Source organism: Rhamphochromis sp. 'chilingali' (assembly GCF_963969265.1).
Source record: "Rhamphochromis sp. 'chilingali' genome assembly, chromosome: 21".
Taxonomy (NCBI): Eukaryota; Metazoa; Chordata; class Actinopteri; order Cichliformes; family Cichlidae; genus Rhamphochromis; species Rhamphochromis sp. 'chilingali'.
In genome coordinates this window covers 24,924,590-25,210,007 of record NC_137949.1, presented here as the reverse complement: position 1 = coordinate 25,210,007, position 285,418 = coordinate 24,924,590, and the positions used below count along the sequence as shown (strand labels likewise).

General features: G+C 40.4%; 16 protein-coding genes across 32 annotated transcripts; 7 read left to right on the top strand and 9 right to left on the bottom strand.

Moving 5' to 3' along the window:
* Positions 1–31,339: 31,339 nt before the first annotated feature.
* LOC308389801 (platelet-activating factor receptor-like) lies at positions 31,340–35,108 on the bottom strand. 2 transcript variants are annotated; one of them, XM_080871336.1, is made up of 3 exons: positions 34,987–35,095; positions 34,878–34,899; positions 31,340–33,238 (listed from the first exon to the last, which is right to left on the bottom strand). In XM_080871336.1, exon 3 carries the CDS (start codon positions 33,230–33,232, stop codon positions 32,108–32,110), a length of 1,125 nt encoding a protein of 374 aa, XP_080727462.1. In that variant the 5' UTR covers positions 33,233–33,238; positions 34,878–34,899; positions 34,987–35,095; the 3' UTR covers positions 31,340–32,107. The 2 variants fall into 2 exon arrangements, with proteins under 2 accessions (XP_080727462.1, XP_080727461.1); XM_080871335.1 differs by lacking the exon at positions 34,878–34,899 and having other exon boundaries at positions 34,987–35,108.
* Positions 35,109–43,527: 8,419 nt separating this feature from the next.
* Positions 43,528–44,921, bottom strand: LOC308389136 (putative nuclease HARBI1; the record flags this gene model as incomplete). The annotated part of the gene is made up of 4 exons (XM_080870312.1): positions 44,377–44,921; positions 44,188–44,300; positions 43,991–44,102; positions 43,528–43,910 (listed from the first exon to the last, which is right to left on the bottom strand). Exons 1-4 carry the CDS (start codon positions 44,807–44,809, stop codon positions 43,528–43,530), a joined length of 1,041 nt encoding a protein of 346 aa, XP_080726438.1. The 5' UTR covers positions 44,810–44,921.
* Positions 44,922–45,271: 350 nt separating this feature from the next.
* On the bottom strand, positions 45,272–51,404 carry LOC308389917 (platelet-activating factor receptor-like). Its single transcript, XM_080871524.1, has 4 exons — positions 51,072–51,404; positions 50,471–50,675; positions 48,912–48,958; positions 45,272–47,320 (listed from the first exon to the last, which is right to left on the bottom strand). Exon 4 carries the CDS (start codon positions 47,312–47,314, stop codon positions 46,088–46,090), a length of 1,227 nt encoding a protein of 408 aa, XP_080727650.1. The 5' UTR covers positions 47,315–47,320; positions 48,912–48,958; positions 50,471–50,675; positions 51,072–51,404; the 3' UTR covers positions 45,272–46,087.
* Positions 51,405–64,000: 12,596 nt separating this feature from the next.
* Positions 64,001–65,212, bottom strand: LOC308390106 (platelet-activating factor receptor-like; the record flags this gene model as incomplete). Its single annotated transcript, XM_080871798.1, has 1 exon — positions 64,001–65,212. One exon carries the CDS (start codon positions 65,210–65,212, stop codon positions 64,001–64,003), a length of 1,212 nt encoding a protein of 403 aa, XP_080727924.1.
* A 12,110-nt stretch (positions 65,213–77,322) lies between these two features.
* Positions 77,323–130,424, top strand: luzp1 (leucine zipper protein 1). Of its 4 annotated transcripts, XM_080871866.1 has the most exons (8): positions 77,323–77,654; positions 97,462–97,518; positions 114,410–114,762; positions 114,880–117,106; positions 117,862–118,445; positions 118,530–118,649; positions 123,740–124,009; positions 124,648–130,424. In XM_080871866.1, the coding sequence occupies exons 3-7, from the start codon at positions 114,631–114,633 to the stop codon at positions 123,971–123,973; spliced, it is 3,297 nt and encodes a 1,098-aa protein (XP_080727992.1). In that variant the 5' UTR covers positions 77,323–77,654; positions 97,462–97,518; positions 114,410–114,630; the 3' UTR covers positions 123,974–124,009; positions 124,648–130,424. The 4 variants fall into 4 exon arrangements, with proteins under 4 accessions (XP_080727992.1, XP_080727991.1, XP_080727994.1 ...); XM_080871865.1 differs by lacking the exon at positions 97,462–97,518; XM_080871868.1 differs by lacking the exons at positions 77,323–77,654; positions 97,462–97,518 and adding an exon at positions 77,695–77,852.
* A 2,944-nt stretch (positions 130,425–133,368) lies between these two features.
* Positions 133,369–147,022, bottom strand: kdm1a (lysine (K)-specific demethylase 1a). Of its 5 annotated transcripts, none has more exons than XM_080870575.1 (22): positions 146,883–146,970; positions 146,168–146,204; positions 145,298–145,582; positions 144,802–144,970; positions 144,530–144,690; positions 144,374–144,452; positions 144,188–144,280; positions 143,962–144,068; positions 143,739–143,820; positions 143,327–143,421; positions 141,760–141,777; positions 140,765–140,907; positions 140,593–140,683; positions 140,367–140,501; positions 138,914–138,987; positions 137,887–137,998; positions 137,571–137,703; positions 137,280–137,467; positions 136,179–136,293; positions 135,874–136,001; positions 135,305–135,451; positions 133,369–134,900 (listed from the first exon to the last, which is right to left on the bottom strand). In XM_080870575.1, exons 2-22 carry the CDS (start codon positions 146,195–146,197, stop codon positions 134,700–134,702), a joined length of 2,586 nt encoding a protein of 861 aa, XP_080726701.1. In that variant the 5' UTR covers positions 146,198–146,204; positions 146,883–146,970; the 3' UTR covers positions 133,369–134,699. The 5 variants fall into 5 exon arrangements, with proteins under 5 accessions (XP_080726701.1, XP_080726702.1, XP_080726703.1 ...); XM_080870576.1 differs by having other exon boundaries at positions 144,802–144,967; XM_080870577.1 differs by having other exon boundaries at positions 144,530–144,663; positions 146,883–146,968.
* A 563-nt stretch (positions 147,023–147,585) lies between these two features.
* On the top strand, positions 147,586–152,021 carry tmem30b (transmembrane protein 30B). Its single transcript, XM_080870749.1, has 8 exons — positions 147,586–147,738; positions 148,125–148,323; positions 149,476–149,583; positions 149,707–149,814; positions 149,973–150,063; positions 150,145–150,282; positions 150,395–150,604; positions 151,214–152,021. Exons 2-8 carry the CDS (start codon positions 148,135–148,137, stop codon positions 151,390–151,392), a joined length of 1,023 nt encoding a protein of 340 aa, XP_080726875.1. The 5' UTR covers positions 147,586–147,738; positions 148,125–148,134; the 3' UTR covers positions 151,393–152,021.
* A 3,920-nt stretch (positions 152,022–155,941) lies between these two features.
* dync1h1 (dynein, cytoplasmic 1, heavy chain 1) lies at positions 155,942–182,171 on the top strand. The gene is made up of 78 exons (XM_080870093.1): positions 155,942–156,318; positions 157,405–157,492; positions 157,594–157,767; positions 157,893–158,148; positions 158,300–158,486; positions 158,588–158,859; positions 158,986–159,213; positions 159,328–159,981; positions 160,109–160,531; positions 160,640–160,819; positions 160,960–161,109; positions 161,242–161,388; positions 161,571–161,711; positions 161,881–162,057; positions 162,224–162,334; positions 162,433–162,552; positions 162,642–162,881; positions 163,052–163,207; positions 163,367–163,480; positions 163,586–163,696; positions 163,791–164,000; positions 164,105–164,251; positions 164,387–164,553; positions 164,747–164,920; positions 165,067–165,421; positions 165,523–165,717; positions 165,818–166,100; positions 166,190–166,290; positions 166,407–166,566; positions 166,799–167,039; positions 167,119–167,302; positions 167,447–167,659; positions 167,769–168,007; positions 168,112–168,268; positions 168,377–168,601; positions 168,690–168,920; positions 169,037–169,177; positions 169,272–169,505; positions 169,646–169,852; positions 169,957–170,078; positions 170,183–170,348; positions 170,448–170,611; positions 170,723–170,852; positions 170,997–171,130; positions 171,239–171,353; positions 171,433–171,594; positions 171,752–171,966; positions 172,062–172,266; positions 172,401–172,574; positions 172,684–172,803; positions 172,927–173,047; positions 173,272–173,467; positions 174,181–174,298; positions 174,386–174,601; positions 174,710–174,922; positions 175,081–175,208; positions 175,297–175,450; positions 175,637–175,783; positions 175,912–176,062; positions 176,173–176,426; positions 176,561–176,695; positions 176,785–176,879; positions 176,974–177,148; positions 177,234–177,309; positions 177,425–177,585; positions 177,668–177,779; positions 177,888–177,948; positions 178,033–178,156; positions 178,258–178,371; positions 178,465–178,635; positions 178,785–179,002; positions 179,086–179,189; positions 180,168–180,376; positions 180,641–180,794; positions 180,886–181,028; positions 181,155–181,323; positions 181,611–181,735; positions 181,851–182,171. The coding sequence occupies exons 1-78, from the start codon at positions 156,069–156,071 to the stop codon at positions 181,977–181,979; spliced, it is 13,923 nt and encodes a 4,640-aa protein (XP_080726219.1). The 5' UTR covers positions 155,942–156,068; the 3' UTR covers positions 181,980–182,171.
* A 156-nt stretch (positions 182,172–182,327) lies between these two features.
* LOC308389007 (uncharacterized protein) lies at positions 182,328–184,996 on the bottom strand. Of its 4 annotated transcripts, none has more exons than XM_080870096.1 (5): positions 184,773–184,996; positions 184,513–184,582; positions 184,341–184,415; positions 184,041–184,133; positions 182,328–183,951 (listed from the first exon to the last, which is right to left on the bottom strand). In XM_080870096.1, the coding sequence occupies exons 2-5, from the start codon at positions 184,537–184,539 to the stop codon at positions 183,310–183,312; spliced, it is 837 nt and encodes a 278-aa protein (XP_080726222.1). In that variant the 5' UTR covers positions 184,540–184,582; positions 184,773–184,996; the 3' UTR covers positions 182,328–183,309. The 4 variants fall into 4 exon arrangements, with proteins under 4 accessions (XP_080726222.1, XP_080726220.1, XP_080726221.1 ...); XM_080870094.1 differs by having other exon boundaries at positions 184,513–184,568; XM_080870095.1 differs by having other exon boundaries at positions 184,341–184,412; positions 184,513–184,568.
* Positions 184,997–186,145: 1,149 nt separating this feature from the next.
* wdr20a (WD repeat domain 20a) lies at positions 186,146–192,991 on the top strand. Its single transcript, XM_080871855.1, has 4 exons — positions 186,146–186,418; positions 188,342–188,524; positions 188,958–190,301; positions 191,868–192,991. Exons 1-4 carry the CDS (start codon positions 186,155–186,157, stop codon positions 191,919–191,921), a joined length of 1,845 nt encoding a protein of 614 aa, XP_080727981.1. The 5' UTR covers positions 186,146–186,154; the 3' UTR covers positions 191,922–192,991.
* mok (MOK protein kinase) lies at positions 192,665–199,672 on the bottom strand. 5 transcript variants are annotated; one of them, XM_080871856.1, is made up of 12 exons: positions 199,354–199,672; positions 197,539–197,653; positions 197,107–197,196; positions 196,966–197,036; positions 196,799–196,877; positions 196,666–196,714; positions 196,390–196,568; positions 196,059–196,160; positions 195,500–195,673; positions 195,192–195,351; positions 194,922–195,119; positions 192,665–194,686 (listed from the first exon to the last, which is right to left on the bottom strand). In XM_080871856.1, the coding sequence occupies exons 1-12, from the start codon at positions 199,535–199,537 to the stop codon at positions 194,609–194,611; spliced, it is 1,479 nt and encodes a 492-aa protein (XP_080727982.1). In that variant the 5' UTR covers positions 199,538–199,672; the 3' UTR covers positions 192,665–194,608. The 5 variants fall into 5 exon arrangements, with proteins under 5 accessions (XP_080727982.1, XP_080727984.1, XP_080727985.1 ...); XM_080871858.1 differs by lacking the exon at positions 199,354–199,672 and adding an exon at positions 198,922–199,053; XM_080871859.1 differs by lacking the exon at positions 199,354–199,672 and adding an exon at positions 198,884–199,022.
* A 63-nt stretch (positions 199,673–199,735) lies between these two features.
* nemf (nuclear export mediator factor) lies at positions 199,736–209,263 on the top strand. Its single transcript, XM_080871854.1, has 32 exons — positions 199,736–199,928; positions 200,040–200,108; positions 200,935–201,037; positions 201,338–201,463; positions 201,581–201,729; positions 201,848–201,915; positions 202,011–202,100; positions 202,189–202,262; positions 202,334–202,404; positions 202,498–202,573; positions 202,668–202,808; positions 202,919–203,127; positions 203,220–203,393; positions 203,472–203,535; positions 204,434–204,522; positions 204,608–204,711; positions 204,792–204,854; positions 204,968–205,080; positions 205,994–206,051; positions 206,138–206,196; positions 206,282–206,402; positions 206,485–206,728; positions 206,819–206,861; positions 206,949–206,998; positions 207,105–207,252; positions 207,431–207,508; positions 207,619–207,834; positions 208,062–208,097; positions 208,226–208,332; positions 208,409–208,452; positions 208,538–208,617; positions 209,027–209,263. The coding sequence occupies exons 1-32, from the start codon at positions 199,870–199,872 to the stop codon at positions 209,102–209,104; spliced, it is 3,204 nt and encodes a 1,067-aa protein (XP_080727980.1). The 5' UTR covers positions 199,736–199,869; the 3' UTR covers positions 209,105–209,263.
* A 19-nt stretch (positions 209,264–209,282) lies between these two features.
* LOC308390105 (DNA polymerase epsilon subunit 2-like) lies at positions 209,283–221,436 on the bottom strand. The gene is made up of 32 exons (XM_080871797.1): positions 221,278–221,436; positions 220,866–220,966; positions 220,701–220,776; positions 220,360–220,437; positions 220,112–220,205; positions 219,943–220,017; positions 219,740–219,823; positions 219,531–219,587; positions 219,397–219,445; positions 219,229–219,301; positions 218,474–218,646; positions 218,303–218,392; positions 216,923–216,977; positions 216,775–216,834; positions 216,607–216,684; positions 216,349–216,457; positions 215,996–216,172; positions 215,829–215,896; positions 215,439–215,448; positions 213,863–214,144; positions 213,689–213,768; positions 213,468–213,585; positions 213,215–213,327; positions 212,013–212,097; positions 211,739–211,822; positions 211,447–211,527; positions 211,237–211,295; positions 210,932–211,041; positions 210,770–210,842; positions 210,589–210,676; positions 210,451–210,503; positions 209,283–210,372 (listed from the first exon to the last, which is right to left on the bottom strand). Exons 1-32 carry the CDS (start codon positions 221,346–221,348, stop codon positions 210,249–210,251), a joined length of 2,928 nt encoding a protein of 975 aa, XP_080727923.1. The 5' UTR covers positions 221,349–221,436; the 3' UTR covers positions 209,283–210,248.
* Positions 221,437–222,321: 885 nt separating this feature from the next.
* On the top strand, positions 222,322–229,967 carry LOC308390156 (kelch domain-containing protein 1). Of its 2 annotated transcripts, none has more exons than XM_080871861.1 (14): positions 222,322–222,455; positions 222,732–222,886; positions 223,354–223,424; positions 223,662–223,779; positions 224,189–224,301; positions 224,896–224,983; positions 225,100–225,183; positions 226,816–226,896; positions 226,987–227,045; positions 227,161–227,270; positions 227,376–227,448; positions 227,550–227,634; positions 229,378–229,430; positions 229,798–229,967. In XM_080871861.1, the coding sequence occupies exons 2-14, from the start codon at positions 222,779–222,781 to the stop codon at positions 229,940–229,942; spliced, it is 1,188 nt and encodes a 395-aa protein (XP_080727987.1). In that variant the 5' UTR covers positions 222,322–222,455; positions 222,732–222,778; the 3' UTR covers positions 229,943–229,967. The 2 variants fall into 2 exon arrangements, with proteins under 2 accessions (XP_080727987.1, XP_080727988.1); XM_080871862.1 differs by having other exon boundaries at positions 222,359–222,455; positions 222,770–222,886.
* A 1,049-nt stretch (positions 229,968–231,016) lies between these two features.
* LOC308390158 (uncharacterized protein) lies at positions 231,017–232,474 on the bottom strand. The gene is made up of 3 exons (XM_080871864.1): positions 231,742–232,474; positions 231,522–231,589; positions 231,017–231,155 (listed from the first exon to the last, which is right to left on the bottom strand). The coding sequence occupies exons 1-3, from the start codon at positions 232,249–232,251 to the stop codon at positions 231,053–231,055; spliced, it is 681 nt and encodes a 226-aa protein (XP_080727990.1). The 5' UTR covers positions 232,252–232,474; the 3' UTR covers positions 231,017–231,052.
* Positions 232,475–278,258: 45,784 nt separating this feature from the next.
* tunar (TCL1 upstream neural differentiation-associated RNA) lies at positions 278,259–285,161 on the top strand. Its single transcript, XM_080870953.1, has 2 exons — positions 278,259–278,508; positions 284,087–285,161. Exons 1-2 carry the CDS (start codon positions 278,437–278,439, stop codon positions 284,270–284,272), a joined length of 258 nt encoding a protein of 85 aa, XP_080727079.1. The 5' UTR covers positions 278,259–278,436; the 3' UTR covers positions 284,273–285,161.
* The last annotated feature ends 257 nt before the right edge of the window (positions 285,162–285,418 follow it).

Genomic DNA, 285,418 nt, shown 5'->3' with positions numbered 1-285,418 from the left:
GGTGGAAAGCTGTTATCAGCTGTAGGCCACAAGATTACCTCCAGCAGCTTTCTGCTCAAACTTCTCCCCTTTAAATCCTCCCATTCACAAGCTGCTCCCAAGATGGCACACAAACATGCGCACGCACACGGCCACAAGGCTCGGCGGACTTTCACTAACTCATACACATAGAGACGCAGATGGCGACATACACCCACAGAACAGATTTTGTCTTTGATATTTTTCCATTATATTTAATACTCTTTTTTTCCCATCATCTTTTTCTGTTCTCCTCCATTACTTTTCCATCCCTTAAGTCAACAGCTTTAAGTCAACACTGCAATGTCGAATGTTGACTTAAAAAAAAAGAAAAGAAAGAAATCCTGAGAGTAGACTACTTTGGCTCAGCTCTCTTCTATGTATTGACCATTGGATTCAATCTGCTTTACCTGTTCCTGTCACTCTGTCTGATCTCTAACCATTAGGGCCGTTAAAATATTAACAAAGGGTATTTTCTATCTTGCTCTTTGAGCACCGCTCTGTGACAGGTCTGACACTAGAATATGAGAAGAGGCTTACGCCTTTAAAGAATTTGGCAGCAGCCGCAGCGAGACCCAGCGTAGTCGCACCTTTCACCTCCAGCCTGCTTTTGGCAGGATTATTCAATGCAGTGGAGGAGAAGGGAAGACTGAATGGCATTTTATAATAGAATAGAATAGAATAGAATTCAACTTTATTGTCATTGCACATGCACAGGTACAGGGCAACGAAATGCAGTTTGCATCCATCCAGAAGTGCTTTAGTGATATAGATATATTACAATATATATTAGCAATAATATAGATATGTGAGTATATTACAGAAATGGGTCTATTATGGTATGTTATAATGTACACGGTATGAAGTATGTTGTGAATATTCTATAACTATAAGTATGTACAGGCTGTAGTGAGTACAAGCTATGTACAGGATATGAACAGGATATAAATATGAAAAACTATACAGAATATGAAATAAATAACTTTACAGAATCTGGGATATACAGCTATACAGAAATGGGAACTATGCAAGTTGTAAACAGTTGTAGGATTAAAGATTATCGAATGTACAGAATGATTATTTACACAGAGCTATACAGTAGTGCAGTTAAGATAAGTGAGGGTGTAGATAGTTTCTACAGAGGCTATATAAAGTGCTAATAATCTATCTATAAAAGCAAAACTGGCATCTTTTTGTCAATTAAGGTCAGATTTCTATTGTCAAATAAGAGCAAGGTTCATTTTTTAAATGTTGTCACTTTGCTTGGGTTGTTGGCGTCACTCAGATTCGTTATTGTCTTGTCTGTGTGCAGGCAGGCAGGGAAAAGGACCCAAAATGCGGACTCACGGAGGCAAGGGTGAAACTGAAAACAAACAGCTTTATTGCCAGTTGCAGATTAAACAGGAGACAACTATACTGGGAAAACATAAACTAACGGGCAGGCAAACAGGTTAACGGATCACATGATGAAGGTTGATTTTACAACGCGACAACGAGCAGGGAAAGACGCGAATACAAGAGGTGAACAGAGCTAAGAGGAAACAGCTGGGAGACACGGCTGACACTGATTACACTGACGAGACAGGGAGAGCACAAACAGAACACACTGACAAAAGACACAGACCTTCAAAATAAAACAGGAAATGCACAGACTGGACTCTGAGATGCGGTACAGACAGAACAGAGGGAACACATGAGCAGACACAAAACAGAGGGAGCGCAAAACCAAACCTCTTAAGAACCAAAGGGTGTAAACCCAAACACATAAACAAATCAACATAAACTAGAACAAAGGATCATAATAACAACAACAAAATAATTTAAAAAATAAATAAACACAAAACACTGGGTCAAATGACCCATGACCATGACAGTTATAAGTATGTCTTATTTGGGACTTATTCTAAGCTCTTCACATAATGTCACTTCCAGCATTGAGGAGTTTCTGTTAGTCAACGCAGTCTGCAAGAGCTGAGTCTGAGAAAGTGAGTCTGACAGCCTGGCGGAGACACAGAGAGACCTTGCAGGCTGCTAAAGGGCAAAATAGAGGGGGCTGCAGAGATTGGCAGCAAGATGGATACACGAGCTATTATGCAGGCAAGGGAGATAAAAGCAGCCAGGTTGAAAGACAAAAGTGCTATGAAGTCAGAGGTACAACTGTATGAAGGTGACTGGCAGGTTATAGACAAAAAAAGACATAAGACGTGTGAATAGCCAAAAAAAAAAAAAAAGAAAGAAAGAAAAGAAAGGGCTATTTGTTCAGTGTGAAATGGTATTTTTATGAGTATGGGGTTTGGGATTCAAAAAGATTAAAAAAAGATTAGGAACAAAGAGGGCAGAGGAGATGAGAAAGTGAGCATTAAATGGCTTCATGCACCTGTTTTGGAAAATGGAAAAAGTTTGACAGGCATGCATTGTATTTCATATTGAAAAGATGTCAATAGGTAAAGTGCAAAGATCTCAAGGACACAGCTAACCCATTCTTAGTCCACGGTCTGCCGATATCCTTTTAGATAATCACCAGTTTTCTTGTTGTTTTGCACCTCTAAACAGCAGCGCTTGGACAAAATAGTTCCAGGGGACTGTCTCAGAGTAAGTACCCACTAGCGAGGGTTCCTCTGGGAACAATATACTGTCTTTTTTTTCTCTTTCTTTTCCATTTCCATTTGCATTGCTAATAGGGACTCAGGAGTTATGTAATAGCCAGCCAGCAGCTGTTAATGCAAGATCACCCCTTGTTGTGGTCTTTTGCGTTCTTGTAATCCTGTTTCAGCATATAGTGTGCGCTGGATGCTTATAGTAGTATTTACATTTTGCTCTGAGAGAGTCAAAATCAAGGTCAGTCTCTGAAAGAGATGCACTTTTCCAGTATAAAACACAGTCGCTTCAGTGGTCAACCATAGAAGTCACAAGGACATTTTTCCCAACCAGTTTTCCCTAGCGACAAGTAGTTGCCAAGGGGGTCACTGGCCAGTCTGGGCCTCTGATTGATGCTTTAGAGATCATTTACCCAGCAATTGCCATAAACCTCTAACAACCACTCGCAACGAGTTTGGAGTACTGATTTTTCCCTCATGCCTGAAAGTTGTCTAAATTGTTGGAGACTGCTCTCTAGGCCTGTGTCACTGAGGCCTTATTCATTTGATCCTTCATCATCACCATGATTATCACTCGTTCCAAATAGCGGACGAGTCAGTGCTGTTAGGTGGTAAGTGGTCACTCGTCTGTGAAACGTCAGTAGTGCAAATTATCTTTGTACAGAGTTGACCTTTTTCTTTATCATGTGCTCATTGAATCAGCCTCAACCCCAGCTGTTAGCTATCCTAGTGGCGTGTCTGTAACAGGAAATGTAGGATGGACTGTCATCCTAAATAGGTATTTGTGGTCAGGTAGGCTACCAGCAAGAGTATTTCTAATAACTGCGACAAAACCTGCAAAAGTCTTTGCAGCAGAAACTCACAATGATTCTATTTTAAATCTTCTACAGCCAGACTTATTTTAGGACGCTAGACCTCAGTAGGCCACATCTCTCAAAGGAGGTGATCCCTAAAATTGGACACAGCATCTGCGTCCGTCCTGCTCTCTCTAATTTGCATGCTCTTCACTGCTCTAACCTTGATTCGGCTTCAGCAGTGACTCAAACCTGGAGGATGGTTGAGCACGAGTAGGTAACAGACAGGAACAAGAGGGAGAAAAAAAACAAAAGGCGAGAAAAGGGAGACAGAGAGAGGGGGAACTGATGACGAGAGGAGAGGAGACATACGGACAGACACAGTCCAACAGATGGAGAGCTATGGGGATATTTGGAGGATACATGAGGCAGTTATCAACCTATTTGGTTTCTTCTACAGGAGCGCCCAAGTGTCACTAATGGCAAAGTAGGGGCTGGTAAACACATTTCTGTGACAGCACGACACTGCTGAAAAACAAATCAAACTCTCTTCTCGCATTTCACACCCTCTCAACCCTTTTCTCTCTATCTCCCTCAATTACTCATTTCTTGCCGCTCTGCCTTTCTTCCTCTCTCTTTCTCTTTTTCTTCCAGTCTGTCTTTGTCTGGTCATCTCTATCTCCTTCTTCCTTTCTGTTGCTTTCTCCTCTTTACTAGCTTCACCATCTCCTCTCCGCTGTGTACACCCAAAAAAATGAAAAACAAGGCCATATGTGTGGGGACAGCAAGCAGAACTGCACTCCTGATGTTCCTGTGGAGGCAGTAAAGCGTCTCTCTGCAGGCCGCGCCCACTTCAGCCGTGCTCAGGACATGTGGACGGTTGGCAGGCTCGGCAGCGCCGACCGGCACGGTGGCTGCTTTCTGGCTGGGTGTACTGTGATGAGACTGGGAGTATAATGAAGCTGCTGGGTCCTTGTGTAGACTCGCTACCCCGTGTACAATGGCTGTCTGAGCTGCTGGTGCAGAACAGGATGGAAAGTTTGTACGGTTTCACTTGCAAGAGACTAGGATAATTTGAAATTCTAATTGTCAGAGAGTTTTTATGAAGGCCAAATTAAAATGGCCTGACTCGCGACTGATTATTACATGCACAATATGTAGTAATAACATTGTGCTTTTAAGCAGCCCAAAGGTAGCTCTAACTTAGCCCTCAGTAGCCTCAAATATTTTTTAATACCCTATATGTCCGATGGCCTCAAAGTAGTATATCAACATCAGTTGGAAGCATCAAAGCCAGTGTTAGCCGCTCCTGAGACTTCTCCTTTCCTCAAAGCCTTAGCTTGGGTTAAAATCATTTAAAAACAGGGCTCACCTCTTTCTGACCTCTCCTTCAGGAGCTCTTTACACACGTGTGCGTACGTGTCACTTCTTTTCACACTCATTCCCTGTTGTCCTTCAACTTATCGATCTAGGAGTTACATTTTCTTTCTTTTTTTTTCTTTGTGAGGGGTCAGAGCACAAGGGCTAACTTACTCGACGGTCTAAAGAGAGCACTGGTATTAGATTAGGAGGACTTTAGATTAGGTATTAGAGACTTATTAAGGGTGTCACATGACATTGCTTGCATTTTAGATTTCTGTTTTCACAGAGCAGACTGTTTTAGTAGACTGTGCCCTAGTGGCAACACATACAAACAATATTTTTCTATAAAGAAACCACTGGAGCAGCAGATTAATTGGATTCATTCATTAACTGGCCAGAGGTATGTGATATGACTGTATATACAAATTCTGGAACATTCTCAGAATAATGTTGGTTAACGTAAAATTATGAAGACTTCCCACATAATAAATAATATCATCAAAATGTTTAGAGAATCTGGAGAAATCTTCACGCTCAAGGGAGAAGGTAGAAAATCAGTAGTGGATGCCTGAGATCTTCAGGCCCTCAGATGGCACTGCATTAAAAACCGGTATTAATATCTCATGAAATCACTGCATCGGTTCAGGAATCAGTGGGAACACAGTTCACCATGCTATCCACAAATCCACATTAAAGTCCCATCGTGCAAAGAAGGAGTCATATGTGAACATGATCCAGAAACACTGCTATCCAAAGTTTTAAAATAGACTGATGGTGTGGGGCACATTAGTGCCTATGGACTGGCAGCTTCCACATTTGGAATCACTACATCAGTGCTGAAAGGTATAGGACAACATATGCTCCCATCCAGGCAGCGTCTTTTTCATCGAAGGCCTTGCATATTTCAGCAAGATAATGATATCGTGCATACTGCATCCAGTAGAAAAGCACGGCTCCATAGTGGAAGGTGCTGAACTGGCTTGCCCGCAGGTCAGACCTTTCACCAGATGAAAACATTTGGCACATTATTAAATAAAACATGACAAAGAAGACCCAGCTAGAATTTTATATCAGGCCAGAATGGGACAATATTCGTCTCCCAAAAGTTGAACAGCTGGTCTCCTCAGTTCCCAGATGTTTGCAGACTATTGTTAAAGAAGAGGGCTGCTACACATGGCCCTGTCCCAACTGTCAGACACATTGCTATTCAAAATGAGCAAATATTTTTCTTAAAATTGTGCACTGGAAATAATTGATGGGATTCTGAGATTTGAAAAGCGTTCTTTTCTGAACATTTTTTGGGAATTCAGGTTGCATGTGTAATCTATTTAGTTTTATTCACATGGTGCTGCAGACATGACTTTACTGTCAGTTCAAGGTTTTTACTTTTGAATGTAGTCACATTAATAGTATTAGTAGCAGTCCTGGTAATTTGTGCAATTATTACTGGGTTGCCAACAAGGCAAAGAAAGAAACTGCCCGTGGTTCCATCTGGGATCCATGCAGTTTATTCTGTCAGTTCAATATCTTCATATATATTGCACATTTGAAATCATGTTGTTCAGATCCATGAGGTGTGCTAGGGTGTCTCAGCATTCACTGCAGTCTGTGGGAATTTGTATGCGATAGGGCACATCCACATAGAACAAAGGTTGGGAGGTCACAGGTGTGTCAGGTATGGTTTCTCTTTATGATTGGGTGCCTCTAAGTAAGTTATTTTTGCTGTGAGCACCACAGGAGACAAAGTGGTCTCTATTTAGTTGAGTTCTGATGTTTAGTTATGACATTAAAAACATCTTAGAAATTCATCCGCTGTCTCCATCTTCTTTCTTTCTTCTTTAACAATTATCTTTATCTCATACAAACTTTGATGCTGAACTATATTTGTCAAACATCTTCAGTCAAACACACTTTGGGATTTAAGCCCAGAACTGAGCAGTGAACAGAAGGAAGACTCTCAGGCTGGACGTTTCACTAAATATTCAAATCTAATGTACAATTTTGATGCCGTGCTTACCAGAAGAGGCTTAAAAACAGTTGTGAGTTTCATAAAGTATTTAGTCACAGAAAATCTATATTATTGCAGTGGAAATGGAGTTCCAAAGCCACAAGAATGCCAATTTATGGCACACGTTAAAACACAGCTCAAATGCTCAGCTGAGGCCTTGTGCTGGCACTACTTTACTCTAATTCTGACGGCGAGGCACAGTTGCTATTAGCTCCAATCTCTCACATCACACCCTGCATGCATTCTGTTATCAGGAAAGGTGTCAGAGGAATGCGCTTAACACTTCCACCGAGCGGTGTGTATATATGTGCGTGCCCATATTTAGCGAGGTGACACTTTGGATCGACCGTGCGTTACTACTGGGACCGACGCCGGTGTGTGAGGGGTTACATGGGTCACTAAGTCACTAAATACTGCCGAGGGAAAGTCGGTAGGTGGTTGCTGATGTTTACAGGGGCCCTCGGTAACACCTACTCAGCTGACAGCGCGATTGTGCGTATATGAGCTAGTGTGATTGTCCTAACCTCTTCCTGGACTTCCATTCTTCCGAGGAACATTAGTAACAGACCAAAACACTCCCATCTGCCACTGCGCAGTCCTCGGATCTGCCTCCCATCCTTTCTTCTCCCCTTGTTTAATCATCTCAGCTTCTCCTTCTTGTATCGCTTTCCAGTCATCGACTCTTGTTTTCATTTCGCTTTCAAGGTTTCTTTTCTGTCTTTTGAAAAAGGTCCAGTCATGCTTTTTGTTTCTTTTTAATGTCCCCTTTTTACATTTCCTGCTCTCCTCATTCTGTCACTCGCACCACCTGTTCTTGTTGAGTTGTCCCTTTGTAGGCTACTGCCATCCACTCTTGCCTCTCTCATGCACACACTGCTGGCGCTTTCATTTCCTCGCACATTTTAAACTTCCATATCGGATTATAAAACGCCGCCACTTGTGAGTGCTCCCCTCGCTTCTGCCTCTGTCTTCACGTCTGAACATCTGTCTCTCTCCCTGTTTCTTTCCCTCTCACCCTCTCGTTCGCATACACAGCAGCGCTGCCAGCGTGGGGAATGGCAAAACCGAAAACAATAAACGTTATCACAACAGCCACTGAATTCAGAGAGATAAGAAATTCATTAGGCGCCAGCTTGCTAATGACGTGCAAAGGGATGAAATTATGGCAAGGACAAAAAGGGTGTAAGGGATGGGGGCTGGAGGAGGAAGGAGGAGAGGAGGTGAAATGAGGAGGAGCGCGGGGTAGAAAATGTTCCTGAGGATGGTACACCATATCGTAATGCGCCAGCTCGATTGGCTTGTGACCTCTGCGAGTCAAACAATGAAACAAGGCTTCACTTGTATGACAACAAGCTTTCTCTTTGTGTTAGTCTCCGTCCATCTTCTTCCCTGCCTCACTGTGCTCATGCTCACATTTACTTACTCTGCTTATGCCTGCTACTCAAGGTCGAGCTAATTGAAGGCCTTCGTTTACCAATAAGAGAAGTTCACAACCCTTTGCCTTGGTTCAGCACGGACAGGGAGACAATGAAAGAGAATCTGGGTGTTTCATTTGAGCACTACTATCCACCTGCGTTTTGTGCTGAGGACAATAAAGTAGAGGTCCATCTGTGGCACATCAAACACAGAAAACCATAATCCCAATGTCAGAACCTCAGCTTGCTTAACATTCCCTCTAAAATGCACACACACACACACACATCATGCACACACATCCACCATCTGGTGCCAGTCCTGCCCCATGTTCAGACCCCCCTCTGTCCTGTGCTGGATTACCCTCCCAGTATTTACATCTTCCAAATCCAGCCAGCAGCCTCTGATAGGGGCCATCTGTAATCTGAAGGTTGTATTTGCTGCATGTGTGTGTGTGTGTGTGTGTGTGTGTGTGTGTGTGTGTGTGTGTGTGTGTGTGTGTGTGTGTGTGTGTGTCGGCCTGTAATTTGTTCCTGCTCAGCATGGGGACAGTATCAGCGTCCGTGACATCTGTTCAACACAGGGCCTACACGGCAGAACTGAGCATATCATCTATACTGTGCAGCACAGGGATAATGCAGTCTCACACACACACACTTACCCAACATGTGCAGAACTCAACAAAAACTGGAGTGTTTCACAGGTGTTGCATGACCTTTTTAACGTTTTTCCCCCTCTTTGCTTTGCTCGATTCTCCTTGTGTGAATTAGTGTCTACTAGGATATTTACTGGAACTTGATCTGTCCTCTCTTTTCTTCCTTATTCCAATTAAGGATGAAAAAGAAAAGCCAAAATAGATAAAAAGGGATTATTATACTTGTGATTCTAGGAAACATCAAGAAGAAAACTGAATAAATGTGATTTGGTTATGGAAAGATAATTAGACTGCCATTTGCTCTCCTCTTTAAAAAATATATATACATATATATTTTTTGTTGGTTGGTTGGTTTTTGGGGTTTTTTAAAACTCAAGACCCTTCTGGCTAAATGAAGGTCAAATGACATTACACAGATTAGATTTGAGCATAAATTTAGTCATCCATCCGCTTATCCTTCTCAGGGTCGCGGGGAGCAATGGAGCCCGGAGGGAACCCACACGAACACAGGGAGAACATGAAAACCACACAGAAAGCCCCCGGCTTAATGGTGGAATTGAACTCAGGACCTTCTTGCTGTGCAGCAACATTTAATTTACTATTACACTTACAGATGTCTACAGACTAGAAGAGATTCAAAAGAGAATGTTGATGTGCAAAAGATACTTCAGTAAAAGGCTCAAAATAAAATCAGCAGAGGCCAGACTTTTATTTTTTAAACCTACTGAATCCTATATTTCCCAAAATACAGCTAAAAAACATCCTTCATCCTAACCTTTCTGCCTGCATGAAGCTACTTTCGGCTGCAGGTATCTTTCTGACTCAACCCCCAAAGGTATCTATATCTCCTCCCAGAATCAAACCGGGGATCTTTCACTTGTTTGGCAACCATTAAAGTCCCTAATCTTTAAAACTCCATGCCTAAACAAGATATTATACCTCTGCACCATTTTTAGCCTCTACCTATTTGGTAAATTATAATACAGTAGCTTCATATATGCATCTGCCTTGAAAGGCAGGGATTGCAAAAAGATAAGCAAAGGCAGGATAGTCAGGAGTTAAAACGGTGAGGACAAACATGCAAAAATTGTTTTTAAAAATGAATCAGATTTTCTAAATAAAGCTGAAAGAAAAAGCGTTTGAAGAAGTGATTTTTAAAAGAAATCACTTTTTGGACTTCTGCCTGATGGGGGCCCTTTAAAACAGCCAGAAGGGCCTTGTCTGAAGATCAAAGTTCATCATTTCATTTTTCATATTTAACCCCCCCAGAAGTACTTTAAAAGTAATCATCCATCTATCCATCCTGATGCTTGTCTAATTCAGGATCACAGGTGAGCTGGAGCCTATTTCACCTGTCACAGGGTAAGAGGCGGGGTAAACCTTGGACAAAGCCAAAAACTGATCAGTAAATTATTCAAATCAATTCTTAAACAATCAGGAAGCCATGGAAAGTGGTCAGACTGAGGTGATGTTGCTGTCTGCTAAAACCAGCAAGAAGCCTGTCTGAAGCAGGGGGAGACGAGAGAGTGACTTCACCTGTTTTACATCTTTTATTTTCCTGTTAAAGCTCGAGCTGACAGTACTTGCTAACATAAAGAGCTCCTCTGCACCTGCAGAAAACATTTCTTTAGGCATAAAAATAGTGAACTGCTTAAATTACATGTTTACTTGAAATCGTTTTCTTTTTCCTTTTTTAAATATTATTATATTTGCAAGAATGTTTGCAGATCATTCATGTTGCATCCATGTGTATGCAGATGAGTGTGTTTGCATGATAGCCCTGCCACTGTGCACATCTGTGTGTGCTCTGACGGTAAACTCGTTCCCATTCCGTTCAGAGAGAAGCTGCAACAGGCAGGGGAAAGGTTCCGAGACTAAATATTCACGTTTGAAAGTCCGCCGCTCCTCGCTGATGTTGACAACAACTTGAGCAGAATCCATGCAGAGAAGGAGAACAAAAAAACTGGAATAAATTTACAGCTCAGCCGTCGGATGTTTCGGAGATGAAGTGATGTTCTCTGCTGAGATGAAATATGACGGCGAGGGTGCCTAGTTGCATTTCCTGCCTGGCACAGGAAGAGCCCATCTGGAGTTGAGCGCTAGATGTACTCTGTTGTTGTGTTGCATGTTGCTGTAATGGCTCTTCTCACTTCTGCTGGTGTTTTTAATACTGTTTATTATTATTATTAATGAAGCAACATGCAGGCCAGCTTACAAAGACACGTGAGAGGATATCGTTCTCATGATTTAAGATGCTCTGCCAAAGATTAGATGGAGAAATGGAGAAAAGGTAGGGTGTTTATCATGTGTACCGGGGGGCTGAAGAGCAGTGAGACGCTGGCTGGCAGCTGCCCCATATGACTGTCACATCCCACCCACCACCCGCCAGAAAAGCAGAAGGAAGCAACTCGTCATCACTGTGACAACCAACGCGTGACGAGAGGAGGGAGGAAACTTATCCATCAAAGAATGATGCAGGGATGAGTGCACTGATCGAGCTTTCTGCGCGTACACGCACACATGAACACACACATAATGCTTTCATATTTCATTTGGGTCATCAAGAGCAACTGTCTCCGAGAGGAAATCTCTGACTGAATCTCGTGCTTTCTCCACTCAACAATACAGTAATGTATTTCCCTCCTAATAAAGTGACTGTAACCCCCCCATCGGGCAAATGTTCAGAACACAAAGACAAGCAGGGGGAAGCATTAATTCAAGTGCAAGCTAAAAACACCCAAAGCCAGAGACAATTTGAAGGCAAGCGCATGAATTCATTTGAAGAAAATTAACCTAGAAGCTTAAAAACAGCTGTTTTATACATTTGGATTTTTTTTTTACTGATAAAACTGCATGGTTACAATTTGATTACTGCTACACTGCCATACAAAAAGATTCTTGTGTTGTTGCAGTCTTCTTCATAGTTGGAAAACCTGCCTGCCAGTATGTAAAAGATAAAAAAAATCAAATGAGGAGGTTTTTTGCTGAGGTTTTAATACATGTAAAAACAAGGTGTATAAACCCTGAGCATTGAGCACCATCCAGTGGAAGCATGTGTGTTTAGCACTCACTGAGAGACTTGAGCTGCACAAGGAAACTGGAAAACATAATGCATGAAGGCACTTAATTATAAAAGGGTCTCAAGGGTTTAGTGTTTTGTAGCCGTAAACTCTGCTTTACTCTTAAAGCTGCTCTAATCCATTATTTTGTAGCACGCAAAACTGTATTTACATAGCACATTTCATTCCACAGAGTGCAGCATAACATATAATGCACGGCTAAATCCACTAACAGACAAGTCGGTGAATTAACAGAACAATTAAGAAACAGTAATCTCTCATAAAAAGCAAACAAAAAAACAAAATAAAGAAATAACACAATTTTTAATCCATCCAATACAAGTTTAACCCATAAAAGAAGTGCGAATTAAATAAGACTCATTAACCTCCTAGGACCTGGCGTCCACATATGTGGACATCACATTTTGGCTTATTTAGACCAAAATACTGAATTTTGCTCAACAAGGGCCTGATATCCACTTACGAGGATGTTATCCTGCTACTGTTCTATCAAAAGTTTAAACGAATATCCTCATATTTGGCTCTTATTTTTCTTAAAAACAAAAATAAGGTTAAAAAAAATCTGGTAATTCTTTGTTTTTACATTCATCGGGCCCCAATATGACCAAATATCAAAGAGAAATTAAAAATGCAGGCCGTGGAAGAGTTCGGGTCTTAGGAGGTTATAACCAACAAAATCTTTTACAAATAAAAATGAAGAAAATTATAATTTTATATCTCTCGGCTGGCCTGGGAACGCCTTGGTGTTTCCCCGGATAAGCTGGAGGAGGTGGCGGGGGAGAGGGAGGTCTGGGCTTCTCTGCTTGGGCTGCGGCCCCGGATAAGAAAATGGATGGATGGATAATTTAAACTAATTAAAAGACCTGTAACATAAACATAAATAAGGTGAAATAATAATAGGTGAGAAATTCATCACTTTAATTTTGTTACTACTCGACTCTGCCGCCGCCAAGTGGCCAAAGATTATTATACCCACATGTTACAGGTATAAGTTCAGACTGTGTGACGTCTGCCATTAATCTGAATATGAAAAAGTGAAAATCAGTTTACTTATATAGCGCCAAATCACAACAACAGTCTCCTCAAGGTGATTTATACTGTATGGTAAAAACTCCACAGTAATATTCTAGGAAATATTTAATCATGCTGTGAGTAAGCACTTTGCAATGGTTTGTTGGGGGAAAAAAACTCCCTTTTAATAAAAAGATATCTTCAACAGGTTCAGGGAGCGGCAGCCATCTGCTGTGAGCGGTTGGTGGGTGAAGGGAAAGAGAAAAGAAACAAGAGCACAGCAAGAAAGACAAAATTTAATGACATGCTATTGTAGAGTGATATATGAACAGAAAGTGCTAAGTGCATCACAGTGTATTACAATAAATCTCACAGCAGTTTGAGCCTATAGCAGTATAAGGGTTCGGGGTAACTTGATCCAGCCCTAAATGTAATCTTTAGCAACCGGGAACATTTTAACCCAATTTCAAAAAAGTAGAGAGGGCGTTGCCTCCCAAGTCCAAAATGGGAGTTGGTTCCACAGTAGAGCGGCCTGAAAGCTGAAGGCTGTGCCTCCCATTTTACTTTTAGATACTCTAAAAGCATAAGTAAGTGCTCCTTTGAGGTGATGTGGTACTATGAGGTCTTTAAGATAAGATGGGGTCTTGTTATTCAAGATTTTGAATGTGTGGAGAAGAATTTTAAATTAAATTCTGGAGTTAACGGGGAGACAATCAAAAGAAGCCAATGTGGGAGCAATATGTTCTCTTTTTCTCTACCCTTTTGGCACTGTCGCTGCAGCGTTGTAGACTATCTAGAGACTTTTTAGGAACAATTTGGAACAACCTGAATAAATAATTACAATAGTTCTGCCGAGAGGTAGTGAACGGGTGAACTAGCTTTTCACCTACACTCTGAGACGGGATAAATAGAGCTCACTGGAGACTTTGGTTTGACTTCCAAAGTGCTTCATGTCCCGATCCCTGGGACTGGGCTGGTTCTGGCCATGGCACAGAGGTGTCAAACTGTTTTGTGTTTGTAGAATGATTAGCGGGGCTAAAACACCTTCTTTAAAGTAGAGTCTCAGGGTCTTCTATTATTCCAGTTTTAGTTTTGATGAGCTTGTGTAAATTGTAGCTTCAGTTTCGCGTTCTTCTGTTGCTTTAGTTCATCTATTGAAGGTTGACCTAGGTTGAACTTGAGCAGGTTGTCTTAATCTTGTCAACATGCCTAAATTACTTGCTGCCATGTGACTAACTGTACAGATGCAAGCAGGTGAATCAGTGTACCTAACAAAGTGGCCATAGTGTACATGGACTGGCTTTAAAATTCTGCTTTTCTTAATGGATCTCTCAATTTTTGTTTTCTATACACCCAAAGTAGAGAGATGTAAATGCTTTTCCTATTCAGAGAAGATGACTCATTCAGTCTTCCAGAGATTCACGTGACACACAGCAACCAGCTTCGTCAACCACTGGGCAGATGCTGCCCTCTGCAGATCAGTGAAATCAGCATAATGAAGTGTTTAAATCTTAGTTTTTTTTTATGTCCACGAAGATAAAAGAAAACAAACTATGGTTTGCATTAGCGCAAATCACACATGCTTCACTACAATATTTTATCGCTATCCTGTGACAAGAAGACTACAATTATGGATGAAGTGAGAACCAAAAGGTAACAAATGCAGCCAGAATAATGAATGTGTGATGAATAATAGAAGAATAATGAAGAAAGCCAAATTAGAAAGCACATCTAATCAGCATCGACTTCTATTTTCTTTGAGTCTGTACTTCTTCAGTAGAATTCAGGGGGAAGTATTGTGCACCGGATAATTTATGTGACAACTTGCAGCTTATCAAAGACTGCTTTTTTATCTGTTACCTAACATCTATCAATTATTTCTAGTAATCCGCTTTTCTTGAACCTTATAGAAAGGAATACTAACGCACCACAAAGTGAGTTTATTAAGTTTGGCTCCTGTTCCTGTTTGAGGTTTGTTTGTTTTTCTTGTGCTTTTAGTTCCCTCTTTATGTTCCCATTTAGCCTCCCTCTGTTCTGTCTACCCTTTAATGCTCCAGTCCCCTCGTGTTCCCTCCATGTTTAGTGTGGTCTCTGTGTCTTAATCTTATTTATATTATGGTTACTTCCTGTTTCACTAATGGATTGTTTTCCTCTTTCTAGTTTTACTTCTTGTTCTTTTTTCACTTTGTACCCTAATTGTCTCAATTCTTGTGCTATTCTTCTCATAATTAGTGTACTTGCATTACATTCACTCTGTCTATCCAGTGTTCCTCATATTGCTTAAGATTTGTGTATTTTTGCATTTTCTCCTATTCAGTTTGTAGACTCTTTGCCTGTTCTTGGAAGTTTCAGTTTCTAAATTGTTTCACTTTACTGAATGCCTTTCTGTGCCCAGGCCCCTGCCAGTATTAAAGATTTGATTTTGGATGTTACTTTTTTCACATTTTTTCTGATCCAAGTAGTGGACTCCATCCATAATTAATAGCCTTAAAAGGTTTGTTTACAGAAAGCTCAGTGACAGACAGTTAGGACAAGGGGCGGGTTTCAGTCACAACTCAAGTATTCTGCGCATTGGAGCAGAGCTTGGGAGGGGGTGTGGTTTAGGAGGTGGCGATTTAAGATGAGCAGTGTCATTACCCCACGGTCCTCCTGTGTGGTCCTTCCCCTGCTCTTGCTCTCTTTTTTTCTGTGTTCTTGTTTACCTGTTTTCTGCATGGTTCTCATTTGTGCCCTCTATCGACCCTTGCTCTGCCAGCTGACCACTCCTCACTCCCAGCTTCCCTCCAAGTTAAGTGGTTTTGTAAATAACTAGTGTCCTGCTCAAGTCAAGACTCTTGGTGGAACCATGACAAGTGGAAGAACGCTGATGGGGAGTTGGCAGGCAGGTGAGGAGCAGGTACGTCTGTGAATCCACAGAGAGTGTCTGGCTGAGACTTGTGAGCTCCTGACTCTTTAAAGAAACATGGAGTGGTTTGGACAACCACTCCATGTCCCCCCCCCCCCTTGAGGCTATCAACCCAAATTGCTGCTGCAATGTTTGAGTTTGGTTTCTACCCTGTCTCTGTCTGTCCTAATCCTCCTACTTTGAAATTGTTCCATTCTCCACATTTAAACCATGATAGGCTGTGTGGCAGGCAAGCAAGCAGGAGTGGTGGACCCAAAATGCAGGACTCAGACACAGAAGTGAAACTTAAAGCACACTAAACACTAGAAACATGGAGGCAGAACACACAGCTAGCTAGGAAAACACAGGGCTTATATACACAGGGAATGGAAAACACGAGGGAGACACAGCTGGGAGGGTTTGGGCTAACGAGACACAGGGAGCAAAGCTAGACACACTGAGATGAGCCACAACCTTTCACAATAAAACGGGAAACAAGAAACAGACAGACTTGACACTGAACTGAACTTATACTAAACGAGAGACACAACCTAAGAACTAATCCCTCACAAAAAATAACTGAAACATAGAATAATACTAATAAACAAAGCATGACAAAAGGATCAGAATACAAACCATAATACAAAGGAATATAAGAACTGAAAATGCTGGGTCAAAATGACCCAGGACCGTGACAGATACACTAATGTAATTTGTATATGCATCAGTCAAACTTTTGGACACACCTCCTAAGTTTATAGGTGTTTCTTTTAAAAATGTAACTGTGGGAAATTTCAAAATTTCAACAACTTCAAAAGTTTCTTCGTGTGCAAAATATTTGAATTCCATTATAAAACTTTAATAAGTCACTTTTACCACAGAGCATACATTTATTAAAGTTACCAGTAACTGGCATATTAACCCTTTATTGACCATGGGCCCACCGGCAGGCCCATTTTACAGGTAAATTTGAAGAGCCGGTCAATAAAGGGTTAAAGGTACTTAAAGGCATCAATGCTTGGGAGAGTTTAATAAGAAGACACATGTTAGCATTAGCAGTTCAGGCTAAATCGACCTTCAAAGTAATCTCTATTGACAGAGACTAATATGAAGAAGAGTTTAAAAGCAGCAACTACTTTGGCAAGAAACATCAAAGGAGTGGACTTTTTCTTTCCTGTGTCTGTCTGAGGTGCAGAGAAGAAGAACTGATAATCTACATGTGGTTTCCCCTCTGACGTTAGTGGGAGGTGGTGGGGTGGCGTGAGGTGAGAAAATATTTTAGTTAGCAGAAATGAAAATAAAACTTACACTTTTATAAAAACAAAAAATCAGTATCAAGGAAAATATCTGCGTTTCTACTGTAATGTAATGTAATTTCCTAGAGGACAGGTTTCAGTCTTTATCACTGCGCTTGCACAACCCACGTCAGTATACTTGATTAGTGAGAATTGAGTCAGCTGCTTTCAAAAGTGCTCGGTTTTATTGCAAAGCTCACTATGAACTTCTGAGAAATACACCTCTGATAAAATTCACAATTTAACCGCAAATGATTTCCATATTGTAATAATGAAGAACCCCCTCCACGTTCTTGCAACAATGCGAAGCTTTACTCAGAGAACAAAACGCACTTGATCCATCAACATTCACAACATTTAGCAGTTACACACCACCCAAGCTGTTTTGTGCTTAGTGGGGCCATTATTTGTCTTACAGCAGATTAGGCACCCTAAACGCATCTCCAGATTAGGGCTGGGCCATATTATACCGTTCACGGTAATACCGGTATAATGTTAGGCAACGATAGGAAAATGAAATATCGCGATAGAATGGGAGTAAAACGCGCATGCGCAGTGCCTTTGTTTTCATACACACATGGCCGATTGTTGGTTTGTAAAAATGGTGCAACTTCCGTGATGTGGAACTGGTTTGGTGTTTGTCCGTCAGATACACAACAAAGCACATTTTTTTGCAGAACATGCAAGCGGCCGTTGTTATTGTCGTATTTGTCGGACTAAGATGCTCTTAAATCTGGGAGTAATCTGGGTCCCAAACTCCGTATATTTGACTTCAGGTCAAACAACACTGCAGCATCACTAAGAGTTGAAAACTGTCTAAATTCTTTGATCTTTAATAAAACGATCAGCATTGCTGCTTTACCAGGTGTAACTATAAAGTTTAACTTCCAGGCATCCATGAAAACAAAAGTTATTACATTTAACGGAGTTAGAAGTTAGCAGGAAGCTAGCAGAAGTTAGCTCGCTAGTTTCGCTAGTTACCCAAGCATGATATAGCATGTTCTGACTGAGAGATTTCTGAAAAAATTCAAACGTACAGCTCTGCTATCACTTCCAACATAAATGAAGACAGGAAACTAAACAGCAGTGACGTTTGTAGGGTTACTGAAGTTGGGCTAGCTGGTATATAATGATGTGCTACGTGATCGCTAGCGACACAGCTATGTTAGCATAACATAAACAGTGAAGCTGGAGGAGGAACACTAACACTTTTCCACTTATAAAAGTTAACGTGAAGGTTCCTCATGGTTAGAGACAAATGCAATCGCATGGCAGGATGCTGTAAACGGACCAAACTTCAGTCAGGAGAACAACTGAGATAATCCGTCCACAATACGAGGTTAGTCATTAATATACTGCAACAACATGGGAATAGAGCAGCTGCCAGAGAATTCAACATTAATGAATCAATGGTACAGAAGTGGAGGAAGCAAGAAGAATGAGTTTGATTTATCTGACTGTTTTGTTTCGCTTAATGTGCCTTATAATCCCGTGCACCTTATGGTCCGAAAAATGCGTACTACACACTGCAGTTTAATGTTGCAAAGCACCTCTTTTTAACTTCAGTGGATATAATACATGGTTATGCTCAGGATATGTCAGCCCATTTCTACTGGAAATGCCTTTGGGTTAAACTTTCAGCAAGGAATTTGCATTTGCACTGTTACATTTTTATAAAGCTTTAATGTACATAAAAACCAGCTTCTTGTTTACGTGAAAATAAATGGAAGGTTGTCTTTTTGCGCTAGTAATGTTGTGGAGTTGTATTTTGTCTCGCATCAATTATATCGTCAGTTATATCGTTATCGCAAATGTTCAAATATATCGTGATAAATATTTTTGGCCATATCGCCCTGCTCTACTCCAGATGATCACATGGTTCTGGTCAGCTCATCAGATCACCCATCAGATTAACATGAGATGACTTGAACAAACTACAGCTGGGGGGGTTTTTTTGTTTTGTTTTAGCAACACTTTTAATTTGCAACTGAAGCCACTTCCTCCCACTTAAAACTGCAGGAAAACCTCTGACACCAGAGCTAACCAAAACAATGGCAACGATTACGCACACAAAAAAAAGTTTTAAGTAAAAGTTGTCTATTTTGAATAAAGTAACGTTTCAGGCACATTTCCTCTCTCTTTATTTACCACATACCTCCCAATATGTCCTATTCATGTATTTATTTTCATTTAAACTTTTTCATTCATTTTCTGGGTGACACGGTGGTTAGCACTGTTGCCTCACAGCAAGGCAGTCCCGAGTTCAATTCCACCATCAGGCCAGGTCTTTTGCATGCTTTTGCATCCTCCCAAAGTCCAAAGACATGCAGTTAGTGGGGTTAGGTTAATTGGAAACACTAAATTGCCCATAGGTGTGAATGTGAGTGCGAATGGTTGTCTCTAGCTGTGTCCCAATTCAGGTAAAGGTCTGCATCCTGTACGTGGGCCAGGGCCTCCGAAGACTGAGAAGGCCCGAAGTGCAAGGCTGTGAAATGGGACGGTCTAACCTTCAGATTTGCGTCACCAGCTGTCTCCCTTGCTATCTAAAATATAACAGGACACTGGGACAAATTCTAAATAATAATTTAATTAATAAAGTATTGAAAAGAGAAAGAGTAATAAGAGTAATATTACAACTAAGTAGCTGCTGCCACTTGTTGGTAACTGGAATTGGCTATGAATTCTGGGATAGGTTGAGGCACGAAGGATACACCCAACCCATGCTTTAAATTCAAGGAAATGAATTTGTTGGTCGCATTTGGTGCAGCCGAATTGGAACAGCCTTCATCACCTGGCTGTGCCTGGCTTCAAATGCAGCCCCTGAATTGGGACACAGCTTATGTATTAGCCCTGCGACAGACTGGCAACCTGTCCATGGTGTACCCAGGCTCTCACCCAAAGAAAGCTGGGGTAGCTTTATGAATTTAGAATTATTAAGTCATTCTTTCCACTGATGTGGATTTTAAAAATACTCCATCTGGCTCTTTCGATGTTTTTGTTGTGCAGAAATGATCTGAAGCTCTTGCTTTGTTTTAGCAACAGATAAGTTATGCAAGAGTAACCACTTCCTATTTCAGAAGCTTCACTTTGCAAAAACAATGCATATACATGAACCTGACAGTCAGCTAATTTCTATAGCACTTTGTGTGTAGAACTACACTACCAGTAGGGACAAAGATCAACAACCAGTGATGAGATAATGGATGTGGGCCATTGAAGGTACAAAAACAGCAGTACCCAGATTGAAACGCTTCAAAATACATTTAGAAAATAGCTCATGTGACTCATTATTATGGTATTATAAGTCATGGATTAAAATAAAAGCAACATTTTTGAAGGTGTAAGTCATAAGTAAGTACTATTGATGTCTTTGGTCATCTCTTGTTGTATTTTGCAAGGAACTAGGTGTGATTTATTGAAACAGGTGCAAGCATACAAATAAATACAGTATATGAGGCAAAAACAGCATTTGTTATGACTGCTTTTGCTCTTCATTTCTGTATTCTCTTTCTTCATATTCTATATTATTCTTCATTTCGTCTGAGGTCTCTTAGGCAAGCTTCTTGTAATATATTTCCTTCAGACTTCATGAACAAGCTCTTCTTCAAGAGAGTTAGAGTGGGGCCTCATCTTTCCTCAGCCCTCAGCCTTAACACCGGCTCTCCACAAGGCTGTGTACTGAGTCCCCTACTGTACACTCTGTACACACATGACTGTGTTAGTTCCCACCCAGACAACGCAGTCATCAAGTTTGCAGATGATACCACCGTGGTGGGGCTCATCCCTGGGGGAGATGAGACGGCGTACAGAGCTGAAGTTCCGAGGCTGTCAGATTGGTGTGTAGATAACAACCTGGACCTCAATACCACCAAGACAAAAGAACTGGTAGTTGATTTCAGAAGGAGGAAGTCTGAGCTGCAGCCTGTCAGCATCAACGGGGAGTGTGTGGAAAGAGTCTCCAGTTTCAAGTTTCTGGGTGTGCACATAGACACAGACCTCCAATGGAGCTCTAACACCTCTGTGGTTTTAAAGAAGGCCCAACAGCATCTCCACTTTCTGAGAATCCTCAGAAAACCTGAAGAACGAGCTGCTGACCGTCTTCTACACTGCAAAAACAGCTATACTTGAAACAAGCCAAATATTCTTAAATCTGACAAATTTTTCTTGTTTTGAGCAAAAAAATCTGCCAATGGGGTAAGCAAAAGTTGCTTGACTAGAATTCTTAAAACTAGCAAATTAATCTAACTGCCATATGCCTTTTAACTAGACAAAATTGTCTAAAATGTATGCTTATTTGAAGAAAATGTGACTTATTATAAGTAAAAGACACTTTGATATTTAGAAAATCTGCACCTAAAATGAGTATTATGCTTTCTTGAACAAGCTGTTTTCAAGAATTATTTGCTTACTTTAAGATTCTACACCTTAATTTAGATTTTTCACATTAAAAAAAACACCTTACTATAGGACAAATTTTCTTAAAACTGAATTGTTTCTTTCTTGATTGAGCTAACTATAAGAATTATGTTTCGACTCTGAGAACAATAATCAGCAAAAATTCCTGAGAATAAGACACCATCTCTTCAAAAAGCTACTAAAAATAAGGGAATTCATCTTAAATTAAGACAGCAAAAGCCCTCTTAGATTTTGCGCTTTTATTGACACAGCAATGGGTCAGTAACTCACTGAGGTGGGCTGTACCAACTCAGGAGTATGGGGTTGTGTACGGAAATGGTTTAGTTCGCTCTTTTATACCTATAAAATGATATATATTTAAATATTTGACTATTTAGTTAGATTATGTTCTGTAAATACTGACGTGTGGGTGCTGTTACTTACTACAGCTGTTAAGGCACTGAATTAGGATAGCCATTCCTACCCCATAATGGAATAATCCTGGTTATCTTGACTTTATGGGAAAAGTAGTTCACAGACCAGTAAAACAAAATGATTTGGCGCTGTGTTATCTACATCGTTTTTGTGGGTCTGACCCTCAAATCCCTACTGAGTCATATTAATTCTGCACATAGCCATAGTCCAGATTTCCGTGAAGATTGTGGCATAGATGGATGTGTCAAAGAATATCGTGTTTACAGCTAATTTTGGTATCACATTCTTCGAACACACTCCGACCACCTTGCCAATGGACGATGCAGCGGATCGATTAGGACACAAAAATCTGTAAGGTGAGACTGACTATATACTTTAATATCTTTGAAAATAATCATATAAAATATTCATGTTAGATGTCTACTTGTTTTTACAGCTTAACAGTAGATATGTTAATGCTTATTCCTTATAATCCACAACAATGCTATCTATTTATAAAGAATATTCTGATAGTGTTTAATTTCTTCTACTAGAGAAAACAACATTTTGTATTTTTTTAAACTTTTGTTTTAAATAAACCGATTGTCATGGTCCGCAGTCTCCTTGGTTGTTTGTGTTTATTAATATTCATTGTGTCAGTTAGTTTCCTAGTTATTTGTTAATTATTTCCAGTGTTTAGGTGTTCTCTGTACCTCCCTTGTCTTCAGTGTATTGTCCCTGGTTCGATATTCGTGTTTATTCCTGTTTTACTTTGATAGTCCCTGCCCTGCATCGGTGTATTCTGTTTTGCTTCCTCCTGGTCTCTTCTCATCTGATTAGTGTCAGCTGTGTTTCGTGCCTGTCTGCCAATTCCTCGTTTCCTTTTGTGTGTGTATATTTAGTGTGGTCTTTGTCGGATCGTCTGTATTCTCTCCTGTGTTATCATCTGTGTTCCCTCCCTGATGTTTTCATGTCTTATGTTCCTTGTTCAAGGTTGTAAGGTTTTTGCAACATTTTCCATGTTTCCTGTGTTCTTTAGTTTAGCTTTCCCATTTTAGGTTTTTGAGGATTTTTCAAGGCTTTTAAACTACAGTTAAGCTGCCAAATAGCAATGAGCATTAAATGAATATCCATTTATTAAACTCAGCTTGAAAACATGTATATTTTAGAGTAAATTATAAAATGCAGTATATTTCTGACATTAAAATTTTTTAGAAATTATCAGTGTACCTTGTATTTAATTTCCTTATCCGCAACTAGTCAATTAATCAACCAATCTCAATTGCAGTTCTAGGAGGGAACCCTCATCAGCAGTGAACAGAAATCTGAGTAACATGTGGGCATATAGGACTGATTCAGTGGTGGAAAGCCAGCCAACAATGATATGATATGAGATTCCATTCCATATTACAGTTTCACACACAAAGATATGACATGTGCGGTCATGAAATATTACCTGGGTGATGTAATTGGACTACACGTGAGCTCAACATATGTTTTATAAAAGGTACACTGCTTTACATGCATGAACTGTATTTTCAGGTTATTGTTTTGGACAGTTTTGTGACAATTTTTAAAATGAAGTTGTTGTTTTCCTATAAATTCTGACAGTTGAATGCGATTTTAGCATTGCCATAGTATAGATATACTGATGCTGATCTATTATTCTGTTTGACATGGCCTAAAGTGAATGAGTTGTGCTGTTTCTGTTTTTCAAATGGGCCTGTATTTCATGTTTACCATGTGCTTTTAGTTCCTGCCTTTGTTCATATACTGCATATTGTGTCAAACTTGACAGCAATTATATTAAACTTTAGTGTCAATAAATACATTTCTTAAACTGAGCAGCTGTTTAAATGCCCTTACTCTTGAAATGAGAAAAATAATCTTATTTTTATTCTGGAAATTCAACCAAACCATTGTCATGCCTTGTAACTGGTAAATAAAGCTCAAGATGAGCTGAAATATCCTTTTAAGGAAAAGTTAGACATATTTTCCTAGAATAAGCTTTATTTTCTTGTCCAAAACTTGCTTGTTAAGAATATATTTTCTTTTTAGGCAAAAAATAAGAAAAAATGTCCATAAACAAGGTTTTTTTTACTTTCTTGAAAATCGTTTTTTGCAGTGTACCGCTGCTCCATTGAAAGTGTGCTGACATATTGCATCGGTGTGTGGTTCTCCAGCTGCACCACAGCACACAGAAAGGCACTCCAGAGGGTCATCAATATGGCCCAAAAAATCATTGGACATCCTCTTCCCTCCCTGAAGGACCTGTACAGCACTCGCTGTCTCAAGAGGGCACGCAGCATCCTACGGGACTGCACACACCCAGGACACGGGGTGTTTAAGCTGCTGCCGTCTGGCAGGAGGTTCAGGCTGCTGAGGTCCCGAACATAATAGACTCAAGGACAGCTTTTACGACAGGGCAATAGCCCTGATCAATGCAAATAGCTGATCTGACTGGCTACGTACCTGGACTTTTTTTGGGGGGGTTAACAACGGTAAAAACAGTAATAATAATAATATTTATATTTATAACAAGGTGCAATAATAATTAATGTGCAATAATAATGGCGTGCAATACAAATACACTTATTAATCTTTTTTATTACTAAGTTATTATACTGTGTTGTGTTGTTTGTGTTGCGTTGTGATGTGTCGTATCGTGTCGTGTTATGTCGCAAAATCGATCAATGTAGAGCAGTGTCACAAACCACGGAGGCCCCAGAAAAGTGCAATCAAACGTTGAGTTTATTAACAGCCCGGAGATAACATCAAGATATGCCTTCTGACCAAAATACATGTTGTGGATACTTATAAAGCAGTGGGGTACACGCCCCCCCCATGGCGTATTAAAATAGGTTCCAGGCATTAGTCACAGTTTATCGTACATCTTTACAGTTTTTACCGAATGCCTAAACACTAACTGTGATTCCTGTAGCACAATTTCTAAAACTAGTCAGACTTATAGCAAAACCACTCACTGAGTGTGCAAAACTAAAAGCACAAAAACTGCTTTGCACTCAGTTTGCAATTTTGTAACACACACTTTGCAAGACTGTAGGCACAATTCACTGCACAACACTCAATTTCCAAATTTCCAACACACTCCTAGCAAAAGTATACACATGTATGGCTATCATTAACACTAATTTGCCAACTGTCTGGCACACTTTCACATGTGAAAACTTTCTTAGATAATTCGTTCACTTTGCAATCAGCCTAAGCACTATAATACAGGTAAGCTGTGTGTGCGGAGTACAATGGAGGGAGCAGAAAGAGTGAGAAGTAGAGGAGGCCGAGGAAGAGGACGTGGAGGTGAAGAAGTAGGATGAAGAGGACGACAAGGACAAGGAGGAGCAAGAGGAAGACGAGGAGGGGGCAGAGGAAGCATGTTCACTGCAGACCACGTAACCCATATAGTCATTATGGCGATTGCAAATAATCCTATACTTGGAAATAAACACTTGTGTTTGTTTTGATGTGTTTGAATAAACACCAGTACTTGAAGTTTGGATCCCTCCATGCTTATGGATCTATGACAGAAGTATGAGCTCAAACTGACATAGCCTACCTTGTGCACAGGGAAGGCAAACGCCAGATGTGTTTTGTATTCATACCATCGGTGTGCAGTTGGCGCATTGTGTGCTTAGTAGATGATGGCTTGTGTGTACTGTTTGATACGGAAACACCATTTTTACGAAGGTGTGAAGAGTTAATCTAGCTGTGTTTGCTTTTGCAAGAGAACTACAATGTTTTGATTATTGGGTGACAGGTTTTCTTATTTGTGTGAAGAGTTTTGCAAAATTAGCCAATAGTTACAAAAAATGTGCTTAAGCAATCAGAAAAAACTGTAATAGCTATAAACAGACATAGAACTTCTCTTTTCTATAACACCTTCCATACAAGGCAATAAACTTCAAGCCCTCAGGGTCTCTGAGGCTAATTATTGACTCTGATCATCTGTTACCAAGTAGAATAAAATATAGTAAGACACCAAATGAGTTAAGGCCTCAGGCCGGACACATTCCTAGATTATATGTATTATATGTACTGTAAGCATGCATTGCAGTTATCCTTCTATGTTCTAGTTTCCCTCAGCATGTATCACCTGGACAGTCACGCCAGTGAAGCTTAAGACCCTTAATGAACCGAACATCAACTCAAAATAAGCACAGATATGCAATGTGTATAAAATATTTCAAATTTTTACTTGTAATAAAAGTTAACATAATGGTAGGATCCTCAAATGGACATCTTCAATAAACAACTGTAATGCAGTATCAATACTGTGAGAAATATTATTAGATGAAATAATGCTGTAAAGAATGTTATTAATGCAATTATAATGATGCAGATTATATGGCAGTGTCACGTCTGACACTGTGGTCAGCAGCACAGGAGCACCACAGGGAACTGTGCTGTCCCCTCTTCTCTTCACCCTCTACACCTCTGACTTCTGCTACAACTCTGAATTATGCCATATTCAGAAGTTTGCAGATGACACGGCCATCATGGGGTGTATCTGGGATGATCAGGAAGAGGAGTACAGAAGTCTGGTGAGGAACTTTGTCGCATGGAGTCACTCAAACCACCTGCAACTCAACACCTCAAAGACTAAGGAACTGGTTGTGGACTTCGGGAGGTCCAGAGAAGGTCCACTGCCGGTTCAGATAGAGGGGGTGGAGGTGGTCAACAAGTACAAGTACCTCGGGCTGTGGGTGGACAATAAACTGGACTGGTCATGCAACACAGAGCACCTGTATAAAAAAGCCCAAAGCCGACTGTACTTCCTCAGGAGGCTGAGGTCTTTTAACATCTGCAGGAAGCTCCTGAGGATGTTTTACCAGTCGGTGGTTGCTGGAGTACTTTTCTATGCTGTGGTGTGCTGGGGGAGCAGCACAGCAAAGAAGGACTCATCCAGGCTGGAGAAACTGATCAGGAAGGCTGGCTCTGTGGTCGGCATGAAGCTGGACACTCTGGTGACAGTGGCAGAGAAAAGGACATTAAAGAAACTGCTGGACATTATGAACAATGCTGGGCATCCTCTGCACACGGCCATAAACAATCAGAAGAGTCTGTTCAGTGACAGGTTGCTTCTCCCCAAGACAAGAACTAACAGACTTAAAAACTCCTTTGTCCCACACGCCATCAAACTGTTTAACTCCTCTCTGGAGGGGAGAGGGAGGGGAAACAGGAGGACAAAGGAGGGGGGAACAACTAAGCTGTAGTGCCTCTTCACCTCACTGTACAATACCTTTTGTGCAATACTTTTTGTAAATAGTCAACAGTGCAATAGACTCAATACTTGAAATGTGCAATTCACTTGTATTTTTATTTTTTATTCCTATTTATTCTATTTATCCCCTTTGTATATTTTATTTATATTTGTCTCTGTATTTATATATGTGTGTGTGTGTGTGTGTGTGTGTGTGTGTGTGTGTGTGTGTGTGTGTGTGTGTGTGTGTGTGTGTGTGTGTGTATATATATATATATATATATATATATATATATATAACAATTCTGTAACTGTAACTTCGGTCGTTGCTGTGCTTTTTTTTGGAAGTCGAATTTCCCAGAGGAACCCACCCGAGGGATTAATAAAATTCTATCTTATCTCTCTTATCTTATCTTAAAAGAATTTCTGTATCTCCACAGTTACATGTAGTGCCGACGTAGGACAGTTTTCCAATTTCATTGTACTATTGTACTATGTATGACTGCGCAATGACAATAAAGAGTTATCTTATCTTATCTTCTTTCCACCGTGTGATTTTTCTGACACACTGTCACATTGTCAGTGTGTTCGGGATCGTTTTCATGCTGAAAGTGAAGATGTTGTGAATCACGCATTTTCCAGATCTTATTGCATGCTGGTTTCAAATCTTATTTACAGATATTTTGAAAATATCGCAAACACCACTGACACGGCCTACACCGTGTTTCACAGATGGCTGTAGACATTCACTGTTCAAACTCTCTTTCCTGATCTTCTCCGACAATTCGGGCCAGAAATTAAAAATTTGGATTGATCACTCCATTAGACCTCAGACTTTTCTCACTGTTTCCCTTCCTTAAGATCCTCAGCGACCCTTCCACTGAAAACATTTCACTTTCAGTTCCTGTATCAACTCTTTGCTGGATTTTTTGTTGTTTCTTAAGAACATGACTTCTAGAAAGTGTTCATCTTCTGTAAATAGGTTTTTAGGTCTGAAACTTTTTCTTTTGTCCTCCAATATTCCAGTCTCCAGGTTGACCAAGAAGTGCAATGTCTTAAAAATCATAAGTACTCAAAAAGCTGGATTAATGTAACTTGAGTTGAGATGTAACTTCACATTCAGTCAGGAAAAGATTGATGTTGCAGTCTCGGGCAGGGGGCTGCAGCTGCTCTTTATATGGATTTAAGGCTGTTGTGAGTGAGACCTGGGATTTTTTAATCAGTGGCTGCGGCTCAGGTGGTAGAGTGGGTCATCTGGCAGTCAGAAAAGCAGTGGATCAGTCCCTGAATTCTCCAGTCCACATTTCTGATTGGAAGCTCAAGCTTCAGTCCATTTTGTTTATCACTCTTCTCATTTGTGTTTATGTATATAATTTTTTTGTTTGCTTTTTGCTCGTATTGCCAGGCAGTGGAAACACTGCACACAGTTTCCCCTGTATGGAAGATTGAAGAGTCCAATTATTATTTCTCTCTTTTTGTTGATTATTTGTATAAAGGAACTTTAAACTTCCCTTCTCTCAGTTTGCCAGTCTTTTACTTCCCCCCCACTTTCACCTATATTTTAAAGTGCCACAGTGATTCATTTTTCTACCTGTTACCCAGAGGTAACTGCAGTATTTGCTTCTTGTTTATCTCAAACAACATGCTGCCTGTCCTTTTTCTCCTTTTTATTTCCTTTGAGGGTACAGGTAAGCACATTTCTTCCATTTAATTTTAAAACAGAATCTAGAAAGTGGACTTCTAATGCTTTGTCATGAATAATTTTTGCCTCTTATTTTGTCTGCACTTATAGCCCAAAACCAGACTCTGAGTTCCCCGACAGCTCCAGTGACTCACAAAGGTAATACAGACTCTGAACTTTTGGAAGGATAGATCGAATCAAATGATTGAAATTAAGCTGGTGGCTCTGTGAACCTAAACATTGCTGTGTACTGCAGTATTTTGAGCTGTTCAATAACATGTTACACCCTTCTTATGATTTAACATTTGATAATTAAAACTAAACATTAAGTGGAACAGAGGATCTGAACTATCTTTGGCATTGAAGGTAATTAAACCTGACCCAAAATATTCGACAAGACAAACATTTTATGATGACAATGGAAAGTTATTAAAGATCATCCTGTTTTAGGCATGCATATCCAAACTAAATGAGCTGCTTAACAGTTTTTCACATATTCAAATATAAACAACAAAGGGAAAACCCAGGAGGATCACCTAAGTTACTGGAATAAATCCTATGTGATCGTGTGCAGTTGACTTGCCATTCATTTTACCAGATATTACTGACATATTTTACTGAGTTTGGTCAACGGCAATGCTTTACAAATGGCACCACATTAAAAGCTAGAAGATCACTAAAGCAGTTAGGACTTCGTCTTCATCACCATGGCTTGCTTTACCTCTTATGAAGAAGAAGAGTTTTTGAATATTTCACTGGGGGGGAAAAAACTGTACAGTGGCACAAAAAGGAAAAAAAAACCATTCAAGTTCAATGACTTCATTCTCTGAATGAGTAAACCGAATGACCAACAGACCAACACTGCTATTTCTAGAACTACATCGCTTTTGTGGTCAGCAAATAGTTTATATGTACGCATTCAGCATGCAACATCTATGTCCTGCTTAAAAATCTGATTGGTTACAGCTTTACCTCAACTTCCTGTTATTTCTGCACTCTCCTTCACAGAAACATTTCCTCCTCTATGGGTGGTGGCCACGCCGGACTACCCGGTTGCAGCAGGACAAAAAGTAAGCCTGTACTGCAGCAGTTCCATAATATCAGTGACTGGGACTTGGTCATGGGTACGCCTGCGAAATCAGACCTGGGAAAAAGAGGGAAACAGTAGGGAACTGATCCTGACCAAGCCAGAGCAAAGTGGGGAGTACCGCTGCTGTTCTTCAGTTGTCAACTGCGCAAACCAAACCCACACAGTTTACATCATTTCAACACAAACCACAGGTTGGTTATGTGTTTGTTCACACCCTAAACTTACTAAAATAAGGATGATCGAATCTGCTTATTTAAAAAATAAAAAATAAATATTAGAATTGCATAAATAGGACATAAATATATATTTATGTAGATAAATAAATGAAGAAAAAATAATAATTTGAATGGTACATTTAATTAAATACTCGACAATTTATTAATGTTAATAAATTTTAGGTGTATTTACTTGTGTTTTGAGCAATTTATATTTATTCCATAAAAACCTGGAAAAAATCTTTAAGGCTTTCACTTTTAAACTGAAATAGCGAACTGTAAAATGATTATCATACAATGGATAGCAATCATGACTGACTGGATTCATTAATCTTTTATTTATGCTGTGTGCATCATCTGGCTGTGAAGTTGCAAGTCTTAATGTCTCTTTTCTCTTTCCTCAACTCCCAACAGTGGGAGAGAATTTAGGAATAACAGCCTTCGTCTTTTCTCTTCTGATCTTGATCATCATCATCGCTGCTGTTATTTTTTTCTGGCTGGGCTTCCAAAGGACCAGTGGAACAGTGACCACCTCCAGCACTCCAGCAGTTAAAGGTATCTCTGAGCTCTTCTTGTATAGAGGGCTACAAGTATGGAGGGCAATGAGTGCCATAATCAGTATGAATTAAAATGTTTTGTGACTCTTTTTTTTCCTTTTTCTTTAAGATGTTCCTGGACCTGAAATCACACCAACGTAAGTCTTGAGAGAAGAATCATGCACACTTCAGTCATGCACTTTAACTCTTGCTACAAGCTATTCACAGATAATATTTCTGTTTACACTAGGGGAGATCTTCCACAGCCTGACACAGACGTGTACATAAACTACACTAGCCAAGGCTACGCCGACGTGGAACCCGCCAATGTGACCTGGGAGGGTGTGTACTCAAGTCTCTCGTGAAAGGAGATCGAGACATGCAGTGGAAAGTGGACTGATTAAAACAAGCCTGTTTTTTTTAACTCTATCTCTGGGTTAGTTATATGAAAATTGCCAGTGAGTTTACTTCCTGACTTATCAGATTTTATCTGTTGCGCAGAAGCTATCACACCATAAATGTGGTTAAAACCCAGAGAAGCTGAGTGCATCTACGCAGGCAATAGCGTTTGTACGTTTATATATTAACTGGAAGCTTCTTGTTTTTCTTCTCCTTTTAATCGTGACATTGCAAAACTGAAAAACATACAAAAGATTTTCAAATTTTAGGGAGTATTTTTGTTTTTGTTGTTTTCTACAATATATAATAACAAAAAGGTTCAAGTTAATAGAAAATACAAAATTTGCGACAACAAAAAGTCTCACATTAGAAACAATTCATTTCCACAGATACACATTAAATACACATACGTACGCTACTTCTGTCTGTTTCAGTGAATTATAAGATTTCAACACAAGACATAAATGAAGTGTCCCAACACTGAACACCAGAGAGGAAACGTACCCCAGGCATTACTGCTTTTGTTCCTTGGTGTCACAATACCTGATTTAACTTGCCTGATGAAAAAAAATTAAAGTTGTTCTCAGAGAGGACAGACAGTGCGATTACAACACATGTTGCTGACATAACATCAGACGTGTAGAGATAAGGTGTACCCACACATGTATGTTATTCTGTCATTTTCTCCTGCTTTTGTGTCCTAATGTTGTGTCAAACACCGCCACAGGATTTCTGTGAGAAGATGTCTTGTGTCATCATCGAGTGATGCTATTGTTCTTTAAAGATACATAAAGTTTTGGCTGCTTGCAAAACTTCTGCTTTTCGGTTTGTTCTTCACACAGGAAGTGCAGAAATTCTGGGGCAACTCAGAAGGCGACGTGTTCGAGATCACATGAAGTTAAACAGTTTATTGTCCCAGATGTGCATGCCTCAACGCCTTATTGTATGTAATCTTCGCCATCAGCATGAGAGAGTCACATGAGTTTGATAGTCAGATTTTAGACATGTATTGAACTTGTATGAATCACTCATCTCTGGTCAGCTAGTGCTCGCTTGGGAGTCTCTGACTTGGAATCCTGCTATCCATGGAAATCTGTGTGGTGGCCATTTGAGAGCATCCCTCTCCCTTTGCTAATTTTTTAATGTGGGCTGTGATGAACCTTCTAAACTTCCCTGTGGCAAAATAATAAACTACAGGATCCAAAATGCAGTTGAGGCCCATAAGAACCAGTGTGATCTGATGAGCGTCGTTCAGCAACTGACGAGTGGTCTTGCTGTACTTCACGTGGCCGAAGCCGTCTTCGATCTCCAGCACTGCCAGAGCCCAGGGGCCTTGAACTATATGGTGTGGCAGGAAACACAGGACAAACACTCCTACCACTGCCCACAACATCTGGAGAGCCCTCCGTTTCACCCCTCTGGGCCTTTTTAAAGTCGAGGATGCAGTGGACTTTTTAGAAAGAGCTGCTGAGGACCGAATTTCTGATTCTGGAGGCCTTTGAGAAATTAACACTCGAGCAATAAGGATATTGCATATCACAACGAGCAAAAAGATACCAAAGAACAATCCAATTATTAAAAAATGAGTGACAGCCACTTTTTTCTTCTCATAATTAGTTTCACCCTGGTATCCCTCAAAGCAGCGAAGGATCTTCGTGTTGTTTTTAAAGTGCTCGTTGGTCCCTGGACTCACCAGATAAGGGACAGACATCGCCAGAACAAATGCCCAGATAAAAACACAGACGATGATTCCACGAATTCTGTGGTCCGAAGAGGCTGCGTCTAGAGGCCGAGTCACCGCCCAGTATCTGTTGATGCTGATGGCTGAAAGGAAGAGGATGGTGCCGTAAGTGTTGATGAAAAAGAAGGTGCCTGTCACCCGGCACATGACGTCTCCATAAACCCAGTCTCCCTCACGGATATAGTAATCAATCCAAAAGGGAAGAGCACACACAAACAGAAGATCAGCGATGGTCAAGTTGGTCATGTAGATACGGATTTCTCCCATGGCCTTGGCTTGACGAAGGCAGCGCAGGACAAACAGTACGTAGAGGTTAGAGATGAAGCCCAGGATGAAGAAGATGATGTAGAAAACCGGGATGAACACATAACGAAACTGAGAGTCCAGGAAAGTGGATTCATCGGTATTCCCTATAGTTTCATTCATCTTTGCCTGTGGGAGACAACATATATTATCATCAGTACAATGGTTTACTCAGACTTTTGATGCAGATGACAAAGGTAGGGTATATTAGAAAGTAGAATCTTTGAGAACAACTACTTTTTGTGATATTTCAATTTCAGTATAGAGAAAAAACAAAAAAAGTAAATGAGTAAGAAAGATTTAAAATAAAGAAAGAGGGCACTTTCCTTGCTGCAAGGACTAAGTTATCTATCACCTTTTATTGGCACAAATGTATTTACCAGATAAATAATTAGCCATTCCATACATTTATTGTATTAATTAATTTCTTGTTATCTGAGCACATCTTCTGAAATTGTCAGGTAATTTTAAACAGTCTGAGAAGTCTTAACATTTCTATGTGCTATGAATCATATGTCCCAAATTGATGTAATGGCACAGAAGCATGATAAGTTTTAAACTGGAGACCATCTTGCCAGGAAACAACAGAAGCATGAAATCACTGAGTTGCTGGACCGCACCCATATTTGAACATACGCTTCATGTGAAGTTTTGTGGCCGTGTTTTGCACAGCTGTAGTTTTATCATAGTAATATAATCTGTGTCCAAACAAATACCTCAACACTCTGTATAAAAGGGCCTGTTGGGACTTTATCTGCCATAGACTTCTTATTACTCATCTAAGATCTAACTCTCAGTCAAAGTCTTTATAGGTAGAGTCATTAATCGGCATCTTGCAGTAACACTATACATCATGAAGCCTTTAAAAACTCAGTTGCAGACCACGAGGGAAAGATTGAGGTTGGATTTGTGACTGTTTTATGTTCATTTTATCTTTGGTTTTGCCACTAAGACTAAAATGGTTATAGAACTTGAAGCTGCTGATAGTGATCACTCTGGCATGACTTGAATTCATTCAAAGACAAGCATCAGAATTAAAACTGAAAGTAGTGCAAAAGGTCAAAGATTGAAAAAAGATGTGGTTCTCAGACTTTAATCTGCTGTAAAGGAGCTGACACTGATTGGAGGTGCAAACTCTAAACACCTAAAGATGTTCGAGGAGAATCTGTCACTGAACAATGGGATTTCACTCGGTGGGGCGAATGTGTGAACAACAAATTACAGACAACAAGCTTGACACCCACTTACAATAAAGAACAGTAGTCCAACAGTAAATGAGCTGTGACGCTGTTTGATAAATTGACACACCCTTGTTACTGGGAAATAACTGACACTGCTAAATACTATCAGCTTGTGAACAAATTTAACTGAGTACCATTTTTACAGCACTTTTTTCTGAATAAGTGCCATAGGTGTTTATTTTATAACCTGTTTGGATCTGTCTTATGCAGATCTGTTCAGAGAAACCTGTTTAATGGTTTCCTCTGAACAACCAATAACCTCATAACCAGTCAAGGAGTGTGAAATACAAACATTTCCTTTTGTCAACTATTAATCATCAATTTAATATTGATTTAATTAATCACAGCATTGTAAAGACTGTGGACCCCCCCCCCCCCCCCCCCCCCCCAAAATAAAAATAAAAATAAAAATAAATAAATAAATAAATCCATTTAGAGATTTGAGTAGAGCAGCAGTTAATTCACAAACAAATTTTTTCCAAGCAAAATAAAAACTGAACGATTTGTGAAAATAAGGATGCTTTTACCTTTGCTGTCTTCTCTTCTTGACTAAAACATATTATTAGACCGATGATTAATATCCTCACTCACTTTGTCACGTAAAACGAGAAATAACAAGGAAAACTGTACACTTACACAACTGCTTCTTCTGTTTTCAGTCTCCTGATGCGCGTAAACACTTTGAATGGATTTACAGCTTCAGTTCAGCAACAGTGCGACTTCTCTGAGAGAGAGGGGGTTTGTGCGTCTTGTGAGCGTGTGAGTGGGAGTGTTCTCTCTGGGCAGAGCGGAGGAGGTGTCGTTTCAGTCTTCTTAGGAAAGACCCGAGTTGCGCAATACAAGGAACATTAAGCTATACGATTTCACGATTCCCGTGAAAAGGAATAGGAACCCCCGCTTTAATGCAACGCTGGAGTTTTAACATTTTTTTCCATAGAAACATCACGTGTGCGATATGAGTAAAGGAATCAGGAAACTATGTCCTAGGGGCTAATTAAAATCAGCAGAGAAAGAAAAGATTTTTCTGAGTTATAGAAATGAACTGCAGAGGAATTTCGTCATGACTGCGACATGCTGATGAGACATGAAGTGATATACAGTTATTATGTTATTATAAGTCTGCGTATGAAAACTTATATTTTACTCATGTATCCGTTCAAACAATGCAACAATTCCAATTTCAAGAATCACGAACTGGGAAGTCGCGTAGGCTGATGCTGCATTCAATGGATAGTTTATCTTGTTGTGGTTTTTAAATGCTTTAAATGTGCCCCCAATCTGATGTGAACAAGTGAGCAGACAAAAGAAGTTGCCTTTTTGTGTATTTATTTAGAATATTAAAAATGCAAAGTGAACTGATAATACTAGAATCTTGTTCCACATTTTCAACACACACTAGATTCCTCCATCTACATCCATCCATTTTGTCTTGAACATTTTGTACATAGCTACTAACGTTTTTCAATTAGTTTGGGTCGCAAAATGTGGTTGAAACATTATTTATTTTGTTAAAAAGGTTTTGCATTTGCTTTCATTTATCAAAATCACTGGCATCCCCAAACGTGGACATGAGATGTCCTTCAGCAGTGTTCAGTGTGAAAACCACAGCAAGACTAGACCTGTCCAGTAGTTTTGGTGCCTAAGCATGTCCCACCAGCTAGTGTGAAACAACGAAATACTGAGTGGAAGCCTGATTTCTCCATGTTTAGTTCAGCATCACTTTACTAAGAATAGTTATTCCCCTGCAAATCCTGTGAATGTCTTTTTTTGGTGGTGTTTGAGAAATTTGCAGCCTTCTCCTCTATTTGGCATTGTTTCTTTTACGAATTTCTTTAGAAAAGAGAATCTAATAGTTCTCACATTCACAGCCACAAGCCTCACTCTGCTGTACAAGGGCAAACAATGTTATACACTGGTGATTGTGATTGTTTCGTACTCAGAGTGCTCAGAGCTGGAAATATCAAAGTTCAAATACTGTTAGTAGAATTTTAGTAGAATTTTCAGGTATCAATATTGTACTTGAGTATTTATTTTTCTGACAGTTTTTTATATTTATTCCCCACATTTTACCACAAATATCTGTATTTTCTACTCCTTACATCTTCAAAATAGGCTCATTACATAAGTTTAACACGTTTGAGGAAAGTTTTTATTTAACAGAATGATACAGACACAACAGTGCAATATAATGTGCAAAAGACTGAGTATTGTGCAAAAAGTAACTAGTTGTATGAATGTGTGTGTGTATAAGATTCTGCAGATGAGTGCTTGGTAGTGACGTGTATGAAGGTATGCGTGTGTTTTTGTCATTCCCGTCACTGAGTGTTCAGCAGTCTGACGGCCTGGGGGAAGAAGCTGTTTCACAGTCTGGCAGTGAGGGCCCGAATACTCCGGTACCTCTTGCCAGAAGCCAGCAGGGTGAAGAGTGTGTGAGAGGGGTGTGTGGGATCCTCCACAATGCTGATGGCTTTGCGGATGCAGCGAGTCTGATAGGTGTCTGTGATGGCTTCAATAATCTTCTCCGCTGATCTCACCATTTGTTGTGGGGTATTGTGGTTTGATACGCTGCAGTTACCATATCAGACAGTTATGCAGCTGCTTAGAATGCTCTCGATAGTCGCTTTGTAGAAGGGGGTGAGAATGGGTAGTGGGAGATGGGCTTTTCTCAGCTTCCGCAGGAAGTAGAGACGCTGTTGGGCCTTCATTTACCATTACCATTCTTAATTATGCAGCTGGTGCTGAGGGACCGGGAGAGGTTCTCCGCCAAGTGAACATCAAGGAATTTGGTGCTCTTGACGACTTCCACAGAGCACCAAATTCCTTGATGTTCACTTGGCGGAGAACCTCTCCCGGTCCCTCAGCACCAGCTGCATAATTAAGAATGGTAATGGTAAATGAAGGCCCAACAGCGTCTCTACTTCCTGCGGAAGCTGAGAAAAGCCCATCTCCCACTACCCATTCTCACCCCCTTCTACAAAGCGACTATCGAGAGCATTCTAAGCAGCTGCATAACTGTCTGATATGGTAACTGCAGCGTATCAAACCACAATACCCCACAACAAATGGTGAGATCAGCGGAGAAGATTATTGAAGCCATCACAGACACCTATCAGACTCGCTGCATCCGCAAAGCCATCAGCATTGTGGAGGATCCCACACACCCCTCTCACACACTCTTCACCCTGCTGGCTTCTGGCAAGAGGTACCGGAGTATTCGGGCCCTCACTGCCAGACTGTGAAACAGCTTCTTCCCCCAGGCCGTCAGACTGCTGAACACTCAGTGACGGGAATGACAAAAACACACGCATACCTTCATACACGTCACTACCAAGCACTCATCTGCAGAATCTTATACACACACACATTCATACAACTAGTTACTTTTTGCACAATACTCAGTCTTTTGCACATTATATTGCACTGTTGTGTCTGTATCATTCTGTTAAATAAAAACTTTCCTCAAACGTGTTAAACTTATGTAATGAGCCTATTTTGAAGATGTAAGGAGTAGAAAATACAGATATTTGTGGTAAAATGTGGGGAATAAATATAAAAAACTGTCAGAAAAATAAATACTCAAGTACAATATTGATACCTGAAAATTCTACTAAAATTCTACTAACAGTATTTGAACTTTGATATTTCCAGCTCTGAGCACTCTGAGTACGAAACAATCACAATCACCAGTGTATAACATTGTTTGCCCTTGTACAGCAGAGTGAGGCTTGTGGCTGTGAATGTGAGAACTATTAGATTCTCTTTTCTAAAGAAATTCGTAAAAGAAACAATGCCAAATAGAGGAGAAGGCTGCAAATTTCTCAAACACCACCAAAAAAAGACATTCACAGGATTTGCAGGGGAATAACTATTCTTAGTAAAGTGATGCTGAACTAAACATGGAGAAATCAGGCTTCCGCTCAGTATTTCGTTGTTTCACACTAGCTGGTGGGACATGCTTAGGCACCAAAACTACTGGACAGGTCTAGTCTTGCTGTGGTTTTCACACTGAACACTGCTGAAGGACATCTCATGTCCACGTTTGGGGATGCCAGTGATTTTGATAAATGAAAGCAAATGCAAAACCTTTTTAACAAAATAAATAATGTTTCAACCACATTTTGCGACCCAAACTAATTGAAAAACGTTAGTAGCTATGTACAAAATGTTCAAGACAAAATGGATGGATGTAGATGGAGGAATCTAGTGTGTGTTGATTGATGTTAAGTGGACAGTGATCTCTCCATTCTCTCCTGAAGCCAACAACCATCTATTTTGTTTTGTCCATGTTCAGAGACAGGTTGTTGACTCTACACAGGGGCGATCGTGGCTCAAGAGTTGGGAGTTCGCCTTGTAATCGGAAGGTTGCTGGTTCAAGCCCCAGCTTGGACAGTCTCGATCGTTGTGTCCTTGGGCAAGACACTTCACCCGTTGCCTACTGGTGGTGGTCAGAGGGCCCGGTGGCGCCAGTGTCCGGCAGCCTCGCCTCTGTCAGTGCGCCCCAGGGTGGCTACAATCTAGTTTGCCATCACCAGTGTGTGAATGTGTGTGTGAATGGGTGGATGACTGGATATGTAAAGCGCTTTGGGGTCCTTAGGGACTAGTAAAGCGCTATATAAATACAGGCCATTTACCATTTACAGGTCCGTTAGCTGTTGCACCTCCTCTCTGTATGCTGACTCATCGTCCTTACTGATGAGACCCACCACAGTCGTGTCATCGGCGAACTTGATAATGTGGTTTTAACTGTGCATTGCTGCGCAGTCGTGAGTCAGCAGAGTGAACAGCAGTAGGCTGAGCACACAGCCCTGAGGGGCTCCAGTGCTCAGTGTGGTGGTGTTGGAGATGCTGTTACCGATCTGGGCTCTCTGAGGTTTCTCTGTCAGAAAGTCCAGGATACAGTTTCACAGGGAGGTGTTCAAGCCCAGCAAGCTCAGTTTTCCAATCAGGTGCTGAGGAATGATTGTGCTGAATGCTGAACTGAAGTCTATGAATAGCATTCGTATATATGTGTCTTTATTGTCCAGGTGGGTGACAGCAAGATGTAGGGTGGTGGCGATGGCATCATCTGTTGACTGGTTTGGGCGATATGCAAACTGCTGTGGGTCCAGCGTGGGTGGCAACCTGGTCTTAATGTGAGTCATGACGAGCCTCTCAAAGCACTACATCATGATGGGAATCAGAAAAATAAGACGGCAGTCATTGAGGCAGGACACTGGGGACTTCTTTGGCATAGGAAAGAGGGTGGTGGCCTTGAAGCAAGTTGGGACAGCAGCAGTGCTCAATGAAGCTCTCACCCAGGGATGTTATCTGGACCAGCAGCTTTCTGAGAGTTAACTCTGCAAAGAGACACAGAACCTGACACACCAACACGCCATTCTGAGTGTCAAACTGTTCATAGAAGTTGTTCAGCGCATCTGGTAGGGAGGCGTCACCCTCGTAGGCAGTTGTTGTCTTCCTGTAGTTGGTGATGGCCTTGATGCTGTGCCACATGATGGAGTTACAGTCATGTAAACAGCGCTGTAAAATGGGCCTGCCGGCGGGTCCATGGTAAATGAAGAGTTAAACGGACAATTAAAACACATTTGCATGTATATACATATTAGCCACCTAGCTTAATCGTTTCTGGCTATTAAGGACCCTGGAATGTACTTCATAAATTTATCCGTAAGTTTGATCGTGCTACTTCTATAGCTAGCTAGCTCTACAGAAGAGGAGCAGGAATAAAGGGAGTATAGCTTTTTAAGTAGGAGCCCATTTTAGATGCAATGTTTCTTGAGATTAACAAATAAGAGCAAACACACAAACTGGTTCAATGCAGTTAATCTCCTAGTTTGTCTGATAGCTAAAAGTAGAGCTGCTGTAATTCAAAGTGAGAAAAGAGTGAGCAATAACCTCACTCAGAGATGGAGAGAGATGTAAGTCAGGAGAGGAAGAAGAGAGGTTATATTTAAAAGTAAGGACTGCTCAGTAGCATTTGATAAACTGGAAATTTAAAGCTGTGTTTTGTAAAACAAACTGAGGTATGCTAAATTTGTGTTGTTCAACAGTTGCATGAAAATACAAGGCAGTGTTGTGAAGGATAAACAGGTTAGTTTGCTGTTCTGTGGTGAATATGCAATGATGCATTGTGTTTTGTGACTGTTGCACAGCCATGGTCAGAGTTGATTAACAGATATCTCCCTGTTGATGTTGTACTTGTATCATCAAAATAATGTTGCTCCAGGATCAACACTGAAACTGACCAATCAAGTTGTTGTGATGTAATAGGGGGGAAAAGGACAAAATGCTCTTGTTTCTGAAACAAATGGTAAGCATCTAAAGTGTTTTCTTTATATACTTACGCAATATAACAAACATATTGTGATTCTTTCCCCCATGCTGAGCCACTGCAACCAATCTTAGAGTTGCCAAACTTTGCGTAGATATAGATGTAACACTGTCTGTGAGGCCGGATTTAAGAAATAAGTGCTTAAAATTAACATTTTTAGAACGTGTTTAGCACCATCTTGTGCTAGTACAGAACATCACATCACCGAGTGAAGGTTGGTTGAGGTTACTGAACTTACATAAACTTTGCTAACTAGTGATAGAACCAATAACTCAGTGGAAAACAAGGGGACTAAAACGAACAAGCACTCTGTACCGGCCCTGACTCCATTAGTTTTACGTTAAGAAACTGAGGATATACTGTCTCTTACTAAGTCTCTTACTTTCTTTCAAGATAAAGCAGGTCTTTAATTTGCCCAAATTAAAACCAGAGTCGCTTTAAGTTTCTGGGATGGTTTTTTTTTTTGGCTGTTTTTTTTTTAATCTTCTGCATCATACATTTCATTAATGTCTGTGATTAATTTACAAGCTGCCAGGCATCTAATTTCACACGTTTCTGTCTCATCAGTGAGTCATAATTGAAGCTATTAGTCATAATGATGACAGTTAATCAGCTAGTTTAAATAAAGATCCGATTGATGTTTTGTTTGATTTCATTAGCATATTTTCATCACTCCAAATATAACACATCAAAGATGTCCACAGGCATTTTGTGGGACAGTTTTTGTTTCTTTGCCTTCATTTAATGTTGACAAAACATAAAAATGATATAGCAACATATACAAATTCACCCTGTACCTGTACATCTTTTTTACTGAGAGAAGTTCAGGAGGCAATTTATCAGTTCACATTATTTTAGGTAACAATTTAGAGATTCAGGATGCACAACTGTGGAGCTCTCAGTGTCAGGACACAGAGAACTGGAGAACAATTCGTAATTCAAAGCACATATTAGACACATTGAAACAGAAAACATTTGTGGGGAGAGGCCCTGGTTTAGACTTAGCGCTCCCTGATTTGTTCTCCTCGTAGTCCTTCCTCATGGCAATGGTCTTTGACCTCCAGTCAGGGATCCTGTCCTGTGTGACTCCTCCCTACTCTACAGTTGTTATTGTTACTGTAGTTTCATTTCCATGCAGTTGTCAGCTTTACCAACAACTATCATCACTACTGGAACAGGATGTTATCATACACCCACACACGGCTTGTAAGCGTTTAACAGTTTCACTTTCAACACTTCACACTCCTGTGTCTTAGTCAACCCTTCACACTGTGAGGGTAATGCTTTATCCTTCTAACAAGGAGTGTTTCCACAGGTTACCACAAGCATTCAGTTCCATCAAGTAACTCTTTTACACGGGTTGGGAACTCCAGGGCCCTGTTTCAGGAAGCCGGTTTGGAAAACTCAGAGTGAAAAACGATACTCAGGGTTGAGTAACCCCGAACTGTCCAACTCGGAATATTCGGTTTCAGAAAGGCTGATAACAATTAGTTCAGTCAACGCGGAGTTGCTTTAACCCCAAGTGAAGCGCGCGGACGAGGATACATAAAGCCCTGATAAGCGGAGCACAGATTAAGCGAGTCACCATGGAGACGGAGGGAAAGAAGGCGCGGTCAATGTATTTCACAGCGCTTGAGGCCGAAATTCTGATGGCAGCATATGCCGATAACATGCAAATTCCGCGGAAAAAAGTAACACAGCCACAGCTGCAAAAGCATGCATGGCAAAACATAGCCGACAGAGTCAATGCGTGAGTGTTAATTTAAACATTGATCGAGGGATTTCCACCCATTTAACACGTTATTTTATCATATGTTATTTTATTTGTTATTTTATACATTTTATTTTGTGATGTGATGTGAGCGCAGGTGCAACCCAACAGGCCCCAAACGTGCCTGGCAGCAAGTAAAAATGAAATATAAAAATATAGTCCAAACAGGTAAGGTGTAATTGTATTATGAGCCATAGTGCTTGGTCTGTTTGTCCCATGTAAATCAATTGCAGTTAGAGGCTACATTAATTTTCTTTCTGTAAGCACTTATTGAAATTATCTGAGCACATTACAAGTACATATTTGCTTACTCTGTATGCTCAAATGTGGCCCGTTATAGCCAACAGAAAAAAAGCGGAGGCCCGAAAAACAGGTGGGGGTCCTCCACCACCACCACTCACAGAGGCTGAGCAGTTGGCCCTCAGCCAAAACAGTGGGCGCCCTGTGGCCGAAGGCATCTCTGCGGGGACATCCTCTGAGGCAATAACCCCGCAAGACACAAGTGCCTACATAAGGGGTAAATTCAAAATAATACATGATGTGCATACATCCTTTCTTCACGGTCACCTTTGCAGTGCTACTCATTCATTTGATAAACTCTTTACCATAATGGATTATTTTGTAGTGAAGTTATTTTCCGACTGATTTTGCCTTCCCTCAGCCTTGGTTGTCTTTGAGAGCATAATGACAATGAAGTGTAAGGTGCTTGGTATGTTTGTTAATTGCCATTTGGTCCCTTGTAAGTTATAAGTGACCTGTATAAACCTCATATTCTATCAGTTGATGGTGATGGTGTACTGCATCTGGTGCAGCCTCCTGTTGAGCCAGACCAACATGCAGTTGTGAGTAATACTCCACAGATTATATGAGTTTACAGTAGAACAGCAATGTTGTTTATTTCTTTACTACAGGAAAATAATGAAGAAACATTGACAGCTGTTACAGAGGAGGAAGCAACAGAGACACTTTATGAGGTTTACATCTTTTAATACTTTGTGTACAGGAAATACAGGCGACCAATAAAGCCAGTTGAACAAAAAATCTGTTTATTCTTCTTTCAACATGTTGAGGTGATGGGTCAAAAGAAATGATTGTGACATATGGTGTCTCTGACTGCTCTTCCATCTTGTATGTCCGTGGGAGGGTCAGGATGTTCATGGTTTGGATCACTGCTGATGTTTGGTTCAGAAGGACAGTGTTCTCCTCTAATTGTGGCAATGTTGTGAAGAATCACACATGCCACAATAATGTCACATGCCCTTTCTGGGGTGACCCTGAGTCTTTGCAGGCACTGGAACCGGGCCTTAAGCATTCCGATAGTCATTTCAATTCTGGCTCTTGTCCTGCAATTAGCCAGATTATATCGCTGCTGTGGGCCCGGTTCAGGGTCAGGGTAAGGGGTAAGCAAATAGGGTAAACATGGATACCCCCTATCACCAAGCAAGTAGCCAGTGAACTCTCCTAAGACAGAAGGGTACACTTCAGTTCAAATGTCCCTGAAGCAATTGGTCTTTATATATTTTAAAGTATTCTCAACTCACCATGTCCAAATTTTGTGCTCAGTGTACATTCACGGAATATTTGTGAGTCATGGACAGAGCCTGGCCACTTGGCTTCCACATTTGTGATAATGTTGGCAGCATCACATATGATCTCCACAGTGCAGAGAACACAAATTAGCATCCATTACTATAATGAAATAATTTGTTAGTTTGACATGCTACAGGGAACTATGTACCTGTACATTAATGCTGTGGAAAGACTTCCTGTTCACATAGTCTCCTTCATTTACTGAAGGAGCAATGATTGGAATGTGAGTGCCATCTGTACAGCCAATCACGCCTGGGAACCCTGAAAATAAATGTGCAATTTAAGTAGTAGTCCAAGTATCACCACATCATAAATTAAGTTTTGTTCATCCTGATACCTGCAATTTTGTGGCATCCCTCTTTGATAAATCTTGTGGGTCTATGACCGGGGAACACCACAGACGAGTACAGGAGACGTTTCAGTGCAACTGTAACATTCCTGACTGCCCGACAGACGGTAGCCTTGGAAACGTGCTCAGCGTCACCAATATTATACAGAAAGCTCCCGTTTGCAAGAAACCGAAGTGCAATACAAATAATATGCAATGAACTGAGAGCATGTCCGCGATGTGTCACATGCGTAATATATGGCCTGAGGATGTTATCCAAATAAATTATAGATTGTGCTGAGAAACGGTAACGTTCGCACAGAAAATCATCAGGAAATGATAAAATGTCCAAACGCGCTCTGATCACTCTCTCCCGGCGGAGAGCCCTGCGGAGAATTTGGGCTTCACGATCTACTGGCTCTTCAAGGAAGTGGCACGCCATGTCCGACACTTCCTACTGTCAGGTTTCCGACAAAGGGGCGGAGACAGTCAGGGTTAGTTGTAGTAAACCTGCTAGGGGGCAGGTTAGCTTCACGGAGTGTGTCGTCATAGTGACTCACTCAGGCTGCAGCTGAACTCGCTTTGTGAAACCGAAAACCCAGAGTTTTCGTTAACTCAGGGTATACTTACTCGGTTTTTCCACTAAACCGGCTTCCTGAAACAGGGCCCAGGCCTCAAGGTCCGGTGTCCTGCAGGTTTTAGATATCACCCTGGGTCAACACACCTGAATCAAATGATTAGTTCATTACCAGGCGTCTGCACAAGTTCTCCACCCCTCCTCTATTAAGTGAAGAAAAGGTTAACCCTCATTGTAGGCATTCAATCAGAATGGAAGAAATTAATAAAGGCCGAGGTCATCTGATCAAATTAGATTTCATGTTTTTATTTACAAAAACTTTCAGAGAGAACAACTTCCACAAGATGATGTGTCATAAATGACATATTTCTTGTATTTATATTAAAACCAGTTATTGGTACAGGTCCGTTAGAGGTATAGGTCAATATGTACAACACTGTGAAAAAGTCTTGAGCTACAGCTTGTTTCCTTATATTTTGAAAAAGAAGATGGACAAGGGCAGAGGTTAATTGAAGTATGTGCAAATATGCATGAAAATACAGTATAAAAGGCAAAACACGAGTGTCCATAATTCTAACAACAGCAAAAGTTAATATTTTACAATACCACAATTATTCTTTAATACACCTTAAATACTCTTTAAGTAATCTTCAGGAATAGTTTCCATGTTTCTTCAAAACTTTGGATGTTGACTCTCAGAATGATCCCACATCTTTACGGGATGTTAGTGCAGTTTGAAGATCACACTGCTTTCTTTACAGCCACTGAGATAAGTGAGCAATACTGCATTTAAACCATATGATGGAGGCAGAGACTAATAAAAGCACAGTAGGGGAGTCTTTCAAGAAGGCTCTATACAGTGGATTGTGAACTGCGTGAACCACCGCTCTGACTCACTGTAGATTTAAGCAGCACCAGCCTCCCTCTGTGGTAAATGGTTAACTCCACGTGTACAAGCACACAACACCATATATCCTCCTCTCCCTGATTCCAGAGTATAATTCCTAGAATAAGGCTAACAAGCCTTTCCAACCTTTAATGTGGACATGCTCTCCATTTCATCTCTGTCATGAAATGGAGAGAATCTTATCTGAGATGTGGTTTGGTTCAAAATCCTGGATCAGTGAGATTTTTGAAAATACTTTATAAAATAACCAATGAGTTCCTCCTACCATGTTGACTTTGGTCCTCCACCCCAGCCGTTGTGGGTTTCCTATGAGGCCTCTGATTTGCTACCAGAGTGCAAACAGGTGATGCAGGCTGGTTTAAGTGGTAGCTCCGAGTTTGGGTGAATGTGATTAATTTTTTAATGTGGGCCTTGATTTGTCCTCTAAACTTCCCTGTGGCAAAATAATAAACTACAGGATCCAAAATGCAGTTGAGGCCCATAAGAACCAGGGTGATCTGATGAGCGTCGCTCAGCAACTGACGAGTGGTCTCGCTGTACTTCACGTGGCCGAAGCCGTCTTCGATCTCCAGCACTGCCAGAGCCCAGGGGCCTTGAACTATGTGGTGTGGCAGGAAACACAGAACAAACACTCCCACCACTGCCAGCAACATCTGGAGAGCCCTCCGTTTCACCCCTGTGGGCCATTTAAATATGGATGTCACAGTGAGCTTTTTAGACTGTGTTCCTGAAGACTGACTTTCTGACTGAGGAGAATTTTTACAAACTAAAATTCGAGCAATAAGGACATTGCATATCACAATGAGTAAAAAGACAACAAAAAACAATCCAATTATTAGAAAATGAGTGACAGCCACTTTTTTCTTCTTGTCATTAGTTCCACCCTGGTATCCCTCAAAACAGCGACGTATGTCAGTGTTGTTTTTACGGTGCACGTTGATCCCTGGACTCACCAGAAAAGGAACAGAAATCATCAGAACAAACACCCAGATACAAATACAAACAATAATTCCACGAATTCTGCGGTTTGACGAGGCTGCGTCTAGAGGCCGAGTCACCGCCCAGCATCTGTTGATGCTGATGGCTGAAAGGAAGAGGATGGTGCCGTAGGTGTTGATGAAAAAGAAGGTGCCTGTCACCCGGCACATGACGTCTCCATAAACCCAGTCTCCCTCACGGATATAATAGTCAATCCAAAAGGGAAGAGCACACACAAACAGAAGATCAGCGATGGTCAAGTTGGTCATATAGATGTGAATTTCTCCCATGGCCTTGAATTGACGAAGGCAGCGCAGGACAAACAGCACGTAGAGGTTAGAGATGAAGCCCAGGATGAAGAAGATGATGTAGAAAACCGGGATGAACACATAACGAAACTGAGAGTCCAGGAACGGACTCTCAGTGGAATTAATGGTTGTGGACTCCACACTACTCATCGTTGTCATAGTAACTGATTGAGTCATCCTTGTCTGTGGGAAACAAAATACATTACCATAAATACAGTGTCCTGTGACAGATGAGCAGAGTTTTGATGCAGATGACAAAGGTAAAGCGTACAATGGAGGGAAAAGCCTTTGAGAATAACTTATTTTTGTTGTCCTTCCATTGAAGGCAGGTATAATAAATAAAAGCAACAAATAAGTAAAAACAACAGTAAATGACTACAATAGGTTTAAAATAATGAAAGTAACAAGCAACAACATTTCTCCTGCTTCAAGGACTAAGTTGTGTATCAGTATTTATTTGTAAAAATGTATTTACCAGTCAAATATTGTGTCCCTTTCATCACCTTTTTAGCCATTAAATTAATTTAAGATGTATTAATGTATACACCAATCAGGCATAACATTATGCCACCTGCCTAATGTTGTGTTCCTCCCCCTTTTGCTTCTAAAACAGCCATGAACCATCCAGGCATGGAATCCACTAGACCCCCAGAGGTGTGTATCTGGCACCAAGACAGTAACAGATCTTTGAAGTCCTGGATGAAGTCATGGATCTGACTTGTTTGTCCTGGAGAACTCACAAGATGCATGACTGGATTGAGATCTGGTTAATTTTGAAGCCAAGCCAATACTTCAAACTTGTTGTTGTGCCTCTCAAACCACTGCTGAACCATTTTTGTGTTGTGGCAGGGCGCTTTATCCTGTGTTGGGATGGAATTATTTGAAGTGCCTCAGTTCTATGCTTTATATTAACTAAAATGCCATATAACCATATAGCGTGGTATTAAGTGGACACGGCCCTGAAAATAAAGGCAATAGACTACGTGTCCTTGGGGGGTAGAACGCTGTAGACTCTTGCTCACGCTTGGCTGGGAGAGAGTACATAACGGGGACCATCTTCTAGTGGAAAGTTACTGAGACACTGTTGTTCAGACTAGAGAGGGACCAGCAGGCACCTAGTTTTGAGAAAACAAAACTAGGTGTAGTTTAATGTAATTTAAACTACAGTAGCTCACCACTGTTTAGTCTTCTAGTTTCTAATTAGTTGCCTGTTGATTTATGTGTGTCAATGTGCTGCTGGGACTGCCCCAGTATATTTTGAGGTTGGAGGCTGAGCTATGAAAATCCCCAGGTACATGTAATAAAATTAATTGATTGTTTATTTTGAGAAAAATAAGAATGGGATATTACACTGTTTTATGATGCATTATACTACTGATTTATAAGAAATACTGTTTGTGTAGAATCATGACCTTATTTCTCTGATTAGGGAGAACAATACATACTGCACAGGAAGCCAAGGTTGTAACTTAGGCTCACTGAGAGGGAGAAAGAATGTGAATGCTTAGCTATAAGAATGTGAGAAACGGTCAGGCACTTTGAGATTTTGCCGATTTTTCTGTTTCTGTGAAAGGTCTACATGGTCTGCAACAATGTTTAGGTAGGTGGTGCGTGTCAAAGTAACATCCACATGAATAGCAGTACCCAGCAGAACATTGCATATCTAACCATTACACTGCTACCGCCAGCTTCTTCCAGTTCATCCTGGGATTCTTCAGGTAAAGATATAAACTTATCCAGCCATTCATGGGATGTAAAAGAAAATGTGACTAACCAGTCCAGGGCATCTTCTTCCATTGCTCAGTGGTCCAGCTCTGACACCTGTGCATTCAGAGGATACACAACAAATTGACACTTTTCTATTAGGACCAGCACTAACATAATTTAAACTACAGTAGCTCACCACTGTTTAGTCTTCTAGTTTCTAATTAGTTTTTATTTTTAATTCATTTTGACTTTTTGCTTTAAATTCACTCTATTTTCCATTAGTTTCTATAGTGGATTTTGGTTTTTACTGTTTTTAGTTATTATTGTATGGAGGGCATATGTCAGAGGAAGGTCTTAGGAAAAGTAGTACAAGTATCCAAGTGTTTCCTCTATATTTGTATTTTATTTTAGTTACTTTTCCGAGTTCAACAAAATGTTTCAGTTAGTTTACTTTTTTTTTTCAAAAGTTTTCAAAAGTGGTTTTTTTTTCACAGATAATTATAATAGGCTACTGACAGCTGTACACCCCATAAGAGCTGCATTTCTAACTCAGTTGAATAACCATAAAAGGTCATCACTTGTTTAAATCCTTACATTTGCCCATTTTTCCTGCTTCTAACACATCAACTTTGAGGACAAAATGATCATTCGCTCCTTCATGTATCACACCCACTACTTTGTGCCGTAAGGAACAGATAATCATGACAATGTCTGATCTGTGTATATTTCCACTATCTTCTCTCCTTCTCATCTGTTTTCACTTCTTTTATTTACTTTTTAATTTTTTTTCTGTTCTCCCTTCTTCCATTATCTTAAATAATGTAATAAAAGGCTAGTTGAGCAAATTTTCTGGAGACCATCCTGCAATTGGATTCTCGGGCCACACCTATATTCGAACAAAGGCTTTGTGAAGTGTTGTGTTTTATCATGTTTATGTAATCTGTCTCCAAACAAACATCTCAACACTCTTTATAAAAGAGACTGTCAAGACTGTTAGCACTAGGTATCTGCCATAGCCTTTTTATTACTGAATCAATTAACTCTCAGTCAAACACTATAGGTAGACACACAGACTCATTCATCTGCATCTTATAATAACACTATACATCATGAAGCCTCAGTTGTAGACCATGAGGGAAAGACTGGGGTTGGATTTCTGACTTGTTTATGTTCATTTTATTGCTTACGCTAAAGTGATTACAGAACTAGAGATCTCTCTCACGTGGCCTGAATTCAGTCAAAGATAAGCGTCAGAATTAAAACAGAAAGTAGTGCAAAAAGGGTCAAAGGTTGAACCAGGACGTGGTTCTCAGACTATGAACTGCTGTAAAACAGCTGACACTGAATCACAGTGCAAACTCTTACAACCTAAATACATACAAGGAGAATCTGTCACTGAACAAGCTTGAAACCCACTTACGATAAAGAACAACAGTCCAACAGTAAATAAGTAGATAATAATCTCTGTTTGTTGTTAGTTTTACTGTATTTTTTTCTGAATATGTGCCACACTGAAATTACTGTAATTGCTTTATCAATGGTTAGTTGATGTTACATGACCTGCTGTGATAATATATCCTCTGTGTCATTTTAAAAGAAAAATTACAGAAAGAACCGTACACTTACCGTCTGCTTCTTCTGTTGTTTAATGAATTTACAGCTGCAGTTCAGCAACAGCATGACTTCTCTGACAGAGAGGGAATTTATGCATCAGACTGTGTGAGTGGGAGTGTTCTCTCGGGGCAAGACGGAGGAGGTGTCGCTTCAGTCTTCTTAGGAAAGCCCCAAATGGTCCAAAGTACGTAACGTTCACCTCCACAGTTTCATACACCTGACAATAACAAGCACCAAGAAGAACAACAACAAAGAAATAATGTTACCAAGTAAAGAAATGAGCTGCTTACACAGGAAAACTGGCCCTTAAAAAGGAGAATGTCTGGCACATGCTGATACGAGACATAAAAATGTGGGGGTTATAGTTGTTAGTTTGTGTATGAAAAGTCACTGCCACTATTCACAGATCTTGGTTACATGTAATTTTCTTTAAAAAAAAAAAAAATGCTGCAAAATGTGTTACCGATTATTTTAAATCACCCTAAAATAAAACAGGAACCAGAGTAGGAGCAGGCCCTGTGTCGCTGTGCCATCTTCTTCCATCATATACATAAGCATAAACTTACAGAAAGAAGGAGGAATATATTATTTAGAAATAGTGTAAAAACTTTACCGTGAACAGGTGTATCTGCCAAACACTGAGCTTCTCTTGTCTATCAGGCCGTCACCTGCCGAGGGAATTCCCGCAGATCAACGTCACCGTTAATTACGTCCATCCGAAAGCAAATTCGAAGATTGCGACTGACACCCCCGTGTACTCGCTCCAATCCCTCTGTCCCGAGGCCCCTAATGTTATTCTGTTGGACTTTAATTACTGTAATTTGAAGAAAACACTGGGCACTTTCTATAAATATGTCAATTCTCCTACACGCTTCTGGATCTTTGTTATGGTTCCATTAAAGGTGCGTATACATCTGTGGCAGGCCCCGCACTCAGATCCTCTGACCAAAACACGGTGCATCTCCTGCCTGTTTATAGGACTGTGCTACGGAGAGAGAAGGCGAGGAAACACCCCACAAAAGTATGATAACGACGTCTCTTTAGACCTGCAGGGCTGCTTTGCCTGCACTGACTGGTCGGTGTTTACAGAGTCATCCGAAAACATTAATGAACTGATCAACGTTATCTGCAGCTTTTGTAGAGATATGATTATTCCTTTAAAAGTTGTGCATAGTTTTCCCAAATAACAAACCATGGTCTTCGAGGCTGATTCATGAAAGGAAGACAGCTTTTATTGAAGGGAATATCTCTAAGGTAAAAAAAAAATTACAAAGGAGATATGAGTTTGTTTCTTGGTGTTATCAGTCGTTTTTAAATTTCAACACCTTGAAAACTAAGGACATGGTAATTGAATTCAGGAAGCCATCCCCTCATCGTGCAATGAATGGTGTAGCCATTGACCTGGTGGATAGCTATAAGTATTTGTGGGTTATTCTTGTTATTGCTCTGTCCTTTGAGTCACATTTTGCTGCTACATTGAAAAAAAATGTCCAACAACGACTGTATTTTTTTAAGGAGATTGAGAGTTTTTAATGTTTCATCTGCAATGATGACCCTTTTTTATGAAAGTTTTATTGATTTAATATTTTGTATCATTGCTTGGTACCGATATTTGTCTTTAGACCAGACTTGGTCTGGACTCCAGAGCACTGAGATTAAGCTAACTGGTAGCAAGAGCCACCTTTCAAACTGACTCAACAGTGGACATCTAGGCATGGTGTGAGTTGTGTGCGTCGCTAAAGAACTGTAAGATTGATTCCTGCCTGGAAAGGACAGTCTTGAGCCTTTTATGTCATTTAGGAAATCAGCTTATGTAGAAGACATCTGTACTTGTGAATAAGCGAGCAGTGAAAAGAAGTTCTCCATGTGTGCGTCTTAGAATATTAAAAATGAGAAGGAATCTGATAATACTAGAATATGAATCATGTCAGCATAAAAAATGTTAAAAGTGGGAAAGCACAAAGGATACAGAACATCTTCTCATTTGTCAACACCAACCACATGCCTCCATTCATTTTATCTTTCAGAATATTACTATACTTACTCAACTGGCCCTCAGTTATCATCATGTGCTTTCACTGTAGGCATTCAATCAGAATGCAAGGAATTAATAAAGGCAGAGATCCTCTGATCAAATTTGATTTCATGTTTTTATTTACAAAAACTCATATACATTTCAGAGGGAACCCTGCAAATGTTTAAAGGTAAGAAAAAGAAGTCCTTTCTTTAAAAAAAGGTTTCACCAGTGGGTGACCATGACAATAAGATCCTCAGTGATGAGGAAATATTACAAAAAAAACAACATGTGATGCAGGTGAAAGGGAAGAAATGGCAAAGAAGAATGACAGAAAAAGCATGTGCAAATATGCATGAAAATACATTATAAAAGGCAAAAATAGAGTGCCATAATTCTAACAGTAAAAGTTAATATTTTACAATGCCACATTTATTCTTCAATACACCTTGAATTCCAGGTTTCTTGTAGGCCATTCAAAACATATTTGGATGTTGACTCTCAGAATGATCCCACATCTTTACAGGATGTTAGTGCAGTCTGAAGATCACACTGCTTTCTTTACAGCCACTGAGATAAGTGAGCAATACTGCATTTAAACCACGTGATGGAGGCAGAGACTAATAAAAAATAAAAGCACAGTGTCATTTTAAGCTTCACCAGCGTCCCTCTGTGGTAAATGTTTAATTCCATCTGCATGTACAAGCACACAACACAATGAATGCTCCTTTCGTCTCTCCCTGATTGCAAAGTATAATTCCTAGATTAAGCCTCTCCAACCTTTAATGTGGATATGAAACACTACATGTATAAAGGCAAATTTACACCATGGAGCACTACTCTAAACAACTGTCATATATTTAACTCTGTCTATGGAGCTGGATATTTCTTAAAGGTTGAAGGTTTTAAAGCATGTTTAGTGCCACCTTGTACCAGTTAAGAACATGACATCACTGGGTTGGTTGGTTGCAGATGTGAACAGTGCAGAGGACAACCTGTCTGAGTCACCAGACAGGAAAGCTGGAATCCAACACACCAGCTTTTCACCAGGCTTGGAAAAATGTACTGTCTATTTTCTCTGTCTCTTTAGCGGTAAGTTGTTCTTCATTGCTTTTGTCCAACACTGACATCAATTAATTCCCCCTATGGACATGCTGATGAATCTTAGGATTCCCGATCGTGCATCGATAAGAAACTTAGTTATGTTTGTGGAATGACACAAATATACTAACCTGTTATGTTGTAAACTGTTTGGATGTAATTGAGAAAAAGATAATTTTATTCCATAAAATAGTGCTTATTGCATCTAGCGCACATCTGCGCTTCTATCTGATTGCACCGTTCGGTACACCCAACCCAACAAAAGAAAATCAGTGTCTGACTCTAGCTTGTCGGTTCAGTGAACCACCAGTGCACCTGACTATAACAGCCTCTCCTTCACACAGTCCTCATTTATAAAGTGGTCTACAAACTCTAGCCTAACAGCTAACAGCTAGCTACCAATGAAAACTACTGGTAAATTGACAGAGTGAAAGTAGAAAGTACTTCCTTCGTTTATTATCATCAGACTCACTGCTGCAGCCAGGGGCAGTACAAATGTGATTCCCTTAGACTGCTTTTTGATTTTAGTCTCTTTGTTTTCCTCTGAGTTTTTGGTTCTGTCACTAGTTAGCTAACATAACCTAATATAAGTCTGTTAGCGGCAACCAACCTACCTGTAAACATGCTCTACAAAATTTAACTTTAAACTATTATTTCCTAAATCCAGCTTCACAGACGTGCTACCTCATTGTTGGTTTTTTTAGAATAGGGCTCCACTGCATTACAGTTTTTCTCAATTGCTTAAACGCATTTCTTGAAACTATGCCTCGTATTCTCAAACACAGTAAACAACAAATTCCATAACATCTCACCCACTTTCCCAAACATAGTATTTTCAGGTCAAAATAAAGTTCTACTCCCAAAACCATTCACTCTTCCTGAAAAATCAAACTTTGCCCACAGACAGCACACTCAAGGCCTCAAAAATACAGACACTACAAGATAGTGTTACACATTGGTCCAATAAATTAAAAACAATATTTCCAAAACTGGCAAGTTATGTTGCTTGTGGTTCTTCCCCTCAAATACCTTTTCACATGATGAACACAAGATGCGATCAATGTACATACAGTGGCACGATTTTTATTCATGTACCATGCAGTACAACACACGCCAAAAACATTATTCCACCTCAGCATCCTGTCTTTGGTCTGGGTCAGGCCAGGAAATCTCATCCACATCAGAGGCTATATTGGCCCTAGCCAGGCAGCAGGGGGTAAAATCCTCTTGCATGCCTGATCCAACCCTGGCATGCATCTACTGATATGTCCAGGAAGGCTTCTTCAGTGGCCTGGAGGAGGTGAACACGGACATAAGGTTCCCTGTTGTACACTTTCCACCACCACGCTGAAAATAACTCCTTTATCGGGTTAAGAAAGGGAGAGTATGCAGGCAGGTTAGAAAACATTGGGTTATTGGTAAACCAGTCATGAACCAGAGCAGCGCGATGGAAGCTGATGTTGTCCCAAACAACAACATAGTGAGGCTGCTCTGGCTGTGCTGGTTCCCTGTAGTCCACCTGGAACATATGTTGTCTTACACCATCAAGAAAAGCAAGGCGAACCATAGTGTTATAGGGTCCTAGAATGGCATGGCGGTGGAGTACCCTCATTGGCTGATGGCTGTGCACATAGTGACATTCCTTCCACGCTGACCAAGGACATTTACAATAGCCCGATGGCCAATTATGTTCCTCCTCCTCCTCAACCTCTTCCTTTGCATGTCTTTGGATCCATTGTTTCAAACCTGAATGAGCTGACTTTTGCCCTTTTATCTATCCATTAAAGTTTCTGATTGGTGTGTGATACATTTTGACTCCTAGTGTTTCCACTTGGTTAATTTGTAATGTTATGTTAATTAAAGTTACAGTTTTTTCTGATTGCTTAAGCACATTTTTTGTAACTATTGGCTAATTTTGCAAAACTCTTCACACAAATAAGAAAACCTGTCACCCAATCATCAAAACATTGTAGTTCTCTTGCAAAAGCAAACACAGCTAGATTAACTCTTCACACCTTCGTAAAAATGGTGTTTCCGTATCAAACAGTACACACAAGCCATCATCTACTAAGCACACAATGCGCCAACTGCACACTGATGGTATGAATACAAAACACTTCTGGCTTTTGCTTCCTCTGTGCACAAGGTAGGCTATGTCAGTTTGAGCTCATACTTCTGTCATAGATCCATAAGCATAGAGGGATCCAAACTTCAAGTACTGGTGTTTATTCAAACACATCAAAACAAACACAAGTGTTTATTTCCAAGTATTGGATTATTTGCAATCGCCATAATGACTATATGGGTTACTTGGTCTGCAGTGAACATGCTTCCTCTGCCCCAGCATCTGGTCATCTAGCAATTCTGTAAAGTAACAATTTCAGTATTTTTACATCAATGGTATTGGTGTGTTTCTCATTGGCATATGGCAGTGCTACAAATCTTGCTCCTCCTTGTCCTTGTCGTCCTCTTCATCCTACTTCTTCACCTCTACGTCCTCTTCCTCGACCTCCTCTACTTCTCACTCTTTCTGCTCCCTCCATTGTACTCCGCACACACAGCTTACCTGTATTATAGTGCTTAGGCTGATTGCAAAGTGAACTAATTATCTAAAAAAGTTTTCACATGTGAAAGTGTGCCAGACAGTTGGCAAATTAGTGTTAATGATAGCCATACATGTGTATACTTTTGCTAGGAGTGTGTTGGAAATTTGGTAATTGAGTGTTGTGCAGTGAATTGTGCCTACAGTTTTGCAAAGTGTGTGTTACAAAATTGCAAACTGAGTGCAAAGCAGTTTTTGTGCTTTTAGTTTTGCAAACTCAGTGAGTGGTTTTGCTATAAGTCTGAATAGTTTTAGAGATTGTGCTACAGGAATCACAGTTAGGGTTTAAGCATTCAGAAAAAAACTGTAACATTATTGAATGCTAGTGCTTTACCACATGGAGTAAGCAGTGAAAAATGTAGGGACTTGTGTGCAGAGTTTTGCAGTAACAGTTCGCCAAATCTCACTCATAATAATAATAATGGATTGGATTTATATAGCGCTTTTCAAGGCACCCAAAGCGCTTTACAATGGCACTATTCATTCACTCACTGGTGGAGGTAAGCTACGGTTGTAGCCACAGCTGCCCTGGGGTAGACTGACAGAAGCGAGGCTGCCATATCGCGCCATCGGCCCCTCTGGCCAACACCAGTAGGCAAGTAGGGTAAAGTGTCTTGCCCAAGGACACAACGACCAGGTTACAGATGCAATTCCCAACCCCCTGAGCCACGGTCGCCCTATAGTGTTTATAGTTCAGGGAAATGGGTGTGCTTTTTGTAAAATAGTGTTATGGTTTTGAAATTTTAGTTCAAAAGATTGTTTATAATGTTTAAGCAATTGAGAAAAACTGTAATACAAACTGTGGTGTTTCATGGCCACCTTAATAATGTAACTAAGGATTCAAAATTATTCCAAGGTTAGTCACTGAGATTCATCTCAGTCATAAAATAGAGAGAATCTTATTTGAGATGGGGTTTGGTTCAAAATGCTGGATAAGTGAGATTTCTGAGAATACTTTATACAATCACCACTGAACTCCTTTCGATGTGTTGAGTTTCATCCTGCCCCCCGGGCTTTCCTATGAGGCCTCTGATTTACTCCTCGAGTTCAAACAGGTGATGCAGGCTGGTTTAAGTGGTAGCTCCGAGTTTGCGTGCATGGGATTAATTTTTTAATGTGGGCCTTGATGAGTCCTCTAAACTTCCCTGTGGCAAAATAATAAACTACAGGATCCAAAATGCAGTTGAGGCCCATAAGAACCAGGGTGATCTGATGAGCGTCACTCAGCAACTGAGTACCAAAGATTTCTTGCTTTTTTTGACAATATTTGCTGTTTGTGAGACACACGTCTAAAAATATAGAAAGCATGCAGTACTTGGTTGAGACGTAACATTTTGCAGATGTTTGCTGGAGCCACAGCCGTAAAAGCTGCTGGTCATTATGTTGGTTTGTTTATCTGGTGAGAGGGAAACATGAAGATGAAACCAGGAGATGTCCTTACTGAATCATCAGAGCTGAACAGGTGATGGAGAAACAGGTTTACCTTTTAGGTGACATGAATAAGTTAGAGGGAAGTTATGAACTGTCAAATAACATCAGGATCCTTTTCTATGTAGCTGACGGCTGGTAACTGTGCAGGGGTGGATCTAGCAAAGTTTTGCCAGGGGGCCAGGTGGGGCAGGGAAAGAGGGGCACAAAGAAATACTTTCTTATTCTCATTTAAAATGTCTGGCTGTTATTAAATAATTATCTGAAGCTTACAACCAAAGTTTTTATCTGACATAAAATGTATAGAAATCATACATATACCAACAACATTGTACATCACTGTCACAACAGCGTTTGTTTTCATTCAAAGGCTTTATGGCTTTAATACCTGGTGGGCCGGTCTCTAGTCAAAATGCCCGGGCTGTTTTTTTTGTCCCAGTCCAGCCCTGTGCACGACACGCAGTGAATTAATCTGAGAAGGTGCATCAAAAAATAAATGGCCGCACCAGCGGTGCACATCTCAAATCAGCTCGCATAGACACATTAGTTGTTCCTCTTCTTAATGACGGCATCTTAGCTAACAACCCCAACTATCAGATTCAACTTGTAATTGGCTAAAAATAACTTAGCCTACTGGTGAGAGGGACGTTGTTAGCTTTCCACATTCTGACACTTCAAAAGCTTCAGGAGCTTTCCGCTCAGCATCAGCACCACGGAAATACACGGATACATCCGTAGACTCGAGACACAATGCATTTTTGGGACTTTCAGGTGTTTGGACCGATGTTTTCTTTTCTGATCAAACCAGAAATCTTTAATGAGCAGCTAGATTTGTCTCGCATTAACTGGTTGAGTTAATGCCAGTTAATGCAACATCGAAGCAGCTGGAATCCACAGCTGTGTGTGTTCATGGAGGTTGCATTTTCAACTGCTGGACATCACTACCTGACAAGTTTGACTGTCTTCAGAACATTGCAGAGGCCTTATTGGCCTTACTGTCTGAATGCTGGACACTCGGAGACCTGTGTCTGTGAGTGGGAGACCAAAGATTACATTAACATTATTGGCTTAGTTTATTTTTCTTATCATTGTTGTGAGGAGACCATAAATAGCATTTGTATTTTCTGTTGTACAGTTCATTTGCTGTTATGGAGTTCTTGTTATGAATAAAAAGTGTCTTTTTTGTTTCAAAATAGCTGATAACTATTTGCTGATAGCTGCCAACATCTGCAAACAAATATAATTCTATAAAGTGGTTCAGTATATTGTGTAACTGTTAATATAGAGCGTTATTACATTTATTGCTAATGCAATCAAATGGCACACTGACTTCTGAGGAAATTTTAAATGGCATTCGCCATCAGAAAGGTTGCCTACCCCTGGTGTATTGTGATGCACACTCAAGACGCACTGTGTACAGCTCTCCACGGACACCCTTTATTGTGCTCAGAGTTGGAAGTATCAAGGTCCAAATTGTCACGGACCCAGCTCCGGGGACTCAGGGTCCGTGGGCAGTGTGGACTACTGTTATAATTATTGCTGTGATTATGTGATGTGTGTGTTGTCTGCACTGCTGCTGTTCTTGTGATTCCCCGTCCTGGTATGTATAGGCAAGTGGGTGTCTCTGTGAGTGTGGCTGAGTACTGGGTTTCAGGTAGGCCTGGTGGGTGTGTCCTATCTAGAGGATGGCCACACCTGAAGCAGATGATGACTCCTCGCTCCTCGGCGTGGGATCGTTGCGTGAGACTCCACGTTAGTGTTATTAATACCAAGTCCAGCGAGTGCATGCCCGCGGTAGTCGAGTGTCCTGACAAGTTGCTTCTTTGTTATTTTTCTCCAGGAAGGAGCAGGGAAGACAAGAGCAGCGAGCACGGGGTGCGGGGACACACAGGAGCGGAAGAGCACGGAGCACGGACTTGTGGGTGAAGACACGACACGGAAGTCAAGGGGAGAACACGGGATTGATTCTGTGAACTATTTCCAGTACTGTAAATAAACGCACTGCCTTCATCACAAAGTCCTGCATCTTGGGTCCTCATTCCCCTCATCCGCACGGTCTGCCACACAGACCGTGACACAAATACTTTGTTACAGTGTTTAAGTAGAAGTTTCAGATATCTATATTATACCTGAGTATTTATTTTTCTGACGATTTTTTATATTTACTCGTTACATTTAACCACAAATATCTGTATTTTCTACTCCTTACGTCTTCAAAATAGACTCATTACTTTAAGTTTAACACATTTAAAGGAAAGTTTTTATTTCCCAACACTGTGTTTGCGGCTAATTAAAATCAGCAGAGAAAGAAACGAATGTTATCAGTTATAGAAATGAACTGCAGAGGAATTTCGTTCAAAAAGGAGCGTGACTGCGACACGGAGATAAGACCTAAAGTGTTGTACAGTTATTATACACAGTTATTACATTTGACTTATATATCTCTTCAAACAATGCAAAAGATTCGAGCCTAAGCTGATGCTGCACTCTATGGATAGTTTATCTAGTTGTGGTTTTTAAAATGCTTTAAATTCCGATTCACAAAGAAGTGAGATACCAGAATCGTGACAGACACAGTACATTTTGTTCCTTATTTTCAACACACACTAGATTCCTCCATCTACATCCATCCATTTTATCTTGAACATGTTAGATAAACTGAGCCAATTAACCTTTACTAAATAGCTACTACCGTTTTTCAATTAGTTTGGGTCACAAAATGTGGTTGGAACATTATTTATTTTGTTAAAAAGGTTTTGCAGTTGCTTTCATCTATCTCAAAATCACTGGCTTCCCCAGAGATGGACACGAGATGTCCTTCAGCATTGTTGTGTGTGAATACCACAGCACGACAAGAACTGTCTAGTCGTTTTGATGCTAATGAAACAATGAAATATTGAGTGGAAGAAGAAGCCACAGCCTGAGTTCTCCAAATGTTTACTAATGTTTACTAACTGTAGTTATTCCACTGCAAACCCTGCTAATCTGCAGTTCTGCGTGACTTTATTTGGTAGTGTTTGACAAATATGCAGCCCTCTTCTTTATTTGGCATTGTTTCTTTCATGAATTTCTTTAGAAAAGAGAATCTAATAGTTCTCACATTCACAGCATTACTTTGCTGTACAAGAGCAAAGAATGTTACACACTATTGATTGAGACTGTTTAGTATTGTGATGCACACTCAAGACGCACTGTGTACAGCTCTCCACGGACACCCTTTATTGTGCTCAGAGTTGGAAGTATCAAGGTCCAAATACTTTGTTACAGTGTTTAAGTAGAAGTTTCAGATATCTATATTGTACCTGAGTATTTATTTTTCTGACGATTTTTTATATATTTACTCGTTACATTTAACCACAAATATCTGTATTTTCTACTCCTTTCATCTTCAAAATAGACTCATTACTTTAAGTTTAACACATTTGAGGGAAGTTTGTATTTCCCAACACTGTGTGCCTTCAAACATCAAATCGATTTGGGCCTAAATTGAGGGAATAAGAATGCATAAATAGCAATGTTACTGATGTAGCCTCAATCACTGGGGTTTATCCAACCTAATATCATGTCAAATCGTGAAATCAAGCCAGTTCACTGTGTCTATTTCACGTTTTAGAGAGGCAAAGTTTTGATATTTTGTTTCAAGCCAACATGAAAATAATCACAGGGAAGTGTCAAGCATCATACCGCCTGAACTCATTTGGTAGTTTGGTACTCATTTTGGTAAGTGAATACCCTTGCCCTTTTTTCAGAATAACCTCAGCTTTCAATATCTGGCAATCATTATAGATTATTATGATAAACTGGAAATTTAAAGCTTTGAAGCTGTGTTTTTCTATACTATATTTTGTATTGTGAAAGGTCCTGTAAAACAAATGGAGGTACGCTAAATTTGTGTTATTCATTGGTTGCATGAAAATACAAGGCAGTGTTGTGAAGGATAAACAGGTTAGCTTGCTGTTCTGTGTGGCCGTTACACATCCATGGTCAGAGGTGATTTATCAGATATCTCCGTGTTGATGTTTTAGTTGCATCATCAAAATACTGTTGCTCCATGATCAACACTGCAACTGACCAATCAGTTAGTTTAAATAAAGATCCGATTGATGTTTTGTTTGATTTCATTAGCATATTTTCATCACTCCTAATATAACACGTCAATGATGTCCACAGGCATTTTGTGGGACAGTTTTTGTTTCTTTTCTTTCATTTAATGTTGACAAAACATAAAAATGTAAATGGGTAAAAATTCACCCTGTACCACCATCGTTCTGTAGTCTAAGGAGCTTGGAAAGAAAAGTGTCTGGACTTCTTCAAGTTGCTTGAAGATGTTTCACCTCTCATTCGAGAAGCTTCTTCAGTTCTAGTGAGCTCAGCTCACAGCTTCAGTTCAGTAGCAGAGTGACTTCTCTGACAGAGAGGGAATTTACGTGTCTGTGTGAGTGGGAGTGTTCTCCCAGGTCTAGACGGAGGAGGTGTTGCTTCAGTTTTGTTAGGAAAGCCCCGAATGGTCCAAAATATGTAATGTTGACCTCCACGATTTCATGCACCTGATAATAACATGAAACAACAAAGAAATGATGTTACGAAGTAAAGAAAGAACTGCTTACACAGGAAAACAGTTCCTTAAAGGAGAATGACTGGGACATGCTGATATGAGACATAAAATTTGGGGGTTAATTATCCTAAAATAAAACAGGAACCAGAGTAAATGCAAGTCCTGTATCACTGTGCCATCCTCTCTGCATCATGTACATAGCACAAACCGAAAGGAGTGCAACAGTCACTTGGTTTTCTTGTTGCAGTATATAACTATCAGAAATGGTGTAAAAACTTTACCGTGAACAGGTGTGTCTGCCAAACATTGAGTTTCTCTCCGTCCAACAACATCTGTAGTTTTTCACGAGAATGAGAGTTTATAATGTTTCATCTGAAATGATGACCCATTTTTATAAATGTAACTGAGCACTGTCGAATAAAATGTGAAAGAAATACATTTAGAGAATCCACTTACGTAGAAGTGCAATGTTTATTAATCTGTTCACTATGTGGTTGGTTCATGCTGGTAAGGCTAGCTGTTATGTTATACACTTCTGAGATATAAGCTAAAATGATTTTGGTGTCCTCTGATGTAACATTATTGGGTTAACCCTTTCATTGCTCCTAATAAAACACATCAAAGATCTACACAGGCATGTGTGGCAGAGTTGCACATCTGTAACACTCCTGCACCTGATTTTTAGAAGAGTATCTTTGTATTGCTACTGCCACCACAGTTGACATCATCATATTTAAAATTGCTATACTTACTTAACTGGCCCTCAGTTATCATCATGTGCTATCATTGTAGGCATTCAATCAGAATGCAAGGAATTAATAAAGGCAGAGATCCTCTGATCAAATTTGATTTCATGTTTTTATTTACAAAAACGCATATACATTTCAGAGGGAACCCTGCAAATGTGGAAAGGTGAGAAAAAAGATGTCCTTTCATTTAAAAAAAAAAAGGTTTGACCAGTGGGTTCCCATAACAATGAGATCCTCACAGATGAGGAAATAAGAATAAAAACATGTGAGGTAGGTGAGAGGGGAAAAATGGTAAAGAAGAATGACAGATAAAGAGTTTTCAGTACATAAAAATTGGGTTTTGCATATTGTTTAACAATTTATCTTCCATGAATCAACTTCCATTAAACAATCCATCATGTCTATGAGAATGTTGTAATAATGTCACAAGATAACAAAAACAGAGATTAACTTCCACAAGGTGATGTGTCATAAATCACAAATCTCTTGTATTTATATTAAAACCAGTTATAGGTACAGGTCAGTTAGAGGTATAGGCCAAAGGTACAACACTGTGGAAGTCTTGAGCTACCCCTCATTTCCTTATATTTTGAAGAAAAAGATGACTTACTGCTAAATTGACAGAGTGAAAGTAGACAGTACCTCCTTGTTTTATTATCATCAGACTCACTGCTGCAGCCAGGGGCAGTACAAATGTGATTCCCTTAGACTGCTTTTTAATTTTAGTCTCTTTGTTTTCCTCTGAGTTGTTGGTTCTGTCACTAGTTAACTAACATAACCTAATGTAAGTCTATCAGCAGAAACCAACCAAACCATAGACTTGCTCTAAAAACTCTAACCTAAAACAATTATTTCCTAAATCCATATTACCTCAATTACAGTTTGTTTTTTTGTTTTTTTACAACAGGGCTCCACTGAGCTAATTAACCTTCAAATGTGTGGTGTTTCATGTCCTCTTTAATAATGTAATTGAAGATTCAGAATTATTCCACAGTTAGTCACTGAGATTCATCTAAGTCATAAAATAGAGAGAATCTTATCTGAGATGTGGTTTGGTTCAAAATGCTGGATAAGTTAGATTTTTGAAAATACTTTATAAAATAACCACAGAGCTCCTTTCAGTGTAATAAGTTTCATCCTGCCCCCCGGGCTTTGTGGGTTTCCTATGAGGCCTCTGATTTCCTCCCAGAGTCCAAACAGGTGATGCAGGCTGGTTTAAGTGGTAGCTCCGAGTTTGCGTGCATGGGATTAATTTTTTAATGTGGGCCTTGATGAGTCCTCTAAACTTCCCTGTGGCAAAATAATAAACTACAGGATCCAAAATGCAGTTGAGGCCCATAAGAACCAGGGTGATCTGATGAGCGTCGTTCAGCAACTGACGAGTGGTCTCGCTGTACTTCACGTGGCCGAAGCCGTCTTCGATCTCCAGCACTGCCAGAGCCCAGGGGCCTTGAACTATGTGGTGTGGCAGGAAACACAGAACAAACACTCCCACCACTGCCAGCAACATCTGGAGAGCCCTCCGTTTTACCCCTGTGGGCCATTTAAATATGGATGTCACAGTGAGCTTTTTAGACTGTGTTCCTGAAGACTGACTTTCCGACTGAGGAGAATTTTTAGAAATTAAACTTTGAGCAATAAGGACATTGCATATCACAATGAGTAAAAAGACAACAAAAAACAATCCAATTATTAGAAAATGAGTGACAGCCACTTTTTTCTTCTTGTCATTAGTTCCACCCTGGTATCCCTCAAAACAGCGACGTATGTCGGTGTTGTTTTTACGGTGCACGTTGATCCCTGGACTCACCAGAAAAGGAACAGAAATCGTCAGAACAAACACCCAGATACAAATACAAACAATAATTCCACGAATTCTGCGGTTTGACGAGGCTGCGTCTAGAGGCCGAGTAACCGCCCAGTATCTGTTGATGCTGATGGCTGAAAGGAAGAGGATGGTGCCGTAGGTGTTGATGAAAAAGAAGGTGCCTGTCACCCGGCACATGATGTCTCCATAAACCCAGTCTCCCTCACGGATATAATAGTCAATCCAAAAGGGAAGAGCACACACAAACAGAAGATCAGCAATGGTCAAGTTGGTCATATAGATGTGAATTTCTCCCATGGCCTTGGCTTGATGGATGCAGCGCAGGACAAACAGCACGTAGAGGTTAGAGATGAAGCCCAGGATGAAGAAGACGATGTAGGAAACCGGGATGAGCACATAACGAAACTGAGAGTCCAGGAACGGATTAATGGTTGTGGACACCATACTACTCATTGTCATAGTAACTGATTGAGTCATCTTTGTCTGTGGGAGACAAAATATATTATCATCAGTACAATGTCCTATGACAGAGTTTTACTCCGTTTTGATGCAGATGACAAAGGTAGTGTACAATGGAGGGAAAAGAAAGAAAGGGAAAGAATACATGTATGAATGACTAAATGTATATTTTTGAATGTTACTCTGACTGTATTATACAGGTCAGGGTGTTGTCAGGGTCAGGGTTCATTGATGATCCAGTCCAAAGATGGCGAGCGCTCCGTCCAGGAGTCCTTGATATGATTGTTCTGAGAAGAAAGTTAAATTCTTTGGACGAGCCTTGAACTGTTCAAATTCTACTTAAGTGGTAGAACAGAATTGCACCTCATAGCTCCTTTGCACATTCTGCAAAGAGAACCCTTATTGGACTCACACTTAAGGGTGTGGGCTGACACGAGAGAGACTGAGTCAAATTCCCACAGGGCGTGTTTTGTTTATTATTTTTCATGATTGAGCCCCATTTTTCTTTCATGTAAGTAAAAGTAAAGTTAAATTTTATTTATATAGCACATTTTAAGATGAAAATCACAAAGTGCTTCACAGAAGCTGAAACAAAGATAAAAATCAACCAAAAGCAAGTTTAAAAAGATCAGTTTTTAGCTGTTTTTTAAAAGTGACCACTGAGTCCACAGATCTCAGGCTCAAAGGGAGAGAGTTCTACAGTCTAGGGGCCATAGTTACAAAGCTCTGTCACCTTTTGTTTTCAGCCTCATGTGTTGGACAACTAGCAAGCCCTTGATCAGATGACCTCAGGGACCTGCTGGGAATGTATGGATGTAAAAATTCACTGATATATGTTGGTGCTTGTCCTTGTAAAAACCAGTGGTATAATAGTGCTTAACATACAAAAGTGTCAGAAGTAAGTAATAGAGAAAGATGAAAGCCATGGCAAAGTACCAAACATGCTAGCAGGTTAATGGCATTAAAAACACAGAAACAAAAGAAATACATATAAAAGCATAATAGAACAATATGTGTAAAAGATAAAGGAGTCAAGAAAAATTTTAAAATAGTTAAGAATAGAACGATAATTGCAACAAGCATTAAACTAACTTAACAAACAAGCATTAACTGGTAGAAAAGGTGAGGCTAAATAAACAGGTTTTTAACTGCGATTTGAAGAATTGAATGGATCAGACTCACGGGTGCAGCCAAGGCAAACACACGGTCACCTCTAGTCTTCAGCCGGGATCTCGGTGGTACCAAAAGTGACTGGGAAGATGATCTTAGTACTCTATCAGGGGTGTATAATCTAAGTAGTTCAATGAGGTAACTTGGCTCTTAATTGTTAATAGTTCTAAAGGTGAGCAGCAGGATTTTGAATTGAATACGGTACTTAACGGGAAGCCAATGCAGGTCGGCAAGGACAGGGGTAATAGAGACACGCCGCCCGGTATCAGTAAGGAAATGAGCCGCCACATTCTGAACAATTTGCAGTCTATGGAGAAAAGTAGAGTTAAGACCAAAATAAAGGGAATTGCAGTAATCCAACCTAGATGTCATGAAGGCGTGGAGAAGCTTTTCCAGGTCCCTGTGCGGGTCATAGTGTCTGGCCTTGCAAATAAGACGCAATAGAAGCAAGATTTGACAACAGAAGACACTTGTTTGCCGAATTTAAAAGAGCTGTCCAAAAACACACCCTCAGTGCAGCAGGGCTGTGACATGGGAGTACTTGGAGGACTTGGTCAGAAGCTTTGCAGCAGCATTCTGAACAACTTGCAGATGCTCCAAAGAGGCATTATATAAACTAGTAAACAAAGAATAACAATAAACAATGAATGAAAGATGAAACAAATGCATGAATGACTATTTCTAATTCGGAGCGCGATACAGTGGGACTCAGCTTAGCAATGTTTCTCAAGTGATAAAAACAGGAGCGGACCAGATATTTAACATGACCAAAGTCAGAGCTGAGTCAAAAGTTACACCAAGGTTCCTGATAGAAGTTTTGGTAAAAGTAGCAAGTGGACCCAAGTTTTCCATAACCCAAACAAACGAGGAGTTCAGTCTTCAACTCATTTAGTAGAAGAAAGTTTAGAGCCAATCAACCTCTAACGGAGTCTATGCATCTATGCAAAATCTGTAGCTTGGAAACATCTTGAGGCTTAAAGGAGATATATCTGAATATCATCTGCATAGCAGTGATAAGAAATGCCCTTAAAAGTGCTCAATAAGTGCTGGAGAGGTAAATACAACTTCCGCTCTACAATGCTATTTTTTCATTGTATATATATGTGATTATTCATTTGTGAATACAAGTTTATCAAACCAAGTTCTCTGAGCGTTTCATTAGTCATCCACTTTGCTCTAGCAGTCGAACCTTAGCTATTGGCCCAGCACACAGGTAAACATTCAAATCTCTATTCCAAGGATTGAAAGGGGTGTTACAAAGGTCTTAGTAAAAGCAAGCAATACAATAAAGTGATTATAAATCACAATTTGCAACTGTGTTTCGCAGAACTGTAGTTCTAATGTGTTAACAGAAACTGTCTTCAAACAAACATTTCAATATTCTGTATAAAAGGCATATAAGCCTTCCTATTACCTATTCTCTAATCTAATTCTCAGAGGAAAATGCTTCTGATAAGAGGACACATGAGTCTGCATCTTACTGTAGCACTACACAACATAAGGGTATTAAAAAGAAGTCACAGTCAGTTACAGAGCAAAAGAGACTGACTGGGGTGGCCTTTGTGACTGTAAAGGTTGCCACTGAAGACAAAATGGTTACGTAAGAGACGTTATTGAAACTAAAGTTGGTTAAGTACTGATAGTGATCTTTAGCACATGACCTAAATTCATCAAAAAGATTGAACTACAAAAGTATGCAAGTGGTTTAACCAGCATGTGGTTCTTAGACTATAACCTGCTATAAACAACCTGCTACCGAATGTTGGTGCAAATTGACTTTTTTGAACGAGCAATGACCAAACAGCCTGCTGCAGTTTGCAAGAGGTTTGCAACATGTTTCCAGTTTTGAGCACGCAATGAATGGTTTTAATTAGATCAGCAGCTACACCACAAACAGTTCTAAGAAACCAAGTTAGCAATTTTACAATTTTGATTTCAACTACTGATAATATCAAATCTAATCGCTTTATTACAAGTTAGTCAAAATGTAATAATCCTGTTATGCTATAATTAATAATAATAATTTGGAGTTCAAATTCAGTTTAACATTATGAGAAAGACATTACCTTCCCCAAAATATTCATTTTATACAAATATCATACTAAGAAATTGATAAAGGAATTTTATTTGAAATAAAGGTTTTGTTGATTTTATTTATTTATTTTAAAAACATTTTTGAAGGGGGAGGGGGGAGATGTCCTCGTCTAATATCAGTCCTGACACTAAGTAATTATTCTAATTATTATTAGTGAGTGGAAGACACTGCAGCCACTACATACAGCTTCACACTTTACATTAGACTTAGTTTTATCTGCATCTCTTAATAACCTCTATTTGACATATAAAAAAACAAATGACAGAGTTACTGCTTACCCGACTGCTCCTTCTGTTGTTTAATCGTCTTCTGTATGTAATAACACTTTGAATGAATTCACAGCTTCAGTTCAGCAGCAGCACGACTTCTCTGACAGAGAGGACAGTTATGTGTTTGACTGTGTGAGTGGGAGTGCTCTCTCAGGTCTAGACGGAGGAGGTGTCGCTTCAGTCTTCATAGGAAAAACCTGAAAGGTCCAAGACACGGAAGATTCGCCTACACAATTTCATGCACCTGAGAATAACATGAAGAGAAACGTCTACTTTGCTGCAACATTTTACTAACTTTTTGGCGATTCATAGAATTGTTTTCAAAACACCACCACGAAAAATGATGTTACCAAGTAAAGAAATTAGCTGCTTACCTAGGAAAACTAGTCCTGAAAAGGAGACAGACTGGCACATGCTAATATGAGACATAAAATTGGGGAGTTATAAATGTTAGTCTGTGTATGAAAAGTCACTGCCACTATTCACAGATTTAAGTTGAATTTCATTTCCTAAAAATGCAGCAAAATGTGCTACCGATGATTTTAATCACCCTAAAATAAAATGGGAACCAGAGTAGGTGCAGGCCCTGTGTCGCTGTGCCATCCTTTCGGCATCATATGCATAAGCATAAACCTACAGAAGGAGTGCAACAGTTACTTGGTTTTCACTACTCATTGTTGTCATAGTAACTGATTGTGTCATCTTTGTCTGTGGGAAACAAAATACATTACCATCAATACAGTGTCCTATGACAGATGAGCAGAGTTTTGATGCAGATGACAAAGGTAGTGTACAATGGAGGGAAAAGCCTTTGAGAATAACTTTTTGTTGTCCTTCCATTGAAGGTAGGTAAGATAAATAAAAGTAATAAATAAAACTGTCTTCTGTGAAAGGTGTACATGGTCTGCAACAGGTGGTGCATGTCAAAGTAACATCCACATGGGCTCCTCAGACCAGGCCACCTTCTTCCATTGCTTTGTGGTCCAGCTCTGATGCATGAGCAATCAGCTGATACACAACAATCTGACACTTTTATGCTAGAACCAGCACTAACTTTTTTTTGGTAATTCAAACTATCATAGCTCACCACTGTTTAATTTTGTATTTTCTAATTATTTTTTATTTTTATTTCATTTTGACTTTTTGTTTTTAATTCAGTTTAGTTTCTGTTAGTATCCAGAGTGGATTTTGTTGTTTCAGTTTAGTTTTAGTTCTTAGTATGTTCAGAAAACCTTTATTTGTCACACAAAGGTTACCCTCCGGTGAAATACTGGTAGTATTATGGAAAAACACAGAAAGTACAGTACAATGGGCAAGTGGAGGAGGGAAAAAAAGAGACCTCTACTCCTGCTGGACTCTGAGGAGAGCACAGAAATTATCACATTACAACACCATGAAGCACATGACAAGCAACAGGGGTGGGTAAGGGGCGAGAAGTAGGCCTATGTAGACACAGCTATCCGCATCTGCTGCCATCGGAGGGCGCTGAGCTGGACCCGCCGTCTAAACATCGGCCTTGGAAGTTAGCAGACCAGGTGTTGGAGATGGGAGATAAACACAGTCCTGTTATCAGGGAGAGAATTTGTTGTTGTTCAGCTCCAGCCTTGCAGCTTGCGGCGATGTGGTAGCCGCATGAGATGATGGTGGTGTTTTCCTTTAGTGCGAACAACTGCGTGTCAGTTTAACAGTTGATCTAAAATGTCCGTCACTGATCTTTCGATCTCGTTGTATTTTTGTAGTATTTTTTAGTGTTTAGTGTTTTTCTGTATAAAAGGCGTACTAGGACTCTGGTGTCTGCCACAGCCTTCCTATTACCAATTTTCTAATCTAATTCTCAGAAGCAAATACAAAAAAGAAGTCACAGTCAGTTACAGACCAAGAAAGACTGACTGGGGTGGGCTTTGTGACTGTTAAGGTTCCTACTGAAGATAAAATTGTTGCGAAAGATAAGTTGAAAAGTTGAAACCAAAGTTGTGTAGGTACTGATACTGATCTTTATCACTTAACCTGAATTCATTAAAACAATTGAACTAAAAAGTATGCAAGTGGTTTAAGCGACATGCGGTTCTTAGACTATAACCTGCTTTAAACAACCTGCTACCGAATGTTGGTGCAAATATTATTGTGCCATATATTTTTCTTTCATGTCCTTCAGGGTTTGTAGAAACATGTGTCTGTCTTACACAGATCTGTTTATATATTTCAGTGCTGACCTGACTGTGACAGCTAAGACACGTTTGAACCTGTTTAATGGTCTCTTCTGAACAAGCGATGACCAAATAGCCTGCTGCAGTTTGCAAGAGGTTTGCAACATATTTGCAATCTTGAGCAGGCAATGAATGTCTTTGATTAGATCAGCAATTGTACCACAAACAGTTATAAGGAAGCAAATTTTGGTCTTAGGAAAGACCTGTATGATACGGAACATTCGCCTACACGATTTCATGCACCTGAGAATAACATGAAGAGAAACGTCTACTTCGCTGCAACATTTTACTAACTTTTTGGCGATTCATAGAATTAGCAGTAAATTGGCCTGTTGTAATAGCCTCTCGATGTCATGTAATACAAGAGGGAACTGCTTCTGTTACATCCTGTGAGGCTGTGGGAGTGTGTGGGCGTGGTGTTGTCTTCTCCCTCTCCTCCTCCTTCTTTCTTGCCCCTCCCCTTGTCTCTCTCTGCCCCTGCCTTCTCCTTTAGGACACACCTGCTGCTCATCTGCCCTCGTTACCACCAATTACCCTCAGAGGTGATAAGCTGGAGAAGAGCAGTGTGGTGGTGGTGGTGTGGGAGAGGCTGCTGCTGCTGCTGCTGCTGCTGCTGCTGCTGCTGCTGCTGCTGCTGCTGCTGCTGCTGCTGCTGCTGCTGCTGCTGCTGCTGCTGCGAAGAAGGGAGGAGCCAAAGTTAGTTTTCCTTGTGTGTACTTCTTTAGAATATTCAAATTGTCATGCAAATTGATAATTGTGCTGAATCATGTCAGAATCATGTTAAAAGTTGGAAAGCACAAAAGATAAACTTCTCAATTTTCCACACCAACCTCTCCATCCATGCCTTTAATCCTTAGCTTTAGAACAACTACAAGTAATAAATGGTCAAATGATAGTCAGTTAACCTTTGCAAAATAGCTAATGTTTTTTATGATGATCAACTAAAGTGTGGTCTTCTACTTCTTCGACTTCTTCGAAAGTTTTCAGCTAACATCTCTGTGGGAATCACCTTGTTGGTGCATATATTCAACAAAAGAAATGGTAACAATTCATGTCTTTGCGACTGGCTGCTAAAATTGTTTTTTGCTAAGTTGTCTATTATGTGTAGAAACAACACTTGTTCTTCCCTTCAGCTAGCTGCCATTTTTATCCTTGAGATATTCATAGGTCAGTGGGGCTTAATGAACAAAACATTGTATATAAGATAAGTGAGCAATGCTACATTTAAACCACACGATGGCGGTAGAGGCTAACAAAAGGACTTTCCCTCCATTTCAAACAGTGCACAGTAGGTAAGAGTTTCAAGCAGGATCTATACGGCACTCTGTGAACTGCATGAACCACAACTCTCACTCGGTGTAGTTCAAAGCAGCACCAGCCCCCCTCTGTGGTAAATGTCTAATTCCAGGTCCTATGTACAAGCACACAACACAACACGTCCTCCTTTCCCTGGTGCCACAGTATAATTCCTAGATTAAGGTTAACGAGCCTCTCCAACCTTATTGCTGTAATTATGGCTTGGCAGTGGAACAAGACAGCAGAGCTTTTTGGTGGTTGTGCCCTTCATGACTGCCAGACATGCTGTGCCATTGCGGGGTATAAACTGTAAAAATCTTTTCACATGCAACTTGTTGCTCATGGTTTGGGTGTGGATTCAAAAAGATTCCACAGTAAGTCACTGAGATTTGTCTCGGTCATGAAACGGAGAGCAGCTTATATGAGATGTGGTTTGGTTCAAAGTGTGGATAAGTGATGTTCTTGAATATATTTTAAACAATAGCCAGTGAGGTCCTTTCAGTGTGTTGAATTTCAGCTTGTCCCCTTGCCTGTGTTGGTTTTTGCCATGAGTCCTCTGATTTCTTCCCAGAGTCCAAACACATGATGCAGGCTGGGTTAAGTGGCAGCTCTGAGTTGCATTTATGTGAATGTGATATTGAAGGCTTTGTCCTGCAGAGATCGACTCCACAGTCACAGCGCACTGGGACAATGGAGTCCAGTAAAATGCATAAAGGATGTCTCCATCATTTACAGTCCATGGCAGCGCATGGCTTGAAAACATGCTCAACAATAAGAAAATGGTGTCAGTTTGTTTTTCTTCCAGAGCTCAGTTCTCAAACTGAGTCAGATCTAAAGATTCATGGACAATGGATGGAACAGAATTCAGAGGTTTAATATCCATTTATTCTTTTAGATTCCCATCTTAAGATTTGAGAAACAAGTCGAAAAGGTGAGTAAGGTTGCAAAGGCAAACTAGATGATAATATGATTTCTCCATCCATCCATCCATCCAATTTAGGGTTGTGGTTAAGTTGGATCCCAGCTGTTATAGGGTGAGAGGCGGAGTACACCCTGGACAGGTCGCCAGGCTTTCATAGAGCTAACACAGAGAGGCAGCCATCCACTCTAGCATTCACACCTGTTGCCAATTTAGAGCCAAATATTGCTGAAATGTGGATGTCTTTGAACTAGCCCCCAAGCTTCTTGCTGTGAGACAATGGTGCTAACTGCATTTCTTCTCAGTTATTGTTTTATTTCTTGGTCGGAAGCAGCATCTGCAAAAATCGGGCCCCTTATAAAGATGGGCAATTAGAATTATGGACAATAAGTCAGTAAGGTCACACAACGACAGCGTTTAGTTTTGGTCATTTTATTATATTCAGTAGCATAAAAGTATAATATAAATGTTTGCACAATTTGGCTCCCCGGGTGTGCAGTGAGCTTCCTCTTAAAGCTTTTTGTATAAATCTCAGTAACATGTGCAGCATCTATGGGTGCCATTGTGGAAATCGTAATTTCTGTTTGGAGCGTCGACATGTGGAATTCCTTACTTACACAAATGAACCCAGAACTCCGTTTTGGATCATTTTAAACTCAAGCTGTCATGAATAATCTGCTGCCTCTTGTTTTATGGCACTTCAGTACATAGTAGTTGCACTGTTCTGTGTTGCTTTTCTTTGTTTTTACTGTATTTGGCTTTTGTGTTTCCTAATTCATGAATATACTGTACACGTTACATGTGCACACTAGCTTAGGAGGTAAATGCTGGGTGTGGCATGGTTCATGCCCATGCCCTACAAAAGTTCACAAATTATTTCACAGACTTTACACTGTCCGTTACCTGCAGGCCCTGATTCCTTTTCTCATGTAGTGTTCTCTGCACGGCCTTTAAACAGCCAGGAAAAATCAAAAAGAGTCCAACACAGATTCATGCAGGTGACCCCTGATGTTCTGCACTACTGCACAGGTCAGTCTAAGGAATCCTTCATCCCAAGATCCAGGTGTGCAAAGACAAATTTTAGGAACGCTGCCAGCTACGGCTACTTTCCACCTGTAAGATCTATGCACTCAAAAGTCGGTTTTAAATAAAGGACGGCGCAGCCTGTGTGAGGCTCCTCCTGTCCCAATTAACACCTTTTTCACAGTGGCTCCGTCACCACAGCTCGACCTTGAGGTAGTTCTCCTCTGGCAGACAAGAAAGACTTCTATTTTACACAAGATATTTTATTCCTGATGGCTCTGTGCGCTTGTCAGGAGAACAAAAGGCAAACATGAGGTTGGGTTTTGATAAATAGCCGCACGTCTTTCCTAGCAGATTGTTTTTGGCAGGCTTGAGAGAGTAGGTCTCTCTCAGGCAGATTTACTGCATGCCAGAGGCTGAGGATTGAGGAATGTCCCCCTGCAGTGAGAAAGAGAGGGCCATGGGAGGGTGAACAAGACAGACTGAGGCATCTGTACTTCCAGATGATATAAGACCTGACAGTAGGACATGACTTTTTTTAAGTATCAAAGGATTTGGAGCGCTCGCCCTCTCGCTCCTCTCCCATGAGACATTCTGAGTATTTCCAAATTAAGACTTCAAATATCAGAACTTAATAAGAGCCGTTAGATGTTAACTCTTATTGCTTTAAGTGGAAAAGACTGTTTAAGCAACTGCAAGCCACACATTATTATTATTATTATTATTATTATTATTATTATTATTACAATGAGGGAATGCCGTCTTGAATATGGCCCCTTCAAACACAACGGTTGCTTGATGGCAGTCGATTAGTGTTTTTCTACATGACAAGCTGCCCCACATTTTGATCCATCAGGGTTACATCTGTTTATACTGGCTATAACCCACCCTGAGAGGACAGTGAATTAAGCACATTAATCCTTATCCTCACTATAAAAAGGATATAAAGCAGGAAAGCTCCACCATAAGCCATATTTGCTTAGGCAGGAGATTCCACTTTGCTCTCATTTAATTTCTTTCATGCTTGTTTTGTAGTCAAATGCATATCATGGGTTGACTATTGGCCTAACCCTCACACTCCTTGCTACTGGTTGCTTGTAATTTTTAGTGTGCTACATGGGATTATCAGAGATTATCTGCTGTTGCAACTGCTGCAAGCTACTCTAGTTAAGATAAAATGCCTAACATGGGAATCACAAACAGCAAAACAATGCCGGCGTCTGCTTGGGAACCTTTTTCTTTTGTTTTTTGTTTTCTTTACTTGACTCAATTTCAAATTTTGCTGTTCACCCATAACTTCTGGAACGAAAAAGTTTCTGGCTGTTGAAGGGTGTTTGTGTTTAGGAAGGATGTTGGCTAGAAACCTGCTCTTCCTGAATCAGCTTGTGTCTGCGTGCTAGAGTCATGCGGTGTAGGGGATTACATTCCCCTGTAACCCTGTCCTTATGCATTAGATCACAGTCTGTGCAATGCATTCACATTTATATCACTTGATATATTAAGGCAAATTCCCAAAATGACAGAAGCTTGTCTGTGCATGAGCCAACCCTCTCAAGATGGATGAAACATGACCGATACTCGTGCTTATAAAACAAGCCGTTTTCCATTTACTTACATGTCATCTCAGTTTCTATTGCCTTGATAGATTTTTTTAAAGATCAATGGTTATTTTAATGCGCACAGCAGAGCAGTAGCTCTTGAAAGTCAGAAATAAAACCATATCCTACAGGTTTTTATCATACTGTGTTATTTGTCTTTGAAGAAGACAAGTATATTGATATATATATATATATATATATATATATATATATATATATATATATATATATATATATATATATATATATATATATATATATATATATATATATATGCAAACACCTATCAAGCGTATAAAAAAATAAATAGGCGCTCATGCATATTCAGGTACACCTGTGTTTGGCTTCTCATGCAGTGGCATTCAGGCATGCCCAGCTATGCCTCTGGATTTCAGCATCATCTGAAAGGATTTAATTTCTCTTTGATTCCTTGGTATCTCTGGTATCTTTCCCCACCAGCCGAGAGTGAAAACATTATTTACATCTCTCTTAGCCCATTGTGTCAAGTTACACGACTAGAATGACTTCTGAGACAGAGGTATGTTAGTGGGAAACAGCACAACCAATGAAAGAAGCGTGGGTTTTGTTTTAATAGTGTTATCACGTGCTGTCAAATAAAGCTACGCTTCTTGGGAATTATGCAAAACTGTTTAAGGAACACAAAAACAATCTCCTTAATGTGAGTGAGTGTTTGTGTGGGCATGATGTCACCTAATTGGCTGGCTGCCTATCACATTTTATTCATATTTTATCATCTTGCAGCCTTCCAGTGTCATGCAACTAAAACATAATAAACACCCAGTGGAGAATTCATGGCCGTGCTGCAGAAACAGAGCGAACAATACACCTCTGTTCCAAAACTTTCTGGGGAAAACCAGGACTAGTTTGTGTGTATTTGTCTAGACGGCTGTGACAAGTCATTACTATTGGCAAACAGTTACACATGGGGAAAAAAGAAAGCACAACAAACAACAATGCTATAGTATTCATTCAAGTGGCACCAGCGTATTAAACAACCACATTCTGAGAGCTGAAAGAGAGGGAATAGAGAGGTGAACTCATACTAATTATTCCCGTAAGGGAAGACTGTGGTCTTGACTGGTTTTGTATAATGGTTAGTCCATACATATTTAGAGACATTTGATAGAACCCAACAAGCTTATACTGTTTGGACATTTCATCTATATTATAGCCCCGATATTTTTTGTGGTAATCAGTACTTTCTTGGGGGGATCCTAATTATATGGATATGATCTTTGAAAGTGTTGTAGGATGCTACAGGTGCTGCTGAGCCCGTGACTTTTCTGTCACTTCTATTGCAAATGGTATAAATGCCATAAAACAATAGTTCATGCAGCGTTCACAGACAACTGGTTTTTATGATACGTTTGCTCAGACACAAGCAGTAGCCTGCATCTATGCAGGATCCAGCTCGGATTCATTCCTCCTCACCGGCCTGGCTTGTGTATGTTCTGTGGGAGAGAGAGAGAGAGGCGGGACCTTGACGCCGGGAAGGGCGTTCTCTTTGCGGTCAGACCGGGCAGAGTCATCCCGAGGGGTGGGTCCTGCGGCAACAGAAAAGGAAAACCCACCTTTTTTCATTGTTAAGGACGCGGTGGAATGTGATGGTTTGATCTCAAAAGGACCAGGGAGGGGAATATCCGAGAGGAAAAGACCAGCGAAAGCGACTGAGGGAAAGGGGGAAAGCAGAAAGCGGTTCCCCCCCTATCGCCTCCAACTCTCTGGTCTTGAATGAGAATATGCGGATGAACTTGTCCCGGCCGTGTCGGCTGCAGCGAGCCCTACCGTCCGCACGAGCTCAGCCCGCGTGAAGTTGTGGATTTACCGTTGCGTTTTCCGGACCCGGCGGTGGAACTGCTGAGGTAAATTTGAGTCTTTATTCTGTGTTTGAGGAAGAAGCGGAGTGTATATTTGGGGATTCACACAGCGGCTTGTTGAGACTCGAGGAGTCCGGACTGCAGAAGTCTGAACTGCGGCAAGTTTTTCAGCCCTCCTCCTCCTCCTTCTCGTCGTCGTTCTTAAGCCAAATTGAAGCATCCAGCTCTGCAGGAAAACCTCAGGTGGTTAAAATGTTGCCGCACATAAACCGTTCATATCTTCTTTTGGTAACACTTGGCATTTTTGTTATGAGGTTGCATTTATCTGCTTCTGCACTCGATACGTTTTTCTACTGCTTTACGCACATAGTAACGTCAGTCCTTTCAGACTGACTGCCCGGGCTGTAGGAACATGGAGTAGAAGTGTGGAGGCTGCTTGGACGTGTTCTTGACATTTGGTGTGTGTGTGTGTGTGTGTGTGTGTGTGTGTTGCATGTACTCAGACTTTTCAGAGTGTAGGGAGTAAATAATTGTGATATAAACACTGCCCCATGTTGGAGTTGTGTTGACAAGGGGATGTGATGTGGTCATTGTTTATTATCTTTGAAGCAATGCATTACACAAACTAGTTGTGAAATACATAGCCGAAAACATGTCTTAACTTTGCATGGCTGTCTGCTCAGCTGTGAGTACTCTGCGGCACAGTGCTGTGAATGTACGATGGTCTGGACTCTGCTGCCATATCGGAAGGTTTTTATACTGAACAATATGATGATATGTGATTGTTGAGTGCCATGCAAACAATATATATATTGCCTACGCTCAGTTGTAAGCTACATACTAAAAAACCACAAACTGGGCTCAAAGCCATCCTTGGGCCACATATAGACCAGCCTATGGTGCACACAGACCACCTACTGAATGAGCTTATTTTCAAGTTGGTAAGGAAAGTTTAAACTCCCTTGTTAGAATAGAGTTAATTGATCCATTTCACAGCTGTTTAAACAGTGGACAATCTAGCCTATAAGAAACATACAACCTATTTAAATTATAGACATTTTCTTGAAATTCTGGTCCAATCTGAGTGTCTTTTCTCTTTTTGTCTCAGGGAAACATAAAAATACGAATATATACATGACTGTTTTTTGGCAAAACTATCTAGTGTTACTCAAGAAGACCAATACTGACTGATAACAGTTTTTACCCAATTGTCTGGGCCTTTCTTAGACTGGAATGCAAATGCAAAATCAGGCATTTCCATCAACTAATATAACTGAAATTGCCACATTAAAGGACAACTAAAACAACTGCAATGTCCTGCTGCCCTCGGATGTTTTGTTAAAGGTACTAACATGACAATACATCCTTATTCTGTTTGAGTATCGGCCTACACGTGTGAAAACAATGTGGTGCTGGTGGTGGTAGGGGCGTAGTCTGAACAGTGTGTGTCCTGTATTCCTTCACCAGAACGGTGACAGATGAATGTGTGCGCATGTGTAAACAGCAGAAAAGGTACTTGTGGTGGTGGAATACTAATCTGCCAGGTGGGGCTCATAAAGAGCACCGAGGGGAAGGGAGGAGATGGAGGGGACCTGCCTTGACCTGTTTGAGACATGAAGGAAACAAAAAAAAAAAAAATCCCTGATGAATTTCCAGTAAGGCTCGTACTCCCAGCCAGCTGTAGAACATACCAGCTGAGCTACCAGCTCGGACAGGCATTTGCAGGGAAGCTTGTCACAGTGGTAGATGCACAAAAAGGGCTTATTTTGGTACTTCTGGGTGGGATTATTAAACCGCATGTGGAGGGAATGTTGGCAGTTTATGCTGTCAGTTTGGAAATGTTGGGGTGGAAATGTAAAGGGGAAAATCAAATGAGAGTAACAGCGAAGTGAGGAGTAAGATGTCTAAATTTCCCCTGATTAATGTCTGATCTCTGGCGCGTCCATTCCCCGGAAAATGCGCTCAAAGTTTGGTTTGGTTCGGTTCAGTTGGCTCTTGCAGGGGGGGGATATTTCACAGCAGATGCCCTCTTTGACACCACTGCTCAGCACAATGATAGTTGTTAATGTTGACACAGCAGAAGTGTCAGCATTACTAGCACCTGTTCTGCAATCTTTACAATGAATGCCAAGAAGTGAAAGTTGCACAAAGAGTTTGCAGCACTTTTTTTTTTTTTTCCCTCCGGGGATTGTCGCCTGCCATTCGCAGTAATAATCATACCTCTTTCTCCTCTTTTATGACCTGAGCTATAGCACGCATGATTGGTTTTCCACTCCGCAAAGTGCTGCGACCGCCCTATGAAACTGCCTGCACTGCTTTGGGTGAAACCAAAAACTAATCATTATGGGTGTCCAATAAGGGTAATTATCAGACTAAGCACTGGACCTGTGGATTACGGAGTGGCTAAATAAATGCTCTGGGGATTAAATTAAAATATTGAGGTTTTCTGCCTGGGAAAATCAAACCACCGGGAATGTCAAACCCAAGCCTGTCGACGGTAATATTACTGCCACTCCGGACATCAGGGTTTATGCACACTCCCTCCTGTGAGTGTTGCGCGATCACACATCAGTGTGGAATTACACGACATTGGCACTGACGTCATGCGTTGCAAGTGCAAAGAAATAAGAACGCATATTGTCATTGCTGTGATTGATTGAAGGAACTACCGTACTATAGCTGTCAGTCCTTTTCCTATGATATCAAAAAATGGAGGGGGACAAAAACACAAAGTAGCAAAGTTCAACAGTTTATTAAATGAACATTGTTTTCATTGGAGATCAGCTTATTATTTTTCCTGATTTCTAACATCTGGAAAATCATATATATGCACTTTATTGCGCCCCCCCCCCCCCCCCCCCCCCCAGGCTGATTATTTCAGATAATTACATTTATAGTAAATGTGAAACAGCTAAGCCTCTTGTTGTTATTCCCTGTTATGCACATAAGAAACAACTCTAAAACCTATAGAATCATGATTTCTATTCAGTAACTGCATATTATCGTAGGTTAGACCCTTCTCTGCTCTGTGGTCTCTCTCTCATCACCCAGACTCTCGCCCATCTCTGTGTGTCACAATTAGAATTATAGCAGATTATAGCACTGTATTAATTGAGTAGGTCGCTCCTCGTGTTCCTCGTGGCTTCATTCAGACACAGAGAGAGCCACAGATTACTTGCAGGTCGGACACGTGCAGCTACGTTAGTCTGACCTGGTCAGATTGCGGTCTGAAGCTTTGCAAAGTTGTGTGAACGTGATATGATCAGATTAATGGAAAGCGGTGCATTTCTAGGAGTCCTCAAAGGTATAAATGGGAGAGTCAGCACCCACACGAGCAGCATAACCTATACATCCTAATATGCTGTAATAGATAGCTCGTCTAGAATTGGGACCGGATGGTGTTGGTTATTCTTAGAGGTAGACTCTCTCTTTCACCCTCAGTAACCCTCTCACCCAGGAATAGAGCAGCGCAGGATGCAAAGTGATGTTGTTACGAACCTACCAGGGGCCTACTTGAAGTAGTGGAAATGAATCATGATCTCTGAGCGCCTTCTGTTGAAGCCCACACTCATCCTGTGAGCACATAACATTTTATGAATGTGTGTGTTTTGTGATAATGCAATAAATGACTCCGTATCCGGGACAAGGGCTGCTGCTGATAATATGCAGGCCAGCTGGAGCTGCTGTCTGTGTATAAGCAGACTTGTAGGAAGATGGCTTAGTGCCACGATGACGGCAGCGTGAGGCTTTGACTGGACATTGTACATGTCGTGTGTCTGTGTGTGTGTATGTGTTTAAAGTAGAAAGAGCTGAAAGGAGTAGTGAATCAATCAGTTAGTCATCTGAGAAGATCAACATGCAGTTAATCTGACAGTTGACGGTGTCATTTATTTTCAGTGTTGGGAAGGTTACTTTTGAGATGTATTCCATTACAGAATACAGAATACATGCCCCAAAATGTATTCTGTAACGTATTCCGTTACGTTACTCAATGACAGTAACGTATTCTGAATACTTTGGATTACTTAATATATTATCATGCTTTTTACAACAACGTGAATGTACTATTGCCATGTGATTTATTACTATTACTGAAGGTCCGCGACTCCGAACTGTAGTAAAGGGACCTCTGACTAATACGGCGGGGTCCCTGTCGGCTCGTAGCCGAAAACTAGCTTTACTTTGTTGTGTGGGTCAACTTTTCTTGCGAGAGACAGAGAGAGGCGTTGAAAGACTGCTCCAACGGAACTTATTGTTTTCGGAGGAAAACACGAACACGGTGTACAGTCGAGTCTTAATAGCTTGGCTGAAGTGGTTATTATTATATTTACATGCTTCCAGCTCCCGTTTTTCCTCGATGACAACTCCAACCTTTCCACTCCCCTTTTTCTATCTCCCTCCTCGCGCTCACAGACCCATAACGTGTATGGCAGTCCATTCTCTCTGCAACACGGACTACACTGCCCATGATGCTACATTCTTTAGAGCTATGCTTGTAGCATTCTGCCTGTTAGCTTAGCACAACAACAACAACAACAACAACAACAACGAAAAGGCGCTCTCTCACCTAGGAAACACACAGTCGCAGAGAGAGAGAGAGAGAGAGAGAGAGAGAGAGCGTCGCCCTGTAACCATGGCAACCGTAGCGCTGCCGCCTGGAACAACAGCACGTAGCTGTCAAACAAAACCCAAACAGTACTGGCCCGCGACAAAATGAAACAGGAAAGTACCGCAGTGTAATCCATTTATTTCAACAAAGTAACTGTATTCTGAATACCACCTTTTTAAACGGTAACTGTAACAGAATACAGTTACTCATATTTTGTATTTTAAATACGTAACGGCGGTACATGTATTCCGTTACTCCCCAACACTGTTTATTTTTAAAGCATAAATGATAAAACACGCTCAGCTTCCAGGATTTCCTTTGTGGAAAACCTGCGTTGTTTATTCCCCTTTTATGATCATAAACATCAGAGTGCACATTAAGAATTCATTAACTGAAAGGTTTCAGTCTTAAATTATTATTTAATTATAAAAATAAAAAACAAGCTGCGGATACCGCAGATGTTTACACATGTTTCTGTGTGCAGTTCTGTCTTTAACTGTTTGAACAGTGAATGAATAGGGGGGAAAATGAAAACAATGAACTAAAAGCAGAAGTTATAAACAGAACATAACTTGTCTTTTTCCAGGTGCTGAATTATTTTGATCTTGGTTTGCTTTTTTTGATTTTCAGTTGATTTTGATCAGCAGTGACGGGCCTGAAACAGGGCAGAGCTCTGTGATTCCAGCTGGAGTTCAAACTTTTTGAACTCTCTGTTTATTCATGGGCTCACTTTATGTGAGCCTACGCAGGTATTTCTGCATTTGAAGGTACTTTTGCTTAGTGCTGTCATCAGATCCTAGAGGCTGAGAGTGTCAGTCACTCAGCGAGCAGTAGCCAGAGGTACATTTTAGCCCTGAGTGTTCACACAACTTGATAATAACTCATACGCTGATACACTAATACATGCTCTCACTCTGTAAGAATGTCAAGACAAGAATGGATTCTGCTGATACCCCTTCTAGTGTGTGTGTAAGTGTAAACGAATCTCCATTGTTAGTCTTTCATAGTGTGCCAAACAGCCTCGCAACTCCTCTCGAGGGCTTTTTTATCATGTAGTTGAATGGCCACTTACGGAGGTTTCAATATTGCACTTATCTCATTTGTTTGCAGCTGTAGGTGTACGTGACTGTGGAGCATCTGCAGTACAATTTCATGCTAATGCACGATTTAAAGGTTAAAATCTTGATTGTATTTTGTCATGATTTACCGGTACATTAAAATCTCCACCAATCCTGCACGAATTTGTTTGTGGAATGTCGAAATTGGTTCGGAATTTTTTAATTTCAAAATAAAACTGCTTTACTTTTATTTTCATGCTTTGGATTTATCCATCCTTTGTCTGATCACAACTGAAATCAACAACTTTTGGCCATTTCTTTACTCATAACTCGTTTTATTTAACAGAATTATGAGTAGTAGGCCCGTACAGGTATTCAGACTCAGCACAAACATTTTTTTTATCACTGCGTCGGACCACAGTGTAGAAACGGTAGACAAAGGCTTGGATGTGAATTGGGTGTGCAGAAGCTGTATGGTCGTGCAAATGTCAAAGAAGCATGCAAGCATTTATAGATAGAAGTGATAAGCTTTGAGACATACAGTTCCAAAGAGCTGGAAAATTTGGAGCTGCTATGGGATTCCCATCCATTGTAGCAAATATCATCTAGCCCTGCCACTCATTTAACCCATTGGTCAAAGGAGCGTATCAAGTATTTAGTGACCTGTAAAAGATTGTGTTGCGTTACTGGGTGGTTATGAAAGTTTTTCCAGCAACAGGGGGTTAAGAAAGGAAAAATGTGCCAGATTGAGCAGGTTTAATGCTAAACCAGATAAAATATATGCATCAGTGAGTGCTGCCAGAGAACTGTGATTCGTCGAGTTTGAGGGGAAAAGGGGAGTTTTTCAAACATTTGCTGAACCCGAAGTCTGAGTTTGCAGGGCACGTTTCTATTTCCTTGTTTTCCACTCTTATTGGAGAGCTGCACCATAATGCTTGCCTTTTTGACCTAGTTTCTAGAGTCACCTTAGTAAAACATGCTATGCTGAGATATTAACCAACCAAAAAGGCGTGGTTGTGATCAGTATAATCTCAATAACAAATGCATTATTCTCACAGACTCAAAGACTTTTTCTTAAGAATTATCCGCAAGTTTTAAATCGCACTGCCATATTTCAGGTGTCCTAATTCATTCACGCTCATCCCCAAAACCAAGTAGCGGCCCTGATGTTGACCATGTGAGCATTCTTCACATGCAGCCACGGAAGGGAAACACAAATCCTCATCTGGTCCTCATTTAAGATTCTCAACCGTCTGCCAAATGAGAAGATGCATGTAGCATCCAGTCCATAACTGCAAACTGGAATGTAATCTATTTGTGGTTAACTTCATGCTGATTCACAAATTTTTACATTTGGCCTTTGTTCCCAGGGCCACAGTCGTTTGGTAGTCTGCAGTTTGTTTAGTCTTCAGATTTAACAGAGCCGGGTTTCTAATGCAAGCCAGCTTTTTAAAGTCTCCTATCTCGCTCCTTGTCTATCTTTTGCAAACAATACCAATAAATCTTGTTGCTGCTTATCACAGGTACACTGAAGATAAGTTGTGTCATAATGGCTATTTTTTTGACGTATTGGTGAGCACAGTTGCCTCACAGCAAGAAGATTTTGGGACCTGGCGTGTTGCTCCAGCTATGGATCGGGCATGTTTTCACTCTGTGCTGTGTCTGCACGAGTTATCTCTGCATACTCCGGCTTACTCCAGCATCCGAAGGCATCTTTAGGTAAATGGGTGTAGGTGTGTGCGAGCAAGGGTGGTTCTATATCTGCATATTAGGACTAGACTCCACCCCTGCAACCATCCAAAGGACAGAGAAAGTTTAGCAGATGCATAGATGAGGGCATTTTAGTTCATGAAGAGGAGCTGTGGCCTTTCATGTATCTTGATATCTTCCTTTTGATAAGTCCTCTAATGTTTAATCAGCCGGCTGCCCCACATGGCTTGGAGTTTGGACCACATTCACTGATAATGTGGGTCACTGTGGTGGTGGTGGTGCTGCTGCTGTTTTTGCCTTTTACATGCTTTCAGGTTGACCTGACAGGGAAATGGTTTGCCTCTGGGTAATTTTTACTTTTTCCTACTGGTTCCTGCGTGGGATTACATTCCAGTTTCAGCCTCCAACAAGCTCTTTTACAGAAAGTCCCCTGTGAGCCTGTTCTGTTCCTGCACTGTACAGGCTCCTCAAAAAAATGGCTATCCTGTCAATGCTGGAAGAAAAGAGGGAGGAAGTGCAAAGGAAACAGACTTCAAAAGCGTGTAGGAAGCACAGCAAAGCGGAGGGAGGGAGGGTGGGAGGGAGTTGGAGGAAGGGACTGAGGCGTTTTAACAGGGGAGAGCTAAAGTTAAGACATAACTAGTAAATTCCTCAGACGCACTTTTATTTTTTTTTTCAGTTGTTCTCCTCGTTAACTGGCCAATATTTTGACTTTCCTTCCGATTGTTATCTTGTCTCACTCACTCACTCTCTCCTTCTCCTTTTCCTGAAGGGGGGAGAGAACCCCCTACTCGCCTTTTTTTTTTTTTTCCCCTCTCACCCCCCACCCCACCCCTTCTTGCCCTGCCTGGTCCAGGAGTATTTTTGGAAGTTAATGAAAAGAGAAATCTGAACCGCTTACCCTTAAAAGGCATGTCTGGGTCAGCTGGGTGGAAACTTGTGTTATTAATGTCCTTAACATTTTTTATGCGAGTGGGTCATCTGTGATTATAAGAATGTGTGCGTTCGGAGCTCTGTAAAACGCAGGAATGCTGTGGGTTGGGGGCCGAGCAGGGAAGGAGGGTGGACTATGAAACAGGCTTACGTCCTCAGGAAAAGGGGGGGGGGGGGGGGGCGTTCAGAGGCATATTTGGCATATTTCAGGAGCCATTGCAGTCTGGATTCGAGACATGTTCTTCTTCCTAGAGCTCTGGACAGAAGAAAGGTGAACATCATGTTCTGTTTCAGTCTCGTGATGCTTCTGGTGGAAGATGGTGCACACTGCCTCGCAATGATCAAGTTAAAGGTTAAAAGCCACCAACGCAGGTGGTAAAAAAAGATGGGCAAACACCACCTCATGCCACCTACACACCAAACACAGATGTCTAAGTAACCAGCGTCGCTGTAACCTCAATAGTGTCCATAAAAGGCTAAATGTTGAACCAAAGTCCTTCACCCAGCAGTATGGTTTGTATGCTTTGGGTACCATCTCTACAATTTAATAAGTGTTTATGTGCTTAAAGCTGCAATATGTCTCTTTCAACCTCTTGTCTGTGGCCTTATAGTTACAGAAATCATAATATTTTAGTCTGGTATTTGCAGTCAATGGCCGCTGACTGACGTGACGGTGGTTGGTAGGCTTTTGCTATGGCGATACCGGTCCAGTTCACGGTGAGGTCACGAGTCAAGAGTGTACAGCTTTATTCTTAACCTGTAGCTTTTAATGACTTTAATTTGCGGTTGCCAAAATGTCCACTTGGTAATACTTTTAGGTGATTAAATCTTTTTCTCAGTTCATAATAACTCCTCTTCACACAAGCTAAGGACTGTGGATTAAACTCACAAGAGAGTGAATAACTTGTAATATCCAGTAATTATTTGTCCTCATACAGGTGCCGCCACATTAGGGCGAGGCCCCGAGAGACACTAACGAATGCGTGTGCCGTCTTGTCGTTTTTCTTTGATGTGCCGGGTGTCTTTTGTTTTGATCTCAGTCGTTAAATCTGGAATTGGGAACCTCCACGGCAGAAATGTGATGAAGGAAAAACACGAATAAACGTTCAGAACAAAGTGTTCGTTTTCAGTGTGAAAAATGCAAAATTTGTTTTTTTATTGTTAGATATGAACCCAGTCGAATGTGTGCTAACACAAATGTGGGGAAAATGTTCTTCAGAGGAAAGGTGTTAACATCCTTCCAGCTTTAGAGTCCCAGCAAGCTGAAGAATCTGTACCAAGGCTCATTGGTTGCTCTGCATCATAATCAGACTTCATCAGTTATGCTTTTACTTTTACTTTACTCTGGGATATTCACAGATGATTGCCTATAATACTGCACTTTGCTGCTTACGATATCCCTTTTTCTCTAATTTGGACCTAACAGTTTGAAATGGAACCACTCCCTGTGTCTCACTCTCTACCTTTTTGTTTCACTACAGATTGAACAAACAAGATATCACTTGTTAATTAGTAATTTTGTCACATTTGGGCAGAGCCAGGTCAGCTGTTTCCTCCTGTTTCCAGCCTTTGTGCTTCCCCAGCTCTGATTGGCTAGCAGCTGTAGGCTTAAAGATACATTAGATTGGTATCGATCTACTTATTTTAGCTAAAGTGCAAAATTGCTTACTTATTAAAATGTAAAACTACTTAAATGCTTCGCAGTCTAGTTTAAAATATGTAGCTGCCTGCTTTTGCTTGCCAACTATATTTTAGTGTCAGATTCCTTACAGTCGCACATGAGATGACTGCGGTTAAAACAAATGGACTTTGGATGAGTGATAGCGGTATCAACGTCTTCAAAAGAAGAACTCCGAAATCAATTTTGGCTGAAGTGTAACCTCATATATCTTATGTGTATGTGTGTCGGGGGAGGTTGTGAAGTTTTGTTCATGTGATCATGTGTGACTTGAGCAGTGTGGATCCTCAAATGTTCTTCCTTTGCAAGCGATCTGCCCGGTGATACATGCGGTGTTTTCACTATTTAACACTTAAATCGTGACTGAGCGTGTGAGAGGAACATGTACAGTCTCGCCATCACACTCGCTTTCACACACTACTCCCTGGCCTGCTGTAGGCCTTGGATCTACGGGGCGGCTCTCAAAATAAAATTCCTCTAGCGGATTATTTTTCTTGTGATCAGAAAATATACATGTTCTCCGAGAGAGGAATGTTCAGACAGACAGGCGGGTTGTTACATACTTATCCCCTCTTCTGTGTCTCCTACCCTCTCCTATCCTTTGCTATTTTGTCTTGTTTTTAGATGTTTAGATACTTTTTTGTGCCTTTTCAGAAAGTTCTGAAATAAGTTGCTGAATGGAAAAGGTAATTAAGTTGTCACAATTTGATGTGTATGACCTTTGCTTCCCTTGCTTGGTGTCACATGACGTTCCTCCTGAGTTTGTTCTTTTGCTTTCACCCACAATATTTAAAACTGCTAATATGCGTTTCTTCCCCTCAAGGCATCCCTCCTCATATTCTTCCAGCCATCCATCTATTAACAAGTCTGCTTCTTTTTGGAGCTTTCGTCATTGTGGCATTGATGTATGCAGACTCAGACTGCTGGACTATTTTCAGCCTTTTCCCCCTCCTTTCTGCCCTTTCCCCTCTTCTTCTCTGGTTGGCTTTTACTTTTGAGAGGATCTCTACACTGCTGCCTTTTGTTAAGGGCCGCTGAGGGCCGGGTTTGCTGGTTTTCTCCTCCATGCCAACGTTGCTTTTGGAGCTCCTTCTCATGCTAGCTGCCCTGACCAGGGGAAGTGAAGCAGCACAATGCTGCTATGGTGAAGCCATAAAAATAGACTTGCTAAAGTGCAGCTTTTACTTCAAGAGCCATGAAATGCTTTTATGTCAGTTTTATGTAGTAAGTGGGAGTAGGAAAAAGAAGAATTTTGGCCAAGTAGAGCTACAACTAAAACTTATTTTGGGGTGTTTATTCCCCCAGTAGAACAGTCGATCTAGACAGGAAACAAGAGGAGTGTGTGACATGCAACCAAGTCAGGCTGGGAGACTGCTGGAAGTAATTTGGATATTTGTTTTGAAGGATGTGAACATTTCCAAGGTTAGTGCTTGCACCACTGTCACTTAAACACCAGCTTGTGTTCTGGAGTTACACCAGTAATGTATGACTGTCTCCATTTCCTTTCATGTCTGAGGGATTGTACAAAATCAAAACGGTAAGCAATATACCCTTATGGTCTCTTAACCAGAACCAGAACAGACTTTATTTGCTTGCTTTTAGCTATATCTAATTGAATTATACTTGAAAAATGATGTAAAGTGATAGCGTTTCTGCATTTGGCTCTCTATGATGTTAGTGAGAGCAGATTTGCTAACGACCCGCTGTTTGAATCGTATATTGGCATTGTCAGTATTGCAGACGATGGATGAAATGATGAGTTGCACCATGGCTCCAGTGTAAGATTAAGGATTTGAACTGTAAATTGTGCAGAGCTACTCTAACAAATTCATAGACTTGAAATGAAAGCATAATAGGTCCCATTTAAAGGTTATTTTACATGATTAAATGGATGATTAGTTGAAAAATGCCAACATAAAAGCCAATGATGATGCCATCAAATCAACAAACCAGTCAAAAAATTCTCTGATAATTTAATTGGGCGCCAGTCAATGACCTTCTAGCAACCACTGGTGCAAAAATGTTTATTCCCTAAGTGGTCATGAGTAGTTGGTGCAATCGATTCACACGGGCCTAGAGACCATTCACTGACTCCCTGGTAACCACCAGTGTTTCCCCTGACTTGTTTGCAAGTGATTATGGGAGTTTCCCGGCAGTTGCAAAGAAGGATGCAACAAAAACCTCCTTACCAGGTTGCCGCGGTCATAAGCAGTTTACGTCGAAGATGCTGACTTGTCTGCAGAGACTCAAAAACTACTCGCCAAGTGGCAGTGAAACTGTGAAAAGTAAAGTTGCATCAAATTAAAAGATGTGCCTTTTCACTGTAACAAGCACATTTTAAGAGGAACAACTTTTACATGCTTCATTTACAGTCACTCTTTTTCAATTTAGCGCTCGGAGAATAAATGGCAAGTATTTGCAGACACGTTGGTGTCCTCCATGCACATTACGGATGACTGTGGGATTCTGTTAGCAATCCAAGCATTCATTGACCATTGTCACTTAGCAACAGCCAGCAACCACTTGCCAAGCATTCAGGGAATATGCGTTTTTCCCTAATGAACAGAGGTTTCCAGTGGGTCGCTGACTGGTCTGTGTGACTGAGGCCTTAATGTACAAATCACTTAAGGACTACGGCTGTGTCGAGTTCAGTGGGACATTCTCAGACCAGTTCAACATGTTTCAGATAATATGGTCATTACACACATACTCGCCCATCTGCTTAACTAAAGCAGACACGCACAGCCAGTCTGGCCATGCTCTTCTCCGGTGGTCCCTTCCTTCTAAGTCAACATTTGGATTACTATCAGAACTATCAAAAAACACAAGTAACCTGTTTGTTCTGATTTAATTTTGGTTGTTTTATTTGTCAGCATACGCTCATTGTTGCACGATACACTTTTAGACTTGAGCATGTGGCTCGTCCTTGGCTGAGGTTTTTGTGTGTGCCGTGTGTGTGTGTGTACATGTGGACACATTCAGACACTGAAGCCACACAGGAATCCCATAATATCATTCCCGAGTCCCTGAGTGGATCATTTGTGCACTGTGGAACATTGTGAAATACCAGGCATAATTTATGATCCAACCTTCAGCCGGCTGCCACGCTTTCTCACAGCGTCTGGTTTATTTGCAATACTAAGCTGGTTTGGCTGTCCCCACCCCCACCCCACCTCACAGTCTCCATCACTCTGGAGCAGAATATTTAGCATTTTAAGCTAAGGAGTCAAACATGCAAATTTGAGGCAATGAAATGCGATTTGGTCTCTCATCCTGGGAGATGTTTAGTTCTGTGTGGGTAGGCATCCATGTATATATGTGCGTGTTTACCCACTGTGGTGACGTGTTTTGACTGCCCAGTCAAATAAGGGCACAGCAAAGCTTGATGCCCCTGTCAAAGTGCTCACCCACTTGGCCAAACCTGTAGTCTTCACCTTGTTTTCATTCTTTAACCATAACTATACTTTTTTTTTTTTCTTCTTTTCTCTTTCCAAACCAGCTCAAATCTTTCATATCCCTACTTCTTTTAAATACTCTCTCTGTCTCTGCCTCCCCCTTTCTCCCTAGGTGTGGACTGCGCAGAAGAATGTAGTAAAATTAGTGTTTTATCTCTCCTGCCAGCCAGCTGTACTCTCAGACATGCCAAGCATTTGAGACACAATTGACCTTAAAAGGAAACAATAGCAGCCTATCAATTCTGCTCTGCCAGTCAAGCAGTGGCTCATTCGTGCAAAGGCAGAGTCCACCTCGTGTGCGCAACACAAGGAAGTGTTTGGAAACTGAACTTTGGAACTGGGAAGTAGGAGAGTCACAGTGCACTCAGCAAAGAGTTTTCCTTTTAGTTTATGAAGTGAGTGTATAAGTCTTTCTTGTTTAGCGTTGTCAGTGTGTGCTTGTTGAAAATATAACGTTTGACTAGGACTACAGAATTTGTTTACTATGACTAACTCCACCCACGTAGCTAGTAATGTTTTTGTAGCAGGCTTACCTTTGTTCACAACCTGTTATGGTGAATCCAAAATGCTTACTGATATCATGTCACAATTTTTATTTTATTTTATTTTTTTAATTTTTAATTTTTTAGTTTGTTTGCTTTGTTGTTTGTGTTGTAATCTCTCGGGGCAGCAGTCAGTGTTTCGGGGCTTCCAGCACATATCCTGATGCAGGCTTCCTGTTCTGTTCATTGCTTACAGCCCATGAATGCAGATAAAATGTAAAGTAAAATGCAATTGAATGCTACGTCATTACCAGACAATCACATTTCAGCAAGCACATTTCTCCTTTACTCTTCATGCACACTGTTTACCTGCATACAATCAAAACTTGCTCAAAAACAACCGCTCAGCGTTACCCAGACTGCAAATGGGAAACTTCTAATACCAGGATTTTGAGGTGGTCCGAAATGAGTTTGCTATTTTAAAAAGCAAAATCTAGATTTTAAATGAAAGTGACAGTGCTTGTGTGCCTGAACAGATAATGTTTAGATAAAATTTCGGTTTGCATCTTCATATTAAAATCTGTGCTAAAAATCACCTTCACCTACCCGAGCATAGATATTTTATTTCGTTAAGAGCCTCGGTATGAGCAATCAAAGGATCCAAGCAGCTACATGGAAAATTCTTGAGACAAGTGAAAAAGAGAAAAGGTCTGATGTCCTGTTATATGATTATAAACAGTACAGTAAATGATATAAGTTCATTAAATTTGTTTTTTAATACCTATGATATAATATATTATTATATTGATGTATTTTAATATATATAAGAATGTATGTACACCTAATTATTAGTCCTTTTTTATCAGCATTACACTATATTTTCACTGCAGTTTGGGAGAAATTGTTAAGTTTAATAATTTATTTTATTATTAATATTTTGCACTGATACAAGCTATAATTTGTCATGTATTACTGAGCTGAGAATGAAAGTAACCGTAAAAACAAGGATGTCAGAGATTCCTTTGTTCCGACTAACATTTGGTAAATAAATTTTGAGGTTTAAATGGCTGTTGTTTAAAAGTGTGATGGTTTAAAGTAATTAAAAGGACGAGTACACTGAATCGGTTCATAAAATTAATTCCCTGCAGTATAATTTTTCTGATTCCTATAGCAGGAGCTTATTCTAACCAGTCAATGTGACCTTTAATGACCCCCCCCCCCCCCCCCCCCCCCCCCCCCATATTTTGCCAAGTTATCATGTCAGGAAGTTCCTGTCCTCTTGAGTGGTGGCGTGAAGCCAGTAAAGTTGTTCTGTGACATTGCTAGCTGTCATATTACTGTTGTTGGATAATGATTAATGGCACAAAATAATCTGCCCTTCTAGTGAGAAGTAGCTGTGAATGCCTCAGCTGTTATTTGTGGAGCAGGGAGGGCTGCAAGGCTGTAAGTCATTAGATATTAGGGCAGGTTCTGCAGGTTCATGGCGAAGTTAAAGAGGTGGATGATTTTCCATATGACAGCTCATCAGCCTGTTAACAAAATTCTTACTCCACCTTCCTGCTCCACTGGAACGCAAATAGCAGCAGGAACGCTGTTGGCAGCAAATTGAAAAACAGCCTCTTTTTCTTCTTTTCACTGCTGTTCCCTCTTCCTTTCTCTTGCTCGCTCCTTCTGTCTGCTGCTTTGCTGTTTCCCTACCATTCTCCATCTTTCTCCTCACTCCTGATTCTTTTTTTCTCTTTGTGTCTCTTTCTAGGCATCTTATTCACCATGTTTGATTTGGGCATTCCTTTCCCCCTTAGCAGACAAAACAACCTCGGACCTAACTGAACTGCAAGCCCCAATGTGCACACACATATACATAGACGTACACACACACACACACCCTTTTTCTAATCACACACAGGAAATGGGCTCCCGTGCAAACAAGGAGCGCCTGGCCGCTGGAACCCAGGATGGCGTTTGAGGACTTGAAATGTTCTCTCGTGGAAGAAACAGAACCTGAGTTCTCTTTGTACTTCTTTGGTTCTGCCTTGTTTCATTTATTTTAATCAGTTTATCTGTGTGTTGGTCATGTCGTCCATGACGTTTACATTGGAGTGAAACAACAACAACATGTCGTAAAGTTCGGGTGTTGAAAAATAAACTCACACCTCGAACTTTGGCATACTGCATGTGAAAGTGAAAGCCGAAGTTCTGAAAAAAATATCAAGAGATACTGCATAAATCATAAAAGGATGATAAAGGCACAGTAAATGACACATTGTGTGTTTATGAGGAATTTATTGGAGGAAAACCCCTTAACAGGGATTTCTGCCCTGTTTCACATAGTTAATGCTGTGTTAACACACTGTGCATGTAATGAAAACTAAATACATGCTTTTACTATTATAGTATGAGGGAAAATAAATAATCTTGGTCTGAAAAAGCAGATAAGGTAACATTAAAACTAATTTAATACAAATGTATCCTCACTTTCCACTTTAGTGGCGTTTCTGTGTGCTCAACATTAGTCATTTTAGAGGCTCGTGCTTACGGTGCTGCTGAATTGTGTCTTGTTTAACTGAGAGATTTTTCTAATATTTTGTCCATCCCATAAAAGCAAGTTTCCATAATGCCATAAATTTCAGTGGCTGCACGAAAGCTGAGTTTATTGCAGGGATTTTTGCAGTAGACTGCATTTACTGCATTGCAGTAGAGCTAGGTGTACTTTTTTTTTTTTTTTTTTTTTTTAATACAAGTCAGACATTTATAAGACATTTTCCTGATCCATTAAAAAGTAAAAAGTCAGTTTAAACTTGTGTAAATGACACATGATGTAAGGAAGGGGGAAAACTGTATTAGGAAGCAAGTTCAGTACACAAAGAATATCTTTTCCCTATCGGGCTTTACTCCAGATACGTTGATAATCCCACTGTTTAAGATCATAACAATATATTACAGCTTAAAGAACAATATAAGAAGTTGTTTTAACATTATTTGCAGCAAACAATTCAAAAATCAAGGAGTAAAGATGCTCCTAAAAATGTGTTTCTTTTCATGCAAATTAAACTTGATTTAAGGGAAAGAAAAACAACTGAACTGGGGTTTGTATTAGGAACCAAGTTTAGTATCCCAAGGCTATCTTTTCCTTATCTGGCTTTACTTATCTGGATAACTGTTTACAGATGATAACACTATATTACTGCTTATAGAACAATATAGGCACTTGTTTTACGATTACTTGCTGCAAATGGAGGGAAGAAAAAAATCACAGAGATGGCTCCTAAAAATGTATTTCTTTATTAATGCTCCTCAGCGAAAGCCAAAAAAGACATCTAGACCCTATTACTACATGCACAGTGAGGTCCATGGGCCATCGAAGGAATGAATTCACTATTTTAGGGTGAACTGACACTAAAAACGGTGTTACCTTGCTAACCCCCTAAAACTTCTTTGTAGTAGAGCCCTCAGGTGTCTGATAGGTAAGTCACCAACACGCATTCTGAAGGAAGTTCCACCTCACACTGTTTCACTTAATTCTGCTGAGTAGAATGATGAATTCTCCACAACCTGTGTGTATAAAGGGAAGCAAGTGGGTGTGATGGATGAGCAGGAGACAGCTGTTTTTAGTTTTCCTTGGTTATGGGCCGGCTAACCATCTGAACTTCCTTCACACACACGCACACAAATACGCAACTCAACAGCACACACAAAAGCAGACAAACATGGGTTTATAATTTCTTTGGGACCATAAAAAATGTGTCAAATCTGATCAGTGAAGTCATACGTTTCAATTATAATCAATTTCATTAATCACACACTCTCGTTTTGTTATGCTCAGCAGAATTACACATTTGGTTTACGGCAGTGCTGTAATGTCATGAATCGTGAGAATGTCAGATGATTCAGCAAAACCCGTGTTATACGGCTGCTTTCCTCAGTCGAACATGACATGGCTGAGCGCAGAGCTGCTGGATTATCTCCTTCCTCCGGAGTAAAGATGTGAAAGAACAAATAGACTCATGGAAAGGGGTTGAGAGTGGCAGGATCAAGTAAAAGGCAAGTGCTCTGTGTCTGTCAGAAGGTACTTACATGATCAAACAGTATTTGAGTACATCACTTGCCACCCTTCCTTAGTTCAGCCTAGGTTAAATAAAGGGAAACTGCTTTACAGTCTCTTATATAAAGTGGTAGGAGAAGTAGTCTTTTTTTTTTTTTTGTTTTTGTTTTTTTCCAGTGATGGCACCTGTCGCACTTTGATAGTTAAATCAAAACCGAAAACTTTTTCCTACCTTGGATAGTTTATCTTACTTTATCTTAACCAGCTGCCTTTCCGCCATGTACCTGCATCAGTAATTTCCATCCACCGTTTGCTCTTCCTGTCATACGGAGTGCTCTGAGTCACTTGTTTACATTTGGGTCGCGTGTCGGCAGCTGCTCGTATCTCCTCTTTACATACCTTCTTACCCCTGTTGCACACATTGGTGTGTTTTCCCCTTAAAGTGGTGAAACAAGTTTGTTTCCACCATTCCAGAAACAGTTTTTTTGCATATTTTGCCAACTACTCTGCTGGTTGTTGAAGTAGCTCTTTTTTAGGTGCTCATCAGCATGAGCAGAAGCTGACACGTGGCTCTCGGCCTCAGACATGCCTGGCCTTGTTGTTGTTGTTGTTGTTGTACACGCTAACAAGCATAAAAGTATTGTGTCTGTATCATTGATATTGTGATGCTTTTGAAAACCTTTGTCATATAAGGTTGTCATGATATCGCAGATACACCAGTTGCTAAAATATATATATTAAAAAAAATGAACCTCGCTCAGCCATGGCCTTGAAGCTCCCACATCAGCATGTTGTAGCTCATTTTCTTTGATCCATTAGACCTAGACAGAGGGTAAACACAATAGGTTTTTTTTTTTTTTTTTTTTTTTTTTGAAGCGTGGAATCATTTTCTTGCTAGAACAGGCATCCAGGAAATGAAAAGAAATATTGAGCGGGTGTAAACTTCTTTTTGTGCTTCTGGGGTGGTTCATGCTTAACAAAGTCTGAGAACCACAGATTTTAGAGGATTTGTGTTGTTCTTTTTAATCATTCATAAAAACTAGTGTCAACTACACAAGTATTTTCCATTTCCCTTTTTGTGGGCAAAACAGTTACAAATCAGAGCTTGCTTTCTTGTTTATGAGCCTGCTCTGTCTTCATCAGGATGGCATTTGTGAATTAGATTCTCAGACTTTACATTGTTCTTCATTTTCCATGTCTCGAAACTCAAGCTTGTTATGTCGTAAATAATGTTCCCTCTCTGATGTACAGTTACAAAAGTGAGCGTCCTGCTGCTGCTTACAGTTTCCAGCAGTGTTCCCTTTCTCTTTCGGCCCAGTCCTCTACTTCATTTCTCAGCCTTTCCCTCTCATCCTTTAAATTCAGTCCAGACTCAGGTCTTAAATCTGGATTCTCTGCGCTTAACCAAACATATGGAATGCTACTGTAGTGGAATGCTGTGTGTGTGTGTGTGTGTGTGTGTGTGTGTGTGTGTGTGTGTGTGTGTGTGTACACACATGTTTTGAAGCAGATGAGAGCTTCTAGGATGATGATGATTATGATAATGGTGCGTGTGTGTGTGTTTACCAGTGCCTCCCCAGAGAACTGAATAGGGCCTTCTGTTGTCGTGGCCAAACATTGCTTGTCTGCTCATGCATGAGTCTATTGCAAAGCCTCAGAATGTGCCCCATATCTGAGCAGTTAGCTCATTCTTAGCCTCTTAGCTTGACTGTGAACGTTCTCCCTTACAGCGACTGCTTTGTCAGCCCGGCCGCCGGCCCCGGGCTTTGTCAAGTGCCAAAGATAACAATGGCGAAAGATTGCATGAGTGTGTGTGTTGATATAATGATGACCAGTGCTTCCATTTTTACTAACCTCACGCCCTCTCTGTGTGTTTTAACCACAGGATGGAGAGTTTGTGGAGCTTGATTTGCTTTAGAGGAAAGGATGCATCTTAAATTAAGTAAGTTGTGGGAAGTTCTTTGTGATTTTTAGGATTTCTGCCAGTGTGTAAAAGCCCTGCAGCCCAGCAGGCCTGCACTTACACTCCTGCCAATCTAAGCCGATTTTTTTTTTTTTTTTTTAAAGACATAATCTGTAATCAGGAAGTTGTCTAATATAGCCTCTTAACCCACTGTTCTTGTTAACTATTTTACACAAATAACATCTGCCTGGTCACTCAATGCTTATGACCCAATACAGTTTTATCTGTAAGGCTGATACGTCTCCACTTGTGTGAATAAAGTCAACTGCAATTTCGTGCTCTCCTTCTCGTCCTCTAGTTCATTCCTTTTCATGTCTAAAGTAGAAAATAAACTATTTGGTGTTTCTCTTCAGCCCTTTCCAGTTTACAGCTCATACAGCAGCACTTCTTCTTTGACACATAATTACCAACTGACATTATAGTGGATGGATAGCACCATTAGTTGAGTGCAACATTGAGTTGTGCCAAATCAACCTCTTCTGAGATTGTCAGGCTTGCTGTTTTCTCGCGTTCTCAGCAGCTCCGGGGACAGAAGTAGTGAAGTTTAGTTTATTAGTTAAGTTTGAAGTTGAGTCAAAACCTACCAGAGTATTGCAGTTGGTATTTAAATGCATTAGGTCACTAACCGTGTTAGACAGCTTCTCAGTTTCAGGCTAGTCCGGTTAAACTCTCACATCTTTCCCTTCACTTCTTCTCCTCATCCTCCAGTCTTGCCTACTTTTCTTCCCTTCCTTTCCCCCTCCTCCTTGCCTCCTCGCCTCCTCAACCCCTCCTCTACTCTTTTGTGAGTCTGTTTCCTGTTGGGCACAAATGCCGGCGCCGCATTTCCTTCCCTATAGCCTAAAGTAACACAGGAGTGGTACATACATGTACAGTTGCAAAAAAAAATGCAATTTCCAGTAAAATACGGTTTGATATTCACTGAGGGCAGCGGAAAGGACAAATGGTGTGACTAATAACACACAAGCACATAGAGGGATCACTCAACGTAAGTGAACCTCTAAATCTTCAAAAGCTACTGTGAGTCAGGTTTGAAATTAAAAAGATCAAACACAGTGCACAATGCAATGCTCACAGGAAGCGGGACCTGTATGAGCACCAAAACATGAAGAAAAAAAGATGAAGAATGCTGAAGGGGACAACTTCAAGGCAGCAGTCCCTTTTCCTGAAGTGGTTGAGAGGTCTGTCCACGGTTTAGTTTGAAATGTACGTTTTGCAATGGCAAAATCAGATTACTGATATTAACCCAACTGAGATGTTGTGACCTCAAGGCATCCCAGAAATCCTGCTGAACTGAAACGGCCTCGTAAGGAAGGATTGTGAGGGACCAAGCAGCCAAAGCAAAGAGGACACAAGCAAAAATATCTTCAAAAAGGGTTTTCTTTATTTTAACCCTCAAAAAGTCCAAAATTAACAAAATTCAAAACCATACTTAGCAGGCCCATAAAACAGGTCAACTAAATATAACTCTACAAAAAGTAATTTCCAAAAACTTAAACAACAAAATGAGACACAACTTAACTCACAAACTGACCTAATTACAAAGACACATGAGGGTAGCTTTTATAATGATTTGGCCAAACCATTTGAACACAATAGGGGGAAAACAAAACACACACTAATATTAACTAAGCACAGAATAACCTAACTAAACCTAAAACACCCCTGCTCCTGGTAAGCCCATGGTTGGTCCTGCTGAGCAGGCATTTTGTCCCCAGAGTCCTCAGCCACGCCTTTTGCCCAGACAGGAAACAGCCACCGCCCAAACCCAGGTAACTCAAAGAAAGAGAAACATAATTAATATAACAAAACATTTTAGAAAAACCACACAATGTTACTATGTGCGCGCCTCATAATACCAGTGTTAGGTTTAACCAAATGATTAATGAAGAAAACTGCAAAGCAAAATAATAAAGTGAAAAATGGACTAATTTACCCCTGTGTGGCTGATGCCATCACAAGGATGTTCCAGAGTTCCTCCTCGCTGTTGTGCAATTCTCATAAGAAGCTGCAGAAAATATATAAAGGAGGCTGTGTGAGTAACTCAATCCAAGAAATGATATCTTCAATGAAGATCAGGTCACATTTTATTATGAGTCATAGCAGACAGCCAAAAGGATTCGCAAACTTTATCTTCAAACTTCATTCAGTGCTCAGTGGGTGTGTGTGGGTGTCTGCGTTCTTACGTCAGATTAGTCAGCAGACAGTGTGTATCACTGTCTTATCACATCTCCTCTGCTGTCTGCTCCCACAAGTGTATAAGGTCAATATGTGGCCAGGGTGTGTTCTGTGTGTCTAAACCGAGCTGCCATTAAACATGTTTATTATTCTGAATGGAAATCCTAAAACTGACCATTAAAACCAACATTAAAACAGGAAACTCTGAAGGCACTTCCCCATCCTATTAACATACACTTACAGGAGCATGATTCTTTTAATTTATGAATGATTTATGCTTTGCACTCAGTTTAGTTTATCATTTGTTTTTGTTTTTTTCCTTGATGTACTTTTGCAATCTGCAGTCACACGCTGCTCTTAGTTAGAGCGAGACGATCTGTAAGTACCGCATCATCCCACGGGGACGCACATCTCCTCTGAAACACATCATCATTTTACCTTCTGCTACATCTCCTCTTCTCCCTCTTTCTCTCCCCTCTTCCTGCAGCCACTGCTGCATTCCTGCTGCAGTAATCCACTCTGTCATCTACCTGCTCTGCATTCTATACAGTCATTCCCCTTGTTTCTCTCCCTCTCTCTCATCTTAATCTGCTTTTTCTCTGTCGCTCTCTGTCATTGCTTCTCTTCCATTATTGCACACGTTTCACTCTGCACATTTATTTCGTCTGAGCTCCTCTGCTGTGTCTCTTCTCCCTGTGTCTTTCTTTTTCTTCTTTCTCCCCCTTCTCATCACAGAGCCACTGAGGTCTCCATTCAGCCGCAGCGGGCTTCTAATGCCAAGGCTCAGGCTGATGAAGCACTGCCAAGCTCTGCCAAGCAAACTCTGTGTGTGCGCGCCCTGTGTTAGGATGGGAAAACGGTGAATGAACAGGATGCGGAGCAGAAGGTGGAACGGCTGTATGTTAAGAGCTATTGATGTGTCTGAATGAATTGACCGTGATTGTCTATTAGCTACCGCGAGGCTTACGCTCAGAAAATTTCCAATTCATAATCGCAGGAGACTTTGAGGATCAGCTGTCATTTCCCGCTCTTGTCAGTGCAAGGGGAAGGACACAGAAGTGCAGCAGGAAAGCAGGGGTAATACAGTGAAGGTGAAGGGAAGGAAATTGAAGGAAAGCAGTGACAGAAATGGGCGACTGGGGTGGGACATTTAGAGGTCACATGAAAGCAGATGATGGTAGCAGAGACTGATGACAAAGGAGAACAATAGCTGGGGTGATGAAAGAAAATGATGTATAGTAATCAATTATTATTGATGTCCTTGGCCTTTTTGGAGAAAGGACAATTGCTGCCTCTGTAGATTAGTTCTATTCATATAATTTCTTCATTAGTTTCATTAGTAATTGTCAATCACTTTGAGATCAATTCATGATTTCTTTATTGTGTAATTCCTTTATGTGAGTGTTTACACCACAAATCTTAAATGGAAATGCATTTTTGTGGCCCTCCCTGTAACACGTGGTGCAGAGTTACACGTTGCTCAGTTTGTCTAAAGACACTTTCCTCCCAGTGACACTGCAGAGCATTAAGTGCTATGTAAATATTTAAGTGTGTGAGCAAGGGAGGGCACGAGACCAGTCTGTGCCGAAACCAGTAAGAGTTAATATGGTTGACTAATTATCTCTTGTACTTCAGCATAAACATCAATTACTGGTATTTAAAATGTTAACAATGTGTTTTGCTGATAGGACACAGACTGTGTTGAGACATCCTCAGAAATGAATTAGTAAGGTTGATTTCTGTTCCTCTGGACGCAACGTTTTCAGTGGGAGAAACGTTTCATCACCATTCTGATTCCTTCAGTCACAGCAGACTTCAGGTTTCCTCAGCCTTATGAACAGTACAGCTGCATAACAATCAAAACCAGCAGCACTGCATAACACTGAGCCACGAGATCAGTTTCATAATCATTGATAAGCAAATTGTTTTGACCCTTAATCAGCGGCCATGAGTGCTGTTTTCAGAGAATTGGGGAGAGGCTGCAATCACGCGATGGTCCGATAGTGAAAAGTGTGCTGATCCTTTGTGTCCGGAGGGGCAGAACAACCAAGACATGCATCTCAGTGACTTACCAACCCCAAGGAATGGGTCCCTTGGTACTAACAGAGCAACAGTAAATGAATTTAAGTGCCAATAGGTAGAGCTGGGCGATATGAGATTTTTTCATATCACGATATGTTTTTTTCATTTCAGGCGATAACGATATCTATCACGATATAAGCCAAATAACTATATTTGTAAGATTTAAATGTGCCGTTGCTCACAAGTAAAATGTGAGATAATCAGCAGCTTGTTTTGATTTAAATATTTATTTCTCATAATAAGTTCAACAGGGTAGATGTACTTAAGGAACATGAGACTTTTTCAGATAAATAAAGGCAAATATTGCAAACTACACAAAAGGCAGCCGCTAAAGCGTTTAAGTTTCAAAATAGAACAAACGAAACAGACTAAATTGTCAAATCCACTTAGAAACAAAATATTAATTCTAAAAATAAATCTTAGTTTGTTTTACAGAAGAACAGACAAAACTGACTAACTTTTGTCAATATCAAATAAACTGAGAACTAAAAGGAAATTCTCAATCTCTCCTTGTTGTATAGCTGAGCTTTTCAAACAGTTTTAACAGTTACTTTAGTCTGACAAAAGCCGAATGACGAATTAGTGCTTCCATTCAGAGACTGAGGCTATGTCCACACGTACACGTACACGTGTGGAAAATCTCAGTTTTTGAAAACGGAGATTTTCCGTTTTCGTTTTAAAAAATAATCCCGTCCACACATAAAGGCAGAAATGAAGGAAAACGCTGCTATGAACATGCCAAAGCAGCAGGTGGCGCTAGATTCCTAACCGTGCAGAAATGTTGGCCAATCAGAAGTCTAGAAGCCTCGGTGGGAAAAAGTAAACAAAGCTGGGGCATAGAAGCAGAACAGAGTCGTATGTGTGGACGGACAGTAACTGTGTGTATATGTAAGCATTTAAACACTGCAGAGAGTAGAATTAACAGTAACAGTATTGTAGAAATTCATTTCACCGAAACAATAACGTGGCGCAGTGTGACGCATGCACCGGTTTATTGTATTTCCAGACTTGTTTTCGGCACAATTTACAGTGCACGCTACTCTGTTTTTTGTCAGACTTGAAATAGCCGAAATACCTTCACACTACGGAACTTCTATGGCTCTTCCGTTCGACAATCTCTCCGGCATTGGAACCATCATCTGTTTTCTCTTCGGTCACGCTCGGTTGATTTTTCTAGTAGGCACACTCATTTCCTCCATTACGCGCTGGCTCCATTACCCGCTGGCTGCTTCCCAAACAAACACACGTGCGGCTTGGCACTTGTGCTGTACGTAACAAGTCACGCGACGTGACGCTGCGGCTGTGATTGGTTCGGCTCTGCGCTACTTAATTTGGATTGGCTGACCTTTTTTTTTTATTTTTTTAAAGAGGACAAGAGCGGCGAGGTCTATCGCGATAGCTTAATTTCTCTATCGAGTAAAAGTTATATCGCGATACATATCGTTATCGTTCTATCGCCCAGCTCTACCAATAGGATTGCAGGGAATTATACATCTGGGAAATTAAACAATCACTGGCTAAACAGATGAGCTACATTGTCAGACTGGACGCCTCAGTCTATTTACACCTACAGGCCAGTGGCCACTCTTTCAACTGATGAGGATTTGTACATGCTGGGCATGAAGGATTGCAGGTTTGCAGTTCATAGCCAATGTATGTGAGAAATGGAACGACCACTTGAACCCAGGAGCGAAGCCTAAGAGTACATCTTTACCTATTTACAATGCTGTGATTCCAGTCATTCCCCATTTTTCTGTGAAAAGTACTGATGGCCATTGGTAAATACTGATGACAATTTGCATCTCAATGATGTTGAAACTGAGCTTGTGGGTCATTGTTAGGAAATGGTGCTAGTTTCAGTCATTATGCAATTGTTCTGTTTTTTAAGGTTAGGGAAACCTGTCAGCTGATACTCAAGAAGTCAGCCCAGCTGTCTCCAAACACAGTGGTAATGTGTATTTCAGAATAACACCACACAAGGATAGTATTTTAGATTTTGTAACATGTTCAGTTAAAGTTACTCAACCTTAATTCCAATCTTGATGTTGATCTTTTAAGTCATGCAGTTAGTTGAGATTGTATCCTTCTTCTTCTTCTCTATGTGAAATAGAGCCTGATCGATATATATGCTCATTGCTGGTCTGCATATATAATGGATCATATATGAAGCAGACGAAAACAGAGTAATACAGAGCATACACCAAATAACACTGCTCGATTCTCCAAATGTTCAGTAAGCAGATGGATTCAGTTCTGTATCAGCAGACGAGGGAGAAAATACTTAAAACTTAAAGTCTAAATATGGAAAGAAGAAATGGTATTCATGACTCTAGCTCTCGCCTAACTTCTGCCTCCACTCATTCCTTTTCTGCATTGCTCACACTTGTTCACATAGTGTTGTCTCTTAACAAGTGTCATCATGTTGTGATGTTTTCACGTTCTCTTATCAGTGTTAAACGCTGACACAAACGCATTCCTTTAGCAGCAGTTCATCGTCACACACATCTTTGCGTATTCGCACACGCTCATTGCAGCATGAGGATTTTACCTGTGCGTGCTGAAATTGTTTGAACATCTGTTATTCTACCACAAAACTGCAGTTCAGCTCATTATAATCGAGGCTGATGCTTTAATGCTGCTATGACCTTTAGCCCCCTTGCTCTCAGGTCTAGTATGCTATCAACCAACTGTGTGGATGACCCGTTGCAATTTAAATACTGAACAAACACCGAGAGAAAGTTGTGAAACTAAAGTGACTTGAGAACCGGAACTGATTTCAAAAAAGAGATTGAAAAAAGCACGAGAATAGGTTTGCCTATTAGATGTTTATTCATGCTATGCAAGCTTATTGAGAAAGCTCCTCTTTCTTTCTCTGTCTCTTTCTGTTCTCTAATCATCTAATCACAGCTTATACTAATTTCATAGTATGGTTTCACAGTGGCCAAAGTCTTCCCGTCACTTTACAAGTGGGACTTTCTAAGGTTTCATTTTCCTACGAGCGGCACACCCACACACCAATACAGACTGACCCATAAAATCTATTCCCTAATTCATTTCTGAGCATGTGGATTCCTATAATGGATTTCAGAATTAAAATATGCTGTTATTATCTTAATTAAAAGCTGTTAAATGTGTTACACAAAACTTCAGGAAAAAGTCGACAGCATGCTAACGTTTCAGACTGGTGGCCTTTGTGTGAGAGAGAATGGATATGTTGTTTTCAGTGCAGCAGTTTGGCGAGTATTTGATATTCACCATTTAAACTACATTATAGTGGTTTAATAGCACTGAATTAAATGAAAGGTGTATTATAACTGGATTTAAACACAGTTTATGACTCAGGTGTGCACAGCTCCGTTTCCATGTTTCTACGTTGTCGCTAGTTTAGTTTGGAGTCCGGCCTATATAGGATTTGTGGGACAGATATTGTCAGCAGTTGTTTTTATTATTATTATCATTATTTTGAAAACAGATTTATCGGCTGATTTGTTTCTTTAAGACACACGAGATGTAAATGCATTTCTTAAGATTTGTTATGTGTTATTTATTTACATTCTCCCCAACGCTGCTCACATCAACTAGTAGTTGTGTTTGTGGTGTTCTAGATGTTTGTGTTTCCAACAGTGACATTGTCAAATGCCCTCTGGTGGACAAACTATGTAACGTCAATGCTCATAACATGGCTGAAGGGTGTTTCTGCCATCTCTTCTTTACTTATTTTTATTTATGTCGTGTTTAATGGCTAATATCACAGACAAATCAGCAGCAGCAGAATCCACTCTCTTCATAACAATGCCTACTCCATAAAAGACACTGGATCACATAGGAGTGCTATTTGGAAGGGTTGGTGACCTCTGAACCCAAGCATGGAGGATAACATGCTAAGGGCATGATTCCTTAGAAGTAGGAAAATATTTCTCTGGAACTATGTGGCAACTCAAATTGGACATAAATTTTGACCAGAACATCAAAATGAAGGTTTTTCTAAGCTCGCCTTTGTCTGAAATACAAGTGTCCATACACACAGCTATTTACATATGTCAGTGATTTAAGGCACTTTCTAACTTTGGAAAAAATTAAGTATATGTTCTCTTCAGCTGGGTGTGTGTTTAATAGTGCTCGTGGCTATTGATCAATGGTCTTGATCAATGGTCATGACAATTTGCATATTAATGATCAAGGAACTGACCTCACAGCCCATTGTTCGTTCAGTGGGCTAGTTTCAGCTAACGTATCTCCCGCTGAAAATGCTACGTCCAGATGAACAGAATCAACTTTTTGGGATTTACTTACCTGGATGATTGAGCAAGACAAAGAAATATGTTGGGTTATACAGATGTCTATCAGAGTGTCTGAAAGTTAGTCTTTAGTATCAAAGGTCTTTCGTATCAAAGGACTTTACAAATCAAAAAGTTGGACTGGGAACAAGTATGCCACACTTTTTCTTCATAATAAGAATGTACCACGTGAGCAAAGTTTATAGAGTTGATAAGGATCTTAAGGATATTAGGCTCATTGACGAATAGGCAGGCTATGGATATGAGTTGATGCACACAAAGCAGTTAACTTTAATGCTCATTTTCTGAATGCTTTTTGTGAAGGACTAAATACTTTGAGCAATTCTTCAACATACTGAATCTGTTCTGAAGCTGAGACAGAAATGGGATCGAAACATCCTCAGTTTAGCTTTTCTGGATCATGGATCATGGATCACCCATGTGGACCTGCATGTGCCTGGCTAAAGCAGGTTAGCATGGTAAAAGCTGTAATGTTCAAAGCTATCTATCGCAGTTACCTCCTTTAGATTATAATGACAACATTCATCAGTTGGGGGTAGCGTTTTGCCAATGGGCGTTTTGAAATGTAACTTTTGATACTACTTTTTATAACTGTACCTCAATTTCCCCACCGACCTCTGCCTTTTTAGCAGGTCACCATCGAAAATAATGGCTTCTCCGGTTAAATAAAGGTTACATTGATTGTCTTGTGGCATAGTGTGGTATTGAAATGAAAGTACCACCCGGTTCAGCTTCAGTTGATATCCCTACAGCACATTACACAGTGGACATAAAGTCATACGAGTGGTTTCTTCTGCCGTTAGCTTGAGTTAAGAAGGTTACAGACTTTTTTTTTTTTTTTTTTTATAAACACAATAATTTACAAAAAGTGCCTCCTGAAGATCATTCACGTAACGAGTGAACGGAAAATATATTTTTTGTTTTGATCTGATTATGATCAATTTATCAGGTCTGCGGTAAAGAGATCTTTTTTTCCCCCCCTGTTTTTATTCTTCCCCTCTAAAGAAAAACCGAGGTATGAACTGAAACCACATCCCAGAATTGAAGTATAAACTGACCAGTAGTTTTGGAGAAGCCAGTCGGCCAGTTGGCAGATGTATCATTGTGGCCTTTTTTTATTAGAAGCTGCCTGATCGGAGTAGGCCTGGTTCTTCTAATTTGTCAGCACTGACACTGATTTATAGCAAGTAAAGAGACAGCTCTGTTTTTAATATCCGTGTGCTCTTGGGGATCAAAGAATCCATGCATTTTTGAGATATTTTGTGTTTCTGTTGAACTAACTAGATTTAAGTTGCTCCAGATCTCCTTGGCTGCAGATCTGCCCGAGGACAAGTTAGCTACTGACTGGCTAGTATTTTCGGGTGCTGAGTTTTAAATAGAGCATCAAATATACTTCCCCTGCCTCTCTCCTTCTGTGTTGCAGCAACAGTGACTTGTGGATGTAATCCTGATTTCTGTTGGAAAACATGCTACAATTAACTGTTTGGCCATAAAGATTAGGAGCAGAGCCGAAAGAAAAAAGCTCTGGGAGCTTTGAGTTGAATTCAAAGGCACAGCTTCAATCAGGTCATAACCAGAGAAGCCAAAAATGTAGTACATGTTTGGAACAGCAATACTCTTCCAACGAGTCTGACAACTCCTCTTGCTTTTTTTTCACTCACCCTGCCACATCTGTCTTACCCTCTCTTCCACCTCTTGTGGGCTTTCTCATCCACATCCTCCCTCTTTTCCCCTCCCTCTCATCTTCTTATCATGCCCATCCTCACAAGTGTAGTGGTGGTTTAAGCCCCAGCAACAAGGCCCTTGATGTAGACAGGGGAGGGGATAAGAGACCTAGAAATGGGTATGGGTTACTAGGCTCACAGGGAAGAGGATGGTTACTTTTCACCAAAGCTTTCAAGCTAAAACTGACGGACTGAGAAATGTGGGTCACAACCATAGACTGGTCACAAGCAGAACTTTTACTTATCTTAAGCATAACTTTTGACCACCTTTCAGCTGGACAGACCTGATACTGATACTCAGAAAAATACTCGATGCAATTTTTGATACCAAGGGGGATAAAATTAAGTAATGGGGGTTGATTAAACAAAGATTTGAACAACAATTGTCCATACAGATGTTATAGTTGCTACAGTGTTGTTTATTTTCTGGTTCTGTCTAGTTGCCAGTAAACTTTTCTCAGCTTCAATCTGGCGCTTTAACTGAAACATAACACTTTTTGCAAACAAATGATTGTGTTATTCTGTTAAAATAACAGTCTGTTGTGACTGATAGGATTTTCTGTTTAGCTTCAATATTAACATTATTGTTTTATTACTAGCCAAAGCCGCTGATGATGACCTAATAGATTTATTGTGGGTAACTGCTAATCGTTGCATGGCTAGCATTAATCTGTTTGCTGGCCACATTAAGAGTTATGACAACGGTTTAATACTTCAGTCTTGTTGAAATGGGAGCTTTACTGACCTCTCGAAAGGCCTTATAAATGCCAGGGTGTGAGTCTTAAAGATGCTTCTAGTGTGATAGCATTTTTTATTATTATTAATTAGTAACAGACTATTAATTTTTCTAATTATCCTACTCTGTACACATGCAATCTATAGTACCTGCACTACTGGGGGACAAAAGTAATACCATCCCATTTTATGAATTTTGGTATCAAAAGGTAACATAAGTATCTGTTCTGGCGATATCGCTATAACCTTTTTATAGTGTGACAGATGGCAGATTATGCATTTTTAGACTTCTTCTGTCCTTTCCTTTTTTGTTGCTCTCCATCTAACTAACAAATGTTGGTTTTTCACACTATCCAAAATCTGTGCAACTTGAAGTTGAAGTTAATTTTACATCTTAAGAAAAAATACATTTATACAGTTGCTGAGTAATTCCATCACCTACCAATCTTTGGAAGAATTAAAAAGAAAAACCTGACGTATCACCTTACCTTGTTTTAAGGGGATACAAAATCATCACTAAGATGTGTTTTAACATTGAGTGATGTTCTCCTGACATACAGACAGCATCTGCTTTGTCTTTATGGTTGTGGTTAACTGCCATGTCCCCTTACATAAACATATCTATTTTTCTACTAGAGACGACGTTCTCTTTACCCACTATTTCACCACATTTCAGTACTTATACTGTAAATTGCCATTTCACTCTGGCGCTTAAGGAAAAATCCAACTTGCTATTCCCATCCCACTTCAGCTTTTCCTATTGAACAAGCTACACCGACCTTAGCTCCTTATCCGTTTTTCTGCTGAAGAGCAACACTGCCTTTCACTTCTTTACCATTTTTCCAGAAGTGGTGCAACACTGAAAGGGTGAAAGAAATGGAGAAAAAGCAACATGACAGCACAGGAAACCAAACATTATGGGATGCCGGTTTTCTCTTTCTTGGAAAAACGGAAAAATGCAGGCCAAGCATCAGGTCTCTCCACCATCTTGTGGCTTCCACTCCTGCGCCAGCATCCTTCCACTGCAGTTGTCCTTTCACTCACTCACTGGACACACAAAATACACGATACATGTCACACATTTAAATATTCAAACTGGCAACAACCCCCCTACATGAAGATGTGGTTGAGGCATTTTGATTGGACTGGAGCCCTTCTTTAACTACCGTGTATGAGGCAGAGAAGCTTCAGGCCCATAAGTTCCAACCCAATGTCAAGTGCAACAGAGAGGTGATTTTTTTTTTTTTCTTTCTTTCCTTCCTTCTCTTTTTCATGGAGAGAACAGAATGTACTGAAGGCAGCAGGCAGGCAGGAAGAGAGTGGCTAAAGCCTTAATGATATGGTGTATGATTGTAACCTTGGAGTGTGTGCGTGCGTGTGTGTGTGTGTGTGCATGTGCGTGTGTGTGTGTGAGCACAGGCAGAGTGTGTGGACCTCCTCTACAAAGCTTTACTTCTGTATCCTTCTGCTGTTCTGTGACTCCTCAGAACAACAGTAGTCCTGGGAGGCCCCTCTGCTTTCACCTCTTCTTTTTCTCACCCTCTTCTCTCGTACGTCACTGTTCGGCCCTCCCATTGCATCTTCATTCGTCTGTTGAACTGGACTGATTCTTATTTTCTCTTCCTTGTTGCTCAGAAATTGATCATCATCAGATGCAGATGCAGCTTAGGGCTGCTGGGTTACTAATACGCTGGTGCGAACCTAGGCGAGGAAATAAATAGTTACTATAATTTTTACTATTGACAAATTTTTCCCTTTGTTCCCCTTGTGTAATATAAAAATTATGCTTTTTTTTTTTTTTTTTTTTTTAAGCTGTATTCCCTGCAGGTGGCTGAATTGTTAAGATAGAAGAAGCTGTTCAACTTCTTGCCATTTGATTGCAGAAATTGGCACATTTAATTCTGCAACTTACAGTTATGACGTTTCTTGCCCATTGAAGGCACAGGTTTAAAGCCTGTATTGGCTTTAAAAAAGAATGGTCTCTGCTACAGTTGTGCGTGCATTGTGTGTTGTTAATTCATGTGTATTGATAACAATGCCTTGACCATTTCACTTCCTGGTCAAATTCTTTGTCAGTTTACTTTGTTAAAACCTGACCAGTTTTCAGAATGGGGAAAAAAATGTCCTGTGTAGCTTCAGAGCTGTCAGAAAACATGCTGGCATTAAGAAAGGGAATTGATCAGCTTGTAGGTCTATGTTTACGGTGTTTCACTTGAATCCCATATACCCTGAGGGCTGAAGGTAACTGCCTGCTTGAATTGATTGGTAATTCAGTCATGCCTTGGTATCAGTAACACTGTGACCTTGGGTTTTTACCTTCACATGTTCCTGGTTTATTATTCCTTGCTTTCCCAACAGCTATCCCCATTTCACCGGAACCACCTTCCATTCATTCTTGTCCGTTTTAACACTAACTCTCTGACTTCCCTTTATTTCTAAAGAACCTCAGTGACTTATTCAGATGGCGTTTACGGTACTCGCTGAACTCGTGTTGCAATCAACAGTTTCCGTGCCCTCATTTTTGTAACAACAGCAAAATAGAGCATGAAGGTCAAGTAGTGGACATCCTGTCCACGTTTCAGGGAAGTGGAAGAGGCCGGCATCATATAGCGACTGGTTGAGCGCTCTCCTCATATACAGTCCTATATCAGAATTGGGTCAGATAGTTGCAGGAGTTACCCAGGTTTATCATGTAGTCAGAACAATGCAACCATTGCAGAAGAAAATGAATGGGAGGAATGTGTTCAGAAACCAATGACTGAAATATCTGGTTACCAATTGTTCCGATTGACCTGATCATCTGAGCAGACAGGCTTTTAAATATACTCTCTGTGGCTGGGCCGTAATTTATAAACCGTGTTCAACTTAGGAATACACTTCTGCGAAAAGAAAGAAATGGCCAAGGACAGCTTGTCAGTGTCCCGGATAGGAGCAGACAAGGTAGCATGAGGGACTGCCAGTGCCCTGGTTAGTCCATCATTAGGAATGTGTCTACATAAAATGGGTCAGTTTCACTGCCTCAAAGCTCCTGCCCCCATCTAGGTTTTCCATAATTGTCAAACAAAGCACAGAACAGGGGAATGAAACTTGGAGCTGAGTTCAGAATACCTCAGCAGCCCCACTCCTGCCCTACTTCCTTCCCTCTTTATCCTCCCTTTAGCATGTTTTCATGTTCTTGGCTGTACAGAATATCCTACTGACTTATGAGTAGCCAGTTGTGGAAAAACAAAGGAATATAGAGACATAAATGGAGTTTTAAAAGTGCTTATCTGATCTGGATCTTGGATTGCAAAAGAAGGAATGCATGGTCTTTAACTAAATACTGCTTGGATTCTTCTTTTTCATTCATTCATACAGTAATTTCTTTAGTGCTCATTTTTGGCTTCCCCTCTCTTCCTCATCTTGTTTCTGCTCTCCGCCTTTCACCCACTAGCCTTTTCTTTCCCTCTTGTCTTGTCCTGAACATGGATAATGAGGCCCCAGGCCTGCCATAAGTGAATCATGTATGTTGATTGGTTTGGCAGAAGCAGGCCCTTGCCAGAGTCACTTTGCACGCACTGCCACCCCTTGAAAGCGTTCTGTTGGCCGTGCTGGTGTGCGTGTTAGAGAGAGATGAAGGGGAGACATGAGGGAGAGAGGGAGGTAGAGAACTGGCAACGAAATAAAGAGTGAATGAGAGGAGAGCTAGGCAGCCTGCCAAGACAGGAGTGTCTGGATCTAACAAAACACATTTATTAAGCAGGACAGGAGCTGCTTTTCGGGACCAGATTTGGACACTAAGTCAGGATTTGGGATTATGTTAAAGATAAAGTTAAAGATAAAATTATTTTTTAAAAAAAAATAAATGTGTTGGATTGTTGGTCATGATCATAGGATCACCAAACTGGTCATATCTACCTAGTTTTGCTGTCTAGAGCCTGAGGCGCAGAGTGTCATTTACTGGACTTCTTGTTTTTAGCTAGGTTTATCTTTCCTGCTTTGTGCTGAAGTCTACAGAGTTGTCTTGAACCTAAATATTTTTGTCAGAGTGTCTGCTCTGTTTTTAATAGATCGATGGGAATTTCTCTGTAATTTTACTCTGCTGGAAGGGGATCAGTCGGGACAGCTTTGGAATAGAGCGACTAGCTCTAGACAAGAGAGATAAATTGGTCTACAGCTCACTTAACAAGCCACAGCTGAGTAATGTCAGTGCATCAAAAGTGACTTATAGAGTAAGGTGTTTTGGCATTCAAATAGACAGCTAGGCAAGCAGTTTTCGCTCCAAATTCTTCCATTTGTCTTCCTTCATACTAAGCCCATGTTCTTTATTTCCTCAGTGTCTTACACTCCAGAGAGAAGATTACCAAACCACTAGACCTCATGAAAGTGAAAAATAATTAAAACCCTACAGCCAAAGCCTTTGAGTCCACATTGTGCTTTGTCATTAAGTAATTTTTGCTATACTGACTTTCAAAGCTTACTGCTTTAGTTTATGTTCAACAAGACATTTTATGAACTGCGGGCTGAGCGGTTTGGGTTTTTTACACCATCTGAAACTATAGAAAATATATTATTCTGTCTTGGCGCAAACCACTACGACATGTTTTACCATACTGTATACCATCCACATACGTGGTTCAAAGAGGTGAAATATGTTTGCTGAATTTACTGCACCGGTTGATGTTTTGCAGCAGTAAAAGTTATCTGCTTCAAAAGCAAACTGCAGTAGTCTTTTTATGTAGTGGTGTGTAGCTTCAGACGGGCTGCCTGAGCTGAATGTGGGGTAAGGAAGAGAGACTGCTGATTGTCAGGGGATTAATAAATGATGATGTTGTGCCCTGCCCTTAGGTCGATTTTCTTTTTTCTTTTTGCCCTGGTCAGAATCATTGGGGGGAAGGGACGTAATAGGGTCTAGAAGCACAAGCAGGAGAACTCACTGCTTGAGTCATGATTGACTTAAGTGTGTTGACAGTTAGATTAACCAAGACTCTGCCTACAGTCAGACTGTAATGTGCTAATATTCTGTGTTCTCATCGCACTGAGCCATGCTGAGCTTGCAGTTAGGACTCCCACTCTATTTTTACATCTTTGTACTAACAACAGAAAGGCAAAGTGATGTAAATATCCCTATTGGCAAGAATTACATTATTTTTTAATTGTCTAATCTGCACTTATGTTGGAGATAATCAAAACCTCCTTGTCATAGTGTTCTCTTTTTAATCGTTACTGTCTGAATGGACTATGAATGGTGTAGTGTTGAGACAGACCGGTAATGTAGTGGAGGACGCTGGTGTTATTGAGATATGCCACTGTCAGCAAAAGCAAGCAGGCAAGAATCGATATACGGTAGGATCAAGAGCAGGGACTCAGCATTGTTTGTGTGGGTGTGGGAGCATGTGGAGATGTACTAAAAACCTTGTCATCCACTCACATCCTTTAAATTATGGGCAAGATGAACTGTATGGTAGTTTAGTGGCAAAAGGGAAGGGAGGCATAGTTATGGATTATGTTTGATTATCAAAGTAAGGAAGTGTATTTTTGACACAATTTTTCAAATATGAAAAGATCAGCTGACTTTATGGTTATTCAGAAAAAAACAATTTCTCATTATGTTGCACAGTTGTTATATCGACCTGTAGTGTGAATTAGGGTGTGTGTGTGTGTGTGTGTGTGTGTGTGTGTGTGTGTGTAATACATGACTTGTGTGTGGCCTGTCCTTATATGGTCTCCATGTGCGTGTGGCACAGGGTTCAGTGAGCTAATTTCTATGTTCTCTGACTTACTTCCTGTACTTACTGTGTTACTTTTGAGAATACAAATGGTTGTCATTGTGAAATTAGAGATGACTAAGTGTTCTCTCTGTGCCTCCTACAGATGAGATTTGTCTGCTGAAAACCACTGAGGGAATTTTGAAGTCTTAAAGAGACGGTGGCAAAACGAATCAGAACAGCCTAACAAGAAAAAGGAGCTTTTCCTTGACAGCCTAAAGAACTTGGTAGCACAACGGCACAGATGTGGACTCCCCAAGAGATTTTCATCAGATAATCTGGACAACATAGAAACTTGGTCGATACAATAGAAAGAAATCTGGAACCATGTCAGATCATAAAGACATGACCCATCGCCACCTGAAGCACAAGCTGCAGAGTCTTGGCCGAAGACTTGATGAACTGGAAGAAGCAACAAACAAGCTACAGAAGTCTGAGGATGAGCTTCTTGACCTACAGGTAAGTTGTTGTGACAGTGTGTGGAGGGTTGTGTGTGTTTGTGCATCTCAAAAGAATGACTGAAGTGAAAAAGAAACGCAGTACATGAAAAGAACTGTTGTACTCTCTCCTCTGCAGGACAAGATTATCCAGGCAGAGGGAAGTAACTCGTCCCTGCTTGGTGATGTGGAAGCCCTGAGAAAACGTCTCTTGAAGATCCAGGGGAAAGATGAGGAGGTACGTAAAGCTGAGGATCTTTGCCGCACAGTAAGAGAGAAACTGGAAGAGGAGGAAAACCTTACGAAAGAGCTAAAGGCAGAAATAGAACGTCTTCAGCGACGGATGGCTGAACTCGAGAAACTGGAAGAAGCTTTTGGGAAAAGCAAGTCTGACTGCAGCCAGCTTTGCCTTAGCCTCAATGAGGAGAAGAACTTAACCAAGAAGCTCTCATCTGAGTTGGAGACACTAAAAGCCCGTTTGAAAGAGGTGGAGGGGTCTGAGACAAAGCTGGAGAGAACGGAGCAGGCCTTGGCTATGGAGCTTGAAAAGCTCAAGGGATTCACCCAAACCTTTGTGAATGAGCGTAAGAGGCTGCTAGAGAAACAAAGAGAGGATGAGAAGACCATTCTGAAATTGGAAGAAAAGCTGGCGCACCAGAAGAATCGCTTTGGCATGTCAACGGATTCTGGCAGAGCAGATTTCATGAGCTCAAGAATTGAAGATGAGCTAACATCCACAGCACTCTTAACAAGTAAGCTGGCTGGACAGAAGAAGAGCCATGACTACTCAAAGCTGTCTGAGAATGAGAAAAACAGCGGTCTTGAAGGCTCGCAGGAGGACAACAAAGTAAAGGAGTTGACACAGGAGGTAGAACGACTGAAGAACCGCCTTAAGCAGTTGGAGATTGTGGAAGAGGATTTGAAGAACTCTGAGTCAAAAAATGGTGAGCTTCACGAAAAGTTCCAGATAGAAAGGGACCGAGTTCGAAAGTTAAATGAGCAGGTGGAACACCTCAGGATGCAACTGTGTGGAAAAGGCGGAATCAGAGGAAATGGAATTGGTAACTTGGATAAACACGGCAATGGAAGCAGCACTGCTAAGGTCATTGAAAATGGCAAAGTTGAAAATGAAGAGACTATCCTGAAGGGAGGGTTTAGACAAGAAAAGCCTAAATATAGAAGTGCAGCAACTGTCCCAGAGCCAAGTTCCCCAAAACATAGGAACAGAGATTTATCTCCTCAGCATAAATCTTGGAACAAAGATTTCAGCAACTCTGAGAAGGGTTCTCCCAAGTCAGTGAGAAGAGCCCTGAGTCCTGCCCAAAAGAGAAGGACACCCAGAACTACAACTACCACAAATTCATCTGATAATGGAATACGAGATACAGTGCGAGGAGCTGAGGAAAAGCCAAGAGGAGCCACATACAGCTCTGTGAATACAACTTCTAGTGATACCAAGAAGGTGTCCGTCCTTAGTCGATACCCTCCAGCAGCTAATGACCAGAAGCCACTAAGGACAGCTCACAAGCATACGGATGACATCAAGAAGAGCAGAGAAAAGTTCTCAAAACTGTACGTAGGTAGTGACAGTGAATCTAACAGCTCTGATGTCGTGCCTGACAGTACCTCCAGTACCATGAACAGCATCTCTGCTCTAGAGAAGGAAACGGTGCCTGTGTCCGAGCAGGAATCAACAGACCAGATTCAGGAATCTGTATCTTCTTCTATTTCTACTATATCCAAAGCCAATGGCTCATACACAGCCTGCAAATCTCACATCAATCCCTTGCTGCCCAATGACCACGGGTCAGAGGGTCATTCTTCTGCCTCAGAAACAGAATCTACTGGATCAAGGCCATCTGAGCTGGACCCTACAGCTGAAGCAGCTGAGGCAACTAGCACAGCTGTAAGCAGTAGGACTGTAACCTCCAGGTATTCTAGATACCCTCAAGTCCAGGACTCTCATTCAGAGGGTTCCTCCTCCAGGAGCTCTTTTGATGAGGAGCTGCACAGCCGGTCACAGGGAGCTGAGGGAGGTCACCAGGGATCCATGCATACTCCAGCAGGGATTGAAATCCAACGAGTATGCAGTCCTAGAGAGGCACTGAGGTCAAGAGCTGTGATCAAGCCTGCTATTGTGGAAATTGACAGAAAGGAAGTAATGATTTCAGAACCCTTGCCTACAAATGGGAAACCCAAGATCTCGACCAAACCAATAGTGACTACTACTAATAAAATCACCAGTAGTATAACCATCTACCCAAATGATCCAAGCTCTTCCAGAACCAGCAGTCGCAGCAGCAGTGTGTCCAGTGAACCTGCACCTATTAAAGGACGCCACACATCTACCAGTAACATCGTTATAGGTACGTGTCAACAATTTAGAATGATCTAGTTAAACTTATACTGCATTTTTCAGGACAGGATCTAGATACTAATTCTAAATAGTACAGTAAAGACAACATTTTTATTTGTTGTCACGTGAAACCTTCTAATTAGTGCTCACAACTTGCAGCACTCACAAAACTGTAGCACACCTTTTGGACAGGCTGTTAGGGTAATTAAACCTGCTACAAGCCCCATTATTATATGTCCAGAAAGTGGTGCATGGTGAACACCTATCAGTCATCAGCATCTGCTTCCCCAACATTAAACCTCAGTAAAGGTTTTTTTGTAGCAGTCTGTAAATGTGCTTTTGTCTTCTATAGGATTGGGTGTTTTAATGTAATTAACCCCTAGTCATGTTGGCGGCAGAACCATCTGTCTCTCTGCAGAATGAAATTGTGTTCCCTGAGATGATCATCTTTATTCAGTTCAACTCAGAAAATCCCAACAATCCCCCCCACCCCCTGAGCCTTGTGGCTCAGGGATAGGCAGCCACCTGCCTTGACTGGTTACAGATGAGGGGAAAGAAAAGAGAGCCTAGTGACATGGTAATATTTGCTAACAAGCATTAAACACAAACTTAAGCTGATAGGATGTTATTTGTTTTTGTCCTGAGCCAAACTGTTGGACCGAGATTAATTTTGCACCCCCCAAAAACTGATATTTTAAAGCACATGTCAACTTACTGTCAACTTGTTGCATCTGTATAAATGTATCATTTTATATATATTGCCAGGCCCAAACACTGATCATCATGGCAGTATTTCCGTCCCATATGAGATCTCCATACCCAAGAGTGAGATCACTTTGCGGCCATGCCAGGACCAGGACTGTGGGCCACACAGCCACAGTGATTCATCATCAAGGTCTAAACTCCACAACTCTTCCAGGGTGGAGACCACCACCAGCCACCTGTGCTGCCAGCGCAGCAACTTTAGCCTCCAGTCCCCGGACGTCACTTCCTCAGACTTCAACGACACAGAATCAGGATTTGAGAGCAGCAGCAGCACGACCACCGTCACCAGCTGGAGAAGCCAACGGCAAAGCCAACCGTCACACGAAGACAGTTTGCCAGATATGAAGAATGTGACCGTGAGAAGCCCCTGGAGGAACAAAAGCGCCATGTCTGTGGACGAGGGAAGTCGAGGAAGGAGTACGAGAGCAATGACAGATGGCGGGTCTGAAGATGAAACCGAAACTGCAACAACGTGGAGGGCTTACAGGGCAACCACCTTTGACACAGAGGACTCTGTAAACAGTGGAAACGGAGGCGGCGGAAATGCTGCAGCACAGAAGGGAGCCAAGCCGTCCCCTGCTGAGGTGGGGAAAGTTAATAAGTGTATATCAAAGTAATTTCACACACAAAGGAAAAAAATAATAGAGGGAATTTTCTCTTTGTCCCAGGTGTACATGCGTAAGATCTCTCAGTCTCCCCCTATGGAAACAGGAGGGTTGGGAAGGGCCATACCCCATGCACCCGTTACCTCTCAGTCCTGGAGCCGATCATATTCACAGCAGCCACCGGTAAGGAAAACTGACTTCAGGTTGTTAACACTTTCCTGTAGTAGATTCAGTTTTATAGGCTTTTGTTTTTATCAGATATGATATAAAACACGTGGCTATTGGATGCAACTTTATTTTCATTTTTGTTCTGCTTTGAAATATGCTTAATGTTCCTTGAGTCTGTTTTCTTGGTACATTTCTCAAGCATTTGTAAATTTAAAAAAATGAATTGGTGATACTCAATTAATAAAGTTGGTATTGCGCTTAGAGTATTGTTCTCTGCAAATAGTTTTAGCATGAAGATAAAGACTCCACACAAAGTGCAGCTGCAGGCCTTAGCTCCTGGTGTGTCCACTTTGCATTAGAGCTCAGCTGGTATTTTTCCCTGACGCCAGGCTCCGTGACTTCAAGCTTAGCACAGCAGTTCTGCAGGCCCCACTCCTGCTGCCCCAGTAAGCACAAAGAGAAAAGGGTGGGACAGAAAGTAGTAAGGATGGAAATGAAAAAGACCTCAACAGGGGGAAAAGTAGGTTAGAAAAACCTCAAGGAGAAGAAAATAGCTTTCTCCTATGTGAATGTTCTACCACATCAGTGAGAGACTCAGTTTGCTATTCTGGAAGACACCATGTAATAAGCAAAGGTGTCTGTTAAGGTCTGCGACTTTATTTTATGACTTTGTTTTGTACATAGTATGTTGTCACTGTTTATAAGAGCTTAATTTAAAAAATTTCAATTTAGGTGTGGCAGACTTTTCCACTGTTAGCACAATGTAATATGTGAGGCTATGTGGGCCATTGTGATTATATTGTGATATCATGTATGTGAGATCATAAAAAATGGAGTGTGAATATTTCACATGTATTTTGTATGTAGTGATGCTGCGATTTATAAATACATCGTCATGGATCGCTGTCATGCATGTTCAGTAACGTGTCAGGGGAAATCTGGGGTTTTGGGTCTTTCAGTACAGCTAACATGGCCTTGGAGCTATAATTGCCTGCAGGACTCCTCCCTAGTCATTATCATCAATGGGCTTAATGAAATCTACCCAACACTGAGCCCCAACCCCCAAATGCCCCCTTTCATCACTGATATTTAGCAGACTGGTAGAAAAAGTGTGAAGGGCCTTGCTCTTTTTCTTTATCATAAAACCCTGGCATTAACAAAATAACCTTGAGTTTTTGTTTTTTTTTAATGCTCCCATTATGCAGTGCCCACTCAGTGCCACTCGGCCTCGACCTTAGCTCTGCAATTTCACAACCACAACTACTTGAGATAAGCCTCCTGTCCCACATCACTGATGCTTTGTGGTCCGGGAACCCGGAACCATCGAACAAGTCCTGTCTTCGTTGTTTAAGATCGGCTGTGAACTGTTAAACCACCGTCCCCCTGTTCATTTTTTTGTCACTCGTGCACTTTTTAATTTTATTGTAGGAATTTCCCAAATCCACTGTGCGGTAGAACCTTGTTCATCATGACATTTCATGCATGAACTGGTCACTCGATTTGGATAGCAATTATGTGCAGAAATTACCCCAGTGCAATAAAAAATAAGTTTCTTCAAAAACAAAACTGGGCTTTGAAGCGTGTCTTGGAGCAAAGCCGATCATCTTTGGTTTGGATTTGTAGAATATTTCAGCGGTCTGAACTGCGTCCGTTCCCAAGAGGCTTGGATAAATACAGCTGTACTTAGGACAGTGGAAGGTTGGGATTAGTCTGTGTTTGCAGTGTCAGGGGTTGATAAAAGAGGGTTGTGTTATTACAAGGTTGCAGACGGAGCCGCTCTCAACATCATTAACTGACACCCCATCAGTTGTTATTCAGCTGGGTGGGCATCTGTGTTCCTCTTGATTCATCAAAGTTTGTTTTTGTTTGACATGTTTGCTCCTTGTAAAATTGTCTTTGAACCTTAAAATGATGAATGAAGAACATTTAAAAAAATCTAGTTTTTCTTCTAGAGATTTAAACATCAGATTGTTGTGACTATCTTTCATGCCCTGGTGATGGAAGGAGAGCAGACTGAAAATCAGCTTTCTGTGGACCAGTGAGGACATATTGGTCGATAGGCATTAAGGAGGAGAAAACACTCCCAATTCCTATAAGTACCCTCAGCACCCTGGGCAGACTGATAGCTTATTGATTAGCTTTCACTTTTGAACCTCATGTATAAATTATCTAGAGGTTATTTATAATAGAGACAGACAGACATCTTTTCCTCCAGTGAAAGGTCATGGTCATATCTAGTTTATCTGAACCAACACTTTAGCAGCGTGACTAAACTATCAACTGCTTTGGCTTGTAGTGATGGCATTTATCGAGACTCATTCAATCTTTTATCCTTTTAGAGCTTCTACGATGTTCAAATTTGTGCAGTGGCATCAGTTACCCTTTGTACTACAAGTATGAGCAGATGGCTTGATGGTTAGCATTGCTGCTAACAATAAGCATGCTAGCAAGGAAAGCTGAGTCAAGTCTGTCCCGTAGTCAAGTCTGTCCCGTATTCAGTAAGTGAAAATAAAATAAACAATAAAAGGTGAATCAAATGGACCATTACGGCAAGGCTGGGATGGTCAATTTGGTAAAGTAAATCTGTTGGGCATCTTTCTTTGCCTTTAGACAACAATTCTGATGGCAAAAGAGCCAAACGGGACAGGCAAAAAAAAAAAAAGAAAAAGAAAAAGTTCTTTACCAATTTTAGTTAGTGCAAGAGAGTTTCCACCACCGTGCAGACTTTGACGTCGTCCATTTTGATGTGGCGAGCAATCAGCAGCCGTTGAATGGATGGAAAGAAACGAGGGGTGAGGAGTCTTTTTCTGATGCTGTAATAATTTTCAGCGTAAAAGTCATCAGCCACCACTTCAAAACCTTGTACTCCCTCTTCGTCCACCCTCCGCCCGCGAACTTGTGCCGAGACTGCCGGTGCATTTTCCGCAGTCTGCGTCTCCCTCTTTGCTCATAAGAAAGAAGTTTCTATGAAGATTTAAGCTTTGTCAATTGCTAATTAGGACACAAGTTCTTGTTTTAAGTTTAGTTCGGGCATAGAGGGAACACCTTAGTTCTTAGAATTTTAGTAATTTAGTAATGATGTATGTCTTGATGTTTTTTGAAAAATAAAGTTTTGTTCATGGTTTCTCATCTATGTGGTGTTCCACATTTGACAGTCGGTCCTGCATGCTGCACAACAACATCCAATATTAAGAGAAGAAAAAAAAAAAAAAAAAAAAAAAGCAAGGAAAGCTGTGTGTGTGCCACAGCTCCACAACACACGTTCACACATACACAGCCGCTTGCATTGCATTCCAAGCACACTTGATTTGAATTGCCTAACAGGCCGGCATTTAAATAGGGGTTGCTTGTTTTCTGTGGCAGTCACTCCACACCTTAGACTGCAAGAGCAGAATGTCTTTGTAGTACTTCCATCCCATTGTAGCAGTAGGAAACTTCAGCCTGCACTCGAATGAGCTGTGAATTTACGTTTGGCCAAGGAGCGAGGCACCAGAACATATTATACTGGCAGTAAAGTGTGGAGTCAAGAGTTGATCCACTGTTAACTGTCCTCCTGATTTTTAAAATCATTACCAGTGAGATTGTCGGAAGTTCCACCTCTTGTGAAACAAGTCATCAGCAAACAAGAAACCACAAACAGAAAAAGCTGATCTGGAAGAACTCGAATGCACTATTGTATTTATTTCACAAATCTGTTGGCCATTAGTTCATCAAAGAGCAAAATTCATCCTCAGACACACTTAGTCATATTTCAGTATTTTGGCCAAGATGCTCCTTCAGTTGGAAGCGCGGAGAGAAGCCATTCTCATGTCAGTGCCCCAGATAAAAGCTGAAGCAGGTTAAACAGCTATGCTGGCTTTGTTAAAAGGACATTCCTGGCCAGTTCTCCCTTGAAAATTTGATTAAATCTCGAGGGATTTACTGGGTGGAAAAAGGTGAAATAAATAAATAATCCTGAAAACGTAAAACTCACAAAAATACTGCAACATTTCCTGGTTTAGTCTGTACAAAAAGTGTAATTTGATGTGGACAAAGACTCCAGAAAAACCTGTTTCAACCTTCTTTTTTTTTTTTAGTCTGGCTTCATATTTTTCATAGATATGTGAAACTTTAGACTATTTCCCAAAAGTCAAACTAATTTTCTTAATATCTTAGAGTATGTGGCTTGTTCATTTGACATATAAAAGCTGGTCAAAGAGCAGCACTTTTGTGCAATGTGTGTGTATTTGGGGGGTTTTGTTGCAGGTTTTATTTAACCAAGCATTATTTTAATTCCACTGCCATGTGTTGTACGGTACAAACCTCCCGTTGGGTGTAGGAGGAACTCTACATCCATTTCGAGGAAAGTTCGTGAAAACTCCCAGTCTTGGAGCATTAACTTACCATAGAAGGAGAATATGCCACTTGACGGTTTCCTCCCACAGTGACTGAAGCAGGAAGTGACCACACTGAGCACACCCACTTTGGCAGCCTTCACTGGTGACTGATTTCCTGTCTCCCCCAGGAGACTGTGAAAGGCAGACCAGCAGGGCTCCATTAAAGCCAATTAGCAAGAATGCTTTCTAAAACTGCACCAGAAGCCAACTCCAGCCCACCAAATGTCACTAATTATGGTGCTTTTTTAAAAACTGAAATTACAGGAGTGGGGTGCTGTTTCTGTGTGCTTTAAGAACTGCATCGTCATCCAACTCTCGCTTTCTTAGAGAAGGGTTACTGAGGTTATGAGAGAGGACGTGCCATTGTATCCACCACAAACTAGAAACTTGGGGTTTGTTTTCTAGTGAGCCCGCCAAATTATAAATCTCTCAGCTTGGGGTATGTTTGGGGTTTTTGGTTGGGGATTTTTCCCCTGGCAGAAATCCACATGGCAGACTTTACTTGTCGCACACCAGTTAACATTAACGGCATGTAGTCAATGCCCGCATAAGACAAAGGTCCGAGCAAGGCCCCACAAAATGCCCAGAGCTCCTATAGACAAACTCCAGAGTTTGGCATTAAATTTCAGCAAAGAAATCCAAATTATTCCTCTTAAACTTGGAAAAGCGCTTATTTCGGATGCCAGTTAATACAACAGCCAGTTTTTAAATGTAATTTCTTTCTTCCAGGCTTCTGATAACTTGGACCCCAGTCCAAACCCGAGTCACAGCCCAGCCTCTTGGAGACGACAGATACCCAGTAGTGATCTGGGGACCTCTTACGATCGGATAAGCAGGACACCTGGAGCCTCTAGAGGAGGGGAGCCCTGGTCCAGTCGGGGGCAAGGCTTAGGAGCCAGAGCTGAGGGGAGGAGCGGAGCAGGAGGCAGACCGTGGAGCCAGCGTCAGTCAGAGCAACATTAGACCAAGTGAGGAGCAGGATTGAAGCAAGTGGGGCAGGTAGGAGGTGGCTGGATTTTCTTTTCTTTTAACTCCTGATAGTTAATTAAAATATACAATTATTAATTACCCCTTTTGGAACAGCGTCTCATCTATAAAGGGGCTTTCTCCTTCTATTTATATATTATCGTCATAGCGACAGTGATGAAATCTTTGCACAAGGCAGTTTACAAACTGTGCTGCAGCAAAATTCTCAAGTTTAAATATGCTTTTTTTGGTGACTTCCTCTGGAAAGACCAGCATAATTAGGGATAAATTATGGAAAATGAGAGAAAAGCTCACTTTGAACCCGGATAAGCATACAGTAACTTCATTTAGGATTGGAGACCTCATTCCTCCATCATACTAATGATATTCACATTTTACATGTACAGCTGATTTGCCGTAAAACACTAAAAGACTGGAAATTAAAAATTGTGATTTAAATTGGAAGTGTACCAATGAGCTCGGTCTCAATATTTTTCCCCAATAATTGCTTGCAAATTATCTTGTTCTTTCTGGCAAACTTTCCACGAAATTATAAGGAAATTACAGACCAGTCATGTTTCTAACAAAGATGAATAGTTACGATAACATTTTTTAAAAATGAAGGATTAAATGTGTCTCTTTTCTATTCATTTTTTCCCCTCCCATAACAGCACTCCATTAAGCTCTCAACTGCAAAATAAGGGCCAAGCGCTAGTTTCCCATCAAATGACGGCTACATAGATCACCACCACCTCCAGCAGACAACAGTTTTGCAGCCACACTGAACAACAAACCACCGACCTGATGATGAGTGTACGCTGAGACATGGACGCTTCTTCCTATTCAAAACTGTTCCAGAAAAAGCCGTGCATGGAAGGTCAGCGCCTGTACAGTGTTTTTGGAGGTTTCCTCACCGGCCAGTGTATTATCTTCTGCTTCTTCTGTTGGATGTATTATAGTGTAATCCTGAAACTTGACAAGGGAGAGGCTGGCACGCTGCGCAGGGCTGGAGATGTTCCTGTGCGCCAGAGTTGGAGGAAAATAGACTCATGAGAGTTTGTTACAGTAACCTCAGAGTAGCTGGAAATGTCACTTGTGCTTCAGAACTTCAACTTTTCTTCATCACTGAAAAGACGAACCCAATCCTCAGTCAACAGCAGCGCATCTTTCTCTCTCACAGGGCTGGATTTTCCCGTAGGATTCTCTATAAAACCAAACGATCGCTACTTTAAATGTGACCAAAAACAGGAAGCGAATTCCCCTCGGTTTTGTTTCAGACTCGTTTTTCCTTCTGAAAACCTTCATCCAATCCCATCCCGTCCCCCCTTCACCAAACACAAGCCATGCAAACGTATCCACAAAACAAGAAGCAAACACATCCACATTTTTAACGTTCGGTTTAATTTCAGCCCATATCCCGACTTTCCAGCACGCGGTAACCTCAAACTGGATTTAATTTGAGGTCTTAGATGCTGAATGAAGATTTGCATGTTTCTAAGTAATAAATGAAGAACACTTGAAAGATTGTGACTCAGCATGCTTAAAGGGTTGCCGGTTGGCTGGATTTTTAGGTGCACGCACACACACACACACAAATACAAATACAGACGTACACACAGACACATTTTTCTTTTTTCTTTTGTCTTCACAGGCCAGGACCTTGTTTATGTTTTTCTGTTATTTTGATTCTTTTGTAATTCGCTTCCTGTTCTGCATCATCCTTTCGCTTTCTTCTCAACCGTGTCATTTGAAAAAAGAAAGTGGACTGCACGCAATGAAATGGAATGCACATGCAAGAAGAAAAAATAAATAAAAAACAAGAGGATGGGGGGTGGCATTGTTTATAACCTCAAACCATGACACAGTTTCCATGGTTCAGTATTTTACAGCTGTTGCAACTGTCCTCATCCATGTGTTTTGAAAGAGCCATAGCAAAAATGGAGTTTCTGTTTGAACTGAACTTTGGACTTTCGATTACCAGCAACCATGGCCTGGCAGGGTGGGACATTTTTTAGTGATGCCATAAGTAATGTGTACACACCAGTCATAGGAACGACCCAAGGGCGTTGGACTTCTAACCAGGAAGTGACAGTCCTGCTTGTACGTGACTTGGTTCGCCGTGCGAATCGTGCTAGTGTCTCTCTTTCTTATTTCTATAGAGGTGTATTATTTTGTTACGACGATAAACAACACCTGGTGGGTTGGTATGTTGGAGCAATCACTCATTGCCAGGGGCCACTACGGCGGAGACTGTGCAGTAGAATTCAATTTAGCCACCGGCCAGTAATAAAATGAGGTGTTTTTTTTGTTTGGTTTTTTGCTGAGGTCATCAGAAACCCTGCTGACGTATTCAAGTTTCTCCATAAAGTCTATCAACAGGCACCGGCAGGATCTTGAGACCGTTGCAGAAGATTGACTGCAGAACGACAGGCTATGTAAACTTTTAATCCTAGAACAAAATTTATGAATGTTGCTCAGGAGGAATGCAGCTGAGAATGACCAATTGCTCGATGGCTTAATGCTCCGATCCAACACGACTGCATTCTTTGTCTCTCGCATCTGTTAAACTGTAGACGAGGGGGGGGAAAGAGAGAAAAACAGAACCATAACTGTGACAACTCTGGACCAAGTTCTGGATCTGTGAAAGAACTTGGGACTTTTTAAAAGCCTGCTCTCCATCTGGCTCCTCTGCTGTTGTGGATTTTAATGCTGTGTTGTCGGACCCTGCTGGGGATGATCTGGTTCACTTATTTTTTTTGTTTGTTTTTTTTTTTTTTTTTGGTCTCCTGTATTCTACCAGCCACCATCAAGCTGTAATATTTATTAGTCTCCACATATGTGCAGGTTCTTTTATTGTGAAAAGATCTGCCTAATGGCAGGACCTCTGTCTGTTGCCACTTTGTCACTTTACAGTTTATGCAAGCAGGAGATTATATGCAATTAAACTGTCCCCCCCACCCCCACTGCAATATCTGTAACCATTTCAGCCGTCATCGTGTACAAAAAGAGGTGATGACTGTGTAAGTGAGAAGTTTGCTAGGTTAAAACTAAAAGTTTACCTTTAGGAGTGCACATTTTCACCAGTCTGTCTTTCCATTATGTTTACCTTCTTGCAGTAATATCTACAGCATGTTCGTCTGTGCCTTGAGATGCGGTATAAGAGGTAAACTGTCCCAACAAATTCAGACCATCGCACAATTTCCTTACACTTGCAGTAAACATAAATAACATGCAATACAAACATGTAAGGTTTTGATTTGTTCCGTTTGCATTTAATTGCATTTTTCTTTTATTTGAGAATAGTTTTGGTTGACATTGTAAAATTATTTTTAGGGGAAATCCTCCCTGAAACTGTTAAAGGACACGAGTCACGCCGCTGTGTGGATTTGACTGTCAGAGTCACAGGGTGCAGCTCCGCCTCTGAAAGGCTTGCTTTGTGACTAGCTGCCTCCGCCGGCTTTATGATGGCGCAAAAACGGACCAGACGCACTGTTTAGAGCTCTCAGTGCACAAGCCAAGACATGATGATCATGTAGTCCTCCTGTGCTCCCTCTGTTATTCTTCTACTTCTCATTTACCAAGAGAGAATGCCCTCTCGTCCCCAGTCTCTCATCTTTTCGGCCAATTTTAACTTTCCTTTTAGGATTTTGCTAAAAATCAAGTGTCCCTTCCTCCTCCCTCTGTTTCTCTGTATTTTCCTTAGATTCTCACTTCCTAAAAGGAAAACCTTTGCCCTAAACAGCAGTGATGTATGCTACTGGTGCAGAGGCTCGTTTTATTGAAGGCCAGAGGCCTGTCACCAGAAAATGATGGGCAGTTCCCTGAGTAGCTGAAAGGTGAAAGGTCAGGTTTGGGTCTAATCCTGTCTCTACATCTTGATTTCAGGGCTTCTAAATACAGGAGCGTCAAAAATGGCCAGCTTGGCAGTGACGTGCACATGATGATAATTAAAACATCCAGGGGGGGGTATCGAGTTTCAGTTTCTCCCACATATACACGTGCTCTTCTCTTAGTGCGTTTGTTGCTGTTGTTGATATGTCAGCGAGGGTTCTCATTTAAAGCTCAAGTGGCGTCTGCAGAGCCCTGAGTTGGCTGGAGGGCGTTTGTGGGTCAGGATGGTGATGCAAGCGCCTGAGCCACAGCCCATTATCCTGCCTCATGGGCCATAAAGTTCTTGTTACTGTTTCCCTCCAATCCAACGTGATGCTCCACCACCGATCCCTAAGCAGCACCACTGTGAAGCATTTCTCCATCTGTGAGTTGTTTCTTTTGAATCTTTCTCGTCCTTTCTTTCCCTAAAGAGTGTTTGAGTTCGGGGTGGGGGTGTTCCAGCTGTCAGAAACTGTAGGTTTTACGATGCGTGGCAGGTTTCTCCTCCTCAAGGTCGGGTTCAAAGCAAGCCGGGCTGGGTAAAGGCCAAAGTTGAAACTATGCGATCCACCTTTCTTCCTTCTAAGGCCCCAATGTTCCCAAACGCTACTGCTAAACCTGATCGAACATCCACTCCATCCAGTGAGACTCAGCTGGACTGTCCCAGCATGAAGACCACCCGTGGCATCTGTGTGCGCTTATGTGATTGTGCAAAATGCAACTGCTCACAGGCGACAGGTCTTACTCAATGCTTCGGTGAAAGTTGGTGCAGTGTTAATATGGTGGAATGTAGTAATTGGTTTTTGGGGGAGCTGCAGTGATAATTTCACAGGTTTTAAGGATTCCGGGGCTGTTTTCTTTTCCTGATGTCTCCTCTGATTTGTGATTGATGGTTGAATGTGGACTGAATTACAGCAATGGTGTAATAGCTGCTGTTTAAAAACAAAAAGAGGCTGCTTCTGCTTTCCTGCTAGGATACCAGCTAAAGAGTTAAGAGAAATCCTCTGAAGATGTGTTGGTATATCTATAAACATCCGTTATTTTGTTTTTCCTTTTATAAAAGTAGACTAGAATGTACTTAGTGGAGATTGGAGGAATGTTAGCAGGCCCTTGTCCTCAAATGCCTCCATTGTGAAGCCAGGGTTATGGTGTCATTGGGGTGTCACAGGCTGTAATCTGCACTTAACCAGCACTTAAACAACTAATGCCCCCTTCAAGTCCCCCATTGTTAAAACGTTTTCTCTTCTGTGCCCCCAAAATTGTCTGTAGCTGTTTGCTGAATGTACCACAGCTGGTTATGTAGGGTTTATTATCTGTTTCTTTTCAAGAATCATCTCAGCAGGTAAAGGAAATTGGCATGCACTCAGTGAAAAATCATGTTTGCGTCTCAGCCTTTTAACAATGTGCCAAAATCATTCCACAGTATTTACAGTTTACAGAGATGGTGCAAAAGTTTCCCCAGGAGGACACGGTGTCTCTTAAGGTTCTGAAATAAAGGGGAAATATAAGTGAGGTTTGTCTTTTCTCTGTCATCTCTCTTCTTATGTATTTTTTTTCTCTTTGTTAAACAAAAGATGTCTTATTTTGGAATCTATATTGGATAGATTTTATTTAAGGAAAAACTAATTTTGTAAAGTGGGCCTTATTACTGAAATATATAAAGTATTTGTCCATCTTGACTTAAAGACTTTTTTGTTTTTCGAGGTAATGTATCTCCTTTTTCTTTGTCACACTCCTGGAGAGTTCTTCTTCATGTATTTTGTGCTTGGTAGTTTTAATGCAAGACGTTTCTCACAACTTGGAGACATGATGACGCACCGTGGATGAGGAAAAAGAGAAAGAGAGAAGCCAGCGTCGAGCGATGGTCTTTGAAGAGTGAGAGTCACGTGCGTTTTATCAGAGCTGAGCAGGTCTCCAATGTTGAGCGGTTCAACACGTGTCGACCCCTTTTCTCTTTTTTGGTTTCGTGTTTTCTTTTTAAATCGGGGACCATTCACTGCTCCAGCCTCTCGCTCATAAATTCAGGGTTTGTACATCTTCTGTGCTGTATGTTTGAAAGTGCTGCCAAAGAAAGAAGGGTGCAGGTCCCCAGACATGTGTATATATTGAAAACACACAATCTTAACAGGAACAATCGGATAACAAATTAAAATAATACATTTTTGTTTAACTGGATGTTCTCTCTCTCTCTTAACGCTGATTCATCCACATCTAAGAATTTCTGAACTGTACAAATGAGGCGTTTATTTGTTTGTTTATTTGGGTTTTATTAATAGATGAGTGTATATAAATGTGTGTGCAGAACAAGGAGACTGACAGACAGAGGTGTCAAACACAGACGTATATGTAATTAAAATCAGATCAAAATTGTTTTATGATTGATTACTGCTTCTCTGTGTCAGCAATGCCAGGCGTACTGTGTGGGGAGGCTTTTTTTTTTTTTCTTTTCAATTTAAACTTAATACATTGTGCATGTTTTAACCTTTCTGTGGCTGGCGCACTCTGCATGTAGGTCTCTTGAAGCTGTACAGCAGACCATATGTATTCCAATAAAAATAAAAACCGACCTGTTTGTAAAGCGTCTCCGTGTTGGAACCTGTGTAAAAATGCAAACGTGTATGTTAATCTCGTTTTATGTTCTTTGTCCAACAAGCTCAGCAAGTTTTGATTTCATAGCGGTACACCCATTTTGTGCGTGCGTGGTGCGCTTGTGTGTGTGTGTGTGTGTGTGTGTGTGCGTGTGCAAGAGAGAATCCTGGTTTAAACGGAGTGGAGAGAACCGCACCTGATGGTATGCAAAATGAGCAGGGAGACAAATGAGGCAAAATTGGTCAGGTACAAAGGGGGGGGGAAACCGCAGGCTGCTGTGGAATGCAAAGTCAGCACACACATCTTTCTCTTAAACAGCTACGCCTTGCTTTGTGAAAGCCAGCATTTCTTTTCCTGCAGCTGTAGGTTGCTTTGAAATAGCCCCGTCTTACTCAGTAAGTCACTCTTTTTATGATGATTACCATAAAAAGACCAAGTCTCAGTTATTTTGGAAATCATGGGTAACACTGGCTGAATCCCAGAGGAGTTGTAATTCCTATTCCTTTTCCAGCTTGAGCTGCATGGTGCCAGTTTTTTGCACCTCCAGAGTACAAGCCTCAACACGTTCAGTCGAGCTGCCAGGCTTTCAGGTGCAGGACTGAACTAAAGATGTCTCATATAATGTACCATAGACCAGGGATATCAAACTCCTTTTACATCACAGGATACATACAGCCCACTTCAGATGAATGAAATTCCCATTTCTGTCAATGTAAAGAAGTGTGACTACACATTTAATCCCTGCATAAGAATATATGTTAGCAAAAGGAAAAAAAAAAGTGATTTCAACAATCATCTCAGTTTTTCTACCTGACAATGATATGCTGCTGTATTAAAGAATTAATATAATATATATATAATAATAATAATATAATTCAATAAAAAATACACTTTTATAGTAGATAGTGAAAACTGGAGTTTTTCTCTCTTATAATTGCTTATTTATTCATTATGCTCATTGGTGTAGTATGAATGTGTATGGGGCATCCCTTTAATCAGGAGGAAAAGCTGTGAAAGTTTATGAAAGTGCAGTTAAGTTCCAAATTTATGCCCTCCTTCACATTTTCCAAAGCCATCGAGTGTGCGGGGCCATTTCTGGCCCCCTGGCCTTATGTTTGACATCCCATAAATTTGTATAGATGGTGATTATGTAATATTGCTTTAAGGTTCAATCGTTCCATCAGCCACATCATTGGGTTTAGTTGCTTATTAATGCAAACATCAGCTGACATGGTAGCATCACATGACACAGGAGGGTTGTTAAACATCTTTGAGCTGATGGGAAAGCAACAGTAACTCTACAGACACTCGTTACAACAAGGGCATGCAGAGGACCACACTGGTTACTATTCCTGTCAGCTAACAATAAAAAACTGAGGTTACAGTTTACATGGAAGAACAGATGATAGGATCGGAATCTGCCCTACCAGCTCTGACCAGAGTGCACACATCTTCTGATGACTGCTTCCAACACGATAATGTACCATGAAGGTGTTGAGTTCACTGTACTCCGATGCACCTTTGGGATGTGGTGACTGTGCATCCAGTAAATCAAAAAGGGGGACCAGTTAAGTACTGGTGAGATGTACCTTACGTGTCCAATGAGTAGGTGTTAATTGTGAAGATATTTTAAAATGTTTGACATGTCACAGTTGAAAAAAATAGTAACAGTTGCTTATTTCCATTCAGTTTCATAGTCCTAGTGTTAAAGAGTCACTGCTATTGTCAGTCACACCTGTGGTTTTGCTTCTGCAATGTGAATAAAGAGACAAATAGTCACATCTAGCAAACCCGCAGGAATCAAACTCGTTGAAAGTCATGGGTTAACCTGCTGTTGTGGTTTTAATCTGCCCCACATTCAGATGGATGGGAGGTGGTGCCTGTTTGGACCCTGGTACTTCTGAGCCTCAGCTCTGATGGCTGACCTGAATTAGTGCTGTGAAGTCAGCCGTAGAAATGACTCAGTGGCACTCCAGGCGAGCGGAGGAGTGAAGCAGGATAGAGATCACACATTACAGCAGGTGTGAAAAGAAAACCGAGTGGGATGTTTACTGAGTGAACATGCAAAGGGTCAGAGGTCAATTGTGCAGAATTATATAAGTTTTAGAAGTGGCACTAGAGTGATTTTTATTTATTTATTTTTTGTACTTAATTTAGACAACCATGAGTGATGGGAAGATAATTCGTTGTACTGGTATTTAGTCATAAAAGTATACTAAAGGAGAGATGTGATGAACAGCACGTGGGAGGTTTTGTACCTGCATTAGCACACATTCCACCCAGCGGCTATGGAGCTGTAGTTACTTAAAGACTTTTATAATACTTTCTGCCTCTCTATAAACCAATCAGTTGATGTGGGCTACAGGCTATTATAAAAAATAACCTCACCAGTCAACAGTTACACACTGCTCTGAGTCTATGGTTTACCAGGGAGGTGAAAATATCTGAGTGCAGCAGTCCAAAACCCCAGCTCAAATTACTGTTGTTACATCAAACATCTCCTTTGGTCACGATAATAATAACCACAGCTCTGAGGAGGGGAAAAAAAGGCCCATGACGCTCAAGAGTGCATGGAAACAGAGGGGCACCGAGCCCTGAAACTTCAGAAAAAAACCTCATAGCTCAAGGCTGACCATTTTAATCTCCCCCTTCATTCATCAGATCCCCCACTATGTGGAGCTGCTGCCAGGGACCCTCATCTCTCTCTCAAAAACACAAACAGTACCACAGACCCTGGGAGGCGGCCAGACCTGCAATGAAGGAGGGTCACCGAAGGGTCAAAGCAGATGCAGCCATGTTACATGCAAATGAATGTAAAAGCGCAATCACGACACAGTTGCAGGTAGTAGAAGCTCAAGAAAAGGGGGGGATGAATCCTGAAATCTGACAATCTACACATTTAAATCTAAGATTTTCCCCCCCAAAAAAGAGTCTTTAATATATGTCTTTTCTTCTTTTAATAAAAGAAACTGACAATACAAAAAAAGTGTTGATCACAATAAACAAAAAAGTTAATTCTTTGAATAGCTCTCTTTAACTTGTAATACAAGTCTTTTTCAATACACTTTCCAGCCTAAACAAATGAAATTTAACAGGCACACAGTTACAGTATATAGTAACATGTTAAGCTTTAAGACAACAAGACAAAAACAAAAGTCTTCTGGAGGAACAAAAGAACACATAAATAAGACATTCGGCTCTGATAGCTCCACATCGAATCACTCCAAGTACCGAAAGTAATTCCATGCCGGCAAATCTAAAACAACAACAACAAAAAAGATTTTTCCCCTCACGGTTCCCTAGCAACCCAGTCTATGTAGTAGGTCATATCCTATTCTGGTAGTAGTTTGTAGTTGTACTATCTGCATATTTTCACATTTTTCTGGGACCTCTTAAGAGCCAAACTATGTCTGAAGAAATGGTCTAAGGCAAAAGAATCTTAATTAAACGCATGTCCAGAAAACTCTAGAAGTCTCATTATTTTATTCTAATAGCAAAACTTATTGGGGGATTTAAAAAAAAAATTTCATGAGCCCCCTTTTATTTTATCCACTACTTTCTATCAATCTGACGGCATCCGCACATGTCTGGTCACTTTTCTGTAAAACTCTGTCATAGTCGTCTATCTCACTAGGTCTGAAAGATTATTATGATAGATCCTTACTGGGGAAGCGTCTCCTGCATCTTTGTGATTTTATCAGCTCAGTGGAGACTATCCCACAAAGAAATAGCATGTACATAATGACCCTGTACCTAACACCGTTTCTAATGCAATTGAATGAATTTCACAATTTCCAAATACAGAAGAGAAATTTCTGTCTGTGTGGACAGGCACAGACACAAATCACCATCACTCTGGTAGGTTTTGAATGAAGCTGTGAGGAACATTAAGGTTTGCCCTAAGTTTGAATGCCATCGTTATTTATCTATCCATGTCTAAAAGGGACTTTAGACCTTACAGAGCTTTGACCAAGAGATTTATCTAGAGTGTGAAGGGAGAATTCACAGCAGATGGGTGTCACCTGTCCTGCCTGCTGGATGCTATACCCAGACACCACCCCTCATCAAAACCAACATTTCCTGTAGTGAGAATGCATCCGTCCCTGCTGTGTGTGACTAGATGCTGTCCAGAGTTTGTGTGTAAAAAGACCAATCCAGAAATGTCACCAGTTTATGGGTTAAACCTTGTTTTGTTTTTACATTTTAATCACAAATTGTCTTAGTAGATCCAGTCCTGAGTAGGGAGGAACTCAAGAGAAGCTTTTCAAACGGTGGCGGTGGGCGGAGTTTGCTGAGGGTTGCTGGTGCCAGTGGGAGTGGCTTGTCTGGGAAGTGTGTACATGGCACCGAGGAACTGATCTGCGATGCGGCCGGCCTCTCGAAGACCACTGAGGAGTGCCCCGTGAACTGTAGCGGGATAGTTTCTGATGGTGTGCTCACCAGCGAAGAAGAGACGAGGGACAGGCTGCAAAAGAAAAAAAAAAAACGCTTTGAGATAAGCTTTAAAATGTTCCGCCGTTAGAGTTGGTTAAAAGTAGACGGGATTGGGAGGGTGGGGGTGGTAGTAAATTGTTGTGGCTCATCAGTCAACACATACATGCGACTTGTTCACATCAAATCAGCACGCCAACATCAAAACAGCCCAAAAACATCTGTGCTGGGAATAAACCGCTCTGCTTTGGTTGAATATTGTGGGCAACTTTTCCTCATTACTTTCTCGCTCTCACTCACTCACTCACTCACTCACTCACTCACTCACTCACTCACTCACTCACTCACTCACTCACTCTCACACACACACACACACACACACACACACACACACACACACACACCTGAATAATAAGCAGCCGTCTGCTGAGCACTTACCTGGGAGGCTCCTGGTATCGCTGGGCCAGGCGTGATGGGCTGCGCCATCAGGTCATAGTCATTGCCTGAAGAACCTGCTGCTACATATGAGTAGGATCCTCTCGCCCAGGGGTCGGCACGCCAGCGGGTGACCACAGTTTCCTTCGGCTGCCATCACAACACACAACAAAAACAGCACACGCTTTGTAAGAATTTTCCATGATGATATTAGAGGGACCTGTAAACAGCTGGATGGTGCACAGCTCCAACGCTGGCATGCATGCATGTGATTTTATCCCATTTGAAACCATAAGCAAATGATTTATAATGAAAGGTAGTTTGGATGCGACTCCCCCCCATTGCGGGCGCTTTCACATATGCTCGCTCTGTTAAGTTTTGCTGGTTATGGGGGTCAATTCAGGAATGAATTTGACATTCCACTTAAAGTATTGGAAAACTGAGAAAACCCAAATGTTTGAGCTTGAAAAAAGCCCCAACCACTACTTCACTGGAGGCTTCAAACATAATATTAAGATGTGTCTGATCAAAACTAGGGGACAGAACAAAAGACGACACACAAAAGGCTCTACCTGTGGCACAGCGCTACTTCCAAATATTCCTTTAAGGATGGCCAGGCAACGTCCGACTATAACGTCATCACTGATGTTCTCCATAATGCCAGCAGCCTCGCCAGCCATCAGAGCGAGCAGGATCGGGGCTAAAAGAAAGAGTCACAATTCGTTATTTAGACCAAAATATGGTTGGGGTTTTTTGGTTTGTTTTTAAAGAAACAAATTACTCATATGAACAGCTCTTAAGTAAACGTAAAAGCCCTTAAGAAAGTACTGAAGCAGTAATAGCATCAACGGCTAGAAATATGTGATGTGTACACCACCTTTGTAGAGGTTCCAGAAAAGGAATAGTTCGCCCCGACTTGCAGTGGTGGAGCCGACGTGACCGAACAGGTTAACGCTCGGATCCCAGAACACGCGGTCAAAACACAGCACCACCTTCAGAAACAGGGAGGGTGATAAATTAAGAACAGTCACCTAACAATCAGGCAGCTTATTTAAGACAAAACTCAATAATTTGTGAAGTACATCTAATGCTCAGCACATTGACAGCTCAGAATAGGTTGGGCCATGTGAATGGTAGAGCTCCTCCTGCTGGAGTAACTGCGCTAGTAGCAGCTCAGATTGCATAATAATGCAGTACTCTCCTCTGTGATGCAGCAGAATTAGAAAATAAAGTACTCTGCTGCGGATGATGCACGACAACAGAGGGAGTAGAGGAGCTGGTGGGGGTCAGGAGTGACGCAGAATGAGCACTCTGATCGGATTACTAACACGGGGCAAAAAGCATCTTTGGTGTGCACGCCATCCAGCTTTGTTCCACCTACACATACATGGCTCTCCTCTAGTCACCACTCATCATCTTCCAAACTAACACGAGGAATAGAACAACAATAGCATAGACATATATAGAGAAAATTGGAATCCTAGACTGATTTATGAAATTAAATAAATAAATAAATAAAAAACACAAAAGAAATCAGCTCACTACAGCAGAAGTGCAAGCTTAGCAATTTGAGCGCAGAATAACAAACCCCTCGGGACTACAATCAATAAATCCTGAATAATGATTTTGCTTTAAATGCAATATCCCTCCAGCAGCTGAAGGTCAGGTTTTCAGCATAATTATGCTGCAGCAAAAACAGAGGGTCATCTCCCTGAGAAACCAGCTCCTCAGTCCTGCTGAAAACACGCTACATGATTTAAAATAGCTTGAGCGCTGAAGCTGAACATGACAACATGTGTTAGGAGTCAAGCAAAAGTTGGGCACATCACATGTGTTACCCCACTGTGAATGAGTTTAAAATTAAAATCTTTGGACTCCAGCATAAAAATGCGACTCCGTTTTTATGAGTAGAACCTAAACAATGCAGAGTTTATCCTTTTCACTTTAACAAATGCTTATCCATATATTTAAATCCAACCTTGTTGAGGTTGCCGAAACCCATCCTCTGTATAGCTGATGTCTTCCACTCTGGCAGCGGGGGAACAAATTGGACTGCAGGGGGCTGCTGCTTCAGCACCCCGAGGGGTAGCGTGCACAGCACAGCGTCACACTTGTAGATGAATGTCTGAGTCGTGGAGCGAGTGTTCACAGCTATAACCTCACAGCCTGCAGAATCAACAAGAGTGCTCCTTAAACATTCTGCATTTATATGAACTGCAATACTGAGTTCCTTCAGTTCCACTTTTGCCAAATGACATAAGACACATACCAGATGCTGTATATCGGACCTGCCGCACCGCTGTGTTTAGTTTGATGTCCAGGCCCTCAGCCAAGGCCACAGGAACACACGAGTAACCATTTCTTACTGTTAAGTGGCTGCCAGTGAACTCAAAATCATCATCCTGTGGAAACATTAATTTAACATTTTATGTCAGCACAATAATAAACTTCCCCAAAAGTATTTCAAAGCAACAATAGCTTATTGAGCATATGAAAAAGCCAAGAACCTCGACTGTCTTCATTAAAACCAACCGCAGTCTTGCATTGCACAGTTAAGTCTTTTCAAAATGTGTTCGTGTACATACCTGATCCCAGTGTTTGAGAGAAAGGGTGGAGAGGGGTGTAGCGTTGGCAAACTCCAAGTTGGCAAAGTGCCAGTCTAGGATCTGCCGATCCCTGGATGACAGGTAAACATCACTGTGGGAAAGAAGGGGAAGGCAATGAGAAGTGAGGTACACTGACAGCTCACGCTAACTCAACTCAGGCTGCTCTTTCAAATGAAATTCTGAAAGAGTTGGGATGCTGTGTAAAATACAACTAAACACAAAAATATAACTAAAAACACAAACCCATTATCTGATAAACTGATAACAGATAGAGCCCTTTCTACCACCGTGTCCGTTGATTTTTGGTCTTGTCTCATGCGTGCAGAGACGTTTTGGAAACTGCTGAACCTTGTGGTGCTCATTTTTACTTTTCTAACTCTGCCTCTTTAAAAAGCTCTTTTTATACCCAGGTTACTGACGCGTCGCCAGGTAACCCAATTCATTTTCTTTTTAGTAACACTTACTTTTCCCGCCTTTTGTTGCCCTTTCTCTTATAAATACTGCTTCATAAAATGCAAATCAGTGTAATCACTTTTTATTTATGTCTTGGAAAGCGTCCCTTAATTTTTCGTGACTGGGTTTGTATTTTTAAAATATTTCTTTAAACACACAGTGTTGTTTATTTAACCAACAAATTTCACTCAATCCATATTTAGCAAATGATGCTTCAACATAATCAGTCCAGTATTTTTACTTGTGAAAGCCGCTGAAGATTTACATCAGTAATGACATCGCAGGTTAGTGTTGCAAACCCAACTGTGACTTTCATTAAAGGACCAAAAAACAATTGCTTAATAATAAATCACCACTGTAAACCTGGAAACAGGATTTACTTTGCCACTAAACACCAAAGTGGTACAAAGTACAGCCAACTCTGGGTATTTGTTCTAGCTCAGAACTCAAATGTAAAAACAACATCTCGGTGTTTAGAATCGTTTTTTTATAACCCCCCCCAAAAAAATCCAAATCCTGTTGGGGTTCTTTGGGATGGAGGGTGGGGTCTTACCTGGGTGGATTTGCTTCCAGCTCTTGGAGTTTCTCTTCAAGTTTGACCTGCATCTCCACCAACTCATCATACTCCTACAAACAAACAGCACAGTCATGTAATGTAGATTTCATTCAGTGTCACAAGGGATCACAATCACAGTGTAGGAAACTTCTTATGCTTCCAGATACTGGGAATATTATCACAAATACATGATTTTTAAAAGTGTTTTTATAGTCTGGCCTCGATCACTATCTTAATAATTTTTTACTTCAGCTTGCATTTAGTATGCACTTCAGGACCCAAAATTAGCAATACACCAGTACTTCTGTCAAACAACAGACTTTTGGAGATTGAGTTTCACATGCATGTACATGTGTGTACACGGTACACACCCTGAGGGTTTCAGGTCATGCAGAAAGGACACGCAGCTTTGACAGAAAGAGCTGACTTAACCTGTTCAGTTCACCACAAGAGAAAAAACTAGGACAGTGCAAAGTCTGGTATTACCACGTAGCAGTCGAAGCTCCAGGCAAAGCTACATTAAGTCTTAAGGATCCCTCGCCTCTAAACTAGCTGACCTGAGGAAACACAAAAAGTGGCAAGACTACCACAGAATCTCTCAACAAAAAGAATTTCACTGGCTTTAAAATCTTGTTCTACAGTGCAGTCATAAAAGAATATAATGTGCATAAACACACACACACTCTCTTAAAAGCCAAGTCTGTCTTGCTAAAAGTGTATGTATACACATGTGCAGACAGAAAGACTGTAAGACAGTGATTCAAACCCTTGAAGTGGTCTCTCAGAGAGCGGATGGGTCGCAGACAAATCCAGTTCAGATACCAGCTGTGTTTAAACTAAATCTTCCCCTTTAAATACACACACAGCAGTAGTGGAGGTGATTTATCCTCACCAAAAATAAAACAGCGGCACTCACTCTAATATTACGTCCAACTGAGGCATTAAACCACTTAAACACAGCCTGTCTGGTTTACTTAGACAGCACAGCATTAAAATTCTGCGAGGCATCCACCCTGAACTAGTGGTCCATAAAATATCCCCTTCAGATGATAGTACTTCTTTAGCACTATAATACTCTTAAAATCACTTGTTAAATATTGAAAGTTCTTTCCTACACACTGTGGTGGGTCAACTTCCCGACCAATGAATGAACCTTATAATAAACCTAGAATGTCTAATACTGCCTCATAGTAGCTCAACCTACAGAAAATAAAAACAAAACACAGACACTATGTGACACTAACAAAAGTGTAGGATAGTGTAAGGAGTTGTAGCTATAATGCTCTTCTATGACACTGATTAGTGATTTTTGGATCATATCCAACCATCCATCCTCTTCCCCTTATCCCATGTGAAATACATTTGCTTTTGATCTGAAATAGTGTTAGACTGGCGATCTGTCCAGTGTCTATTTTCCATTTCTCAAAAAACAAACAAACATCGAACTTACTTTGCAGAGTGCGGTGAGGTCTCTGTGCTTGCTCTTCACCAGGAATTCAGCTGTGATATCTCTGGGGGGTTTTACTTCACTTGCTTCTTTATACTGCTGATGGAGCTCCTTAACACGTTCCTTAGTGGATACCATCTGAAAGGTGGAGAAAAGAGTTGAGGTAGGTAAGCAGAGCGAGGGGAAGAAAGTGGCAGCTAAGGAAATTGATAAAGTAATTTATGCTCACCTTATTAAGAAGATCCCTGAGCTCTTCCTGAGTCTTCACAATCTTCTTCCAGTGTTCTATCTGCTCATCTTTTACATGCTTCTCCTGCAGCCTACACACATACAGACACATTAGAGGTGTATTCAAGTACCTATAAGCATCTTTGATACTGATACCAGATTCTGTTACTCACTGTATGACCACCTCCAAAGCCTGACCCAGAGACACTGGTTTGTTATTGAGGAAGTTAAAGTCCAGCTGGTGGCTGAGGTAAGAGGTGGCCTCCAGCAGTCGGTTGAACTCTTGCTCCACCATCTCATCTTTTTCTTTTGGTACCTGGACACCCAAGCAATCGCATGAGGAGAATTTCTCATTGGTGGCATTTAAAAGACAGCATAATAAAAGTACAGGCACACGAGACATGGCACTAGTCAAATAAACAAAACTACACTTAACTCTTTTGATGTTTAGGAATAATGGAATCAATACTGACAAAAAAACTTTGATTCACTAATAAAAGTTATTCATGTCTCCTTAAAAAATACTTAGAAATATTACAGTATTTGATGCCTTGATAAACATGCAGAAAGAGATTTATGACATGTTTCAAAATCACAGAACACAGACAATGCAAGAAAAGAGTTAGATCTATGGCTAAGCATTAGTAGAACACATTACACATTATGATTGGGGTGAAACACATGAGGATGCTGTACATTTATCAAAGAATGGAGCTTTCTTTATTTGATTTGATTAATGCATTGAATATTTTTCACAGCCAGCCTCGTCTACTGCAATTTAGTAGAAATATAGCCAATGATATAACTAGATTTTCTGCATAGCATTGTTATTAAAATGAGCTAAAATATCGTGTTTGTAATGCGTTTTTTGCTAACCAAAGTTACTTTTTCACAAATTGAAACCAGAAACATTTAAACTGATTTCGTATCAACTCACTACTTTAAAAAAATAAAGGCTAAAAATGTTAAATATAGTGTTTTGTCATTTTTTATCCAAACACAAAAGTTAATGACACTTTGCTTATTTGCTGTTCTCTTTAACTACTACAGGGATTTAAAAAAAAAAGTTACATGATGTGAAGCTCAAATGGATGAGCAGCAATATTTAGTTCTAAAATTGGTTAAAAAGGAAGTAAGAGAAATAGTATGCAAATAAACAGATACATACACTTGTGCACCGTTCACCCTTTAGTAGTTCACCAAAAAGATGAACATGGCAGGAGAGAGGGGAAGAGAGAGACAACATATTAAGTAAACATTTTCAAAGTCAAACGGTTTTGCACAAAAGTAAATCATGTACACTTAATTTGCCTTTTCCTGCAGGGGGGGAATTAGTTACATGTGATGTGACTGCTTCAAAAGATTTCAAAATAGAGCCTTGAAAAGGATCCTAAACATCCTACTAATGTTGCTGCAGTTTAATGGGCAGAACACAAACTAAAGGGGGAAAAAACAATTTAATGACATTAGGCTAGATCCGTTTCTAGGCTGTTCAGTTCCTAGAGGAACTAGAGCTGTTGTTGATCAGACGCAACAGTATGTAGTTAAAAACTCTACCACCATGTTTCGGTGAATCTTTGAAAGCCATAAAAGGGACAAGTACCAGCTAGGAATGCAAACACAGCACTTTAATGCCAAGAGTTCACCTTTTCTGCAAGCATCAAAAGAAAGAAAAGAAAAGAAAATCCTAACAGAATGTTCTGGTTTACACATCTGTACATGTTAAAAGCAGACTCTGTGGCGCTTCCGACATTTATGCATGAATGTGTCTAAAAGCATGGCCATACCCTCGTTTAAGTTACAAGTGCAAACACACAATCAATTTCAACAAACTCAGAAACCACTGACTTGTTGTTGGACATAATAAAAAGACTCATTCAAACATTCAGAGTGAACCACCAGACCCACAATCAGGAACAGAAATCAAATAAATAAACCAGCATGGAGGTGGGTTTTGAGCAGTGGTTATCAAACTGTGGGGGATGATGGGGAACAGCCAGGTGAGAAAAAAAACATAATAAATTGACCCTGTGATGCACGGTGAAGCTACTTTGTGATTTGAACCCTTTTGTTAGTAACTGATAAAAATTATGGCTTCCCACGTGTTTGTTTTCACGAGACATTTGCCAACTTTAACCACATTTCCACATCAATTACTAAATGATTAAAGCTGCAAACGATTACAAAATCATCTCCTAGAGTTAGGTAACCCAACAGAAATCATGTGAAATGACCCCAAGAAAGGCATTCATTGAAAACATCTTCACAAGACCACTGAGCTGAAACAGAAAACACAGACTTTAACATGTCTACTGAACATTGTGTGGGTCTGGTCTGGAGCTATGGCAAACATAAGTTGTACATGGAGGTTATCTGTGTTATTAAATCAAATGGTTCACATAGTTCTGTTACCATCACTGGGAATGTTTAATGGGTGTGTCAGTATGAACAGCAGCATGGTTGAAGCAAGCAGACATATTTCACACATCAGCATGCATGCCTCTATTGCTGTTAGCCTATTGCCACATCGTGGTTTTGTAACAAAATTTGGATTTTTACAAAAAAAAAAAAAAAAAAAAAAAAAAAAACAACAACAAACACACACAAAAAGTTTGTTATTAAAATTAAATCAAATATATATTTACAAATATCTTAGGAGCCCCACTGAGTTTTGCTGCAACAGGATAATAGACAAGAGGCACCTCAGTATTATTAAGATCATTCATTGTACTTACAGCCTGTCCATTGGCTTCATATAGTGGACACTTCTGTTTGATCTTGGCTAGCTCCATGTTAACCTGCTTACTGACAACTGCCATAGGATTTCCTCCTGAACAAGTGCACACACAGACCCAAAATACAATGACATTACACAGGCTGTTATCACCCTCTACAGGTTAATCAAAGTAAAACTAAACCAATATAAAAAAACTATAATTAAAAAATAGCTCTCTTAACACTGTGATCTCAGATCATGTGACACTAAAAATTATTTGCATCTTGAACACATGAACGCTTCTGAGTTTTGGAGTATTAGGAATTGTATACTAAAATATATACACCTCTACAGCACACAGATGCTAAACACTTACTAAATGCAAAAAATGATTAACTTCAGCATCTCAACAAAAAGAATCTGATTCTTACCCAGCCCTGTCACTACCATGGCTCCAAGATCTGCAACATAGTTGCCCTTCCTGAATGTGGCCACTCTGCCTCCAACACGGTCCTGCATGAAAAGATTAACATTTCAAAAAGAAATTTAAAAGTATACATGAATAGAATTTAGAGGCTTGTTATAGTGAGCATTTTAAAATCTCAAATGACTTATACCAACATCTGATTAACAGAAATACTGTTAGTAATGTACCCTGGCTTCCAGCACAGTAACATCCATCCCAAAGCTCTGCAGCTGCCGGGCTGCGGCCAGGCCAGACACACCTCCACCAATGACTATAACCTTCCCAGTCTTCTTTGCTGCAGGACAAGGCAGTATTTTATTTTTCAACTCAAAGTCATGTAGAAAACATAAAATGTACCAAAATTAGGTTAATTGCTAGTGCTATTTCAGCAGTAGAATAACTGGATGAACTTACTGGGTAAAGGCTTGACCCTCTTGTAAATACCAAAGTTAATGAGACCATGCCTTTCCAAGTAACTGTGTATCCTGTGGACCAACACAGCATCACCTACAAAGAGAACAAATGGACATCAAATTTCTCTTTCTGTATGAGGACAAAAATAAAAATAATGGGGAAAAAGTGTTTTATTTAATTCCTCACTGTTATATGGAGCTTCAAGCTGCTGCGCTGTGGCCTCAAAGGTCAGCTGTATTTTAGGGTTGTCTAGCCACAGTTGGAGCTGGATGAGAATAACATGAATTACAGTACTGCCCTTTATCTAGAAACTCAAATTAATCCATTTATATGAATACATACCGTGCGGTTGCGAATGTACAGAAAGACCTTCTGAGTCTGTTGGGGACCACTGATGATGTCAGGGAAGCAGGCTGCTTCCTGGGATGTCATACGGTCATGAGGAAGACGGCTCTGGAAAGCAGCACCTTCCAAACCTAAAAATAAACACGCATATTTCTTTTCTGTTGAAATGAAGTCTAAGATCAGTTTAACACGCCACTCAGTTAAGAATTGCAACCAATTAGCAGAACATGTCTTCTTTTACTGCTCTAACATGCAAGTGTTTCACACACCAGACGGTTCATCTGGTTCACTGTCATTCTCTTCCTCCACAGGTGGGGGTGGAGGAGGGATGACCTGCTTCCTTTCTTTCTCTGCTTTGGCATTCCTCTCCTCCTCTGAGTAGTATTCATCCTCCGAAAGATTAGCCAGGCTTTCGTCCATCTCGCGGTACTCCACCTGCAACAGTAGGCACAATAAAAGCATCATTAAAACCGGCGTTTGTGTAAATCGTTCATTTACTCCCACTTCTCTTAGAAGTGCTGAAATATTTCTCAGGCATAACCAACAACTGCCAGAAATATCACACTGTAAACACTGGGAAACAACTGCCACTTCTAACTTTTCACGGAGGTGCAGACGCAGAAAAATACCTGTGTCTTGGGATAATGAACACTCCTCGGATAATGAACGCTCCTGAAGCACAGAATATAATCAATTCTCATGATGCCACAATAAACTTATTTCCTTTCCTTCCCTCGTGAGCATCTATAAACCTAAAATATTTACTTTTGCTCGCTTGCGTCGACTCGTCCTACGGACTTCAGCAGAGTCCTGATCTGCCCCTCCGGGGCCTGACTGGTGTGACAAAGAGGCTCCTCCATGTTCCCCACTAGGGGAAGACCTGTCCTTTTTCTTTGAATCCATAGCTCCAGCCACTGAGGCTGCAGATCCCGTCTGGATGTCAGAACCCGGGACCCTATCACCTCCCGCTGCAGAAGACGAAGAAGAGGAGGAGGAACCCGCATCTGATTTCTTGCTAGACAGCATTATGGAGGATGTTGGAGGCCTCTCCTAAACAAAAAAGGGAACAGGAATGAGATGTAAGCATCATCATTAAGGAGTACAACAACAAAAAGTGAAATGGTTGAAATTTAGATGTTAGCAACAGTGTAACCAATAATAATAATAAAAGAAAATATTGGATGAACATGATGATGTGGTTTTGAGCACTGGGTAAATAACTGTGTGCACACATTACTGCACTTATACTACTGCAAAATATATGAAAATTAAAGATTTACTTTAAAGCAACATATAAAAAGTACAAAATCCATAGGGATAAGAAACAATGCACAAGGGCCTGCAAGTCTTTGCACCGTCAGTCCAAAAGCCCTTGTAAGTGTAATTCTCAGTAATTGAAGGTTTGGTTAACAATTATTTTTCATCATAAACATTTGAACATCCTCCTGCCATTTGAAGCAAGAACTGCAAAATACTGCCTGGTGTTTGAAAATACATCATCCCAAAATAAAGACATTAATTCGTTTTTTTTTTTTATTTCTATAACTGGATGATTTAAACAATGTTGCGTGTGCATGGATGTCATGACTTTATGAAATGAGGGCACCAAGGTACAGTAACCTTGTCTTGTTTTACCCATTTCTCCGTGCACCTGGTAATATCCATTCAAACACTAAGAAATAAAGACAGAACCAGAAATATGGTTACGAACAGGACTGTTTGATATCGGCCTTTTGTGTAATTTTAAATTGATTTTAACTTAGCTAAATTACTTCGTAAAATACTGAGACCCTGCGTGGGACGAAGGTCTTTCACAATGTCTGTCGATCAAGTCGAGATATCTCCTGAAGAAAACAGGAAATGGCTTGCCGTTTGCCCGTCTGTATCCTACTTTCTGATTAAATATGCCCAATCCCGTTAGTCAGGAACCGTCTTTCTCTGACTTGTTTCAGCTAGCAAGCTAACGACAAAACTAGCTTAGCAATCATTTGCCAACAGCAGGTTTTCTTCTGTTCAAAGCCTTAAATGCACCATATGAATTTCATATCGTAACCATTTAACGCTACTGCTAAACACGCAATGTACTGCAGCCATATAGATTTAACTGAATTTAATATATTCCTTTCTAATTTCTCATTGGCGACCATGCTAGGTTAGCCAATGCTAACAATAAGCTCCGGCTAGCACCAATGGTAGCATAAGAGCACGTACGCCGGTTTGTTTGGAAATTAATGCGTATTGATACACTGTTCGCGAAATCGTTTGCAAACGTTCTCACACTACTCTGCACTACACTGCTACTGTTTTAAGGCAACCGGAAATTATAAAATACTGAAAATATTAATAATACCTCTCAATCCCCCAGAAGATGTCAACACAAAGACTCCACACTATTAGACCTTGCACAACGAACTTCTCTGTGATTGGTGAATGGAAAACGTTACGCAATTGCCGCCCTGTGTAGTTAATGGTTGAGATAACTGCCAATCTAAAACAATGCCGAGCCTTTGAATAGCTCCTACTGTTACTGCCATTACTCGAGGGCGCTTTTCGTGGTTAAATGGATCATAACTACTGCAATGGATGAAATATTGTTTACCTTTAGATATGAACACTATGTTGGTGCTCTGGAACAGCTTCTGAATCCAGCACGGAAAGAGCGTTTTAAAGAAAAAAAAATCATTTATTACTAAATTACAGCATATGTTATACTGAGTCAAAATTACAAGTCAGTTTATCATTTTTTTTAATTAAGTCAGCCTTGTAAAGCCTGATTCAAAAAATATTTGTTGAATAAAAGTAAATCATATCAGTTTGCCCATTTCGGTTTTAATTTGCATAATTTTTGCTACTTACGGCATTTTTTTGTGGAGTTTATTCACACAAATCTCAAATATGATACCCTCGGAGTTTCAAATTTGCATAGGCCTAGTTGACATAGTTCAACCCAGTATCACGGCTTTTTATTTATTTTTTAGTGGCCAAAACAAGCCTGCAAGTTCCGCGTTTCCGTCCTACTTTCTGTCCGCAAAACCCCGACCCTGCAAACAACTGACGTCATCCCTAGAAAAGAAAAGAGCAGGTGTGGCAGAGTAGGCGGGGTAAGCAGGTAAAGGTGTTCCGCTCCGTCGGGCTCACGACTCAGGGAAGCATATCGATGTTCTGCTTTTGAGGCTTTTGTGTCTTCGTTTTAGAGCTGATTGCACGTAAGTGGCTAAACATATAAACCCAAGTGTTAGGCGTGAATATAATGATAAAGCATTTTGTTTGGGGTAAACTATGTATTTGAACAAACCCATTTAAAAGTGAGCGAAAACTCAGTGGTGTACTTTTAACAATCTGTATACCGTTGGGGTCGGGGTTTTAGATTTCGTGTGTACAGTATTACAAAGGTTTTCGCTGTGTTTTATGTCGAGCTGTGCTACAGTGTTTTGTGACGTCAGTTGTCAACACACCGTATAAATCTTTGGTGAACAAATGAGCTAGTATACTTTTAGTAGGGGGTTCATACATTGCCGTGGATGTGATAGACACATTTGCAATGCTATAAACTGGATCATACTTGTAAACCTATAATGATTCAATCCAACAGAAGCGAGAAAATGGTGAAACAAGAGTCAGAGTCAGCCAACCGGCCAGACAACACCGCCTTCACCCAGCAAAGGCTTCCGGCATGGCAGCCTATACTTTCTGCTGGAATTGTAATCCCAGGATTTGTCCTCATTGGGCTGGCCTTCATCGGCATTGGAGTCGCTCTCCTTGTCACTTCCAGGAGCATCCAGGTGTTAGAGGTATGACCTCCACACTGAAAGCATATGCCTAGGATGAACAATCAAATGACAACTTTTTAAAATAATTATAATTATTAAACAGGGGCGGATCTAGAATGGTGGCATGTGCCACCCTAAAATGATCTCTTGCCACCCCAAGTGTCACCCTAGTTTTGCACATGACAGTGTTGTTTATTAAAATAAGATACCATTAACTTTGAATTTATTGAATAGTGTTAGCCCCCTACACCAGCGGTCCCCAACCTTTTTTGCGCCACGGACCGGTTTATGCCCGACAATATTTTCACGGACCGGCCTTTAAGGTGTCACGGAAAAATACAACAAAATAAAACTAGTACCGGTACCGAAAAAAAGAAGATTTATTCATAACACACGTGAAAAGACCCAGGAAAACCGAGTTAACGATAAAAACGATAACAAAATAACGCTGAAAACCGATTAAAAACCCTGAAAACCATACATTTCACACCCGAGCCTCAACTCTCGCGGCCCGGTACCGAACGACTCACGGACCGGTACCGGTCCGAGGCCCGGGGGTTGGGGACCGCTGCCCTACACCATTAACAAATGGTTCAGCTCATAGCAGGACTGGCTTTTTTCTTGTTTTCAGCAGAAAGCCATGCCTATGATTGTGCCAGAGCACATTTTGAACAACACCGCTCCATGTTGTGTAGCTTTCTGAATTTTATACATATTGTGCTATATATTTATTTATTAAACTGGCTATAGAGTACATAGAATCAAAATTCACGTGTTTTATGTGGATTCTATGTGAAACTAACATGTTTAATTATGTGGGCTACAGAAAATAATTAAGTTATAGACAATATTTATATGAAAAGCATGTATATTTACTGCATTTGAATCATTTTAACCATATGTCATCACCTGCATATGTGTTTGGAAAAAAAAAAAAAAGGCTTTGATTTTGCAACCCCATTTGATTTCTCTGCCACCCTCATGCCACCCTAAGAAAATTTCTTTAGATCCGCCCCTGTTATTAAACAGTCTTTAAACATTAAAATTGATATATGGGATCATTCTTATAAACAGTTACTGACCATGCTGTCTGCTTACAGACTTGATTACAAGAATAAAAATAGGTGTTTTTGAGAAGTAAGAATTCATACTTTGATGTTCTTTCCCACACAGTTGGACTACACTGGGGATAGCAACGGATCACCATGTTCTAGCTGCTCCCAGTCAGTTATAGCAAACTGCAAGTGCTCACTGAACTTCACCCTCACTACTCTGTTTCAGGTTGGGATGGATCCTTATTTTATATAATTTATGCCAGCATAACTGTACTCCTGCCTCTCAATTCAGTGGGGTTTTTTGGTTATTGCTTTTTTTTTTATGTGGGTTTTGTTTTCCTTAATCCAGGGCCCTGTGTTCTTTTATTACGGATTGTCAAACTACTTCCAAAACTACAGAAGATATGGGGCATCCAAAGACGATAATCAGCTATATGGAGACCTGAGTTACTTTACAGTGAGTTAAGAACACACAGTATTTCACAGACATGCACAGACTTGGATGTGTAAAAACATGCAGTTTCTAAAGCTGTGCTGAATTTACTTTTACAGTTCTGTAATTCATGTAAATCTTACAGACCATGAATTTAAAAAAAATGTCTGTATCTCTTGAAGAGCCCCAGTAGTTCCTGTTCCCCCTATAACTACGACAGCAGCAAAAAACCAATTGTGCCATGTGGATCAATAGCAAACAGCATGTTCAATGGTTTGTATGGGATCTCTAGTAATTGTGGAGATTAAAGTATCTTCTATAAAAGGAAGTGTTAATTTTTTTTTTCTTTTAAAGACACTTTCACGCTGACTTGGACCGTCAATGGGACAACAAATAACGTGACCTTGGATGGAAAAGGAATAGCGTGGTGGACAGACTACAACATCAAATACAGAAATCCAAGCGTTACACCTCTGAAGAATGCCTTCAATGGTAGTACCTTTAGTTTAATTTTATCTTAAGTTGTGTTTAATAGAGGGTAATAAAGTGCACATTCCAGGAACTTAACATACTTTGGTAAATGTTGGCCTACTTTGACTTGCAGGTACTGTGAAACCCATAAATTGGGCCAAGCCTGCTTATGAGTTGGACGCATCAGATCTTAGTAACAACGGGTTTGTGAATCAAGATTTCCTGGTGTGGATGAGGAGGGCAGCACTGCCAAATTTCAGAAAGCTGTATCGACGAATCAATGCAAGCGGGGATTATCAAAAGGGTCTCCCAGCTGGAAACTACACGATTGACATCACCTACAGTATCCTTGTACTCATTACAGAATATACGATGATTTAAAGGATGATGCATATTTATAATATATGTATTTATACACATGTATAAATGATGATATGAAACCAATGATATTTAACACTTACAAAATAGCCTGCTGTTTAAAAAATAAAAAATTCCACGATTTAAAGATTTACGAGGCTCCAGTGTCGTGTTACAGCCACAGCAGTGTATTCGTAACCTGTTCAACGGGTTGGGTGTGTCTCTGTTCACCAGAGCACTGGCTTGAGCACAATGACTCAGGAGTTCTTTAAGGTGACCAAAAAAACAGGCAAATCTTCTGACATAGGTAAACAAGCTAGGCAAATAGCTTTTGATTGTCCTGTGCCAAGGCAGGACTTATGTAAAGTTCTCCATATCGCCCACTTTAGAAAACAGGGCTGTAAGTTTGAATACTTTCAATACAACATTTAAATATATTTGTTTGTTTGCAATACAAGCAAGACAGATTTTTATGGAATGAAAAATGTACTTTTTGATATAACTTATGTCTTTTCTGCTTTAGTGTTATTGTTTTCCACAACTGGTATCCATTTGTATCTATTCTCAGTGTATATCCTTAACACTTGTGCCCCAGACTATCCTGTTCGGGCTTTTAATGGGGCGAAGAAGATTGTGTTCAGCAATGTGTCCTGGATGGGTGGAAGCAATGAATTCCTCGGCATTGCCTACCTCGTGATTGGTTCCCTGTGTGTCGTGATGTCCGTAGTTATGCTCATCGTCTATGCTAAATTCAAGTTCCCCGATGAGGAATGAGCATCTTGTCATGGACTTCAGCGGATGTATCGACTCGATCAACGTTTTCAATTATCCTTTCCGTCTTTTTGGCCTTCATTCGATGAGGTGATCAAGGTGCGGTTTAGTCCTCATGTGAAATGCTCAAATTACGTATTTTATCCTGGGTATGAAGATTTATCTCCGGAGGTGCAGACAAAGTCTGTTTTTAACTTTCAAAGGACTTGATGCTGATGTTACTGTATTGATTCCATGCAACTAGTGAGCTAGCATAATTTATTTTATTTTTTTAAAATGTTGGTATATATAGTTGTCCACCGGCACATCTGTAAACTAATCCTTTACTTGTCTAGCCAACAAATAGTCATTGCCAGCAGACCTCTTAAAAACATGCTTTTGTCATCAAAAACTGAGCTGCATTCTCACTTTAACTCAGTAACAATATTAAAGCCATAAATCATTGAAAAGCTATTTAATCTGTGGGGTGTGTAATAGAAGTTGCAAATGTTGCTGTTACTCAGGGATGCGGTGTATAGGCTAAGCCCCTAATTATATTTTCTCTTAACTTGTTCCAGTTTGAACTGTTTACTCTTTGAAACTCATGCTTTACTTTATGTTGGTATTTATTTAAATAAACATGACCAGAACGATTGTGTCCTACTTCTTATTCTGCATATATAATCATACTCAAAAAGCTCAATTTGGTACATGACATTTTATTTTATTATCAAATGTGTAATATCATGTGCTGGTGGGTCTGCCTTCTTGATGAAAAGGCAAAGGGAGATTGAGATGTGATCTTTTTTTTTTTTTTGTCCTGTGGGTTTGTGGGTGGGGTCTCTGTAGAAGGGACTTGTTCCAGCTCTTTGTCCTGTTCTTCCAGCAGTTTCTGAAAACTTTTTGGGGCGATACTTCTCACATTGTCCTGCCGGGGTGGGGCCCACTCATGACACTTGATTTAAATGTGATCCCATGGAGTGCCGATAGAGCACATGTCCAGAGGCCCCATTCCCACCATGCCACTATTACTGTCTAACAATGGGATGGAAAGAGTACTTTACTCAAACACACTTTTCATATAGTTAAAAATATGCTAGGCTACTTTCTTTTTCTGCTCCATTTTGAATGCACATGCTGTACCTTGTACTCCATAACATTTATTTTAAAGCTTTAGTTATTATTTTACAGAACTTTAGATACAAATCTACACACAAAAGGAAAGAAAGTTTAGCTAACTTGTATCTGCAGTTAAAGTATATAAGTTAAAATCTATCAACAGGGGCACACATACACACACACACACACACACACACACACAATTTTAATCACATATATACAGAATTACATAAAAAATTAAGCAGTCATAATGAAATGAATGCTCACAAGACGAAGTCCTCAAAATCATTTTTTTAATATATATCATGACTAAAGATAGAAATCTATACAAGTTTTCAAATTTTGGGGAAATATATTCCAGTCATTAATTGCTTATTAGGAGAGAGCTGACTGCGCAAAAAATGATGCATTACTTAGGCACACCTACATGGCGGACCTTGTTGCTATACTCATTTGCCCAGAACAGGCTGGATAAATCTCGTATTGTATTCAGATGTACTAAATGCATATCTGAATTCAATAGTAGAATGTGTTTGTAAAGTGATCTGATGAACTTTAAGTCAGTCTTATTCACCTGTGAGCAGCATGACATGCAGAAATGAGAAAGAAAGAAAGATTCATTGCATTCAGATTTCCTGTCTGTCACCTTATTTATGGAATTACCACAACAACTTTCATGTGCCAGGGAATATACTTTTCTCGCTTTTGAGTTTGATAGTGTTGAGAGAATCTGATTCATTTTCACATCATCTGTGTGGTTAAAAGTCAAAATATTTGTGCTAGTTAAAACCAATCTGGGACTGCATTTCTGGAGGACTAGCACTAAGCTCTAAAAACAAATTAATATGAGGTTATATACTTTTTTACATTTATAACATTTTGTATTGTCCCATTTATGGGTACACTTTTGAGTTCTCTTTTCCTAAGAGTTAATCAGTCCTTTTATAGATCTGTTTAATATTTTCTTTCGTCTGTGTTATGATCTCAAGGAACAAATTTTCTTTGGCCTTCCCGTGTTGTCCTATGACTTTATTTTGAAAACCTTCAATTAATTCAGTCAATTGTATATTTTAGATATTGGGCAAAGAATGTTAAACATGGAGCTGCCGTGCAGGCGGAAAAGAGGAAGACCACATTGACAAATCATGGATGTAGTGAAGGACAACATGCAGATAGTTGGTGTAACAAAGGAGGATATTAGGGATAGGGTGAGAGGGAGAATAGGATGACCAGTTGTGGTGACCCCTAGCGACAATAACCTGAAAAGAAGAAGGGAGTATTCACTTTTTATATAGGTGTAATATAGATTATTAAATATAAGCAACCAATTTTTTTTAAAGTATTACCTAACAAGGATTATAACTTTTTCTTGAGTAAAGACTTTAACACAAGTAATTCAACACAAAACAATTCTCCACGTTTCACGTACTGATAATAAATATGTAGTAGGTCACAGGGTTGCACATTATGGAGGGCCCAGAGTGCCAAAGGGAATTAAATAAATGCATAATTAGTATGTGAGAATGCTGTTTGTAGATTACAGCTCAGCATTCAATACCATCGTTCCCTCGAAGCTGGACAGGAAACTACAGGATCTAGGACTGAGCAGCTCCCTCTGCAGCTGGATCCTTAGCTTCCTGTCTGACAGACGCCAAGTGGTCAGACTGGGCAGCATCACCTCATCCCCCATCACACTGAACACTGGTGCTCCACAGGGGTGTGTACTGAGCCCTCTCCTGTACTCACTCTACACCTACGACTGCACGGCCACTAACAACTCCAACATCATTGTGAAGTTTGCGGACGACACTACAGTGGTGGGTCTTATCACCAACAGTGATGAGACAGCTTACAGGGAGGAGGTCAGCGCCCTGACCCACTGGTGTCAAGACAACCATCTCACCCTCAACGTCGCAAAGACAAAGGAGTTGATAGTGGACTTCCGGAGGTGCAGAGAAGTACACACCCCCATCACCATCAACGGCGCTGCTGTGGAGAGAGTGAGCAGCTTCCGGTTCCTTGGTGTACATCTGGCTGAGGATCTTACGTGGTCAGTACACACAAACAAAACAGTGAAGAAGGCGCAGCAGGGCCTCTTCTTTCTCAGGAGACTGAAAAGATTCGGCATGAGCCCCCGCATCCTCAGGACCTTTTATCACTGTGCCATTGAGAGCATCCTCACTGGATGCATCACCACCTGGTATGGCAACAGCACCGCCTACAACTGCAAAGCTCTCCAGCGAGTAGTGCGGTGCTCTGAACGGATAATTGGAGGTGAGCTTCCCTCCCTCCAAGACATCTACAGGAAGCGGTGCCTGAGGAAAGCGGGGAGGATCATCAAGGACTCCAGTCACCCCAGCCATAAACTGTTCAGACTACTTCCATCAGGAAGGAGGTTCTGCAGCATCCGGTCCCGTACCAGCAGACTGAGAGACAGCTTTTTCCATCAGGCCATCAGACTGCTGAACACTTCATAGACACCTCAGCTTCACTACTGGAACTTTAACATTATGCACTCCATACTGTACAGTAACGCCACTGTTTTGCACATGTCTCACTCTGTATATTTTATTTTATATATTTTATTTATTGTTTACTCTATTTAATTTGTAAAATATGTGTACACACACACACACACACACACACACACACACACACACACACACACACACACACACACACACACACACACACACACACACACACACGTAGAAAGATATTTAGTATACACATCCAGAAATGCATATACTATTATATATTGTACATATATTTATTAGTTTCAGATGTAGCCATTCTTGTATTTTGCTTGTTTACATTATTGTATTTTGCACAACTCTGTTGCTTGTGAAGCTCGCACACAAGAATTTCACTCACATGTGCTGTACCAATGTACCTGCACATGTGATGTGACAATAAAAGTGATTTGATTTGATTTGATTTGAATTAAATGAATATTAAAGTGTGTCATTTAATAATTAAAATAGGAAATAGTTAATCAACTAAATGAGTAAATAATGAATTAATGTCAATTAATTTCTTTAAAACATTCCATAAATTCATTTATTCATTTTTTTCAATTATAATTTATTAATGGTACATTTAATTCATTAATTATCTATTTATCAAATTTATTTTGGTACTCGTAGTCCCCAATAGAACATGGGCCTCAACATGCCTTTGATTTTTTAAAATTACATTATTATTGAATTAACAATAGCACAAATCAAAGTTTGTATTTTAAAAGCTATTTCAGCTGCATCATTCGAGACAACTCCCTTTCTCCCCCTATTTGTCGCACATGGTACTAACAAAAGGACAGAAAAAAAACTGATTAATTCAACTGCATTATGGGTATTGTAGTCTTTGACGACCACAACTCGGTGAACTCCCCATTTAAGGAACGACAAATACCATAATCCTTTGCGCATATAAAACAGATTGCGTCGGTTGCGACGTTTTGACAGCGGCAGTCAGTCAACCTATGACCCGCTGGTAGAAGCTGCAGTCAGCTTGTTACCGTCATCCTTTTTTCTTTGTTCACTTTCACACAACACCTAGTCGTCGTTGACGCTCTTAGAAGGATGTCCGACGGCGGGGGGACGGAGGAAAACTCCGGCACTATGGAGGTGTCGGCCGTTCAGACGGTGGCTGATACCTCGGTGCTGCAGAAGCACATTCGGAAGCTGGTACCGCTGCTTTTGGAAGATGGCGGAGAGGCCCCGGCCTCGCTGGAAACCGCCCTAGAAGAGAAAAGCTCCGTGGAGCAGATGAGAAAATTCCTGGCCGATCCCCAGATTCACACCATCCTGGTCGAGAGAAGCGCTCTGAAAGGTACGTCAGAGAACTCGACTAGCTCACAAATATGATTTTAATAGCAACACTGTTTGTTCACCCAGTTACTTTAGAATAAAGTCGGCGTCTTTGCAAATTAGCTTTTCTTGTTAACCACCTGCCAAATAGTTTGGAAACTCATCGTTAACTGCTGCTTTTACAACGATATTAACAGATGTCGCTAAAGCTGTCCATCTACTTACTAAGATAACTGCGCCGCACTGGGTGGGGACGATAAAACAATCAATCACAACAATAAAAAAAATGGAGCTGTATGTTGACGTAACTCCGTTATTTTTGTGTTCCTTCTGCATTTATATAAAGCTATTATATATGCATATCACGTTGAGGCCTGGTGCACAAATAACGAGACAGATACACAGTCATAATAAAAACATGAAGCATAATTATAGGAATTCAAAGAGAATGGCTCCTTTGTCATAGCTGTAAGTCATTTTATCATGTGAACCAGCTTGTGTCAATAAACACATTATCTTCAGTTTCCCCAGGCAAATTAATCCTCAGCTTCTGAGCTGCTTTCCTACTATATCTGTGCTGAATCTTGATCCTTTGATACCACACATGACCAGTCTTAGCCTGGAGGTTTTGGATTCCTAGCCCAAAGAGTCACTTCCCCGGCCTATTCGCGGTTTTGCATTAATAATACTGATACTGCAATGCAGCCCACTCATCACTTGTAAGGGAGGGTGTGGACATGAATAGCTGCACCATCATCTGCTGCAGCATTTCTCATTGTGCACATCTATCTAGAGTCCAAATAGTTTAATTCTTTTTTAGCTGCATTGCAACTTCACTGGCCTTAAGGAGTCAATCATGCATGTCTTTAAATAGTTTGAAATAATTTAAAAATAAAAGCAGTCACATGCCCTACCTTATTGTACATGAGGCAAATGGAAATGTAATAAAGCAAGACTATTTGCACTTTGGTGTCCTCATATTGACATAGACAAGGTATTAATGTGCTACTTTGACCTTGTTTTACACCTAGTATGAAGAACCTGATGCACACATTCAATGATGGGTCATCTGTTTAGTTAATTAATATATGTATTTGTTTCCTCACAGAGGAGGTCGGAGATGAAAGTGAGGAGGAGAAAGAGTGCATCACTTATAATGTTAACATTGACATCCACTATGGGATCAAGTCCAACAGGTAAATAATGCACTGGAAAAAGTAATACTGCATATGATCCTTCAGTTATTTAAATTCTGGCTATTCTGGATGAATACATTCACCTTTTCTTTACTCTGTAGCTTGGCTTTGATCAAGAGGACAGGCGTCATTGATGCAGACAAACCGATATCAACCCAGGTGCGAGTGCTGACTTTGAGCGAGGATTCTCCCTACGAGACGCTTCACTCTTTCATCAGCAATGCTGTCGCGCCTTTCTTCAAGTCCTACATTCGTGAGTCTGGGAAAGCCGACAGGTAATGTTACTTTGCAAAGCCTTCCTTAAATAAACTAAATCCTGAACTTGCATTGAATTGTAATGGATGGAAATGTAATGGAAGGAAAAAACATTGTAACATTGTTATCTGTTACAACTTTCTAGAGATGGGGATAAAATGGCCCCCTCTGTCGAGAAGAAGATTGCTGAGCTGGAGATGGGCCTTCTCCACCTGCAGCAAAATATTGAGATTCCTGAAATCAGCCTGCTCATCCACCCCATCATCACAAATATCGCCAAGCAGTGCTATGAGCGTGGGGAGAAGCCCAAAGTCACTGACTTTGGCGACAAGGTGGAAGATCCTACTTTCCTGAACCAGCTGCAATCTGGAGTTAACCGCTGGATCAGGGAGATCCAAAAGGTAAGAGGAATTTCTATATATTTGTCCCAATTTAAAAGTCCATGATGGAAGTATATAACAAAGCAAAACCAGTCTTTGGAAAAAAAAAAAACCTCTCTAATAAAAAACCCTTGATTTATGGTTGCTATCATCATTGCTCGCGCCCTTCTAGGTGACTAAGCTCGATCGTGACCCGGCCTCGGGCACAGCCTTGCAGGAAATTAGTTTCTGGCTGAATCTGGAGAGAGCCCTTAACAGGATCCAAGAGAAGAGAGAGAGCCCAGAGGTTCTTCTCACTCTGGACATCCTGAAACACGGGAAACGTTTCCATGCTACTGTCAGTTTTGATACAGACACTGGTAAGTTATAACTTTGCTGTTTTTACTTGGCTGGCTCAACACATGTTTGCATTTAGAAAAGCGCGAGTAAATGTTCACTTCTCCTCTACTTCTTCCTGCAGGTTTGAAACAGGCAGTGGAAACCGTCAATGACTACAATCCTCTGATGAAAGACTTCCCTCTTAATGACCTGCTTTCTGCCTCAGAGCTTGATAAGATCCGCCAGGCTCTAATGGCCATATTTACTCACCTGAAAAAGATCAGGAACACAAAGTATCCCATCCAGAGAGCACTACGCCTAGTAGAGGCCATCTCCAGGGACCTGAGCTCCCAGCTGCTCAAGGTGTTGGGTACCAGGAAGCTCATGCATGTAGCCTATGAGGAATTTGAAAAGGTTGGTGTGGTTTTTTTTTTTTGTCTCCAGCATAAAATAACACCCACAATTACACACAAACACACACACCTTGGCCACTCACAGTATTATACATTTTCCTGAATGCCCTTACGCTTCTCTGTGCAGGTGATGGTGGCTTGCTTCGAGGTGTTCCAGACTTGGGAGGATGAGTATGAGAAACTGCAGGTGCTTCTTAGGGACATCGTGAAGAGGAAGAGAGAGGAGAACCTGAAGATGGTGTGGCGTTTGAGCCCTGCTCATAGGAAACTTCAGTCCCGACTGGACCACATGAGGCGTTTCAGAAGGCAGCATGAGCAGCTGAGGGCTGTCATCGTCCGTGTGCTGAGGCCTCAGGTAAACCTTTAAATAGTGTTTTGTTTTGTTTTTTTTTTTTTTTTTAAAATCACATCTTGACTAAGAGATTTAATGTTATTCTTCTGTTGTTGTTGTTTTTTTGTTTTTTTTAAGGTATCTGCAGTGCCTCAGCATGCCCCTGGAGAGACAGTTGAACCTCAAGATATGAAGGTGGCTGGAGTTCTCTTTGATGCTGCTGATGCCAATGCTATTGAGGAGGTCAACCTGGCATATGAGAATGTGAAAGAGGTTGATGGCCTGGATGTGTCCAAGGAGGGCACGGAGGCCTGGGAAGCCGCCATGAAACGTTATGATGAGCGCATTGACCGCGTGGAGACCCGTATCACGGCCCGCCTGCGTGATCAGCTGGGTACTGCCAAGAATGCCAATGAGATGTTCCGCATCTTCTCCCGCTTCAATGCTCTCTTCGTGCGCCCCCACATCCGTGGTGCCATCCGGGAGTATCAGACACAGCTCATCCAGCGTGTGAAAGATGACATCGAATCGCTGCACGACAAGTTCAAAGTGCAGTATCCTCAGAGCCAGGCCTGTAAGATGAGTCATGTCCGGGACCTGCCTCCGGTGTCTGGCTCCATCATCTGGGCCAAGCAGATAGACCGTCAGCTGACTGCGTACATGAAGAGGGTTGAAGATGTTCTGGGAAAAGGCTGGGAGAACCATGTGGAAGGGCTGAAGCTGAAGCAGGATGGAGATAGTTTCCGGGCTAAACTCAACACTCAAGAGATATTTGATGACTGGGCCCGGAAGGTATTTTATTCAACACCGATTCAGACATTTGGAAGAATATTAGATTGTAATTCTTACATATTGCTTCCTTTGTTTTGGGCTAGTTGCAAATTCAAAATATTTGTTATCCCTTTCTTTTCTAAATCAGGTTCAGCAGCGTAACCTTGGTGTGTCTGGTCGGATCTTCACCATTGAAAGTACCCGGGCCCGTGGAAGGGGAGGAAACATGCTTAAGCTTAAAGTCAACTTTCTTCCTGAGATCATCACCCTCTCCAAAGAGGTCCGCAACCTCAAGTGGCTGAGTTTCCGTGTTCCTTTGGCCATTGTCAACAAGGCCCACCAAGCTAATCAGCTGTACCCATTTGCCATCTCATTGATCGAGAGCGTTCGCACCTACGAGCGTACTTGTGAGAAAGTAGAGGAGCGGTCCTCCATCTCCCTGCTGGTTGCTGGACTTAAGAAAGAGGTTCAGGTTCTCATAACTGAGGGCATTACTCTCGTCTGGGAGTCTTACAAGCTGGATCCCTATGTTCAGAGACTAGCTGAGACGGTCTTCAACTTCCAGGAGAAGGTCTGTGTGAAATAGATGTTACAGATATGCACGAACACAGACTCCAAACTGTCATTTAACTTTTAAATGACAAGTTGTATCAAACAATTTTGTCTTATTGTTTTTCAGGTGGACGACCTCTTACTGATTGAAGAGAAGATTGACTTGGAGGTTCGTTCTCTGGAGACCTGCATGTTTGACCACAAGACCTTCTCCGACATCCTGAACCGTGTGCAGAAAGCTGTGGATGACCTTAACCTCCATTCTTATTCCAATTTGCCCATCTGGGTCAACAAGCTTGACATTGAGGTCTGTACTGAAAGTTACATATTGTTCTGTAACGAATATAAAGTAATAGAAATACTTGGAATGTTTTGGTGTATAGTTGAACCTTTGTTTTGTTTTATAGGGTGCTTGTTGCTATGTTATTAAAATGGATGTTCTTTTAGATTGAGCGTATCCTGGGAGTGCGTCTTCAGGCTGGTCTTAAGGCTTGGACTCAGGTCCTCCGTGGCCAGGTAGAAGACAAAGCTGATGTGGACATGGACACAGAGGCTCCACAAGTCAGCCACAAACCAGGAGGGGAGCCCAAAATCAAGGTGAGAGTTGTGAAGTGGTACTGTGTTGCTTTGTCACGCTTTTCAAATGTTGATACACTTCTTTTAACATCTTGGAAAACCATGAACATCTAAGCACAGCTTGCTGTTTTATTATTATTTCTTTATTCTTAGAATGTGGTCCATGAGCTGAGGATCACTAACCAGGTGATTTACTTGAACCCACCAATTGAAGACTGTCGCTACAAGCTCTACCAGGAGATGTTTGCTTGGAAGATGGTTATACTTTCTCTGCCCAGGATCCAGAGTCAGAGATACCAGGTAGCCATCTTAAAACAGTTGTTGTTTGCACTGGTGAATATCTGGTGTAGGTAATCATGTAGTGTAAAACCACTTTTTAGACAAAATGTCTTTATTTTACTCAGGCAGGAATGATATTTGATGGTTTGGCCTATTGTACTTTGTACTGTTTTTATTTAAGCCACTCTGTCCCTCCTTGTTAGGTGGGTGTTCACTACGAGCTTTCAGAGGAGGAAAAGTTCTACCGTAATGCCCTCACAAGGATGCCTGATGGACCTGCGGCCTTAGAGGAGGCCTACAATGCTGTGGAAGACATCGTCAATGAGGTGGAGCAGTATGTTAAGGTAAGGGGCACCTATTTTAAAATAAAACATTACCTTACAAATTGATAGCTATTGATTATTTATTTTTTTTATTGTTTGTCTTTAGCTTTTATGACTCTTCGGACATACAGGATATACATTTGTGGTTATTTCACTGTTTATATGCTTTATTTTTGTTACTGCTGTTCAGGTTTGGCTGCAGTACCAGTGCTTGTGGGACATGCAAGCTGAAAACATTTACAACCGTCTTGGTGAAGACCTCACAAAGTGGCAAGCCCTGCTGGTCCAGATCCGCAAAGCTAGGGGAACCTTTGACAATGCTGAGACTCGAAAAGAGTTTGGACCAGTGGTCATCGACTATGGCAAGGTAGTAATGACTGATGGTTCGCAGTGTTGTGTTTAAGTAGGAGGAGGAGAAATACATTTCCACATTAAAATTTCCCTTATTTGTTTCGTGCAGTTGTATTTTTGACAATCCAGAACCCCCATGTGTTGGCTATACATTAAATTTTCATATTTCTATCTGATAACAGGTCCAGTCTAAGGTGAACTTGAAGTATGACTCCTGGCACAAGGAGGTTCTCAGCAAGTTTGGTCAGATGCTGGGACAGAACATGCAGGACTTCCACGCTCAGATCTCCAAGGTAACGTATGGTTTTACCAACATAGTTGGATGGATCACTTTCACACAGGGTAATAGTTATTCAGGACAGATGACTCATGCTTTGCTGTTCCTCATCAGTCCCGTCAAGATCTCGAACAACATTCTGTGGACACGGCTAGTACTTCAGATGCTGTCAACTTCATAACATATGTCCAGACTCTGAAGCGAAAGATCAAACAGTTTGAGAAAAATGTGGATGTAAGTACTCCAAACTATGTTTTTTGTTTTTAAAATCGGTTAAATTAAAATCATTTTCTAATCACAATCTCCCTCCTTTTTACCCGTAGTTATTCCGTAACGGACAGCGTTTGCTGGAGAAGCAGAGATTTCAGTTCCCTCCTTCTTGGCTCTACATTGACAACATTGAAGGCGAATGGGGTGCGTTCAGTGACATAATGAAGCGCAAGGACACCGCTATCCAGCAGCAGGTGGCCAACCTGCAGATGAAGATTGTCCAAGAGGACAAAGCTGTGGAAAACCGCACCACTGACTTGCTTAATGACTGGGAGAAGACCAAACCAGTTGCTGTAAGAAATATTTATCTTAATAAATTTAGTTTTCTATTTATAGCACATTTAATGCTAGATGTAGTTAATATTTTTAGATGCATAACTTCATGATGCCTTAGAAATGGCAGATAAATTTGACTTACATTTTTTTTTTTTTTTTTTTTTAAATGTCTGATCTGTTCCCTTAGGGTAACCTGCGTCCTGAAGAGGCCCTTCAGTCTCTGACCATCTATGAAGGCAACTTTGGTCGTCTGAAGGTTGAAAGGGAGAAGTGTGCCCGTGCCAAAGAGGCCCTGGAGCTTACTGATACTGGTCTGCTCAGTGGCAGTGAGGAGAGAGTGCAGGTAATGCCAGCGCACATTTACATAAATGGTTAAATTACAAAATGATAAATGTAAAATTCATTCATTATGTTTTCTGGCTGCATTTCATTATCCATAAACTAAAAATTAAACCATTAACTGAACATTTTGAACCATTTCTGTCTTTGTGGTGACCTGTAGGTGGCGCTGGAGGAGCTGCATGACCTGAAAGAGGTGTGGTCTGAACTGTCGAAGATCTGGGAGCAGATTGACCAAATGAAAGAGCAGCCATGGGTTTCTGTACAACCACGCAAGGTACCAAAAGCAGAGCAAACATTTAGATTAAATCCCTGTGCCGTTCTGTATGATCCTTAAATTCTTCACAGAATATAACATTAGTTGATTTATTTGTACATGTAGCTCCGTCAGAGTCTTGATGCACTTCTGAACCAGCTGAAGAACTTCCAAGCAAGGCTGAGGCAGTATGCTTCATACGAGTACGTACAGAGGATGCTTAAAGGTTACTTGAAGGTCAGTAAACTAGTTTCACTCAAACTAATCAAAAGTTCTAACTTACACGACAAATTTACATTTTACATTTCCTGTGGTTTCCTTTTCACTCCAGGTCAACATGTTGGTGATTGAGCTTAAATCAGAGGCTCTGAAGGACCGCCACTGGAAGCAGCTGATGAAGCGCTTGCATGTGAACTGGGTCCTGTCAGAGCTGACTCTTGGACAGATTTGGGATGTGGATTTGCAGAAGAATGAGATGGTGGTGAAGGATGTTCTTCTGGTAGCCCAGGGAGAAATGGCTTTGGAGGAGTTCCTGAAACAGGTAAAGAAGATTTGCAAGAGATGGGCAGTTATAGCCTACATCATTAGAAATAGCTCTGTGGTTTGTTATGCTATAATTGTACTTATGCTTCTTTTGGTTTTCAGATCCGTGAAGTGTGGAACTCCTACGAGCTCGACCTGGTGAACTACCAGAACAAGTGCCGTCTGATTAGAGGTTGGGATGACCTCTTCAACAAGGTCAAAGAACATATCAACAGTGTGTCCGCCATGAAGTTGTCTCCTTACTACAAGGTAAACAGAACTATACGTTTAGTTTATTAAGGTGGCAGTTGAGCTTTTTTTTTTTTTTTTTTTTTTTTCCTTTATATTTCAGCCAGTCAGGATGGCATACATCAGTACCGTGTTTTTCTTTCCGTTTTCTCCCAGGTGTTTGAAGAAGATGCCCTGAGCTGGGAAGACAAGCTGAATCGAATCATGGCTCTGTTTGATGTCTGGATTGATGTGCAGCGTCGCTGGGTCTATCTGGAAGGTATCTTTACAGGCAGTGCTGACATCAAACATCTTCTGCCTGTAGAAACTCAGAGATTCCAGAGGTAAGTCTTTCTAAATGCTGCCAAATCGTGTCAGCATTTTAAAAATATTAAAAAAATATAAGTAAAAAAAATATAAGTAAACTTTAAGAATCATAACCTGATTTATTTGGCGCACTCATGTTTAGTCCCCATTTCCTTCCATAAAAATATTTTCTACTAACTTCTTGTGTAATCTGTCTCTGTCTTTTTCCAGTATCAGCACTGAGTTCTTGGCACTGATGAAGAAGGTGACAAAGTCTCCTCTGGTGATGGATGTCCTGAACATACAGGGAGTGCAGAGGTCCCTGGAGCGACTGGCTGATCTTCTTGGAAAAATCCAGAAAGCCCTTGGCGAATACCTGGAGAGAGAAAGATCCTCATTCCCCAGGTATGAAGGGCATACTAAAGCTGAGCAAACAGAAGGAGGAATGTGTAACATGTCTTCAAATGTATTTTAAAAGTGAAAGAGTGTATCGGATATTTTGAATGCATTTATTAATACAATGATTTGATCAATTACTTTCTTGTTGGCAGGTTCTACTTTGTGGGAGACGAGGACCTGCTTGAGATAATTGGCAACAGCAAGAACGTGGCCAAACTCCAGAAGCACTTCAAAAAGATGTTTGCTGGTGTCTCCAGCATCCTCCTCAATGAGGACAACACTGAGGTGCTGGGAATCTCATCACGTGAGGGTGAAGAGATTATCTACAAGACACCAGTCTCCATCACAGAGCACCCGAAGATAAATGAGTGGCTGACACTGGTGGAGAAGGAGATGAGGGTGACCTTGGCCAAACTGCTGGCAGAGTCTGTCACAGAGGTCACTACTTTTAACAAGGGCACAGCCATTGACCTGAGCCAATACATCAACTGGATTGATCGCTACCAGGTTGGGATTTAAATAATTAATTCCATACTGTTTTAATTTCGATACACTCTTGAAATCTGGAACTGTGTTAATGTCGCCTTATCTTTATTCTCGTTTCACAGGCCCAGCTGGTGGTCCTGTCCGCCCAGATTGCCTGGTCTGAGAACATCGAGTCTGCCTTGACCACCATCTCTGGTGGTGGGGACATGACGCCACTGCAGGGAGTTCTGTCGAATGTGGAAGCCACACTCAACGTGTTGGCTGACACTGTGCTGATGGAGCAGCCTCCAATCCGCAGGAGGAAACTGGAGCACCTGGTGAGTTTGGACTTTTTTTTTTTTTTTTTTCTTTTGATATTTGTGAAAAATTGTTGTTGGATAAAAATTGTCTAAAATCCATTTCGCTCTCCATTCTTAGATCACAGAGCTGGTGCACCAGCGTGATGTAACCAGGACTCTGATCAAGAACAAGATCGACAACCCCAAGTCCTTTGAGTGGCTCAGCCAGATGCGCTTCTACTTTGATCCCAAGCAGACAGATGTCCTGCAGCAGCTGTCCATTCAGATGGCTAATGCCAAGTTCAACTATGGCTTTGAGTACCTGGGTGTCCAGGACAAGCTTGTTCAGACCCCACTGACTGACCGTTGCTATCTCACCATGACCCAGGCCCTGGAGGCTCGCCTTGGTGGATCTCCATTTGGTATGGAACTACTATTTAACTTTTTGTTTTACAACATGGCAAAGAGGGAAACAACCCCCCAACCTTGACTGAATTTGTCCTTTATCTAGGTCCTGCTGGCACTGGGAAGACTGAATCAGTGAAAGCCCTCGGTCACCAGCTTGGACGCTTTGTCCTGGTCTTCAACTGTGATGAGACTTTTGACTTCCAGGTAAATTTATCATTTTAGCAATTTTATAACAGGACACCAGCATACCATCAGAGATTAAACACTGTGCTCTGTTATTGCTTATTAATTCAGTGACCATTTTTCGTTTTCTCCTTCAGGCAATGGGCCGTATCTTCGTGGGTCTGTGCCAGGTAGGAGCCTGGGGCTGCTTCGATGAGTTCAACCGTCTGGAAGAGAGAATGCTGTCGGCCGTCTCCCAGCAGGTCCAGTACATCCAGGTCGCCTTGAGGGAGCACAGCAACCCCAACAGAGACAGAAGTATGCATAGTATTTGTGAAAGATGGCTGTCCTTTTAATGAGAAATATCCAGACTTAGACATTTGTGAGAATAAAACGCAGCAAAGCAAATATTCTTCAACACTTCATGCTGCTGAGGAAAAATATCACCAGAATATGCCACTATATTCATCACCAGTGATTAGGTTTTTCCAGGGGAGTGTATTATAAGTAAGTCTTTTTTCCTTCTTTTTCCTTTTGGTCACTTTCCTAGGCGTACCTGTCACTACAGAGCTCCTGAACAAGCAGGTCAAGGTGAGCCCAGACATGGCCATCTTCATCACCATGAACCCTGGCTATGCTGGCCGTTCCAACCTGCCTGACAATCTGAAGAAGCTCTTCCGTAGCTTGGCCATGACCAAGCCTGACCGCCAGCTCATTGCACAGGTCATGCTCTACTCTCAAGGTTTCCGAACAGCTGAGACCCTTGCCAAAAAGATTGTGCCCTTCTTCAAGTATGTATTGTTTTAGTTAGTAACTTTGACAGGACTTTAAGTCAGAGGTATGACAACTTAATCTTTTGCTTCTTTAAAGACTGTGCGACGAGCAGCTCTCCTCCCAGAGCCATTACGACTTCGGTCTCCGAGCACTCAAGAGCGTGCTGATCAGTGCTGGCAATGTCAAGCGTGAGCGAATCCAGAAAATCAAGAGAGAGAAGCTTGAGCGTGGAGAGGATGTTGATGAGAATGAGATTGCAGAGAACCTTCCAGAACAGGAGGTATGTAAAGTAGACTCTTGGACATGGAGGTCATGTTTATTCAGGGCAGAGTTTTTGCAAGTATAACAAACTTATTTTAGAAAATGAGTTGTTTTATTCAGTCTGTCTGTCATTTTTTTTTTTTTTTTTTTTTTTTTGTTTTAGATCCTGATCCAGAGTGTGTGTGAGACCATGGTTCCCAAGCTGGTGGCAGAAGACATCCCTCTGCTGTTCAGCCTGCTGTCGGACGTCTTCCCTGGAGTTCAGTACCATAGGGGAGAGATGACTGCTCTGAGGGAGGAGCTGAAGAAGGTCTGCGGAGAGATGTACCTCACTTATGGAGATGGGGACGATGTAGGCAGCATGTGGGTAGAGAAGGTATGAAGCTGAGTGGAACTGATATACTTTAGTTCAATGGGCTTTAAACATTTTCCTGTTATAAGATTCATATATACTGACATTTAACTTGTCGTTCAACCTTTTCCAGGTGCTCCAGCTGTACCAGATCACACAGATCAACCACGGTTTGATGATGGTGGGACCTTCAGGAAGTGGGAAGACCATGGCATGGAGGGTGCTGCTCAAGGCCCTGGAAAGGTTGGAGGGTGTGGAGGGCGTGGCCCACATTATCGATCCCAAGGCCATCAGCAAAGACCACCTGTACGGAACCCTGGACCCCAACACTCGTGAATGGACTGATGGCTTGTTCACACACATCCTCAGGAAGTGAGTTCTGTAATAATTGAGTAATTACACATCTTCCAAGCTAGTCTAATTGTTGTAATTAATTTCTTTTTAATCTTTAAATGAACGATTTCTTTCAATTTCAGGATCATTGACAATGTCCGAGGTGAACTACAGAAGCGTCAGTGGATCATCTTTGATGGCGACGTTGACCCAGAGTGGGTTGAAAATCTGAACTCTGTTCTGGATGACAACAAGCTGCTCACCCTGCCCAATGGAGAACGTCTCAGCTTGCCACCAAATGTAAGAGCATGGCAGTTTATACACAAATTTATTTTTCTCTTTTCTTAATGAAGTCTGTCCTGGAGACTTCATTAAGTATTCAACCCAAATTATTCTTTTTCTGTCCAGGTGCGTGTGATGTTTGAAGTGCAGGATCTGAAGTATGCCACCCTAGCCACTGTGTCCCGGTGTGGTATGGTCTGGTTCAGTGAGGATGTTCTCAGCACTGACATGATCTTCAACAACTTCCTGGCTCGCATTCGCAGCATCCCATTGGACGAGGGAGAGGATGAAGCTCAGCGGAAGAGGAAAGGCACAGAGGATGAGGACGAGGCTGCGTCACCAATGCTGCAGGTAAATCTAGAGAAGAACACATGCTGTATTTAAAAACAAACAAATAAAAAACACACTAATGCTGTCCCCACTTTCTGCTTTAAACTAGATCCAGCGAGATGCTGCATCGGTCCTTCAGCCGTACTTTACCTCCACCGGCCTCGTGATCAAGGCCTTGGAGCATGCCTCGAAGATGGAACACATCATGGATTTCACCCGCATGCGATGTTTGGGCTCATTGTTCTCAATGTTGCACCAGGCCTGCCGTAATGTGGCTCTGTACAACAACAACCACCCCGACTTCCCCATGCCCATTGATCAGCTGGAGAAGTACATGCAGGTAATGTTCTCCTTTTTCTTGCTCTGTAATGAAAGAAGTATAAATGCTGAGGTGTTGCATCAACATGATTACTGTGCTTTCCTAAAACTAATTGTTTTCATGGAATTTCTTTGCAGAGGTATTTGATCTACGCTGTGCTCTGGTCCTTCTCTGGTGATGGAAGGTTGAAGATGAGGGCAGAGCTTGGGGAGTATATCCGTCGCATCACCACTGTGCCACTTCCCACTGCACCCAATGTTCCCATCATTGATTATGAGGTACATCCTTTCTTTGTCAAAGAGTTGCTGCTGCTATTAATTCCCTATATCCACTTTTTTAGAGATTAATTATTATGTTTTTATTTGTGTTTAGGTGTGCATCTCAGGGGAGTGGCAATCCTGGCAGGGCAAAGTGCCCCAGATTGAAGTGGAAACCCACAAGGTGGCATCCCCAGATGTTGTTGTTCCTACCCTGGACACTGTTCGCCATGAAGCTTTGCTTTACACATGGCTGGCCGAGCACAAACCACTGGTGCTGTGTGGACCACCTGGCTCTGGAAAGACCATGACCCTGTTCAGTGCCCTCAGGGCTTTGCCTGATATGGAGGTACTGGGCTATGAAATCATTTTCACGTTAATTGCCTGATCTTTGAAATATTCACAATCAGTTCTAATCAGATATTGGCATTATTGTAACTAAGCTGTTCCCATCTAATAGCTAAAATGTCTACTGCTGCTTTCTACCAGGTTGTTGGTTTGAACTTCTCCAGTGCCACCACACCAGAACTGCTGCTGAAGACGTTTGACCACTACTGCGAGTACCGGCGGACTCCAAATGGTGTGGTCCTCGCCCCTGTCCAGCTGGGGAAGTGGCTGGTGTTGTTCTGCGACGAGATCAATCTGCCAGACATGGACAAGTACGGCACACAGAGAGTTATCTCTTTCATCAGACAGGTATGACAAAATGATTCTGTGTTAAGCCCTTTGTACTTTTAAGTATGTCTAAGCACTTCATTTAAGTCATTGCTGCATCAAATTGGGATCCTATGTCTGTGCAGATGGTGGAACACGGAGGCTTCTACCGCACCTCAGACCAGACTTGGGTCAAACTGGAGAGGATTCAATTTGTTGGAGCCTGTAATCCTCCCACTGACCCTGGCAGAAAGCCTCTCACACACAGGTACAGCTCTCAGACTGAACATCTGATTAGAACTGTAGTATAATTAATGTTTAATGCAAAAGGCAGGCTCTAACAGTGGTCATATTACCACATAATCTTTCTAGGTTCCTGCGTCACGTCCCTGTGGTGTATGTGGACTATCCAGGCCCAGCCTCCCTTACCCAGATTTATGGAACCTTTAACCGTGCCATGCTGCGCCTTATCCCCTCTCTGCGAACCTACGCTGAACCTCTTACAGCCGCTATGGTTGAGTTCTACACCATGTCTCAGGTAAAGATGATTACATTTCTCTTAATATGCATGTTTTATTGGAGACTTTTTTTTCCATATAAATAAAAATATTGAATATTATTCTTTTTTCCACTTCAGGAGCGCTTCACCCAGGACACACAACCCCACTACATCTACTCTCCCAGAGAGATGACCCGCTGGGTGAGGGGTATCTTCGAGGCCCTGCGGCCACTTGAGACTCTTCCTGTAGAAGGGCTCATCCGCATCTGGGCCCACGAAGCCCTTCGTCTCTTCCAGGATAGGTGGGTGCTCACTGATGTGAGGCTAGTTGTGCTTGCTCTGCATCAGCTATAAAGTGTAACATTTTTGATAGTAACGTTTAAAATGTGATCATATCTGATTGTGTCATTCAGGCTTGTAGGTGATGAAGAGAGAAGGTGGACAGATGAAAACATTGACACGGTCGCTCTCAAACACTTCCCCAACATTGATAAGGAGAAGGCTCTCAACAGGCCTATCCTCTACAGTAACTGGCTCTCCAAGGTACATATGTGGCCATATGTACTCAAATATGATGGCCAAACTCTGATCCTGCTGCTGTTAAGTTACTAAAGAGTTGTAAGAATTGACTTCATCATTAATGGCTCTAGTAAGAATTTTACTGAGTTTGTGTTTTTGTGTATGTAGGATTACATCCCAGTGGAACAGGAGGAACTGAGAGACTACGTGAAGGCCCGTCTGAAGGTCTTCTATGAGGAGGAGCTTGATGTTCCTCTGGTGCTCTTTAATGAGGTTCTGGACCACGTCCTCAGAATTGACCGGTGAGTAAAGGCTTCTGAGCGTTGTCATCTCAGTGTTACTTTAATTATAAATGACAAAAATAAATATTAATTTTGGATTACATTTTTAAAATCTTTATCCTTTGTTAGAATCTTCCGTCAGCCTCAGGGACATCTACTGTTAATTGGTGTGAGTGGAGCAGGAAAGACCACGCTGTCCCGCTTTGTAGCCTGGATGAACGGATTGAGCGTCTACCAGATTAAGGTAGATACAAGTGATTTGTAGTCATAGAACATTTCCCTGCCTTTTGCATGGATTGTTGAGCGTGTTTTTGTGTTTTCAGGTACACAGGAAATACACTGGGGAGGACTTTGATGAAGACCTGCGTACTGTGCTGCGTCGCTCAGGTTGTAAGAACGAGAAGATCGCCTTCATCATGGATGAGTCCAATGTGCTGGATTCTGGTTTCCTTGAGAGAATGAACACACTTCTGGCCAATGGAGAGGTAACTTACAGCTAGTTTCTTATTTGTGGTGCTTTATTCATTTGAGTGTAAAGACAACACCGCCCCTAGTTTTCTGAGGTTAATGTATGTCCATTGTTTTCTGGCTTTTATTGTGTTAATGTTACCCTTCTTTTTTTTCTTCTTTTTTTTTTAATAGGTTCCTGGGCTGTTTGAGGGAGATGAGTATGCCACCTTGATGACTCAGTGTAAGGAAGGAGCCCAGAAAGAGGGTCTGATGCTTGACACACATGAGGAGCTGTACAAGTGGTTCACCAGCCAGGTTATCAGAAACCTTCACGTGGTTTTCACCATGAACCCCTCATCAGAGGGCCTGAAGGACAGAGCTGCCACATCTCCTGCCCTGTTCAACAGGTACAGACACTTAGAGTGGATGATTGTAATAAATGTGAGGAAAAAGAAAACTGCACTGACTTTCCGTGTTTACTGAAAACATTCCTCTGCGTCAGGTGTGTGTTGAACTGGTTTGGAGACTGGTCCACAGAGGCCCTATATCAGGTGGGTAAGGAGTTCACCAGCAAGATGGATCTGGAGAAGCCCAACTACAAAGTGCCAGACTACATGCCCATCGTCTACGACAAACTGCCCCAGCCACCATCTCACCGAGAAGCTATCGTCAATGGCTGTGTGTTTGTACATCAGACACTTCATCAGGTAGAGCTGTTTCCAGCAAATGAGCTACTTTATTGTTATTTCAACAGCAGTTGCAAATTTGCAAACGTTCTTGGATACAAATGATTGTAAAATTTACTGAGACGTACATAAATAATACTTTTAACTTCTTTCAGGCAAACAACCGTCTGGCCAAGCGTGGCGGTCACACAATGGCCATTACTCCTCGTCACTACCTTGACTTCATCAATCAGTATGCCAACCTGTTCAATGAGAAACGCAGCGAGTTGGAGGAGCAGCAGATGCACCTCAACGTTGGTCTCCGCAAGATCAAGGAGACTGTGGATCAGGTGAAGTAGCCTTTTCGTTTCATGAAATCTTAAAAAGCCATCAGATTAGTTTCTCTAATGAAAATTTTGTCAGCTTGTTAGAAGTGCTTGTGTTTGTCTCCTTTCACAGGTGGAGGAACTTCGTCGTGACCTGAGAATTAAGAGCCAGGAGTTGGAGGCAAAGAATGCTGCTGCCAATGACAAGCTGAAGAAGATGGTGAAAGACCAGCAGGAGGCCGAGAAGAAAAAGGTAGGAAGGCTGAACTTTGAAATGACTAGTTTTTAAAGACTTTAGACATTGTTGCTTAGGCCTGCAATTACGTGTTTAAGTGTTTAAGATTTTAATTTATTTACTCTGTCATTGTGATTCAAGGTGATGAGCCAGGAGATTCAGGAAGCTGTGTACAAGCAGCAGGAGGTGATTAAGGACAAACAGCTGAGCGTCAAACAGGATTTGGACCAAGTGGAGCCAGCTGTTATTGAGGCTCAGAATGGTACAGTGATTCTTGTTCATTTATTCATCAGTGTCTTTAAAAAAAAAAAAAATTAATTTAAGATTATTCTTTCAGTCATTTGATGTCATAAAACCAGCAAAACCAGTACAACAGCACTTGAATTGTTATGTAGACTTTGTTAACATCTTCTGCTTACATCCTCCCATCATCATGCCCCCTTCCCTCATCATAAAACCTCATCCTTGCTCACCTGATGTTGATAGCTGTTAAGTCCATTAAGAAGCAGCACCTGGTGGAGGTGCGTTCCATGGCCAATCCACCCGCAGCGGTGAAGCTTGCTCTGGAGTCTATTTGTTTGCTCCTGGGAGAGAGCACAACGGACTGGAAGCAGATCCGTTCCATCATCATGAGGGAGAACTTCATCCCCACCATTGTTAACTTCTCTGCTGAAGAGATCAGGTGACATGAGAGAATCTTTGTTTATAATTGTTTACTAAAAATTTCCCCTTCTGTCTCCCTCTCTCCCCCTCCTTCATGTTTTTCTGTCTTTGCCCCCCTGAACCTCTTTCCAAATTCTTCCCCCCCCCCCAAACACTACTATTTGTATCTTGCAAACACATTCCTCCTTTCACTTAACTAGCCGTGAGTTCTATTAAGCGGCAGCACCTAGTAGAAGTACGGGCTATGACCAACCCCCCAGCTGCAGTCAAACTGGCCCTGGAGTCTATCTGCCTTATGCTGGGCGAGGAGACAAATGACTGGAAAAAAATCAGACAAGTTATTATCAGGGATAATTTCATCAGCAGCATAGTCAACTTTTCCTCTGAGGAAATGAGGTATATGTGTCAGTGTGTTTTGTTTTTGTTTTCTAATGGAAGCACAAATGCCATTTAATCAGTACAAGTGGCACCTGTGATTAGCAATCAGTGTTAATCTACTGGAACAAAGTGTAATCGGCTGGTTTTAAATCTAAGAATAAGCTGATGGTAAAAACTACTGTGCTTGTGATTTCTTTCAGCCAGAAATTGGTAGAAATTGTTCCCATCCCCACCTCCAAACCCAATTCAAAATAATCCTCCACACTGTTCCACAAGTTTGATTTTCTCAATGATTATTGACTGCACAGAGTGCTGCTGTATTGTAACTCCTTGGACTATTTCAACTATTTCCAGCGACTCCATCCGTGAGAAGATGAAGAAGAACTATCTCTCCAACCCAAGCTACAACTATGACCAAGTGAATAGGGCATCATTGGCCTGTGGACCCATGGTGAAATGGGCGATTGCTCAGGTAGAGAAGCCTGAACAATATGAAAATAAGGACTATAACTGGGTAATGAGGGTTTTCGTCTAATGTACACTTCTACCACTCCTCTAGCTTAATTATGCTGACATGCTGAAGCGAGTGGAGCCTCTGCGTAATGAGCTGCAGAAGCTTGAGGATGATGCCACGGACAATAAGACGAAGGCAGAAGAGGTGGAGCAGATGATCAGAGACTTGGAGGCCAGCATTGCTCGGTACAAGGAGGAATACGCTGTCCTTATCTCTGAGGCCCAGGCCATCAAGGCTGATCTGGCAGCAGTCGAGGCAAAGGTAATTGTCCATAAAACATGCCTGGTTCTGTTCAGATCATCTGTTCAGGACTAAACAGAAGTTTCTTGGAGGAAAAAAAATCTCATTTCTTATGTTCTTTACTCCCAGGTGAACCGCAGCACAGCCCTGCTGAAGAGTCTGTCAGCAGAGAGAGACCGCTGGGAGAAGACCAGTGAGACGTTCAAGAACCAGATGTCCACCATCGCAGGAGACTGTCTGCTTTCTGCAGCATTCATCACGTATGCCGGCTACTTTGAACAACAGATGAGGCAGAACCTGTTCACTACATGGTCTCATCACCTGCAGCAGGCCAACATTCAGGTATTTCCTACTCCAGTCCACATGTCCAGTCATTTTTGATCAACACGTCTCCAAATGTCAGCCTCATTGTGATTACTAATATAAACCATAGTCACCAGCAAGAGTGCTGTCAATAGATCAAATTTCAAGGTGCTCACTGACTTGATTTTCTCCTGCAGTTCCGCACAGATATTGCTAGAACTGAGTACCTGTCCAATGCAGATGAGAGGCTCCGCTGGCAAGCAAACTCTCTCCCAGCTGATGACCTCTGTACTGAAAATGCCATCATGCTCAAACGGTTCAACAGGTCCGCAAACCTCACCTATCTCCTTTAGGCTGTGTGTTCAGTTGAACTTACTTCTAAACATCTTTGATCTTTCTTTATCTCTTATTAGGTACCCACTAATAATCGATCCATCAGGCCAAGCCACAGAGTTCATCATGAATGAGTACAAAGACCGCAAGATCACAAGAACCAGCTTCCTGGATGATGCCTTTAGGAAGAACTTGGAGAGTGCTCTGCGTTTTGGAAACCCACTGCTGGTTCAGGTAAGAGCTACCTTCTCCAACTGCCAGTGTTTTCCTTGTGTGCTTGCTGCTTGATAATTTTCTTAAAGCTGCCATAATCAAAGGACTAGTTTGTTTAGAGTTTTTGGGGGGGGGGTAATAAAAAACAACTTGGAAAATAGATTTTAATCTCAAGGGAGATTAAATTTGAAATATTTATTTCCAAAGGACGTAGAAAGCTACGACCCCATCCTAAACCCAGTGCTGAACAGAGAGGTCCGCAGGACTGGAGGGCGTGTTCTCATCACCCTTGGAGACCAGGACATTGATCTGTCACCTTCGTTTGTCATCTTCCTCTCTACCCGAGACCCAACGGTAAGGGCACTGTTTATTGTATCAGTATTGATCAACTAACATTGTTATTTGCTTTGTTTAAAAAGTACAAAACAAAACAGTTATACAAAAGTGTTTATCTGCATTGTTATGGTCTCTTGTGTCTGCAGGTTGAGTTCCCACCAGACTTGTGCTCTCGTGTTACCTTTGTCAACTTCACTGTGACACGCAGCAGCCTTCAGAGCCAGTGTCTCAACGAGGTCCTAAAGGCTGAGAGACCTGACGTGGATGAGAAACGCTCAGACCTCCTTAAACTGCAGGGTGAGACAGAAACATTGAGATTCTGTGATAAAATGATAAGACACAGGTGGTGGGAAAAGAGATTGGTGAAATTTTAATGATTCAACTCTTATATTATGACTGTCTTTCAGGCGAGTTCCAGCTGCGTCTTCGTCAGCTGGAGAAATCTCTGCTGCAGGCCCTCAATGAGGTTAAGGGTCGCATCCTTGATGATGACACCATCATCACCACACTGGAGAATCTGAAGAAGGAGGCAGCTGAGGTGACTAGGAAGGTGGAGGAGACTGATATCATCATGGCTGAGGTGGAGGCCGTGTCACAGCAGTACCTGTCTCTGTCCTCTGCCTGCAGCAGCATCTACTTTACTATGGAGGCTCTGAACCAGGTCTGGGCACATCTCATTTGCTCTTTAAACTAGTACTGTTGGTAGTATTGTCTTCTTTTCTCAAAATTGCTGTAACATCAATGCACACAGAGATAGGAACTCAGAAATAAACTGAGCAAATGTTCTCCTTTCAGATGCACTTCCTCTACCAGTACTCTCTTCACTTCTTCTTGGACACGTATCACACAGTGCTGTATGAGAACGCCAACCTCAAGAACATTAGTGATCATTCACAGAGGCTTGCTGTCATCACCAAGGATCTTTTCCAGGTTTATAACATAACTCCTATGAATAAGGGTTGTTTTGGGGGGGTGAATGTAACAGTCATGAGCTTTATATGTGATTTGTGTGGCATTAGGTGGCGTTCAACAGGGTTGCCAGAGGTATGCTGCACCAGGACCACATTACATTTGCCATGCTGCTGGCTAAGATCAGCATAAAGGGCATGACCAGGTAAGAGAACACCTGAGTTACACTAATGGAGCACAAGCAGTCATGGCATACTGCATGAAGCACCGTTACTTATTTATTTTCTCCTTTTTTCCAGTGAGCTGCCATATGATCCAGAGTTCCAGCACTACTTACGTGGTAAGGAGATCGTACTGACAGGCACACCACTTCCCAAGGTGAAAGGTCTGACCGCTGAGCAGAGTGAGGCCATGGTTCGACTCAGCCGCCTGCCAGCTTTCAAAGACTTGGTTGAAAAAGTCGAGGCTGACGAGGTGAGTAATGGTAGGCCGATGGGTAGTTTGTAGTTTGACTCTTAGAAACTCTATTAGTAATCATTTGTTTTGCTTGTTACTTCAGCAATTCTTCATGTGGATTGAGAGCAACACTCCAGAGCTGGCTGTTCCATACCTGTGGTCAGAGGAGAAGCAGTCCAGTGAGTATATACATTGTGTACAAACATTAAGGCCAAGCAAAAAACAAAACAAACACACTACAGTGTATATATTTGTATAAATTATATCTGCCTGAACTGTCCATTATATGTTCAGCTACCATTGGCCAAGCTCTGCACCAGCTCCTGCTGATTCAGGCCTTCCGTCCCGACCGTCTCCTGGCCATGTCACACATTTTTGTATCAAAGGTGCTGGGAGACACATTCATGAGCATCATTGAGCAGCCTCTTGATCTAGCTAATATCATCGACAGTGAGGTAATGATCACTTATTTATTTCAGATCAATGACCTTCCCATTGTCACTCTTGCTGATAATTCTTATTTTTTTGTGTCTGTAGGTGAAGCCCAGCACTCCAGTGCTGATGTGTTCTGTGCCAGGTTATGATGCCAGTGGGCTTGTCAGAGATCTGGCTGCTGAGCAGAACAAACAAATCACCTCAATTTCTATCGGTAAGAAGGAAATAAACGTAACTTTTGGTTTACCAGTAATGTAGATCAAGTGCTTAATGAGAAATTTTGAGGATATTGTAAATAACTGCTTACTGATGTTTTCCACAGGTTCTGCTGAAGGTTTCAATAAGGCTGACAGAGACATCAATACTGCTGTCAAGTCTGGCAGGTGACTAATGTGGTTTCTTTGTGTTTGTGAGACTGTACAGTTTGTGTTCTTGTACTGATATCCTGACTGTTCCTTGTCCTGCAGGTGGGTGATGCTGGAGAACGTCCATCTGGCCCCTGGGTGGCTGATGCAGCTGGAGAAAAAACTTCACTCTATGCAGCCTCATGCCAGCTTCAGGCTGTTCCTCACAATGGAGATCAACCCCAAGGTATATCACATCATTCATTAGATTTGTCATTTAGACTTGGATTAATTCATTGTCAGTTTTCACTACTTCCTGTTTTTCATGCCGCTGTGTTTTACCACCAGGTGCCAGTGAATCTGCTTCGTGCTGGCCGTATCTTTGTGTTTGAGCCTCCTCCCGGCGTCAAGGCTAACATGCTGAGAACTTTCAGCAGCATCCCAGTGGCTCGCATGTGCAAGGTAACATAATGGACACACACAAATGTGAAGAATAAACGATCAGTGCTGTCCAAACATTCTCCATGTAAATCATGTTGTCCCATATCCACGCAGGCCCCCAACGAACGTGCGCGTCTCTACTTCCTGCTTGCTTGGTTCCATGCGGTCATCCAGGAGCGCCTGCGTTACGCACCACTGGGCTGGTCCAAGAAATACGAGTTTGGAGAGTCTGACCTCCGTTCTGCTTGTGACACGGTTGACACCTGGCTGGATGACACTGCTAAGGTTGGAGAATTAACACTTTAAATGTTTTCTAGTTTTTGTATGACTAATCCTTTCCTCCTTGTAGCTGTTGCCTAAATCTATTAGATAATGGTCAGTTTTAAATAATATGACCTTGCTCCACTCCAATCGTTACACTCATGCACACACAGGGTCGTCAGAACATCGCTCCAGACAAGATCCCCTGGGCAGCTCTGAAAACCTTGATGGCCCAGTCAATCTATGGAGGTCGGATCGACAACGAGTTTGACCAGCGGCTGCTCAACACCTTCCTGGACCGCATCTTCACCAAGGGAAGCTTTGACAGCGAGTTCAAACTGGCTCTCAAAGTTGACGGACACAAGGACATCAAGATGCCTGATGGCATTCGGTCAGTATCTGATAAGTTTTAGCTTTTGTTGTTCTCTGATAAACATTCTCTGTTAAGCGTCTGATCATTTTGATTTGTTACAGACGTGAGGAGTTCATGCACTGGGTGGAGATGCTTCCTGACACTCAGACGCCATCTTGGCTCGGATTACCGAGCAATGCAGAGAAGGTCCTGCTTACCACTCAGGGTATGCTGCTATTGCTGTTACTGAACGACAGCTTGTTTTTCATCTGTGTTCCATTTATACTTAACAAGTTGAGATTGAATATTCTCACTGGGTAGCTCATTAACCAACTCTCTCTCTATTCTAGTGTCATAACTCGTACTTTGGCAGGCTGTCGCCGTGCAGTGAGAGGTCGAAATCTTAGATTTAGTTGTTTTTTGCGTCTACTTTGGACAGAACACTGTGCCGGGTGTCAAAAAACATGTTAAGAACATTCCTTTTCCTCATCTCTCATCCTTCCATCAGTTCTCTTCCCTCTTTACCAGTTAGTTTTCAGAAGCAACCTTCTGTAGCATAGCTATAATGTGCAGCGTAGCTGTAGTCATAGCCATTTTACTTTAAAGGTTTTCTTCCCAAAGGATGGGTGTGGGTCTCCTCACCCTTCAGCAGCTGTATTTCACAGCCATCATGTTGCTTTGCTTAGATGTTATCTTGTCCCACCTGCAGATTAGGACTTCAAACATCCTACCATGCCTGCTTCCCATCCTTTCACTCCCCCTCTCTGACCTCCACAGTCATGGCTGCCAAAGCATCCATCCCTTGAGCACATGGTCCAGTCTCCCCTTCCTTCATCCCCACTCCACCACAAACTTTCTCCCTTAAAACCCGCCCCTTTTATTATTTATTTATTTTTTTGGGGTTGTGCTGATTTCTTTTACAGATCCAGTCATTCAGAAATGTGGATCGTTATCCACTTGGCAATTTCGTTTAAGGTTACATGTGTTGGAATTATTGCCTGAAGCCTTGTGTATTTTGTCTGACCCAGTGTAGTCCTATTTTTATTTTTTTTATTTTTGATAAAACAAACCCTTTAACCCATCCTTGAGGTAAGGTGTTTGTTTCTTTTCTGTGATTAATTTCTTCTTCCCTTCCTACATCCCACCATGGCCTTGTCTTCCACCTCCCTCCTTGCCCAATCACTCCCTCTGCCGGGCTGCGCAGGCACTGACATGATGGGTAAGATGCTGAAAATGCAGATGTTGGAGGATGAGGATGACCTTGCCTACGAGACTGAGAAGAAGGAGCGCACTTCATCCACATCTGACACCCAGCCAGCCTGGATGAGGACCCTCCACACCACCGCCTGCAACTGGCTGCAGCTCATGCCGCAAACGGTTAATCCTCTCAAACGCACAGTGGAGAACATCAAGGTAATGACAGAGAATAGAGGACTGGCAAGCAGGCTTGTGCTGACAATATCCTTCTTTCATTTATAACCAAGGAATTGTTTCACCGTCGGGTGATTTTCAATCTTTGTGCCTGAAATGTGAGGTAATCGGGTATAACGGACTTTAAAAAGTTTGATTTTCAGTAAATGAACAATTTTTCTTTTTCAGTTTCACCAAAGCACATCTGTCTGGCTTCTAATTTATGGTTTTGTTTTGGCATTAATATTATCTTTGTCCAAATACCAGGACCCCCTGTTCAGGTTCTTTGAGCGTGAAGTGAAAATGGGAGGTAAGATGCTTCAGGAGGTCCGTCAGGATCTGTCCGACGTGGTACAAGTGTGCGAGGGCAAGAAGAAGCAGACCAACTACCTGCGAACACTCATCAGTGACCTTGTCAAAGGTTCTTCACTCAGACTATTTGATGTACTTTAATGAATTTGTTTATTTGTTTGAATACTTTATATACCTGTGGTATACACCTGTCTGTTCAGGAATCCTCCCTCGCAGCTGGTGTCGGTACACAGTCCCCGTCTCCATGACTGTAATCCAGTGGGTGTCAGACTTCAGTGAACGTATCAAACAGCTGCAGCAGATCTCCCAGGCAGCTGCCAGCGGGGGTGCAAAGGAACTGAAGGTACTGTTTGTGCACACATTCAAACAAGCTTTGGTTCTTAAATAGTTTGGTTAAAAATGAAAACAAAATGTGTTTTCATTTTCTTTTTATTTCTACTCCCTTGTCTCTTCCTCTCATCATTTCCAGAACATCCATGTGTGCTTGGGCAGCCTGTTTGTGCCAGAGGCTTACATTACCGCCACCCGCCAGTATGTGGCACAGGCAAACAGCTGGTCCCTAGAAGAGCTGTGTCTCGAGGTTAACGTCACCACTGCTCAGGGCGCCTCACTGGATGCCTGCAGCTTCGGCATCAAAGGTTAGACTTAACACATATCATCTGATCTAGTTGGCGGCAAAAGCACTGCACAAATCAGATAACAATGCGGCCTTTAGACTGAACAGACAGCGTTGTAATTAAATCATATCCATATGAATTTAACATGTTTTTTTTGTTTGTTTGTTTAATCTGGACTGAAATCTAACCTAAAAAGGTGTTCGCAGGACTCTAAAACATGCTACTAACTGTATTTGTGGTCTAATGTAGTGAGTTGTTAAGACATGAATTTCTTTTTCTCATTCCAATCTTGCTTGCTGCACCATCAGGTCTGAAGCTTCAGGGAGCTACTTGTGCCAACAACAAGCTGTCTCTGTCCACCTCCATCTCCACTGAGCTGCCTCTCACTCAGCTCCGCTGGATCAAGCAGAGTAATGCTGAGAAGAGACACATGGTAACCCCCCCCCAAAAAAAAAAAACCCCAGCCCCATTGGGATCTAAAAAGCTAGATTTTGAAATATAGCTATGGAGTTGTCCTTCTCACCTTTTGTGTTTTCCTTTCGCTGCAGGTCACTCTACCCGTGTACCTGAACTTCACCCGGTCTGACCTAATCTTCACCGTCGACTTCGACATCGCCACCAAGGAAGATCCTCACAGCTTCTACGAGCGTGGAGTTGCCATCCTGTGCACAGAGTAATTGAAACGAGACGTTTCCTCACTTTAAGTCTTGATTATAATCAAACCACATTTAATCACTTACATTCATTACCCCATAATAGTAGTTGTAGTAGAGATGTTTGTGGAACTGCAGTGAACATGTAACAGTTCTTAGTGTTTAGAAAGTGTTTTGGAAGGTTGAGACGTTGTCTGATGGTTAATGAAAAGAAAATGAAATTTGGAAAGTTGGAAAAAAGATGTTTTAATGGAAGAACCAGCACGTTGTTGTATTTAGATGGAATAAAGCTCATTGGAATGAACTGCTTGGTCTTTGTGTTTTAATTAATGTCGTGCATGGTTGTTGCTATGGAGCTCTTTTCTTCTTAGGAGCCTGTTCAGACTGGGAAGTATTCTAAAGGAAATGTTTAAGTGAATCACACACACATGCCAAAGGAAACATCAGTGACATAATGTTCTTTCTTGTGAAGCTGCTATGGATTGTCCCAAATGCAATATCAGCATTGTAACTTTAGACAGTTTTTTCCTGAATGATTTTTTTTTTTCCAAATTATATAAAGACATCTGGACTGAACATGAGACAAAAGCAAAGTTCAGCAAGAAATCTCAAATGTAAACTTGTGTTTTGCCCTCTGTCACAGTCCTCCTTTTAGTTACTTTTTTTTAATGAAATGTAATGAAACCTTCACTGAGCTGCCAGGCACAACTATATAATTATCCATTACTGCCACCTGCTGGTTGGAGGGGTAAGTATATTACCAAAGTTTCATGACAATATGCATAAAATATCTGTTACAGCAATAACTGTTTGGCAAAACCATTTTTATACACTCACTCTCTTTTAGAGGGTCAAAAGTAGAAGACAATAGACTGACAAGGCCAGGTGAGCCTAGTTTCCCTGTTACTCAAACCTAAGGAGTCAAATCAACATAACCATCTGGTTAAAAGGAAGGAATGCACAGACCAGCACAACACCAAAAGGCCATGTTTTGCTAAAACCCTTTAAGTAAAGCTAAAGGTTTGCACTTAAAATCACATATTAACTGTTTGAGGTAACATTACATTGTTCAAATGCTTACTGACCTAACTGCAGACACTCATTGAACCTCCATGAACCACTGGAGACTTAAATATTTTACTTTATTCATTCATTTGGATTTAAGCAGCTCATTTGAACAAAAATTAGGTTTTGATGAGTCACCTGTGACTAAATTTTAAGCAAGTGATAACCAAATGCCACCTTAACGATCAGGAGGTGCTCAAAGTTAACTATTCATGAATAAACAGAGTGCAATTCCAAATAACTATTTACAGTATTTCAGTCCACCTTAAATCTCAACTGTTAAAGAACTCTAACATGGTTCAGATGCAGAATTGTTTCCTTCTTGTTCATCGTCCATGTTGAAGACACACTGCTTCTTCCTGTGTCCCAACTCAATCATGTCTGTTCCAGGGAGACTCAGCTTTCTCTTGTACAGAGATCCAAGGTTACACAAGCAGGGAGATCTCTCAGAGGAGCAACCCAGCATGTGAGATGAACTCCCCTCCACTGAGCTTTGAGGTTTAGGTGGGTGAAGTGTGGAGGATCTTGTAATACGCAAGCCTGAATCATCAAGCTGCAATTCCATATCAGAGATTTGTCTGTGTGTTACTGAATCAGTTACCCTTTCTTCTGGAAGATTTTTACAAGCATCCCTGTCACTGTTAGAGGGAAGAGTGTCCAGTTCGCAGACCAACCGGTCAGAGTCACTTCCACATTTCATCTGGACATCCAGAAGATTCGGCTGTTCTCTCAGACAGTCTCTCTTGTCATTTTTTGTCCCTTCTCTGAGGGCAACAGAAGCAGAGTGATTACAGATACATCGCCTGCTTCGGCCCGAGAGTCGACATCCTCCTTTTCCACCACCTTTTGCCTGCTGCCTCGATTGCCTGCTGGAGACATTGACATTTGACTCGTCAGAATCCTCAGAGCTCCCATCGTACGGGTCCAAATCCTACAATCATAACAAGCGCACACATTTTAATTCATGATCAGCAATGTGCATTTTCAACACAAATGGATGAATGAGAGGAGAGTGCATACCAAAGAATAACAGCCATGCCTTTCTGCAGGCTTAAGCGTTAATGGCAACGCCCTCCTTGAGGCACCACTCTCTGGTGCACTGCTCACACATCCCTAAACACAACCACCAGAGGTTCAACATCAATAAGTTGGCAGTTATTTTTACAAAGATCGGTGCATGTCTGGCTTTATATGTTAAATGATCACTAAAACTGTTTTTCCCCTACTATTTGAAAAATGCTTAAACTATACTATATACTTCCAAATTTGCTTATTATGTCAGTGTGCATGTATTGCCCAATTGATGAATTCAAGCAGTACCATGGTACTGGTGTCGGACCATCTTGGACTGATTTCAGAGTCAGAATCTGTGCTGGACTCCATGTTGCACATCTCCTAACAAAAAACAAAGGTCATACTAGTCCAACAGTATGCAAGTGGTCTAAGAAGAATGCAGAGCACCTGCAGATGGGCATTGGGTAAGTATTCTTACCATGTAATTTAAAGTAAGCTGGTCCATACTGCTGGGTGCTTGTCTATCAGTGCTGTCTGAATGTAGAAAACTATATGTAGGTTACATTGCAATAATGATTAAATCAAAAGACAGCCAATAACATATACAGGTGATTTATTTATTTTATTTATTTGGAAAAGATTGTGCACATGTTACGTTGACACCACAAATGAAAATGAATTAACTAGGAAAATACCACGTCTAAGGAGAAAAAACAATTAAATAGTAATCACTGATACCTGGAAGTGGATGTTGTGTTCTTCTTCTTCTGTGTGCCATGACATTTGGCGCGTGAAACAAATTTTCTTTGGAAATAACGCAAATAAGTCGAGATAAGATGGTCAGGAATGCTGGCAGCTTAATTAAAGAGCAGGTGCCTTGAATAAGAAACAGCCAAGTGTGGCCACAGTCAGGTGAGCAGTCTACACAACTGCACTGTCACAAGTTTTAAACACCACAGACTTGGCTAATTTCAAGATTGTGACAAAATAATACGTCCGGTTGTTGCTTTTTCAAAATAAAACGTGTACCGGTCCTGCGTTTTTTTAAGTTTTAAAGCTTATTCTAACTAAAATGTAAACATATATTTTTTTTGTATGAAATATATATTGTAAACTGTACTTTAAGAAAACAAAAACAGCAACTTGATCATAAGCTTAAACGTGTGGTTGATCGAGTAGTAACTTACTATATATTTATATATAAACAGTGCAAATATCTAAAACTTGTATTTTTTTATTTTTCAAAATGTATTTTTTTTATTTTTTTTTAATACAATCAAGCCTAGTTTATGGGAGCTTGTTTCCGTCTCTGAAAAAAACTAAAAACAACAAAAATAAATAAATAACATAAATAAACCTCCTTCCATCAGGAAGGAGGTTCTGCAGCATCCGGTCCCGTACCAGCAGACTGAGAGACAGCTTTTTCCATCAGGCCATCAGACTGCTGAACACGTCATAGACACCTCACCTTAACTACTGGAACTTCAACATTATGTATTACTGTACAGTAATGCCACTGTTTTGAACATGTCTCAACTCTGTATATTTTTATATATTTATTTATTGTTTACTCTATTTAATTTGTAAAATATGTGTACACACACACACACACACACACGTAGAAAAATATTTAGTATACACATCCAGAAATGCATATACTATTATATATTGTACATATATTTATTAGTTTCAGATGTAGCCATTCTTGTATTTTGCTTGTTTACATTATTGTATTTTGCACAACTCTGTTGCTTGTGAAGCTCGCACACAAGAATTTCACTCACATGTACTGTACCAATGTACCTGCACATGTGATGTGACAATAAAAGTGATTTGATTTGATTTTGATTTGATAAATAAACTTATTCCTGAGTATTTGAAATTTCGAGATATGTAAATGTTCACTCACGGGCGAAAATTAAAATCAAAATTAAAATCTGTGGCTGAATCAAACTTCTGTGTTAAGTTGATAATGCAAGGTCTTAGATAAAGCTGTCACAACTTGTTGAAACCAGTCGCATCCCTTCCACCAGTTCCACCGTGAGCCGTTGGGGGGAACGGGAGAGTCGGAACGGCCGCTCACATCCGTGCGTAAGATCCGGCCTGGGGGAAAGGGATGAATGTTAATTTCAAAGATGGCGGCGGAGGGAGGAGGGAAGGAGATGAACGAAATTAAAACTCAGTTCACCACTCGGGAAGGCGTCTACAAACTTCTCACTCACTCCGAATACAGCCGTCCTAATAGGGTGCCTTTCAATTCACAAGGCTCCAACCCCGTCAAGGTCTCTTTCGTGAACGTCAACGACCAGTCAGGCAACGGCGACAGGATCTGTTTCAATGTGGGCCGTGAGCTCTACTTCTACATCTACAAAGGCGTTAGAAAGGTAGCATGCTAATGTGGCTTATGCCTGAGGAAATTCGCTATGCTGCAAGTTAAAATGCCACACTGCTGTGTGAGGTGTTGCAGGAGTTTAGGCGTGTCAAGTCACTCTGACAGGTGCTTGACTTTGAAATTAGCTGGCAGCTAGCTACTTAGCTCAAAGCTAGCCTATTAGTTAGCTAGCCAGCGTAACTGGCTAACGTTAGCAAGCCAGTAGCTACCCCGAGGCCAGGGGCTAAAACTCCCGTCTCCTATCCGTCACTCTCTTTACACTTGATGGCGGGTTTTTGTAGTTTTGCAAATATCATGTTGGTGAAGTTGACCTACTGTAACGGTTCAAGTTGACAGAGCTTAAATGGTGTTTATAACGGGCTTGGTTTGTAATAAAACTGTCCGTGTCAGCATTGACAGATTTACGTTGCCACCCTTGACACCTGTAGAAGACCTTTTGACTGACAGATATCGACAATCACGGTGATGCGGATTCATGTGGCTAACTGCTGCCGTAATGGCACTCTGATTTTGGCTTAAGAATTCTTCTTGAGAGGCTGAGCTAATCAAACTGAGCTGATTTGGTATATTTTTGGTATTTAATAACAATCAATGGGCACATAGTGTTATTGTGATCTGCTACCCCATAGTTGAGCATAATGTGGAAATCACATAGCAATTAATATGAATACAGGTCTTCGCTGTCATTGAGTATCAAAATTAACTGTCCACGTTACTGTTGATAAAAAAAATATGTTGTCGCACCTTAATGTGGTTATTAACGGATACCTGATTTGACATCACAGATTGAATGAGCTCTTTGTTCAATTGAACCTGCGTATAAAAGCATTTTCCATATTTACACACAAACATGTCATGTGTAGCCATTTTTTTTTTCAGAGGGAAATAGTTGTATCCTGGTTGAAGGTCTGCCATATATTTGAGCTGTTTGAAGCAATTGGGAAAAGGAAAAAACTCGTGTGACCTCAGGGTTTTTAATATGTGCAAGTTAACATAGTTAGAAAATGTTAAATGCCAGGTTACTACACAGTTGGCAATTACTTCAAGTCATATATTTTGGAAGGCTTGGTAAGTAAGAAATGTATTCTGATATATTGTAGCAGACATACTTTTTGAAAACAAAAAACACAAACTAGAAATGTACAGTAGCTAGAGTTGTACAGTAGCCATCACTGTTGGCACATACTGGTTTTTGGAAAACATCTGCATGTCAGCCCTCAAGCCAATGTGTAATACAGCAGGTATGTTTAGTTGTATTGTAACATGATGAAGTTTTCTTTCAGCCTTTGTTTCTGCCATTGTGAGGCAGAAGTCTTGTGATTTTGTACTTTTTAGTGGACTCTTGATCAAGACCTCCATTGACACGTTTGCTCTTTGAGGCAAGACAAAAACAGTCGCATGTCATGGAAATGGAGGAACCCCTGAGTCATCACCTTACCCTGAAAAGAATTTTCCGTTCTACCAGTTGTTCAAACTGTTAATCATTAACAAATTTAACTGTTGTGTTATATTAACTGTCTGCAATGTATTTACTGCAGCTTCTTTACAGTAGTATAATACTGTTTCCTTAAAATGGCTAAAACAACTGCTTTTTGATCAGTTTCTCTATAGAGAAAAGGCATGCCCTTGCTCTTCATGCTCTTCTGTGTGTTTTTCAATGTTTAGTATTTTGCTTCCAGGCACTTGTCTTATACGCGGTTCAAGATGCTTGATTTAAAACGCACTGCCTCAGTCTTAAAGGTTTGATAGTTTGATATAAAACACGGCACTCTCAGCTGCTATGGTTTATTACTGGTAGTGTGACTAAGTATAGACTTTGCCATGCAGTAGAGTAGTTGGGCATTTTAGATATTTGAAGGTTGCTGCAATCTGTATGCATTCATTCCCCCCTTGCAATCTCGGTCTCTGTTTTCAGGCCGCTGACTTGAGCAAGCCCATAGACAAGCGCATTTACAAGGGAACGCAGCCCACGTGTCATGACTTCAACCACCTCACAGCTACAGCAGAGAGCGTGTCCTTGCTGGTGGGTTTCTCAGCAGGACAGGTACAGCTCATTGACCCTATCAAGAAGGAGACAAGCAAGCTCTTCAATGAGGAGGTAAGTCTAAAGGACACAGGTTGGAATAACATCTATGTACTATTTTTGTAGTACTGTTTAAGGTTGCACCTTACCGTCACCGTACATATTTTTTTTTTGGAACCAGGAAGTGACAATATGGTGCTTGCATGTCATCCAATCCCACAGAATTGATTATCTTCTACTCCACAATTAATTTACAACTGATAAGATTTTTTGTGTGATTAATGCATTGATATTCTTATGTATTTAATGCATCTTAATGAAAAAAAAAGTCAAGTAAAAATTACTAATAACATTACCAAATGGCCCAAAGCTTGTTGTATTAAAAACTTAAAGCTTGTTGAGCATACCAACGTCAATTTTACTGTATTAAAATTATTATTTTTTGTCTTCCCCTTCTCTTCTGCTCTCTCCTGCCTCTCAAACCTCAACCTATTTTTTCTCCTGACAGAGATTAATAGACAAGTCCAGAGTAACATGTGTGAAATGGGTGCCAGGCTCAGAGAGTCTGTTTCTAGTGTCTCATGCCAGTGGGAATATGTACCTGTACAATGTGGAGCATACCTGCGGCACCACAGCGCCACACTACCAGCTACTCAAACAGGGAGAGAATTACTCTGTGCACACTTGCAAGAGTAAATCCACGAGGAACCCTCTCCTTAAATGGACTGTAGGAGAGGGAGCTCTGAATGAGTTTGCCTTCTCTCCAGATGGGAAGTTCCTCGCCTGTGTAAGCCAAGACGGCTTCCTACGGGTGTTCAACTTTGATGCTGTTGAGCTTCACGGCACCATGAAGAGCTATTTTGGTGGTTTGTTGTGCGTGTGCTGGAGCCCTGATGGAAAATATATAGTTGCGGGTGGAGAGGACGATCTAGTGACTGTGTGGTCGTTCTTGGACTGCAGGGTCATTGCTCGAGGTCACGGCCACAAGTCGTGGGTGAGTGTGGTGGCTTTTGACCATTACACCACAAGTGTGGAGGAGAGCGACCCGATGGAGTTCAGTGGCAGCGATGAGGACTTCCAGGATCAGATGATCCACTTTGGACGAGACCGGGCCAACAGTACACAGTCTCGACTTTCTAAGCGTAACTCCACAGACAGCCGGCCTGTTAGTGTTACATACCGGTTTGGCTCAGTGGGGCAGGACACTCAGCTGTGCCTATGGGACCTCACTGAGGACATCCTTTTCCCGCATCTTCCCCTCTCACGGACACGGACACATACTAATGTGATGAATGCTACCAGCCCTCCTGCAGGTGCTACAATAATCACTAACACCTCTAGTAACACTACTAATGGAAACAACAGTGGTGCCAATACTCCTGGCATTAACTCCATCGCTACTACTTTACCACGTTCCAACAGCCTTCCCCATTCTGCTGGCACCACAACAACGACGGCAAACAATACCAACAAAGCCAGCAGTGGCGGTGGAATCAGTAGTGGTATTATGGACAGCGCCATCGCTACAGGTGTGAGTAAGTTTGCTACACTGTCACTCCATGATCGGAAGGAGCGCCACCACGAGAAGGACCACAAACGCAACCACAGCATGGGTCACATCAGCAGCAAGAGTAGCGACAAGCTCAACCTGCTGACAAAAACCAAAACAGACCCTGCCAAGACTCTGGGCACTCTGCTGTGCCCGCGCATGGAGGACGTGCCCCTCCTCGAGCCCCTCATCTGTAAAAAAATAGCACACGAGAGACTGACTGTACTCATATTTTTAGAGGACTGTTTAGTGACTGCTTGTCAGGAGGGATTTATTTGCACATGGGCGAGGCCAGGCAAAGTGGTAAGTTCTTTTTAATGTAGGAAATGGGAGGAAATTTGAAATGATGGCGCTTATGAGTCGATAAAGCAGTTAAGAAACTAAACTTATTTTGAACGCATACGTTAAACTGTGGATATTTGGAATACGATTTATAGCTTTTATAGTCAAATTGCCACTGAAGTAATAAACATAAGTTATAAGACTTGGTTTAATGTACACCTGCTTTCCAATGCCCAAGTTTCAGTGGGAGAAAAAAAAACATCCTATGCTATGACAATACAGTTTGTGGTTATATAATAAGATAGAATTTTCTGTGGACCTGTCAGGTGAAGGAAGACATAAGATGTATTCATTGGTTCGCCATAATGATCTCGCAATGCATAGCCAACAAGTCATTTGCATATGTGGCCACATTCAGAGGGTTATGGTTGGGTTCTTGTCATCAGATGCATTTCCCGTTCAACAAGATGGTCAAATTTCATCAAGCTCAGACACTCTCAAATCTCGTGCACACTTGTTTTTGCTTTTTTCGTTTTTATCTCTTAGAGTTTTTATTTCCCATTAGCAAAGCAATGATCAAATCATGCAGGTGATATAAGCAGCTTCTCCGTTATAGCTAGTGCTGACTGTTGATTTCTCCAGTTAAAATGACTTGCCATTAGTGACACTTACTTTGTTAATTCTGTAAAGGCTCCGTTTAAGCTGTCTCTTGGTTAATGTGCTTTCTTCAGTCCACTGACTTTTTTGTGATGAAGACATTATCACTCTGCAACCACTATTTATGTTGATTTTTGTTGCCCAGAAGACAATTATCTATCAAATTAACATTTTGAGCAAGTGAATTTTGTGGTGTCGGTATGTTTGAGCTGTGATATCAGTTATCAACATTAGATCTTATTTTCAGGTTTGAGATGCAGGTTGTGAACAGGTTGGCTTAATCATTGTTAGTCTTCATTAAAGCTGCGACCAGTTTAGGCCAGCTGATCGGAGACCTAAACTGAAACTGTTTGGATTTGATAAACTGCTATTGAATCCCAACCCTGCTCATATTTCACCCTTTATGCTAATAGCTCTGTATTTGCCCAGGCTCTCTGCACTTCCCCACACGCTTACAGCAAAATATGTTTGTGCACACTTGCATATCCAGAATTGCACATATAGTCTGGAATATGCAGCATAACTAAAAGTCTACTTTGTATTGAAAAGACATATGGTTAAAAAATGCTTTAATGCTGAGGCTGTGGAAAAGTTATTTTTTTAATACAAAACCCACGGCTACAGAGAAGTGTGCTGTGTTAAGGATCCAGGTGCATTGTAATAAAATGTCAAATGTTCATAAAGGTCCCATCAGGAGGGTCATAAGGCTAGTTATAAAGTGAAGTGCCTTTATCGCGGATGTTATTACACCAAGCATTTATTTAAACCGCTGTGCACAGGCTCTTCATTTCTTGCATCGGTTGGAATATGGAAAGATGGGACACATTTTCTAATGAGCTGTTTGTTGTTTGATTTTTTTTTTTTTTTTCCTTTCTTTGCTTCAGTATGTGGACTTTCCCAATGCAAATCTCCTTGTTTTCCTTTTTTCAGGGTTTATTGTCATCCCAAAACCAAGCCAGCTCTCCCAGTGGAACAGTAGTATAGCCACAATATTTCTGCTGCTAAAGAACCCTGCAACCCAGAGTCTGATGCTGCTCTTCACCCTGCAAGCATTGCAAGTTTTCCTTTTCTTTTCTACCCCTCCCTCTCCCAGTTTTGTTAATGGCTTTTCTGTTGTTTTTTGTTTTATCACTCACTCGACCTAGAGAAGGAATGGAACAGGAAAAGGTGTGGTGCAATTGTGGACTATTGTGCTTTTGTTCTCGAGTTTTAATACATTTTAGAATTCTTTTTTTAAATCTTTTTTTTTGTTTGTTTGTGCGTGTGTGTTTGCGTGCGTGTGCGCGCGTGTCAAATCTCATTAGGCTTTTCTGGAATTAATGCTTGGCTTTGTTAGATGCAAACCAGACAACTGTGGCTTGAGACTAAAGGGATAGTTCATTTAATTTTCATAATCATCTTTTTTATTTTAATGTTGTCATTTAACCCAACTCAGGGTTACTGACTAAAATATAAACTTTAGAAGAACTATCCTTTTATGACCAAGTGCGTAAGCATCTGAAATTTTTGCATCCATCCACATTCACCCACCACTTCTCTTTTCTTGAATAGAATCTCCCCGTTGATGACTTTGCACTGATTTTTGTTAGCTACTTTGTCGTTTTTTTGTTTTATAACTTCTCTAATGAAACAAAAAAAGAGAGTTGAGGATTGCCTGGTTCCACTTGGCTTTACCATCCTCAGTCTTGAATTCTGAATCTATATAGCTGGATGCTGCAATCATAGTCTTTTTAAAGAAAAAAAAAAAAGGTTTGCACTTAAATTAGTTTATAGAAGAATATGGCTTTACATTTTTTGGGTGTGCTCAGAACTCACAGATGGCTAACAGTAGGTCAAGAAAATGATAAAAAATACAATTAAAACCTTTATCTATTGAGCATTTATTTTAATATTATTTCAGATTTAAATCTGCTCTGTATCATAATGTGTATATTGTAATTAATTGATTTGATGGGGGCCTAAGCAAACTACCATTACTCCAGTGGAAGTTTTGTCATTGATAGTTATATTTCTAAAGTATACATATTAATAATATTAAAATAATCTTGAATACACTGTTTGCCGTTTTCATTCATTCCTGCACTCACGCCTAATTCATTTGGTATAACAAAAAGCTGTAATGTGTGTTGTGTGGAATTTCCAGTGGAAGTCTGGCAGATACTTGAATCTTAATGCTGCTCAACTTCAGAACTGCTGTTTTTAATTTTTATTATTTTTCTCCAGATTGAAATTTTAACTAATGAAAGACGAAAAACAGACAAACACAACAAAGGAGGAGGCTTTTCCATTTGACAGTTATGCATTTTTAATGCACTGATAATAATGCCATAAGTGACCCCTGCATTAGATGGAAAGCTGATGGAGCTTAAATTACCCACTTTCTCATCAGTTTATTCTGTCAGCACATCAGGAGTTTGTCGATAATGTGCGAGCTTTGAGCAGTGGTTAATACAACATTATACAAATGGTGCTTGATGAGTTTTTCTTTTTACTCCAGTAATGTTTCACAATGATGTACAGACTGAGTCAGTCTGATTTAAAGAGCTCACAGCTCTGAGAGAAATGAAAAGCAACAGTCCCTCGAGCGAAGGGGTATGGAGGTACTGGCCAAGCTACATTTTTGCATCCAACAAACATTCAAATATCCTTTTTAAACCTAATCTGCAGTCAGTTTCTAAGCATAACTGTGCAAAATCTGTTTCCAACTACAACACTGATGCTGAGGACTGTTTTAAGTTCTTGTTCTTGACATTTGTACAGGAAGACTGGGCTTTTTAAAAAATTGTTTATTTCAAGGACTTCCATCACATCTCTAGAAATAAAAAAAAAATAAAAAAATTAACACCACCTCTGAATGTTTTCACATTTATTACTTTTTACAACTTTGAATCCCAGCAGATTAATCAAAGCTACTGTGTGGAATGTGAAGATTTCCAGGTAAGGTAGTGCACTCTCCAACTGGACCTCTCCTATCTTACTGGGGGGGAATTCCCTGATCTCAGGTTTTCCTCAAAAATATTTATGTCAGCTTCTGGAAAAATATGAGTCAACAAAGTTAGTGGAGATTTGTTTGAAATGTCCCTTTGTCTTTAAAAAAAAAAAAACCCAGCTGTTGAAACTTCCAGAGTATTACAGTGAAGTCAAACTATAATTATATAGAGGCAGTCTCAGTCTCATTCAAGTAACGTTTTAAACTTCTAAAAGTGGTTTTTGTAAAAATAGCTGGGAGGTCAGAGCAGGGTAGCAAATTGAAGACATCTGTGTGCACTTTTCTTTTTTTGGGGGGGGATGTTAAAATTGGCTTAATCATTTGATTCAAAGTTGTACAATAATAAAGCTCAAGCCCAAGTGGCTGCTTTTTGCAGGTGTCGTATTGCTTTACAAGAAGTTCCCACTGTACAGTGTGTTCAATTTTTAAGAGTAAAACTAAACCTCCATGCTCTTAATCCGCGGCATTAAAGAATATGCCGTTTATGAATTTCAGTTGTCAGTTTGCAGTTGAGATAACAGGTTTTATGGTCTTCTGTGACTCGCGTCTCAAGCACAGTTGTGATGTTTTACAGACGTGTCTTCTCAAGTTATCCATTTCAGTACAGGTCTAGCCAGTAGCTTTATTTTTTCTTTCTTTTTTTTTTTTTCTTCTTAATGTAATACTTCCTGTTTTTTGGCTCTCAGCAGCCTCCATGTTTTCTATCCAGAGGTGGCATATAGTAGGTCTTGAAAGCTGCATGGTGTGAGTCATCCCGGGGCTGTGAAGAGAGTAGATGCAGCCAAATGAAAGGCCATATCAAAAAGCATCATCAGGGCACTTGGTTAGTGGTATTAATTTGATTCTTCACATTTTTTTCTAGTGACCATTAATATGCCTTTTGTTTTTTTATTTTACTGCATTTGTGTAATGCTCTTGGTAGATGTTATTCCCAGAAGGTATAATGAAGAATTCAAAAATGTGAAAATCCTGGTGTCTGTCATACTGGTGTTTACCTTGGCCAACTGTGACTGGCACTTTTTGGATGTGATAGTTGGCAGTGTGCCTCTGTGAGTGACTGTAAATGCAGGCATAGTGGAGACTGGGAAGGAGATCTGCGGTCCCGGTACAACCACGTTGAGCTTGGGCAGCTCTGCTGGATAATGAGGGATGTTCCGTCGGATGAGGGTGTCTGCTACATGCTTCATGTTGTGCTGGAAATAGAGAAAGTATCAGATGTAATTTGGTGGATTTTATTGGAGCCAACTTTTAGAGCTTTAGCTTACACTCATTAAAGGTGTTTGTCTTGTGTGTCTCCCTCTCAGTTGTTTCCCAACTCGAGCTGGTCGACAGATATGGTCAACTGAGTTTTGTGTCACACAACTTCCGATTACATCCATAGTCCCAGAAACTCTGTGAAGACTCTCGGCCTTCTTATCTGCCATCCTAGGAGAAGAAACACAAGAGCATATTTATTTAAAACCCTTAAGCAATACACTCAAACTGTGACTTTGACACTAAGGAAGGCTATAATTTAACTTCTGGAAAATATTAGTTATCAGTTAAGATACATAAATACAATTAAGCACTTCACCTTATTTCCCTAAAGTATGTGTGCCTTAGGGCTGTTTCAGCAGCGATTCGTTCATCGGGGTCATAGGCAAGCATTTGATAGAGGAGAGACAGAGCTGGAGCTGGGCATCTGGGGACTAACCGTGAGATGCCAGTGCCTTTTTTTGGAGGGAAGTTGAAATGCATCGCTCTAGACCTGCACAGACATTACAACACCGGGACAAGCATAGCTGAGCACATTAAACTTCTGTACTGATTAGCTGATTTTTTGTGTAATAACCTTAGCATATTTAATGAAGCCATGCAGAATTTTGTGATAATTGGAGTGGGTATAAATTTGTGTGTGTAATTTGGATGAAGTTTGTAACAGAGTTTAAATGTATTTTCAGCCCTAGCTCCCACCCTAGTGTACTTGGAGTACTTCATTACATTTCTTAAAGTTGTAAAAAAAATAAGCTGAATCTAAAATATTTATACAGTTCAAGCATTAATGGAAGGACCTGTATTCACAATTTATTTGTGCCGCTTTCGGTCACATGTAATTACCATAATGAACTGTAATAAACATAATGACCACCTACTGCTTGAACTTTTGGAGCAGACTTTGATCTGGTGTTCCCAAAATATCATGAATCTTGGCAATCTGGTCCAACTCGTTGGTTCCAGGGAAGAGAGGATTCAAGCTGAAACACACAGGTATTATTGACACAGCAAAGCCATTCACACAGGTTTCATTTCACATTTGTTTATGCTGGGGGTGGGAAGACAGGAGGTCGAATTACACAGAAAGCTGAGAATGCAAAGAAGGGCAAAGGCAATGCTCTTGTACAAGGAATGAAGTTTAATTGAAATGCAATGTCCTCTAGCCAAACTTCAAGTATTACAGGTGAAATTCTGTGCTGCACAGGATACCTCATGATTTCAAAGAAGACACAACCGGCGCTCCAAATGTCCATCTTGAGGCTGTAATACCCGTCAGTGAGCAGGCACTCTGGGGCTCTGTACCAGCGTGTGGAGATGTACTCTGTGTGCGGGGGCTTCGAGTACACGCTCCGACACGAGCCAAAATCGCCAAGCTTCAAAATGTTTTGCTGCAAGTTGCACAAATATATGTTAAAAATGACACTGAAAATAAAAGTGCAACTATTACATTCTTGTAAGTCTGATTACTGCAATGATGCATCTCACCTTTATAAGAATGTTTTCTGGTTTTACATCTCTGTGAAAGATCCCACAGCTATAAAAGAGAACACAGCCTCAGGATACCCAAATAATGCCTTTATTTAATCATTTCATGTGAACTTGAGTGTTTCCTTTTTACCTGTGCATGTGTTCAAGCGACTTGCAGAGCTGGTACATGTAGTGCTTTACTGTATGTTCAGGCAGAGGTGTTTTTCTTCCTGCAAGGAATAAAAACTGTTTTGATCCTTAAACAGCTACAAAGTGAGCCTAAAAGTTAAAGTGACTCCCTGCCAGATTTAAACTTACCTTGTATATACTCATAGATATTCATTTCCATCAGCTCACAAATCAAAGATACCCTTCCAGTTTCCTTGTCACTGAAACATTTTGTTAAATTAACATGACGTAACATATCATATATTTAACTACGTGACAGGCAACACTTACAAAATCAGTTCATGTAGCTGGACAATATTTGCATGAGGGCTCAGTCTCTTCATTGCCTGGACTTCCCGCAGATTGTTGGCCTGCTCAAGACTTAACAACAGAGTAAACCATTAGCACATTTAATATGACAGAGGATGTACTTTTTTTTTCTTTTCTTTTTTTTTTTTAGCTTTTATTGCGATAATACAGGAACTCTGGGAGGGAGTGCAGAGGAAGACACTCAGTAAATGGCCTTGGGGCGATACCCCTACATATATGGGTTGCTTTCTTAATTCAGTGAGCTACACCAGGCTTACCAGATTTAATGACCGTAATTGGTGCATTATTGTGAACAGAATACTCAACTGCTGACTTATGTATCAATTGCCCTTACAAAGCAGAGTATGGGGGAACTGCACATTACTAACTGACAGCTAGTTCCAGAGTACATACCTGTTTATTGTCTGCTTCATGGCTTTACATGCATAAAACTTCCCATCTTTTAAGCTCTGAGTTTTCAGGACCTCTGAAAATGTGCCTTCCCCAATTTTCTTGATTATTTTGTAGCCTGCAACAATTCATAAAAAAGACATATAAAAGGTTTTCAAAAAACAAGAATACATTATTTCTCATATTAATATTATGAATAATTTAAATTGTGTGTGTAATTGCACAGGAAAAAAACAAGTCTGCCTAATCTAGAGGGGAATCCTGTGCTCCACAGACAGTAAAAACTAGAACACGCCCCATTGGACAATAAAGCCCATGATAATTTTGGTGGGAGACAAGGAGCTGTCATTCTCTAATTTATAGCCCTCAACATCCAATTGAAGACATTTTGTCTTAAAACTGTGAGAAAACAATGAAGACTATTAATTTATCAAACATGTAAGTTGGTATAAAATCATTTTTTTTCATACATCCAACAGTCAAAAACCCAAAGATAGTCAGTGTGTTATGAATGCAGAGGTCAACCTATTACCCATATAGAAACTAGGGTCTTTCAGAATTTGTTACTTACAAATGTAGCTTTAATTTTAATGATTTTAACTAACTGGTAATAACTATTTTACTCCTTCTATCACTTCTCTCCACCCTGCCTGAACTCTCTTGGTCACCTCTTGGTCACTGCTCCTTGCTTTGGACGCTTGATCCCAACTCATCTACCTTCACTACCTCTACTCCTTGCATCCTCATCTTTTGTACCAACTCATTTTGTATAACAAAAGCTGTAACGTCTGTAGTATGGAAATGTCAAAAGTGGAAGTCTCACCTTTTGTATCTGTCTTTTTCTAATTCACACACATAATAAATACACGAAAGAACCCACAAGAGCAAAATCACTTCGTGTCGTCTATAAAGGAGATTTACTTTTGTGTGACTGCAGCTTTGACAATCTGTATAGCTAAATTCAAACCAGATAACATCATTTTTTAATGCTCTTTCTTGCTAAGAAAGCTGATTTTTAATGTCTTAACTATCCAAAATTAATAAGAAAAGTATTTTTTAATATATAGGCTGTCTATTTTTATTTTTTTATTTTAATTACTGACTACTGTTTATAGTCTCTCTCTCTGTCTCGCTGCATGTCTGGCAATAGAAATGGCAAATACGGGCGGGCGTGTAGGTCAACTCTAACGTTACCAATTATCGGTATAATGCTGATTTAATGTATGGGGAAAAACATATAACTAACAATAACATTTACTTAGTCAGTTACAGTTAAAACAGCTCATAGTTAGCAAATACACAAAAGACATTTGTAAAGAAACGTAATCGATGTGTAACCCAGACAGACCTGTCATCACTCCGCTCAGCTCCTAACTAGTTACTTACGATGCATTCCTTTGAGTTTTAGACACCACTTATGCGTCGACTATCCACAACATGCATATGTGGATGCTTCATTTCGCTCATAAGTTAAAAAAAAAAAAAATATATATATATATATATATATATATATATATATATTTTTTTTAGCGTACTGTTGCGTCAAAAGGACATTGAAGTCGCATTGAGGGTGCTAGCCTAGCGCCGTTAGCGTGAATCCTGTTAGCTGACCGTCGCCCTGGTAACGGAGCACGCCTTCGCCCTCCACTTTGACCTGAAGGAGGAAACTGGAAACTCTAGCTGCTTCCCTCACATCAGTCCGAACATGGTTTGAATTAAAAGAAACAACAAAATATGGCCTGTCACGTATGAAAAGTGCCACTCGAGCTGAATTATTCGCAGCAGGCCCAGATATATAGCTGCAAATCGATTTCTTACCTTTTTTCAAGAGATGAATGGCAGCTGCTAGTTCGGATGCTTTTTCGTTAAGATGCGGGTTGTTATTCTGCATGTCCGCAATATTCCCCCTCTTAATCCAGTCGGTGTTAGGTGGTGATTTGTACTCATTTCGAAAGCTTGCCCTGTTTTTTACGTCAATGAGCCAGTTTGAGTAGTGCATCATTGTTGCACATTTATTGGTAAAATCTAGACCATTAGCTTAAAAGCATACAGAAACAAGTCCCGTTGGAGCAAAGCAGCCGCTTCACCTACATTCATATAACAAGAATAACGTTACCAGATAAGAGTCCTATTCACTCACGACCACTGTGCGCAAAAGGCGTGGACCTGATCATTTTTGTGCCTTACCAGTTTCCGTAAAACTGCCATATGTGCGCATGTTCAGGAATTACTTGCATGTTTTCTTTGCCGATTTTGCTGTAGAAATGTGAATATTTTCCCTATCACTTTGAACAGTTCTTTTTTGTTGTTGCTGTACCCTGAATTAAAATCACGATGAAAACACGATTTACTACTGTGGATATCAGGGCCGTTATTGCCGAGATCAATGCCAAGTAGGTGCTTGTTGTTAAGCTAAGCTAAAATTAACTCTCGTCTGACTGGCTGTCCACTGCATATTCACACACTTTTAGTTATTCATGAAGTTTTACCTCTTTCTTCCGCAGCTACATTGGCATGAGAGTCTATAATGTGTATGACATCGACAACAAGACGTATCTCATCCGTTTGCAAAAGTAAGAAAACTGTCCTCTGAAAGTTTTTCTCTTTTATAATGAATAAAGCTAGTAAATACAACAGAAACATCACAAAACTAGCTATGCAGCAGAATGACATTGTTAGGTTTTGCATTTCATTTATGCTAATGACAATTGATGCATTCATACACAAGTTGCCACATTTCAGTGAATGCATCGTCTTCGGAAATATGTTTCAAGTGTGTCCCAGTCAGTTGCTGTTCATCTGCTGTAGATAGTTTTTTTTAGACTTGTCAATTCTTCTTTTGTTCTTTTGACTAATAGTTCCTTAGTAATCACCTTAGTGGAAAAACACAATTTTATGCCCGTCAAACTGTGATGTCTGTATTTTGCATAGCTTCAGCTACAGAAATGGGGACAGATGTGTGCTTTTGTGGCAGGTTGCTAGTAACAGAGTTAAAAATAGAATTTAAAATTGATTTTAGACACATCACTCATTTATCCTTTGAGTTATGTGTTGGCCTGTTAGATCAGTGTCAAGTGCCTAAAAAAACAACAACAAAAACCAACATTCTTGTGAAAATGGTCAGGTACAAGGACTGAACTGAAAATAAATAACAAGGCAACCAGTCTCCAAGGGAAACTTTGAAAGAGCCTTAGGTCAGTCAGTAAAGTCTGATATACTTGGAAAAGTATATAGAAATTAGGGACGGCGCAATACATTTGCACACTTATGATATTTTCCTTCCTACCAGAGCAGGAAATGGAAGTACTCAAGTAAAGTACTTTAAAATTAAACAGTAAATTTACTGAATTGTTTCCAGCACTTTGAATCAGTGAGAATAACAGAGTGTTGCATCGGCAGGCCTGACAGCAAAGCTGTTCTCCTGATCGAGTCTGGGACTCGTATTCATTCCACAGACTTTGAATGGCCCAAGAACATGATGCCTTCAGGATTTGCGATGAAAGTAAGACTATTTAAAAAACATAAAATAATATAATTGTGTTGATATTTTAGGATATTTATTGTGATGTAATGAGTTTATTGTCCCTTTGGCTTCACTGTGGATAAATAATTTAATTAGTATCCTTACTTGCACAAATTCAGTGACTGTATTGATTTGCCTGTCCCTAATAGATGGATCTGTACAGTAAATGTCATTACAATGACTTGTGGTTGTTGTGATTTATTTATATACTACATTTGTGTTTGTTTGTTTTTGGATCACTTGTTGTGATGAAACTGATGTTAAAGAGGTTTTTTTCAGTGTCGAAAACACCTGAAGACACGCCGACTGACTCAGATTAAGCAGCTTGGGATTGACCGGATTGTCGACATCCAGTTTGGCTCAGATGAAGCTGCCTACCACTTGATTATCGAACTATATGACAGGGTCAGAAAACATTTCAGATGCTTTTTACATTTCATGTTCATATTCAAAACCTGTTACTTACGTGCAACCGCATATCTGTTTATGCCTATTTGTCGGGGTGTTCATCTCCATTTTCAGGGTAACATCATCCTTGCAGATCATGAGTACACCATCCTGAATCTGCTGCGGTTTCGGACAGCAGAGGCAGAAGACGTTAAGATTGCTGTGAGAGAGCGCTACCCTGTGGAAAGCGCCAGACCCCCCGAACCTCTCATCAGTTTGGAGCGGCAAGGACCTCTTTACTAGTTTCTGGATAAACTGAACATGGTTCAAAATTTAGTTAAAAAAAACAAAACAAAACTCAGAACCTTATATCAGTGATTTATTGTTGTTTTTTTTATTTAGGCTGACTGAAATCCTTAGCAAAGCACCAAATGGGGAGCAAGTGAAAAGGGTCCTGAATCCTCACCTTCGTAAGTATCCAGGCAAAAGATACACAAGTTTAATCTTTTGTTTCAACATGTAGAAAGACTATGAATCTTTTTTTCCTTTCCTAACGCATCCACAGCATACGGAGCCACTCTGATAGAGCACAGTTTGATAGAAGCAGGACTGTCGGGCTCTATCAAAATTGACAGTCAAGTTGATTCTGCCCAAGGTATAGTAGGGCAGTTAGACTATTTTATTTCTCTTATATTTTTCTATAAATCTCCAACTAAATTTGGTCTCCCTGCTTTTTTCTTCAGTTGCTCCTAAAATCCTGGAGGCTCTGCAGATTGCAGAAACTTACATGGAAAAAACTGAGAACTTCAGTGGCAGAGTAAGCAGTTTTTAGATTAAGATTCTGTAGTTGTCTGATTGAATTCACTAACTCTTCTTTATTATAACAAGGGTTACATCATTCAAAAGACTGAGAAGAAACCAAGTTTAACTCCTGGCAAACCCAGTGAAGAGCTTCTCACGTATGACTCTGCTTTTACATCAAGGTGTACCTTTTTTCATCTGGTTGTGAAGTAAAGGATTGTTTAGCTCATGTGTATGATGTCTACTTGCAGATACGATGAATTCCATCCATTCCTTTTTGCCCAGCATGCAAAAAGCCCCTATTTGGAGTTTGATACCTTTGACAAGGTACATGTTAGCGCAGCTACATACCTGGGGGATCATAATTAAGTTATTTTTTCAAGAAAAATAAAGACTAATCCACCACAATAATCTGACACAGGTGGTAGATGAGTTTTTTTCCAAGATGGAGAGTCAAAAAATTGACTTGAAGGCCTTGCAGCAGGAGAAACAGGCTCTGAAAAAGCTGGAAAATGTTAAGAAGGACCATGAGCAGAGGTTGGAGGCCCTGCACCAAGCACAGGTTAGCAGCAAAGGCTTTACATAATAATTCTTGCTTGTACGCACAAGGAGATGTTGAGGACAATAACCACTCAGCTGATCGTGACTGAAATCTCGTTCTGTGTGCTGCAGGAGGTGGACAGAATAAAGGGTGAACTAGTGGAGATGAACCTGCCTGTGGTGGAGAGGGCGCTGCAGGTGGTGCGCAGCGCACTGGCCAATCAGGTGGACTGGACTGAGATCGGTGTTCTTGTCAAAGAAGCACAAGCTGCTGGAGACCCCGTGGCCTGTGCCATCAAAGAGCTCAAGCTGCAGACCAACCACATCACCATGCTTTTAAAGTGAGATCACCCCAAAAAGCAATGAACTTAAATGTCGTAATTTTTATGTGAAGTCAGATTGATATACGCGTGTTGTGTTGTGTCACATCCAGGAATCCATATATTTCTGAGGAGGATCAGGAAGAGGAAGAAAAGAAAGAAATTGTGGAAACGAAAGGGAAGAAAAACAAAAATAAAGACAAAGGACAGAACAAGAAGCTGCAGAGGAACAAACCCATGTTGGTGGATGTGGATCTTGGGCTGTCTGCTTATGCCAATGCCAAAAAGTAGGTTGATGTGTGATGTGCACACAATAATGCATTCTGTGGGGAAAGTTGATAGACTTTATTATTGTGTTTTTTTAGGTACTACGACTCCAAACGCAGCGCTGAAAAAAAGGAACAGAAAACCATTGAAGCAGCAGATAAAGTAAGAAAACTGTCTTTTCATTTTTCCATATGCCATGATGTGACTGTACGATCAGCAGGAAGCAAGATCCAGATCTGTTCTTCTAAGGAACGTTGTTTTCTTATGCATTAAAAAACTCTCCTGTGGAACAAACTCCCAGTTTTTTTATGCGGGGGAGCCAAGACACTTTCTCTATTTTTAAGATTAGACTTAAAACGTTCCTGTTTTAGTAAAGCTTATAGTTAGGGCTGGATCAGGTTACCCTGAACCATCAACTAAGCTTTGTCCACACTGGAAGCGACCACTGACTGTACAAAGCGCATGATACCACTGGTGATGGGAGGTAGGTGTGAGATACATTTTTATCTCTTCTGAGACGGGGCGACTGAAGCGACCACCACTAAATAAAATGCTACCATTGCCTGGCATATGACCTGGAACTAATTGCAGTGGAGAAATGAATGTACTCAAGCCGACTAGCCGTCACCTTCAGCTCTTCTTCACTCATCTCTTTTTGCTTCCCACGTGTTTGTACACCACTGCTGTATTTAATCATAAGTTATCACTAAACTCTGGGGCTCTCTCTCACAGTTTCTCTCTTGTCCTTTTTCTGTTTGCTCTTTTTATTTTCCCCCCATACCCCCAACCAGTCACGGCAGATGGCTGCTCTTCCCTGTACCTTGTTATGTTGGCGGTTTCTTCCTGTTAAAAGGGAGTTTTTCCTTCCCACTGTGAACAGTGCTTGCTCACAAGGGGTCAACTGATTGTATGAGTTTCTTTCTACTACTGCCAGGTCTTCACGCTACAATAAAATGCCTTGAGGCTACATCTGTTGTGAAATAACAGAATAACATACTTTATACTCTTATACTTAAATTTAGATTTTACTGATAATTTTTCTAACTTAATGTCACTAAAGGCCATGAAATCAGCTGAGAAAAAAACACAGCAGACCCTGAAAGAAGTCCAGACAGTGACCACCATTCAGAAGGCCAGGAAAGTCTACTGGTAAGACATGGATGTGTATGTGTGGGAACTTTATAATGTGCTTGATCTGTTGAGTCTGCTTTAACTGTCTGTTCCCGTTTGGCAGGTTTGAAAAGTTCTTGTGGTTCATCAGCTCCGAGAACTATCTCGTCATCGCAGGAAGGGACCAGCAGCAGAACGAGATGATCGTTAAACGGTACCTCCGGGCTGGTAAGGAAGCTTCTACACACTTCTCTTGGAAAATAAATACCGTCAAAATCTGGTTTATCACTTGTTCTATACTTTCTCAGGTGACATCTATGTTCATGCTGACCTCCATGGAGCAACTAGTTGTGTCATCAAAAACCCCTCAGGTAAACTTAAAATGCAGCTTTCAATGCATTTCCCCCCACTAAACTAGTTTAGGTTTCTCTGAGTTAAACTAGTTTCTCCTTACACCCTCCACTTGCTCATCGTCTTGCTCCAGGGAATCCCATCCCTCCCCGTACTCTGACAGAAGCTGGCACCATGGCTGTGTGCTACAGTGCTGCTTGGGATGCCAAGATTGTCACCAGTGCTTGGTGGGTTCATCATCATCAGGTGAGTCTAGAAAACTCTTCATGTTTTTTATGTATGTATTATCATTGAGGAGAGTGATACGATTCATCCCAATGAATCATGACGTTATCATTTTGGAATATACAGGCGCTATCAGAGAAGGAAAAACTTGGTGATTCAGTGCATTTAGATAGTCAGCTGGCCTCATTGGTGAATCTAGACCTGACCAACTGAAACAGCCTCAGATCATAACATTTTCCCACAAGCTTCTGTGGTAGGCACTGGGCACGATGAGTGGATCACCTCATCCGCCTTGCTTCTTACCTCGACGCACCCATCACTTCAGGACAGGTCTTATCAGACCACATGACCTTTTCCTCATTGCTCCAGAGTCCAATCTTTATGTTCCCTAGCACTCTGAAGACTCCTTTCCCTATTAGCCACACTGATAAGTGGTTACTTTAATTCTTTAGTCTCCAGTTGTCTTTGCATTGTCCGCATGGAAATGTTCTTACTTTCACTATTAATCAAAGCTGTGAGCTCTTCTGTTGTATTTTTCTGATTTGATATGCGATCACTGATTACAATCCCTCTTCCTAAGAGATGGTTAACCACTAATCTCTCCAGGTTATTGTAGTTTCTGTAGTTTCCTTACTTGTTTCCTTTGCTTGAAGCAGGCCAATAATTACGTCTTTTGATATATTTTGATATGACTTTGGACATGGCTGTTTAAGAAATGAGAAGCTACTCACAGATATGTTAGTTTTAAAGCAGCCATCCTGTTAGCAGTCAAAGACTGCAGTAATTAAATCAGGGATACACTCACAAAATTGCTCCATACTAAAGTCTAAACACTCTCTGGGACCTTTGAACTTACAGGCATGTGGTGTTTTTTATAGTATAATTGTTTATTAATAAATTGATAAGTGGTATTATGTGTTTTGTTCTCCCCCAGGTGTCTAAAACCGCTCCCACTGGCGAGTACTTGACAACTGGAAGCTTCATGATCAGAGGTATCAAAGAGCAGAATTCGAATGCACGAAAGACCGACTACAAAGAGATACGATGGGACTCATTTTTGTAATTTTTTTTCCCTTAGGAAAGAAAAATTTTCTGCCACCTTCTTACTTAATTATGGGCTTTGGGTTCCTCTTCAAGGTGAGTACCATCACTAGCTGTGAGTGTATTTTCAAGCCTTTATCATTTTTAAAGAATTCGCTAATGTTTCTTCTGCTTTTTACAGGTGGATGATCAGAGTGTGTTTCGGCACCAAGGGGAGAGGAAGGTGAGAACCGTAGAGGAAGACATGGAGGAGGCCACATCCAGAACTGCCGAGCTATTAGATGAGGGAGAGGAGCTCATAGGTAGGAAGAAGCCATCAATGATGTAATTTCTGTCTATATCTATCTATATGCATTTGTTGAGCCATTTCTGCTGCCTTTCTAGGGGATGACAGCAGTAATGAAGATCAGGGTGAAGAAAGAGCAGACGATGGAGAGACCAAGGAGGTGGAGGTGAAAAAGGAGGATGACACAGAGGAGGAGGATGATGGCGCGAGTGGAGAAGTAGACTCTGCAGCAGATACAGGAGCGAAGGTGTCAGAGCGGAGTGACAGTGGTATGGAAGAAGAGAGTGAAGAATTCAGCTTTCCAGATACGACCATCACCCTCTCTCATTTACAACCCAGCAGGTAGTACCACTAACCAAGCAAAAGAAAAGCCAAACAGATGTATATTTGCAGAATTAAAAGTACTTTAATAACATTTCTCCTTATTTCTAGGAGCTCCCAGAATTCCGGCTTCAAAAAAGAAACAACTGCTCAGGCAAATATTACCATCTTTGGACATTTAAGTTTTTTCCATCTCATTTAAAGTACAATAAATAGCAATTTTTTATTCATTGACTTTCAGGATGACGTAGATTCACAGGGGAAAAAACACATGACTGCCAAGCAGAGAAGGTGAGCGTATAACCCAAATGAAAATCCTGTTTTATATTACAAGCGGATGATGACAGCATGAGCAGAGAAAGATGACCGGTTGCTGTGTTTTTGCCTCCTCCCTTAGAGAAGAGAAGAAGAAGAAGCAGCAGCAGAAACAGGAGGGCTGTGAGACTGAGGAGAAGCCTGACAAGTCATCCGGTGGACCGGTGGGGGATCAGGGGTCCAAAAGTGGCAGTGGACCCTCTCAGCAGCCGTTAAAGAGAGGTCAAAAGGTGAGACGGACGGATGAAGTTGGCATTTTTTGTGCTGTGCAAGCATCAGAGGTCTTAAAACCTTTTAGTATTTTTTTTTAATTGAGAGCTGAAGTTTTACTAAATGAGAAGATTATAAGATTACATTTAGTTTAAAAAATGGGCTAAAGGTACCAGCCACACTCTTCTGTCATTACAGAACAAACTGAAGAAGATCAAAGAAAAGTATAAAGATCAGGATGAAGAGGACAGAGAGCTGATGATGCAGCTGCTTGGGGTGAGAATGAATAGAAAAACCCTTACATGCAGCTGGCACTAGTACTTGCAGCGCACGTGGTTCTCGATGGTGTCGCAGTAAATAACATTTCAGCTGCTTTGCTTCCTTAGTCAGCTGGTTCCACGAAGGAGGAGAAAGATAAAGGGAAGAAAGGAAAGAAAGGGAAGGGGAAAGAGGAGCCCGTCAGGAAACCGGCCGCTCAAAAACAACATCAGAAAGCTCGTAATGTGGAGACTGCTGGGAAGAAAGCAGAGCAGGGTGCAGGGGAGGAGGAGGAGAAGAGGCAGCCCGGAGAGGAGGGAGGTGCTGCAGAACAGGAGGATAAGGTAATGAAAGGATTCAGTATGTGTATGTATAATAATGTTTACAAAGTTATCTGCATAAAAAAATAATCAAAGTCTGCCTCCTTAGAAGAAACATATAAAGAAATTAAGAGTAGCTCAAGACTTTTACACAATACTGTATTTAGAACAAACCTATCTGTGGCTGTTTGGTGACTCATGGCCACAGACCGGTACCTGGAAAGGTTCAACAAAGCTTTCTTCTCTTTCAGGAAGATGAGGTGGACCAGGACAATCCTGGAGCAGAGGTAAGTTTGCAGTATAAATATTTAAATATGGATTATTAATCCTAAAAAAGAAATCTGTATGCCCTTTAAAAATACTACTAAAAAGAATAGCTTGATTTTAAAGGATTTCTTTTTGTCTGTTACTTTAGGAAGCAGAGAATCTGCTCACCTCTCTAACAGGCCAGCTGCATCCGGAGGATGTGATGCTGTTTGCAGTGCCAGTCTGCGCTCCGTACACTGCTCTTTCCAACTACAAGTGAGTGGTATCAGCTTTTCCTTGTATTAGTCAAATTGAAGAGACCAAAGCCTAACTGCTTGCTTGTCTTCTGCAGACACAAAGTGAAACTGACACCAGGTTCTCAGAAAAAAGGCAAAGGTAATTCGGAAAGCTTTTGACTGACATTACTGTAAAGATAGTTTCTTTCAAGCTGATGGTAAATTCTTGTTCGTGCTCCTACCAGCTGCACGCACTGCAGTGTTCAGCTTCATGAAAGCCAAAGAGGTGTCACCAAGAGAAAAAGACCTGTTCCGCAGCGTCAAGGTACAAAAAACCTTCTTGCCTTTAAAGAGTGCTTTCTGTTAATTTGTGTTGCTAAATTTACATAGTTAGTATCCATTAGAAAATAACTACAATCCAGTCATTTATCAAGGAATGCTACACAAAATAAGAAGCATTTTAATAAAGTCGCCTCACTTGTAGCCATTTCATGAGATTAAAATGAATGAACTTCAGCACAGTCATCTCACCTGTTGCTGAATCTTTATTGGATTACGTTTAGGGTCAAACAGATGTTTCAGGGTTTTTTTTTAACTTCACATTTTCCACCCAACAAACTGTAAAAATAGAATAATCTTATCGAAAACTGTTTGAAACTGTTACGGCATGGAAGCACAGTTTTCCCTTGTGTTACAATTCAAACTGTCCCTTTTCTCACGACGCTCTGCCGCAGGATTCTGACCTATCCAGAAACATGCCAGGAAAAGTCAAGGTGTCTGCTCCAAACCTGCTGGCTGCCAAGAAAAAATGAAGGATAGAAGACACGAGCCGGAGAGACTTTTGAAATTTACAGCATTTCTTCAGCACGGAACTGCACCTCAGTCCGGTTCACTGAGACTCTGCCGACTTCACCTATATTTCAGACATGGGTGGTTATTTTCTCAGAATTCTTGAGATTGTATTTGGTGAACCACAACATGTAACAAAGCTGAATATGTCATGTGTTTATTTTCTGAGTACAAATTATGCATTGCAGTAATAATATGCCTTTTTAATCCCACACTTAAAAACAAACAAACAAACTAAATCAATCAAGGGAATTTTGTGCAAACCAGGCAATTCCAAACAAAGCCGCAGCCCCAATAAACTTGCAGTGAGTTATTGATTAAATTAAGTTCGTATGCTACAGTAGCCACTTTCAACAATTTATTTTCTCCAATTTCAGGCTTTAAAAACCTCTTTGAACGTACAGAATCTCTCTCACTCACACACACACACACACATATATAAATAATCATATATACACATAAAAACTTAAAGTTAGCATTTCTGTGCCTTAAAGTAGATAGTCATGTGTAGCATCAAGCACGAGTTTTAGGTCTGTGAGAACTTCGGAAAATCATTCAACATCAATAAACACTGTATTCAAGATATTCTCAAAAATTATAGTAATAATTACAACAAACTTATTTTTAATTTGTTGTTTGATACAGAATCACTGTCTTAATGAATTTAAGTTTTGTTTTTAGTTCACGTTTGTCATCATAAGACTCATCTAATCTGGACAGAAAACGACGCCATCATTTAAGCTTTTCATCACTACTGTCGAAACGACTCATCAAAATTAAGATGGGCAAAGAATGTTTAGAGAGAAAAAAAAAAAAAAGCTAATCCCAAATGTAGTGAGAGGTTTCTCCTCTGTGCTATCGCATCACCACCACCACTCAACAATGATGGTTGTCCCGGCAACATCTATAAAGGTGATTAACAGTTTTGAGGATGGCCTGTGAACCATCATGCGTCAGGCGGGACCCATTTCTAACAAATCCGAAGCCGTTCAGCATTCCTTGGAGAGGTTTTTATGTATGAAAGTATCCACTGACATGAAAAGGACTACCTGCTTTCAGAAAGCATGTATCCCTTCCACGCATACATATTGTCCTCTAATTGTCCTCTTAAGAGCCCAGTGTGTTGACACGTGCCATTCTCTGTTTGAGGCTGTGCAGGAGGTGTTTAGGCAAACAGTCCCAGTAGCTAGACAAACGCTCCCTGTGCTGAAGGATAGTCTCCATGCAGAACCTGGAAATTGGAGAGTTAGATGAACACGACGTGATGGCAAAATAAATTGAAATGGATTTCAAATCTGTATGCACTCACCGAACTAATGATTTGGGCTGAACATTGAAAACCAGCAGGTCATTGCTGTGTGCCTGTGAAGTGGAGGAAAAAATCTAATTCACCAAGTGAAAATTTGCATTAACTGCAGGTTAAATTGAGATATGATGACCATCTTACAGCTCTGTGCTGCGACAGCAGGTTGTTGGCACACCCTCCGAACGCAAACACTTCGCCATCTGGACCAGCGCACGCTGTGTGCCACAGCCTAAAAATCACAAAGTCAAACATTGTCCACATTTTAGCTCAGGAAAAACTGCCAGCGCACTGCCAGCTGTTCACAGTAACGTGAGATGGTCACCTGGGGCTCTCTGTGTGACTGTGTTTGAAAGGCTTCCATTCATTTTTGCTCACACTGTACAGCCAAGCATCACCTAAAAGACAGAAAAATAATCTCTTTGAGATCAGGTATTATTTTAGGACCTCTGATTATTTGCTCCTTGAGGTCGAGTGTCTGACTCACTCAACGTCTCCCTGTCTGTGGTGAAACCTCCAAATAGCAAGATGTGGTCTGGTGACACAGGAGTGAAGGAGTGCCAGGAACGGCCCACTGGACCCTGCTGGGGAACGCTCCTAGAACAAGGCAGAGTGGGTCACAGGGGAATAATCGGATCAGATAGTCTTGCAATTAGAAACGTGATATAAAAAAAAAAAGAAAAAAAGATTCAATTCAAAACCTTTGCTATGATCCGTATAATATGTATAATCTGATTAATAAAAACCTTTATAGTGTGGATTACATACCACAGCACATTAAGAAGCACTTACATTTCATGCCACTCCCACGTGTCCAGGTCAAGATAGTACAGGTCATTTAATCTGTAGTTCTGTGAACAAAACAAAAGTACATTTGTTTATTTTGAAAACATCTTCATCTTTAAATGAGTGCACACACTTATGCACATAATTTAGGAGTGGAAAAAAAAAAGAAGAAAAGTGATGCTTTGATTTGAAATTTCACGTTTTGCCCATGCTTACCTTGTATCGGCCACCAAACACATAGCCTCTGTTGCCAACTGTTGCGCAGGCATGAGCTGCTCTGGGTGAAGGGGTGTCCCCCTGCATCAGGCCAAACCAAGACAAATTGAAAATACTGTTTAAAGATCACTAAGATCTCTCTTTTTTTTTTTTTTTTTTAATTAGAAGAAAAAGGGAGAGGCTGTTTGATTACAGAGGATGTTTCCAAGTTTTACTGCAGGGCAATGTGACACACGCATTTGTGTGTATGCATAAAATCGAATGTGCTGAAGTTGTAAGGAAGTGTTTTTACCGTGGTAATTGGCTGACTCCACGTTGACGTCTCCAGATCCAGGATATGGATGTGGTTGTTCCAGCCTCGCCCAGGGCTGTCCCACTGTAGCGGTGAAAACAAAGAGGACAAGGCAGAGGGATACATTTAGATATTAAGCCGTAATTATTCAAGAAGCTCCAGCTATCAAAAGTACATTTAATTAGCAAAAACAGCATCTAATGGATTTCAAAACAATTTTATAATAGTTTTGTTTAAATGCATCATTTGTCATAAGATTTTTGTTTTTACAGACCACAAGAGAAGAGGATTCATCATATTCAAAAGTCCCTCGATGAGCGCCCTGTGCAGCGTAGCCATAGCCCCCAAAGTAGATAATTCTGCAATCATTCAGACAAATTACTTACATATTTAAAATCTTACAGAAATGATCTCTCTTATGCATTTCTCATTGTGTTGTGATCAGAAATGACCACAGATTTATCATGAGCATGAACTCTGGACTTTTAATGATTTCTTTGGACTGTTTTTCCAGCGTGGAAGGATTGTACATGTGTCTTTAATGACTTAAAAAACAAACAAATCTCTAATCCACACAGTGTCAAAAGCATACATACAAGCTCAAACATATATATAAACTCACTTAAATCTTTTAATAAGTGGCTCTGAAGGCAAAGGCCTCATTAGTGATCGTGATTGACTACAACGGGTAGTTTCTATGTGCAGCATTGAAAAGGATTTGCCTGACAGCAGTCATTGGATTGACCAATACTCAGAACAATGTGAAACTTCAAGAAGATATAAGAAGGAAAATTTTAGATTCACACACATTCAGATGTGTCACCACTTTGTCCAGTGTCTAGAGGAAGAACCAAACTGTCACCTTCAGATAAGAGGAAATTGGTTAGGATGTTTACGAACAACCCAGGAACCACCAAGGCTCAAGCCTGCCATGAACTGGAAACTGCTGGAGTGCTAGTGTCACCAACCACAATGAAGCAAGTATTGATGACTAGAAACAGCATCTAGTCAAAGGAGAGTTTATCAAATTTTAAGCGGGGGTGTATGTATGTATTTGACCCTGTTTGGATTAGAGGAAATCCAAAATAAATTCAAACTTGTGCACTCAGTCATTAATGATGTCTGCCGTACAATCATTCCATCCTGGAAAAAGAAATCATTAAAAGCCAAAAATTACCACAACATTCATTTCTACAATTAGAGTATGTAAACTATACAGTAATAAAACTTCTAAAACAACGACCATCATTGTGTCAAAATTAATGCCATTTTACTTTCAAGTAAACTCAAGATCAATCTATTGTTTTTACTCTTTTTATAGGAAAAAAAACCATTTCACAGTTAATCTAAAAACATGTTTGTCAAAAGAAATGAAGGATTGGTGAAACTGAGCCTTATTTTCTCAAGCACAATGAGTAACTACATTAAAAAAAACCTCCAAAACAAACATACAAACAAAAACCCTTATCCTGTTACCGGTTTTTCTGAACCCAGCAGCCCAGCTTGTCCTTGGATGATGGCGGAAGTCCTTTAAGATCCCTCATTTCCTCCCACACAAGGCTGGGAGTTCTCAAGGGCAAGCGGTAAATCTATACGAGCAAAGACGTTTTGTAAAGACTGTCCGCTCGCACAGCTGGCTGATATGTTTTTAAGGTAATGTGATGCAAGCACCTATTTAAAAACACCAGAAGCAGATAGGAAATTTAGTCTAACCCTAGTCACACCCTACCTTGTTTGTGTTTCCCCGGGCGTGATGCCCCCCGAAAAGGTAGAGAACTCCATCAACACACACCCCACAGCTGCCTGACATCGATGTGTGGAGGCTACCTCCAGCTATATGCTTTGTCCTGTAAATAGAAAAAAATAAATATATATATATATGTTTATATTCATTTTTGTACACAATTACAAAGTAGAGGTATGATTGGCTTGCAAGCCAGATGCCCTCACCAGACTCCTGACTCCATGTTGTAGGTCCAGATCTCGTTTCTCGGCAGATACAAGTCGAAGAATCCATGGTTTTCAGCATTCTTGTTCAGGAGGATGAACACAGTGAAATTTAGACAATTATGGAGACGGCAGAAAGATACAGAAACATAATGGCAATGCAGTTTAGGAGCATACCTTGTATCCACCCCACACATACATGATGTTTCTGTCAACCACTGCTATATGACCACTGCGCTCAGCTGGGGCGTCCTGCTCAACTGCTTCAGCGTCTAATAACTGCTCATCGTCCACTTCCTCATCTTCCTCGTCCTCATCCATATCTTCATGTAATATCCAACCAACTAATCTGTTATCTTCATCTCTATCCGAGTCGTTGTCATCCTCTCCGTTGGGCAGATCTCCCCTGTCTTCTTCCATCTCTGCCCTTCCCTCTGCCATGCCAGCCTCTTTTGTTTCCTATCAAAGCAAGACGTAAGGTACTGAGAAATCGACTAGGTTATTGCCAATAGGATTATTCTATTAACGCATTAATCCCGGGCCAAAAATAATCTTTAAAACAAGCAAAAACAAACAATCAAGGAAATGACCCACATTTAAAACAGTGGAGGTGAGCAAAATTAGCCATAAAAATAGAACATGCTCTCTCTGTGTCAAGTAGAGATTTGCTTGTTTCTAGGTCAAAGTCACATCATCATTTACCATGGCAGCGGATTGTATCATGTTAGCAAGTAGCACGACAAATGCTGACCTACTTTTCTACCTTAACTATTTAGGCTACTAGCCCAACGCTGGCATTTAAGCATACCTCTAATATTACATGGAAGACTTACAGTGAATAACAGCTTAACAAAATGCTGTTAATTCATATATTTGTCTAAAATTCTCTTCATTGCTTTGCTGTAATTCGTGCTAGCAAGCACCAAACAGTTATTTCCCTCTGCAGAAGAAAAACACACCGAAAACTGTGCGCTAAATATCGCTCAGATATATCTACCTCGTTTATGTCTAAACTAACCAGAATTCAAATATCCTACACAAAATCTAGCCAGTCCTGTCATCGCTTTACCTTATCAGATACTAGGGTTCCTTGCAAATTTCAGTAGCAATGCGCCATTTATGTAAGGTCATCACAATCTTCTGGGGGGGCACGACCGGAAATGACAGACTTTTTAAATCCACCATCTTTATAAGGTCGGAATTAACGGGCTAGGCCGTCCTGCGTTGTATAAAGGTTTTATTATTTATATTATTATTGTTATAATTACTACTACTACTACAAAGTCACTACTGCTACAGGACAACTCTCATATAAGAAACAGGTACACACAATTAGGTCAAAATCAAATGGAGACGTTTTTCTTTTCAAAATAAAAGTCTCCACATTTAATTGTTTTCATTAATAGTAGGGTGGAAAAGTACCCCCAAAATTTAAGACTCCCAAACGCAGAACAAAGCGCAACAACGCTTTTCGTTTCGTTAAAGTTTCATATGAAATGGATGTTATATAAAGATAAAATTATAAAAATAAATAAATTGCCAAGCTGAATGGGAGAGGCTACAGCAGAACTCAAAGCTCTGACTGTGCTGAATCCAACAGCATATATGCCTGTATCAGGGACAGGATGCATTTATCACAAGAGCCACTCTTTGGTATTTACCTTGCACATTAATTGAGTAAAATTGGTTGCACATATAAAAATGTGTCGGTCCTTTTGAAACAATTTTAGAAAAACATATTTCACAAAGCTACGATATAGTGACTATAGAGGGTAAAACAGATAGGAGTTGATAATGTTATTAACTTAATGCTACTGACTACTAAGGATGGTTCAAGTTGCAATTCAATGCATAGACACAAAAAGGTCAGAAAGTTCAGTACAAAGCATAAAAACTTTATTATTCCTCATAGAACAAAGACTCAAAGACCATAAAATTATTTGATTACCAGTCAATTTTCAACATCTAATATCATACAAAAGTAATGTACAGTCAAATTGCAAATCCGGGATTTTCTTCACAGCCCTTGAAGTTTGCTGTGAAGAAGAAATAAGAAAACTGTTTAGTTTGAGCACAATCACCATTAAAACCACCATTGTCACTGTTAAATACACCAAAAACAAAGAGAGAGGAAAAACCCCACCTGTCCTCAACTGTCCTGTTGGATGGATAGTACACCTTGAAACTGAATCCACTTTTTGGGAAGGAACCCTGACAAAGTAAACAGGTTAAAAAAAGATATTGCTTACTTATATTAGAAGAAAGCATCCTCTACGATTTTCTGACAAAGAATCTGTCATTCATTCATACCGGGTTGACACAGAGGCAGTCTGTGTTAGTGATGCTGAAGGGGTCATATTTGTCTGCGAAGACGATGACGTCAGGTACCGGGTAGACTCGTAGGGAAAAGTCATAGGCCCAGAATACAGGACTGACATACAGAGGCAGTGGAGTCAAGTGACCCTGGGATAGGATTGTCCTAACAAACTGAGAAGAGAAAGAAAAAGAAAAATACTACTATCACTACTAAAAGCTACTTTTTGCTTTAAAAATATTAGCAAAAAATGATTAACAAAGGCTTATAAACCTCTGACAACATGATAAATGCTGAAGTGATGATTCTTCCTGTATGAACAGGTTTGTTAAGAAAAGTTGAAACTCACATGGTTTGGAATGTCAAGATTGTTATTGGGCAATCGGACACAATTCCTACATATCTTGTTGACCAGGTCCTCTCTGATAATGATAATCTCCTGGCTGCAGTACTGAATCCTGTCAGAGAAATATGCATCATTACATTATGTGTCTGCATGGTTTTAACTAAAACTATTCAAAATCATATCTAAAACCTGTACTCCAAGCTTAATTAAACACACTAGCAGATACTTGTGCATCAAATAAGAGCCACATGTTTGTTTCACCTGCATGGATTAGTTGTGAACACAGAAAATGGCACTCTCTGTCTGAACTCCTCTGTGATGTGGTCTGCCAGGGGAGGTCTGAAACATAGTTTACCCACATTTGTTCAAACCACTCGAATCAAAATCTCACAGAATAAAGTTGAAATCTAAGCGTCTATTAAGGTTTACCGTGGCAGGATGGTGCCTGGACCAGGGTCTTCAGGACCGGGAACAAACACAAAGCGACTACTGCGGGTTTAAGATGAACACACTGAAACATGAGTAAGTAGAAAACAAAACAATAGCAGAACAGAGTGAAAAATCTATTAGAGCTTACCTGCTATGAATGCTGGGGTATGAGCATATAGCATCAGCAAGGGCTTTCAGTGACTCTAAAAAACAATAAACAAAATTAATAATAATAAAAAAAATGAGTAAAACCTCTGAAAACCTTTGTCTTTGTCCCTTTATTAAATTGTTCAGATGTTCTACAGATTTTAGCATTGACCGATTATATATGTATAGCTATTCAAAATATCCATCTAATCAGCCAATCACATGGTAGCAACTGAATGCGTTTATGCATGTGGAAGCATTTAAGACTTAAACCATACAACAGAATAGGGAAGAAAGGTGATTTAAGCAGATGTGATTGTTGGTGCCAAAAAAGCTGGTCAGAAACTGCTGATCCACTGGGATTTTCCCACACAACCAACTCTGGACAAAACTGGCTTGTTTCCTGATGGGCAGTCAACAGTAACTCAAATAACCACTTGTTACAACCCTGTATCCTTAAGAGCATCTCTGAATGCACTACATGTCAAACCTTAAAGCAGACGGGCTACAGCAGCAGAAGATCTCTCTGATTGCTACTCCTGTCACCTAAAAACTGAACTGAGGCTACAATGGATTAAAATTGTATAACAGAAGATTTGAAAAATGTTGCCTGGTCTGTCGAGTCTCGATTTCTGCTGTGGCATCAACTTTAAATGCCACAGCCTACCTGAATATCATGCTGATCATGTCCACAGGGTATCCATATTCTGATGACTGCTTCCAACAAGATATGACTATGAAAGTGAGTTTACTGTACTCACATGACCTCCACAGTCACCAGGCCTCAATTCAATAGAGCACCTTTGGGATGTGGTTGAATGGGAGATGTCCAGCCAACAAATCTACAGCAAGTGTGTGATATTATCATGTCAATATGGACCAGAATCTCTGAGGAGTGTTTCCAGCAGCTTGTTATTCTTCTTATCGTTTTAAACAAATAACACTGGCTTGTGGCTCTTTATTCACTCTCTGTTTCCTATAACAGTTAATGACTTGCACAGCAGCCATATTTGCTCCATAAATAACGTGCACTGAAGTATGAGATGGTCAGAGTATGCAGTATGTCAGGGGCACTAATGTTTTCATTCCACGGAGGAATTTTTTGAGGACACACACCAGGATTCAGACACCAAAATAATAGCGGACAGCAGAGGACACGTCGTTTCACAGCTGTCTTGTTTAAATAAACATTCCTGGAATTGTCACAGGACATACGTGACAGGAAATCGCTGTGCTTACGTTCAGCATGAGCTCCATATCACGGCCAGTCAATTGATCCATACAGTGTTTACACAAAAAACTATGTCAATAAAATTTTAGAGCATCTGTCAAAACTCACAAGCAGAGATTTCAAGATGTTCAGTGTGTTATGAGACTTTACCTTTGAGTGATTTGAGCTGTGTCTTCCCATACGGGGCAGAAGAGAAGTTTCCACAGAAAATGAAGCAGGTGGGGGGCATGGCAGCATATCCTGCAATTTAGAAATGACATCAAAAATGTTACTGGTGTCACGCAAAAGTGTACTGTTGACTTGTAAAGTTCACTATCAGACCTGAGAACATGATGTTGAGCTTTTCCATCACTTCCACACTGTCCAGCCAGACATCGGAGACGATAACAAACATGGCGTCTTCATTCTCCTCTTCCAGCTGCTTCAACTTTGCGGACGTTTTCACTGAAGTGGCAGATGGACCTCCAAAAAAGTTAATGTTTCCGTAGTATGCTCTGGAAATAATATAACAATTACACCAAGGAATCAGAATCATTTTCTGGGGACCTCATATAATAGAGCCGTAGTTATCAAGGAATTCAAGTAAAACATGAAATAATACTGTGGACCCAAGCAGGACAGCCCAAATCCACAATTGCTCATCGTGTTCTCATAAGATGCTGTTTCTTAACAATCCCCTGATGGTAACTGAATTAAAATTATACACTTTAAAAGTTTCCTAAAAAAACATTTTTAAGTCCTGCATTCTGACTACAATAAGGCTGGGGAACTAAGCCCTCCTGTAACATACTGTGACTGTATTCAGTCTTTATAGTCTGCTGTTGAGAAGTGTGATCTTGGCATGTCTGTGTAGCTTATAATGACGATGATCTCCAACTTAAAGAGTATTTGCCTTCATATTAATTCAGTGGCATTTTCACAAATTAACAAGGAAGACAAGTTAAACTGACTTCACTTCACTGGAAGCTCCTTAACTTTTAGTCTGAACATGATCTCACACACACAGAAACTCATACTTTATACTAGAATGTAATGTCAAAATGTATATTTTGTAGTACAACTACTCTTCCTCTGACCTTGTGGCTGATGAAGGCTCTGTTGGTGGGAACCCGAAACCATTGACGTGGAACACAGAGTCCTCGTACCAACCTAGAAAACAAACCGTGAGTTGCAAATTCACAAATAGGCTTGGATGTGTGTATAAAATCCACATTTTGCCATTTTTACTAGAGTAATTATCTTACCTTCTGCCAGTACAAAGCAGGATTCTGTGTAGAGGCCATTATGAAACTGGTGAGAGTGGAGCTAAGGAATTTATCTTTTATATTCCATGTGATTTTGCATAATATGAAGGACTTTTATTAACATCAAAGGATATTGCTTTGGACAAGTCCAGCTGTATTGTTCCACTTGGGTCCTCCAGGTAAAATTTACCCTGAAAAGAATGGTTTTCAAATGTTAAATGAACCAGATTAAACAACAACAACAAAATCCTCAAACTGAACATAAAGTCACAATTTTCATCGCATTCAGTGAAATGGAAAACAAAACAAAACATAATCTCTTATATTTATCTGGATCACTAACCTCTTTCAGTTGTGTGATCATACCAAGTACAATCACCTCTCCCAGTTTAGCTGTGCTACCAAGCAATGCTTCAACCGTCTTCAGCTAGGAAACACAAATAATGCTAAAAATGGTTAGTTAAATTTGTTTTGTTTTTTTAAATAGCTGACATGAGGTAATACACGTTTAACACAGTGTCCATTACAGTAGCTTAGATGTGATACCTGAAATTTGTTTTGACCCTCTTCAACAGCAGCTCCTATCGCTGGCGGGGTGAAGAGTTCATGGCGATGTGTTCGCTGCAGAAATGAATACGACATGCACACTATACATATTAAAAATGGCAGCAAAGACAGCAGGTCAGCCTGGAATCATGAGACAGATTTTACTGACTTGCTGAAGGATTGTATAGCGCTCCCTGAAGAGTTCAGCTTTTTCTCTGGCCAGGCCACACAGACTGGGGGCTGGATGACTGGTCATACTGATGCTGGATGGAAGTCAAAAGTCAAAATAAAAGCTTTACAATCTTTGCCAGACACACTGCGGTCTGCAAAACGGCAGAAACATTTATATTTAAACAATAATTTACATTAACTTTAAAACAAAAGAGAAAAAAAAAAAACCAAAGTTGTTTTACTCACGGTATAAATTTCTTCCTCTCCACACTGTAAATGTATCTGGGCACATCAAAGGCTCCAATTATGTTGAAAACATTATCTCTGGAAGGGACGACTCATATAAGTAAACAAGTTAATCCCAACCTTACTCTACAAAGAACCTGCAACTGAATGATTTCTGTCCCAGCATTTAGTTTTTACCGGCATTCATTATATTAAAATGCTTTATGATCAATTAATTAAGCATACTGTGTCAGCTTCTACATGAGTAATAAGTCCAGTGGATATTTCATTTCAGTCGATGTACAAAGGACACCCCGAGTCCTTCCAAAAATATTAGAACAATGCTATTTTTTTAAACTTACATTGTTTCGTCACAAGTTTGAGTGCAATCCTGCACGGCACTTTCCACCACGGACATCTCGATCATGCTGGAGGACACTGCGCGAAAAATCAGTACAGTCACAGTCTGAAAAAACTCACATGGGAGCACAAACATAGGAGCACACAACAAGCTGTACTGCACTCACATGGCTGTTTTTCCACTGCATCCAAGACCCTTTCAATAATATCATCAAGTTCAGAATGACTGACGGACTCCAGCACCTCTACAAGGTACCTGCTGGCCTCACTGGAGCGCAGAACAAGAAGAAGCCAATCAACAAATAAATAAACAAAGATAACAACTACATGACTAAACACGGTCCAACTACATCGAATTATATGTGCACATCCAATAAAAATGAAGTCTAACAAAAGTGTAAAAAGCTTTCTTTGTTCGTTTTTAAAAACATTTTTTCTGTATTTAATAAGGCAAAATACAGAAGGCTTGCACAGCGAGCTGCCTGTTCGTAACTTCAAGATGAAACAAAAGACGTCGTTGTGTTTTCGAAAGTTTTCAAAGCAGAAAAAAAACATTTTTATCTACACAAGAATACATACGGGCGCAGTATAAGTCCTCTCATCTTGAAGCCAGAAGACACTTTCGTCTTTATTCTGCGTGCAACATCCATGATTATTTCTGCTCCGACTCAAGCTTTGGCGCTAAATGTCAACTTCCGCAAACTTCCGCAAGTGTCGTCACTTCCGTCTTAGGGGCCGCCTCTATTTTATTAAAAAAAGCGAACTTGAAAACAAATCTGCCGAATCATTTTCACAAAATTATGTTTTTTTTGACTGTGAGTTTCTCTTTTAAGTCTATTCTAATTTCCATTATTGTGTTTTTTAATACAGGCTAAAGATGCATAAAACATCACCTAGCTTTTTAAGGATAAATTATTTATGAATAACAAAAATAATAGCAATAATAACAGAAGTTATCAAAACGAAGCGCAAAAGGTGTTACATTGTTTATATTGTATATTTCTTAGCATGTTAATAGTGATTTGACAAAACAGAATACAATTACTCTATCACGTGTCACCTTATATTTTACTGCCATTTATAGACTGTGATAATTATATAAAACATAGTAGTTTCATTATTTGTCAGTAAGCTACCATAGTGAACCATACGTTAGTAATTGTTTATTGCCACAAATTAACTGTATCGATGACACAAACAATTCTGCTCCAAAACTGTAGATTTGTCTCATGGTATTTTTTGATTTCGAAATTGATTTTGGAAAATATTTGTTTGTTTGGCCTTAATTCAAGTTTATAAAAAAAATCCTTTTGAATATATTACTGACTATATAGTGTAATTAGTCATAAGTACTGGTTATTAGTGCTTATGAATGGATGGACAGAGAAACTGTCCATGTTGTACAAGCTGAACAACTGTGCCTTTCTGGGTCTTCTTTTGAAACAAACAAAACCAAAACAAAAATCTATACAAAAATAAATAAATAAATAACAAGACAAAATGCTGTCCAAGAGTAAAATTCTTGGCTTAATATCTCGAAATTTTGACTCAATAACTTCAAAATTCCGAGTTATTGTGAGATAAAAACAAAAACAAAAAACAAATAGAAATTTTATGCTGGAAGAGGTTCACCGGAAGTAGTATTTTATTTTGTAGCTGTGTTTACAGTATTTGGCACCGAGGCTTTCTTGTCCAAAATATGTAGGTTTAAAAACATGAAGAAATAATATCCGACAGCTAACAGCGCGTTGCGTCCCGTGAGTATGCACTAAGTATGGTTATTTAAACGTTAGTTTTTCAGTGTTTTTGTACTGTGGTTATGTATTAACCTGTTCCGAGCTTTTGTCGGTTGAATTAGTAGACTACCATTTTTTTCTTTTCGCATACCCAAATAATATTTAGCATAAACCGAAGACAGTAGGATGGTTCGAGTTTCTACTCACAGTTAGCTGTTGCCTTTGTTCTCGTAAATACATATAGTTGAGCATAGGTGAGACATTTAGACATTTTTTCCTTTTTTGTGTGATTTTTAGGTTCAAGTGCATGCCTTCACGTCTCTGTGTGTAAATAGCAGTCAGTTATGGATTCCGCCTTTGAGAGGCACTGCTCGGAGCTGGTCGCCCGGGAACGAAGCGGACATACTGCTGTGTTGCATGACAATCTCCTGTATGTGTGGGGAGGCTATATGGTGAGAAAACACTGAAACATAAAAGACACAAATGACAAGGAAGAGAAGGGAAATTTCTCCAGTACTGTATTAAACATGTGATATTTAAATGGTGGCATTAACTGTATATGCCAATTTATACCTAGTAAAATTAAAAATAAAAATACATTCATAAATAAATGAGGACTGCTGTGCATTATTATATGTAACAGCTTCTTGCTTTTTTTTTTTTGCTTTCATTTCCCAAACCACATGACCTAACTCCACCACCTGCACCTGTATTATAATGCTTCTTATATGTTAATAAGTCAGTAGTGATTAAACATCTGTTAATATAAAATATTTTTTTTAGTTTAATTTAATTTCGTTTTGTTTTTCATTTCTGACTCAAACACCTGACACTTCTCTGGAGACAGATGAAAATATAAAAATGAAATGAGACGTTATGCTAAAGTGCTTAATTTATTTAATTATTTTGTTCTTTCCAGTCTGTTGCTGAGGAAGAAGTTTTCTTACCTAATGATGAAATCTGGGTGTATGAACTAGACGCAGGTATTTGGTAAGAAGACTGAAAAAATTCCTGCTTGCTTCTGTTTGCAAAACAAAAAATACCAATGCCTGTTAAGCCCTGACTTTCACTCTGTTTTTCAACTCGTGGAAATTGTGTTGGAGTCATATGACATTTCAGCTATGTTTGAACTTACAAGCACTCTCCTGGGGCTGTTTGACTTCTGAGTTGTGAGTGAATATAAGCAGTTTTTCTGCATTTTTCTTTTCTTTTTCCATTTTTCTGAAGGAAGGTGTGTCACATGGATGGGGACGTCCCTCCCCCCATGTCTGGGACCTGCAGCTGCTACATGAATGGACACATGTACATATTTGGAGGTTGTGATGACAATGGACAGACCAATCAGGTTTGACTAATATCTGAGGAAGTGACTGTTAATGACACGTGTTTTTTTTGTAAACATAGTTATGTTTACATTGTGTGAATGCTTAAGGTTTAGCAAGCACTCCCGATGCTTTCTTTCCTTATGTAAAATTTGCAGAGATAGTGTTTTAAAAATAATGTACATTTTATGTTTTTTGTGTCCATGATCAGTAGCTGGAAGTATTGATCATTTAAAGATTACTCTGTAGTGCCTCTAGTGGTCAAAAACTCCACATAAACCTTATAATGTTGTGCGAAACAGAAGTATCTATGGGCATGAACTTAAGGTGGAAAGACCGGAAAGACGCTGAAAGAAAATGTTAAATGTTGATAAATAAATGCAGCAAAGAGATAAAGGAATGAAGATTTGATCAGTGTTTCTCATCCTACAGATGTACGGCGTCAACCTGGAAGATGGGAAATATACATGGAAGAGGATAATGCATGAGTTTGGCTCAGCCCCCTCTCCCCGAGACAAATTGTCCTGCTGGGTTTACAATGGACGGTGAGCACAGTGAAATTTTAATCAAGTTTAATTTTCAGCATTTTGTTACCACATAAATCACTACAGGAAATCAGTAGTTGTGAACTAAAATCTATTTTTAAGATTACTTGTCAAAAACTGGTACTAAAGAAATTTTGAGGATTAGATACTGAATTTTCCCCGCATGACGCTGGTTTGGAAAAGTGAAAGAAAATGGACAGATAAATAGATAAATTAGGTTTCCGTGTCTTTTTCATTTTTTAAATTGAATGCTGGGTGTTTGATCTTACTTTGATACATGAAGTGAAGAGGCTATCCATGTGTCTTTGTTTCCTGCACCAATTTCCGAGCAGATTTGGATGTCCACACAATCAACATTTTTTGTTAACAAGTTAATCTTGTAATCTTGGTTTTACTGTTTTTGGATTTGACGTTAAATCCAGGTTTTGTCAGGCTTTCAACATCTTTTTAGCATTCTTTATCTTAAAGTCATCATCCGAACAAAAACACAACCTGTGTTGAGTTTTGAAAACTATTCAGCGTTACGTCTGTTCTTGATTGGATGTATAATTTTATGTTAATTGGAAATTATTTTTTTGTGTGATATTTTTCCAGGCTCGCCTACTTTGGTGGTTATGGTCACAAACTACTGAGTGATCTCGACCGGAGGAGTGGAAGCTTTATTGTGGATGAAACTTCATGGGTAGGTTTTTTGTTACTCACTACAAGTCTGTTAGCTGTCTCTGTGAGATTTTTTTGAAGGTTTTTGTTAGAAAAGTTAGCTTCTTTACACCTGCTTAGCTCTTTTGTTATTGCCAGGTGGGAGATGTCTTTTGGGGATGGAACAATGAAGTTCACATATTTGACCCCATGCAGTCCAGCTGGAGTGAACCGCGGACCCACGTGAGTCAGTTTGAGATTAATTCATGCTGGTATTGACTGAAGTCAGGAATTTCATGTGTGGGATTTTTCCCCTGATGCTATAAAACTTTAATTAGTAACTTCACAAGTGGAAATATAAATAAAAGATAATTATTAAGACCTAAGGCTAGGCATGTTTGACTGTTGCTCTCAAAATGTTCCAAAATTGAGCACATGCAATCTTTATACAACACTTTGATGAGACAGTGTATAAGAAATGTGGAACATCTTTGACTGCAGCTCCTGCAGGGCATGCTTACACAGCTGAACAGAAACAGCTGATGCAATATTTCATCATCACCTATGCGTGTTGTTCTTATCCAGTGCAATCTGTAAGAAATGCTACCATGTACAGTGTGAAAAAGGGTTTGCCCTTTTGCTGTTTTTTTTGCATATTTGATTTACTTTCATATTACATGATCGTCATTACAGATCATCAAACAAATTGGAATTTCAGACAAAGATAACCAATGTAAACGCAAACGGCAGTTTTTAAATTATGATTTCATTTATTAAGGGAAAAAGGCTATCCAAACCTACCTGAAAAACAGAATTTTCCCCTTTTTAAAAAGGAGTTAACTGTGATAAACCGCAATCTGAGTTCAATTTCACTATCAAACCCCAAGACCTTTAGACCTGTTGGCTCAAGAAATCACTGAAATATAGTCTGTCTAACAAAGTGAAGTTGGCTAAAAGATCTCAAAAAGCTACAGAAACAACTGAAAAGTCAAATTATTGACATATGTCAGTCTAGAAAGGGTTGAAAAGCCATTTATAAGGCTTTGGGAATCCAGTGACCCACGATGAGAGCCATTATACACAAACGGAGAAAACTTGGAACAGTGGTGAACCTTCCCAGAAGTGGACAGCTGACCAAAGTTACTCTAGGAGCTCATTGATGACTCATCCAGGAGGTTAGAACAGAAGTCACAAAAACATCTAGAGATCTAGAGAGAGAGGCCAGCCTCACTAGCCTCAGTTAGGAGTTCATGATTCAACAATAAGAAAGAAACTGGGCAAAAACAGCATTCATGGGAGACCTCCAAGGAGAAACTTGATGAGCTCAAAGATGTTTGGTAAAATATTCTGTGAGACAAAAGTTTAACTTTTTGGAAGGTTTGAATTCCTTTACATCTGGCATAAAACTAACACAGCATTTCAATACAGAACAGTCAAAAATGGTGGTGGTAGTGTGATGGTCTGGGGACTGGGATGACTTACCGAAATTAATGGAGAGCAGATTGAGTAGAAAATGTCAGATCATCAGTTTTGTGCACCAAAGCTCAAGCATACTTGGGTTATGCAGCAGGGACAATGATCACATTAGAAAGTCTATCACTGAATGGCTAAAAAATAAGTAAATGAAACAAAATCAGGTAGTACATTTCTGTGTTCATAATGCTATCTATTTTGAAAACACCATTGGTTGAAATGCTCTTAGACACTCAATGTTGTACAGAAAAGGTAACTTTGACTTTCAGAAAGTCTGGAGAACTCATCAAGAACTTTAAAAACAATTCCAATAACATCTGGGTCCCTGGAAGCAAAAAAATAAAGAAATGTTGGAGTAGCCTGAGACTTTTGCACAGTACTATACACTGTTTTTGCTTGCAGGGCCGAGCTCCTGCTCCAAGGGCAGCCCATGGCAGTGCTGCGCTCGGTTACAGAGGATACATTTGTGGAGGTAGAGTTATGGTAAGAGTCCCAGTTGGTTTTCGATGTAGTGTTTATGGATGCATGTTGTGTTGATCAGAGAAAGTTACTTGTGCTGTTTTTTAAATGCAGGAAACCAGGACAAATGACATCCATTGCTTAAACCTTGAATCATGGACATGGTCAGAAATGTATGTAGCCATGTGTCATTGCTATACTGTACCTTGTCATGTGGTGTATGCAGAACCTGAGCTCACAGTGAGTTTTTAAGTTAACTGTGTGTATCATGCCAAATCGGTTTTCCAGAATCCCGTTGTCCCCAACTCCGGTGGGGAGATCATGGCACACACTCACAGCAGTATCAGACAACACCTTGTTCCTGTTTGGAGGTCTGAGTGTTGACTGCAAACCAATGAGTAAGAAAATGCATCCTCTTATTCAAGTTTATTTCCTTTGCTGCTTTGGTCCTTTTATGTCCTCTAGTTGTTTTCTTCTTAGTAAAACAAACCTTGCTCGATTAGGTGATGGGTGGTTGCTTGATGTCGAAACAAAGAAGTGGAGAGAGTTAGAGCATCCCTTTAAGAATAAGCCAAGGTAACAACTTATGAATGTAATATTTATTACTCTGAACAAACGTTATAAAGCGTTGCTGTAAACTGTGATCAGATTTTAAGTGGTACCTTCTCCTGTTTAAGGTTGTGGCACACAGCTAATCCAGGCAAAGATGCTGATGTGATTGTGTTTGGTGGAAGTTGTGACTACATCTTGCTTGTCGACACTGTAAGTATCAGAGGGAGACGCATGTAGAAGCTAAAAACAAAGGTGAAGTTAGTTTAATTTTCCACGTCTTTGGAAATCATGACACAGGTGCAACATGAAAACTATGTTTTTGTTTACATGTATGTTATGTAAAATTTAAACAGGGTTTACTCTATACTGCAGGGGCTTGTACTTCGAAGCAAGTTCAACGTGCACAGTTATCATTTGCTTATCTGGCTTCACTTCCACTGACACAAACAAAGGTGGTAATTAACTAAGTCAACCCAGCGCTTCCAAGCTATGACATGAAAGACAACAATCGTAGACATGGACAAGTCTGCTGGTAGCACAGTGGCATATTTCAGAAAGAAAGGGCAAACTTTTTCTTCATATTAGGAAAATATGAAAAATCTGAACATATAATATCGGCTAAAGGTGACACAAATGCAGCCGAAGCAGCACTGTGTAAGTGGGTTTGAATGGCTGCAGCCAATGCAAATTAGAGCTTGTTTTTGACGATCTATGTTTTTTATTAATGCTTATAACAAAAAAACATAGACTTTAAACAGTCTTTTTAAACTATAGATCTGCCTTTACATGGGCTCTTCCAGGAATGGTGACACTGTTTTCCAGAGAATTGATTTGTGATCAGGTGGTATTTTTGTACTGTTTATCTCTTAACTGAAACATAACCTGCAGAGCAGGTCAGAGTGCTATATGAGGTAGCAAGTTCAACACAGCTATATCAGAGGTTAGTTAGTTTGTCTGCAGATCAAAGTGAAGCAGGTTTTATTGATTGAATAAGTGTTCCTGGTTATAAAAAGCCTGAACAGTTTCTGCTCTGTGTTCTAGTAGCTGCAATTCCAGATGTGTAAACGAGTGTTAGCAACTGATTAAAATCGAGTATAAAATATTTGTAAAATTTCAGAATCACCAGAATTTACATTTCATTTAATGCTTTATTACTTTGAGGCTCCTGTATTTTAATTCATTATTATCAGGTTGCCCCAAAAGCTCCCTGAAAAGCCAATTGATCCAAAGTGGTGCAGAGAGTGTACTGACAGGGACTTGAAAGAGAGACCATATTTCTCCCTTATGAGCTGCCCTATATTGGCTCCCTTCTAAATTTCCCCTCTCCCTCTTCTGGTCATGGTGGAAGGGTCACCCCTCCCTACGCCTGGTTTCTGTCTGAGATTTCTTCTTCTTAAAAGGGAATTTTTCTTTCCGACTGTCGCCACATACTTGCTCATAGAGTGTTGTGGGATTGTTTCTAGTACACTAAGTACTTTATATAAATAAAACTGAAGCAAACTGAATTAATAGAATAGGGAAAAAATTGGAACTTTATGATGATTTCAAACCGAACATGTTCCTGTCTGGGTGTTTTCAACATAGATTACTAAAAAAGTCAGCCCATTTCGAGACTTCGCAAATTAACCCATTAATCCTGATTTGTAGTACTCCCCTTAGGTCTGAAGTACAAGTTACCGTGGCAGTGTACCCTAACATGAAGTGAACTGCCTTTCTAACACTGAAAACTCAGCGTTAACCATGAAGTTAACTAAGCCCTTAATCTTGCTTTGTAAGGCATCAGGTCTCTTTCTCTCTACAGAGCAGTCTACACCTGACAATGAGGCATTAAAAAACCTACGGAGAATGTTTGCTAAAGGAACTGATCTAATGAACATAGTTTTGTGAATAAATGAAGACTACAAATATGTCTATGGATGTGAACCTATGTAAACCTTGTGCATTTCTTTTCAGGGTCACTGCAATGATGCACTTGTTTTTCAGACGCAACCATATCCCCTGTTTAGGTAAAAAAAACTTTCTGTGATACCTTTACCAGCAAGATGTCAAAAAACTAAGGCAAGAAAAGTAAAAGCGAGATCCCTTGTACGACACAGAGCATTGCAGCACTTATTAAGTCCGATGCAAAATGAATAGGATGTAAAGTGGGATGGAGGCGGAGTTTTCACAGGCGCCATCAGCCTTGCCTGACCTACCGTGATTCTCACTTTATTGCTACAAACAAGTTTGTCCTGCAGCAGATCTGTTAGAGACAAGTAAAATATCTGCTGTCCTAAGTATCTGCTGCTTTGTAGGGCACGTTACTTTAAATATGCATTCGTCTCCCAAAATAGAAATGAGAATTGACAGGCTTTTTTTTCCTCCTCCTGACAGGATTTGTGAGGATTACATTGCAAAGAATGTGAGAAACAACGAGGTGCTCCGAAATCAACTTCCTCTCCTGCCTCGCAAGCTACTGAAGCTCTTACAGAGAAGGATCTCTTTCTACAGGCCTTCGAAAAAGCAAATGACTAGCTAAAAAGACCTTGAATGCCATGCTGTTTAAAGTGCTATATTTCTCCTTTATTGTTTTACAAATTAATATTTTATTTTGTACAGTCTGCCTACAGTCCCTGCGATGACTGCGCTGAATAAATGACAGATTGACACTTTTATTTGCCTGATGCAGATTATTACAATACGCAGATAACTCAAGTCAGCAGAACAGAGCAGCTACAGACACGTTTTCTCCCAGAGTAGTCACATGACCAATAACTCGACATTTTCTGCTTTTTTATTTCAAACACACACAAAATTTTTTTAACTCTGCTTCCAAATTTTCATATTGGAAATTTCCTCTAAAAAGTTTGATAAAATTTCACGTTTGTATTCATGCACACAACTTCTGCATTCTGCCACTAAGTGGCAGCAGGCTTTTATTTTGAAGTGTTTCAATGGCTGAATTGTGTCAGCAGAAACAGACTTTGCCCAACTAAAAGTCTCTCTGTAGCCACATTCTCGCAGGGTGGAGAAAGTGCAGGAGCTGCGGTCAGGAAGGAAATGTTAGGTAAACATTCTCTGCTCATACCTTGGCAGGGTTTGCTACATGAGAAACTAAAGCCCTGAACACTTTATGCTCACACAAAACCGCTGGTGGAAACAAGTCCATCTTTACTGCTAAAAGATCACAAGCATGTACCTCTCCTGCTGACATTTACAGAACTGGCAGAAAGGGTCTGTGTTGTCTCATTAAACAGACATGTTAAACCATGTTAGTAATAGGTAGCAAATGAGTGCTCAGTAGGAGTCGAGCTGGACAGTAACACCCTACCTGCTTCAGAAACCCAACCCTTGTGAGTGTGAGGAGAACTTCCTGGCACATATTCAAGCTGGTGTTTTAACTCTGCAATTACTGCTGCATCTTGTTAAATAAGACTTGGCTAAATGCACAGACTGGGAGTGATGCTGTTTTAAGTTCAACACAGACTGTGTTCATTATTTTTTTCCTGGCAACCCTGCATAAATATAGATTGTGCAGCCTTTCCAGCAAGCAGGAAATTTGTCAGAATAAACCCTGGTTCCCTTTCTTTGAATACAAACGGTTTCCTGTCATGAGAGCTTGCTAAAAGAGCTTTCTTAGCTCGGAGGGTCAACTAAACTCTCTTTCAATGGTATCCATCAGCTCCTCTTCTGATCCATCGTACAGGATGACTGGCGTGGTGAGAGAAGAGCCATGGCAGCTATCAAACGTCCTGGGAAATGTAGAGACCCACATCAGGAAGGTGAAGATTACAAACAGAAAATGTAACACATATTTAAACAGTTTAACCCAACGCTCAGAGTGTAGAGGCCCAAACAAAACAAAACTAACAAAACAAAAATGGCGCTGTGAGAAAGTTGGAATAAAGTTGGAAATATGAATGTTTTTCTTTTTGGCATTCTTCAACAATAGACACTTGTCTGTTTCTCCCCTGCTTGCAAACATCTGGCGTATCTGATACGCTCTGAGAATAATGGATTTGGTATTTCGATTCCTTTAAGGTGAATTTGATCTGGCTCTGCGCATTTTTCCTCCACTGAGGTCAGGAATGAATAATTTATTTAAGTTGCCTACTTACGGTTGTTGTTCTGATGTGGGGACGTCTTCCGACAAAGCCTCTGTTGTCAAACAGCCCTGTGAGGAGGACTGACATAAAGCAGAGAGGGAAGGATGGATATTATGTGTTTCATTCAATAATAACTCGCGGTTATTGTTACTTTAAAAGCATACTTTTGTTCTCATAAACTGGATTACAATCTGGCAAAAGTACTTAAAAGTAGAAATTTAAAAGTCCTTACATTGTGCTCGGTGGTACACCCAGATGTGTGCTTTTTAACGTGTGCGAAGGCAGAGTTGCCCTTCTTGTTTACATCTCTTGACACACTGTGTGCGACACGTGGCTCTTGGTCTCTTCCTGACGCTCGGAGCCTCGGAGCAGAGCTGAAGTCGTCTTCAGCGTCCTCCTGGCTGAAATGACACAGTCCGTATGTTTTGGATCTGATGAACGTCTTCTTCGGAGGGGTCTTCTTTACCGAAGCGCTCTCTCTTTCTGTGTAATCTGCCATAACTGTGTCCAGTTCTCCATCAATATCCTCCTCATTCCCAGAAAAGTCCGAATCCTGCCCTTCGCTGTGGCAGTCAGGTTGCGCGCGGTTACGCACATTGCGCAAAACTGAGTGAATTTTAAGAGGCTTGAACAGACGGCTGTCCTTTTGAGGTGAAGCGACATCGGTCCCCGTTTTGGTCACGTTTACCTCGCTGACACAAGCAGGTGCGACTCTTTTTCCTCGGCTTGTACCCGAGCCCATGTCCGTGTGTCTGGGCTGCTAGTGTAGTCTCATTTCCAAATTGCTCCTGAGGCACGGCAAGCGCTTTTGCAGTTGAATATTAACCAACAAAAGCGTGGTCCTTGGCAGTGGTTAAGGTCAGTCTTCAATTAGTTTTACGATAGGAAGGCAGTTCTTTGGCAAAAAACGAAGCTTTTCTTTAAAATGTTTCTACAGACAGGTTGTTAAAATAAACGGCAGTAAACTTTCGAGTAACTCCAAATCAAGATGAGAAACTGTGTATCCCTTACATAACCAAAGTTTGGCTCAGGACCCCAGGGAGAAAACTCCGCCTTCTTATAGGGGGAAACACACATCCTCCATTGTGTCTACTGCTAAAAAAAATAACATCTGCCTGTGTATTCTCATGGATTTAAGCAACCAATCCCCAAAAAAGGGAAATATACGTAAATATTCATGTGTTCCCTTTAATGATAGGGAGTCATTTTGAAAGGCTAACAGGAAGAATTAGTCCAATTTGTCTGTATCAGAAACATGACCAGCCTATTTCCCTTCTTCACCTAATAGATTTTATTGGGGCCAACAGTGAGTGAATTCCTGTCACCCTGATGCAGGAGCCCCCCTCCTCCAGTGAATGATTAAGATTAAAGTGCTGGACCATGAGAGAGGGCATTCCTTTCCAACAGCTCAGGCTTCCCAGAGATTCCTCAATAAGCTTTTGTTTGGTCCACTTGCGCATACAAAAGACATGACAGGAGCACCTCAGTGCCAAAGCTGTCCAACAAAAACCCAGAGTGCACCAAAGCAAAGAAAAAAAACTTGTTTGCCATCTTTCATTAAATGCCTAATTTTCTCTCTCTCTTTTCTTACTTGTGTGTGTGTGTGTGCACATGCAAGTGTGTGCCAGACAGCTGTGCAACCTGTTCTCTCTGGAGGCTGACCAAGTCAAAGACACCTGTCGTTTAGGAAATTGGCAATGTGAGAGTAGAAAAAAAGCAAGTCGGCCTGCAGGTCTCAAATGTCTCATTGAGGAAATTCCTGTCTTGGTCACTGATTATTAGAGAACACACGCAGCATGTCGGCAAATCTTACTTAACCTGCAAACTTTTAAAAGTAAAATGATACTGAAATATAAAAATAGCTCTTCTTCCATACACTCTCAGCTGCAGTTAGCTACATCTCATCATGACAGAAGAGCCTGTGTGGCATCCTGATCACATTTACAGTAGTATGAAAACCTCCTACTACTGACTCTCTCCATTTCAGTGATGCTGTCCAAAGATTGGATAATCTCAGAGATTGCCTTTTAGGGGAAAAAAATGGAGATTCAGAGCTAAGCTGGAAAACTGAGACATCTTCCCGATTGTGCAATAAATTGCATGTATACTGCAGATGTTGCCTCTCTCTCCCAAATGTAAATTAAATCTCCTTAAATGAAAATAAGTCTTGTTTTTCGACAGTAGTCAAACATAAAACTTAAACAACAAGCTTACTTTCCAGCCCTGCTTCTCGAGCAGTCTCGTTTATGTTATTTTCAACCTCTACTTCTGTTAACTCTCCGCCTGCACTGCACTCTGGTGTATCATTAAAGAGATCGGGCCGCCACATCTGGAGAAAAATTCAACAGCTTCCAGACGAGGGGGAGGATCTGCCACAAAATAGAAGCCACGGCCCAGCTCGCTACATAACTGTGGTTTTTCTTACTTCTTCCAGATTCAAGAATATTTCTCCAGTATGGATGAAGTTTAAAAGACTGGGAAAAGCATTTATGAAACGCTGACCTTGGATTTAGTTTAGCTTTGTACATCATATCCTATGCAAACTCTGAATCAGCAGACATGTGAGTTGTTTTTGCAGTGCTGTGGAAACAAACGTCCTTTGTTCCCTCCCAACAACAGAACATCATATGTGAAAAATGTTAATTATTATGACTCAGCTGCTCCATTTGGAGGACAACAAATAAAAGCATTGTTGTTGTGTTTGAGTAAAAAAGGAAACAAACTGCCATATGTTTGTAAAAAAACAACAACCCCAAAACCAAATCTCTGGAGAGTATTTAACAAGCCAGCTGCCCGCTGATAGGCATTCCAGTAAAACTGCCTGGACCTCTTTCCTCAGTAGACAAGCATTAATAGGACAGGGTCAACAGGATCTACACACCACAACATTGTAAAGCAATTTATTCCTTCTTATTTTTTCATAGCCTAAATGATGTCTTAATGGGGACCACATTGAATCAGACCCTTTTCTTTAATAGAAAAAAAATATGATTATATAAATATTTCCCTACAGCCTCACAAAAGACCACACCCGTCTTTGGCAAGACCACGTCATATAAATTGATTCATCATCACGATATAAAAAAAAAATCCTCTTTTTTATATAACTTCAGATTTTGCCTCACAATAATCAGATCCAGACTTCCTTCAGTGACAGAAAAATCCACATGTGTATATGGGATCTTATGCCAACATTTCCAACATAAGCAAAATACTGAGGCACTGTTATGCTTTTACTGTTTTAGAAGTAAATTTAATAGGTTTAAAGTATAGCCTAAACAAGTGAACCAAACGCACTTCTTAGTTGGATGCCTAGGACTTGGTTAAGGGGCTAGAAAATATATCACACTGCTGAATGTTCTCACAAAGATAGACAAGAAAATGTGTGTGTGTGTGTGTGTGGTGAGCAGGTCTTACTCATGTTGTGGGGACCTCATTTTGTTTACATTGTTACATTCTGGGCACATGGCTTCCTTTCATGAACATAAACAAGTCGCTATAACATAAATCCTTAAATTTAAAGGTGACGGCATGCCTTAAGGTTAAGGTTAGGGATGTAGTAGTTCCCTAGATTAGAGTAAGTCTGCAGGAAATGAATCCAAGGCCATATAATGCCTCTGAAGTCATGGATAGATTACAGATTTTCTACAGGGAAAGGAAGCCAAATTGGTTCACAGTCAGATAAAAGGGCCGTTCAGGGTCACATACTGTAGACGTAATCAGCTGAGCAGATGAGCGGAGCTGAGACAGAGGGATATTGTAACTTTCACAGGGTGACATAAGGTTGTCAGGGCAACAGTTAGTGCAACCAAGAGGAGTTGAAGTGCAGTAAAAGAACAAGGAGCGTCTGTATTTATCTTTGAGCTCTTAATCTGCTACATTACCAAGCATAAATTAAAGCGTTTGCTTTTGTGATAGCGGTAAAAGTACGTCACAGAGATGAAGCGGCGACAAGCCTGCAAACCTTTAAAGTTAACGAATTCTCCTTAACATAAGAGTCTGACAGGTCGCTGTAAGGGAGGACTGCCTGCTGATATCTAGAAGTGGTGAAACTGTAACCAGCAGATGGAGCTAGTATTCAACAAAAGCAAATTAGGGTGTCTTCCATGCCGATCCATGCACAGGACAAGTTGTTACTCTTCATGAGCTAAATGCATTTTTTATTTTTAAAAAGAACAAAAAGAAAAGCTTAGAGCTCCTTCTATGGGATTTCACAAAATTATACCTTTAGTAATAGTATAGTTATTTAAGAAAAACAATGCATTTCACACTATTTTAAACAAAAAAGCAAAATTTTACCACTGAAATACTGAAGCAGACACAAGGAAATAGACAAAAAAGAAAGGAAAGGACAAAAAAAGAACTCTATAGTTTAAAGTGAAAGTATGTGAGTGTAACAGTGACACAAGTAACCTGTCAGATTATTATAAATACCAAACTATTGGTCATATGAGAGCAAATAACAGCAAAAAACATGACTTTAATAAATATGAAAAAGTATATAAGTTGCATAAATGCTACTTCATGTTAAAAGCAAAGCATGTTGGCACTTTATACAGCCACGTGTTTTACATGTGGACGTGAAATCAGCTTTGGAGATCCTCTCACTTCCCCACTATTAACTGTTATAACAGTGTCCTGGAAGGTCTTCTCAGGCAAGCCAGTGGTCACTGCTGCAGTGACCCATTTTTCTGTCAAAAGGCCATGTAATCAACAGAAAACAATTACTGCCTCTCTCTCAGGCGCTCGGAGCGCTCAATACTAGCATCTGCTCACTTCCTAATTACCTGCTCGGTAAGAAGCTTCATTTGGAGAGAAACACACGGCAATCAATCCCTGCATTAAACTTGGTTTGTTTGTCAGCATCCTGAAGTGTCACGCTGAAACCTCTGTTCATTTCAGTTTTGTTTGATTAACTTCTGCTTGACCTACATTCTGTTTATTGGATCTTGTATTTATTGCTGTTAATTCCCTTTTAAATGTGCCTCTTGTTCATGTTTATATTACAGTTCCCTCCTTTTACTCACTCTTTTGCTCCCAGGCTAGTGCTAACCTTTTCCCCCTAGAGCATGGGTTTTAAAAGTGTATCCTTTGTTTAGTGCTTTTTTCCCTCTGTCTTTTCCAAATTTCTACATTCTACAAAAGATTGCCTATTTTGTGGAAAGAATGTGTCACCCTAAACACCCACTCTGGTTTTTAATGGTCCCATTGCATGTCTTTGTGCATTTGAAAGTATGCTGAAAACAGTCTTCTTCTTCGTTTCCACTGTTCCTTTTAGGACTCCCCACAGTGGGTCGTCTGCCTTCATCTTACCCTATCGTACTTTTCTGTCACACCAACCCTCTACATGTCCTCCTTCACTACATCCATGAGCATTCTCTGTGTCAACTTCCTTTGTATCCACTATTTATTCATCTCAGCCAGACTTCACTCTGATGTACTCGTTTCTAATCTTGTCCATTCTGGTCACTCCCAGTGAAGATCTTAGCATCTTCAACTCGACCTCCTGTCGTTTTGTTAGTGACACCATCTCCAAAGAATACATCATAGCATCAGCATCTTATAAATCTTCCCTTTCACTCTTGCTACTATCCTTCTGTCACAAATCACCCCTGACACTTGTCTCCACCTGCTCTACTTTGCCTCTCTTTTTCTCACCTCTCTTGTGCACTGACTGTTGCTTTATATGGTTGATCCCAGGTATTTAAACTCATCTAACTTCACTACATCTACTCCTTGCAGCTCCACTGTTACACCTTTCTTTCTATTATTCACACATGTATTCTGTCTTGCTCCTACTGACTTTCATTCTTCTTCTCTCCAGAGCATGCCTCCACCTCTCCAGGTTCTCTTCCACCTGCTCATTACTCTCACTACAGATTCGCAATTTCATCTGCGTGGAAATTTCCATGGAAATTCATCCCTGAGCTCAGAGATGATCCCTAATGTAACCGTATGCCCACCTTGAGCCTATCTGTAACTCATACCACACACCTCACCACTGCCTCACTGTTCTAGCATGCTGTAAACAGTCAAGGGTAAAAATCAAGGCCATAATGGTGGGAATTAGGAGGTAAATTCTTTAAAAAAATCTTTGCAATCTTTTATGGACTGCTAATAACTTAACTGCAGACATCTTTCGTGGAAAGACTACAGCATCCATCCTCTTCCACTTATCCAAGGTCATGTTGCAGTGACAGCAAACTAATCAAGATATTCCAGACAAATTTCTCGTCAGCTAGACTTTCCACTTCCTGCTGGGTGAGGTGTTCCCAGACCAGGCCGGATAAGAAATATAATCTCTCCAGTGGGTTTTGGATATATCCTGGGGCTTCTTCCCAGCTGGGCATAAAGACTACAGTGATTTACCTGTAGTCCAGGACGTACCTGGATTTTTGAACACGCATCAAGACGTTTTAGTGATATGCTATGCTAACATGCTAAGCTATGAATGATAAAAATGGTATAAACCAACTAACATTCTCACACATTCATAACTTGCTGAAGAGCAGTTTGGAGCAATTTGAGGTATGCATGTGTATGAGCAGATGGGGAACCGAACCACTGAGCCACACCCACCCCTACTAATCGGAAAGTCAGAGGTTTGATCCCGAGCTGCTCCAGTCTGCATGCTGAAGTATCCTTGGACACCTAAAGTTGCCCCTGATGCATTCATTAGGGCAAAAGTGTTAGAATGTTAGCTAAAAGCACTCCAACTGGAATGCTCCAGTTGAGAGAAAAGCACAGGTACACAAGTGTCAGTCCATTTACCTTTTCTTGCTATGATTCTATTTCATACAGAGTTATGTGTGGCGTTTTGTTGCACAGATCGGGTACTTGGTCCTGAGCAAAGTCATGGGCATGTTTTATACTGTCTTGTAATCTTAATGTAATATTTATACATGTAATTATAAATGCTGAAGTTATTATTTATAGGTTGACAAAATCAAATCAGCCTTTGGTTACTCCAAATGTGTTACTACACATTTCTCCACATAGCTGTGGAGAAATAAAGTCTTGAAGGTCCTTGATCATGTAGACTTTTATTCAAGTTTTATTTTCCCAAATAGTTCTATTCATTGAACTGGTACTTAATTCATCCAGCTTTCAGTGAACTGCAGATAACAGTGGAATAATGACAGATTCTTAAACATTTCAGTTTTGCTTCATATTTTGCTTATCTCCTGTGTATTTCATCAGCATTTGCCTGCTTCATCAATGCTTTAAATAATTCTTTAAATGGTAAATGTAACTACCTTTTCAATACAGAAAGAGCCTCTATTGCTGTGATACTGAACAGGACCCTGAAACGTTTCTGTCAGTGATTTCCTGCCTTTTCTCTTTTACTCTCTGACAAAACAACAGAGAGAATGTGAAAGTTGATCTGATTCCATCCCCAGGTATTTCACTTCCAAGAACTTTTTGAAGGTACAGAAAAAGTACAGAATGCCCAGTAGAGGAAGCAACACCAATTTGATGCTGTCCATGGTCCTGAAAGTACCCTTTAATTGATAAAACCCAGACAGCTACGTATGTCACATCTTTCATGCCTTAGGAAAAGCCCACAGGCCTTCTTCACAGACCTTCCTGGATCCCTAAATCCTTTAAAATGTATGTGCATTGTATATTTGACAGATCGTCTTGCCTTTTGAAAGTTTTTATGAAGCAAACTCTTGGTTTTTAACTGATCTGGCATAAAAAAAAACATTCACAGGTGGCTGAACACTAAAGTAACATCCATGTTGGGCTTTGCTGCAGAGTTGCCAGACAACATAGTATGTGGTGGGTTGCTGAAAGATCGCTTTTAGCACTGCAGTGTGGACGCAGTACACAAACACACAGCTCAGTGTTTACTGTGCATGTGAAGGCTTGTACCTGTCCTCAAACAAACCTGCCAGATATAGAAAAATATAGTGTGGTTTTGGGGAAAAAAAAGTGTCACGCATGTGCAACCGCCTCTCCCTGTCCATGTTACATAATAGGCATAATAGGACTGTTGATGGCTGGCATCATTATCGGCCCTGTCTATGCCAGTCTAAAAATATGGTTCAGGGTTCCAACAGTATGTGGCATTTATGTAAGTGAAGAGAACAGGAGAAGGGTTTGGATCACAAGCCGTTTCTGTGACAGTCCAGAGCCGATGTGACAGAGAGGACGAGCGAGGAGAAAAGATTCAGACTTGAGTATAAAGGGAGCGGGAGGTAGCGTGTGGGAGTGTGTTGAGCAGAGAGCCACAGAGAGAGTAGCGGTGGGGGTGTGGAGGCGGCGGAGGTAACTCAGCTCCATTATCATGCACACTTCAGATATCCCTGCAAGGGCCACTTGCAAAGAAACTTTCACCCATCTGCAGCGAATTTCTTCAAACTGTGATTCATCTATTACAACACTACGCTGCATAAACAGCCTTGTGCTGTTTAATTTTATAGTCCTTAAAGGTATTATTCCAATAAAGCGTATTAAAAACTAATACTACTCTCACAGATATTGAGAGAGGAATTCAATTAAATTTGAACATCTAAGAAAAGTTTCACAAATTAAAGGAAGAAGAAAATGAAAAATTACAATCTTTGCTTTTAAAGCCCCCAAAAAGCATTTTTCTCATTCAGCTTCTTTTTCTCTTAGTTTCATCTACGTCTACAACTAATGAAGAAGTCCCCCCCCCCCCCCCCCCCCTTGATTAAACAAGTAAAGCATTTTTTATTATGCCTAAACCTTGTGAAACTTCCTCCACCTGTCAGAGTTTAGCATCAGCTGAACCATGGTCCTGCAGCTGTGTTGTGTGCCTAGGACACTTCAGGCATTAATCACATCTGAACAAAGCAATCCAGACAGTTACTGAATTATCAGCTAGTAATACTGACATTGAACTTTCCAAAACACAAACTGGACGGTGAATTGTGTATGTGTATTGCCATTTCAACCTTTCTCAAAGTACAAAAAACACAGGTGCAGAGATGTAAGATACAGGTTAAAGGTTATGTTTGTTGGATAAACACTACAGGAAAGTAGCAGCCTAACAGTACTTGCAAAGCCAAAGAGCACAGTTTTTACCTACTCCATTATTTTGTTGTATCCCAGATTACACCCATCTCCAACAAGGGATAACCTCTATATTTCTGATTTGTTCACAATATCACAAATATTAGGTGTTAACATGACAAACTTCATTCTTATGAACATGTTTGAATTGGGGAGGATTTTACGCCATATGCTCTTACTAATGCAACCCTCCCTATTTATCCAGGGTTCGGCTTCGTCACTGGGAGTAAACTGTCCCCCCGCCTCCTGTAGCTGCGTTTATTAGAGGGTTTGTGTGACAAAGGAGTATGCTAGGGATAAGGTGAGATGGAGGCAGATGATCTGCTGTAGCAATCCACAAAGGAAGCAGCGGAAAAAGAAGAAGGAGGAGGAGAAGAAGAAAGGTAAACTTGGCAAATCTGATCTGTGATTCAAGCTAAAACCTCATCATTTTACCTTATGGTCATTTCTCTGCAAAGAAAGTAAAAGAGAAAGTAATTTCTCTGCATTGTTTTCTGACATCATCACACATACAGTAAATCGTCACCATCAGGTAGCAGCGTGCAGATATGTCGAGGTAATTCCTTGTTTATCAGAGTGACAGTCTTCTCTGCTCCCTCAGCTGTGTTGTGCTTACAGATCAGACTCCTTGAAGGGAATCTACTTAAGATTAGAGCAGCATTGTTGGCTGAAAGTTTCCCTTAATTAGCATGCAGTTAAAGTCAGTGATAAGACCTTACTGTCACTGCAGCATCCCTAAGCCCTGAAGATGTTTTCCCTACAGTTAGTGTTTTGTGAAGATAATAGGGATGATTTACCTCCTGACTGACTCCCTGATTGGCTCATTCTGCAAAAAATACTTGACAATTCACACACAGTTACGCATATTATCAGCTTTTTATTTGAATCTTGGTATTTGCAGTCCTTTGGAGGGCAGCAGCGCAGGAAGTTATCATAGACTGTCTTGCACGTGTTGCAATACCACATTTTAACATACAGAAATCTGCAAAATGCTACTCAAGGAAATATTATCTGCAAACCCGAATCGTTAAAATACAAAAAAACACCCCAAACAAACAAACAAACAAACAAACAAAAAAACCCAACAACGACTTATCACAGCTGAAAATACAGAAGAAAAGCCTGGACTGTCTTGTCTTGGTCTCGATGACATCTCTTCCATGGCCTGATGTAGTGATGCCACACTGAACATTGAGCCCTATCGGCTGTAGCACGCCACTGAGGTGGAAGGGCGCACGCTCTGTGTAGAATAGAGTTACCCATTCTTGACAAATTACACCTGGTAAGCAAGTCTGAAACACGTTACCTCAGTGTTTGTAAGATTTATGAGCACGTCTGCATCCACATCTAATTCACTTGGATCTGGCAGACACGGCAGAAAGTCAGCAATGAAGAAAAAAAAAGGAGATTTCCTCAACAGTTTTTTGTGAAGACGTGTGCACTTCCCCCATCATTCAAAAGAGGTTGTAAAAGTTAACAACCTCTGCATATAATAGGAGTGCAGTAAACATACTCTGACATATGGCAGGTTATGCTGATCAAAGCCTTACGCTGGGGTGTAGACGAGGAGGACATTTAAGCTTTTTTTTGTTTGCCCTTTGCTCGTTTAAAAATTAGGAGGAAGGATTTAATACCACTCTAATCAGGCTGTAACATACAGATCTAAGTATTGTCTTTATTTTGCTCACTTTGAGCATTTGCACGCACATTTTTTTGATTTGAAAACACAAGTGAAGCTAACTGACTGCACACAGGGTGCAATGCATTGTCCATATGAAGCGATTCACTTCTCCGGCTGCACAGAGCCCATATACTGCTGTTGTTCTGCTCGTGTTATCAGAGCTCAGTGGACTTGGCTGAATTATTCAACGCTCCCAGCAGCATCTCTCTCGCTCGTGCTCTCTCTCTGCACCGACCTAGTTTACATCAGGAGTTTACACACTGGGCAGGGGGCTGAACACTTGCAGCTCTGTAGTCTGGACTATAAGGAAGAAACTCCTGCATTCACCGCTCTCTTCTGACAGCCTTTTTTTCAGCTAGAATGTAGAATTCAATTTTATTGAACGTGTCATATCCGTGGAACACTGAAGATTCCTAAACGTATCCATCATAGTTGATATAACAATAGCGCTCATGGTGACAAAAGGCAAATAGGTTGCAGGACTTAACTTTGAGCTCCATCCAGAGGCACAGTGTTGGTTCAACCACCTGCCAGGCTGACAGAGGATAAATGTTACGCCTGTTAAACAGACCACCAACATCCCAAAAGCTCTGCTCAGTGACAAGTCTGATGGTGCTTACAGCTCTGCTTTGACCTGCCAAGACTGTTGAGCCCAAATGAGCTTAAAACGCAGCGTGAAACACAGGCTGTCGACGCTCGTCTGCGAGCGGGAGGCTGCTCTCCGCGAGCTCTGGATTCATGAGTGTTTGAGAAGTGACAGTGCAGATCTGTCACGTAAAAAGTCATATTTTGGAAGTTGTCAGAACCGCACATGTAAATTTAACCTTCTCACATCCCTCTGAGTACTGACAGAGTGCCGTTTGGAAAAACGATGTTGACTTTAGCCGTGTTTTCTTTTTTGCCCCTAACTAAACTGCGGGCAGGACCGCAGATGCCAACCACTGGAAAAAAAAAAGAGTTAATGAAATTTTCCCTAGAGAGAGAGAGCGAGAGAGAGACATGAGAATCCAACAGAGTAAAATTGAATTGGGCAGCTCTGAGTTCAGGGAAGCCAAGGTTAAGGAAATGCAACAAAGTAGTGTAGTGTTTTCATAGAAAATCAATACTGTGCTTCTCATTATTGTCCTCATACTGCTGTGTACAAGGCGAGTCAGATTCACTGAAGGAAAAAGCTCAAACCCAGTGCAGCCAGGTTGTACCAGAGCACCTGGCAGCCACTTCAGGCCAGGAAAGGGAAAAAAAAGGTCTGTTGTTACAAAAACAGCAGTTGGGGACATCATTTATATTTTCTCCATTTAATGCGCTCCTTTAACTTCAGACTTTCCACAAACTATGTTTAGTTTTTGGAGACATTTGGAAACGTCATTACTCTCACATCCCATATTTCATGGCATGGCTCACACTTTCTTTTAACCTCTGGCTGACCTCCCGTTACCTTCAGCTCTCACAGTGTGACACGGATATCACGCTTCAGGTTAATATTCAAATCACATCTTGAATGTGGTGAAGCGGTCTATCCTGCCAAGTGTCTGCTAATCTATTCTGGGCAAAAATGAAGTCTTTTCCACTATTTGCCAAAACACACACACACACACACACACACACACACACACACACACACACACACACACACACACACACACACACACACACACACACAAATAACAATAACTACATAAAAACACACAAATGTTATTATGTAAGTATATAGATATTATAGATTATACACTATTCAACAACATATTATTGTTGTTGTTATTACTAATAATATCATTAATAATAATACCACCACCACAGCTACTATTACTACTTCTTAATAATCAGAAGAACATAAAATAAAATAAATAAATGAAGATAAATGACAATATTATTGAAAATAAAAATAGAAATAATGATAAAAGGGATAGCAGGAAGCTGGGAAAACTATGACCTTGGACTGTGGGGATGGCACAGTGTGATCCTCATCAGGGTTACCGTTTCATAGCGTTTATATGAAAGGTAATTTTCAAAGATAAGGGATGTTCACCAAGTAAAGTTTTATAAATGTAAATTTAAATCATACACATAGTGTCCTGATTTATTTTAGAGATTTTAATTTAGATATTATATCTACATAATGTTGCTGAATTATGCTTTTGTAAAATGCCTTCTTAGAACCAAACTGAAGGATATTAATTTTGTGTTAGTCAAAGGTTTTATGAAAATGAGCTCGGCAGCTTGTACAGTTTGGTGAAGGCTTAACTGGTTAGTTTCCCGTATTGTGATTACGTTTCCTGTACTGCACAGGCTTTTGGACAGGATGTGGTATTCACAGTCAGTATTAGGTTACATCAAAGGTACCAGACAACCAAATGTTAAGATGATGGTGTTGATTAGATTCACATAACCAAATGTTACCTTTTATACTAGCTTTATAAAGCAGGGCTTCATGAGCTTTCTGACTTTTGGGGTTTTTCCCTGAGAGGTCAAACCTACTGCAACTTAAGAAATATTAAAACGCTGCTAAAGCACACAAACACAACAGAAGTTCAATAAAACAGAATGGAAAAAAAAAACTAAACTAAAAACAAACAAAAACACAACAATTCACAAAACAGAAGTGTTTTTGGTGACACAATATTGTGATGGAACAACTGCAGAAGTGACAGGTTAACAGTAACAAGCTAACATTAATGATCTGATTGAAACACACAGTTCCTGCATCTTTTTCGCCCTCACAACACCGATGAATCATCGGCTTCTTTTAAGAGTGTCCCAGCTGTTCTGTTACGTTATTGTTGCCCCAAAAATAATTTTGTTTTTTTTCTACTTTGAAGCATTTTTGATTCATTGGTGTTTTCTTAAGTTGCAGTGTGTTTGACCTCTCAGGGCTAACCTAGCTTTAAGTAGGAGGTGTCAGAAAAGTTATCACAAGGATAATCGACTAGCAAACCCAGTTTTTGATGTCACCTCTTGCTGTGAAGCAGAATTCACCAAGCATTAGTGTTACGGCCCAATGGCCACCAGGAATATGGACTCAAATGCAGACAGCACACGGAAGCATGGGGAATGGGTGAAAGCAACACTTTATTTACAATTAGTGAACGAGCAATAGTGTAACTTAAACTACACAAAGGAGTCTTAAACATGAGCGATGATGGCCTAAACTAACTGAGGTTAGCAGACAATCTGGCGAAGAATGATTGTGAGCGCTGGTCTTAAAAGCCGGCAGCCAAATTACTTCCAGGTGCAGCCTGTCAGTGATGATGCGTGACTCCGCCCAGAGGAGGAAATCACTGGCACTGTGGAAAAAGCCAACACTCACCGGGACCATGACAGTTAGATTGTTCACCCACTAAAAGGGAACATGAGTGACCTGGGTTTAGACAGTCCTGAGGCCCATTAGTTTTACTCTAGTGATGTATGTTTATTTATATAAGACCAACAGGACTCAACCCAACAAAACCATTAAAGTATATGTAGACAAAATTTATAATGTAAGTGCACAAAAGCAACTAGCATGTTTTGCTAATGCCATTCACATGTATTGTTATTCTGCAATTGCCAATGCAGGTTGACGGCATAATGAGCAACACCTCTGCTGCTAATAAACACAGCTGAAGGTCAAACTACCCCTTGTGCTCACGTCTCAAAACAAAGGACGACATGTTACCTCTTTAAGTGCAACCAACAATATGTCACACTAAATTAAATTTCCGATCCACGAAGGCCGGAGCTGCTGCTTGAGCCCCCTCAGACACTGACCCTCTTTGCCGGTCAGTGCAGCCAGCTCGGGGAATGAAGTGAACGAGCCCCAGCCGCAAAAGGCCAGCCCTGCTTAGCTCTGATCTGTGCTGCCAGAGCTCACATCAAAAGGTGTTATTACCATATAAATGAGATAAGGTCTGTGGTAATTGCTGTCTGAAATTAAAGCGAAATGACCGGCTGTGGAGACAGTTTGTCTGCATGGGAGGAAATCGTGATGCTTTACAGTAAAGTGACTCCTAGATTAACGCTCTTTTTTCTGCAGCTATTTGTTGAAACATGTAGAAATCTACTGTACTACGTGAAGCATCTTGTTAGAATATTTACATAAATATGTTTCTATTCTAAAATATTAACCATTAAATGACAACATTAACGCTGGTAAACTGTCAATCCCACTGAAAGACCAGTCACATTCAACTTAGTCCCCATATTAGCAGTCAGTAAATTAGAGCTTTTTTTAAGTGCTAAGTGCTTGATAAGTAATTACATCTCCTCTGAGGTGTGTGTCATTCACTGATTTGTTGTGTCAGAGTATGTTATGGTGCTTTGGTGCTGAGAGAGGGGCATTGGCATTTATTGGTTGATGGAATAGCCCACCTGGGATAAAAGCAGCCATGACATTTCAGCAGTGGAGCAGGGCAATTACCCCGGGTGTCAGCAGCAATAGAGCAAGCAACAGCCTTCTGTTGTAGTTCAGCTCATCTAGTCTTTGATTTGTACATAGATTTCTCTTGTTGGACATAAAAGAAAATCATTTTTTGTTGTATTTTTAGGCTAAAAAAATGAACAATTTAGCTGTATCTACTGCTTTTTCAGCATCATACCAAAAAAATATACATTTCTTATTTTTTTGAATATGTACTTTGCTAGCATGTGCAAAAAGGGGCTAGCTGTTTGCACAAATTTCTATTCTTCATGGGAAAAAAACAAACAAAACAAAAAACTCCAACATTAAACATAATTAAAATAAATAAACGTATAAGAAAACACAACATTAATATGTAAAAAAAAATTACAAAAAGTTTAAATAATTTAGTTTTTCATGGTTTTATGTTTGCCCTTCTCAGACGTGAGAAGGGTTTTTTATTCCAGCTAAAAAAATAGACTCACTGTAGAATAACCTTACTTAACCCTGACTTAAGGCTATGCCTCCGGAGGAGTGAATACATTTAAAAACATTAGGAGCCCAGGCAATTCAGGCATTTGACTATCTCTTGATAAGAAGCAAGCTGTGAACTATTGATCATATAAACTTTAGTTCCATATAAGGTCAAAAACAATTTCCCAGGACAAGTTACGGGATGTTTAACACTTTAATTGAACCGTATCTTTAATTTTTAAAATCTAAATCTTAAAATCTTTCACTTTTTGCAGTGTTTTCTACCTGTGATACAGATTAGACGTTACATTGTAGCCTTGCAAGGCCTAAGATCTAAATGAATAACCCTGGCTTTTTTGGCGACCTTTCACTGCCATGAAGCCAGGAATAAATACTTCCACTAATCATGGCCCCATGTTTCAATTACCTCCACATCATAACGCTGCGCTCCTCTTCCCAGAATTCTGAAGGTCATGGCAGCTTTTTACTACCACATGCTGTCTAGGACTTTTTGTGCTTGACCTTTCACTGTCTGTCACTTTGCAGGATAACACCAATCACTCCGATTGCATGTAAGGTTACAAAATGAAACCTTAGCTATATTTTGCATGGTATCCATGGTGTAGTGGTTTACATATTTACATCACAAATAAAGGTTCCCTGGTTTGGTCTCGGGAGGAGACACCAAACCTCTTTGAGGTTGCATCAGGAAGGGGATCCTGTGTAAAAAAAACATGCAAAGCTATCAGCTGTGGTGACCCCTTGTAAATAAAGGAGCTGCAAAAAGTAGCTTCTTTATGTTAGCCACACAGTTCACCTTCAGTGTTGAGTCTATCATTGACAGACTGAAAGAAAGACAAGTTAGCATGTTTTTTTAAAAAAAGCAGGAAAGAAAGAAGGCAACAGACTGATTGTGCCTGTGATGAGCTTTACTTGACTGATTCGCTCCTGACAGGATCTACTCATTAATCCTTTACATCTTGCCTGCGGTTATCATTACTAAGAAAATCGTAAGACTGTCTTCCCTTATTTTGACAGAGACACTTACTTTCATCTTCACTACAAGAGGAGAAGGAGACTTGTTGTTTACCAGCATCCCACCCACCTCTGAATTTCTGCTGTGTTTAGCAAGTCCTCCACTGAGAGACGTCTGGACTGACAAGCACCTCCTCTCTACTTTTGTTTTTGGAAAATGGGAGCTACAGCTTTATGCCCTGATTGCACCAAAAAGTCATGCATTTGAACGTGTGTGGATAAAATCAACGTTGGCATTAAAGCATTTTTTTTTAAATTAAATAAGCTGACATTAAGGTCATGATTCTATGATGCAAAGATGTAATCTTTTCATTTTACTCATGGCAAAAAACACTCACAAGCCAGGTTTAGTTTACCTCTCCTGCTAAATCCCTAAACTACGCAGTGGGATGCTGTTCAAGACAAATAACATCAATGAAGGCAAAATAAAATAAAATTTGATAATATGATTATTTTTCCAAGCGCTTAAAAGTACAATTTCACACTTATCTAAAGTATTGCGTTATCGGTCCTTCTAATGAGCTACACCGGCTAACCCAAAGAAATGTGCAGCTAGCTAGCTAACATTAAACTTCAGTTGAAGGGGATGCCATTAATGTTTACATCCTGTGGCAGTGTAACAAGTTGTCATCACAGTTAGACGCAGGTTTCCTTCTGCAGTTGGCAGATGTCGTTTGGGAGAAATATAACCCCTAAATGAAACTCACAACAAAGTTTGTGAATTCTTTTCTTTGAGTAACTGGGTCATTATTTCTGGAGAGAGTGATTGCTGCTAAGCTTTTAAAATGTTTTTCTTTTTTTTTTGTTTTCGGTGCTTGGAGCACCACAAGTCCATTTAGTTCCATTAAATTCAAGAGGGAGGCCGACATTTCTACAGCCAATATCTCAAAAAACTGGGAAACTCACAACAAAACCATATAGGTGCATAAATAGCAGAAGGAGTCAGAGAAAAATACAGTACTGTGCCAAAGTCTTAAAACCACCCCCCATTTCTTTTCCAGTACACCAAAAAAAATGGGAAATAGGTGCGATGACTTGTTGAAACATGTGCGAACATACATGGAAATATGGTAAAATAAGGCAAAAACAGAATTTGTAGACTTCTTGAAAGTCTTATGATCACTTTTTTCTTCAACACAGCCTGAGCCCCCTTTTTAGTTTTCTCGTAGTTCTTTAAACAATCTTCAGGAATAGTTCTTCAGGCTTCTTGAAGGACATTAAAACCTTTTCTTTAGATCTTGGCTGCCATTTGTTTCATATTCTGTCAAGATGGTCTCACTGTGCTTTAATAATATTGAGGTCCAGGCTTTGGGGGGCCAATTCATGACTGTGTCTTCCACTGTGTGTTTTTCTATCCAGATATGTGTTATGCAGTGCTGTGTAACAGGCAGGTTGCGGACACAAATGCAGAACCCAGGACTGTGAAGCAGAATAGAGCAAATCCCTCCCCCCTGAAGCCCCCCCCACCCCTCACTAGTAGAGAACACCTGTCGTGACAATAAACAGGGTGATGCAGAGAGTGAATACTCTCTTAATAAAGAGAGGATGGAAACAGGCGGGATCACAGCTGATAATAATCAAGGCAGACAAGACAAAGGAAGCAAAATTAAATATGGCGCACACAGGACAAAGACTAAGAAAATAAAACAGGAAGTTACTAAACACAGACTTGTAGACAGACGAGATGCACAGAAGACAAAACACAGAGTTGGTACTAGACCACCCATGGGAACATAAACAATAACAATAAACTGATCTGCAAGGCCAGTAACATTGTAGATCCATCCATCCATCCATCCATCCATCCATCCATCCATCCATCCATCCATCCATCCATCCATCCATCCATCCATCCATCCATCCATCCATCCATCTCCTTCCAGTTGTCTATTTCAGAGGTGCCTGAAGATATAATTTGAAGTTGGTCCTTTGCTAAGTTGTCTCTTATGTGTAGACACAACACTGGTTCATCTATTTTTATAATTTAATAATGTATAGCTCAGTGTTAAGTAACTTTGAAGCAAACAAAAAAACAAAACAAAAAAAACAAGCAAACTAACAAAATACAAACCTCTGAAAATGGTCAGAGAAAATGGTAAGTGAAAAGGCAGAATAAAGCAAGACTTTGAAAGACCTGAAGAACTATTGCTAAAGACAACTCTAAAGAACAAAGTCAGGAAGGAAAATGTAAAGAAACAAGGGGTAGCTCAAGACTTAGACAGTACTGTATGCAGATGTAATTTGGGGGCAAACTGTCCCCTAAAAAAACAGAACAAAACATGACTTAAGGGAAGTAATCATCACTGTAAACAGCTTCAAAGAGCAGATCCCATATGATTCATTCATTCACTGGAATTCATTCACAAATTCTGAGCACAGTCACTATAGTGTTTGTACATTCGGCATGTCAGGACTGCTGATCATTCACGGCGCACTCTGAGCATTATGAATATTCAGAGCAGTAGCAAAATGTCACCGAGCTACCCCATAACAATAATGGAGCTTGAAGTCTGCAGACAAGTGGGCATGAACTGAGGCGAGTTAATGAATGTAGCTGCCTCTACTTGATTACCTCGGATGACAAATGTTTTGAAAGACAACCGCTCTCTCTGGCCTCAGTCCACATAACACAATTTCTTTTTACTTTTTGTGACAATGCTGAATTCAACCAGAGGCAACACGAAGCAGGAAGGTTATTGTTTCACTTGTATAGTGTTTATCAGTCCAAAAATAATGATAGATTCCTACAAATGGACTTTCCTTTTGTTCACTTTGCAAAGTACCAATGATGCATTAATTTAAACAAAAACAGACGCACGATCAAAAGACAAGAATGGAAGTGTCCGTATAATACATAAAGCAAAATGAGGTAGAGGTACAGGCAGTATAATTCGATAAATGTCCAGCTCAAGCTCAAGTCGAGATATGTGGGCCAAAAACCACCTAATAAAAAAACTGTTCCTTGCTAATGCTAGCCTGTGTGACAGAAAATACTAAATGATGTCATTTGAAGGTCTGGCTTGCTTCAGGAATACGGTCCACTGGCTGAGTTTATTGTAAATATAATTTATACCTGACACTTTCTCGCGGTTCTGTCACAGGGAATCTCGAAGCTGGAGCATTACCGGGAGCTGGCGTCAGCCTAATTACTGGGAATAGTGCCTGTCAGGAATTTAGGGCAGGACCTGCAGTATGGAGCAAAGATTAACATAAAGAACGGCGAGAGAGATTTAATAGGATTCTCAGCTTTTTAAAATGACAGTTTATACAAGAAAATGCAGATGTAACATATTTATTCTGACAACAAATCAGCTCTATTTTATAGGCGACTGTAAAGCCTAAGACATGCTAATTCACTCTGATGTATATACACAGTCTCAAAGACTAACACGCACAAACACCATTTACATGCGACCAAATTTGCATATAGACAGACACACATTTCCCTGTGTCTTCTGCTTCATGCACAACCACAGAAAATGCGCGGGCTATTAGCCGTCACAGTGATCCAGCAATCATTTTAAAAGGGTTAACAGTGCTTTATATAATGGTTGATACCTACTTTGGGAAAGCAACTCTTTATGTAACTAATTAGCATATTTGGCTCTACTGTGATTGCATGCTGTGGCAAACTCAGATCCAGCTGAGGTCCTTCATGTGTCCACATCGAAGACCAGATGAGATCCACAGCGATTCTATGCTTTCTGCTCAGCTCAGCTGATCCAGGTCATCTGGACCTTTTACCGGATGGCCGAGGGCCAAGAAACAGAGAAAAAAAAAAACTAACTCAAACAGACCCACTATTTGTAATTTGAAAGTGAAACAGCTGTCGACCTTGCCAGATGTACTTCTCGAATGAGACGCTGTTTTAAAAGTCTGTCTTCAATTGACGTTTCATTGATAAATATGGTATATTTGGGGGTTATTTACAGGTTGAGTTAGCCAAGGTTTGCTGTTGGAGTTGGAGAACAAAATTAAATATTAAACCACCGCAGCATGCTGCAGGGCAAAACTCAGTTCATGCAGTAACAAAAAGCCTTTTTACGTACCCTCATCTTTCAGCCTCATTTTTTTCTGTTATTACTATTAGTTTTTGATTAAACTCATCAAGACAAAGGCGGACACTGAAGTCTGTCAGTCGTCCTTCACGTTTGCAACAATGAAGTGTCAGAGCAACTGAATACATTTAATCAAGTGCTACTTTGAGGTAAAAGTGCTTAATTATTTGGACATTCTTACTTACTTTACACTTTATTCAGCTTTATTTCCAGAAGACAACTATTGTAACTCTTAATCTACAACGACATAGACAATGACAGGGGGCACTTTAAAAAACTACTTCATGTGTTGTTTGATGAAAACTATACTAGTAATGGAAAGAAAAAAAATAAATAAATAATGCTTATTAATGTTTACTAATTGTTTAATAAGTGACTGGTATACATCTATGGACCCTATGTGGAAACCTATAAAACGATAATAAATAAGTATATTCCATTTAAAATAGCAAAAACTACAGAATAGTACCAAAGCTGTTTAGCACAATTTTTCGTCTGAATGAAAAAGTGTGTTTTTTAAACCAGAAAGCGGGAAAAGAGGATAAAAAAATGTCTAAAACTGGGGGAAAACAATTTGGGTAAATTTAACTGAATGACTAGGAAGGTTAAAAAATAAGGAAGAACAAGAAGAGGAAGCTACTTGTAATAATAGCTTTATTGTTCATCAAACAGATTAATGAAAAAAACCAGATTAATATTGAAAGTTTGATTTTCAGCAACTTATAGCTCAGTATGCTTGTAACGTTCCTCCAGTCTTTATTCCTTCAACATGGATGACAAGTACAAGAGGCAGTGAATGCAGGACAGAACGGAGGCGAATACACTCAATTAAACCTCAGAAAAATATTATGAACTTGAAATTAAAGTATAAATAGCTACAGGGGGTGCGGCAAAATAAATTCCTTCCGGGATATAAAATAGAACGTTTGCTGTTGTGCTGTGCATCAACCGTTCTGGATACCAATGAAAATAGATTTCTACATCAAAGAGGATTTTACATTGCACCTAAATGGATTCCCCTGCAGGGACAAGCAAGAGATGCTAAATTGCACTTTCCTTATTTCTAGTGTAGCATTAATTAGACATAGTGAATAATGAGCTGAATATATAAAATATTTCCTTGGTGCCATTGTGATACTGACCAAAGGAAAAAAAAAAGTAGAGTGTCGTGAGGAAGCCAGCAAAAAAAGTTGAAGGCTTTAAACCCAGCATTTGGTCTAAATTATGGGCTTTTGCCTGCTCCTGCGTCTGCCTATAACATGTCTCAATAAAGCCCGCTTTGCTCTTTGACTAGGGATGCCATCTGCCACTGTGCATAAATAAAATCAAAGAAGCTGTCCACCGTGATCTGCATTGGATTTAATGTCGTTTCAATAAAAGTAGAAAAAGACGCATAAACATATGAACATGATGCAAGACAAAATGTCTAAAAATACAACTTTAGTCATGCACTGATTTTTAATTAAATCTTTAGTTCCAGCACATTAGGCCTCACTGAAATACCTCACTGTTCGATGGATACAAATTTAAACCGACATTTACTGTAACCAGAGGATAAAAGTTATCATTTACTGGGAATATAGGAGGTGAAATCTCTCATAAATGATTGCAATTAAGTAAGTCACACCCTTTTATAACAAAAACACGTGTTCTAACATAGTCAGTATAATATACAGAATAAAATACTCCATGCAGTATTATAATAATATTGGGAAGATGATGCAATAATGGAGATAAAATGCATATTAAATACGATCAGTTTGAGAGAGTTATTATTCCACAATGTAATGTTTAGTAGAAGTTGAAGTGTTTCATTAATATTCAGTTTGACAATAAGTAATCATAACTATGTGATGATTTTGTATATGTATTTAACCTTATGTTATGAAAAACTACTAGTTCATACTACATGCAATTAATGGATTTACCAGGGAACTACTGCATGTCTCTTTCCATCATTTGGTGGAAAGTTTGCATCATTTAGAGAAATATCTCTTTTTTATGTTGGCTTATAAGATAAAACCTTATATTTATCATTCCACAAAAGCAACGGTGCTATTATTTGGTTGTAGCCTAAAGAGTTATAGCTTTGCCCTATGAGATCCTTGAAGCCCTCTTAACTAAATGTGTTTGTATTTTTTATGTTTCAGTGCCAACCCCTATTAGTATCATGTCACTAAGTGCCCTTGACTCCAGTCAAACAGTGCCGCGCCTGTCGGCGATGTCTGGGTTGTATTTACAGTCTCCCTCCCTAAAATGCAGCTTTGTACAGTACTGAAAAGATCAAATAAAAAACTAATTTGACAGATGTTTAGTTATTCATCTGAGGTCAGCTAAAGAAGATTGCGAGTCCCTTGCTTATCTGCAAAACAACTCCTTATAATATTACTGAAGAATATATACTTACTGAGGAGACTATGGTAGAATATTCAACAGAATGTGAACTGAAATAGTCTGCATGGTTACATTAATGGTACAATGTCATATGCAGTGTAATACCCAGTGCTGTATTACAGTAATATTGGCAAGAGAGTGTGTAAAATATAGTTCCTATGTCTTTCTGTGATGACGGCTCTATTTTACACACATGACTACTTATAATTCTTTATAATGTCACATTAGCTGCTCTGTGAAAGTCGTGTGTGGGTGGCTAAATCACACAGGCATTATATTGTATGAGCAAGTTCATTAAACTATTAAACACTACTTTCATGTCATTAAACTCGAGAGTGAAAAGTACTCTTCAAATATATTTCACAGCGGTGGGGAGGTCTGTTTTTTTTCCCCTCCCAAGTGTTTATCAGTAATTTTATGCATTACGTGATCGCCTGTGCATGTTTCTGCTCCGCTATTATGCTGTAGTTATATTGCTAAAGGCCAGAGGAATTATAGTACTTACATTTTATTAAAAACTACAGCACAGAGTGTGGCCCCCCCACACTCCCTAGCAGATCGTTACATGGAGAAACCTTTGGAATACAAGCGCGCTGATCCACACAGGTATGCACACGGGTGTTCACTGCTCGTAGACCCAAATTACACCTTTCTTGGCTGCTACTTCGAAGCACATCTGTCCTGCGTGCTGCACAACAACATTGAATATTTAGTATTTACTGCTGTTTACACTTAGCTAGATTAATGCGATGGTGTTGTGTTTAGTATGTTGCTTTGTTTTTGTTTTTTTTGTCTTTTTTTTTGCTTGTTTTCTATTCTTCTCTCAACAGGTGACAGACCCACTGCCTACTTGACTCCATGATACATCCACTGGTGATGCCTATGTCAGCTGTGATCTGTATCTGGGGGCAGAGCCTGAACTAATAGCCAGTGGTGCATCGCCTGGCATGCCGCTGAAGTTTACTTAGGATGTCCTGCAGGGTTAGTCATTAGTGCAAGCATATTATGCAGACAGAGTTTTTCTCTTCTCCTAATTGAGGTCACTTCTGTTGGCTGAATCTTCTTGCTAAAGGTAGACATGGAAGCATTATACAGAACATACCTAAAGTATTCCCATATTTGGATGGGTCTGGAGGACACTTATGTAGTAAGGGTGTTCTGGCTTATTGCATTCTGAGAAGTGATTTGTGTCAAATTCAGCAGTCTGTTAGCTTACTGTGAGCTTGATAATTAGTATCCTGGAGCTCCTTTTAACAATTAGTTAATGCTAGTGCTAGTGGTTGAATCCAGAGTGTTTCCGGTGACCACAGCGAAAGCTCCACCAGCAGTTTCCCAGTCATCTTAATTCTCCCAAAGCCAAAATCATCCCAACATTTTGACCAGGTGTTGATCACCACTTAACTTTGGTCTTGTGATTGTGCTCCACTTCTGTAGAGGAAGTCAGAATTTCATGAGGACCGATTAAGACATTCAGTCCTGTTGATGAGTAGAGCTGGAGAGGCAACATGCTGTCAGTTCCTGGATTGTGGCAAGGCAGCACACTGTTGGCTATGGATTGCCCAGCTTGAGGCGGGCTGTGGGTACCTAGGGAGTTGCAATGACCTATTCCATAAGGAGCCACAGGCATCTAGCTCTGCACCAATTGAGCTGCAGTAGACTGCTGTGTTATGTTGATGCTACAGAGGCCTCTCTGGTGATGTAGACATAAAGGACACATATATAAAGGACAGACTGATAATTGTGCGGCCTAAACCTAAAATGGTGTGATAAGAAGATAGAAACCAAGACACCTAGTTCTAGTAACCTTGCACGAGTTGCCAGGTTATTGCTTTTTGCAGCACTCTAAAAACCTTTCCTAAGGGTGAGTATAATAGTGATACTAGTGCTTTTTGGTCCAAACACACTATCACCCATAACCCATGGTAGGCAACCTTATAGCTACTGATCCTCTGGGAAAGGGGAAATTATATTATCATGTGGGCAAGAAGGTTTTATTATATTATATTATTTAACCTCTAAAATAGCTGAAAACAAAAAAGGAGTGGCAGTGACAGTAAACTGCTCTACAACCTGATTAATTGCAGAAAAATATTTGAATGAAAAAAACCTTTTCTGTATAATTAAAAAAGAGAAAGCGTCAATAACTTCACGTTGTGTCCTGGCTTTAATTCTTTGTCTCCACCTTAAGCTCTGCTTTGAGCTAGGCAAAACAGGTGAGAAGTGCTGTGGCATCCAAACAGAGAAAACCTTGCTTGTTGGACCCAGAAACACGTCCTGTACTTGGGTCAGCAATCCTTCTACCCCCTAAAAAGTGCAGCCAGAGTCTCTTTAGAAAGATTAATGACCATTGATCCCCGGCACAAGCCACCAGGGCAGCAGACTACTGTTTTCCTCTAGTCCCCACGAGCAGTAAAATCCTCATTACACACCTTCTGAGTCTTTAGGTTACCCCTCTGCCCAGCCTGAACCAAGCCCAAGGACAGCCGCTGATGTTTGCTTTGTTTAGATTTGTCCGGTGAAGTGTGTTAATGTAACTGATGTTTGCATGCTCAGCAGTGTACTTTATTACAAATTCCTCAAAGTCTGAATTTTAAAAAAATGTTGCAAACATTTTCTTTTAAGTAAACAACGTGATAAAGCAAGATGAGAAGGACCTGAAGCCGATGACCAGCGTGAAACTCAGAAAACTGCACAGTCTGAACTAAATTACTTAAAGAGATGTGCTAAAAAAACACAAAGCCGAAAACAAAACCCCTGGAGACCACACTATACCGCAGGCCCGCTCATTTGCTGATGAAACAGGAAGCATGTATAATCCTATAGTTTGGAGAACTCGCAGTCCATATTTCCTTCTTTGAACATCACCTTCGCTATCAGATGAACATTTCAAAAGCACAAGAGGCAGGAGGTCACCACCAATATAGAAATGAGACAGCAAATTACCATTCGGCAGGAATATTGCTCCTGTAAATCAGCTCCAGCGCTCTTCTAATCTGTGAATATCCGTCTGACTTCTGCCTCACACGCTATCTTTGATGTTGGTAGAAGGTTTGAAGCGAGAATGATTAAAATATAACAGCAACTGTCTCCAGTATGCCGTTTATGTCTTCTTAAAAATCACTTGTCAACAACCTAATTTTCTTTGGAAACCGATATCTGACTGACAAACAGCTTAACATGTGTTGATAGTGACTGATCAGTTGTATACCTGAAAAACACGATACTGAAGACTTTTCATTTTGTTTATGGTTTGATGCCAATCTCAGTTTTGATGACGCTGAGCAGGGATGCTGTGAAAATTGAGTGAAAACTGTTAGTGTCTTTGAAGTCTTTTGCACTGTATCTAATTGCAATGTCACGCTCCACCTCTTCCATGTCAGAAATGAACAAGTCAGAAATAGATGGGTGCTGTCTGTAACAGTTAAAGGGCCTAATGGGCAAATCCTCCATCAGATATTTATTGAAATGACCTGTTTTAGTTGGTAATTTGCCATTTAGCTGATTAGATAGTTTCTATCTTTTGTTTCAGACTTCTGATGTCTTTCAACTGACTGTTGTACATTTTTAAGGGAACGCATTCAACCTCTGCATAATGAAAGAACACTGAAACAACAAAAACAAAACATCAAACTAATTTAAGTTTTAAAGTCCACGATGATAGCTGGGCAGCTTTCAAACTAGTGGAGACTTCTTCAAAGATAAATGATGTGTAAACCATTCAAATCGTGCTACAGTTTACTTTGACCATTATGTCACAGTAACTGGTACCAGATACTTTTTTAGTACCTGGTCAGCCAGGGTTCGAAATGATCAGAACAGGTACTAAAATATGACGTCATGAGACTGCATGCCACCTATTGGCTGGTCAGTCTCGATGAGTTGTGAGAGTGTCTCATTCACGAAAATCAAAACCGCCCTTTTTGAAACCCGGCAATGAGGGAAATGGCTACAAAAAATGACGATGCGGTTCCTGAGTCTGACAAAAAGCCACAGACCAAGCAGCAGGTATATTTGTGCCTCCACATCCACCTGTGTTGCTATGACAACAACCACGCACATTAGGAGGTACTAAATTGTAATGGAAAACCAGTCGATCCGAGTCGAGTTGTGGCGAGTCGAACCGAGGAGGTAATAATGGAAAAGAGGTTTATGAGTCACTACAAGTCATCACGGTCGATCCTCACCCAACAAAACATGAATTTTTCATGTTGAAAAACTGAGACTGACTGTAGAAATTGCATCTCTTTCCCTCACATTAACACTTTTAAGAGATTAAATGTGTAGTTAAGCTTATTTACACTGACATAAAGGGGAGTTTGACTGGTCTAGTCCACTTAAGATCAAAGTAGTCTACAATGTACAATGAGTTTGACATCTCTGGTTTATGTGCTTGAGTCATAGGTGCATCATAAATAAGTAAATAAATAAATACTTGTTTGTTAAACCTTGAAAACCCCCAAACACAACATGTTTATCCATCTTGATCCCTTCTGTTTTGAGTTACTGCTGTGGTGCATCCATTTATAAGTAAACAGATGCATCCCGAGTAAACATACAGCACTGACGTTGCTGAATAAACTGCGTTGTTCTCGGTCTATCCAGATGAGTTGATGCTACTCAAAAATTGACCTACAATGCTGACATCAGTGATCTGGAAGTGGTAATGGTGTGTGGCTAAATTTCCCATAAAATCAGCATGAGGAAACACGCTGTCACAGCAGCCTGATCATTAGCACACCAAACAAGGAAATGCTCTGATGGACACTAATCATTCAAGATCAGATGCATTTCAATTAACCAAAAGCATCTGCTCCCACATTCACTCTGGTGCTTTGCCATATGTTTCGCAACCTCAGTGTAGCACTCACGAGAGATGGATATACCACCATTTGTTGCCAAAAGAGGAAACTAAGAAAACAAGATCAAAATCAATAAATTCTGACAATGATGCTTCTCACAGGCTCAAGCATATGCGCCCTGCCATTTAAGGATTCTTGAAAGTGACTTTGAAAACTGTAACCCTAACAAGTAATTAGTCTAACAACGCATCTCCAGCTTTTTTTTTTAACATATGGTAAACCATGAATTAATGCTTGTGTCTGCTCAGTCACAGAAATACTCGTTTTCAACACCACTAGAGATCTTCTTCACCATATAGATACTTGTTGTGATGGAGGCTCATCATTTGAGCTTCAACACATGATATCTTTCATATGATGGCAAAAGGAAATCTGAGTCTTTCATTTAAATAATTGCTTTTGTTCCTCTTTTTGTCCCAAGTTAATTAGCAAACATTTTAGCTCAGAGACAAAAAAAAAAAAAAAATCTGCTCTTATTAAGTGGGATAAACAGAGGCTGTCAGCACATCTTTACAAGTCTTACGTGTAATAAGTAGCTCTGTAACACAAAATAAGCTTGGCTGCTTGTAGCTGCTGAAGCTCGGCGAAGGTTTTCATCCATAGCTGAACAATTTTCTGCTCCTCTGGGATCCTTTGCATCAATTCAATTTATTTCAGTAAATGGACCAATTCATCAGGGAAATTCGGTATGCCATTTGTGGTTTTCATCAAGCGATACCTTCCTTTGCTTTTTTTCCACTAGGAAAAATATGGATTAAAGACTTATGCAGACATCTCAAACATACAGTATGTTTACATGAGATGGTATTGTGTTCTTACAGCCTAGAGAAACCAAAGAGCTCAGTGTTTGTGGGCATTAAAATAACAAGTACAATCAGATGTTTACTGCTCTTGCTGTGAGCTAATAGTTGCATGACAAATTAATTTGAATTGGTTGATACTGGCTCAGATAATAATGGTTGGTACTTTGTACCCTTCCAAATGTCCGTGTGTGATACGCTGCTCCCTGCTGGCCCACACTGACAAGCTCGTGTCATCCCTGTGACATTTCCAGAGCCTTCACATTTCATCAGGACAGTAATTAATCACTGCTGAAACAATGTGGTGGCCCGGAACACCGGGGTTGCCACATCGCTGAGGAGGAGAGCGAGTGCTGCCAGGGGCCTCGTTGGCACATGCCAAAGCGTTGCCATGGTGAAACCTTTGCAGCATGGAGGACCATCATCCACATGAGCTGGCATCCAACATCTGCTGGCATCTCAGGGACTTAAACGTAAAAGGCAGGAGTCAGATTTTGCAAGTGTACGATACAAAATGACCATATTTAGTTGACAGTTTTCCAAATAAAGCAATATTATATTATTATATTAAGCGTGAACCACTCCCGGAGACCTTGAATTGGATAAGTGAGAAAAAATGGATAACTATTTTCACCTTTATTAGATAACAAGAGACTAGACCAAGTGATACAAGAAAGTAGGGAGAGAGAGAGGAGGAAGACATACAGCACTCAGATCAAAATCAAACCTTTGCATTCAGCCTTGTGGCATATAGTAGTTTGCATCCATTTATTCTACTTAAAGAATAATTTCAAGATAGTTTAAAGTATCTCCTGTGTCCTACAATTCTCCCTCTGTATCACTCTGGCAGCATACGACTGTTAGATTTGTATTGTTGATTGTCATTTATGCTTAGAAATATTTACTCATATATGCTTAGAAGTGTATATAATCATTGGTGGATTGAAAGGATGTTTCATCCTAAAGTAACAGCTCTGTGTAGCATGAAGGGGGAGTGCGTTCACTCCCTCTACAGAGTGTTCCGGCATAGATTACACACCTCCTAGGAAAGGCCGTATCTTCTCTTGCTGATATATGGTATAGCAAACACACGTATATCTGTTCAGATGGACCGCTAGACTCCTGGCACCAGCTTTGGGGAGTCTTCACAGGGTCACATCTGGACCTCACACACACACACACACACACACACACACACACACACACACACACACACACACACACACACACACACACACACACACACACACAGTATTCTTTGTTCACATGTATACCTATGTAAGATGTCATATGTTAATGACCCTATGCATATTCATGTAACCACAATAAAAGGAGTGCTATGGGGAGCCTGGCTGAGAGTCTGACGGAGGCTAGGTGGTGGGACGACACTTGGCTCCAGCCAGATTTCCCTCATGCATGAGTAAACCAGCCTGCTTGTGTCTTGCTTTGCAGTGTAATTATATTGTCTTCAACGTTCCAGCGGATAGGTACAAGCTACAAACCTATCAACGACCAATAATTATATACTGAGATGTAAGGAATCTGTTTTTGTTTGTTTTTTTAATCTAGGAAAGGGAAAATTTTTAAGTAAAAGTACAAAAGTTTGTAGCAGTTAGAAGTAAATCTAAACATTTTACACTCCTTTTAAATTAATTAATTAAAGACCTAGAGAACTTCAGATCTGCATTTAAATACATCTTACTTGAGTAAATGTACTTGTTACCTCTGGTGTCTTGTCAGGGCAGTAAAACATAGTGTACAAAAGATGAGGCATGATAAGGAAACACAGCCTCCAGGCAGAAGTAAAAGCTGAAAGAGAGCCAGATGTGCCCCAGACTTTCACAGTGTATTAGGTGTAGGAGTACAAATAACCTACTTCAGGTCTGTCAGCTGTGCACACATTTTCTGAAATGCCACTTTGAATAAATCAGATCCATAATAGCGACTTATTTCTGAGGAATATCCTTATTTCATGACACTCACTATACCGTTATGTATGGAGCGAGCACATTCTTCTGCTTTCTATTAAATTCAGCAATATTTGGCGGTTATTTTGGCTTTTGCTTTTTGCCAAAGTTCATATCTATCACCGGCTTATCACCTTGTCATCGTGACCTTTTCACGTGTTGTTCTTTGTGTGTGCTTGTGTGTGTGCGCGCTCTTTATCAGGCAACATTAGTGCCATATCTTGCTTGCTTTTAATGTTAATTGGCAGTGATCTGTAGAAAATGGCTTCAATCCAGGACAAAACAGCATCAGATGACACTGCATTACAGGAGGATTGTTGCCACAATATAACCGTTGCAAAATAAAGCAAGGATGCGGCTGCGAGATGAATACTTACTCCCACTTTGCGGTGTTCATACAGCATGCAGAATGAAAATCATAACTCCCCAAGTCAACCAAACAGGTGAGGTCAGATTATTATCAAAGCTGCTGAACCAGAAAGTTGATACAGTGCGCTGTATGTGCTCAGGGGGGAAGACACTGACAGTTCAAGGCCTTTGAGTCTGCAAGAAAACAGGGAGCTTGGTAGAAATGCATCTGCAAGCACTAGAATTATTAACATTTAGGTATGCTTACAAGACAGTATAAAATCGAAGTAAGCAAAAAAGAAGGGAAAAGGGCTGAAGCAGTGCTGTGTAGATGGACACTCGCATCCACACTTTTATTCACTCATTTACAATTCATGTCAAGTCACTACCGCCTACCCCCACCCTGCTGCTTGACCCCCTCCATCTTTTTGAGAGAGAGAGAGTCAAAAGAAAAAAAAAGAGGACACAAAAGCCTTTGGGTCAATGCAGATCTTCTATTTGACCTTCACATAAAAGTCATCATCAAGCAGGCTGTTTTTGACTGATTTTTGACACCATTTAAGAACCCATTCTGACGTCATGTCAACAGATGCTGTTCTATTCATCACGATTCGCTTAAGGCACAGCAACATGGCTCAAAAGAGTGGACCAATAATTATGGCCACAGTTTGGCTTCGACCTAAACACATTTCCTGCTGTTTAGATCAGAAAATGATTTCATGACGTTTTGGCAGTTTTGATGTCACTGACAAAAACAGTCTTGTCTCTGCGTTTGATATCGTTAGATTGAAAATATTTGCTCTAAAGGTCAAGGTTAACCTCCTAGGACCTGGCTTCCACATATCTGGACATCACATTTTGGGATGTCTAGACCAAAATACAAAAATTTGCTCTATAAGGGTCTGATTTCCACTTACGAGGACATTATAGTGCCTCTGTTCTATTGAAATTTAAAGCAAATATCCTCATATGTGGATCGCATTTCTCTCAGAAACAACAAACAAAGTTAAAAAAAAATCTGGTAATTCTATGTTTTTACATTAATCAGGTCCCAAACAGCCCAAATAGCAAAGAGAAATTAAAAATGCATGCCATGGAAGAGTTCGGGTCTAAGGAGGTTAAAGTGAGGGTTTCCAGAAAAGCTGTAATTTCCATCAGAAACACTTCCAAAAGAATTCTGGTTGCAAATGCTTTGCTCTTTGAAGTTACTCACAGAAAACAAAGAGAGTCCGTAAGCTTAAAAAACAACCAGTACATCTTAATCTAATTGCCGCTCCAAAAATATAGTACACAAGGTGGAAGATGTTGAACAGAGAGATGTGGTAGTAAATAGTGTTGGCATGAACATATTAGTGAGAAGTGTCAGGCCATGCTGTACACAGCGTGAACATGATTGGATGCGACTAGTCAGCTGATTGCCGTACAGCTGCTGTCTGAGCCAATGATGGTGAAGGGTGAAACAGCCGATGTCAGTGTACTAATACAAGCAGAGCTGTTCTGCGCTTGAACTGCTTCAGCTTCTAGTATCTATTTGACATAAAAAAGCACGATGGATGACAGATGCTCACTATTGTCAGTGATTAAAAATATAACAGCAGTTTTGGTGTCACTAATTAACTCCATATTACTTGACTCATGCTTCTACTATTTAGTATGCATAAGAAATCCAAGTGAGCTTGAAGTTCAGACCTGAGAATAAAGATTTTAGACAGTTTTTAATTGTTTGTAATAGATTTTTATCTGGTAATCAGCCAAAGTATTGTAAAAGCACATCTACTCTGTAGTAATAAGAAATTTATTTCTTTTAAAGGTTTTATGGCCCTTTGTGTGTGAAGTTATTCTGAGTGATCTTCCTCTTATTTGGTTATTTCCTGTTTTATTTTGGTAATTTGTGTCTAGTGTTTGGTATTTAGTTTACGTCTCAGTGTCTGGCTTTTGCTGTGATTAGTTATAGCTGTGTTCCTCTCCTGTTTCCTCTTCCCTGGTTACGTTTATCGTCACTGTTTTCTCTTGCCTTTTGTTAAGTTGGCCCACTAGCTCTGGTTTTCCTTGTGGTTTTCCCTGAACCTAACCCTTTTTCTGGACTGCCTTTTAGGAGCTCTTTTCATGGAATAAATTCTGGATTTTGCATTCACCCTTCGTCTACTGCGTCCTCAATCTTTCACCACACCTCGCACAGATCAATCTGACAAAAGGCCCTTTTGTTCCCATAATTTTCTAGTTTCTTACTTTTGTCTTTCTCTTGTTGTTTCCAAGCATTTGACTGCTTGATGTGACATGTGCGGGATCCACTCTAAGTGTACTCACACCAAGTGGTCCGTACTGTGCTTGAGTAAGTCCACTTTGTTTAACTAATCACCAGTTACTATTTATGTGTCTGGTAGAGGGAGAACTTGGACTTGAACTTGTTAATAGAACTTGGACACTTCCTCATCAACAGTTGACTACAAAATAGCTGTCTTGAGTGATAAATCCATTAAGTAGGTGACAGGATATTTCACCATTTACTAAAATTGTCCTAACTAAGCCAGAACAGTTGAGCTGCTGAGACAAACTGAAGCTTACTTGGGTGAGTGTAACTGTGCTATGACTACATCCTTACTCTGCCAGATTGTCTTTGCTGACTGAATGAAATGCTCAGACATTCCTCATGTTAAATTCCCTTGTACCTGACACTTGTAACATCAAGTAAAGACTGCCTGTTTGAACTTGTACCCGAGAGGTGCGCTGCTAAGCAAGATTAATGGGTCATTGAGGAATGTTAAGCCTAAATCCAAGCTATCAGTACATTGTGGCAGTTGTTAGTCAGCTAATGAAATGTGTGTTCACTTTAATTTTTGCTGGTGCAACTAATAAGTGAAGATGAATGAACCAAGTTGTCTGACCTTTTCTGTCTTTCCCAGTGTTCTTGGGGGAAACTGCGAACAGGAGGGCAGGCAGGTGAGATGTCCAAGCTTTTGCTATTTTCAGAGTGCTGCGGAGAGGCATTGAGCGGAAGGGGGGAGCAGGTGAGTGTTCAGCAGTAGTGTAATGGTGGAGTAGACCAGTGTCAGTGAAAAAAACAGAAAAGCAACAGGTGAGTTTGACCGCTGGTCCAAAACAGAGGTAACATCATGTGGCAGCAGATGATCTGGTGGAGAGAGGAAGTCTGAGCAGGTCTTACATGCAGGTCTGCTGATTACTGCTGATGGCGAGAGGAAGTAGAAGCAGGAAGCAGACCTGGAGGACATGGTTATACAAGCTGAAGTGGACCATGACCCGTTGACTCTTTTGATTTCATTCAGGCAACCTTATTTGGAAGAATTTCTTGAAAGTGACTTTAAGGGAATGACTCCAGAAGATAACCAAGCTTTTTGATCCGCTGCTATCGTGGGGCCTGGGTCCTCTCTTGATTGGCTAGGCAAAAGTTTAAGTTTGCTTCCTCTTGATATAGTGGACATTTCTTATTGGCGTTATTTCACTTTTCAAGCTTCCTGTAGTTGGTGGATTGGCAGCTTTAGTACTGATTTAGTCAGACAGTCTATCCCTTGAACCCTTCAAGGCAGTCTACTGACTTGATAGATGAGAAATGAAGAAGCCAATCAATAGAGATCACAGCTTTAATGAAGAGTGATTTTAATTGGCTGACTGTTATTGACATGTGCTTCCCTTAGCTCCTTGGACTTACAGCCACACAAGTGCCTGTGCTGCGACTCCTGCAGATGAAGATTTGCTGATACTCGACTCTTAGGTGAATGAAATGATGGCTAATGAGGGGTGACAATAGCAAATCAGATAAACGTTTATTGGGGACATTTTCAAAGCCCAAGCCTGCCAACGGTATGTCTATTTTCAGGGGCTGTTAAGAGATTGATAAACACACTAGAGATGACAAAGTGTCACAAAATTTGTTCCCCATAGTTTTAGACGCATCCACGGTCTGGCTGTTAAAAAATATTTGCAATCAATAAGAGCTGCAACCAAAGAAATATGTTTCTGCTAAAACTAAAGGTGATATGAATCAGTGCAGGGGCAGAAAGCATTTACAGTTCTACTGAGACTAGAAAGAAGCATCTTGGGTTTTAAACCAATTAGTCGAAATGACAGTTGCAACATTAGCTCTAATAGACATCCATTTGAGCTTTTATCTATAAACACAAGGATAATTGGCCTCATATTATGCCTTTTTCCTGCTAATATATTCAGCCGACTGACATTTGTCACTTTGACTATTTCTCTGATCTCTCTACAAAAGAAATTAACAGGAGTGGGTGTGAGATTTTCTCTTCTTCTGAAATCTTCAGGAAAATATGCAAATGCTGCAGATAATTATGAAATAAGATCTGGAAAATCACTTCAACTTTTGAGACACGCACAGTCAGCAGCAAGGGAATGCCGGTAAGATTAACATGGAAGACCCCTCTTCTTATTACATTAGGGGTGCCTGAACAGGCTGTTTTAATAATGCATACTCACTCATGCATATTCTCAGCGCTCTGTCAAGTATAGTGGAATTAAACAAGTTTATCATCTAAAAAATGACACGCTCCACATCAGCCTTTTTCACTGAGCAGACCGCGAAAGTCGATGTAGCCTGTATGAAGATATTCAAATATGACTGTTATCGGGAGTCACTAAAAATTTGTAATTTTCTGCTAGGATCAGTATGTTCAGCTTAACAGCACAAGAATGGTTTTGATACTGAGGGAGAAACTGAAAAACTGCATTTCAGAGTTTGAAGGGAATAAACTGGTGCTCCAACTGAACCACTGTTAACAGCATATATATATAATATATCAATGCATTGATCCTTTTTATGCTTAAACAGCTTAGGAGTCGACTGGAGTTTGTCTGTCTCACATGGAAGAGGCAGACACACTCTGGAGTGGTCACCAGCCCATCGTAGGGGCCTCATGTGTACATATAATATTTACATAATTTGATAAAATAATTGTTAAATACATTTGCAATATCCAAAATACTTTATAGTTTGCTGGAACAAGCATGACTTATTTTCAAGATTTACGGTGCAAGGTGGGCTGTGTACCTATGTGTTCATCTTTGTCTCAAGTTTCATTCCTCCATCTTTGCTGTCAGAGTAGGATCAGAGTAGGATAATGACAATAGATTATTTTTGTTTTTAAGTATTTTGTCGTTTCAGATTTTTAATATGAAAGAAACTGAATAAACATTCAGTTGAAATTCATACATGTTGATTTTCTGAACATGTTAAAATGAAGCCTGTTTTAGGAACAAGGTTCTTTCAGAAACACTGCTGACAGTAGCTCATTTAAAATAAGAGTGGGACAAAGTCCTATTAAGGCAGAATTTTATATCTCTTCAATATATTATACACACCAGTACCAAATACAGATTTTTCTGTTTAAATTTTACTCAGTAGAGTTACTTTGTCATGGCGATACTTACCAAATGAACATGGGAAAGTAAACCTGCAAAGAAAGAATAAGTGTGGATACTACAGTAGAAAAAAAGCACTAGTAAGAATATCTTACTCCATGATCCCAAATCCTAGTTTTGATTATGAATGGGAAGGGGGAGGTCTTTATCAAAAAGAAAACCTTTAAAACGTATGAAAATCCAATTAAAATGTAAAAATCAATACACTCCTTCATATATTTTTTAAAGCCTTTCAGCGGACCAGATTGGAGTCTTTGTTGGGCTGATTCTGGCCCCCAGGCTTTATGTTTGACATCTCCCTTCAACATAAAACTTGATAATAGTACTGTAACTTACTGGATACTGACCTTGCATACAGCAAGTATGTAGTACTGACTAAAAACTCTGAAGGTTCAAAGATGTTTTTTCTCTTGTGTGTGTGAAAAAAATTGAGGGTGAGCGAGCGGAAGACTTATCTTGAGGCTGGATCAGTACTATTGCTAAACCTCCTAAATCACCCGCAGTTAGGGGAGCAAAAGAGAACAGATTGATGCAGGGCTGCGATTTTCTTATTTCATTTTTAATACCTCTATCGGATCCATGCAGGATTTTGTTGCTGTAATCCTTTGGCTAGATATCCCTGTGTTCAATATGTTAATATCTCCCACCAAATGCATGATTCGTCAGACAGACTTGGCAGATGGGCTTGTAACCATTTCAGAAAAAGACAGATGTATCAACACGTCTTTTCGAAATCTCTGTGTGCTTTTCAACAGTCTAATCATCACCCGTACAACAATAAATGCATGCATTAGCGTGTTGAAATAGGGCACAGGGTGCATTGTTAGCAGGACCAGAGAGTTACCCCAGAAGATTTTTCCAGGCTTCTGAAACAGGGTGCACAGCAGAAAATGAACATCACATTGTCACTACTCAGAAGACCAAACATAAAAGAGGCTTTTGTATTTCTGAATTGCCAGAATCATTTCTCAACACATTATTTTTTTCCAGTGAGATAATGATCTATTTCTCAGTTCCACAGTGTCCTACTTAGCCTAGTTATCTAAGTTGGGGAGAAAAAATAATCACTTGATGTGGAGGATGCTTCTTAGCCATGCTAATGCCTCTCTGTCCTTGATTGTTATCCTTATTATTTAATGGCTTAAGGCCAGTTTTCTTAAAGAAGATGATTTTTATTGCATTTCTATATGTGAGACTTTAAATGGGGGGTTTGTTGAGTAAAACGCGCCCTGATGCTGGTGAAAAATCCACCCGAGTATCAAACTCATGTTTGGCAAACATTGATTTCAAAGAGAAACAAAGACTCTTCTCTACATTCTCATTCAGGCCTCAGCATTTCAATATTGAATAACCCGTGAGCTATTATGATGCTTTGCAATGAAACACATGATTTATTACTGCACCTTCTGTTGTACCATCAGAGCCCCACAAGACACGAGAGCTGTTAGAGAAACTCTTCTCAGCAAAGTAAAGCCAGTAAGGAGGCTGCTTTTGTCTAGTTTTTCTTCTATTAATCAGCTGCCTCAAAGTTATTAGGCTGATTAATTTACAGGCTATTTTCTACCAGCAGCTGGTGGTATTATGACATTTTAGCAATTTGATACTCATTGATTGAGTCGTTTGTGCTCATAAGATTCACAGGACGTTTATGCGCACCGTCTACATCAGTTTGGAATATGACAGCAGATATGCGCAATATTTCACACATGCGTAAATGCTGGAAGAACTTCTCACAAAGCCAGATGTTGCTTACCGTATCTGTTAAAGTCGTAATGTAGCGCGTGCCCGCTGGCAAACAAAGATGGCCGCCATAACTAACTTTGAAAATTGACAACAGTATTCAACGAGCTTAACATCAAAGCTGAGTGCCTCGTGTCCTTTTATCCCAAGACTCATGCTGATTGATAAGGAGGTTTTGTTTGTGGTGGAGGAGTACAGACGTTATAGTTTTGGCTTAGACTGAAAGGACTATCTTTATACGGTACATGCACCTATAAAGGGAAATACATTTTAATGCAGAAGGCTTCGGTGTCTCAGGATGTGCTACCATGTGCACTCTTCTTTTTCATGTTCTGAGAATAAAGTGAAAGCATCGAGTGTTGCAGTCTGATGATGAGCAGCTCTCGAAAAACAGACTTTCATGTGCACAGGCTCACAGGTTTTTGATGTACGTCTGGGTTTAGGCTCTGAGGATATTAGGCTAGCCTTTAGAGAAAGGCTGATAAGGTCAGACAGAGACGAAAACAAAGGTTTGTGATTGTTTGTTATCGAGAGAGATGCACGTGTTTATCTGTGCTTTATAGATGGGATTGCTTTTAAGGGGTGTAGCCATGTACAGGTTTTTAAGGTGTTTACGGTAAAGGTGTTATGCCACTCTCTATGTCTAAGCATCAGGTTGTTGTGTTTTGGGTGTTGTGACTTTTAAAAGTAACTAGGAGCATGGTAAGACTACTAAAAAAAGTCTACTACTTCTTGCTCATGTGTTAGCAAGTTGATGTTGGTAGCTCATGGATTTCCCTTGTAGAATCACCTTTAGGCTAACTTAAATATAGCTGTTGCAATTTAGCAGCTGTAGCATCACTTTCATTATCACTCTATTTCATCACCAGCATTGTGGAGCTATGCTTGGTTTGCAGGCTCTTCTTTAAATTTGCGGTAGAGCTCTTCACAGCTGATGCACTTACAACCAGACCTTTATCTGGATTTCACTTTGATATTGTTTTTGTCCTTTTCACCCTCAAATTCAAACACGAACGCTTCCAAGCCACTGAGGCTGTCCTCGGCTGTCTCACTACCTGAGCAGATGTTCACTGCCTTGCAACAGACTGTCGACCTGTTCAGGGTGTCCCCCACATTTCAGCCTGTGACAGCTGGGAAATGTTTCAGCCCAACCCTGACCCTTAACTGAATAAGCAGAAGAAAATGGATGGATTGGTGTTCATTGATACTAACATGCAGCTACTTGGGAGAAAAATACACCAGTGTGTTTGGAGAAGTTTAAAAAATATATTTCATGGGAACAAAAATCTGATAGATGTTTACCTGTAACAGATTGTTTTTTTTTTAAAGGTAAATAAAAATATGGATGACTTCAACAGGTAAATATGTTACATTTATTGTACAAAATTACAACTTAAAATGACAAAAAACCCAACTTTGTATCATGCTACACTATTATGCAAATGTCTTGAGTTACCCCTCATTTTTTAATATTTTGCTAACAAAACTGAAACATGTGCAAACATACGCGAAAATACAGTCAGTATACAGAAAACAGAGCCCGGTTCTAATGTGTTTTAAAGTCAGCAATTCTTGTGATCAATTCCATTCTTCCTGTATGTTCTTTGGCAATCTTTCTTCTCGTTTCTTCAGGAATAGTTCGCCAGGCTTCTTGAAAAACATTCAAAGCTGTTCTTTGGTTGGTAGTTGTTTTTTTCTGTTCTCTGTCTGATCCCACACTGCTTCAGTAATGTTGTAGTCCGGACTATGGGGAGGCCAATCCATGTCTGATAGTATTCCACTTTTTTTTTTTTTTTTTTTGCATTTGAGGACTGTTTAGGATCACTGTCATGCTGAAAGAGGAAGCTGTTGCATTCATAGGTCCTGTGTCAGGCTAAATTTCTTCTTATGTTATTTATATTAAAATATTGCACATCATGCCAAGACATGCCATGTTTTCAGCTACTAACTTTGGGAAAATACCATTGTGATACAAAAAATACTAAACTGTGTTTCTGTTGGCATGTTTATATGGCCACTGGTAACAAAGTGTCTAAAGATACAATTTAAAATTGACTTTTTGCTAAGCTGTCAAAAACTTTGAACAACCTTTACAAAGCCTGGAGAACTTAAAAAAATTATAAGAAAAGTCTGGCTCTGGACTGCATATATAAATATATATGCCATCCCGTTATATACTTAGTGAGGAAAATATGAATTGCATCAGGTCATTATTGCTGATTGAAATAGCTGACAAGCCAGTTTAGCATCTGGTATCAAATCAGTATTTCCTGTAGTTTTAACTGTGCAAAAAAAATTGTGCTTTGAACAGTTTGTTTTTTCCCACGTCGCTTCTGACAGGACTTCTGTCATAACAACAAAAAAATGAATGTGTACATTGATGGAATAAATAATTAAGTCTGTGGTACTGTTCCAGGTAAACCATTATTTTTTATTCATATTGAAATGTTGTACTCCTAATTGTAACATTTGCACCACATCCATCATTTTAAATGGGATACATAATTTTTTCATTCAAAGCCATATGTGGAGGATAAAATCTTGACCTAGGGGCCAAATCAGACTTCCAATGAATATATAGGATCTTATTTAATTATGAAGCTGCACAATGAAATAATTGAATGAAAATGCCAATGAGAAGTAAGCAAGCTTTGAACAATCAAGCTTAAAAGCATTACTACTAGTAGCGATTTGGCTTTTTTTTCTGTAGGTCAAGCATTTTCCATTTTTTTATTCTATCAGACGTTTTGAGCACCCGGGCAGGAGAAAACACATCACAAAACTTTTGAAATTAATCTTTAATGGCTTTTCTTGTCATTTTGCATTCTTTAGGCTACACACAGCATCAATTTGAGGTTACTGCAGGGTTCAACAGGAATGCTTTTACATTGTCTGGCCTCTGCTTGCGACCCATCCATCTTTCTCAGAGAATGAGGGAATAAAACATGATTCAAAGTTTGAATTTTTATGTCACTTGTTCTGGCATCTGTATGACCAACACGCAAAGGACTGGGATAATAGGCTCTCTGACTAGAGGACACCCATATGCTACTGTCATGTTCTCTTCTAATTAGGATTAATCGCTGCCGTGATATTGCCTTACTCTGTTCTTTAAACATGCGGTCCTACGTTCGCACTTAAATTTCAGAATTTTCTCTTTACTGTGCAAGAAAGACAAAAGAAAGAGTGGAGACTGAAGAGCAGGGAAGATATCTAGACATCCTTCTTTTAGGCCCAGCCAACATTTTGTGGTTTTTCAAACCTGCTAGTGTTTGATGTCTCTTCAAGGATTTCTGACACCAATAGAAAAGGTTTACTGGACTAAATTTATTTCTACATTTCTTCTGAAATCTGAAGCTTTTGGACTTTGATATGGACTGATATGTGGCGTGTTCAGTGTTTGTAGAAACCTTTGTTCATACAGCAACTTTCTGGCTCCTCAATAATTAATGAGATGGCAGCACTGAGCTGCATCCACTGAAGGACAAATTGGAAGGTACAGGTTGAACAAGTGAATACAAACAGAGAAAAACAGAAGCGGTGAAGAAAAAAAACTAAAGGCTTTAATTGCTGATTACTTCTCCATTAATCTCGATTGTGAGGACCCTCAGATTCCATTAGCTTTAACCTTGAATCTAAAACAAAACACTAAGAACATTAAGCTCGTGTGGGTGAGATATGTTCTCACAACAATTTGCAACAAGGTCTTTGTGTCCTTAGGTCTGCCTCATACAATTGAAGCTGGAGTATTTTACTGCATGATATTAATAAAAGTGAACTCTCAAGGCTTTGTGTGTTTGAAGACTGAAGCCAGTGTCATTTCTTTCTGTGTGAAAGTGAAACCTTTACTTAAATAGCTGAATATGCCTTAATTAACATTGGGGGCACTTGAACGTACACTTTAAAACTGCATTTTAGGTCGTTTTATTTAGTCATCCAAAAAACATTTGGCAACATTATGTGTATTAATTGTGTTTCAATTCACCTAATGAGTTTAATCAGTGTGCATCCGTGTGAGTCTCGGCTGAACCCTGGGAACCCTGGGAAAAGATCTCTTTAGCAGTTAAATGCCCTACTCTGTTCACAAACCTCTGGCTTATTTTGTGCATATACTGTATACACTTCATTAGCTTCACCTTGCTAGTACCAGGTTGAACCTGCCGGTGTCCCTGCAGGTTTTAGATGTGTCCTCGAACCAACACAGCTGATTTAAATGGCTATATTAGCTCCTCAACATGTCCTGAAGTTCTCCAGAGGCCTGGTAACGAACTAATCGTGTGATTCAGGTGTGTTGACCCAAGGTGAGATCTGAAACCTGCAGGGACACCGGCCCTCGTGGACTGAGATTGCCCACCCCTATACTGGATCATGGAGGCTTTCCCCATCTTTTCTGTTGTTATAGCAGTTGCTGCAGATTTGTCAGTTGCACATGATGTAAATCGAATGCTCCACCACATCCTAAAAGTGCTCTACTGGACTGAGATCTGGTGACTGTGAAGGCCACTTGAGTACAATGACATCAATGTCATCTTCAAAAAACCAAACCAGAAGATTGATAACCTACAGTCATAGGTATGGACATGGTGAGCAGCAATACTCAGGTACGCTGTGACCATCCTCAGGGGTCCAAAGTAAGCCACGAAAATATCCCTTGCACTGTAAGACTACCAGCAGCCTGAACCATACAAGGCGGGATGTCTTTCATGCCATTTACCCTAAAATATGACCCTAACATCTAAATGTCACAACAGAAATGGAGGCTCATCAGAACAATGTTTTTTTCCCCAATGTTCCAATCTCTCTTCTCCAATTTTGTTGAATGAACATATGAATTGTAGGAATGGCACCTTTTTGCGTTGTATCCCTACTGCATCAAGGTGTGACATGTTCTTTTTCTGCATAATTTGGTTCTGTTGAGTAGTTATTTGTGTGACAGTTACCTTCGATTCAGTGCAAAGCAGTCTGCCACTCTCCTCTGACCTCTGGCATCAATGAAGCACCCAGAGAGCTGCCACTCACTGGATATTTTCTCTTTTTTGTAAAACCTAGAGATCGTTACGTGCCAGTCCACCTGGCATCAAGAACAGTGCCACATTCAAAGTCACTTAAATCTCCTTTCTTCTCCATTCTGATGCTCAGTTTGAACTTCAGGAGGTCGTCTTCAAGGCTAAATGCTTCCATGTGACTGGCTGATCAGATATTTGCATTAACAAGCATTTGAACCTGTGTACCTAATGAAGTGTCATTGGTTTAATAGACTTTATATTGTTGAAACAAAGCCAAGTTGAAAGCAGCAAGTGTGTGACGCTCATAGCTTCAAATCATTGTAGAATTGAGGTGGATATGAACACTAATAATTATTCAGTCCATCGCTAACACAAAGTTATTCGTACCGCAGCTTAAACAATGGGACATTGAGCTGACTGGAGGATTAAACACTGTCAGTTCACTCTGTGGACGGTGTAAAGAGTGAAGACACACACTGCTTAATAACAGTTTAGATGAGTACAACTGCCTGAGGCTGTGCACAGTCTGATGTTTGCTTGTTTGAATGGAAATTGATGTGAGACCAGAGATGATCATCATGCAGTGGGATTCAAACAGATGACAAAAACAAATTCGATGGGCCCTGATTAATTGTTATAAATACCCACGCAGGCAACGACAGTCTAAGTTAGTTAATCTTGAAGCACGGAGGGACAGAGAGTCGGCAGTAAAATTATGCACACCGGTGGTTTCACTTTGGAGGGAATGTTTTCTTTACATTTCCATTTTTATTGCTGTCCATTCCGGGTCATTTCATGTGCAAAGCAACGTCAAGCCTAAACTAATTTCTTGGCTGTTTCACATTCGAAACATTTCCATTAGCAGCCAAACTCATCCACGTAATGAAATATTGTACAAATAAAAATCTATTTCCCAAGTATTTTATTTAATTTCCTCTTCTGAATTTCCTGCAATGTTGCTGAAATATAAACCGTTCACTACACTCCAAGTCGTTCAAGATATTTTTGTTAATTTCTCAAATTGTTTCTACCTCTAAGAATTAGGGGAATGGAAAATGCTGAAAGAAACATCTAAAACATCTTCACTCTCCACAGTAATAAAAACAAAAGCAGGATGGGATCCCAAAAGTCATTACGAAACTTATTAAGATGCAACATTTATTCTGTCCTCTTTACTTGCAAGATATATCACTTGCAGAAAGCCAAAGGCCGAAATGTAAATTGATGAGTAACTATAAATATTCAAGTAGTAAAACCGCCTATTTCTTTAAATTAGCAATGGGCGGCATGTCCTCGGTGAGTCACTTACTCTAAAAGGCATAGGGATAAGTCTTTTTACTCTCAGTTCAAATGCTGAAAGACTGTGTCCTTCCCTCTGGCCGAGGTGAAGTGAGAAAATGGGTACAGAGGGAGAGGAAGGGATGGGACGGATCACTCAGGGAAGGTCCGTCATCCTGGTGTCAGATTCCACATTAAATGTCCCGGAGGTTATTCACGTTTGATCAGTGTATCCATTATGCGCTCCTGTCGCCGGCGCTGTGTCACGGATGTCCGAAGGCAGTATAAGTTGTGGATTTTCAGGATGAGGAAATACACACACACACACACACACACACACACACACACACACACACACACACACACACACACACACACACACACACACACACGAGCACAAGCAGATATATGTTTTTACTACGTGCATAAAAATGCATGTGAACAAATCATTGTCTAACACACATATACACACCCTCAAGTGATAGCCGTTAAACCTGAACCTACATATTCTCTGTGTTTTCATAATTTTTAAATGTGTTAACTCACAATACAACTGACCTGTTCAGAGTGCTGGTGCTGAGAAATATGTAGAGCCAGATTGCATAAACATTTAGAGAGAATAGCTTATTAGCATGCTCTGCAAGGAGCCTCAGTTGTATATCACAACACTGTCTCAGTGAAGACTGCAGAACTGCAAGAACTGAACCTGAATTTAATGTTAAAATTGACTTTAAGACTTATTACATAAGACTTTTCTACAGAGTCGTTTCAACTCCAACAGAAGGACAGCTGCCATCGTCCTGACTCTCCATACCCACAAAGGACAGTGCTAATATGGTTCAACTGACAGACTGTATATAAAAGATGGGCATAGCTATTTCATCTAAAAGCTAAAAACAATTCACAAGTTCCTTTTCTCTCTTAATGGCCTCTTAATTGCTCTGGCTGCAAACATAAGTAAAAAAAAAAAAGAAGCAGGATAGGATTTAGGGAATGGCAACCCTTCATTCTGAGCTTCCCTCATTCATCAATCACAAGGCAGTAAAACTCTCAAATAAAAAAGAAATAAATAAATAAGACTTTAAGCTTCTTATATACAGCCTTTTGGTTCACTACTGTTAACAATTACCATGAAAAACTTCCACTTTCCCAAGATTTACACTTACTGATGAAAACAATCTACAGTAAAAACCTGGTTAAATGCAGGCTTTAAATACATACATATGCCTGGCATTAAAAGTAGCACACCTCTCCTTTTTCACACGCTTAGACTCTTGCATGAATAGCTACATTATTCAATCAGACACCAACTCTCTCGCTCCCCTGTCCAACTTTGACAGGAGCTTGTGTTTTGCATACACACAAAACACAGAAAATAATCGCTTGACACACACGCCGACCGCTGGCCAGCTTTCTTTATTTTACACAGCACACTCTACACACATGCACACAGAAATTTCTCCCCAAAACACACTGGAGGAGACCCTTACCCCTCATCACGGCCCCTGTCACAAACGCTACTTGTCGTCAGGCGGTGTGTGACTCCCCTGAGTCGGTTGCCGAGCAACCGTGGCTACAATAATATGTGCGATGGGAAAGGAGCAGGGGATACCTCTTGCCTGTGGAGCGAAAGCAGCCACGACAGCGTCAGTGTGAGGCGACTGGTTCCCTCTCACCACCCCCTACCCCCTCCCTCTGTCTCTTTCTTATAGCCGTCCAACGTTCACGCTCTGCTCAGTTAGTTGGGGAAACACACACAGCCGCCGTAGCAGGAGAAAAGGTATATTAGGTTGCACATCATGTAGAGCTAACAGGGGCTTCCACCACTTTAGCGGGGGTGCTTTTTAAAAAAATCCTTCTTTTAAATTTTTGTATGAATCATGTAAAAGCCAAGGTGTCTGCTAAACATATCTTATGCCGCTGAGCAGTAAAAGTTTTCTTGAGAAGATGAGCTTTTAATAAGGGTTGACAGGTTGTCTTGGAAGGAGAGACAAGCCCGAAAATCTCTCTTTTTTTGTAAGCTTTGCGGATTAAAGACAAAGGAGGATGGAAATATTTGCATGAAACAGCTTTGTTACCCCCCACCCCCATCCTGCCCATCAACTGACTCCATTCTTCAACTTGACATCATCCCTTCACACAGACAAGAAGAAGAAGAAGAACAAGAGGAGAAGAGAGAAGCAGAGGTGGGGAGGCAAACAGACAGGAAAGAGGAGGAAGAGCGGAGAGGAGGTGGGCAGCACACTTTCAGCTCTCACAAGGCTGAGGAGGAGAAAGTGACAGCAGCTAGAACTTGGCCACACTAGTGAGATGAAATTTGGAGAGGAGACGCTGCAGCGCTCGAGGAGACGACATCTAAAGAGAGCCCTAAAATTGGACCGCCTGGAAGGCAAGCCAGCAGTCTCTGGATCCCGTCCACCGCTTCCACCCCCAACAGCAGAAGGATGAGAGGGGTCGACTTTCACCTTAGTGGCCAGGGATGTCTGTGCACTACGGGAAGGCATCCCCTTCCAGCATGTCCAATGCTATGTTATTCCTGATGCTTTGCAAGGTAAGTCTGCTGCAGTTCCACTCTCATTCTAAACCATTAAACTCAAAAGGATTTACATCTGGAAGCTGTCTACAAACAATTTCACTGCAGTTACTCCACAACAGTGCATGGCTAGGAATTTAGTATGCAGCATGATATATTCTTTATAAATGTTAGATATTTACAGGCTCAGAGTTCTTTGCATGAAATATTGACTAAGGGTACCAGAGACCCCTTGAATCTTGAATAACAATTGAACTATTGTCTTTTTGTCTCTGTGCCTTTGCTATGAAAAATCACCTTAATAGTTAATAGCTTCGGAGTTGCACCTCATCTATAATGTTATCAAGTTTAAATATTTAATAAATGGGTTAAAGAGGTAAAAAAAATCTTTACATTTTTAAAAATAATTACAAAATAAAGCATTCCAGCTTTTCAAAGCATGGTATGGAGAGGCCAATTACATAACAAGCCATGAAAACGCAGAAACTTTCCTGTTTCTCACTTTGGTATGTGACTTCCTGAGTGCGTGAAATTTAAAAAAAAAGGAAAAAAAAGCAAATTTAAATGTTGTCAGTTCAAAAATAGGCCTGCCAATTTCTTCTCACTCACAAAACAATGAGTACAGGTTACGGAAAATGGGTCACGCTCACTTGAGAAACTATTTCATCTGATTTTCTTTCTCTGTCACTCTTCCTCTTTCTTGATTGGTCTACATTCATTCGCTGTTGAACAGTTTTTGTTCTCTACGTGACGCTCACTAGTTTTTGTGTTTTTTGTCAGCGTGTGATGGGTGTCAAACCCATGTATGCGCGCGTGTGTGCGTGCGTGTGTATACATACACACTCGGGAGGGGCTGGGAGCCGTTTGATTTAATTCCATTTTAAAACAATGCCAAAAGCGACTCTGCCTGTCAGACTCGGTTAGCATCTGGAGTTGTTTGACATGCTCGGGATTATTCAAGTGGTAAAAGGTTTTACTCTTGACTGATCTAATCTGAGGATGTTAGCTTCCGTTAGGTGTAGCAGGAGCGTCCAGATTTATTGTCCCAGGTATGGATTCTTGCTATTTTCCCTCTTTCTGTTCCTGTCTGTGTGTCTGTCTGTTCTTTCTATACGACTGTGTATCTGGATGTGCACGACTGAAGAGCAAGGTTTGAGTTTGCTATGAAAAAGAAAAAAAAACTCCCAAAATGATGCTTCAAATTTTGAAGGAAAATTTGTTGATCCAGAGATGCTGCTTTTATAACGTTGGATAATGTCGGGACCTTAAGTGGCCCTGCCAGTGACAGACCTGCTCGGATTAATTACAGAGACAAAAGTGAAGACGTTAACATTTTATAATCACATAAAACAAGCTTGAGTATAAGAATAGAAATCAACTCTGAAATATTGAATGCCCTGCGCCTTAGTGCACAGTCAAAAATAATCAAGAGAATTAGAAACTGATCCAGATGATAATCTCTCATTTTGATATATTAACCTCAGCACGTGTATACTGTTAATGACTTCTGTTTCATGCTTGTTCTGAATGATAGAGCTCTAAAACACACTGCCCGGCCTTAGTGTTAAACAGACAGAGGAAGTCATTATGGGCAGTTAATGATTATAGCACATCACACGATGCCAGCACCGGCTGCCTCTTGAAACAGAATGCTCTTGGTTGTTGGCTATACAGACTGGAGCTGTTGAATGAGGATTCACTGGAAGGCATCCAGAGGGTTTTGCTGCGCTATGCACAGCTGTACCTTTCGGTGAAGCTCTTTACTTAATACACAGGTTTTGGCAGAGCCTGGAACCTCGTACTCACCACCACTTCCACGACCACCTCATCTGCCTCCCCTTTCTTCTCCCTCATCATCCTCAGGCACATTTCTCTCCTGTTTTTTTTTTTTTTTTTTTGCTGAGAATGTTTATATCAGTAGCGAGCAGGCTTCTTTATGCATGAGGGCACATCCAGCGCGCCACACAAAGATCTCCTTTCAGGTTGAGGGAAGCCCCGTTTATAGTGCTCCCCGGGAGAGGCAATCAAATCCCATTGTAACAGGTCAGGGGAGGAGGATGAATTTAACATAGAAACCGAGCATGACGTATTTTTATGTACGTCAAGAGCAGACTGTACAGTGTGTGGATGATTGCAGCAATTCAGAGTATCCATGTGGGATGTTCTGCTTTAGAAAAGACAATCATTTTGATGGTCTTATAAAAAGTCCTGCAGCAAACGTCATGTGACATTTACTTTATGAAAGGCATTTTAACCCCCCCCCACAGGTAATCCTTACATACAGTACCCCCCCCCCCCCCCCCAATTAAAAAACCCCCACAAAAAAACCACATCATTCATGCATACTTCTTTGGTCCATAAAATCCAACTTTTTTACAGTAGCAAGTACACTGAATTGAACCTCTTAAAATGAAAAAATCTGACTTTATCTTACTGTAATCAACCCAGTTTAATCTCCCTCGGCTTCCCTCTCTTTGTAGTACATCAGCCTTACAGACTTTGACATAGTGTAAGTGATTCCTGGCAGGTGATGATTTCTGCCAAGGTCTTTTTTTCCTCAGCCAAACCGTCACAGAATGCAAGTCAGAGAAAAAAGGACAGTGCTTACAACACTGATATAAAACCTTCTTTGTCCAAAGTTCCTTTAAGAGGACACATAAATTCTTTTTAGAGGAAAACAAACTCTGTAATTTAGCCATAATAGTTGTGGATTATAAGTGATTAACTTTAGTAAAACTTCTGTGTGAACTTGGATTAATCTGAAGAAAAAAAAGACAATCTGGATTGCAAGTATACAGAAAGTAAAACTGATTCAACCCAACGAATAAACACCAACCATTGCGATCACCAAATGACCTCTTATTTGACGAAGTTGATGGCAGTCAAAAGTATAAATATCTGCTAACATGGATGCTGTGAATTTGTTTTTTCTCAAGCACAAAAAGCAATAAACATGCAAACGTAAATGCAATGTAAATCTAATCTGATGTCTTGCTTTGGCAGTGTGCTTTGATCCAAATAGGAAGTGCTACCACACACAAATAATAAAGGTTTATTCAGGCCTGTATTTAATATTGCAAGTCTGTTCCTTTTCAAAAAAGACCATAAGCCAACGAGGTACACTGTGTACCTTGGTTGAACTTTAGGTAACCTCTACCTTCTGGAAGTCAGAAACATTGAGTTTATTGAGCATCAAAGCTTTTTTACTTAGAGGAACAGCTTCCTGTTAGAAGGTTTATTTTTAGTTAGGTTACATGCTTTTCTGTTGTTATTTGACATATAAAACCCACTGACCCGCAAAAGGAGCTTTTTCTCCTGAGAGGTGTTTGGATGCCAAGTTGCACAAGCTGCTGCGCCTACGGGCTAAAAACATACTGCTAGTATCTAATACTGCACCCTAGGCTACACAAATCGACACACACACACACACTAAAAACTCACACTTGAGAGCGCTAGCACACTCAGAACTTGTTTGAGAGCAGTCCCAGTGTTGAAGAAGTACCACTGCTGAATAGAGGCTAGTGCAGAAATATCTGCTGTCTTTTTGTTTTCACTCACTAGGCTTCAAAGACGAGCCAAACAAAGGGTTTAACCAGATGTTAGCAATGAACAAAGCAGCTAGTATTTTATTTATGGTAAAATTCCCCCGTCCTCTATTGAATTCATGTTTCATAGTATATTAATAATATCTGTAAAATGGATAAAGCATTGTGTACTAAATGTACCGAAACTGCGTTATTTTTGTACACAGATTTGAAGAACATCTCACCATATTGGAATAACCTGCAAAATATGTATATATGTCTATATATGTCTATATATATATATATATATATATATATATATATATATATATATATATATAGTACTTAGCAAATTCATTAAAATACCCCCAATGTAAGGCTTATCACAGCTGTCCAAATTTAACAGCATTGGAAATTACCAAAGTCATTTTTAATGTTTGTGTAATGGTTAACCCACCAATATGCAGAAGGTCTTTATAGTAATTATGAGTTTTATATAATTACTGTGGTTATCCATGACATTTAAAAAATATTGTTTTACAAAAAAGTAAAAAAAAAAATAGTAAAAATTATAATTACTTTTTTTGTCACGGTCTGGCTGGCAGACCGTGGGGATGTGGGGAAAGGAGGACCCAGGCGCGGTGCTCTATGTATAAACAGTGTGTTTATTTACAGAGTGGAACAAAAACAACAATAAATCCCCGTGTTCCCCCAGACTCCCGTGTCGTGTCTCTGCGTGAATAGTTCGTGTCTCTGTGCTCTCCGCTCCCGTGTCAGCACCCCCCGGTGCTCGCTGCTCTTCGTGCCTTCCACGCTCCTCCTGCGGGAAACAATAGACGCAGCCGTCAGGACACAAATAACCGCGGGCATACACTTACACACATTAACTCAATTCAATGGGACGACTAACGTAGAGTCTCAAGGAAATGATCCCGCGTCGGTGGGAGCTCCAAGACTCTCCTAAGTAGCTCCCCCGACGAGCCCTGATCAGCGGCAGGTGTGTGGCTTCGGGTGTGGCCAGTCCCTCCGCAGGGCCACACCCCTCAGGCCTGCAGGTGGCCGAGCTCCATCCTCCAGGCACACCCGCAGACATACACACCCATACCTCGCCTAAACATATGAGTGGGACACAGACTAACACAGCACAGAGAAACACACATATGTACACGCACAGAGAAGGAGAAACGACACCAAAAATACATAATAATAATAATAATACACAGGTCCATGACTGCCCAGGGATCCTGGGTCGCCCAGTCCCAGGACCCTGACAGTAGAGACACGAACTATTCACGCAGAGACACGACACGGGAGTCTGGGAGAACACGGGGATTTATTGTTGTTTTTGTTCCACTCTGTAAATAAACACACTGTTTATACATAGAGCACCGCGCCTGGGTCCTCCTTTCCCCACATCCCCACGGTCTGCCAGCGAGACCGTGACATTTTTGATTACGATGCCAAATTAAAGTTCTATACTTACAGCCCTGAATAGAAAACTTAGTTTAATTGGTTGAATGTTATGCTTGTCCAGTGTCCAAATTTGCGTGTACGAATGCAAAATCATTTTGTTATTTGCCGAGTTAATAACAACATGACTTTGAATTTCAAACAGTTTTCTTTTGACAGATTTCTAAACTATTTGTATTTACTTGTTTTTGTGATTTCCCGACAGCATTCAAAATCCAGATCATTCAAAAGAAAACATATTATAGATAAATCATTCTGCTTTTTGTTGTTTTTCTTTAAAGCTAAAATGTTCCAGCTACTTCCCTCCATTGTATTATTTATCACTAAAATCTGACGTTATTAGCTTTCCAGCCTTTTTTAATGTATTAAAGAGAAAGCATACAGGAGAATGGTGTTTGTTTACTTTCTGTTTTTCAATGATTGTAAATTATTGGTGCCTAAGCAAACACCTCACCAGCAGAAGACTAGATTTCCTGTTTTATTGCCATTATCACTGTCCACCACACACTGTGCAAGGACCCTATTCAAGGAAAATGAATAACCAATTGCATTAACTAAAACATGGATTGTGTTTGTCTTTTCTCCTTATCTGCCTGCTCCAGACTGGTCTGAGAAGAAAACTGCAGGCTTTTCCAGGGAAAATGGTAAACACTCTCTACAGTGATGAGGAAAAGGGAATCCAAGACAAGGAAAGTAAGGAGGAGACCATCTTGGCCATGCTGGGAATCATTGGGACCATTCTCAACTTGGTCGTCATCATTTTTGTCTACATCTACACCACCTTGTAGGTCTTGAACTCTTATTGTGCTTCATTAGTGGACACAGCAGAGCACATCTGAGCTGCTTCAGCAACACTATGTTGACTGAAAAGGAGAAAAAGATGGATGGAGAGAGGAAGAGGCTGAACTGTGCTGTTGCCATATGGCACCAGTCCTGCATCACTTCAAACAGCTGAGACTATAAGAAACTGGCTTGTTCCTCTCCCTTTACAGGTAAAATTATCCAGAATTTCTGGTCATTTTGACTTGTATATAAATGCATGAAGCAAAGTCGAGAGACTGAAAAGATGAGAGCTTTCACTAACACGTGGACTTAAAACAGCAAGAAGAGTGGACATTTTTGAATAATACTTTACAAATGCTTTTATTAAATGAATTATGATTTATTGTTCTGTTTTACATCCATAGGATAACAGTTCAAATTGTAAGTAAAAATTAGCTTTTGGTTTGCTGTTTTTTTTTTTAACACAACAAATTTCCATTTCTATGAGATTTTAACAGAGAAAAGGAAGAAAATGTTATTCTGATTGATTTAATGTTCACTTTAAGACTGTATTTGTCACCAGTGTTTGCAAAGTATTGACCGGACGACATTTACGGAGACTATTATTCCTGAAATTTAAATACATTCAGAGTTTTAGGTTGTATGCTTGTACATTTACAGGTCAAAACTGAGTCTATAAATGGTATAATATCAGTTTAATGTGCTGAAATGAATCCATAATGGTTACACTTGACATTGTACCGAACATTAAACCACGGAAGAATACTTAAATTGTTACTTAAATTAGTTAAAAGCAACGTCGTTATCCTGTAAGTGTTTAATTTATCACTTCCACCTTTAAAGGCCATCCATATAGAAAAAGAAGAACCGAGAAGCATATTTTACTCAATCAGATGCAGCTTTGAAACTTCATAAAGCCTTTCATAAATTTGTCAACATGTACAAAATGTTTCATAATCTTTATGTTACTTATTACTATAAAAAGCTCACTCTTCAAAGTAGAAAAGGGAAAGCGACAGCTTGGGCTCTCAGTTCGTGCATCACTAAATCAGAACTTGTCCATGATTACTGTTTGCCTTAAAACATGAGGAAATGTCTATTTCCGCAGTGTTTATCAGGTTAAAAAGACTTTGTGAAACCCTTGTTGTACA

Coding starts and splice junctions, on each gene's coding strand:
- LOC308389801 (XM_080871335.1), bottom strand. CDS start 33,232: ATGAATGAAACTATAGGGAATACCGATGAATCCACTTTCCTGGACTCT.
- LOC308389917 (XM_080871524.1), bottom strand. CDS start 47,314: ATGACTCAATCAGTTACTATGACAACGATGAGTAGTGTGGAGTCCACA.
- luzp1 (XM_080871865.1), top strand. CDS start 114,631: ATGTCAGATCATAAAGACATGACCCATCGCCACCTGAAGCACAAGCTG. Junction 117,107..117,861: donor TACCAGTAACATCGTTATAG/GTACGTGTCAAC, acceptor ATATATTGCCAG/GCCCAAACACTGATCATCAT. Junction 118,650..123,739: donor CATATTCACAGCAGCCACCG/GTAAGGAAAACT, acceptor TCTTTCTTCCAG/GCTTCTGATAACTTGGACCC.
- kdm1a (XM_080870575.1), bottom strand. CDS start 146,197: ATGGATATTACCAGGTGCACGGAGAAATGG. Junction 144,971..145,297: donor GTCGACGCAAGCGAGCAAAA/GTAAATATTTTA, acceptor TGCCTACTGTTG/CAGGTGGAGTACCGCGAGAT. Junction 143,422..143,738: donor CATGGTAGTGACAGGGCTGG/GTAAGAATCAGA, acceptor GCACTTGTTCAG/GAGGAAATCCTATGGCAGTT.
- tmem30b (XM_080870749.1), top strand. CDS start 148,135: ATGGTGAAACAAGAGTCAGAGTCAGCCAACCGGCCAGACAACACCGCC. Junction 149,584..149,706: donor CCCTCACTACTCTGTTTCAG/GTTGGGATGGAT, acceptor TCCTTAATCCAG/GGCCCTGTGTTCTTTTATTA. Junction 149,815..149,972: donor GAGACCTGAGTTACTTTACA/GTGAGTTAAGAA, acceptor TATCTCTTGAAG/AGCCCCAGTAGTTCCTGTTC.
- dync1h1 (XM_080870093.1), top strand. CDS start 156,069: ATGTCCGACGGCGGGGGGACGGAGGAAAACTCCGGCACTATGGAGGTG. Junction 168,008..168,111: donor TTCACACACATCCTCAGGAA/GTGAGTTCTGTA, acceptor TTTCAATTTCAG/GATCATTGACAATGTCCGAG. Junction 174,602..174,709: donor TGGCAGCAGTCGAGGCAAAG/GTAATTGTCCAT, acceptor CTTTACTCCCAG/GTGAACCGCAGCACAGCCCT.
- LOC308389007 (XM_080870094.1), bottom strand. CDS start 184,812: ATGGCACACAGAAGAAGAAGAACACAACATCCACTTCCAG. Junction 184,416..184,512: donor AGCTTACTTTAAATTACATG/GTAAGAATACTT, acceptor GTTTTTTGTTAG/GAGATGTGCAACATGGAGTC. Junction 183,952..184,040: donor GGCATGGCTGTTATTCTTTG/GTATGCACTCTC, acceptor TTATGATTGTAG/GATTTGGACCCGTACGATGG.
- wdr20a (XM_080871855.1), top strand. CDS start 186,155: ATGTTAATTTCAAAGATGGCGGCGGAGGGAGGAGGGAAGGAGATGAAC. Junction 186,419..188,341: donor TCTACAAAGGCGTTAGAAAG/GTAGCATGCTAA, acceptor CTCTGTTTTCAG/GCCGCTGACTTGAGCAAGCC. Junction 188,525..188,957: donor GCAAGCTCTTCAATGAGGAG/GTAAGTCTAAAG, acceptor TTCTCCTGACAG/AGATTAATAGACAAGTCCAG.
- mok (XM_080871856.1), bottom strand. CDS start 199,537: ATGATGCACTACTCAAACTGGCTCATTGACGTAAAAAACAGGGCAAGC. Junction 196,715..196,798: donor TCGCTTGAACACATGCACAG/GTAAAAAGGAAA, acceptor TCTCTTTTATAG/CTGTGGGATCTTTCACAGAG. Junction 196,569..196,665: donor CAGAAAACATTCTTATAAAG/GTGAGATGCATC, acceptor TGCAACTTGCAG/CAAAACATTTTGAAGCTTGG.
- nemf (XM_080871854.1), top strand. CDS start 199,870: ATGAAAACACGATTTACTACTGTGGATATCAGGGCCGTTATTGCCGAG. Junction 203,536..204,433: donor CCATTGAAGCAGCAGATAAA/GTAAGAAAACTG, acceptor ATGTCACTAAAG/GCCATGAAATCAGCTGAGAA. Junction 206,862..206,948: donor AAAAAGAAACAACTGCTCAG/GCAAATATTACC, acceptor ATTGACTTTCAG/GATGACGTAGATTCACAGGG.
- LOC308390105 (XM_080871797.1), bottom strand. CDS start 221,348: ATGGATGTTGCACGCAGAATAAAGACGAAAGTGTCTTCTGGCTTCAAG. Junction 220,018..220,111: donor GCTATACAATCCTTCAGCAA/GTCAGTAAAATC, acceptor TCATTTCTGCAG/CGAACACATCGCCATGAACT. Junction 210,843..210,931: donor CACAGACAGGGAGACGTTGA/GTGAGTCAGACA, acceptor TCTGTCTTTTAG/GTGATGCTTGGCTGTACAGT.
- LOC308390156 (XM_080871861.1), top strand. CDS start 222,779: ATGGATTCCGCCTTTGAGAGGCACTGCTCGGAGCTGGTCGCCCGGGAA. Junction 222,887..223,353: donor ATGTGTGGGGAGGCTATATG/GTGAGAAAACAC, acceptor TGTTCTTTCCAG/TCTGTTGCTGAGGAAGAAGT. Junction 227,271..227,375: donor TGTTGACTGCAAACCAATGA/GTAAGAAAATGC, acceptor TTGCTCGATTAG/GTGATGGGTGGTTGCTTGAT.
- LOC308390158 (XM_080871864.1), bottom strand. CDS start 232,251: ATGGGCTCGGGTACAAGCCGAGGAAAAAGAGTCGCACCTGCTTGTGTC. Junction 231,590..231,741: donor GGTGTACCACCGAGCACAAT/GTAAGGACTTTT, acceptor GCTTTATGTCAG/TCCTCCTCACAGGGCTGTTT. Junction 231,156..231,521: donor CCCACATCAGAACAACAACC/GTAAGTAGGCAA, acceptor TACATTTCCCAG/GACGTTTGATAGCTGCCATG.
- tunar (XM_080870953.1), top strand. CDS start 278,437: ATGTCTGTGCACTACGGGAAGGCATCCCCTTCCAGCATGTCCAATGCT. Junction 278,509..284,086: donor TATTCCTGATGCTTTGCAAG/GTAAGTCTGCTG, acceptor TGCCTGCTCCAG/ACTGGTCTGAGAAGAAAACT.